The 288,358-nt window shown below is 43.2% G+C and overlaps 1 protein-coding gene across 1 annotated transcript; it reads right to left on the bottom strand.

Moving 5' to 3' along the window:
- Positions 1-57,015: 57,015 nt before the first annotated feature.
- Positions 57,016-256,755, bottom strand: LOC124598977 (the record flags this gene model as incomplete). Its single annotated transcript, XM_047136038.1, has 7 exons — positions 256,584-256,755; positions 236,267-236,495; positions 178,691-178,863; positions 162,486-162,613; positions 142,348-142,523; positions 122,876-123,084; positions 57,016-57,290 (listed from the first exon to the last, which is right to left on the bottom strand). Coding segments are annotated over exons 1-7 (1,362 nt in total), but the record flags the coding sequence as incomplete, so codon positions are not given.
- Between the last annotated feature and the right edge of the window lie 31,603 nt (positions 256,756-288,358).

The raw sequence follows: 288,358 nt of genomic DNA, 5'->3' as shown, positions 1-288,358 counted from the left end.
GCCAATTTCTAGCAACTCAATTCTTAGAGAAAACACATAGCCAACCCAACATTAATTGCTGCTACCCAAGACAGAACAAAGTTAGAAAAAGACGAACAGGCGCGCTCTGCTGAGCTCTGATTATCACCTAGGAAAATCCCTATCTGCCGATGCTGCGGACATACATTACCAAACCGACTTCTTGACTCCCAGGACACGATCTGCCGTACCGGAGCCGTTGGCTGGTTGCTTCGACGTCCTCGACCGAAAGGCGAGAGCCAACTACTCACCAGAGCACCCGTACAAAACCGAACACAGAACATTCCCGCCCCCACGACAGTGGCCGTGGTTAAACGTTCCAATCAGCAACTCGAAAACCGGCGGAAAATTCCACTCCATTGCCGGAACGCTACCATTCCACCAATGGAGATTCTTGGTGCCAATTTCTGCGCCGATCTTGCTACGTCACAGAGCTATGCCCTGAGCAAGCCAATCACAGTTACTATTTTGCAGAAAGCGCGGGAATTTTCCCGCCACAGCTGCCTGGGTACACAAGTCATTCCCACGCCTCGCTGGTAACCCGCCAGAAAGTGTTTTCGCTAAGTTTCTGCGAAGTAACGGAACCTCTAGCCCAGCCGCTACTTCTGGCCCTGTGGGTGTGCCTCTTGACAATGTCGGCGTCTGGAAAGCATTCACTCGACCGCCTCACACCTGTCGGCTTATCCTTTCAAAGTCAGACCGAGCCCGCCTGTCACTGGACCACCCGGGTGACGAGAGACGCTGCGTGGGAAGTCCGCGTGTGAAGGAATAGCAACTTTCCACCGCATGCAATTAGAGAGGAGAATCGTAATATAGAAATTTGAGAGGGGGTTCATGCCACCTCTCATAGCCCCTACGCCATTTTAGATTGTAATTGGTGAGCGGTTGGCTCACTTAGGAGCAAGGTAGTGAGTCAATCGCCCAAGAACAATCTCGCAAACTGGCTGCACATACCGTACTCTATAAAGAAAATCACTGCAACTGAAAAATGCAGCTCATAGAGGGAGGATTGTTTATGATGGAGCGAACATCATCTTCTTAATATGGAACACTAACACTCACATCACACATCCATGCCCAGGGAGCCCCTTCCAAACACCGATTCACACAGACATTCACTCTCTAAATATGGCCCGGACATGTGAGCCAAATATGGAGCAATTTATTCTTTACAATCAGAGTTGGAGTGCTCCGCAATTAAATGCCCAAGATGTTACAACAATTTTAATCATTAAACTAACCTGAACTCACTCACACATGATATTATTTAAGTTAACAATCTCTTTGTGAGCTTTCAGAATCATTCTGTCTCCCTGCAGCAAGAATAACCTTTACAAAATGTTCCCTGAACTGATGGTCCATTCACAATGACAGTGGTGGTATCTGCTTCAGTTTATGGGGACTTCAGGCACACTGTTTGCATACACTCAACCATAAATACAAGATACAAAAAAAACATGGTGTGGAGAACAATACAGTAATTTGTAATAAGAATCACAGTGTGAAACAAACACATACAAGGTATCACATACATTACAAAAAACAACACTTGAGAAAGAAATTTAAGAAAAAAAACAAGGTTCATGGGACATTAAGTTGTGTGTGCACATTGCACACTGTTCACGACTGTGCTGAGAATGAGGCACTAAATCACATTGTTAGAAATGTTCGAAGCACTTCACAAATTCATTAGTTTCTCTGAGGTATGTAGAGTCATATGCATTGATGCACGTGGTTCCATGTCTTGAGCATTGGAGGGGGACTTTTGGGATGGGGCCACAGTACTGACATCACATAGGGCTAAACGTCGGGTGTTGTTGCTACGTTGTTGCAACAGCAATAGGGAGTGCTGGAGCGTCTGCAGTACGCTGTTGAGATTGAAGTCAGACCCACGCATATGATCACGGCAGTACGGTAGGAAGACACAGTGATAGGCCCTCCTCACGTCGATTAATTGTCTCTGAGGTCTACTTGTTGGGATACATCACTAGTCTAGGTCTCTTCTCTCGCTGGACAGTACTTAACGTTTCCCAATATTGCAGTTCGACGAGGGATGATGGCACGTGGAGTGACTCCACAAGTGTGTGAGGTCATCCATACAGGATCGAACTAGAAGCGACGATTGCCAAAACTGCTCTCTAATAGAGAGGAGAAGTTAGAAATGAGACCATACATTTGTTAGTGTGGCACGATACTGCTTTGTGTATGCAGATCGGCCAATGCTAGTGAGTTATTAAAACCCAAACAGGTGAGTATATAGCGTCCCTTTCTGTCCTGAGGCACATGAGACGCCGGTTATGACACCATATGTGATCTTCTTCGTGTACTCACGACAACGTGGTCTGCCGCAGGGAATCCCTCCAAACGGCTGCCGCGTCCGGAGAGCTAGTTGGCTGTCGCGTGTCAGTGTCAACGACCAGCCTCACTTTCACTTGTGGCCCGGCGAGGGCTGTCTGCCGCCAAATCCCTCAGGTATAGAGCCCGGTGACTGTCAGCTTGTAGGACCGGATGCTCTCGCGCCCTTCACGTCAGGTGGCGCGCTGACGCTCTCTTCTGCAGGTAGCCGATGACCTCTTGTTTTTACTCCGGCTGGCCTCTGCATTGCCACGATCCCCGTCATCTGCACAATTCTTACAAAAATCTTATGCCTCACTTTTCCCCATGACCTTCTATGTTATAATAAATTTACATAACGATACATTGATGGTCTGTCATTTCAGACACTCTAATTTTAATTTTATAGTTATTTATCTGTAGCTATCTTGGTGTATCTAATCTAGACATGGAAATAATTTATCTTGATATTTGTGTAGAGACCGATCTCAGTATTGTACATGGTGTGTGATAACTGATGCTATGTAATGGATGAACAACTAAATGTGCGGGCCCGCACTAATATTACTATTAATTATATAGACCGACAGTAGACATGCTCAAGAATTAACTACCATTTGCCAACGATCTACATTCTATGTCTTTTAATTAAATTATGTTGTTATGCAGGTCTAAGTTTTACTGTGCTATAAAGAAAATGCAACTATGCTACTTTCGCTCGCCCGTCGTCCCTCCATCTCGGGTCTGTGGTTTGGTGACCTGAAGAATAGCATCTTAACAAGCGCGCCAAACACTTGTGGTAGAAAACCGCCACAATATTAAGGATCTAGTTATTGTAAAATCCTAAAGTTTAATTTATCCTAGTATATGGTACTCTCTTATTATTATTATTATTATTATTATTTTGTTTTTTTTTTTGTTTTTTACCTTATACAACACTCTTACATAATTACTGTTACGCTGAGATATCTCGCTGCTCGCCGCTATTGACGACAGTGATGTGCGCGCCGTACGACATGGCCTCCGAGTTCTCACTACGCCTCACTGAAACTCCAGAGACTGGGTTAGCCATGGCTATACAAGACAATAAATTTATAGTTGCAACTTCTTTTTCTATGTTATGCGGTTTTCGCGATCAAAGCACACCTTTCCAGAGGCAATGTAATATGACCAAGCCAGGACTGGTTCCTGTTGAGGATTCCGTCGCCCACCACACATCAGCTACACAGTATGTCACGAATATCCAAGTATAATTCCCTGGTTAATCATCTGTGACAGTCACAAGCAGCACGCTAAATCCCCAACCAGCACATTGGCATGGTAGGCTTTATGCCCGCATTTCTACCGTCTGGGCCCTAGGGCACCATTGGAGTCAAACGCTCACAGGTTAACCCCGACTTGTAAGACAACGATGCTGGCGCAGCTCTGCAAAAAAAAACTATGCTGCCCATATTCACCCTCGAAATCACGCAATATACCACAAGCATTGGTATGAACGTTTCACGAACTGGTTGTGGCCGCTATGGAGCGTAACACGACTTCTCAGAACGCTTCTAAGGGCACGTTCTTGTATGCGCCCGTTTGTGCGACATCTCGTCACTCATCACTATCCCTTAACATGGACACCAGATTGGAAAGGACAAAAACATTGCTCATGGAAAGGTAGTGCCTCTTATCGCATTGACAGTGGAGCTTGCGAACATAAACAGAAAAAAATTAGCAGCAGTAAATTCTTATGCGAGAATACGCAGCGTGTTAATACTTTAACAATCTTAATCTATTAATGTAACGATTATTGTTCCCCAAAGAAAGGTTCATATCTTTGCCTATTCTACTCTCTACACCACTTACACTACTACTATAGCAAGGTTCACGTATTTGCCCATTCTACTATGTACACCACTTACACTACTACTATTCCACGAACTCCTTTATGTGAGAGATGTGGTGGAGTCCTATGGACTTCTTTACTTTCAGCGTCTCCAATTCATAAGCATTGTGGTGAGCTGCTCTCCTTATACGGTACGGGCCGTTGTAAATAGAATAGAATTTTTGGCACTTCATTTTTTGTTTGTTCGAAAGTCGGAAAGACTTAACGAGCACCTTTTGTGCAATTTGGAAGTGTCGTAGACGAGCTCCCCTGTCGGCACGTCTCTTCCTGACCTCTGCTGCAGCACGTATCCTCTTGAGAGCCAAATCCACTATGGCTTGGTGCTGCGTTCGCGCCCTTGGTGGGAAGTTTACGACCTCGGTTATCAAGTCCTTAGGAATACGGTTTTTCAGTACTGTAATGGGTGCCAATTTTGTTATCCCATGGGGTGCCTCATTGATCACCTCCTGGAAGTCTTTAAGGAAAACGTCCCATGTCGTGTGCTGTTTCTTACAGTACAACCGGCACAAGTTTCCGAGTTCTTTAATAACCCGTTCTGCAGCATTCGAGCTCGGATGGTGCGAAGATATAAAAATGGGATCAATTTTACATCGACGCAACGTCTCCTTCCAAGTTTTTGACTTAAACTGTGGCCCGTTATCAGAAATAATTTTACTCACATGACCAACCTGTTGTAGGAAATCCCGGATTAGGGCTCGTGATACAGTTCGTCCTGTCGCCCTCTTCAGTGGCGTAAAGGTAACGTATTTGGACGTTAGTTCAACAAACACTAATACGTCAGTATATCCTCTTCTTGTTCTTGGCAAAGGTCCCATCAAATCTGTTGCTGCTAATTGTCTTAATTTGGTCGGTACGATTGGGTATAGTGGTGCCTGCATGCTCACAGTGGTGTGCTTAGCCTTTTGGCAGTCTTTACACACCGACAGTACCCTCCGTATTCGACGCTCCATGTTTCGAAAGTAACACATGGTCCTTAGCTTGAGATTGCACTTGCGTGGTCCGAAGTGTCCATAGCTGAGGTGAGTATGCCATATAACCTTGTTTATTAGGTGTTCAGGGATGCATACCCCCCATTCAGTGTCATTGGCATAATTTCGGTGGAAAATTATGCCTTTCCGCAAGAGGTAGAACTGCCTGATGGTGGCGTGTCTTCTGTCTATCCATTTCTGTTTCAATAACACTAGGGCAGGGTCCTTGTCTTGCTCCTTCTTGATGTCCTGCATACTACAGGTAATAAAATTTTCAAAGGCTACTTTCTGCATATAAAAAAGGCAGTAGTGATTTTCCTCCAGATCTTCTTCCATGTTGTGCTCAAATCCGATCGGTGACCGTGACAAGGCGTCTGCAGTAATGTTCTGACTGCCGGGGATATATTCTATCGAAAAGTTGTACTGCTGCAGATATGATGCCCACCTAATGAGCCGCCTGTGATTAAGCTTTTCAGTCATCAAGAACTCGAGTGCCTTATGGTCTGTGTAGACCCTCGTCTTGCGACCAAACAGAAGGTATCTGAATTTTTCAAACGCCCATACAATAGCCAGCGCCTCTAACTCGGTTACTGAGTAATTCCGCTCACTCTTGGCTAGTACTCTGCTACCAAACGCAATTGTCTTCCACACCCTGTTTCCTTCATGTACATAGTCTTGGAACACCATGACACCCAGACCTGAGTATGAACTGTCCGTTACTATGCAAAGCTCTTCTGCTAAATTAGGGTGTGATAGGATGGGTGCTTGTAATAATGCGAATTTTAATGCTTTCCATTCGGATTCGGCCGCCTCATCCCATTCCCAAGGTATCTTTTTTCCTGTAAGTTGATGCAACCTAGGACTGCTCTGAGTTTTGACATGTATAAAGCGGTTGTAAAAATTTATGATCCCCAAGAACCCCCTTAACTGCTTCTTTGTCGTAGGAATGGGAAACTTTTCAATCGCTTCGATCTTTTCGGGATTTGGCGCAATGCCCTCACCCGTGATGATATGTCCCAGAAATTTGACAGACGACGTCCCAAAATTCGATTTTTCGATATTGATAGTCACTCCGTATTCCTTGAATGTCGCAAGGAGTTCACCGAGGACCGCATTGTGCTCTCCCCAAGATTTCTCCGCGATCAGCAAATCGTCCACATAGCTGGTGACATGACGTTTCAAATTATCGCTTAGTATGCCGTCCAGCCCCCGAATGAATGCGGCAGATGAAACGTTCAAACCAAATGGTAGACGACGAAACCGGTAACATCTTCCAAATGCTAAAAAGGCTGTGTACTGTCTGCAATTTGGATGGAGCTCGATCTGCCAGAAACTCGATTTTAGATCAACTGATGAGAAGATTGATATTCCATGGAAGTTTTGTAAGAGTTCCTCTAATCGTTCCGGTCTGTCTGTTTCGGGTTCTATTATGGTATTAATTTGTCGCGAGTCCAAGACTAAACGAATACTACCATCTGCCTTCTCGACTACTCTTAACGGGTTATTATAGGCTGAAGCCGTAGGTTCTATTATTCCTTCACTCAACATTCGCGTAATTTCAGCTGCTACTTTCTGTCGATATGCCAAGGGGATTGGATAGGGTGGCACACGAAACTGATTGTGCGGACGTACACGAAATTCATATTGGAAGTTCTTTATTGATCCTGTCTTGGGAATGAAGACCTCCGCATGTTCTACTAGTAATTTATGAAGTTCTTTGCGGTGGTCGCACCTTATATTCTTTATTGCTTCCACTTTTTCTCCTATTTTCTCCTATATTTCTCCCATTATTCTGACTTCATTCTCATCTGTGTCCGCTCCCCTACCCGCAACGTCGACCTGTTCTTCCTTTCTGTCTTTCAGACACGCATAGTTTAGCCGTACACAGTTAGACGGTAGTTGAGCTGGGATCAGCTGATCGTCGAATTTAATGTGGACGGGATTCCCTTTCCTCAAAACCACTTCACCTCGTCCTAGATCAACTATCGCTTCATGTTCATTTAGGAAGTCCGTTCCTATTATCATGTCGATCGCCAGATTTGGCACAATCCAGAAGTTAGACTCTATTTTGTGTCCTTGGCAGGAGAATTCCAGTCTTGTTTGTTGGGTGACCTCCGTACATTTTCCCGCTAATGCCCCTTTTATTTTGGTTTTCTTAACCGATAGGACAGGTCAGTCCATCTCCTGAGAGCACCTCTTGTATGCTGCCTCAGATATTGCTGTTATGTAGCTTCCACTATCTATTATCGCATTCATACTCTTTTCAGCTATTGCTACTGTGATAAGAGGCTGCCGATCTTGTCGAGGAGTTGCTTTATGTTCCTCGAGCAGGATTTCTGATAAATCTTCGTAATGTATCATCCGTAGTTGGCCAGGTCCGAGATTACGTGCGAAATTCCGGCGGCCTGTGTTCGCACTAGTCTGGCGTCAATCCCTTGTTAAGCTCCCCCTCCTCTGACGTGCATTAGGATTTGCGGGTCTGGTTTCAATCTCCTGGTTCCACTGTTGTCCTTGGTTTCGCTCTCTCCAATTACGGTCGCTTTGCCGTTCGTTATTCCTCCTATCCCAGATTTCTTGTCTAGATTGACCCTGCTCCCTGACACTCTGGTTTCCGTGTCTTTGGTTTCCATAACCTTGAATAGCGTAACCTTGACTTCCGTAACCATGGTTTCCTAACTGACCAGTGCGATTATGCGATCTGTTGTCGTCTTCCCTTCCTGGCCCGTGGTATTTGTTACTTTGCGCCTTCTTCCTGTCCTTTGCGTCTTGTTTATCGAAGACTACTTCGAGTTCGCGCAGTAGACTCTTGAATGCTTCTAGGTCAGATCCACACTTCCCGACAAGTGTCTGTTGATACTTAACTGGCAATTTGGAAAAACGAAATTTAATGATTTCTCCGTTGCTATATGGACTATCTAAAAACTGATTCTTCTTGAGTAAATCATCAAAAAATTTGGTTGCGCTCCTATGCCCGGACACTTCCAGTTCAGGACAAAATATTATTTCCTCTTTAATCCTGTCTTGCGTTTCCTTTGACCAGTAGGTCCGCAGGAATGCACCAACAAATTCCTGATAAGTCCGACACGTCGCTGCCACGCCCCGCATCTTTTCCGCGGCTTGACCTTCGATGTGTCCAAACATGAATTCTAATTTGGCCTGGGTTGGCCATGACGACGGTAATGAATTTGTAAATTGCATCACCCAGCTCTTCGGATGCATCGACCCTCCATTATCTTTGAATTTCTGGAGTTTTAGAATCGACAGGAAGTGATTGTGATCAAAATTCTGTCCGATCCTCGCACTGGTGTTGTCACTCGTTTCCGCTACTTGCACGTCTGCTGAGTGTCCTGATCTATCTTGCTGATAACTGTGATGTGCTACGTCTGTATCACAGTGGAAGTGGCATTCAGCATTCACTCTTCTAAGTGGGCTGCAATTATTGGAGCTATTACTCGCTGTTTCTGCGTGTGCATTGTTCGTTCCGCACGCTGTCACTGGGCTAGAGCACGGCGGGCTTTTCCTCGGAGACACAATCCTGTGTACTCCATCATTGGTATCCGACTGCGCAGTGCTCGTGTGCCCGTTTCGCTCTAGTTTTGCCATCCGACTCTCTACTTCTTTCATTCGTTTCGTGATGTTCGTAACCGCAATATTACCTTGAGTCTTTAAGGCCGCTAGGAATTTTGAGTGGACTTGTGTCGCACGTCGCAAGCGCCCTGCGAGTTGACAAGTTACTCTTGCGATTTTCATTGCCCCTGTTGCTGCAGTTTTGGCTAGGCCTGCTACTTTTTGTGCTACCATTGACATTTGTTTTGCTTCTCCACATTCTTTCTTTATTGTTAGTAATTCCCCACGAATTTTCCCTATATGCGAAATTATTGCCTCAGTGTCCTTCTTACGCTGTTCGTCAGCTTCTTCCTTCTCCCTCTTACGTTGTTTCTCCTCTTCTTCCTTCTCCCTCTTACGCTGTTCGTCAGCTTCTTCCTTCTCCTTCTTACGTTGTTCGTCAGCTTCTTCTTTCATTGATCGTAGGAAGCTCAGTATTGGGTTAATGTCATCATTTTGATCCTCGTCACACATGGGTGATGTAACTCTGGACACCTGGGCGCTAGAGCTCTGACGTGGCCGAGCTGGCCCCTGTCTGCTCTCGTTCGTTTGATTATAAACTTCTGCTACCGTCTCGACCTGTGTGACTATCTCTGTTTCATCCTCTACCTCACTATCATAATCACGGCCGCAACGCTGCTCTAAGATCGCGTCCAAATCACCTTCCTCATCAATGACCCTGTCGTCCTGTCCTGCTAAAAATGTGCCCATCTCATCTCCGAACCTATTCCCGTCGGTAAACTGCCCCTTATCCATTATGCTATCCTCTTTTGTTTTAGCGTCGCTCGATAATACTCGTGCCTTACTTCTCGTTATCATTCATGCAAAACAAATTTATCAAAAATGCACAATAAAATTAATCTACTCAATATATTTTTTACACATAGACCTAAAGTTTCAACAACGCCGCTCCAACGCTGTAATTATACGCACGATTTGTTGTGGTACAGAAACCGCACACAAACCCAACAAAGTGTGATGTGATACGGACACATCATCAAAGGAACACAAAAACAATGAACAAAAAAAAAATATATACTGAAAACAAAAACTGTAATCATGCGCCGCTACTTAAAACTAAATGCGGAACTACCAGAAAAAACTTGGGTATCAAACAATAAAAAAAATCAGAGAAAAAAAATTTGAATGTTCGTACTAAGAATACTGTTTGTTAATCAGTGATTCTCAGGAAAGATCCTGGCAGGGTCGCCATATTATGCGAGGTGCTGGGGGTAGCAGTGTATTTAACACTCAGTTCTTCTAGAATCTACATATGTACCTAACCTAAACTAACCTAACTTACCACTAACCAAACACTAACGTAACGTAACATAACCTAACCTAACCTAACCTAACACTAACCTAACACTAACCTAAAACTAACCTAACACTAACCTAACCTAACCTAATCTATCCTAACCTAACCTAATGTAGCCTAACCTAGCCTAACCTCACCTAACCTAATCTAACCTAACCTAACCTCCCCTAACCTAACCTAACACTAACCTAACACTAACCTAACCCAACCCTAAAAAGCCCAACCCAACACAACCCAACCCAACCCAACCCAACCCAACCCAACCCAACTCAACCCAACCCAACCAAACCCAACCCAACCTAACCTAACCTGACCTGACCTGACTTGACCTGACCTGACCTGACCTGACCAGACCTGACCTGACCTGACACAACCTGACCGAACCCGACTGAACCCGACTGAACCCAACACAACCCAACTTTACCCAACCCAACCCAACCCAACCCAACCCAACCTAACCCATGAAACGGTACGGTAGTTTCCGCTCTATAACCAGCAGGTTTCGCTGCTCGCTCGCACTGGGTAATAGAAACAGAGGCGACTCCACAGCCAATTTTATTACACGACACGCACGGCCGCGTGTGCAACAGAACCCATGTGGACGGGTGGAAAGAAATGTATCAGGCTTCATCATACGTATTTATATGTGTCGTGTATTACGCCTTTCTTGTACGTGAATGTGAATCTGCACATGAACTTTCCTAATCTTCCACACACCTTTCCACAAAGTGTGGCCAAATCTTCGTTGGGAAGTAGTTCTGTAGTATAGTAGTGCCAACCTTACTCCTGGCTAGGGGATCAGAGAGACAGCACAGGCAGGTAAAAGTCAAAGACTTTCCAGTGTCACAAGATTTAGGGTGGAGAGGTTGGTCACGGCCAAGTGGTTCGACCACCCCCTCCACTGGGGCCGTGGAAGACTTCTGGGTGCCTGCCAGACATTTGAGAGTAGTGTTACAGAAGATGGGTAAGTGAGCAGACGTGCCCTCAGTGCGCCTGTCTCACTGTTAATGCATGGAAGAGAGGTATTTGAATATTTGTACTAATTCTTTTATTTCCAGCTTCGGGTTGTGTAAGGTAATGCATGTGCTCGTTTAATTCCGGAAATTTGACCCCCTGTGTTAAAATATCTGGTCCCCAGTTTGTCCGTTATCCTCCTCACATAGTGAATGTCCTATTTAAAATATTGGGAGACTTTGGTGGTATACATTTGGCCAACGCAATTCCGTCTTACCCGTAGTAATGTGCGTGCAGATTAGTATATAATATACCCGAGCTATTAGTTGTAAAATTGTAAGATCTGTAAACTGAAACAATTGCTGCTATCGCTGTAAAGTCGAGCGATAGTGTTTAAAATAAATAGTTAATCAACTGTCATCAATCTTTAACATACCTTAAAAATCACAAAGAACTCAAGTTAAAGGAATTTGTTTAAAATAAAAGCTATAGAATGCAGGGACCCACACATCAGCGTGTGAGCCCTCCAGCCCCTTGCCTAGTATCGTACAGAAAGAACACGCTCTCTAGGGAGCGCTCTCAAGCTCCGCTCCCCAGTGATACGTTGGGCAATTTTGATTCAGGGCTTGACGACATCTAATTTCATCTGGCGTCCCTAGGCAAGGAGGTAAGACGGTAAAGTTTCATCTGGCGAATCCTGCCAGGATAGATTATTTAATCGCCGAGTCCTAGGCACTTCTGTAAAAGAGCCAGATAAAATAATTATCCTTCTTATTTCAGAAATTCGTGTAGATCAGCATAATTAATCATATTATTTTCAGGAGCTGTTCTATGTTGCTTTGTTGAAGATTGATCAGTGTTGTTTTGCTCGTACTCAGCGTTGTCCGAAACGAGTGTGTAGAAATTTTCAATACTGTTGATTTTTATTTGTCATTGATTTTGTGAAAGTTGTAGGGAAGATATTGGAGAGGTAGAGCAAGTTTTGGTTGCTAATTTTGTGGGTTGCTATAAGGTAATGAGCGTAATTACTAGGTCACGGGCAAAGAGTAACGCGAACATGGAGGCAGAAAATTTAGTCGAATTACGTGATGTAGGCAAACAGGAAATGGCCGCCAGTGGCGACTTTCCCTTCCTGAGCGCAGGTCATTGTCCCAACGCTGGCAGCGATCCGGTTTGTGCTGAGGAGGGTGGATAATGCCCCAGAGGGGTCGGTCGAGTTTTCCGTTAGGCGAAGCCGCTGCCGAAGAGCGCGAGGCAGGGGGACGCGCCTCGCCAGGCTCATGTGCAACAAATCGTGATGTTCCAAGGGAGGCTCATGTCAGTGATGTGCCAGCTTGGATGATCCTTCTTCTGAAAGAAATAGGACAGAGGGTTGAAGAGATAGATAAGATGTCTAGCCAGAGGTTTGAAGAAACAGGACAGAGGTTTGAAGAGATAGATAAGCGGTTTGACCAGAGATTTGAAGAAATAGGACGGAGGTTTGAAGAGATAGGAAAGCGGTTTGTCGATTTGAGGGAAGAATGTAATAGGCAATTTCAGGAACAAAAAATTATAATAGATTCACTACAAGAGAGGGTCGAGGGGAATGAAAGGACAGTTAACGAAAGATTCGAGGCAGTGAACGAACGCATAGAAGGCGTGATTGCAGAGGGCGTTGTAACGACTACTAGTGTCGAAAAGAAAATTAACGAATTTGGTAAGCGACTAGATGCGCTACAGGCGCATAATGTAGTAAAAGATAGTGAGGAAGTGCAGTCGTTAATGAGTTTCCGTCAGCCACAAGAAGCTATCAATCGCCAGAACAGGGAGGCGATAGCGAAACTGTTGAGTGATGAGACGGCACAGCGAAATGAAGAGGCAAATTCGATGAATGCCGATGATTCAAAGGGCGCGCATAGGCGACGCCGCACTGAATCGGAGGAAATAAAAGAATTGGAGGAGCGTCTTTGCGAAATAAGAGAGCCAGCAGCAGGCCCCACCGTAGGAGCCCGTTCACGAGAGGTCGATCAAGACGAGGAGGAATACCGCAGGCACTTTGTGTCAGTACTAAATTATTCGGTATATACTGACTCGAATAATCCACAACACACTCGTGTGTGGTTGGGGCAATTTCAAGATACGATGCCGACTTCGTGGGATGATAAAATGAAGATATGCTTTGTATGCACTCACCTTCGTGACGAAGCAAGTGCCAAGATGCAGTTAGCGATAAGAGACTGTGTGACGTATCAAGATTTTTGTAATGCTTTTCTGAATGAGTTCTGGTCGAAGAGCGTACAGGATAGGATAAAATTGAACATTTTAATGAAAGAAAATTGCCAGAACCATACTGAGAAGAATCCTGTATGGTACTTCCAGGAAATGGTCAAAGATAACCAATACCTGGATGTGCCGTATGAAGACGCGGAGTTGATCACAATATGCCTGACGAAACTACCGTATAGACTACGTAAGGAGCTAACAATCGCGGCAAGGAGCATGCATGAGGTGGCTGCCTTCCAGCAATTGTTACAAGAATTAAGGGAAGAAAGTGTGCCGAACCAAGCGCAAGAAGTGCGGAGAAATGAGCACGAACGCCATGAGCATAACGGCTATCAGCAAAGGTACAGGAACGTACGTTATGTGTCACGCCCGCAAAAAAATGAAATGAAATGTCGTGTGGCTAGGGCCTCCCGTCGGGTAGACCGTTCGCCTGGTGCAGGTCTTTCGATTTGACGCCACTTCGGCGACCTGCGCGTCGATGGGGATGAAATGATGATGATTAGGACAACACAACACCCAGTCCCTGAGCGGAGAAAATCTCCGACCCAGCCGGGAATCGAACCCGGGCCCTTTGGATTGACAGTCTGTCACACTGACCACTCAGCTACCGGGGGCGGACGCCCGCAAAATGGTAACGGACGTGGGAGAGGTTTTGGCCCTTCAAATAACCGGGGACGAAATCAACGGAGGCGGAACTATTATGGTAATGGAGCGAGCCATACTGGCTACTCGGACTCTTCTGATGTCGAAATAAGGCCAGCAGATCCACGACAAGATATTAGGGAGAAAGATGAGCCAGTAGTGGCGAGCGAAACAATTTGACAGGCAAGCGCGACTCCTGAGTCTGATGATAAAGGGGATAATAAGTTAGATTTCTACATAGATTATGGTGAGATGAGGAAAGTTCTTTTGGAAGAATCATAGGAGTTTTCGGGATGTAAATTACCAATTGTCAGCGTGGATGTAAATAACGTAATAATTCCTTGTATCTTAGACTCAGGGAGTCAAGCGTCTGTTATAAGGGAAGACGTATTTAATTGTTGTGGGAGAGATGTGGAGTGGCCGACGTTGCCACTACAGCGTACGAAGGTGCGAGGTGCTGTGCCTGGGAAAAGCATCGAAGTGAAAAAGCAAAGCCAAGTTGAGTGTGTGTACAAAGAGAAAACTATTAGTGTTGTGTTCTTGGTTGTAGAAAGAATGACTGTTGAGGCCATATTAGGGATTGATATTCTCGGCCGGTACCAAGCGACCTTGGATCTGCAACGTGGATTTGCCACAAAAAAATTGGCTACGAAGAAATTAGGATGGAATTCGATGACGCTATAAAAGTAGACGCGCATATAGTCGAGTCTCAGCTCGTCTTGAAGAATAGAGCACCTCCGGATAGAATAAGAGAGCTGGTAAATTTTCCACCCACTGGTAAGGAGAGGCATCGAGCGATTGTCAACGCTGCGCTCAGAATGATTCAAAGGGAAGCGCTGAGCCGCCAAAGGAGGCAGAAAGGGAATGTGTGGCGTCTGACGTTGAAACCTGGTGACAAGGTTCTTGTGAGAGGACATCGATTGTCCAAGAAACACAAGTTTCTAGCTAGTATATTCTTTAATGTTTATGTTGGACCATACCGCGATAAGAGGAAGGTTCATGAGAACAGCTGTGAGATAGAGACTCTGAGAAGATGGTGGTGGTGGTGTGTTGGGGCTTATGGGCGCTCAACATCGAGGTCATCAGCGCCCTGACACACATGAAAAGGAACGAATGTGGATAGACCTAAGAAAACTAAAGCACACACTCAAAGAAAGCAGGAAAAGAAGGAAAATGCTACATAAGAAAGTAAAACCTAAGGAAAGGGGAAACATAGCAACAAGAATGTCACAGGAAATTGTTATTGGCTGGCCACTTACATAAAATATGGGCGAGCTTGTCACACAGTGAGCAAATTAAGACCCTCTCCCTAAAATCTTTGTAAAAACATTTGAAATGGCACAGAACTTTAACACTTTAACCACATTCGTCCGAGTGTTGCCTAAAAGAGATGGCAGGTCCGCTGACAAGTCAGCCGCGACCCGCTGGTCAGAAAATAGAGAAGAGTCGCGGATTACACCATATATCTAATTTAAAACTTTTCCGTGGATAATTATCCTGGTGGAAGTAGCCCCTTGTTTTTCATGGATGACGTACTGAATATGTTTATATTAAGAATTTTCATGTAGACTGTCTATGTAGCTGTTGACGATAGGGATTGATCCTTTAGATGTGCTGGGACGAGACAACGTCATACTCGGAGGTTTCTGGTTAATATGTACAAGAATGAAGTTTGGTGTAGGAGTTAGCGCGAATATTGCGCATTTGTTCGTAATTTATGTCTAACAATTTGATGTGTTTCAGGAGATAAGGATGTGGCGCCAGAAAGAGCGCTGATTTGTGGGCCATGGGAGCCTGGGGTTTAATTCTTGAAGTTTCCAGTGTGAGAGAGAGAGTGAGTATCAGAGGTAGTACCCGCAAATGGATGCGTGACTCAGTCGATGGAATGTAGTGAGGAGGCTGCGGAGATTTGTACGTCATTCCAAGATGAGGAGGGAGTACTTAAGATGATGTTACCTGTAATGTTTTATTAATATAGATTCTTTTGTGTGTCCTGAAATTTGATACCATGTGGTGTACATGTTGATGTAAGTGAATTTCTTTTGTTAGCAGGTTCTCAGGTCATTTTGTAGGTGGTACCAATTTAGTACAGGTAAAGAGAGATTAAAGAATGACAACCAGGCAATGTTTGGTAAGGTGGAAGGAAGTCGTGTTTGCAGATCGAATGGCAAGAAGCAGTGAAAGAATGATCTAGACGCAGTTCGAAAAAAAAGGGGAAAGGAGAAGTATTTAATGACTGACAATCGTGTTGCCAGTAGCAATGGATGTAATGTTGTACCGTTTTGGTGTGTTGTGTTTTGAGGGATTAGAACAGATTTCTCAAGTTTTGTAATTTGATTTCATTGGTAGAGGGTTACTCTTCTTGTAAATTTTGGTGTAAGGACTGGAGGTAGTTAGTGGAATAATTTAACCAAGCAGCCTAATTTCTTTCGTGATTGTAAACAAAATATGGAAACGGTATCAATGTAGTGATTTGCGGTTGCGGTGTAGGATGAGGGACAAACACAATCCAATTCCATTCCTATGAAACTTCAGTACCTTCATCAGTTGATGAACCCTGATCAGGCGAATGTGTGTTTAGAAAATAGGCGTAGATAACTTAAGTCTAACTGGCACCTCAATTTAATTGTAAAAGCTGTGAGGTAAATCGGTGGATGTCAAATTGTTGTAAATAGGTTTAGATTTAATATCTGTTTAGGCTCTAACTGGTACCTCAATTTTATTGTAATTGTTGTTTGTAACAGTTTGATTTTTTTTATCTGGGTATTATTGTTTTTGTCACCTACAATTCTATAAAATCAGGGTCGATATAATTTTTGTAATAGGAATACTTTTAATTTTACTGTAAATAAAACCCTGTGGATATGTAGTGATGAACAATGAGAAAGTTGTACTTTGTAAAATCTTATTTACAAAAATGTGTTTGTCTGTGTGCAAGTCGCTCCGAGTGGTGAAGCGGACGGAGAGTGGCTGGAGCTGCGTGGAGAGGGAGAGGCGTAAGGGGACCACCTACCTGGAGCTGGCGCGTGTCTCGCTCCCTCCTGGGCCTGTCTCTGTCGCACTCTCCCACCACCTGGCGGGACGGAGACGGCGAAGTGATCAGCTGAGGGCAGATACGAGCCCTCCTTGCGTGAAAGGGAAAGTTGCAGGGGGGAGCCTCTGCTGACGTCACTCACCCCAGCTGAGCCTATGGCCAGTCTCAGCGCGCCAGTCAACAGCTGTGTCATCAGACACACCCCCACGGCAAGCATCGGCGCACACCGCTCGCCTTAAGTTGGGTAACCCCTGAGGTGAAGCAGCGGACTACGGCGCTGAAGCACCTATATGCAGCGGGGAATGACGACCGGATGACTGTCACCCTGGACTCTGGTAGCCCTCGCTGTCATCATTATAGTTGTCGTCGAGACATTATGAGACTGATGAATGATGATGTGTTTCAAACTGCTCTGTCGTGAAGAAGGAGAGAAAGGATCTGTTTACGAGATATGATTGCTGCCAAGAACAATTATTTACTCTGTGGATCGCTAAGTAGGCATAACGTAAAGAAGGACTGAGACAGGCGCCATTGTTAATGGTTCGACAAAGGAAGAAATGAACTCTTAGGCAATACGATTGTGATGACCAAGTGAAAAAGTAGAGCATGATGAACTCGCCTAGTTTATCGGTGATCCATAGCTCAGGTCATAGTAATATTGAAAGTTTACTGACAAAGGTTAACTTAGGAGTTTTGTTCAGAGATAATCTGGTTGGTGATAAGCACAGGTGGCGGAGCTGAAGAGGAGTGAGCTATGCTGTTACGTCGTGTTTCGCGAGGCACATGATCACATAAACAGACGGCATACGGAGTCACCGGCACTTGTATGTGAAGTTAGGTTGTTCTCCAAGTATCTTTGGAAGAATGCCCTCCCCATCGCCCCTAGGCTGTGGTACATTGTCGATTGGCGTGTGACGATATGAAAGTAGGCAAAGTGCATTTTGTGTTTGTTTATTTTCAGGTCCATCGATTTTTGTAACAACTTTTCTCTGTTCTAATGTTTGCCACTATTTTGTACGTTTGTTTTAGTGGTATGTGGCACAGTGTTGTGTTTGGATAATTTATCTTTATGATAGTTCACTTGAAGTTTTTGTTGACGTTTTTTATCATGTTCATTTGGAATCTGTCAGCAGGTTAGGTTAGTGGTTCTTTAATTTTATTATGTAGCTGAAGTATGTGTCTTTTGTTGTTGTTTCTGTATTTTGCACAGTGTTTTTACCATTGCAGATAACCTTAGTGTTATTTTCTTTGTGTATCTAGGTTATGAACTTAGTTGTGACGTGCACAATGTGGGCGTTGTCCCATGTAGTTTAGAGGCTTTTGTCTTTGTTTGCGTAATAAGGTAACATTTAATTTTAGTATCAAATAACTTGGGTTTTTATAATTGTCATCGTTTCTTGATGTTCCTTTATGTGCGTCTGCACACGTCCATGTTGGTAAGGATTTAATGAACATAACTGTAATGAAAGGTGTTCTCCTATTTCGTGATGTTTGTGATATTACCTGGAAAAAAACTTTTGTCTCCATTATAGAAGTACAATTTTCATGGATAACTTGATATTCCACATGAATTTTTTAGTTTTGCACTTACATCATAGCTAGATAAGTAAAATTAGTTGTCTTTAAAGAGTGTTTGAGAAATGGTTTTATAATTGATTGCTAAGACACGGACGTCTTGATGTGGTATAGTATTGTGTCGTTCCATAACAATATTTTGTTTTGTTTTGTCCTTAGTGTAAAACGGGCGCCCACTGAATTTTATGCCTAATTTATTTGTTAATTTTGCACTTTTCACTCAGATTTTTAAGTGTATGTTAGCATCATTTGATTTTGCAAATGACATTTCTTTGGCTCATCTTAACGTAAATTCTTTCGTTAATTATAGTAGTGTTATTGGATTTGTTTATTGATCTTGCACTTTTCAATTAGAATTTTACATGTGCTTGGCAGCACCATCTGATTTTACAAATGATATTTCTGTGGTTCATTTTAACTTAAATTTTCATCAGGAAATGAATGATTTTGAATGGTCATCACTTGTTTGCCTAGGAGGTTAATTTAGACATTTACTAAGTTATTCACTTGCTATATCGTTTAAATGCCATCGCCTTATGCCAAGTGGCCGCATATTTGATCCGCTCATAGCGGGAATATTCATTCATGCCAGAGAGCAGGACGTTGCAATTTTTTTTATCCTTTTCTATAGCACAAACTACTGTATGCAATTGTTTCCATTTTTCTGTTACGTAAGCATAGAACATAAGATTGGTAAAAGAACAGAACCAGAATTGTCCTCCAATGAGAAGAACATTCCGGATCATTTCTTTCCATCCACGCATGGGGTGATGAAACGGTACAGTAGTTTCCGCTCTATAAGCAGCAGGTTTCGCTGCTCGCTCTCACAGGGTGATAGAAACAGAGGCGGCTTCACAGCCAATTTTATTACACGACGCGGCCGGCCGCGGGTGCAACAGAACCCATGTGGACGGGTGAAAAGAAATGTATCAGGCTTCATCATACGTATTTATATGTGTCGTGTATTACGCCTTTCTTGTACGTGAATGTGAATCTGCACATGAACTTTCCTAATCCTCCTCACACCTTTCCGTAAAGTGTGGCCAAATCTTCGTTGGGAAGTAGTTCTGTAGTATAGTAGTGCCAACCTAACTCCTGGCTAGGGGATCAGAGAGACAGCACAGGCAGGTAAAACTCGAAGACTTTCCAGTGTCACAAGATTTGGGGTGGAGAGGTTGGTCACGGCCAAGTGGTTCGACCACCCCCTCCACCGGGGCCCAGGAAGACCTCCGGGTGCCCGCCAGATATTTGAGAGGAGTGTTACAGAAGATGGGTAAGTGAGCAGACGTGCCCTCAGTGCGTCTGTCTCAATGTTCACGAATGAAAGAGAGGTATTTGAATATTTGTACTAATTCTTTTATTTCCAGCTTCGGGTCGTGCAAGTTAATGAATGTGCTCGTTTAATTCCGGAAATTTGACCGCTTGTGTTAAAATATCTGGTCCTCAGTTTGTCCGTTATCCTCCTCACATAGTGAATGTCCTATTTAAAATATTGGGAGACTTTGGTGGTATACATTTGGCCAACGCAGTTCCGTCTTACCCGTAGTAATGTGCGTGTAGATTAGTATATAATACACCCGAGCTATAAGTTGTAAAATTGTAAGATCTGTAAACTGAAACAATTGCTGCTATCGCTATAAAGTCGAGTGATAATGTTTAAAATAAATAGGTAATCAACTGTCATCAATCTTTCACATATCTTAAAAATCACAAAGAACTCGAGTTAAAGGAATTTATTTAAAATAAAAGCTATAGAATGCAGGGACCCACACATCAGCGTGTGAGCCCTCCAGCCCCTTGCCTAGTATCGTACAGAAAGGACACGCTCTCTAGGGAGCGCTCTCAAGCTCCGCTCCCCAGTGATCCGTTGCGCAATTTTGATTCAGGGCTTGACGACATCAACTTTCATCTGGCGTCCCTAGGCAAGGAGGTAAGATGCTAAACTTTCACCTAACCCAACCTAACCCAACCTAACCCAACCCAACCTAACCTGACCTGACCTGACCTGACCTGACCTGACCTAAAGTAATCTATTCTAACTTACGCTATCTAAAATTAACAAATGACTACTAAAGTTAATAAATTCATCAAGAAGGTCTCAAGTGTGCATACACTAGAGGAAATGGAGAAGCAGTAGTTAACATCAGTAGTGAGACGGTGGGGCTCTGTCCTCAATTTTGATATTTAATTGATATCAATTTCATTAGGCAGATTAATTAATTGATGAAGCACCAGGGAGTCTGGATGGTCAGCAGACAACAGAGCAAAGGGAGATAAAGAGAGATATAACAATTACTTGTTTCTTGTCTAAAAGTGCAGCTGTCGTGGCCTATGGAACACGCCCCACACATCCAGTAGCACCACCTGCAACAACACGTCATTTTGTGCGGAAGACATTTCAGTGAAACAACTTTATTGAATGTCAATGCACCTCTTATAAGCGAGCATCTTTTTAAAAAACACAATGGCGACGATAGTCTTCTTTCCACAAAAATAGGCGCAGTACATTTTCCTTCAGTTGTATGAACAAAATCGGCATAATTTTGAGAACATTCTTCACTATCGAATTATAAACTGTCGTGCATGAGGGCATTACATTCTTTTCAGATGACTGAATTATGAATACAGAATGGCATCGACACAGACATTCTTTTACGTTCGACTGCAGGATACAGACCACATATCTCTCTCCACATCTCCCATTATTTTTTGACATCTAACGAGATTAAAAAAAATATTACAGCACTACCGCCTATTACTGAGGACCAAACTGCAGAGATCGATGCTCTATAGCGATACATCTGAGAGATGTATTAACTTTCTCACGTCTCCTATACATGCCCATCATTTGTAAAATCGAAAAACTGTCCACTATTTGCTGCAAAAACTGGCGATCACTGCAAAATGTCCTCGTTATTTCGAAACTTTCAACGGAGTAAAGGAAAAGTGAAAATTTAAATATCAATTTTAAAAAATCTATGTTACGCATTTTCTCTCTGTTTCACAGTCAAAATTACATGGTTTGAAAGCGTCTCTAGAGTTCAAATTCATGTGTGTAAAGAACTATCACCCACGTGGGTATTACAAACATTTCAGACAAGTGAAGACTTGTCAGAAAGAACACAATCATTTTGCATTCGGCAACAACAGCTATAATTCAAGAGCATGTAGTTGTTTTGTACAACGTGGCAAGTCCTGTTTTACTGGTGGAAAGGTATATGGTGCTAGCGTTTACGAAATGCGAAAAACGAATCATGAGGGTGTGAGCGTGTGGGGTGCTATTCTGTCATTTTGCGCAACGGATTAATCTGAGATGTACCCTTTACCCTGTGGCTTCTGCAAGATGCAATTTACACCCCCACACTACTACAGAAGTCAGACAGACGCTCCTAACGTTCTAAAGAGTAATGCCTGAAAAACTTTCAGCAATAAATATCTTCTGGAGTCGTCCGCTGTAAGGAAATGACACAAAAACTCATAAAATTTCTTATGTAACTAGTGGGATACATGGGTACTGGAGTAGTGCTAGTTAGTGTAAGAAAAACATGAAAATAAAGAAAATTATTATTTATTTTACAAAAATTCTGAGAAATCACAATGGCACTTTTAGTTATAAACTGAACACGTTATTTCCTGGTTCTTTTCGGAATGTGAAGTTACCTCTCAATGATAGGATTCGCTAATGAAATTCCTATACAAAGCTTAAGATTGTTATTGACTTTGCAGAATGAATAATTATCCATTAGAATGTTGCTAGGTACGGTTGAGACTGTTGCATCTGAAATGCAGTGAAGTGTACTGTTGTGGAGGAAATATGGGGCTCACAAGAACTGTAGCGCACAATACTGTAAGCTGCGATGACTGCTGTCTGCGCCGCTTGCTGCTGGCAAATAAGATAACTCTCGTTCTATCTGGATTGACCTTCGCCAATCAAACTCTCCCTACGCCTAGATGAAGTCAAGGACTCCTTTTCGCCTCTAGTCTAACTATTGGCGTGGTACACTGGTCAGGTAACCAGTCCACAGCGATGCCACTCAAAAATTGGCTTGCAGGCGTTTAACTATAACTCTGTCCATTCACACCGCACTATAAGTGTGATGGCCAACACAGTGAACAACACTTAATCTTAAGGACTCAATATAGAGTAGCACTCCTATTCACTCTCGACAGAGGTGCTCTCCCAGTGAAGTACTGAGGAGAGACTTGTTCCTCACTCTTTGAGTACACGTATGAGCGCGCACGATCTCGTTACGTGTTCTCGCTCCTTCAGATCAATATCGGCTGCCAATCAGCATTGCTCTTCTAAAAGAGAACGATGTTTCGTTTAAGGCGACCAATCGGAAATTTATAGCATCGGCGTTTGGCGTTTGCTGTCTCACTGTGAAACTCTCTGAAACTGCGTGCTATTTTTGTAAAGAATGCGTAGGCTGGCTGCTCCCACACAATGTAGCGGAATTTGCTTTTAAGCCAAACATGGGGTCGTCCTTTCACTCAGGCAAATGCTGTCTCCTCTGTGGGTGGTCAGCGGGCGACATACATAGGTTGGGACAGGCCTCCTGGCGTGCGGTTGCTCTCCCGAACTAAAAGCTCCTGTAACTGTCCTGTCTGGAATGTATGTATGGGTGTACGCCAGCCTCGAGTATTTCAACCACAGTGCGCTTACTTGTTATTTGCATTTCGTTTACATGAATTCATGCAAAATTGACTTTACCTTATCGAGTTTGGGTTCGAATGAAGCGTCTTGATGTGTGGAATATGATTGTGGGGGCGGAATATGTAAGCAATGAAGGTCAGGAGACCATGACGTCTTACATACCTCCCTCCTTCTGACAAAACTTTTTGGCTGGGGTTTGTCAATGCCGAGGAAAACGTTGACAAAGTCAGGCACAAATTGTTCTTTTAGATTTTCCAATAAACTTTTCTCAGCCATTCTTAACAATTTTTTTCTAATGAATTCTTTATAGCTATTGTTTCTAATATTTTTAATTCTACAATTTATGTTTTGTTGTTAGGCAAATATAGGCTTTGCAAAGGTTGTTATTCTTTGTCACTGCCAGTACGTGTCTCTGTTTTTCTTTTTCATTTCCAAAAATTGTTTTTACAATATTAATTTTTTCTTAACTCATAAGCATACAGTGTATTATGTCTTGGGGTGGTAATCTCTTTTCTTCAGTTAGGCTTTGCGTAAATGTTCGCAAAAGCTCTGTTGTGTTACTTTGTTTTATTTATTTAGGCATTATCTTTTTCTTTATGTGTCACTTTTTTTTTTGTAAGAATGAAGAAGCATTTCCTCTTAATTCTATCCTCAGTATTAACATTATTACCCCAAAAAGGTGTTTTTGAATGTTACTTAAAGAAGAAAAATCCTGCATAAATCCTTTTGTAATTTTACATATAAAAGAAATAAATGGACTTTCCATGAGTTTGTGAGATTATATAACTATACTAACTAAGTTTCTTTACAAAAGGTTTTAAGGTATCTATAAATTATGGACTTTACATAATAATTACTCTTACAAAAAAAGGAAAAATATATTTTTACAAATATATCATTTTCTTAACTCTACATTTCAGTCTTTTAGTTTTGTGGTGCGTCAGTTTCTGTTGAAACGTCCCCTTAGAAAAATTATACAATGACTGTGCTTAGACTGACACACAATATTTTTTAGCGCAACGCAATCTGACTTTCAATAATCCCTACAAAAGAATGGTCCTGACTAACATTAACCTATACCTTTCACAAATCACTTACCTCACAAAAATCTTCGTTACTCGAACTACCGCAATACAGCGAGCGCCACTACTGCCAGCTAAAAAAAAATTATAACTACTGAAGGCACTAACTACTGATAGGCATAGTTAGCAAATGAAAGATTTTGATAGAGAACAAACAATGTATTTACCTTGATAGTGTTCAAAAGTCATAATATATATAGCAGTTCATGACATCCATTCTTACAAATGTACTGTTTCTGATGGACACACGTCGAAATCATCCGCTCTCAAAATTCCGCCATTTCTCTCCCCACATCCACCACAGCTGGCGGCTCACCTCCAACTGCGCAACGCTACGCGCTGTTCACATCCAGCTGCCCAACACTGCAATGGCAGACAACAATGCAAACTAGCCACAGACTGCACACAGCACAGCCAGTGATTTTCATACAGAGCGCTACGTGGCGTTACCAATAAGAAAACCTAAATAGCCTACTTACATAGTGCTCGACGATCCCCACTGAAATACTGGAAGGCGTCGACGCATTTGTATGGGTGTCACAAATTATGAGAGAAGCACTCTAGAATGCGATGCCGGGTCTTTCTTGTTGACATTGTCATCATGGAGTGGTAGTTTTAAGCGATGATGATGACTGTGGCTTACTGCATAAACAGTGATGTCTTGGTACTCCTTTGCTGTCGCACCTGGGACGGTATGGCAGTTCGATTATTGTAGTTGACTACCGACAATCGTCACCCAATATTGTGCAGTGACGTCTTGGTACTTCACACCTGGTTCGGTATGGCGATTTGATGATGTGGTAGGGAGAATACTGTTCATTTTGCTGAATTTATTTCTAGATAATGTCGGATGGTACTACTTAACATTCCGTTTGCCGTTTGCTTGTATTTGAAGGATTATTTTTGGAGAGATGGTTGTAGTAGTTGCCATGCCTCAGAGTTCATGGAAAGACGTTTGTAGCAATTTGCTTTGTAGAATAGGAGAGAAAGGTATCTTGCTGTCTTCTGCCCTTCTTTATCTTGCATCTTCTGTTCTTCTCTTCTTTCTTGCATTCTTCTGTTCTTCTTGGGCCAGAAATATGTGAATTTTAGTGTAGGAGTGGTATAGGAGTTGTAGGATCTGACTGCCTTTCCAAATGTTACTTGATGAGTTTGTAGATCTTAGTAATTTTTTGTACCTTCATTGTCTCGTCGTATTATCATTCTCCCCACGCTCTTCCGTTGTGTAGCAGTGTCATGACATGTGAAATGTCCGTGCTGCGCATTGTCCTCCTAAAATCCAACCTGGTTGCAACCTGCATTTCCTGTGTGGCGTTGGTCTTCATGTTGTTGTTATTGCCCTAAGTGCTTTTTCAACATGTCTGCACCCTCTCTGTAGCTATCTCGAAGCATCTGGTGTTAAGGGAGCACGTGATTGGTGTTGGTGGCGATATCCCTCTGACACGTAGAAATATTTACAATTTTTGTTTTACATGTATTTGTTATTTACAAAAAAATCTGATTTTATATAATGCAAAAATTTTCTGATAGTGGCAAAAATTATTGTATATATATGATTTCTTTTCTTTATTCTAATTATGTCCAATCACTTCTTCATTCTTTTGGTTGTTGTTTACCATTTATTGTTTGTGTACATGTTGTAGTGTACTTGATACTAAAAGAGATTGTTAGTGTGTATTGTGTCTCTTTTTCTTTTAATTAATGTTTTATTTTGTTGATCTATTAATTTAACTTTTATTTAGTGGTTAGTGTAAGATAGGGTGAGCATTTTTCAATTCAATCTTTACGTTTTGCAGTATTCGGTGGCCTAACTTCTACATCTGGTTTCTCTTTGCTGTGTTGTTCTTGCCTCTGTAGACCATAATTTCCTCTGTAATTATTAACGCCCTCGTCTCGCCAGTTGCTGTTTCTATCATCGTGACCTCTTTCAAAGTACCCTTGACCGTTGGCATTTTGATTCCTAAGCCCATATCCGCCACTGTATGAGTGTCCATTACTGTTTGTATTTCGGTACCAATTATTCTGGTTACCGTTTCTATGCCAATTATCTCCATTGTGCCACTGTCCTTGTATGTTAAATTGCCTGAAATTATTGGTGTTAGGATTACGATTACTATTATTGGAATATTCGTTTCTAGTCCTCTCCTTATGCTGTTCTCTTTCCTTTCTTTTTTCTTTCACCTCATCTTATTTAAACATAAATTCAAGTTCCCTTAAAGCCTCTTTGAATTCTTCGGTATTTTCATTTTTTCCTACTGTCGCCTGTTGATACTTTACCGGTAATTTCATTCTACATAGACGTATCAGCTCTCCGTTACTGTATGGTTTGTCTAGGCATTGATTCTTATTGTCCATTGTATCAAAGAATTTTACCACGCTTTTTTCTCCTGAGTTTTCATAACGTGTCATCTGAAGTAACTAATATTTAATTTTGTTTTGCGCCTCCTTGGACCAATATTTTTTCCAGAAATACTGTTCTGAACTGTCGATAAGACGTACAGGTAGCCGCGATCTTTTGCATCACCTCTGCTACTGTCCCTGACATGTGTGCACAAATGAAGTTTGTGAGCTACGCTCCACTGGTTTGGTAAGCCTACTTGAAACTGGTCGATGACTGTGCGTGCATGCAAACTACCACTTTCTTCTTTGAAATGTTGAAATTTTCTAACTGTAAGGAAGTGGTCTGTATCGTATCTACTCATAAATCCGGTTTGTGGCTGATTCATGGACTCAAATAATCTGCCACTGCTTGTGTCGTCGTGTTTATTCTCTGGTAATCTATTGCCTGTCTGCCTGTTCTCAATTTCCTGACTCATATCGGCGTCATATCATATCATTGGTGAACAAAAGTGTTGTTCGCGTGTTTCTATTTTCGTCGGTCGCGGTATAGTACCTGTGCTGCTGTTATGTTGTGTCACTGGATTTACTGGTTCAGTTGCCTGTCTTCCGATTGGTATCGGCTGAATGTATGTGTACCGTTTTTCTCGATACTGTGCCTGGTCCTGTCGCATGTCATGTATTACTTTAATCAGGGTTTTATGTTTCGATTTCTGCGCGAGTGTTATGTCTAGCCTTGGTTCTATTTGAACTTTCTTAGACGGCGCGTGTTCGTGTACTGAATTAATGCTTGACGTGTCAGTTGTTTCGCTACAGGTGTAATCGGTCTCGATCTTTTCTTCGATAGTTTGTATCAACTCTGTTCGAAGCTTTTCAAACTGATCTTTGTTTTTAAGTTCTATTTTATTGGTCCGCTGATCATATTTTTTCAGTGCAACCTTTGCGACCTTGCTTTGAATTGCTTGTTCTTGCGAAATTTGTATTACTGTTCGAGTGGCTTTTTTCGTAAAACGTTCCACCTTTTTGTCAACGTTTACGATGTCCAATTGGACCTTGTCCACGTCAGTGGGTAACTGCTGCTGACCTTGTGTTAGTACCTCAGTTCGTTCTCTAGGTTCTTTCGTGTCTTTGTTTACTGAGTGATCTGACTATCAATTCTGGCGATCCCTTTTAACCTGTTGGATCTGTGTCTTAATACCTTGTCCAAATTCTGATTATCATGTTTCATTTCCTGATTATCCTGTTTCAATTCCCGTTTCAATTCATGACACTGTTTGTCATCTGTGTATTTTGTTTCGTTATCTGTGTATTAATATCCTGATTCTGTTTCTTCGTACTAGCGTTCATTTTTTGTAACATCTGCATGATCGCGTCCTGTCCTGTGACACTACCTTCTGCTGAACTATGTATTCTCGATCTATTGTTTCCCACTCGGTCAGTTACGTCGTTTACTGGACTATGCTGTGGCGTTTCTAAGTTTGATAACTTCAATAACCCGTGCTGCCTGTGTTAAGGACTAGTTGCGTTTGTCATTGAACCATTACGTGGTGCAAACAACGTATGCCTCGTAATAGAACGTCCCTAAGGTCACCTAGTAGAGAAACCTGAGAGATACCTACCATACATCGAAAACAGATATCGTCTGATTGCTGATATTTGACATTTTTCCTCCGTAACTAGCCTCTCCCGACCTGTGTGTAATGTTTCTGTGACTCGTACTAGAAAAGGAAGTCCACATCCTGCAGACCATCATCCACAATCTCAGCAGATTCTTGTGTTGCAGCCTCGTAAGCAATTTGGTCATCACAGTATAGCCTGTTTCACACAATCTCCTCACATGTCAGCAGAAACACTATAATTTCTAGATTCCACAACGAACTACACTGAAGCGCCTGAGAAACTGGTATAGGTATGCGTTTTCAAATACAGAGATATGTAAACAAGCAGAATATGGCCCTGCAGTCGGCAACTCCTACATAAGACAACAAGTGTCAGGCGCACTTGTTAGTTCGGTTACTGCTGCTACAATGCCAAGTGATCAAGATTTAAGTGAGTCTGAACATGGCATTAGAGTTGGAGTAAGAGCGATAGGACACAGCATCTCTGAGGTAGAGATGAGGGGGGGATTTTCCCATATGACCATGTCACAAATGTACTGTGAATATCAGGAATCTGGTAAAACATCAAATCTCCAATGACTGATGATAATCGTTCAGTGTGACTGAAATGCAAACCTTCCACAAATTGCTGCAGATTTCAATGATGGGCCATCAACAACTGTCAGTGTGAAAACCATTCATCGAAACATCACAGATACAGGCTTTCAAAGCCGAAAGCCCACCCATGTACCCTTGATGAGTGCATGACACAAAGCTTTACACTTCGCCTGGGTCTGTCAACACTGTCATTGGACTGTTGATGACTGGAAACATGTTGCCTAGTATGACGAGTCTCGTTCCAAATTGGATTCAGGTGATGGACGTGTACAGGTATGGAGAAAACCTCATGAATCCATGGACCGTGCATGTCGGCAGGGGACTGTTCAAGCTGGTGGAGGCTCTGTAACGGTGTGAGGCATGTGCAGTTGGAATGATATGGGACCCTTGATACATCTAGATACAACTCTGACAGTTGACATGTACACAAGCATACTGTCTGATCACCTGAATCCATTCATGTCCATTGTAAAGAAACAGAGGTACTGTTACCTTATTGATGAGAAAAACAGATGTGTAGGGCATCACAGAGTACGGAAATAGGATGAGTTTGCAGCACTGAGAACCATCTCCAAACAACTGTCTGAATGGCATTTTTGACTTCTCAAATACTGTATTGTGTTTTGAGATACATTCTAAGTCATCTACATTAAGTGTGGATGTAGCATTCTAATATGATTATATATTGTATCTATAAGTCTGTTATCACGAACATCAATTGATCTCATTTTTATTGTGCGATGTTTGGTTTGTTTATACTGTGCAATAATTTGCAGGAGGACATCGGTCAATTTGTGTGAGCCACGACGATTGAAGTGATCCACATTTGGGCTTTCACTGCTCTGTTCAGACGTTGCACGATACTCGCCTTCAGGTGGGTGAATGTCGAGTAGTGATGTATCCCATTATCCCATAAAGTTCCATCATAGGCTTGAAATATCTATTGAAAACTCACTGCCATGATCTGTTTGAAGGTTTTGTGGGCTTTGAATCATCCCCATCTGCAGCATTAGCTCAAACACATGTGTGACATCCTTCCCCATTTCAGCTTTAATGGTAATGCCCAAGCAAATTTAGAAAAAGTATCAATGACCATTAAAATCTATTTGAAACCATTATTCGCACATGAATATTCCTTCATGTTGACAAGATCTGCCTGGCACAGGTCGTCGAAATCTTTAATCGTTACTTATCTACGTGGGTATGTTGTACACTCCGGTTTGTATTGTTCTCGAACTACATTCCTCATACTTATCTGATGATACCTTTCTGTCTGAGCTCAGAAATTACTGAAATAACTTCGTTCGAATGAGCTGTATTACCAGCGGCAGGTGATGTTATAAGCAGTTGTAGCTGATCTATCAACCCATGGGGGTCGTCATAATATATATAATGAGGGAGTCGGTTGTTCACTTTTTTATGCTGAATGTCAATACCGTCACTGCTGATATTTTTTTCCCTCCAATATATGTTTTATAATGGATTTATATTCACATTGCTTCGGCTTTTCACATTATTATGCAGATCAGTCAAATGCAATATTTCACACTACATTTCCAGATCTTTAGAAGAATAATTTAAATTTTTTGTGGGCCTTAGGAAAATAAGGTTCAGTAGACCAGGTATTCTTTGACATTCCCTGACTCCTATCTGTGCTGTTTTATCATATACATTATAGGCTGCTTGTCCAACTTGGATGGTTTTTCAGCAATGACACTGAATGTTTTATCTATCCTAGCATCGCTGTGATGGTTAATGAAACCGGCAATAGCGTCATCGTCGTCGTTGTGTAATTTTGCTGTGAGTTGACTGAGGGATTCTGTAACCGACTTAAAATTTCCTCTTAGTGTCAGTCCTCGTTCCAAATGTCCTAACCCGAGCAACCGTAACTTCTCGCGAAAATGCCTTTCATGCAGCATTGACTTATCTGTAGTCGATGTCTCGTTGTATACTAATCGGTCTTCTGTGCAGGTGAGGCTTTATGCAACTGATCATCTTCTTATGTTGTTCCCCCTTCTCTATAACAGCTATTTTCCCGTCAGTTAAGTCGCCTACATTCTTTTCAGTTGCATTAACCCACTCATAGAATACTTTCTTTTCGACAGCATTAACCCTATCATTTAGTGTACTGTTCAGCCTCAGAAGGGTATGACAATACGTTTCTAGTTCCTTATGTATGCCTCCGACTTCACGTTCGAGGGTTTGAATTTTCGCGTCTATGTACAAGCGAATGATTTGCCTATGGACACCCATCCTGTCAGATTGAGCACACGACATGCTTACGAATTTATCCATGGTGATCCGTATACTGACGTACTCATACCTTTCCATGGCTATATGTATAGGAACTTCTGGAAGTTCCGTCTATACCAACCATCATTCAGTTTCCTTCTGTTGTCTATAATGAGAAACCCATACTGCGAGTGATTCCAGCTATTTGCACATACCTTTATAATACCATTGAACGACATATCAATTCTTACATGAGCCTTGCAAATGTGTTTTAAATTGAAATTGCCCTGTTTGAATGCTATAATTAAGTCTGCATTATCTCTCACCACGTATTTTGGGATTCTGGAATATGCTTGTCTCAGACAAAATACATTAATAGCCATATGGCGACCAAAGCAAAAGTATCGTCAAATTTGCTCTTAGTTTTCCACAGCAACATCCCGAATTATGACCACTGTGTTTGGCTTTACTTTTTCCAGTGGAGATATATCACTGCTCTCACTGAATGTCGTGTATGTCGCACCATCTACACTCTGCAATGTCTCCTATGATAGTTGGTATTTGGGCTGAAACTGTGTTTTTGAAAATACACATATACGCTCAAAGTGGACTTCGTACAGGTGTGTTAGCAGGGACATGAGAACATTGATCTTGCTGTAGTTTGTGACGTCACAGGCGAGTTGTGGCGCCCTGGAAATATAGTTCCGAGTTGGCGGCCACCGCATGGGGCGCGCGACAGGTTCGAGCTCGTTAGCATCCACGTGGTGCCTCACAACGGCTGGAGCGCGTGGGCCAGATGATGTGGCTGGGAATTCCATGTTGTCGCTGTGACGGGGACTGTGCTTTGTGTCGATGAAGGAGATTTACATTCCAGTAATGCCAAAGGTGGCGGACCTTATGAAACCTTAATGACAGGCATTTCACTATGTCGTTCATAACTAATTACGTGCAGTAGGAATCTATTGTTTCCCTGTTATTAACTTATATATTATTTAATTGCTGGACCATCGACACCAATAAGTGTTTTGCAGAAATTTACTGCATTCTCAAAAGTACGTTTAGACCTCATCATTTTAATTTTGAAAGCCTGCAACTTGGATGTACCTACAATTAATGCATGTATGTTGTCGGAAGGAATACACCACTCTTCTTCCAGTCTTCTTGCGCACCGTCACAGCTCCAGTTGCTTACAACAAAGTCTTGACGCTTCCCCCACCCTGCCATGATACTGGCGTGAAATGGGTTTTCACAGAGAGTTTGGTTACATGACATAATTTTCTGCTGATGCATTATCGGAATTAAAATACTGGGATCAACATCTCCAGTACTTACAATATAATGAGAGGAAAGAAATATAACACATACATGGTTATATACGTTTCTATTCAGTAATCATACACGGTGAGCGCTACATCAACTGGTTCTTTCTTTATCGTGACACCAGTACAGAATATAGAAAATAATACCTTCCTGCAAGCACAGAATTCAGCGAGTATTTCTCTAGAACTTAGTGACAGTACATTAGTTTCCGTTGGCACCATATTGACCCACTATTCGAAGTCATCCATATGCACACTGTTTTTATGGAATTATTCTGCAATATTCCTATACACATCTTTAAGACAATGCAGCCATCTGTTCAGTCTTTCCAACAAAAGGTTAGCACCATCTATAGACCGAACAAGTTTGTAATGGTGGAGTGCTGTAGATAAACGGATATATCGACAGATTTCACGTATAGCGCAGAGTCGTCGTACACTGTTGTAATGGAAAGAGTTGGATCAGCACAGTGAGACGGCCGGAGGAGGACGGCTCGCATGGTACTCGGTGGTCAACTGCTACGTACCGTAGGCTTTTGTATGACGCAGTTCTTCCCATTCCACTTCTATAAACAGCACTTTAACATTTTAGATGAATTCTCGATTTTTTCTGATCCTCATGATTACATACCAATGTCGTTAATCTACGTTTACCGCAGAATTCTTGAACACTTCCTGAGTGAAATCTACACTACTGGCCGTTAAAATTGCTACACCACGAAGATGACGTGCTACAGACGCGAAATTTAACCGACAGGAAGAAGGTGCTGTGATATGCAAATGATTAGCTTTCCAGAGCATTCACAGAAGGTTAGCGCCGGTGGCGACACCTACAATGTGCTGACATGAGGAAAGTTTCCAACCGATCTCTCATACACAAACAGCAGTTGACCGGCGTTACCTGGTGAAACGTTGTTGTGATGCCTCGTGTAAGGAGGAGAAATGCGTACCATCACTTTTCCGACTTAGATAAAGGTCAGATTGTAGCCTATCGCGATTGCGGTTTATCGTATCGCGAGATTGCTGCTCGCGTTGGTCGAGATCCAATGATTGTTAGCAGAATATGGAATCGGTGGCTTCAGGAGGGTAATACGGAATGCCGTGCTGGACCCCAACGGCCTCGTATCACTAGCAGTCGAGATGACAGGCATCTTATCCGCATGGCTGTAACGGATCGTGCAGCCACGTCTCGATCCCTGAGTCAACAGATGGGGACGTTCGCAAGACGACAACCATCTGCAGGAACAGTTCGACGACGTTTGCAGCAGCATGGACTATCAGCTCGGAGACCATGGCTGCGGTTACCCTTGACGCTGCATCACAGACAGAAGCGCCTGCGATGGTGTACTCAACGACGAACCTGCGTGCACGAATGGCAAAACGTCATTTTTCCGGATGAATCCAGGTTATGTTTACAGCATCATGAGGGTCGCATCCGTGTTTGGCGACATCGCGGTGAACGCACATCGGAAGCGTGTCTTCGTCATCGCCATACTGGCGTATCACCCGGCGTGATGGTATGGGGTGCCATTGGTTACACGTCTCGGTCACCTCTTGTTCACATTGACGGCACTTTGAACAGTGGACGTTACATTTCAAATGTGTTACGACCCGTGGCTCTACCCCCAAATCGATCCCTGCGAAACCCTACATTTCAGCAGGATAATGCACTACTGCATGTTGCAGATCCTGTACGGGCCTTTCTGGATACGGAAAATGTTCGACTGCTGCCCTGGCCAGCACATTTTCCAGATCTCTCACCAATTGAAAATGTCTGGTCAATGGTGGCCGAGCAACTGGCTCGTCACAATAGGCCAGTCACTACTCTTGATGAACTGTGGTATCGTGTGGAAGCTACATGGGCAGCTGTACCTGTACACACCATCCAAGCTCTGTTTGACTCAATGCCCAGGCGTATCAAGACCGTTATTACGGCCAGAGGTGGTTGTTCTGGGTACTGATTTCTCAGGATCTACACACCCAAATTTCGTGAAAATGTAATCACATGTCGGTTCCAGTATTATATATTTGTCCAATGAATACTCGTTTATCATCTGCATTTCTTCTTGGTGTAGCAATGTTGATGGCCAGTAGTGTAATAAATTTCCTTAAGACAGGAAAGCTTCTGTACACAAATCAGCACGGATTTAGAAAGCATCGCTGATGCGAAGCTCTGCTTGCCTTTCGCGGCGTGATATCCTACAAACCATGAATGAAGGGCAGGAGGCACGTTCCACATTCATAAATTTGCGGAAAACATTTGACACAGTGGCGCCAGGACTTTTTAAGTAATAGAATCCTCTACGTGGTCCTTAAGGGCGAGAGCTCGTGAGAGACAATGGCATCGTCAGGAGCACCTCAGGGAAATGTGATAACACTGCTGCTATCCTCTATATAGATAAATCTCCTGTCGGACAGGGTGAGCAGAAATTTATGGATATTTGCTGATGACGCTGTAGTGAACGGGAAGGTATCGTCGTTGAGTGACAGTAGGAATATACTAGACGGCTTATAGAGAATTTATAATTGGTGTAATGAATGACAGCTTGCTCATAATGTAGAAAAAAATGAGTTAATACGAATGAGTAGGAGAAAAGTCCTGTAACGTTCGAATGCAGCATTAGTAGCGTGCAGCTTGATACAGTCACTTCGATTAAATACCAAAACATAAGGTTGCAAAGCGATATAAAATGGAGTGAGCACGTCACGTCGGTAATAGGGAAAGCGAATGCAGTGTGTATAATAATTATGTATATTGATTATGTGTTATTTATGGTTGTGTGTAATAATTATGTTTTATTTGTGTTTCTTGAAAGCAGAGATCCGGCAGAAAAATACGTAAAGACTTATTGCAGGTTAAGTGAACATTTTACAGACTTTGACACGTTGAGCCACAATATTGGCAAGTGGCAGCAGTCTAACAAGGAGGCCGACGACCAGCGGAGTTTGCACAGCAGCAGTCAGCACTTCGACAGAGCAGATGAGCAATGCTTCCAAGGAGAACAACGACCGGCGTAGTTCACACATCACTGTCAATGCTCCAGGAACTGTCTGCATAATGAATTCAGGTGCGTGACGTATCTGGCGATGCGGAGGAGGAAGACAGGGCAATGCCCGACCACGCCAACATAGAGGTAAATCAAGGAAATTTGGCATGCGTGTCGATATTGGTCACGTTTCTGTCCAACTTTAGAAGCATAGATCAACGACCGAGAAGTCAGTCGCTGCCCTAGAAACTCAGTGACATTGTGAAAAAACACCTAATAAATACCTCCGACAAACAGGCATGAGGGGGTCCTTTGAGAGGAGAAAGAAGATACGTAGAAACGTCGCCTGGACAGACAGACCAGTGGACGTCATATTTCGCTACAACAACTTACCTGCTACGCTGTTCGACGGAAGAAGATGTTGGTATTGTGCCAATAGGTCAATGCAGGAAGTGCCATCCCAGACGTCACCAGAAAGAAGAATTCCTGTGGTAGTTGGTGTTAGAGCTGCACCTTTTTAAGACTGAAGTCACCTCATAGAGGCACTTCCTTTAAGCAAGTATACCTAACTAAGTGTTCACCTTCTGCGGATGTAATGTTTCCAAGTAGAGAAGGAATTAGCATATTTCATCAAAATATGAGAGGTATTAGGAATAAAGTTAGTGAACTGCTCATAAATGTTGACTATGAAATTATTGGTGTATCAGAGCACCACTTAAATAATTTGACAGTCCAGAGGCTTCCTTTACCAGGATACAGATTAGCTGGCTGTTTTTCGAGTTCCTTGCTGGGTGGGGGAGTGGCTATGTATGTAAAATACAGTGTTCCATTTGAGACCATAGCCGTATCACAGCACTGCAGTGAACAAATATTTGAATGTTGTGCAGGGGCAGCTGAATTTAGTGAAACTAAACTTGTAATTGATGTTGTTTATAGGTCCCCTAACTCTGCTTCATAGTATTTCTGCTCACGCTAGAGAGGGTACTTGATTCACTTTGTAGGAAGTACCAGAAATTAGTTATATGTGGTGACTTCAATAGGAATTTTGTATATGATGGTGCAAGAAAAAGGATGTTGGTGGATCTCATAAATTCATATAATCTGATGCAGACTATGTTTTTTCCAATTAGGGTTCAGCGGAACAGTAGCACAGCCATAGACAATACCATTATTCATTCTTTATTACTGGATGGGCATTCTGTTGGTAAAAGGGTGAATGGCCTTTCAGAAATATAAAGAATTATAAAAGTAACTGCTAAATTCAAACAATATTTTTGCTTGCTACAATTACGACACACACTATTACGGCGAGTAACAATTGTACTTTAGTTGCTCTTTGAAAATTAATATGCTATGTCGCATGTGTTTGCTATTTGATTATTATCTGACAACTGTGACCTGTGTAGTGTGAAGTACTGAAAGTGCGCGTTATGTATTGTTCCTACATCATGATGCCAATAACTATTCTCACATAAGATTGCTTACGACTGTAATGTTCAGTTCCAGTTTAATTATTCTCGTTCTGGTAAGGAACTGACGATCGTTGGTTATTTCATTAACGACATACTTTGAAAACCTTTCTTCCAAATTTTCCACTAACTCCTGTTATTTAAAAAACTAATTTACATAATTAGAAGTATACAAAGTTAACTGAACTTTGTTTCTAATCGTCATTGCTAAAACACTGAGGAATGGCGATTCGGTTATAATTTCAGCTACTTCTCTCGGTTTTGCATTATTCTTCGGAGTAGATGCCTTTTCCCCACAGATTAAGGACTTTAGGCACACAGTCATACAGAAAAGCCTAATTAGCTTGAGAGGTAGCAGGGTTATACGTGGTTCCCGGTGGCAGGACAGTGTATTATGATTACGACTGTCCTGAGCCTTGCAAAATCACCAGTGGTTAATTTCAATGAATAATAGTAAGAAAATTTTAATTACAACAGTGCAGGCGGGATTGGGGTTACAATATAACGATACGAGCATAGGTATGTTCGATAACGTTTCATATATTGACGACAAACTAAACAATACTGGAGGAACAGAATATATAAAGGTGATGTAAAGGTAACAGAGAAGAAAACGAAACAGACAATGGAACAGGGTAGTAATTTGCCGGTATTTAGTACGAATGCTTTAATGTAAATGATTCAAAAAATGATTGAGCATATAAGAAGTGAGATTAGCTCTGTGAAAACCGAAATCACAAATTCTCTAAGCGGTGAGATTAGCTCAGGGAAAAGGGAAATTATGAATTTAGTTATCAGTGAGATTATGAAGACCATAAGTAGTGACATACGTTCTGTAAAAGAGGAAATAACTGCTGTGAGAGGTGAAATAGAAATTTCAAACAATACCTTGCAAAAAGAAAGAAATGACTTAGATACTAAATTTAGTAATGACAGAAAAGATATGATAAAACTTTTTAGGGACGAAATGAAAAAAAATCAAGGACAACATGCAACAACAATTGGGCGACTTAGTAGATGAAAAATGCGGAAATATCGAAAATCAATTGAGGCATGATATCGGTGTGACAACGGACGAGATCAATGAAAATGTCAACAAAAAGGAAAATTGCGAAATAGTAAAAATCCGTTCTGACTTTAAAAATTCGGCGGATTCTTTGAACTGTCAAACTGTAAGTGTTAAGGTCAGTGTTCAGGCGTTGGAAACAGATGTTAATGGTAAGTTTTGTGAAATAAAAGACGAAGATGTAGGTGAGATAAATGAGCGTATTAAGAATCTGAGAAAGCAAGACATCTAACCACCACGTACGTTATAGAAGGGACATGTCAGAGCCAAGTAAGCAGTGAGATTGATAAATTTGATCCTAAAGGTAGTAGCAATCCTGTCGTGTTCATGGACAAATGTAAGTAGATAATTCCGAAAGAATTACCAGAAGAAATTCGCATTAGGATTGGCAGGACACGGCTGAGTGATGACGCAGATAGTTGGGCAATTCGCGCCCTGGGCGGTTGCAAAACGCTTGACGAATTCCTAAAACGATTGGAAGACGAATGCTGGTCAACCAGTACACAGGAGGAAGTAAGTACGGAATTTACGTATGCTCCTCCGTACCATGCCAGCAGAGACTCAAATATGAAAAGTTATTGCGAGGGTATGTGTAAGAACATTTAGCATGTAAAAGGACACATAACCGAAAAGAGAATGTTGGGCATGCTGTGCGGTACGTTGCCACGTAGTGTCCGCGGCCACATAATTGATGACTGTAGCAGAACAGCGTAGGAGGTGTAGGTGTAGTATAGCGTGACGACGAAACTCACCGGTACAGTCACCACAACAGCAGCCATAATCAGAACGGAAGTAGTAACTATTGCGACAGACAAAGTCAAAATAATAAAAATCAAAGTCAAAGAGGAAACTTAAATAGTGATTACAGTATGAGATCGGCACATGTAGATAATGGAAGACGCGGCGGAAGAAGTTTTGGTCGTGCTAGGGGAGATTGTAATTGTACCCACCATGGCAATGATGGAGTGCAAAACGGGGGTCCGCAACAGTATCGGGTCATGCTGCTGCGGATCGCTATGAGAGACCCCGCCGGCTTCAGAGGCGGTATTGCCGCCGCAACAATGAGGACGCAAAGGCAAGCAAAACGAGTAACGAACTTAAAGAAGGTCAAGTGTACGCTGGAAACAGCGAGAATGATTAACGATACAGAAATGTCGCGATTCGGACGCTGGTCTAATCAAATGTATTAGCAAGCGAAATCACGAATGTACTCGCGAGTTCAGACAGTACCGTTGCACCGAGTTTAGAGCATCTTACGGTAGCGAATAAGCAAGTTGTCTCGGTAAATGAAGTTGAAATAATTAAGGATAAGGAATGGCTGACGCATGTAAGTAATATGTACGATGGTTTGGAGGAATGGAAGAAAGAAAGCAGCGTATATTTTACGGAAAGTAATGAGAAAGTGATGAGCAATGAAGATGAGTATTTTGTTTGTGAGACGAAAGAGGCAAATAATTTAAAGAGCTATTACGTAAAGTAGCTAATGTTGATGAGATATGTGAATATAATAAAGAATTTGTGGCACGTGAGGTGCGTAATAATAATGTGTTTGTTGATGCCATTCCCGAACTCGACGAAGTCAGCGAATTGGAAATGACAGCCGGAAACTGTGTTGTTGGGCAACAATACGTTTTCTCTGATAAGTGGGAGAGATTAGACAGCGAAACGGAAGATTCCAATGTGTACCAAGTTACGGCAGAAGTACTGCGTACAGATGAAGAAAGCCAGTTTGACGACGCAACAGATACTGCGGAAATAAAACATATTTTGTTTCAAACAGAAGAAGGTAATAGTAGGAGGCAGAAAAAGCCACTGGATAAAATGCTTGAGCCGGATGATACCCTGTGGAAAGATCTGGAAGTGGAACAATATCTATTATGGGAAGATAGAGGTGATGAGTCGAGACGATGTGAACAGATAATGATCCCGTTAAATGTACATGGTGTGGAAACTTAGGTATTAATCGAAGGTGGTAGTCAGATTGGTGTGTGTTCCCAGTCATTTTATGAGCATATTAGGAACGAACGTGAAGTATTCGAATGCCAATTGAGGGCGTGAAGTTGATAGATGCTACCGGTTGTTGTAGTAAACCAATAAAATCCAAGGTGTTGTTATAAATGGTTATGAAAAGTGTATTGTTCGAACACGATTTCTTAGCTAAGTACTGAATTAATTGCAGGTATGGGTTGGATGACTAAGCATAAAATAATTATTGACTGTGATAGGAAGAAAATGATCTGCTCAGTGTTTTTTGATGAAGTAGTAGAAACTGGTGAAAGGAGTGAAATTAATTTACGAATATTTAAACTACTAATGTGTGCAGGTCTGGGTGAAGGAGCTGAGCGTTATCATGTTAGAAACTTGAATAAATTGTTCCTGTCTGATGAAGTGAAAGACATAGATAAAAAGTTTTTGGGAATATCAGTACAACAAAAAAGGGAATTGTACAATATTTTAGCCATTAATAAAGAAGTATTGCCAGAGAAGCCTGGTTTAGTACGTGACTTTGAATATGAAATCGAAACTGTAGAGCATGAACCATTTTTAGGACCAACGTATCAAATCCCGCTAGCTAGAAAGGAATCAGTACAGAGAGATATAAATCGTATGGAGGAATGGGGAATATTTGAAAGATCTAGGAGTCGGTATAATAATTCACTTGTTCTGGTCAATAAGAAAGACGGAGGAGTGAGAATTGTGATGGACGCGGGCGATTGAAATAAGATAGTGAAGCGTGAGACTGATAGACCAAAATGTTTGGATGATATGCATCGGAAGTTTTATGTTGTTGTATACATGAGAAGTCTTGATTTGATGCCTGGGTATTGGCAAATTCCGTTAGATCCAAAATCAAGGAAACTGACAGCACATCTTTTTGTGGGAAAGTGCTATCAATATAAAGCCATTGCCGTTTGGATTAAACACATCTTTCCGTGTTTGCTCAAGCATTGGACGGAGTGTTAGGAAAAGAATTAGCGAGTAGAATAACAATTTAGGCTGATGACGTATTGGTAGATACATCATCATGGGAAGAGCATTATGAGATGATGAAAGAAATTTTTCAAGCATTGAGACGAGGTGGAATGACGTTAAAAATCAGGAAATGTGAATCTGTAAAAAAGGAATTAGAATTCTTAGGTCGTATTGTAACGACTATGGGAATAACGAAAGCTCCGCGAAAATTAGAAACGATTAGAGATTGCCAACCACCAAAGACGAAAATATGTGGATGGGCAAGCTTTCAATGATCCAGATTTAATTAATACATTGAAGAAAAATAGGCAACGGCCTTGCCGCAGTGGATACACCGGTTGCCGACAGACCACCGAAGTTAAGCGCTGTTGGGCGTGGCCGGCACTTAGATGGGTGACCGTTGGGGCCGGCAGCCATTTTTCGGGGCGCACTCAGCTTCGTGATGCCAACTGAGGAGCTACTCGACCGAATAGTAGATGCTCCAGTCACAGGAAACCATCATAACGACCGGGAGAGCAGTGTGCTGACCACACACCCCTCCTATCAGCATCCTCAACTGAGGATGATACAGGGGTCGAATGGTCCCGATGAGCCACTTGTGGCCTGAACACGGAGTGCTAATAACAAACCGAAGAAAAATAGTAGATTTATATGGACGGAAAAGTCTCAGTTAGTTTTCGACAGATTAAAACAGGAACTTATAATAAGCCAAATTTTACACCATCCTGATTTATCATTACTGTTCCATATGGGAACATATACATGCGATTATGACGTTGCAGTTCATATGTTTGAGGAAACAGTGGTAGGAGGAAGTAAAGAATGTCGTTCTATATCGTTTGCGAGTAGAACTTTGACGAGATATGTCAGAAAAAGAGGCACTGTCTATTGTTTGGGAATTTAAGAGATTTAAAAGTTTTTTATGGGAATGCAAGGTGATAGTGCATACAGATCATAAAGCCTTAACATTTTTGAAGAATTGTCGCCTACTGCATGACAGACTGAAGAGGTGGGCGACATACATACAGATGTTTGATTACGAAATTTATTATGCAAGAAGTAGAGGTGTACACAACTGTGTAGCAGACGCTCTATCACGGTTACCATTCCATCCAAATGGATCGGGTAATAGGGAAAGTAGAGAAACGACGTTCAAAGTTATGTATTTAATAAATGATGAAGGGAAGAAAAAGGAGGAGGATATATGTAAGAACATGCGCTGATATCAAACGGATGACGAGTGCTTAAAGTTAGTGAAAACTAAATTCGGTGCTAGAAACGGAGAAGGAGAAAGGTTAAGGAAATATTACAAGGTGTATGATGGTGTGTTGTATTTGCGGAAAGATGAAAGTAAAGAACACTACCGAGCATGTTGGCCATCTAAATACGTACTCGAAGTGATTTATTTTCATTTGGCATATGGTCATTGCGGACCAAAAAAGATAGCAGAGTAGATAAGATAACAGAGTCAGTAACGTTTATTAACGTGGAAAGGGAAATAGCAGAGAGAGTACAAACTTGTGATAAACGTTAGAAGGTAAAAGTAACAAATGTGACTAGCTATGGTCCAATGCAAAGTATACAACCTAAAGACAATATAGAAATTTTGGGAACAGAGTTATGTGGGCCTTTATCAAAGACTACTGGAAATCTTGCATATATTTTGGTCGTGTTAGATACGTTTTCCAAATTTGTAAAGTTATACCGTTTACGAAAAGCTACTGCTAAGTCAATATTCGGTAACTTGGTTGCTTATTTTGAGCAAATCGGGAAACTGAAAGCAATATTATCTGACAATGGTCCACAATTTATATCTAAGGTATGGGAAGAAGGAATGAAAGAAAAAGGTGTAGAAGTTATTCATATATCGCCATACCATCCACAAAGTAACCCTTTGTAACGCTATATGTGTGAACTGGGTAGGTATTTTAGGACTCATGCCATAGTAATCACAGGGTGTGAGGCAAGAATAATTCAGAAATTGAAGAAATCATAAACTCCGTTTCACATGAGAGTACAGGGTACAGTCCAATTGAAATTATGTTAGGTAACAAACCAAAAAGTATAGTAGAAGATCTGATTAATTTTCCACCACAACAAGATTTAGACATGTCACAGAAAAAACGTTGGCGAGAGAGAAAATGATAAACCGTGCTGAGGCACGAATTAAAAGACGTGAGCAGAGAGTAAAGTCAGCAAAATTTAAAGTTGGGGTCCTCGTTCTCCTTAAAACTCTTGAGAAATCCTGTGAGACAGATAATGAAATATCGAAATTTAATTTCATTTATAACAGACCCTTCAAAAATTGAAAGCATTCCTCACCATAATGCTTTCTGTCTAGTTCACCTACGGTCAAATAAAAAATTAGGAATGCCTAATATAGTAGACTTGAAGCATTACCAAAGCAGAAATGACTGAATTTTGTAATAAAACAAAATAAAAACATAAACGTTGTTTGAAATGTCATTATAAAATAAATAATGGGTATTTCAATGAAATGATAATATTAACCTGTGGCCGGCCGGAGTGGCCGTGCGGTTCTAGGCGCTGCAGTCTGGAGCGGAGCGACCGCTACGGTCGCAGGTTCGAATCCTGCCTCGGGCATCGATGTGTGTGATGTCCTTAGGTTAGTTAAGTTTAATTAGTTCTAAGTTCTAGGTGACTGATGACCTCAGAAGTTAAGTCGCATATTGCTCAGAGCCATTTGAACCATATTTACTTGTTGTTGTTGTTGTGGTCTTCAGTCCAGAGACTGGTTTGATGCAGCTCTCCATGCTATTCTATCCTGTGCAAGGTTATTCATCTCCCAGTGCCTACTGCAACCTACATCCTTCTGAATCTGTTTAGTATATTCATCCCTTGGTCTCCCTCTACGATTTTTACCCTCCACACTGCCCTCCAATACTAAATTGGTGATCCCTTGATGCCTCAGAATATGTCCCACAAACTGATCCCTTTTCTAGTCAAGTTGTGCCACAAATTCCTCTTCTCCCCGATTCTATTCAGTACCTCCTCGTTAGTTATGTGGTCTACCCATCTCATCTTCAGCGTTCTTCTGTAGCACCACATTTCTAAAGCTTCTATTCTCTTCTTGTCTAAACTATTTATCGTCCACGTTTCAGTTCCATAGATGGCTACACTCCATACAAATACTTCCTGACACTTAAATCTATACTCGATGTTAACAAATTTCTCGCTTTCCTTGCCATTGCCAGTCTACATTTTATATCCTCTCTACTTCGACCATCATCAGTTATTTTGTTCCCCAAATAGCAAACTCATTTACTACTTTTAGCGTCTCATTTCCTACTCTAATTCCCGCAGCATCACCCGATTTCATTCGACTACATTCCATAATCCTCGTTTTGCTTTTGTTGATGTTCATATTATATCCTCCTTTCAAGACACTGTCCATTCCATTCAGCTGCTCTTCCAAGTCCTTTGCTGTCTCTGACAGAATTATAGTGTCATCGGCGAACCTCAAAGTTTTTATTTCTTCTCCATGGATTTTAATTCCTATTCCAAATTTTTATTTTGTTTCCTTTGCTGCTTGCTCAATATACAGATTGAATAACATCGGGGATAGGCTACAAACCTGTCTCACTCCCTTCCCAACCACTGCTTCCCTTTCATGCCCCTAGACTCTTATAACTGCCATCTGGTTTCTGTACAAATCGTAAATAGCCTTTCGCTCCCTGTATTTTACCCCTGCCACCATCAGAATTTGAAAGAGCGTATTCCAGTCAACATTGGCGAAGGTTTTCTGTAAGTCTACAAATGCTAGAAACGTAGGTTTGCCTTTCCTTAATCTATTTTCTAAGATAAGTCGTATGGTCAGTATTGCCTCACATGTTCCAACATTTCTACGAAATCCAAACTGATCTTCCCCGAGGTCGGATTCTACCAGTTTTTCTATTCGTCTGTAACGAATTCGTGTTAGTATTTTGCAGCCGTGGCTTATTAAACTGATAGTTCGGCAATTTTCATATCTGTCAACTCCTGCTTTCTTTGGGATTGAAATTATTATATTCTTCTTGATGTCTGAGGGCGTTTCGCCTCTCTCACACACATTGCTCGCTAGATGGTAGAGTTTTGCCAGGCCAGGCTCTCCCAAGGCTGTTAGTAGTTCTAATGGAATGTTGTCTACTTGCTGGGCCTTGTTCCGACTTATGTCTTTTAGTGCTCTATCAAACTCTTCACGCAGTATCATATCTCCTATTTCATCTTCATCTACATTCTCTTCCATTTCTGTAATATTGTCCTCAAGAACATGGCCCTTGTACAGACTCTCTTTATACTTCTTCCACCTTTCTGCTTTTCCTTCTTTGCTTAGAACTCGGTTTCCATCTGAGCTCTTGATATTCACGCAAGTGGTTCTCTTTTCTCCAAAGGTCTCTTTAATTTTCCTGTAGGCGGTATCTATCTTACCCCTAGTGATTTGCGCCTCTACATCGTTACATTGGTCCTATAGCCATCCCTGCTTAGCCATTTTGCACTTCCTGTAGATCACATTTTTGATACTTTTGTATTCCTTTTTGCCTGCTTCATTTACTGCATTTTTATATTTCCTCCTTTCATCAATTAAATTCAGTATCTCTTCCGTTACCCAAGGATTTCTATTAGCTCTCGTCTTTTTATCTACTTGATCCTCTGCTACCTTCACTATTTCGTCTCTCAAAGCTACCCATTCTTCTACGGTATTTCTTTCCCTCATTATTGTCAATCGTTCCCTAATGCTCTCCCTGAAGCGCTCTACAACCTCTGGTTCTTTCAGTTTATCCAGGTCCTATCTCCTCAAATTCCCACCTTTTCGCAGTTTCTTCAGTTTTTATCCACAGTTCATAACCAATAGATTGTGGTCAGAGTCCACATTGGCCCCTGGAAATGTCTTACAATTTAAAACCTGGTTCCTAAATCTCTGGCTTACCATTACATAATCTATCTGAAACCTGTCAGTATCTCCAGGCTTCTTCCATGTATACAACCTTCTTTTATGATTCTTGAACCAAGTGTTAGCAACGATTAAGTGCAAAATTCTACCAGGCGGCTTCCTCTTTCATTCCTCACTCCCATTCCATATTCACCTACTATGTTTCCTACTCTTCCTTTTCCTACTACCGAGCTCCAGTCACCCATGAGTATTAAATTTTCGTCTCCCTTCACTATCTGAACAATTTCTTTTATCTCATCAAACATTTCATCAATCTGGATTTCATCAATCTCTCCGTCATCTGCTGAGCTAGTTGTCATATAAACTTGTACTGCTGTGGTAGGCGTGGGTTTCGTTTCTATCTTGGCCACAGCAATGCGTTCACTATGCTGTGTGTAGTAGCTTACCCGCATTCCAATTTTCCAATTCATGATTAAACCTACTTCTGCATTACCCCTATTTGATTTTGTATTTACAACCATGTATTCACCTGATCAGAAGTCTTGTTCCTCCTGCCACCGAACTTCACTAATTCCCACTGTATTTATCTTTAACCTATCCATTTCCCTTCTTAAATTTTCTAACCTACCTGCTCGATTAAGGCATCTGACATTCCACGCTCCGATCCGTGGAACGCCAGTTTTCTTTCTCGTGATAACAACATCCTCCTTAGTAGTCCCCGCCCGGATATCCGAATGGGGGACTATTTTACCTCCGGAATATTTTACCCAAGAGGACGCCATCATCATTTAACCATACAGTAAAGCTGCATGCCCTCGGGAAAAATTACGGCTGTAGTTTCCCCTTGCTTTCAGCTGTTCGCAGTACCAGCACAGCAAGTCCGTTTTGGTTAGTGTTACAAGGCCAGATCAGTCAATCATCAGACTGTTGCCCCTGAAACTAGTGAAAGGGCTGCTGCCCCTCTTCAGGAACCACACGTTTGTCTGGCCTCTCAACAGATACCCCTCCGTTGCGGTTGCACCTACGGTACGGCTATCTGTATAGCTGAGGCATGTAAGGTTTCCCAACAACGGCCAGGTCCATGGTTCATGGACCTATGCCACATAAACCTATGCATTCTATGAGTTAGATACAATTTTACAATGAAAATACAAATAACTGTTTTTGTAAAGGAGCCATGTACTTAAAGAGTATGTAGATAAGATTTAGTTTTAGTAGTATCGAGAAAATTTGGCGTATGTAATATTGATGTAAAAGCAAATGAACTAAGATTTGTCATTTAAGTTGCAGGTAAAAGTATGTGAAACAGTTTACTTTCAAGACAAAGGATTGTAAGTGGGGTGAAAGAGAAACAGCGTGCATACGTAATTGCTTGGCACATAAGCACCACAGTGAAGTGTAAAGGTGCACTGTTGTGTCCACAGAATGCCAGGATACCTTACAAGAAGTGCACTGTTGTGTGCACAGGAAATTCCGTAGTCTTGTGCAGGAAGTGCAATATTGTGCATAGAAAATGTCATGTTCTTTTACAGGAAATAAAATTTAAAATAATTGAAAATGGACACAAATGAATGTCATGCTGTGTGATAGAGAATATTGATTTTGTGATGTTTTAAGTTATGGTTATTTTCTATGCACTAGTGTTTAAAGGAAGGAGTGACTGTTGTTATAGCATGTGTATACATTATTTGCTGTGAATATTAGAAGTTTCTGGTGTTAGTTTTCAAGTGTGGAATACAATGGGATATTATTACAATGTGATACTGTGTGTGAAGTTGATTTTATTATTTATGTAACATATTGGTATGGTATCCACAGTGTTGTTGGTTTGGACGTTTCCTTGTTTCTTCATCTGGTGATGAAGAATAGTAAAACGTGGGGCACATGTAAAACCACAACTCTGTGGATGATCATACAATTTCTACGTGTTTTGCAAAGTTTGCGTTATTAGTTGTGCTGAATATTATTCTTATTATATGTTGTCAAGTTACAAATGCTATTTGTTGCCTAAGAAAGGGAATACGCATGGAATTTTAGCACTTTTTAAATAGACGTGCTGGTGTAGTCAGGGAAAAATTATTGTCAAAGAGTGGAATAAATTTAAATGCATTGTCGCTGTGCGTGTGAGCATGCCAACAGTAGTAGCAGTTGGAATTCGAGAGGAGAAGATTGGTGTCATTGGTTGTATGTATTCGTACGTGTGGCTATGCAAAAGTGCAGAGACAAAAGTCTGTACCCAAAGTGTGGAGCAGTGAAAATTGAATTGTTTAATATGGGCAAGCTATGGTCTTTATTGTGCACAGCACAAATGCAGCAAGAGTAATTCTCATAACATCAAGAGTACTGTGGGGCCTTGTTATTGGCTATGGTATGGCAAGAAGATCAACCTGTGCCTTACTTACCGCTAAATGAAGCCACTCGACAAACCAACGGCATCATGAAGTGAAGTAAGATCTAGAGGTTTTATGACTAAAACTGTAACAGACTGACCAGAGTAGTTGGAATTTTATTGCTTGAATAACATTGTTTTCGTGCATGTTGTCAAATAAATAATTTTCCTGAGTCATTATCCAAGTAGTATCAATCCTATCCCTTTGTATGAACCAAGATAATCAGAAAATGAACTAAAAATGAAGTGAACATTAATTTATTAGATTATCATAACATATTTTTCCAACAGTTGCACAATTAAGTAATAATGAAACCTTTGTTTGTAGTATAAATGATGTCAGAAATAGAATGATGCCAAAGTCAGTATTAATTCATATGCTAAAAAATAGAGTAACTTTCATAATAAAAAACTGGTAGTAAACCTTTACGTAACTTGGATCCTGAATCTGATTGTCAGAGCACAGTTTTAATTTACAACTTGTGGCATAGTCTGTAACTTTTATTACAAAGAAATATCAAAGTAACTGCTAAATTGAAACAACCTTTCTGCTTGCTACAATTACGACAGTCAGTATTACGGTGAGTCAGTATTGCGGACCTCTGGTACAGAGCCGAGTCGAGGGTCTGAATCAGAGGCTCAGACGGTTCTGCGACCGTGTAGGCTGCAGACTCCTCGACTTGCGCCAAAGGGTGGTTGGGTTTCGGTTTCTGCAGTATGGATCAGATGTCCACTATACGCAGGAGGCGGCTACACGAGTGGCAGAGGCTGTGTGGCAAGGACTGGGCGGTTTTTTTAGGTTAGAAGATCTCGAGAAAACACAAGAAGGGCTTCAGTCACAAAGGGTGCAGACTGAACACAGGAAGAACGTAGATACAGGAACCATTCGTATAACAGTTGTAAATTGCCGTAGCTGTGTTCGGAAAGTACCAGAGCTCCAAGCGCTAATAGAAAGCACTGATACTCAAATCGTTATAGGCACTGAAAGCTGGCTAAAGCCAGATATTAGCTTAGCCGAAATTTTTTCGAAGAACCTATCGGTGTTCCGAAAGGATAGGCTAAACACGGTTGGCGGTGACGCTTTTGATTCTGTCAGAAGTTGTTTAACTTGTCGTGAAATCGAAGTAAATGTTAATGTGAGTTAGTATGGGCAGAGGTCATTGTTGGCAACCGGAATAAAATAATAATTGGATCCTTTTACCGACCTCTCAGTTCAGATAATACAGTTGCTGGAAGGTTCAAAGAAAACTTGAGTTTGATTTCAAACACGTACCCGACTCATACGATAATAGTTGGTGGTGACTTTAATTTAGCCTCGATATGTTGGCGAAAATACATGGTCAATTCCGGAGGTACGCATGAAATATCATCCGAAATTTTGCTAAACGCATTTTCCGAAAATTATTTCGAGCAGTTAGTTCATGAGCCCACCGAATAGTAAACGGTTGTGAAAACACACTTGACCTCTTAGCAACAAATAATCCTGAGTTAATAACGAGCATCAAAAGCGATTCAGGGATTAATGAACACAGGGTTGTCGTGATGAGACTGAATATTGTTATCCCCAAATCCTCGAAAAATATGCGAAAAATATACCTATTCAAAAAAACAGTTAAAAATTCACTTGCTGCCTTCCTGAGAAACAATCTCCACACTTTCCAAATTAATGATGTAAGTGTAGACCAGATGTGACTTAAATCCAAAGAAATAGTATCGGCCGCAATTGAGAGATTTATACCAAATAAATTAACAAACGATGGAGCTGATCCTCCTTGGTACACAAAACGGGATAGGACACTGTTGCAGAAACAACGAAACAAACATGCCAAATTTAAACAGACGCAAAATCCCCAACATTGACGATCTTTCACAGAAGCTCGAAATTTAGTGCGGACTTCAATGCGAGATACTTATAACAGTTTCCACAACGAAACTTTGTCTCGAAACCCGGCAGAAAATCTAAAGAGATTCTGGTCGTATGTGTAGTATGTTAGCGGCAAGAAACAATCAATGCCTTCTTTGCGCGATAGCAATGGAGATACTATCGAAGACAGTGTTGCCAAAGCAGTGTTACTAAACACAGCCTTCCGAAATGCCTTCACAAAAGAAGACGAAGTAAATATTCCAGAATATGAATCGAGAACAGCTGCCAACGTGAGTAACGTAGATGTAAATATCCTCGGAGTAGTGAAGCAACTTGATCACTTAATAAAAGCAAGTCTTCTGGTCCAGAGTGTATACCAGTTAGGTTCCTTTCGGAGTATGCTGATGCATTAGCTCCATACTTAACAACTTACAACCGTTCGCTCGACGAAAATCCGTACCCAAAGACTGGAAAGTCGCACAGGTCACACCTGGTTAATAGCCAAGGGAACTTATTTAAACGTATGGATAGCAACAACAAAGTAGCGTAGCTGTGACACTGTTTATCTTTGCGCGTGGAGAGTCTCTGTAGCGCTGCGAGTAGAGATGAAGCGGAGCAGTTTGAGTCATGAAAGAGTGCGGAACTGTTCGTTGGGCACTCCCGCCGACGCGGTGTGCAGCTGTGATAGCGCGAGTGTAGGCATATCTGCTACCTTAACCAGAGAATATTGAGAGCACGCTTGAACTGGACAGGTGGAGGAACCGTGTAATGGGCCACCCTCACCTAACGGTACCTTTCTTTATAGAGATAACCGATACCATGTAGACTGTCGATTCTTGTATAGGTGAACATTACATCAGCTGTCTAACTGAACGAACTTCAATTGATTTTGTATACGATGTGTTATGTTTATGGGTAAAATGTGTAAAGAGAAATTAATTTGTTAGTACTCTGTATGTACAGTTAAAATTCCTCTTCTTTTAAAAATATTTGAAATTACGAAATTACTGGTATACTAAAAATTCATATTATTAATTGCATGATGTAACGCAAGTTATTATATTTTTTCTAAAATCATTTATAAAATAATGATATATTTTATCCAAGACTCTTCTTCTGCCGAGAAACTTTGTGAACTCTTTTGCTTTGTAAACTCTTTGGAATATCGTGAATATACAGACTGTTATGTACTAGTGGGCATGCCTATGATGGAAGTCGACGAATTTCTAATCTTGTCAACAACAGTGTGAATTGATGTTCTGAAGTGGAAGTGCAAAGTCGGTGTGATGTAAAGGGATGGGATAAAATAAAGAGATAATCATAGCAACAGGCAAATCTTCATCAGTTGTTCCGTCATCAAGAACCCGTTAAATCAAAATTTCGGCCTCAAGGATGTACGCCTAGATACAACAAGACTTGCAGCCAACAACAACAAGAAGAGAAAATGAAGACAAGTAAAACGTTTTTCTTTCGTATATCTTATTCCTCTCGAAGCTTTCAAAATTTTGCATATAGTAGAGAGATATAATGGTGATGTGCGGGAGGGTAATCTTACAACCAGCAATTCTAACTGTTGCCTGTCACATAATTATCCGTGGATCTGGAAACGACTCGTGGTTCGCAAAAAGCAGCAACAGCAGCAGTTCAGTACTGTTCGGCTACATTCTCTGTCGTCCGCAAAGCTACAACATCGTAAGACTGTTAACTGACAGTGTATTGCTAATATTGTATAGGCATTACTCAGTGACATTTCCTTCACAAACCTTACTAATTTTCTTTCGTAATAACCTGCAATAGTTAAAACATGTGTGTCACCTGTGTTGTAATTGTCCCAGACATTATTACTATACTAAGTCTCTTATTTTACCATGCAGTCACCGAGTGTCGTAAAAATATGAAAATTGGTGAACTGTTTACTACCAGTTTTGTTTTTTTGCTAATGACTAGTTTGTTTAAATTTTGCTGTCTCTGTAACTGTTCATTATTGAGTTGTATAACAGATCCTTCACGAATTTGAAATTTTGAGTATTAACTTCACTCACTTAAAGTAATGTAAAATTTCACTGGCATACAGCACAAATTAAGAGTGGTCAGTTTCATTTATTTTGTATTTAGCTTAGCAATTGACTTCTGCTGGCTTTGTAAGTACCTTACTGCTCTTGCGTTAAAAGTAAATTCACTTACTCATTTGCTTAAAGTGAATTCAGTTCCGTCTTTCAATAATTAAAGGTAAATAGCTTGCTCTTTTCCAAATTTTGCATCACGTTACGCTAAGGTTACTGAGAGTAATTTTTTAAGTAAGAAAGCTTCAATTACAGCCAGTCATTTATTTCCCCAGTAACTTCGGTTAACTTTGCTTTCAAAATTTAGTGCTTCAGGTCGAGTAACTGTAAACTCAGTGCTTTCCGATTCATTTATTTTCTCGTGAACTGTTGTGTTGTGGGACAGGGAGACAACGTTCTGTTGCTACACCATTGATTATTTATTTGATTTTCTTTGCCATTATCTTTCTTAAGGTTCCGGAGATTCATGGCGTTATTGGCTTGGCGACTGTAAATTATCCCTTGTTTGCTAATCAGTAGTTTTTTGTACTATCAGCATTTTTTGTATTAAAAATATTAGGTGGTACCCTTTTCCCTTGTGTGGCTCGTGAGCGATTGCACTATTTCCCATCCATTTCAAAACTATTATCAATTTTTAAGGTTAGGTTTAGACTAGATCATTCCTTCAGAAGCATCTGTACAATTTCCTCCTACTAACCGGCATTATTTTCCTTCGATAATGGTAGCCTTAATCACTGTAAAATTTCATTAGGCATACGCGATCACGGTCAATTATGTAGCAATTCAGTAGGCCGATCAGGAAATGGGAGGTAACACACGCTATTGAGAAAATTTAGGAAACTGGCATTTGAAGCTGACTGCAGAACGATTGTGGTGCCTCCAACATACACTGCGCGCCAGGACTACGAAGATAAGATACGAGAAATTAGGGCTCATACGGAGGAATATAGACAGTCGGTTCTCCCCCGTTCAATTTGCGAGCGGAACGGGAAAGGAAAAGATTGGTGTTGGTACCAAGTACCCTCCCCCACGCAACTTAAGGTCGACTGTGCAGTATCGATGTAGATGTAAATGTAGAACGTTACTGCGGACCACTTGCATCCCGTAATGCTTCGCGTCTTTTCTGACACTGTGGCACCCTCCAGTGAAATGACTGTCCCTGTCACAAGGCCAGAATAGTATTATGCTGGTTTCAGTACTCGTTGACTTTTTATGTAATTATCAGTCGACATTTTCTTGTGTCTGTGAAGAAAGTTGAAATCACCATAGTTCGATTCTCTTATGTAAGGTCTCCTATTACTGGAATTTCACTTTCGAAAAAACTTATGGAATGATTATTTTTGCCGTTAGTCTGTTCGGTACTGCAGCAAAATTCTTTTCGGAGATCGATGAAGTCCTGACAGGTGTGCGTCCTCGAGTGTAAAGTTGACTTTCTGAATGTCTGGGAATCAGCTGGACATGCGACGCTACAAATGATGTCAAGCACTAAATACTCAGAGAATTTCTCATAAAAAGGAAATGTGAATCAACCGAACAAAAAGAAATTCCTGTTCATACGAAGGCTTACAAGACAGCCGACTTTCCTGCTCCAGCAAAGACGAGTTCCGGTTCTGGTTACAGCGTCACGATGGACGAATCCGTTTGTAGAGACTCGGACAAAATTTCAAAAGCGCAAACCATATCCCTCTGAAAACAGGCAGAGTTGCTAGAAACATAACATCTTAAATTCAAAATGTTTACGCTGATTCACATTTGTCCTGTCAAGAATACCAAAGAGAACAATCTTCCACGTTTGAAACATCTGATTCGTATAATGCTCAAGATTTACTAGTAGTTTTATCCTGACGCATTAGTGGCACTAACAAACATTGGAATAAACAACGTACTGAAAATAGTTACAAACGACTCTGTGGTCCGGGCACCTGCTGCTGTGGTAGTAGATGATGCAGCAGGAACTCCGCAAACAGCACTGTGTAAACCAATTTTCTTTAGGTACAACTGGTTTCGTGGTTTGTAACTACTTCATCAGGAGTGTATCGGAATAACAAGGAAAACACAATGATAATGATTAAACTCCTATAAATGAAAGTAATGCGAGAGCCATAAGCACTAATTACGAGAATGGATAAAAATACAAGTGTACTCACAAACTTTAAAACAAGGTAACAAACATGGTGGATAACGTAGAAGATCCAACTTCACAATTAAAACCATAATGTCCGTAAGGCGGATTTTCAACGTTCCGTTTTGCTTTAGTAGAGGTTTGCAGATGAAGGTTGTTGTCTCGTTTAGGTATGCTACACGTTGTTGCTGCATGCTGGGAAAAGAATGATCTATCTATATGGCCCTGTGGCCTGATCACGAATCCCTGCACTGAGCCCTGAGTTTTGCAACTTAGCCTCGGCAGATGCGGTCGGTTTCCCCCTATAATAAGCCCCCCCCCCTCCGCCCCAAAAAAGTCTGACTGTCCACACTACGTGACACAAAATCTAAGCGCCCTAATAATGGACACGACAGTCTTGTGTTTAGTGCTAACGGAACATGTGATACGTAGCAAGTCTCTCTGAGCAACAAATATGCTACAGAACCACTGAGCTAGTGTAACAACTCTTCAAGTAATTTCGCCAGCGAGAATGCGTCCAAAACAATTTGTTTCGACAAGTAAGAGAGAGAAATTAAGTAACTGAAGACTACATATGTATTTATGATTGAAACTGGTCGAAGTTTATTTTATTCGATGAATGTTTAATGCATATATATCCTTCAGAATGTTAATGCTTGCTTCACTGTGGAATCATACGTGATTCAGCCTGGTTCGCTTCCACTGTCAGTGTTCTTCTGTGATCCAAGATGTGTGAAAATGAGCTGCACCTGGCACCTACAGCGTGATGTATGACGATGGCGAGTGAGGCTACATCTCCCATTTTGCCATTGCATCAAATATGACAGCCCTTTCTTGTTACATGTCATGACATTCGGAGTATCTAAAAATCAAATCTACTTAGTATCGTTTATTGCAGAGTGTTCAGTAGGACTCGACATCAGATATACATAGACACCTGTTTCATCTGCGTAGGTCAGTCAGTCAGTTTGTATTTGAACAAATGGACCATCGTTTACTGACTACAAATCTCACTAAACTGTACATACTGTACACATACAGTTTAACTGCTGGAAAAAGAAGTCCTCTTTTAGTTGAGCACAGGCACATGCTTTTCCTTCGTCAGTATTGTTTGTATACATTCTCTTCTAAATAACGTTCATCCTTGTATAAAGCTAGCACACAGGAAATACATTCATTTGTAACGTCTTCAATGGTACCTTTACTCGTCCGTCGCTCAACACCCCATCTCAAAAATGCCTTTACTCCAATCTTGTGTAGCACCGTTGCTTAAAATTTGCGTTCACTTCAAGCTACATTTCACACCTGTAATTAATTATTAGTGTCCTTTACTATACGTAGTTAGGCTACCTTGTAGAAATAACCACGTGGTTGAAAATGAAGAACAGATTTCAAAAGTGAGTCACTGTTTTAACATATCAGTCACAGCTAATTTTGTCTCGTAAGGTAGATTCTATCTTTATAACTAACAGAAACTGTACGGTCTACAATGGAAACAGTGTTCTGAGAATAACACTCAAGGACATGACAACGAGGATTCTGCAAATGTACAGTGAACAGCGGCTCTCCTTTCCAGATTTCTCTCAGCTGCCGAACACAACTCTTGCCTCGGACAGACAGTATCTGGTTTCCACCATACTAGCAAGGTCGTCTTCAGCAAAGGGAGTGTTGATTCGTTACAAATGAAAAAAACGAATAGCAGAGGTCCCTGGGCCATCGTAGCTATATGAACGTAGTACACGAACTGTGCAATACCTTGCACCTGGTGGAAACCAATTCTAACGATTATACCTATGCCACTTAAGAAGACTGTCTTAACTGACAGGAAAACAATTTGTTTCTTTGAGCCAAATTTGTCTTTACTAGAAATTTTGAGTCGCCGCATGGCGTTCCGATTACGTAGGTACATGTATCCCACCAATCCGAGGAGAACCAAATTGAGAGTTATCGAGACTGAAATCCCTACGAGGAATAGTATCCGACTGTGGATCAGGTAATACTTGCTCGTATTTTCCAAAGAAATACTTGCCGCACATAGTATGCTCCACGGTGCTAGTGCATACAGCGCCTGACGACGGAATATCTTGCTTGCTTCAGCAGGTAGCAGATCATTAGGAAGCCTGAGATGGCGAATGCATGCGTACATTTGGTAGCAGAATGAGTTTAGCCACATACAGCTGAGAAGTGTGAGGGCACTATCAATCTGCACCGCTGTAGATAAGTTGGGGACACCTGACATACGATACACGACCTCAGAACCCAAGACCTGGATTATACCTGTGATCTGGAAGGACAAGAATATCTTTCCAGGCAAATTGCGTAGCTGGGGAAGGTACATGTATACCCCAGCAGTGAGAGAACGGAAAAGAATATTTAGAGCTATAAATGAAATTTCTAAAGGTTTTAAGCGATCGATTCTAAAATCCTTGTATTTCAAGGTAGCATTGCTTAATCTGGCCTTGTAGGTCAGTGCTCTTTCAGTTGGCTTTACATACCCTTTCAAGGGAGTGATCGACGATCCTCCCATCTTACCTGAATGTAACCCATCTGGGCGTAAACTCACACCACATACCTCGACTTGCTTATGGAAGGAAAAATCGCGACACTTCAATAACAGAATAGCTCTGGAAACAGAGCAGATGGCATATGTAACGTTCAATTCCGGACAGGATTTGTGGTCAGGACTACCGAAGAAGCACCGAGCATCATCCACAGACTGTATCATATTAAAGGAGACGTCCTGACAAACGCTGAACGAGTTGACACTCATCCAGGCCAACAGGCAAAGGTTGACGCTCGCCCTCTGCGTGTAGGCCAGGTAGCTGGTGACGGGTATGTGGGGTAGCCTCTGCACCATGTCATCCCACAGCTGGACGCGGCACTGCTCGCGCTGCTCGATCGTCTCCGGTGGCAGGTCTTCCAGCGGACACGTGGGGTGGTCCAGGGCGTCGGCCAACAACTGCAGGCAGCCAGTGTCCACGGAAAGCGTAGCGTTGCTTCTGTCCTTCAGCTGCCACTCCTCGTCTGCAAAACAATCACAGCAAGTATGTGCTGTTCTATGAACGGTAGCTGAAATAAGAGTCTCCTCTGCATGATAAAATTAGGTGCTGTTTTGCTATATCATCGATGATCAATAGTTAGAATACCTAACAACCAACAAATATCTGGAGGTAATTACCCGAAATTAAGTAGGGCGGAATCTGTTCTGAAAGATAGATATTAGAGATTCATTGCATAAATGTTACGCAAGTCTATTTCATCTACAGGGTATCCGAAAAGTCCCCATCTCTCACTTGGGGTTGTAGAACTGAGGAAATATTTTTTTTTTTACATCGCTGCCTTGGAGTTGACAAAAAGATTTGTCATTATCGTATTATTTTGTTTCATATTTCATTGTTTCAACTGTGACTCCTGGCGATGAATTTACTGTCTAAATGAGCGATTAGAGGCGCATGTGTGGCTTCACGAAATCCATAGACAGAGCAAGTATTGAGAGTGATAATAAGAACATTTGCGATGGTCCACCTTGTAAATTAACCCTGCTAGATTGAGAGAAATGTGCTGTTTTACCCGGCAATGTCAAAGGCAGGCCGCGTAGTCGACGTAAGAAAACGCGAGAGGAAGCGTGTGCAGTCGACCGTCAAAGAATTGAGCAGTCTCCAGTCAAACATATTTGCAAATTGGTTACAAATTAATCTTCGTACATTTATCGAAGGAAAATACAAAATTTTGAGCTTTCGCAACCGGTGGATGAATGTGTGACGCTGCAGCGCAATTTCACCGCGCAGCTGGTGAGGATACTACAACAGAGTATAAAGGTTTTGCGAATGTCATTCCGTGTACTCAGTTGGACGGTAACAACGCCTCGCTACAGTAACGTGAACAATACGTGCAGATGTCAGCATATGAGAGGGGACGCGTAGTTGGGTTCAAAGAATTGCTAGACATTTGAATAAGAGCGATGCCGCTATGCGATGATGTTGGCAGGAATGGGTGAACCACAGCCGATCACAGCGACAGAAAGGAAACTGTCGGCCTAGAGGGACGACAAACGTGAGGACCGAGCGAAAGTCAGTGAGGCTATCAAAACCCCGGACTCATCATTATTATCGATCCGTCGTGCCGCTGGTGCTTGAGTGACAAGGATCGTTAACAGATGTTCTCTGTACACCGAGAAGCTCGTTTGCAGCAGTATAGGGCACATTCGGCCTGGAATCTCTTTCATGGGCTAGAATTGTCTTCAGTGATGACTCCCACTAAGAAATGAGCACGATGACCTGCGAAGATGTATCTGGAGCATTCCCTGACAACAGTGGGTTACCAACCTAACTGTCGCCTGCCATACGGCACGAAAGCCAGGAGTGATGGTCTGGGGTGCCATTTCATTTCATACCAGGACCCCTTTGGTTGTCACTGAGAGAGACTCAAATTCGGGACGACGACGGTTCGAATCAGCTTTCGACCACCCAGATTTAGGTTTACAGTGATTTCCCTACATCGCTCCAGGCAAATGCCGTGAAGATTCGTTTGACAGGGCAATGCCGATTTCCTCGCCGCTGCTGAAACTTTCCGAGCTTATGCTGCGTCTGTAATGATCTCGATGTCGAGGGGCGTAAAATCCGAACTTTCCTTCCTTTTCCCTTTGGTTGTCATCCAAGACACCCGAATAACACGGCGGTAATTTAACGATATTCTACCCCCGGTTTTGTTGCCCTTCACGCCAGGTCATTCTGGACTCATATTTCAGCAAGGCAGTGAGTGTCACCACGCACACGGCGGCAGCGACAGTTTCTACCGCTTGTCTTCGTGCTTGTCAAATCCTACCTTGGCCAGCAAGGTCGTTGAATTTCTCCCAACTGAGAATGTTTGGAGCCTTATGGGCAGGGCCCTCATGGAGCACGGGATTTTGATGATCTAATGCGCAAATTGGACAAAATTTGGCATGATATCCCTTTGTCTCTCAGGAGCATATCCAACAACTTTGTAAATCAACGACAAGTTGAATAAGTGCTTGCAAATGCGCCAGAGGTGCATAAATGTGTTATTGACTATCCAATTTGTGAAGCTCGTTCTCTTGAATAAATCAGCCAATTTTTCAGAAATTGTAATCATTTATTTGTCTGGAGATTTACATCATATCTACTGATTTCCGTTCCACTCGGATAATTCCTTCGTGGGGCGTCTTTATTTTTGTTTGATCGTAAGTCACATTATGTGGTACAACATCGCAAGACTAATGAAAAATCACGTAAGAGTGTAGGCGAAGCCTTTGGAAGCATAACTCCCGTGATGATTCATAAGATGTGAAGGGAGATATGGAGACACTGATGTTCTGTGTAAGGCACGATGGTCCATATACAGATCCACTTGATATATATTTTTTTTTCTATCAGCATACTCCATTAAAGAATACACTGTTTTAAGCTTGGGGCAAGGGGACATTCTGAAAGTATGTATGAAAAGGACACATTCTGAAATACCGTATCGTCTTCCTGACAAACCAGTTTTGTTAGCCTAAAGACCTTATCAAGTTTATTTAAGAGAAGTGGCAGAACAGGTTCATCATTACTTCGTTTAGTTAGAGAGAGACAGCTAAGGAAAAAAATTAACTAACTCCAGCAGATGGTTTACAAAGAATCTTAAATCACACTGATTGGTTTATTCTTAACATTCTGTGGATATAACTCCCAAAATACCAGCAGAAATGTAAGACCACTACACAATATTTTTGGGTGACCAGCTATGAAGCTGTAAGTAGGCTGTTTAGGTTTTTTATTGGTAACGCTACGTAGCGCTCTGTATGAAAATCACTGACTGTGCTGTGTGCAGTCTGTGGCTGGTTGGCATTGTTAGAATATTCGCCATTGTAGTGTTGGGCAGCTGGATGTTAACAGCGCGAAGCGTTGCGCAGTTGAAGGTGAGCCGCCAGCAGTGGTGGATGTGGGGAGAGAGATGGCGGAGTTTTGAGAGCGGATGATCTGGACGTGTGTCCATCAGAGACAGTAAATTTGTAAGACTGGATGTCATGAACTGCTATATATTATGAACTTTGAACACTATTAAGGTAAATACATTGTTTGTTCTCTATCAAAATCTTTCATTTGCTAACTATGCCTATCAGTAGTTAGTGCCTTCTGTAGTTTGAATCTTTTATTTAGCTGGCAGTAGTGGCGCTCGCTGTATTGCAGTAGTTCGAGTAACGAAGAGTGTTGTGAGGTAAGTGATTTGTGAAAGGTATAGTTTAATGCTATTCAGGGCCATTCTTTTGTAGGGATTATTGAAAGTCAGATTGCGTTGCGCTAAAAATGTTGTGTGTCAGCTTAGTGATGATCAAAATAAGTAATGAGAGAAATGTCTCAGGACGTTCAGTTCTGCTCAGCTGTTTGAAAATCAAATAACGTAAGGGGTTTACCAGCACAGTCATTCATTAATTTTTCTAAGGGGACGTTTCAAAGCTTAAGGTCTGTGACAGTGATGTAGGTGAAGATAGTGTGACGATTATGGCTGAAGAAGTTGTAGGGTCAGATGTAGATGGCTACAAGCCTTACAGTCATATTCTTGAGGCAAACTGAAAGGGTGAAGTACTGGAAAGGCACAGGCAGTCAATGCAACCCTAACTCAGGCTATCATGGTAGGAATGTCTGTGCTTCATATGGTGTATGTTGACAAATAACGCATTGGTGACATGCTGATACAACACATGCATGGAGAGCATTTTGTTGGTGTTGAGAGAACAGATATTATAGATAGGATGTTGTGCTGCTAGTATGCCATAATGTATTTAGTGACGAAACAGGGTTAGGTAAATGTTTTAAAGTAGTATTTTGGGCTAGCTGAAGATGATGTAGGATTAGTTGTGAGTGTACATGACTTATACATTAAGATGGAAGTTGACTGGGGCTGGTATTGTTGTCTGTAGTATGATATGTGGACGTTCAAGGGTATTGGATGTAGTGGAAAGCAGTGGTTCTACAATTAATCTCTTTGAGGTGTAGATAGAAAGCATGAAGTTATTGGGATAAACAGACGGTAAGTTTGGTTTAGTATATGACGCCTTTACTTTGCATTTACGGATATATACGAGTTGGGGTGACTGTAGGTGATGCAGGTGAGTCAGGATTGTACGCTTTGGCACTGTTTATGGTAGTGGTATTGTTTGTATTGCGGATGGGTCGGAAGGATCTTGCAATTTTGTGTCAGATAGTCACTGTACTGGAAACATTTCTGACACCTGTAGACCGGTGGTTAGGATTTGTATGATTCTACACGATGGCAGCGATAGTGGATCACTGCTTCATTATTAATACGACCATCTATTGTAACATGGATTTGGTAAAAATATGGCTGCCGAGTATCGGCAGCCATATTGTTATTACAATTACATATTGTTGTTACTAGACACAATGGAACAAAATCTTCAAAAGTTAGACACCACGTTTGAACAAATACGTGAAGATTTAACTACTGAGTTACATAAGATCGAATCGAAATGTCAAAAAGTCTGTAATGATGTAAAACCTAAGTTTGTGAGCATTTTCAACCTATTATTTCGCGGCATGAAAATGCATTACAGAATCACGATACAACCATAAAAGAACGGCAAACTATTGTTCATGAAAATCACGAGACCTTGCAGGCTAAAATTGACTCAGTTGCATCTACCGATTCGGTTTCACTACTTGCAAAAACTCAGGAAAACTTAAAGGACACAGTAGATACTCCGAAAATTAGTTCAGAAAGACACATGGAGGAAATTAGTTCATTATCAGAGAAAGTAGTCGAACTTTCGGATCAGCTAAATAATTTATCTACGAAGGTAGATGATAATCTGAATGACACAAGACCGGTAGTCTTTAATGATACAGAAGAGTAGGAACAAATTAGGAAATTCAAACAAAATCAGAATCAAATTAATACGCAACACCACAGAGAAATCTGGGAAGCACAACATCAGTTGACACAGGTTATACAAGAATTACATATTTCAGAGGACACTCGCCCTCCAATACGGGGAGAGCGACATAGAAATACGAAACAGCCACAAAATAATAACACAAGGCAGTTCGGAAATTATGGAAGAAATTGGCAAGGTACACTGAGTTTTGAGATGGAACCGCCGAAACGCAGTAACAATGACCGATTTGCGACTCGCCGACATGATGATTTTGACTATAAGCTGTTTATTACTACACGTAAATTCAAAGCATGGCTTCATCAATTCTCTCATTGTTTTCCTCCCAACTGGTCATTAGAGCACAGATTGGAATTCATGTGTGGCTATTTAGAGAATGAACCAGCTGTAAGAATGCGATCGGTCATTCACGATTGTCACAGTGAAGGAGAATTTTACCACGCTTTCCTCTCAGCATATTGGTCTCTAGCTACACAAGACCGAGTAAAACATAGCATCATAGTGATGAAACATTTCGAACAATCTGAATTTTCCAGTCTTGTGAAATATTTTGAAGACATGTTGCACAAGAATCAGTACCTGTCAAACCCATACAGCCCCTCAGAACTCATCCCCATTTGCTTAATCAAATTACCTGAACATTTACGACATATTATTTTGGCAGGACGTTGCAAAGACGACATTGAAGCTTTTCAGGGACTCTTACAAGAACTGGAAATTGACACTGACAATCGCGGAACGCGAAAACAGGAGCACAACAATTACAGTTCACATGCATCACAATTCCGTGACGACAGAAATAATAACTGGACACGACAAGGCTATTCTTACAACGCAAATCGTGAACAAAACAGACACCACCCATATGACAACCACTGAGAGAGTAATAGTTACAGAGAAAGATCGCATTTCCATAGTAATGAACATAACAGAGACAATCATAGAAACAGACAATATGGCAACCAGAACTATTATTATCACGGTAGACAGAATAACTTCAGATGCAACGGTCCACTGTGCAGTGATAATTCAGGGAGTAATTCTCCACCACTTAACCGACAAGAAAGAAACTACAGGAACTACCGACATGACGACAGACGATATAATCATAACGACAGACCTGAATTTCATCAGAACTGGCGGGATTGAAACAGGGCTGGGCTCTCTCGGCAAGGTGAATTTGTATAAGTTGGGTCTCCTAATCCCAATAACGATGCGCGCCAACAAAGAGACAGACGGTGACTCGCACCACAGGCAGCCAAGTGCGCCGGCTGGCTCAGAGAAAAATAACATAGACACATAGACGATAACCTTGAGAAAAATTTTAGCATTCTTTACCGATGTATACTGCATGACAATTGCATTGAAGTTGAAACTCTGCATACTAGGAAGAGTAGAGGATTGCACCACATTTCACATGTAAAACCGTTTATTGAAAGATAATCAGCTTTTTAACTTAGTCTTTGGCATAACATTTTTCACTTCACGCTACTAGTACGCATTGTCACACTTAGAAACTCTTATTATGCAACAATGTTTTGAAGTTAACTATCCAGTCTAGAACCTAGGGAACATATTTAGACAGTAATTGCCACTGCATTGTGATAGTGAACAGGCGACACAGTGTTATTGTGTGTGTACATTCTTGCTTGTTGGTTGTACGATTACATAATGACTATAAGGCTCACATACTTAGAACATATGCTGATACTGTAAGGAGATTTTAATGCAACATTTTGGTTTACTTGAAAAGACATTCCTTATTTGAAGTAGTTTCTGTGAGATTAAAGATGACCTAGTATTTGGTTTCTTTGACAGCTACACGATTATACCATGACGCTACTAGTGTGTGACACAATTTATATTATTGCTTTTGTGCTGTATCTGTTTTATATCGGCACAGTTTTTCTGAATTCTTCTGGAAAGTAAAACAGGTTTTAGTAGTAACTTTGTGGTATAGCTACAGTGAGACACCCTTTTCCGCAGCACAAGAATACATTACAGTACAGTACTTACTTCATCGCGGCAATAAGCGTAACAACTACGATATCTATACGCATAGCAATTCACTTTGTTTATTATGAGGTAAGTACATTGACTTCTACAGAACTTTGCTTATGGACGACGATAATTACGACACTTGGCACATTTTTTACTCTTAAGTAATGACAGAGATTGTCTTACAACAAGGCGCACAGTTTAGCGCTACATTACATGTATTTGAGTGATTGATTTTGTACTTAAAACATGAATGTTTAAAGATTTTTGAATCACAATGAAAATTTTCTGTGATACGTTTCATTCCATTTCTGTAATCTGTAACACCTGAGGGTATTATTACATTAATCCTCATGGGGGTAGACGCTTACTTTTTGTACCATGTGTGTGGCAAACACAAGGACCCTAGCTAATATGGTATTTGCTCATACAACTTTACACATCAGTACCATATTTCTCTAACACAGAATTACACAGCTATCTGATTATTTAACAGAGAAACAAACATTTTTTTTTACTATGTCAGTGACACATGTTTACGCAATTACACAGTTCGATAACTTCACACTTATGAAATTGTATTTTGTCTGTACTTTGTGAACTGTTCATATTTTTTTCGAACCATTGTGATATTATGAGAGCTTTGAATGATGTATTTGGTATGGGATCATGATTTTTAAAGTACGTTTGAGGTAGATGAAACTATTGAATTTTTCTTAGGTCTTGAAATTATTGAAAGAAGCTGTGACGATTTTGAAATGTGATTGATCTGTTATGATGTTACTGTTATGATGACGATGTGTATTATGCTGTTGAGGTATGTTTATGATCAATAAGATGATGCTACCATATATGAAGAATGTGATTACGTGTTTATATGCATATGAATATAAGTTAGGGACTCTGGTTTGTGAAAAAGGATGTTGTAAACCAAGAATCGTACTTTAAAAGTTATGAAATGTGTGTAAATGCGTGAGTGTATCACAATGAGGCGAAAATTTTTTGGACACTGTTGCATTTACAGTATTTTGTTTCTACACATTTGTAACGCAAATTCTCGCCCTGTGAAATTTTTATATGAGACTGTCACTGTAGTGGAAACTGCTGTCGTAAATATTAAGAAAGGTAAGTGACCTTGACGTAATGGGTTTTGGGCTCCCAGCTGAGAGATAGACGTCTGACAAAAGAAAGCCATTAGGTGGAGAAAAAAAAGAGACCATTATCCTCGCTATTGACATTTCTTTGTCGAAAGCATCGCAAATACGACACGCTCAAACTTGAAAACGTATGATTACACTGTGGAGCTCTTAATTTATGATATTTACTAAAATAGCTAATGAAACGATGAGAAACATTTCACGGCTATTGTCTTGCTAGTTGAGAGATTTTTTACTGCATTATGAAATGCCATATGGCTTGCTTTATGTATTTATTTACTCATTTTGTTTAATATCTAGTTTCTAGCTGCACTGCAGCATTGGTTAAAATAAAATTTAATAGATGTACTAATATAGTTATTTTATGCCTACAGATCAAGTAAATAATAATTTTATGATCTACTTCCAAGAAAATGAGGGAACATAAATAGACATTTCCCTTCACAGGAATTGCATAAATAATTTTTTTTACGATTTGGTAACTTGTCTGCTAGAGAAAGTTCTCGTGATGCGTCACTCTAGTGTTAAGATGTGACATTTTTACTGTAATATTGTTTCTGCCTGAGCTTTGTCATGTTTAGGTATAAGTTATTGCATTTGCTGCTGCTGCTTGCCAGGCATAGTGCTATAAAATTTCACTTTGTATTACTCTGTTAAGCCTGTTTTACTACTGATTTATTTTTCTTTTTGCTGCACATTGGCTCATATTAGTGATAATTTGCTCTGCTAATTTAGATATACTGCTGCTATCTTTGCCAATTTGCTTTTTTTGTCATTGCTGTTTGTGTTAATTGTTTTGTACTGCTGCATTGCCTCATCCCTTAGTATATATATCTGAGCTCAGTAGATTTAAGTTAGCTTAAGAGGGGGCAGACTATATAAGAAACTAACTATGGAGAATGGGGAAAGAATGCATTGAGAAGTTATATGAAAACGATTTGGGCCAAAATGAGTATTGTACACTGAGAAATAATTGTTTTGAAAGAAATATGAATAGAATACAGAAAGCTGGTATAGATAAGACTTTTTGGGAATAATGATGAACAAAGGGAGATCTCCAAGAAGTAAAGAAAGTTTTGTTTGCAAAATACTGCAGTAAAATAAACCCTGTCCTTTCCTTTTGTATTATACCGCTATGTGTTTGTGTACCCTTGTGTATTTGTGTTCTTCCTGTCTTTATATGTTTATCTGATAACACTTATGTTGTAGAGTTTTTCTAATACTCAGCTACATTCGCTATGATGAGGAATACTGTTATCCTCAAATATAATTTGCATTAATAATATGTTATTTACTTTGTAAAGATGTTTAGACATTATTTATTCTCTTCTGTTTCAATGCTCTTGTGTAAAATTAATGTTTCGAAAACTGTTCTCATTATTTTATTTATTTTCTTATGTCATAATTCCTGTAACACTGATGGACATGTTTATTTCTATTCTTTTGTAAAGTCTGTATTACTACAAATGTTATCTGTACTATTATGTTCTTTAATGATGTATTTTGTACCTTTGTAATTGTATTGTTATGATGTAAATTTATAATTGTATAGACACCAGTTCTTCAAATTAAGTTTCATTTCAGTGCACACGTTTGTTGGTCATAGTACACACAGAATGTGCGAGAAAAAAAAGGGGGACTGGTAGCATTTGCGTGTGTGTTGATAATTCAGCAAGGGACTGGTTAACAGCATTGCTGGTTCTAAGGACAATTCCAAAAACTTTGTGAGTGCACAAGTGGTGGTTATGGACTTGATATATTGTCCGCAAGACTCTTCGATGGTGATTGTGCACCTGCACAGTCGCAACAGATGGCTGCTGGCTGTCTCTACAAGGACTACAGTGTGTCTCCATCTTTGATGGCCCACCAATACCATTATTTCTACAAGGACTGCAGCGGGTCTGCACCTTTGATGACCCACCAAAAAAATTATTTCTACAAGGACTGCAGTGGGTCTGCATCTTTGATGGCCCACCAATACCATTATTTCTACAAGGACTGCAGTGGGTCTGCACCTCTGGTGGCCCACCAATACCAGGACTACAGTGGGTATGCTCTGTGATGACCTACCTACCAATATCCTTCAAAACTTCGACTGACTCTGCTGTGGGTTTGCTCTCTTGTGGCCCTTTACCCGTCTGCATGTCAAGAGACAGCACTGTCTTTCCGTTGGAAGGACAACACTACTTCTTCAAGACTGCGTGGAAATCCTCTACTTCCATGTGCATTTTCTTTTACTGCTCAGACTTTGAGAAGAACACTGCAATTTTACTGTGATGAATAATCAGGACTGTCTTTATGGACTGTGAGAAAATTTTAGCTTGTGACCAACATTGTATCAATAAGTGTGTGCATTTGATTTCTTTGTTCTTGTAATTGTGAAAACTTTTAACAAATATGCATTGGCCAGTGCCCAAAACAATTTGTAAACTTTTTTGTGGGGAGCATGGGGGCTATATAAGTAGGCTGTTTAGGTTTTTTTATTGGTAACGCCACGTAGCGCTCTGTATGAAAATCACTGACTGTGCTGTGTGCAGTCTGTGGCTGGTTGGCATTGTTAGAATATTCGCCATTGTAGTGTTGGGCATCTGGATGTTAACAGCGCGTAGCGTTGCACAGTTGAAGGTGAGCCGCCAGCAGTGGTGGATGTTGGGAGAGAGATGGCGGAGTTTTGAGAGCGGATGATCTGGACATGTGTCCATCAGAGACAGTAAATTTGTAAGACTGGATGTCATGAACTGCTATATATTATGAACTTTGAACACTATTAAGGTAAATACATTGTTTGTTCTCTATCAAAATCTTTCATTTGCTAACTATGCCTATCAGTAGTTAGTGCCTTCTGTAGTTTGAATCTTTTATTTAGCTGGCAGTAGTGGCGCTCGCTGTATTGCAGTAGTTCGAGTAAAGAAGAGCGTTGTGAGGTAAGTGATTTGTGAAAGGTATAGTTTAATGCTATTCAGGGCCATTCTTTTGTAGGGATTACTGAAAGTCAGATTGCGTTGCGCTAAAAACGTTGTGTGTCAGCTTAGTGATGATCAAAATAAGTAATGAGAGAAATGTCTCAGTACGTTCAGTTCTGCTCAGCTGTTTGAAAATCAAATAACGTAAGGGGTTTACCAGCACAGTCATTCATTAATTTTTCTAAGGGGACGTTTCAAAGCATAAGGTCTGTGACAGTGATGTAGGTGAAGATAGTGTGACGATTATGGCTGAAGAAGTTGTAGGGTCAGATGTAGATGGTTCCAAGGCTTACAGTCATATTCTTGAGGCAAACTGAAAGGGTGAAGTACTGGAAAGGCACAGGCAGTCAATGCAACCCTAACTCAGGCTATCATGGTAGGAATGTCTGTGCTTCGTAGGGTGTATGTTGACAAGTAACGCATTGGTGACATGCTGATATAACACATGCATGGAGAGCATTTTGTTGGTGTTGAGAGAACAGATATTATAGATAGGATGTTGTGCTGCTAGTATGCCATAATGTATTTAGTGACGAAACAGGGTTAGGTAAATGTTTTAAAGTAGTATTTTGGGCTAGCTGAAGATGATGTAGGATTAGTTGTGAGTGTACATGACTAATACATTAAGATGGAAGTTGACTGGGGCTGGTATTGTTGTCTGTAGTATGATATGTGGACGTTCAAGGGTATTGGATGTAGTGGAAAGCAGTGGTTCTACAATTAATCTCTTTGAGGTGTAGATAGAAAGCATGAAGTTGTTGGGATAAACAGACGGTAAGTTTGGTTTAGTATATGACGCCTTTACTTTGCATTTATGGATATATACGAGTTGGGGTGACTGCAGGTGATGCAGGTGAGTCAGGATTGTACGCTTTGGCACTGTTTATGGTAGTGGTATTGTTTGTATTGCGGATGGGTCGGAAGGATCTTGCAATTTTGTGTCAGATAGTCACTGTACTGGAAACAGCTCTGACACCTGTAGACCGGTGGTTAGGATTTGTATGATTTACACGATGGCAGCGATAGTGGATCACTGCTTCATTATTAATACGACCATCTATTGTAACATGGATTTGGTAAAATATGGCTGCCTAGTATCGGGCCAATATCATTGTGCCTAGGAAGGGCTTGGCGTATTGGACGCTTCAATGGTGATTTAAATCCCACTCGACTTCCTCCGCTATATCGGAAGTTCACTAATCTGGATGACAGTAGTGAAAATGACTGGACGCCAAGGGACTGTTTGTAGGAGGACCGTTGGGATATCAAGATCTGTGAATTTTATTATGATCCCATCTTTCCTAGGAATCAGTTGCTCTGTTTAGACTTGGTAGGTATGTTTCTAACTTCGAAGCTAAGGATTTTGATCTAAGATATTCGGTGACTGTCGGGATCAGACAAAATAAGTCGATGGATGGCATATAAATGTATGATACTGTCAGGAGTATACTTCCGTTTTTTTCTCCAGATCGGGAGATTTCTCAAGGCTGAGTCTGTTGTTTATTCTTGTCGGTGGGCTGTATTGTGAAGGAGTTTGTGGGGCGGTTGGAAAGAGATAGGCAGGCCCGGATGGTCTGCCAGGAGCAAACATTGTGGTCAGTAAGTTACACGAAGAAGATTTGCTGTCTTTATGATATCGCAACAATCTGAACAACTGTTTTGTGTGTAAAGAAAATTAGCAATATGGGAATATAATCTGAAATGAAGGAAGATGATATTAATAAACAATACATTTACACACTCATGAGGCTTGGTCCAACCAGGTGTACAAACCAAGGTAGGATGGTTTCAGGTTTACGACATTTTCTGTGTTTGAAGAAAATGATTTTGGGTGCATGGCCACGCCTTTATAAAACACAAATCCAGCTATACCACTTACGTCTTTATCGCGGTCCTTTCAGGGGTGAGTAACCGCTAGATCTTGTCTATATTCTGGGGACGTTCTGTATATACCAATTTATTTTCGTTGTCAGGTCACCCTCACTCTCAAGTATCTTGGTGTCACCCTTCACCGTCGTCTTTCCTGGACCCCCCATCTCCAGACTATGCCAGCCAAGGCATGCTCCCGACTCCACCTCCTCAAACTCCTCTCTGGCTGCACATGGGGTCTGGATCCCTCCACTGTCTTCCACACCTATAAATCCCTCGTCCACCCCATCCTCTGTTATGCCCATCCTACCTGGATCTCCATCCCTCCTACCTTCCACAAGTTCTTCAAATCCTGGAATGCCATGCGCTCTGCCTCGCCTATCGCATCTGCCTCCCTTCCTCCAGGTGGATCCTCTACGACTTAATTCCTTTCCCCCGCCTCCTCCTCTTCCTTGAACGGATACGGATCCTTTACACCTCCTGTAAACTTGATCCCCCTCACCCGCTTGTCTCTCCCATCCTTTCCCACCCCCATCCACTGCCACGCCTATACTACTGCATCCCACCCGCTCTCCATCTTACCATGCTCCATACCCTTGCCCAAGGTGGCTTCCGCCAACTCCCCCTCCCTGATGATACCCTCGTCCCCTCCATCTACCCCTTCTACCTGCTTTGATCCTCCCCTTCCTCCTGTGTTTTTTCCCCCTAGGGCTCCCTCTTTTCCCCTCTCTCCCTCCTCACTTCCTCCCCCTCTTCTCTCCTCTCCCCTTTCCTGGGCTTCCACCTCCTCCCCATACCCTCTCCCCTCCCCCTCCCTTCTTCTCTCCCACTGGCATCCTCCCTCCCCTCCCTCCCCTCTTCCCTATGGCAGGCCCCCAACTTTTTCTTGCAAATAGTGTGTTTTAGTGAGCCGAAGGTCGTCGTCACTGCGCTGTGTTTCTCTTCCCATCAGTTCATCACTGTCTCTTCTTCAGCGCTCTTACGTTCACGTGTGCAACTCTGTGTCTCCGTCTGTGTATAGTGCTGAACTTTTTTATGCAACCAGTGCGTCTGTGAACGCCTTCCTTTATTTTAATATGTATGTCTCTTGTTTTTATCCTCCATGTATGTTTGTTTTTATGTCTTCCTGTTTAATGCATGTTTTTCTATTGCCGAAGAGCGGCGTAGATAGGCTGCTGCCGGCCTACCATTATGTAAAGGTTTGAAAATAACAACAAAGAAAAAAAGGGTTGTCAGGTGACCACCGACGTTATATTTTCTGGGTTGTCACTGAGCAGGTAAGAGTATAGATAGCTACAGTGGGATGTCACACTCCAGCAATTGATTGAGATGGAAGAGCGCATCGGCAGCTTGTACCCAGGGGCAGTGTTGTCCTGCAGAGAGACGTTCATGCCGAACGGCACTTCCGCTGAGGCCGCTTGTTTACACTGTTGAAGATGGGCCACGTGGAGCTGCCTGCTGGCAAACACACGCAGCTCTGGGTGGACTGAGATCACTGGCAGTCAGGCCTTCGGCAACTTGTACCCACACTCCCTGTCCGTGCTGTAGGGATGTTTAATTGTATTTCCACACCCCGCCCCCCTTAAAGAAACATCGGAATTAAAGAGGCAATCGGAGGCAGATTCCGTACATGCTGCAGACCAGTACCCCAGAATCTGATCTATGATACGATCACCATGAGAGAAGTTAGTAACTTCTCCCAAATGGCCAAATCCTTAATATCTGCAGATAATTTCAACGACTCCTCCTTCATAAGGGTGCTTTAACACGTAAAACGTCCCTCCTTACGCAGGATGGTGCGCAGACAGGATGAGAAACCTCTGACGAACGATGGTGTTATCGGCCGTCAGTGTCTCAGCAGATAGGACTTGCCCGCTGCCTTTCTCTGCAGTTGGCAGGAGGCGTTTTTTTGACATTCGAGGCTTACTAAGGGCCTGTAACATTCTTTTAAAAAAATAAAGTCTTTTGGATACTTAGTAAAATTATTCTTCTTTGTATGGAATACATCGAATGATGGCAAGTGCATACAAATACTTAAATTGTCTTACCTCTAAGGCAGCAACGGTGGAACGCGATGTATTCTGGTCTGTCATAAAGAAATATAAATATGCTAGCTACAGGCTCAGCAGTGTGCAATACTGGCCATACTTTGAAATGCACATGAAATTCTTTTGGCTGATAAATGAAAACATTTAAGAAAAATCCAATTTCATTGAAAACCATATGAGCTTGACAGGGAGGTGATACTGGTTGTGGTGAATTACTAACACTGATTTCTTTTTAGCAAAATTATATTGCAAGTTAAGTTTGTCTTTTCAAAACCTTCTAACAATTGAAGTTACATTGGTCAAAAAAACATATCATATTTACTAACCGATCCATAAACAATGAGATTTATTCAGCAAGTTTTATCCAGCGTCACTAACCCAGCATAAATGTAAATCATCAAATTACATATAGCTGTGTTAACGCATCTTAGAGATATTAAAAAAGTGAAATATTTAACTAGCCTTTTTATCAAATCAGTGTACGTACATTCTGGGGTTACTCAATAATTACAAATTATCAGCCAACTGATCTATACTAACGCGCTGACAAAACGAAAATCATAATTATTTAACATCTTGACCTTGCTTGTGAGAAGACTTCTGCTTCCATGTTCTCGTAATGCCTACATTGACGTAACACTTGGTGGCCTCACAAAGCACAGAACAAAAACTGCCTACACCGTCCTCTTTCGCTCACAGACAGCCACCTACTACTGTGGGCCAAGCGCTCTCTCACTCCAACACTATAATCTCAGACCAGAGGCAGTATCTTTGGCTCTGCGGTAGTGCAAAGTCATCGATCCGCATTATAAAGCCGATCAGAGACATACATCGTTTATAAAATCAAATTTTCATTTTTATTTACTTTAATATTACCGACATATTCGGGTGTAACATATAAGTGTACCCCAGTAGACTCCTTTCAGACCGGCCACTCCGAGATTATAAGAGGTTATCGGTTTCGGTTCCAGGCAATTTCCACCTAGAGTCTCGTTAGTTTTGATTTCAATTACCTTCGAGAACGACACGTAAAGACGCCCGCAGTGAAGTGTCACCTTTTTAACACGGCGAGAGAAACGTTTTTGGAAAAATCTTTGTGACAACCTGCTCGATGCTGGAAGCCACCGTCGACATCGTCACGCGATGAGGAGACTTTGCGGCCATCCCCACCCCATTCTCTCATATCGACTGAACTCGCATGAGTGCAATGATTTCTCCTATCTCTTTGGTTCATCTTGAAAGCTTTCCCCTGACAGTATGCGCAGAGCATAGGTTAATGTTGACTTCTAGAATAGCGGTACGTTTTCCGCAGTTACTTGTTTCATAAGTAACGAAAAACTAACAACTAAGTAACATTACGTGTCAGTGTTAGGCTTACTGATTTGTGTACCAAATTATTGGCAGTTACATAACTTTGTGAACGTAATATGAAACGCCCTGGTTTTAACATATACGAAAATTCTCATTAAAAATGTTTTCTTTCTGTGGTGTAACATCTGTCCATCTCTTCAGTTTCTTACTTAATCTGTTTGCAATCCCTGAAGCGTGTCAAGTAGGGAGGTAGCGACGAATTCGATTGCCTCAAGCGGTTTGAGACCAGCAATGATACGTTCTTCTCCAAAGGGTGAGCTGTTTATAAAACACGTATAAACACAGAGGTAGAACGATTAGAACTCACCTCAGATCTGGTGTAGTGTAGACAGATGGAAGGATCGAGCAAGGAATGAACAAGTCGTGCAACGAGAAAGATTAAATAAATAATAAGAAAATCGTAAATTCATTCAGTCTGTAACGCAGCAGTGCTCACTGAACAGTGAGCTACATACTCCATTAACGCATCAACGCCCATTGGTGTAACATGGGGATTGTAGCAAGTTGCAAATCTTGAATTCTGTCTGCTTGTATAGCTTCCTTGCTAAGTCAGTCTTTCTGGGGTGGTTACGATATGTACATGCTGTGTGCAGTCGCAGGAAGAAGAGCTGGGCGCTTTTGGCTGCGTCTACATCTACATCATCTACAGGCTGCTGCCTCAGGGTGTAGCGGAGGCGGAGAATCTGGCAAATCGCATGGGACAGCTCAGGCGTCGCTTGTTTTGCGCACAGGCTCTGCTCCTCCTACTGTACCCGATGCGGTGGATCCGCCCTCAGCGCAGGGCCAGTGGCGAGTGGTGACAGGTGCGCGTCGCTCGAGGCGGAGGGCCGATGTGGAGACTGGCCGCCTGGCCTCGCCCATTCACCCTGTGAATGGACGGGTGGCCGCTGCTTCAGCAGGCACACGGGGGGGAGAGGTCTACTGGCTATCGCGAGCACCAACATTAGGCGTGTTGTGGAGACCCTTAGACAGACAGCGTTCAGTGCTGGAGAGAAAGCCAATGTGCATTCTGCATGTCTGCCAGGAAGGGACGCAGGCGGCCCTGTCTGCGGCAATCGAACATGCAGGATGCAGGCGGCTGCAAGCTACGGCTCGCCTATCACGTGGGTTCTGAGGCCACCCTCAGTTCTTACAGGCGGCTGCAGGAGGTGGTGAAGAAAGACTACTGGCCTCGCGTGCATGGCGCAAGAAGCGCCCGCAATTTGCAGCATCGTTCCCAGAGTTGATCGAGGTCCTTCGGTTTGGAGCCGAGTGGAGAGTCTGAGCCAAAGACTTCGTCGACTCTGTGTTAGTCTTAGCTGCAGACCTGTGTTATGTGGGGATTTGTAGGACTCCCCTTGATAAGTCAGGGATGCACTACATGAAACGAGCAGCTACTCGGATAGCAGAGTACTTGTGACGTGCACATTAGGTTTTTTAGGCTAGGACGAAGTTCGAGGTGCTCTGATGAAAACTCATTGCTCGATACGCAGCGAGGGCAGTCAGACTGCGTTGAGACTAAAGACGCTGCGACTGTCACAATTACATCTGTGTACTGTCGAAGTATTCGTAACAAAACTCCCAAGTTCACTGGCGTCCAGGAAAGCTCTCACATTCAAAATTTTTCTTGGGACTGAGAGCACTATGAAACCTGAAGTGGAACGCTCTGGGATATTTAGCGAGTCGCGGAACGTATACCAGAAAGACTGATTAGAGGCCATAGGAGGGTGAGTCTTCACTACAGCTGACAAAAATATTGTCTTTGTGGAGGTCGAAGTGCAGTGCGTCATTGAAGTTATCTGGTCGCTTATAACAGGTTTAGGTTGAAACCAAGTTAATTGTTGGGTTTTTCCCGGTCACTTGATTCCTTTCTGACGGTTGTATAGTTATTCGAGTAAAGTCTACGGTCATTAGCGCGTAATACCTAGATCATGAAATTATAGTTGGAGGTGACTTTAACCTACCAAGCATAGACTGGGATGTCATACAATTGAACAAATTTCCTAAAAACTATCTGAAGCAGCTAGCTCGGCAGTCCACGGACAATGGAAATATGTCAGACCTTCTAGCTACAAACAGGTCGGATCTTATCGGCAATGTAAGTATAGAAACGGGGATTAGCGATCGTGATATCATTATAGCAACTACGGTTACGAACGTTAATAAATCTGCCAAGAAGGCAAGAGAGTGTTTTAGCTACATAGAACAGATAAGCAGTTGTTAGCATCTCACTTAGACATGAACTGACGTCAGATGGTTCTAATAAAATGGACGTAGAGGGACTATGAGCAAACTTCAAGCAGATAGTAAATCGTGATCTGAAGAGTTATGTACCTAATATGTGGATAAAGGATGCAAAAGACCCACCATGGCTTAATAACGAAATTCGTAAGATGCTGAGGAAACAGAGGCTATCGCACCCTCGGTTCAAAAGAGAACGCTCAATTGACGTCAAGCAAGGATTAGTACAGATTCGTGCATCTGTGAACAGATATATGCTAGAAGCATACAACTATCACCGTCACACCTTAGAAAAAGATCTGGCAGAGAACCCGATAGAATTCTCGTCCTACGTAAAATCGTTAAGCTAGTATAAGGCTTCCACTCAGACCCTTGTTGACCAGTCTGGTGTGGCAGCTGAAGATAATAAAACGAAAGCCGAAACTTTAAATTTCGCGTTCAAGAAAGCGTTCACGCTGGAGAACTGTACAAACATAAGCTCATTTGACCATCGGACAGACGCCCGTATAGACGAAATAGAAATAAGCATATCGGGCGTAGAGAAGCAACTTAAAGATTTGAAAAGAAATCACCAGGTCCGGATGGAATCACGGTTCGGTTTTATAAAATGTACTCTTCGGCGTTGGCCCCCTACCTAGCTTCCACTTGTAGCTTATCTGTCGCCTAACACAATGTCCCAAGCGACGGGAAACAAGCGCAGGTAAATTCAATACATAAGAAAGGTAAAGAACGAATCCGCAAAATTACAGACCAGTATCCCTAACTTAGGTTTGCTGCAGAATCAAAGAACATATTATAAGTTTGAAGATAATAAATCTTCTTGAGACTGATAATCTTGTGTCCACGAATCAACATGGTTTTAGAAAGCATAGTTCGTGCGAAACTGAGTTTGCCCTTTTCGCACATGGCGTACTGTGGACTATAGATGAAAGGCACCAGGCAGATACCACATCTCTGGATTTCCGGAAAGCATGTGACACGGTGCCCCATTGCAGTCTGTTAACGAAGGTACGAGCATGTGGAATACGTTCACAGATACATATGTGGCTCGAAGACTTCTTAGATAATAGAACCCAGTATGTGTTCATCAGAGACAAGGGTATCGTCAGGAGTGCCACAGGGGTGTGTCATAGGACTGCTGTTGTTCTCTAAATATACAGGGTGGTCCATTGATGGTGACCGGGCCAAATATCTCACGAAATAAACATCAAACGAAAAACTACAAAGAACGAAACTCGTCTAGCTTGAAGGGAGAAACCAGATGGCGCTATGGTTGGCTCGCTAGATGGCGCTGCCATAGGCCAAACGGATATCAACTGCGTTTTTCAAATAGGAAGCCCCATTTTTATTACATATTCGTGTAGTATGTAAAGAAATATGAATGTTTTGGTTGGACCACTTTTTTCGCTTTATGATAGATGGCACTGTAATAGTCACAAACATATGGCTCACAATTTTAGACGAACAGTTGGTAACAGGTAGGTTTTTTTAAATAGTCACAGACGTATAAGTACGTGGTATCACGTAACGTTCCGCCAGGGCGGACGGTATTTGCTTCGTGATACATTACCCGTGTTAAAATGAATCGTTTACCAATTGCGGAAAAGGTCGATATCATATTGATGTATGGCTATTGTGATCAAAATGCCCAACGGGCGTGTGCTATGTATGCTGCTCGGTATCCTGGACGACATCATCCAAGTGTCCGGACCGTTCGCCGGATAGTTACGTTATTTAAGGAACAGGAAGTGTTCAGCCACATGTGAAACGTCAACCACGACCTGCAACAAATGATGATGCCCAAGTAGGTGTTTTAGCTGCTGTCGCGGCTAATCCGCACATCAGTAGCAGACAAATTGCGCGAGAATCGGGAATCTCAAAAACGTCGTTGTTGAGAATGCTACAACAACATCGATTGCACCCGTACCATTTTTCTATCCACCAGGAATTGCATTTCGACGACTTTGAACGTCATGTACAGTTCTGGCACTGGGCACAAGAGAAATTACGGGACGATGATTGATTTTTTGCACGCGTTCTATTTAGCGACGAAGCGTCATTCATCAACAGTGATAACGTAAACCAGCATAATATGCACTATTGGGCAACAGAAAATCCGCGATGGCTGTGACAAGTGGAACATCAGCGACCTTGGCGGGTTAACGTATGGTGCAGCATTTGGTAGGAAGGATAATTGGCCCCCATTTTATCGATGGCAATCTAAATGGTGCAATGTATGATGATTTGCTACGTAATGTTCTACCGATGTTACTACAAGATGTTTCACTGCATGACAGAATGGCGATTTACTTCCAACATGATGGATGTCCAGCACATAGCTCGCGTGCGGTTGAAGCGGTATTAAATAGCATATTTCATGACAGGTGGATTGGTCGTCGAAGCACCATATTATGGCCCTCACGTTCACTGAATCTGACATCCCCGGATTTCTTTCTGTGGGGAAAGTTGAAGGATATTTGCCATCGTGATCCATCGATAATGCCTGACAACATGCGTCAGCCCATTTTCAGTGTATGTGCGAACATTACGGAAGGCAAACTACTCGCTGTTGAGAGAAATGTCGTTACACGTATTGCCAAATGGATTGAGTTTGACGGACATAATTTTGGGCATTTATTGCATTAATGTGGTATTTACAGGTAATGACGCTGTAACAGCATACGTTCAAAAAATGGTTCAAATGGCTCTGAGCACTATGGGACTAAACATCTGAGGTCATCAGTCCCCTAGACTTAGAACTACTTAAACCTAACTAACCTAAGGACATCATACACATTCATGCCCGAGGCAGGATTCGAACCTGCGATTGTAGCAGCAGCGCGGTTCCGGGCTGAAGCGCCTAGAACCGCTCGGCCACAGCGGCCGGGCAGAATACGTTCTCATATATGATAAGTTTACGAAGGTACATGTACCACATTGGAACAACCGAAATAAAATGTTCAAACGTACGTACGTTCTGTAATTTAATTTAAAAAACCTACCTGTTACCAACTGATCGTCTAAAATTGTGAGCCATAATATGTTTGTGACTATTAACAGCGCCGTCTATCACAAAGCGAAAAAAGTGGTCCAACTAAAACATTCATATTTCTTTACGTACCTCACGAATATGTAATAAAAAGTTGGGATTCCTATTTTAAAAAAAAAAGCGGTTGATATCCGTTTTAACTATGGCAGCGCCACCTAGCGAGCCAACCATAGCGCCATCTGGTTTCCCCCTTCATGCTAGACAAGTTTCGTTCTTTGCAGTTTTTTCGTTTGACGCTTATTTTGTGAGATATTTGGCCCGGTCACGATCAGTGGACCACCCTGTATAAATGATTTAAAGGACGGGGTAGGCAGCAGTCTGTGGTGTATAGCAAGGTGTCGAACTTGAGTGACTGTAGAAAGGTACAAGACGACTTAGACAAAATTTCCAGTTCATGCAATGAATGGCAGCTAGCTCGAAATGAGAAAATGCAACTTGACTATGAGTAATGAAAACAAGGCTCTAATCTTCGGTTTCAGCGTTAGTAGTATACTGCTTGACACAGTCACATCGTTTATTATCTGGGCGTAACGTTGAAAGTGGATATGAAATCGAATGGGCATGTGGGGAGTTTGGTAGGGTAGGCGAGTAGTTGACTTCGGTCGGTTCGAACAACACACAATGTTATGGAGATGCTTCGGAATCTCAAATGGGAATCCCTGGAGGGAAGACGACGTTTTTTTCCAGAAATACTATTGAGAAACTTTAGAGAACCGGATTTTGAAGCTGACTGCTGAATTATTCTGCTGCCACCAACATACATTGTGCGTAACGACCATGGGGATAATGTATGAGAAATTAGGCCTGATATGGAGACATACAGGGGCTTCATTCTTCCATTGTATTTTGTAAAACCGAACATGGATTATCATTGGACAGCTCTTCAGCAGTAAACATCTCCATTCTGCTGCGTATCGCTGTTTACTTTCAGCTATCAATGCCGGAAAATCAGACCCAATACAGAGCCGAGCAGTACTTAATGTAGGCGTGAGGGCGTAGAGTGAAGTGTGCGCTTCCGTTTTCGGCTGTAGTTACCGTTAATGGAAGGAGCGAAATGCCTCCGAACAGGGCACTGGTAGGATACCGACGACATTTGCAATGTCATGCTCACGTTTTGTTGTCATGCAGATACGAACATAAATGGAGGGAGCAAATCAAACGTAATACAATTACTGTGCAACGAGCCACTGGAGATCACGAGTCCGTTATAGAGAAATACTCAGAAAATACTCCAGAAAAACATCACGTTTTGAAAGGAGTTTGTAAGGGTTCAACGGCCCCTTACGTATTGAGAACGATATATCTTTGCCTCACTCAGGTCGCTCTAGATACTATAGACAGTCGAGCGCCTAGTGCGCCAGAGTAGTCTGTGTTGAGACTCTGAGCAAGTAAGTGATGCTAAGTGAGCAGGGCGGATTTCGGCAGGGCGGCCGACCGCGTTTACAATTGTTTAACAGCTGTGTGTGTCATCCAATGCTGTGGGCCTAACCTTCAGCAAATACGCAAATGGCGTTGGTTGAGTGATTAGTTTATGTGTTTAAGTGTTCATTTGTGTACCATGATTACGTGACAACCGCGCCAGACATCCACGATTTGGATTGCAATGAGGACTGTGTATTCAGTGCCACATGAAGAGTATTGGCTTGTGACGACATTAATAGGGAGTATTGGGACAAGGCTGTTTCTGAGCCACTCTGCATTGTTGACAGATGTATCTAAGATGGCGGCGATGACGTCATCCAAGATGGCGGCGTGTAGATTTGGCAACACTCCATGATGTCATCAATGATGGTGACCAAAAGTCATTTAAGATAGCAGCTTTTGGCGGGAAGTTTGAATTTTGGCAGGAAAGTGTCACGCCCCCCCCCCCCCCCAGAAAATGGTGGAAGTTCATATTCCAACAGCATAATGCATGACACACTGGTTATCTGTACTAAGCAAAGAAAATCGCGGGAACATAGGTCACTTGGACTATCTCCACTAACCTAAGTCAACCGACCGCCACCTCTTCCTAGGAACTGCACCAAGTTTGATTTTTGACGGTAAACAAAGCTCAATTCGCATATCTCTACTAAGCTAAGAAAATGGTGTGAAAGAAAGGACACTTGTACTAACCTCCGTTGCCTGACCCCCACCTCCTCCTAATGATTCATGGGAAAAAAGGACTTGGGTTTAAGTCTTTACTATGTAACCAATTTCATGCAGGTGTGTTCACCACGTGGTCCAGAGCCCAACTGACTTAGTACACATCGCCACCATCAGAGGGCGTTCTCAACTGTAACGAAATCCAAGATGGTGGCTCCCAGTGTGTTCACCATGAGATCCGGACTCCAACTGACTTAGTACACATCGCCACCATCAGAGGGCATTCTCAACTGTAACGAAATCCAAGATGGTGGCTTCCAGTGTGTTCACCATGAGATCCAGACTCCAACTGACTTAGTAGATATCGCCACTGCCAGAGGGCGTTACCGTGACGTGAGGTGATCACACAAGTATCGTTATTCAAGATGGCTGCATACATTTTGTTCGCCATGTGCTCTAGGACACAGTCACTGCATGATCCCATTACGTAATCCAAGATCTTCTGCTTTCTCTCACACTTGCGTTTATAACAGGATACGCGGCACTTGTACGGCCAGCGAGTGCACGACTCCTGATGTCACAGCCTCCAGCTCGCACGTTCATACTCGCTCCACAGATAGTCTTCTGCAAATAAACTAACAAATGTAACTGAACACATGTAATATCCACATCACGCATCTCACGTATGAATTACCTAAATGCTTAATTCCATTTCAGTTTCAATGATATTCAATAATTGAATGTACCTTTTCAATATTCAGTGATCAAATGAGAGGTTCCACATTATCCCACTAGGAGCACAGTGTTCCTTCATGACGTAGCACCCCCCACCCCTAGAATACTGCAATCATATTGGCTACTGCATTAGTCACGTGATTCGACGTCATAGAACCTATATAAACCAAACGATAACCCGACTCACCCTCACTCTGCTCCTGTACGTGTTCCAGTGCTTTTAACGTCACTACACTTCGTCTTTCACGATGAAGCGAACAGGATCCGCCAGCAGCAGCGACAGAGGCAGAGGCGGCAGAAAGCAGTGCCGAGCAGACGAAGTTCAGTTACCTGGTGAGTACAGTTTCAGTGCTCAAATAACTCTTTTAGCCACAGTCCACTGACTGCAGCATCCTTTACCTCATTGTATGCGTGTTATGTCTTTTTGGACCCCATTCTATACAGAATGCTACGTCCTTTCACATATGTGTGTGTGTGTGTGTGTGTGTGTTCAGTGTCTCTGTGTTCAGTGTCTCTCTGTTATATTTGTTTTTTGTTTTGTTTGGATCGCCCTATATACAGACTGCTGCGTCCTTTAACAGATTATATATTTGTGTTACCTATTGTATCTGTTTTGGACCGCATTATACCCAGACTGCTGTGTCCTTTAACGGATTTTATATCTGTGTGTCTGTGTCCAATGTCTATATGTTCAATGTCTCCATGTTATATCTGTTTTGGACCGCACTCATTTCAGATTGTTGCGTCCTTAATCGGTTTTGTGTGTGTTATATCTGAATTTTTTTTTCCGGACTGCAGACTGCTGCACCCTTTAAGTGAGTGCGTGTGTGTTTGTGTGTGCTACAGAGATTTTTTTTCCATACTCGATATTATACTCTACTCAGTCTTTTCCATCTTTCTAGATAACATCCCGCAAATGCTGACCGAGCTATACCAGCAACTAGAGGTCGAGAGGACTCAAGCACAGCGCGAATGTAAGTACATTTGTAAAAAAAAAAACATAGTTCTTAGATGAAATAATTTCCGAGTGTCTAGATTGAGCTTTCTTAAACATCTTTTCTTTTCTTTCTAGATGATTCCATGCATAGGACGGGGTTCACTGAGGACAGCGTGCAAGGCGGTGGTGAAGTTCCTGACTCCGTCCATGAGATGGCAGACGCTGGAGTACAACAACGGCAAGAAGCTGAAAGGCGTCATATTATGGACCTTTTAGAGTAGGAGGTCGATATTCCTGAATGGATGGGAGACATAAGTGAATGTGCCAATGAGTTGCTCAAACCATGGAGCCAGAGTGGAGAAGGAGAATATTTTTGAACTTTATAATTACCCTTATTTACTGTTATTATTTATTTTCCCTTTTACATCGATATCATTAAACTAATTCTTTTTATTTACATTGCAGATATATCACATGGCATGTGCCAAATACCTAGAGCGGTGGTTACGGGAGTGGGAATCGGGGGCACACAACCACAGAGGTGTAGCCCTCGTCAGAGGTGCGTGAGATGCAGCAGCCGCAGTACCCCCCTCACACCAATCCAAACCCCCTGGCGCCCATGAACAATGCAGCTGGTGGAAGAAGAACAGCAGGTGCATCGGTCTCTCACCCCACTGGCCGGTAATGGGAGCATCACACCCCGGAGGCCATCACCGCAAACTGGTTGCTCCAGCCGGCCATCATCACCTCCGACTCTTACTCAACCAGTGCACCCCCACCGCTATCGCAAGGTGAATGTACCTCTCCGTATACCCCTCCCTAGAGATGATGTGTCATCGCCAGCCCCCTCTTCGACCTTCTGGACACCTAGTTGTAGTACTAATAGTAATAGTGATTATCCTGTGGCTAGCGGTACTGCTCTCCCGCATCCTATTGATAGTGAAGTGGATCAGAATAATGGCTTAATGACCCCCCTAGAATACTCAGCAGTTGATAGGGCTTTTGAGGGGTGCATCTCCTTCATGTGGATTGAGAATCCGAGAGGGAGGTACTGCGACCATGTCGGGTTTTTAGTGGCGTGCCTCCCTGTCTTGGAGACCGTTCTCTTCAAAGTCCTAGACGATCCGAGATATGACACCATTAAGTGCGTTAGACCCGTGTTCTAGGGGTAGCGTCTTTGATTCATAATCAAAACGTCTTCGGTCCCGGGTTCGATCCCCGCCACTGCCTAAATTTTGATAAATAATCAGCATTGGCGGCTGAAGACTTCCGGCATAAGAAGTCAGCCTCATTCTGCCAACGGCCTTGTCAAAGAGGGCGGAGGAGCGGATAGAGGTTCAGGGCACTCTCTTGTCCTAGGGGTGGGAAATTGCCACTAAAGGCGGAAGAATCAGCAATGATCAACGACATGAGGATGCAGAAGGCAATGGAAACCACTGCATTAAAGACACGTAACGTGTATCCACAGGACATGTGGTCTGTAATTGAAGAAGTATCATGATGATCTCTCCATTGGCAAAAGATTCCGGAATAGTCCCCTATTCGGATCTCCTGGAGGGGACTGCCAAGGGGGAGGTTACCATGAGAAAAAGATTGAATAATCAACGAAAGGATAACGTTCTACGAGTCGGGGCGTGGAATGTCAGAAGCTTGAACGTGGTAGGGAACCTAGAAAATCTGAAAAGGGAAATGCAAAGGCTCAATCTAGATATAGTAGGGGTCAGTGAAGTGGAAGGAAGAAAAGGATTTCTGGTCAGATGAGTATCGGGTAATATCAACAGCAGCAGAAAATGGTATAACAGGTGTAGGATTCGTTATGAATAGGAAGGTAGGGCAGAGGGTGTGTTACTGTGAACAGTTCAGTGGCCGGGTTGTTCTAATCAGAATCGACAGCAGACCAACACCGACAACGATAGTTCAGGTATACATGCCGACGTCGCAAGCTGAAGATGAACAGATAGAGAAAGTGTATGAGGATATTGAAAGGGTAATGCAGTATGTAAAGGGGGACGAAAATCTAATAGTCTTGGGCGACTGGAATGCAGTTGTAGGGGAAGGAGTAAAAGAAAAGGTTACAGGAGAATATGGGCTTGGGACAAGGAATGAAAGAGGAGAAAGACTAATTGAGTTCTGTAACAAGTTTCAGCTAGTAATAGCGAATACCCTGTTCAAGAATCACAAGAGGAGGAGGTATACTTGGAAAAGGCTGGGAGATACGGGAAGATTTCAATTAGATTACATCATGGTCAGACAGAGATTCCGAAATCAGATACTGGATTGTAAGGCGTACCCAGGAGCAGATATAGACTCAGATCACAATATGGTAGTGATGAAGAGTATGCTGAAGTTCAAGACATTAGTCAGGAAGAATCAATACGCAAAGAAGTGGGATACGGAAGTACTAAGGAATGACGAGATACGTTTGAAGTTCTCTAACGCTATAGACACAGCAATAAGGAATTGCGCAGTAGGCAGTACAGTTGAAGAGGAATGGACATCTCTAAAAAGGGCCATCACAGAAATTGGGAAGGAAAACATAGGTACAAAGAAGGTAGATGCGAAGAAACCATGGGTAACAGAAGAAATACTTCAGTTGATTGATGAAAGGAGGAAGTACAAACATGTTCCGGGAAAATCAGGAATACAGAAATACAAGTCGCTGAGGAATGAAATAAATAGGAAGTGCAGGGAAGCTAAGACGAAATGGCTGCAGGAAAAATGTGAAGACATTGAAAAAGATATGATTGTCGGAAGGACAGACTCAGCGTACAGGAAAGTCAAAACAACCTTTGGTGACATTAAAAGCAACGGTGGTAACATTAAGAGTGCAACGGGAATTCCACTGTTTAATGCAGAGGAGAGAGTAGATAGGTGGAAAGAATACATTGAAAGTCTCTAGGAGGGTGAAGATTTGTCTGATGTGATAGAAGAAGAAACAGGAGTCGATTTAGAAGAGATAGGGGATCCAGTATTGAAATCGGAATTTAAAAGAGCTTTGGAGGACTTACGGTCAAATAAGGCAGAAGGGATAGATAACATTCCATCAGAATTTCTAAAATCATTGGGGGAAGTGGCAACAAAACGACTATTCACATTGGTGTGTAGATTATATGAGTCTGGCGACATACCATCTGACTTTCGGAAAAGCATCATCCACACAATTCCGAAGACGGCAAGAGCTGACAAGTGCGAGAATTATCGCACAATCAGCTTAACAGCTCATGCATCGGAGCTGCTTACAAGAATAATATACAGAAGAATGGAAAAGAAAATTGAGAATGCGCTAGGTGACGATCAGTTTGGCTTTAGGAAAAGTAAAGGGACGAGAGAGGCAATTCTGACGTTACGGCTAATAATGGAAGCAAGGCTAAAGTAAAATCAAGACACTTTCATAGGATTTGTCGACCTGGAAAAAGCGTTCGACAATATAAAATGGTGCAAGCTGTTCGAGATTCTGAAAAAAGTAGGGGTAAGCTATAGGGAGAGACGGGTCATATACAATATGTACAACAACCAAGAGGGAATAATAAGAGTGGACGATCAAGAACGAAGTGCTCGTATTAAGAAGGGTGTAAAGACAAGGCTGTAGCCTTTCGCCCCTACTCTTCAATCTGTACATCGAGGAAGCAATGATGGAAATAAAAGAAAGGTTCAGGAGTGGAATTAAAATACAAGGTGAAAGGATATCAATGATACGATTCGCTGATGACATTGCTATCCTGAGTGAAAGTGAAGAAGAATTAAATGATCTACTGAACGGAATGAACAGTCTAATGAGTACACAGTATGGTTTGAGAGTAAATCGGAGAAAGACGAAGGTAATGAGAAGTAGTAGAAATGAGAACAGCGAGAAACTTAACATCAAGATGGATGGTCACGAAGTCAATGAAGTTAAGGAATTCTGCTACCTAGGCAGTAAAATAACCAATGACGGACGGAGCGAGGAGGACATCAAAAGCAGACTCGCTATGGCAAAAAAGGCATTTCTGGCCAAGAGAAGTCTACTAATATCAAATACCGGCCTTGAGGAAGAAATTTCTGAGGATCCACGTATGGTAGTGAAACATGGACTGTGGGAAAACCAGAACAGAAGAGAATCGAAGCATTTGAGATGTGGTGCTATAGACGAGTGTTGAAAATTAGGTGGACTGATAAGGTAAGGAATGAGGAGGTTCTACGCAGAATCGGAGAGGAAAGGAATATGTGGAAAACACTGATAAGGAGAGGGGACAGGATGATAGGACATCTGCTAAGACATGAGGGAATGACTTCCATGGTACTAGAGGGAGCCGTAGAGGGCAAAAACTGTAGAGGAAGACAGAGATTGGAATACGTCAAGCAAATAATTGAGGACGTAAGTTGCAAGTGCTACTCTGAGATGAAGAGGTTAGCACAGGAAAGGAATTCGTGGCGGGCTGCATCAAACCAGTCAGTAGACTGATGACCAAAAAAAAAAAAAAAGTGCAGTGCAGTATTATACTGCGAGTTGAATCACCCCCTAAACATTCAGGTGATGCAGAGACTACGCCTCTGCACTATATATGGGTTGATAATGGTGTTATTTCTCGGAGCACATTCATTGTTGAGTGGTACTGTGAGTCCACCCTGAGCGCTATTGCGACCTGATTTTCCAAGATGGAAGTACGCTGGTCCGCTGAAGTGCTCAGTTATATACAACACCTCGACATCCATATTCATGTCTATGATCCAATAAATGGAGGGTCCAGTTATATTAAACTCCCTGAGGATATAGCTAACAAGGAGGCATGAATAAATTTTGAAAACAGAAAAGATGAGGCTTGTTTTACATGGTCAATCCTGGCTTGTGAGAAAAATTACAAAGACACAGATCATCTGCAGCGTCCGAGCAGTTACAAAGTCAGTGATATTAACACATATTATAACTTTGATGGGATAGAGTTGCCTGTCTAGATCCAGGACAAACATAAGTTTGAGGCTCAGAATACCGGAATATCGCTTAACTTTCATGGCCTGGAGAAGAAGAATAAGGACACATCAGACGAGCAAGATAACCACACTGTAGTGGGCCCCTCCATTCTCAGAATTTTCAGGTGAGCGAGAGCTGCATGTAAACAAGCTGCTCTTCTCTGAAGGTGATAATTGCCACTGTGTCTGGATCAAAGACATGTCCCACCTCCTTTGTTTCCAGTTAAGTAAGAAGCAATGTAAAAAGCATATCTGTTAAAGGTGTCTGAATTATTTTTCAGCTGAAGAGTTATTAGCAATATATTTATTAGAGTGTGCTTCCAAGGACCCAGTACGTGTGATTATGCCCACAGAGGAAAATAACTTCATTAAATTTCAAAATGCTCACCACCAGCGACTTTGAATGTCTGCTGGCTCTTATTACTCGTTGTGAAGCGAACCTCTTAGCTTCACACAGAACCTTCGCACAAATACATGTACCTAATGCAGCAGTGTTCCAAGTGTATGTGGATATGATTCTAAACTTAACGGCTACCAGTCTTATGTAGGGATCTATCCCGCAGTTTGGCTTCACTTTCATGGGAAGTTGATAATCTCTACACCACCAACATTTCCATGACCAAACCAAAGGAAGATGATGAATTATATGAAAAGGCGGTTACTTGTCATATTTGTGGACTAGCCTTAGATAGAAAAGCGGAAACTCGTCTTAGGGACCACTATCATAGTAACCAGTATGGAAAAAAAAATCTCTGTAGCACACACATACGCACACGCAATCACTTAAAGGGTGCAGCAGTCTGCGATCCGAAAGAAACAGATATAACACACACAAAACCGTTTAAGGATGCAGCAATCTGTATAGAGTATGGTCCAAAACAGATATAACATAGAGACATTGACCATATAGACATTGAACACAGACACACACACGTAAAATCTGTTGAAGGACGCAGCAATCTGGCTGGAATATGGTCCAAAAACAGATATAACACAGACATAGATTCTGTTAAGAACGCAGCATTCTGTATAGACTGCGGTCCAAAACAGATATAACACACAACATAGACACAGAATCCGTTAAAGGGCTCAGGAATCTGTATGAATTGCGGTCCAAAACAGATATAACAGGTTACACAAACATATAGTCTGTTAAAGGACGCAGCAGTCTGTATATAGAGCGGTCGAAAACAGATATAACATAGAGACAGTGAACACAGAGACAATGAGCATACACACACACACACACACACACACACACACACACACACACACACACACACAATCTGTTAGAGGACATAGCATTCTGTATAGAATGCGATCCAAAACAGATATAACATAGAGACACAAACATAAAAACTGTTAAAGGACGCGTCAATCTGGGTAGAAAGCGCCCCAAAACAGATATAACACAGAGACACTGAACACATAGACATTGCACACACACACATACACAATTTGTTAAAGGACGCAGCATTCTGTATAGAGTGCGGTCCAAAACAGATATAACACGCATATAATGAGTTAAAGGATGCTGCAGTCAGTGGACTGTGGCTAAAAGAGTTATTTGAGCACTGAAACTGTACTCACCAGGTAACTGAACTTCGTCTGCTCGGCACTGCTTTCTGCCGCCTCTGCCTCTGTCGCTGCTGCTGGCGGATCCTGTTCGCTTCATCGTGAAAGACGAAGTGTAGTGACGTTAAAAGCACTGGAACACGTACAGGAGCAGAGTGAGGGTGAGTCGGGTTATCGTTTGGTTTATATAGGTTCTATGACGTCGAATCACGTGACTAATGCAGTAGCCAATATGATTGGAGTATTCTAGGGGTGGGGGGTGCTACGTCATGAGGGAACACTGTGCTCCTAGTGGGATAATGTGGAACCTCTCATTTGATCACTGAATATTGAAAAGGTACATTCAGTTATTGAATATCATTAAAATTGAAATGGAATTAAGTACATAGGTAATTCATACGTTAGATGCGGGATGTGGGTGTCACATGTGTTCAGTTACATCCGTTAGGATATTTACAGAAGACTATCTGTGGTGCGTGTAAGAACGTGTGGGCTGGATGCAGTGACGTCAGCAGTCACACGCTCACTGGCTGTACACGTGCTGCGTATCCCGTTATAAACGCGTGAAAGAGAGAAAGCAGAAGATCTTGGATTACGTAATGGGACTGTGCAGTGACTGTGTCCTAGAGCACATTGTAGGGAAGCAGCCTACTCACACCATATAAAATTCATATGCTTTCCATTGTGTGCCAGCCTAGTCCGCTGTAAGTAGCTATGACGTCAGGACTGTTGCACAATACCTTAAAAGTAAAGTAAATAATCTAAAAAGTTGATAGCATGTCAGGAGTGAGGCTAAAATTATAATGTGTTAAGTTTCAGTTTGGTAACGAACAGTTTTCGAAATTTGGACGTCTTACGTAAAATTCAGCGGCGCAACAGAAAGGAGCTAGAAACTTCAATATTTGTATTCAGATTCCTTTTTCATTGTAATTTAATGGAAACAGCATGCTGGATCTCACAAAGTAATATTTTGGTTGAAATTCATGATTTTCTTTTTTTGTGGCCTAAAAGTTCGGAAGCAAGATAGATTAAGTAAGTGATCAGATAAAGCTAGGATGTTTAGATTTAAGTAGAAGGGAGATACACTATAGTAACAAAAATGTGAGAAGTTTCAAAAAGGTAGCTATGAAACTATAGTTGTAGCGTAGATCCAAAGGGCAAGTTCAGAGCTCATGTACTGCGTGTAGTACAACTAAAATAATTCTCTTGCCAAATGTATTTAACCTAGCCACATTAGAATTTTACTATAGATATTTACCTGTGTGCTGATTGCACAATTAAATCGACAGCTTGATTGGCCTGCAGCGAATGAAGCATTTAATTATTTAGCAAATTGAAGTGGTATTCTGCTAGCCCCAGCGGCTAGTCACTAAGGCAAATGTTGTCGGCTGTGCCTTCGGCGGTTCGCACCACGGCTATATAGATAAGAGCGCGCGACCTAGAGTAAGGCCCCAGTTCTGTTCTAGATTCCTATCTCAGCGCAACTTGTGTCGGAAGCCGCGTCGCGTTTGTTTAGTTGTCAGGAACAGCCTTGGATGCCATATTATGTAAGTCGGTATATACGCAACGATGAGTTCGCATTGGGGTGAAATGCTAATTATGGAACGACTCCAGTGATTTATTCTCAGCCTGCGTATGTCGTATTTTCACGTGTCGCCTCAGGACAGGCTTCTATCATTACTAGCGTGGCGTTTAATGAGTATTAACATCAAATTTTGGCGAGCATTCACTTTGAACATTTACATCGATAACGATTACTGAACAGTTTCGTTATCTAGGGAAATAGGATCTGCGCAATAGACTGTGAACAGCTCTGATAGTACAATAACTGATATGGGTAATCATTTGCCTGGAATTTTACACTTTATCGTGAAAATTGTTCGTTTTCTATGAATCCCAGACATCATCCTAAATCCTCAGAGTAATGAACTTCAGTAATCAAGAACTTTATGTCTCCTTTCAGAGTGGGCACAGTGAACTTTAATTGCAGGCGTCACGTTTTTGCTAATCACTTTCTGGTTGCCAACATTGTAGTTAGAGAGCCTGTGTTGAGAACAGCCATAAAGATATACATATATAATAATAATTTTGCACTCGCCGCCCCCACATACAATGTTCCGGCCTAGAAATAATTCTTTAAATTTTCAGCCACCGCCTCACAACATGGCGAACAAAATGTATGCAGCCATCTTGAATAACGGTACTTGCGGTATCACCTGATGTCAGGGTAGCGCCCTCTGGTGGTGGCGATATCTACTAAGTCAGTTGGAGTCCGGATCTAGTGGTGAACATACTGGGTGACGCCATCTTGGATTACGTCACAGGTGAGAGCGCCCTCTGATGGTGGCGATGTGTATTAAGTCAGTTGGGCTCTGGACCTCGTGGTGAACACAGCTGCATGAAATTGGTTAAATAATAAATACTTATGTCCAAGTACTTTTTTCCCATGAATCCTTAGGAGGAGGTGGGGGTCAGGCAACTGAGGTTAGTACAAGTGTCCTTTCTTTTGCGCCATTTTCTTATCTTAATAGAGATAAGCGAACAGACCTTTGTTTACCACCAAAATTTTAACTTGGTGCCAGTTCGTAGGAAGAGGTGGCGCTCGGGTGACTTATGTTAGTGGAGGTAGCCCAAGTGACCTATGTTCCCTTCGATTTTCTTTTCTTAGTAGAGATGACCGAAGTGTAATGCATTCTCTTGTTGGAATTTGAACTTACCATCCTTTTGTCTGGGGACTCGGGGGTTTGACACTTTCCTGCCAAAATTCAAACTTCCCACAAAAGCAGCCATCTTGAATGGCGTCACAGCCACCGTCTTTGATGACGTCATACGCTTTTGCCTAGCGTACTCGCCTCCATCCTGGACGAAAGTCATCGTCGCCGTCTTGGATACATCTGGCAACAATGTAGAGTGGCTCAGAATCCCCCTTGTCCCAATACTATAGGGGAATTGTGATGAGTTAACCGTTATTACTTTGTCAGACGAAGGGAGTAACTGCCTCATTTGTGCTGTTTAAACAACACATAAAGAACATTAACAACAAAGTATGTACGGATTATTGCTACCTGACATCCTGATTAGCTTTGTTGGATTTGATATGAAATAACTCCCATGTAAATATTAACCAATCAGCCTTTATCAGTTGCACATGGTGAATCTGTTCTAAACTGTTAAGGTATAATCCACTAGTCAATAACGGTTGGTTTAATATGGCACTGTTTCGAGTTTCATTTCATGGTGTATGAGTCAGGTCACTGGTTATTAGGGACTTAGAAGTGACCGTTGGAATGGAGAAGGCAACTGACAAGCAGCGACTGCTGAGAAGTGCATCAAGCCCTCCCTGGTGCATGATGACTGGAACAAGAACGTACATAAACTGCTTGTTTACAAGTTTTCCTCGATCACTATTCGTTTGACCAAGATAGAAGGTTCTCTACAAATGCTTACCTCATTTGTTTCGGCAGAATGTAACAATCGAAGAAGAAGATGTTAGTGGATTGGCGACACAGTGAGCACAACCTGGTCCTTCACAAATTGTAGAAGGCTCAGCACAAGGAAAGAAGGAGTTGGGGAGAGTTGTGATGGAACAGCAACCATAATACATGGTATCTATAATATCAACTACTTTACTATTGAACGGTGACAGTAATTACAGTTCCAATCAAAATGGATACTTGGTGCAATGTAGCTCAAAACGTCTTTAACTAATATATCTGTCCGCATTTCTAGCAGTTCTTAATGTTTGAATTATTGTCCGCTGTTACTGTCTGTCCTAATGTGTTTATCACTATACTCGTACACATGTATTAGTTTATATAGCATATACTGTACATGTATATTAGTTTCCGACTTTATAAACAGAGTCCACGCAGTCAGCCGCGCGACTGTACTCCACTCACCCCCACTTCCCCCTCAACCCGGCTAGCGTCTCCCCTCATCCCCTCACTGCCTTCGTCACCAGACCGGTGGGCAGTTGTTCTAGGTAGTGCGCGACCATCTCATTTTCCAACACGCTAATTCCCAGGATGGCAGCTAATAGCCTGCGCTACCGCAACGCCTCTTAACGTCATGAGCGTGTACTAGACCTACAGTACAGTCCAGTCCTTCGCACCCCACTCTGTTGCTTACGTGCACCGCATTATTGCGGATTTTATAAAACCATTCCTCACCACTACTACTGCTTTCAGCACACTCTCATACAGCGCTTCTGCCTTCTCATAACAGTTTACAGTGTTAACATTAATGAGAACAGTATTGGTAGTTTGCCTTCCGAAATTAACTATTCAATTACAAATCGGAATATCATTTATTAAAGAAAAAAAGTATGAGTATTTTATGTAGACGTCATGTTACAGAAGTTTAGAACGCTGCACCGATTACAGTTTTGGCAAGGAATTATGTCTGCAGCTGCTGTGTTACACACTCCATTCGACATTTTTAGGGTTCTGTACCTCAGTCGATGAAAACGGAACCCCTTACACGACCACCTTGTTGTCTGTCTGTCTGTCTGTCGGCCTGTCTGTCTGATCGACTGTGGAGACCTCTTTTCCTCAGGAACGGTTAGACTTACCAGTTTCAGATTTATGTCATATGCAAAAGTCTGTGGTTCCCTGCAGATGTAAAAGATTTAGGCTTCGTAGTCAACGCAATCAAAACACACAGCCAATTATTTCACATAATTTGATGCTTCCCGTTGACCCAGAATCATGAAATTTGACAAGAAGCAAGGTTACCCAGTACAAACAAGGGAAATACCCGAAAATTATTGATTTGTAATTATATCACACGAAAAGATCTACTTCTTTCCTTTTGTTATCTGATAGTCAGTCTGTCCGTCTGTATGTCTAATCTCCTGAACAGCTACAAGAGTCAGGTTGATATTTATGTCACCCGCTAAGGTCTACAGTCCCTTGGCGGTGTAAGTAGTTTTAGCTTGTAAGTCAATGTGCTCAAAACATATGGCCATTTACGTTATATGCTTTGATACTCGCAAACTCACTCATCAAAACCTGTAACGTACTTCCCATCAGCGTACAATCACCAAATTGGGCAAGACGCAACTTTTCACAATACAAGTAAGGAGAAAAAATTTGAAAATTGTTAATTTATAATTAAATCACCGAAATTCGTTTTGTCATTTGTTATCTAACGGTCGTTCTACCCATCTGTTGGACCCCTTTTTCGGAGGAATTACGATGGGAAATGGGAAATTACAGAAAACATTTAAACATAAAACTTAAAATTAAAACATTATCCAAAGTCTTGGAATTTCTGAGGTCAATATCTTGCCAGTGTCGATGTTTATAACAGACAAAAATCATCGATACTCTTGAATTCTGGTATGGATACTCTATCTATGTAGATAATTAAGTTTGTATGGAATGCTAAGAACGCGAGTTCTAACTGCGCTTCGGTACGAAAAAAAGCAAGGAGATTGTTTGTGTTGTTGCCCCGGATGATGATTACGCGAATATTTTGTCAGGATTTGTAACCGGTGGGTCCTTGAGGTACAGCAATACGCGAACACGAGAAGTAAGTTTAAACAGTTTTATTAACAAAGGCGGATTATAAAACACGTGTTAACGTACCGTACGGCTGCGCGCAATCCGTAGACCCTTATACCACTCTCCCCAGAAAAAAAGAGCAACCATTGGTGGCTCAAAACGACCTCCTGGGCGTTATGAATCTATTTCGCCATTGGTGGCATCACAAGGCATTGCAACATCTATTCCACTTGCAGACACAGTGACGTTCGATACAGAGAAGCGTGCTTTCAAGATGACAATTTCATACATGACAAATTAATAAAAGCAATAAAAACACAATACCCTGGCAATCAAGTATGCATTAACATTACTGGATGAATCAAAGGACTTAATTCTATTTGCTGCTTCAATGAAATTTAACTCGTTATTGAAAGAGATTACATTTTCATGGATGCCCTTAATTAAATCACTACCATCAGAAAAACTTGATAAGGAATGCTTTCGATATGATAATATGTATGAACCATTGTAATAAATAGATAACATTCTTGTTAATGGCAAATGACCAGTTCCATGAAATCTAGTTGGCAATACACTAGGCATATCAAATAGTATGCATGATAAATCACAATGTGTGGCATTCGAGATTAATCCACTGTTGTTCAATTTTAGTGTAAAGGGTACCTCAGGTGTAACATAGTTTTTACATGTAAATGTGACATCATGGGTGGAGTTAAATAAGAAAATTATACCTTCAGAACATCGTTTAAGAAATTGATGATAAAGAGGTGTTAAAATTCTAGGGCAATCATCTCTTGGGGGATGATTCATAAACAATTCTTTCTCACAGCTGTACACTCTACTGTCTGAGAATACTGCCGATTCAGGGCAAATTAACTTATGACTACGTTTACACTCATGCAAATCATTTTCATTTAGGGACACAAAATATCTTCGATCCTTGCTGATCAGTAGATAATCATTCAGTACATACTTTACATGAATACCTGACTGTTTCCATTTCACAGGGTAACTATAAATCTTATACATTTCAAAATTATGCTTTGATCTAGCAATGGAAATAGAAACAATAACAGTTAATTCATCTTCAGTCAATAAGGAGTGTGTGATGGTTAACTTATAGTAAGCATATAAATTGTAAGATTTAACAGGATAAATCATAGTATGCGTTGCATCCAGATGTCATCCAGTGGATAGTAGGATGTGTAAAACTTGTTCTGGGTGTAGTAGTACACTGCTCAAACAATCATTTGAACTACGTTCTAAGGCTGTTCTTAAGTTAAGAGCATCAATTCTAGCATTTGATCAGTAATCCTTAACAAAAGAGTGTTTAAATCCAAGCATGCACTCACAGCATTTAATTCTTGGAATAGTTCTTGGATTTGCGTTCGTTTCATTACGAATTACTTGGAAATATGAGATAAATTGATTTTCAATCTGTTCAATGAAAACTCTGTGGTTAGTAATGGTTCTTTGTATATTCTTTAATACGATAATTTCATTAGAGAGGTTAAATTAATCTGAACTGGACTGTTGTTCAAGAGCTAATATTTTGCCTTTAATTTCCAGTAGATCTCGAATAGTTAAAGTAGGAAGTACAGTATGAAGGATACTCCCTCCAAAATCAAACCAGGCACGTTTATGCCTAATTAAAGTTTTGTGTGGCAAACGCTTTAAGAAACCGCAAATCTCTTGTTCATAATTAGCAAATGTAGACTCTACCTGCATTTTGGCTGTGATCCAGTTATTATACCAAGATGTAGCCATTTCCAAAATTGTATCTTTACCTTTAACAGAACGAATTAAGTCAAATTGCTTCTTTACAGAACTGAACTGTTGCTGGGTTTGACTCAGATTGTACTTGAGGACAAGTTTTGTATTACTTGTTAAAACTACCATGTCTGATCGTGGTTCAAACAAAACACCTGCACTCTGTGGTACTATTACTACAGCATTAGTAGAATACGCTATCATAGAAAACATTAGAATAAGGAATGAGATACTACAGGAAATATACCCAGAAAGGGCAGTTGGAGGTTAAGAGTGACTGGCGACAACACCTCCGAGATTGGATATGGTCCTTTCCAAAACTTCTAATACTTTTTGACTTGACTCTTCTTTAACACCACGTTGCTCAGATACACAAGATCTCCAACTCGATACTGTGGCACTGCTGCTTGGTGGTTGTGTTGTCTTGCTTGCTGAAGAAAGGATTGATGATTTCGCTGTTTCACTCCCCTCCATGCTTCCTTTAGCTTTCGTGCTAGATCCCTTACGTGTTCATTGCTGATTCTGGCAATCTATAGTGCAAAGTCCAACGGTGAATGCATTCTTCTTCCTAGACGATCTGGTATGGACTTATGCCAGTTGAGATTTGTGTTTTGGCATTGTAACAACTTACCAAGAACGGCAAACAGACATCCCAATCGTCGTGTTTGTTGCTCACATAATGGCTAACCATTTTAATAATTGTTCTGTGGACTCGCTCGATTATTCCATTTCCTTCAGGGTGTGCTGGTGTAGTCATTAACTGAGTTATTTGCGTGAGCTTACAAGTCAGTACAAGTAATTCACTCATGAAATTCGTTCCTTGATCACTAATTATACTTAATGGTTATCCAAACTTAAAAATCCACTCTCTTACAAAAACTTTAGCTATGGTCTCAGGCCTCCGATAAGGTATTGGTATCATGAGAAAGTATCTAGAGAAATGATCCAACATTGACATTATGTATTTGTTTCCATCTTTAGTCTGAGGAAACGCTCCTATGACATTTAGTCCTACTCGTTCAAATGGTTCAGTTGTTTCTTGCAATGGTGGGCAACTTTTTCCTACATTATTCCGTCTGTTACAGGAATGACATTACGAAACAAACTGGAAAACATCAACTTTGAGGCTTGACCACCAAAACATTTGAGTTATTTTAATGTTTGTTGCTTTTTTACCACAATGTTCTGATAATAAAGAATCGTGTTGTTCTCTCATGATTTGCTCTTTCATGCATTCTGGAATAACTAGGCGGTTTCCTTTACTAGTGATTTTGTGCAAGAATCCATCTATTTCGACAAAACGTTGATCATTTTTCCATAATTTGCATTATGGATCTTCTTCCCGAGCTGCCTTTAACTCTTCTTCTCGACTCAGTGTAACACAAACATTGTCTTTCCGACTCATCACACCAGCATTCACATGTTGTTTACCAGGTCGGTGAATAACCTTAAATTGGTACTCACTCAGTCTTAATGCCCATCTTGTTAATCTGGAACTTGGATCCTTTAAGCTCAATAACCGTTTAAGTGCGGCATTATCTGTAATAACTGTAAATTCTCTTCCTGTTAAGAAACATCTGTTATGTGTTATACCAAAAACCAAAGAACAAAGCTCTTTCTCAGTAGTAGTATAATTACATTCTGCTTTGTTTAATTGTCTGGAAGCAAATGAGATTGGATGTTCATGACCATCAACTTCTTAAGACAAGATTGCACCTATGGCAAAACTGGATGCATCTGTTGATAGAATAAAAGGTTTACTGAAATCCGGATAGGCTAACACTGGGGCTGTGGTTAGAGCAGTTTAAAGTTCTTCCATTGCCTTTTTGCATTCTGTTGACCAATTAAATGTGACGCCTTTCTTCACTAGCTTTGTCACTGGACGTGCTATATTCGCATAACCGGCTACAAATCGTCTGTAGAAATTTAACAATCCCAAGAACGATTGTAGTTCTTTCAAATTCTGTGGCTCAGGAAAATTCTTTACATCTTCAAATAATTTTGGTTAAGGCGAACACGATCACTGGTTATAACATGACCAAGATAGTTAACTTTACATTGTGCAAAATGGCATTTATATATTGATAAAGACAGGTTTGAGTTTTTTATACGCTCAAAAACAGCTTGTAGTCTCTCAGTATGCTGCTTCATGTTTTCACCAAAAATTATTACATCATCAAGGTAAACAAGTGCTTGTGTTGGGGTGAGCCCTCGTAAAACTGAATCCATCAGGCGTTGAAATGTAGCTGGAGCATTACGAAATCCAAATGGCATACTGAGATACTTGTATACTCCTGTTGCTGTTACAAATGAAGCTTTTGCTTGATCATCTGGATGCACTGTTAACTGGTGATAACCACTTGTTAAATCACATACTGAAAAAATTCGACATCTTCCAAGTAATCCAAGGTTTCCACTAACTTTGGTAAGGGTAAATGTCGGGTGTGGTCACAGCATTCAAAGATCGGTAACGAACACAAAAACGAAACTGTGGTTCTCCAGAAATTGATTTCTTCTTTACAATTACAACAGGTGAACACCACGGTGGGTCTGAAGGATCTCTTGGTTTTATAATTCCGGCTTCTAATTGTTCTTTAACCAAGTCTTCTATCAACTCTCTTTGACTGAATGGTATTCGGTAAGGTTTCAGTGTGATTGGGGCTGCATTTCCTGTATGAATACGATGCTGAACTAATTGAGTCACAGGTAAATTTGCAGGTACTCGGAATAAAGGTGCGTACTTCAACAGAACAGACGCTGAAATCTTCTGTTCATCAGCTTTGAAATGTTCTATCTTCTTCCAAATCTTGCGCTGCGGTTCATTATTAACTTCGTTTCCTCGTTGTAATTTTGCGGTACTGCTACAAAAATCGGTGTTTATGACCGCAGCATTTGTTACCTCATCTGGAATCTGCATTACGTCACTTTTACTTACGTTCGACACTTCAGCAACTTTTGTTCCTCGTGGCAAAACAACATCCTCATTGCTCATATTCGTTATTGTAACCGGGACTTTTGCGACATTCTGTCACACCATTGCAGCGACACCTACACTTCTAGCAAGATAACAATGCATCGTATCCAACAACTCACTTTTCTCGGGCCGCTCAATTAATAGCAAAGTTCCTTCCTTGCATCGGGATGACTTGACGTCAACGTAGATTGTCTTTCCTGCTCCCCTGGGAATTTGCTGAGGCTGATCAATTTGAACATATGCTCGAACGGTTTGAACTGATGCATCGTCTGAACGGTCCATTCCCATGACGTCAGTGTTGCTGCTCCTTTGAGTACGATCTGAAGAACGATTTCCTAGGTTGTAGTTGCTACTGGCTAGTCTGATCTTTCTTTCTGCGACAAATATCTCTGCCTCGTTAGCGGACAAGAAATCAAATCCAAGTACACCGTCATAACGGGTTTCGTTATTTAAAACTACTTGCACCCTTGCTGTGTATTTATCTTTATCTTTACCTTCACCTTCATCTTGGCCTTCTGCAAGAATTAATTCTACGTCAACTTCTCCATAGTTACATAGCTTTCCTCCATTTAACCCTCGCACTTTTAATAGCGGCGGTTTCAATGTATCCAGTTTATCTATGCAGCACCACATTAATGAGGTCTATGCTCCTGTGTCAATAAGTAGTTTGATGTTTTTCCCACGATATACAGCACCTATCACGAAGTCATTTTCGGATCCGATTTTCGCTGGAACTAACAGGAATCACTGTCTCTGGCAAGGGGCGGACGGAGTGGTGGCCGTACGTCCCCGTACTCGTTTAAAGATCTGCAAGATTGTCTGTTGTTCACATTACCTTTCTTATTATTGTGACAATCTCTCGAAACATCCCCGACGTTATTCAGTCTGTACATTCAGCAAGCAATAAAGGAAACAAAAGAAATGTTGGGAGTAGGTATTAAAATCCATGAAGAAGAAATAAAAACTTTGAGGTTCGCCGATGACATTGTAATTCTGTCAGAGACAGCAAAGGGCCTGGAAGAGCAGCTGAACGGAATGAACAGTGTCTTTAAAGGAGGATATAAGATGAACATCAACAAAAGCAAAACGAGGATTATGGAATGTAGTCGAATGAAATCGGGTGATGCTGCGGGAATTAGAGTAGGGAATGAGACGTTAAAAGTAGTAAATGAGTTTGCTATTTGGGGAACAAAATAACTGATGATGGTCGAAGTAGAGAGGATATAAAATGTAGACTGGCAATGGCAAGGAAAGCGTTTCTGAAGAAGAGAAATTTGTTAACATCGAGTGTAGATTTAAGTGTTAGGAAGTCTTTTCTGAAAGTATTTGTATGTAGTGTAGCCATGTATGGAAGTGAAACATGAACGATAAATAGTTAAGACAAGAAGAGAACAGAAGATTTAGAAATGTGGTGCTACAGAAGAATGCTGAAGATTAGATGGGTAGACCACGTAACTAAGGAGGAGGTACTGAATAGACTCGAGAAGAAGAGGAATTTGTGGCACAACTTGATTAGAAGAAGGGATCTATTGGTAGGACGTGTTCTGTGGCATCAAGGGATCACCAGTTTGATATTGGAGGGCAGCGTGGAGCGTAAAAATCGTAGAGGGAGACCAAGGGTTGAATACACTAAGCAGATTCAAAAGGATGTAAGTTGCAGTAGTTACTTGGAGATGAAGAAGCTTGCACAGGATAGGGTAGCATGGAGAGCTGCATCAAACCAGTCTCTGGACTGAAGACCACAACAACAACAACGAAAAAACTACACACAATAAACTTTACATTATTTACAAGATTTAGAGACGAACACTTTTTTATATCACATAAATGTCAGTGGTACACCGCTTGCCCAGAGTCCATAGAGTTTTCGACGCTAGTGTTCTCCTGAGACGGTGTTCAAACTGCCGTGTGAAGAAAAAATCGGTTCTTCTAATCTCTACCTATAGTATTTCCTCAGAACGAAGTCTTTCACGACGACACTGATATGTAAAACAGTATCTGTTTTATTGGCGCGTCAATTCGGGATGTGCCTTCACTGCTTCTGTGGCTGCCCTGTATAGCCCGTGGACGGCTTGTGATTGGTCGGCTTGTGATTGGTCGACGATTACGTACTGCTGTCGTAGCCGGTGTCAATGTCTGCGCTGGTGGCGCCACCTCTTCCGTGGGAGCGTAAATCCTACGAGGAATGTCTCTACTGCTTCTCTGCATCGAACGCTCGTTTCTGTGCACCGCTCAGATAGTATACACTATCACGGTTAAAGTTCTTCTCACTCATTCTTATTTCAACATCCTCCTTAATAACAGAATCCCAGTATGTGGAGGCATGGGACAAAATTTTTGTTTCATCGAACAGTATTTTATATTTGTTCGTGAGGCTGTGCTCCGCCATTGCCGATTTCACCAATTCTCTATTTTTAATATGCCATTGGTGTTCTGAACAGCGGTCGGAAACGGTACGAATGGTCTGACCTACATAATTGGTTCCACACTCACAGGAGATATTATAATCTCCAGGGACCCTGAGGCCGAGACTGTTCTTAACAGGGCGCATCATTTCCTTAACTTTCTTAGGAGGACGAAAAATCGATCTTATACCTCGTCTACCCAGGACTCTTCCTATTTTGCTGGATATAGCACTACAAAAAGCAAGTACCGCAATCGGTGTTTCATCCTGTGAATGTGCAGCATTTTCATGTTTCCAGAATGAGATTTTCACTCTGCAGCGGAGTGTGCGCTGATATGAAACTTCTCCAAGTTCCATTTTCATGTTTCCTTCTCTTGGAGATCGCTGTCTTTACATCGCGTGCACCACAGGCATTCTTTCGGAACACGTACTTCATATGGTTAATTTCGGACTTCAAGTGGTCATCCTCAGAAACAGGTTTTCCTCTATATACCGACGTGTTCAAAACGGTTCTCCTCTGAACAGAATGACGAAAGGTCTGTGCATTAGGGTTTAAGTTGGTATGCGTCGGTTCGCGGTACACAGAGTGGCCGAGACTCCCGGCCTCCTGTTGTTGTACTAAAACGTCTAAGAATGGCAGTCTCCCTTGCTTCTCCAACTCGACAGTGAACCAGACGTCCGGATGTATGCTGTTCATGTGTTCCAAGAATTGTTCGAGAGCTTCAGCGCCGTGTGGGCAGACCATAAATGTATCGTCAACATAACGATAAAATGACAATGGACGGAATTGAGCCAAATTTAATGCACAATCCTGAGCATTCCCCATAAAAATGTTAACCAATGATGGAGACAACGGAGAGCCCATCGCCATACCGTACGTCATTTCATAAAATTTATTACCATACAAGAAATAGGTGGTCGTCATCACAAACCGGAGCAACTTTATAGTTTCGGGAGGAAAAAGATTCTCCAACATTTTCAAAGTGTCCTCCACTGGAACTTTTGTGAACAGGGATAGGCTGACTAACATGTCATTTGGACCTACTCTAATCTGTTTGATTTTTTCAATGAACATCTGGGAGTTTTTGATGTGATGTTCACACCGGTCGACTATAGCAGTCATCAACTTAGTTAGGTATTTGGCCAGCTTGTAGGTAGGAGAACCAATTGCAATGACAATAGGTCTCAAGGGAACATTATCCTTGTGGATCTTCGGTAGTCCATACGACCTGGGACGCCTAGGAGCACTGACTCTGAGATTTTTCGTATCATCATCTGACAGACCTGAATTCTTTAGTAGCTCCATGGTTTTTCTGCTATACGTCAAAGTTGGGTCACGTTTAAGACATTTGTACTCGCTGTCCTCCGACAGTGATGTCATTTTACTAAGATATTCGATAGTATTTAGAACGACGGTAGCATGTCCTTTGTCAGCTGGTAATGCGACAAGATGTTCATCTCTTCGAAGTAAACGAAGCTTCTACCACCCCTCTCTACTGATATTAGATCTGGGAGGGGTTAGCTGAGGCCAAAAAGCCACTGGTTATAAGTCTCACCTCGTCGGCGTCGTCCTGTGCAAGATGCGGCTTCGCCTGTTCTACTCCACTAATAAGATCCACGGTGGCTCCTTTGCCCAGGTTCTTGTCCAACAGGTCGACGAAAGTGCGTGCTGTTTCATACGATGACTCCGATCTTTACACAGCTGCAAGACGCTCAAATTTCTTTGCTTGCTTAGCCAATGTATTGCCAAGATAAGCTCTTTGATGAGCAGCCGTCGTCATATCGACCCACTCTCAGTCAAACGATGAGAGAACTGTGGACAACAAAAGATGGGAACTATATAAACTTCATGCATTAAAATCCAGTTCGTACCTTGTGTGTCGTAACCTTTGTTCGACGATCGCCTGGCCTGTCTTCTGTAATATATTCTTCATTCCAACCGACTTGATATGGTGTTTAACCACAGCAAACTTAGGCACAATATGATCTCCTTATCGGGACGGCGTTGCAGAAATGCCAAATTACTCCGAAACTGTGCATATTTGACGCGCAGCTTCTCCAGTTGACTAATCTGGCGTGCGATGTCTTCCCCGCAGAGGAAAATAATATGAGAAGGAAGTTTTTCGCGACGGCAATTACATGTAAGACATTCTCGATTTTCTTGCCACGTAAGTTCCGGATAAAATCTCAGGCTTTCGACGATAGCCTCCATCGTCATCGTCTGGAGCAGCTGACTGTCTTCACTGCTGCTGCGGTGGCCCTATATATCCCGTGGACGGCCTCTGGTTGGTCGGCTTGTGATTGCGCCACCATCGCACACATTGACACTGGCTGCGACGGCAGTAGGTAATCGCCGACCACTCACAAACCTATCAATCAGAAGCCGTCCACGGGCTACATAGGGCCACCACAGCAGCAGTGAACACAGTCAGTTGCTCCTGACGATGACGATGGAGGCTATCGTCGAAAGCTTCAGCTTTTATCCCGAATTAACGCGGCAAGAAAACCGAGAATGTTTTACATGTAGTATTTCCTTTTATTTACTCAGACATATTTCGATACCTATGTCATCTTCTCTGTGTCAAATTTATTTCTGTAAAGTGTAATACAAGTTTTATAATGATTTATCTACTATAGGCCAAAAAATTATAGCAAGTGCGTTTCTTTGTTTGGTATCGATTCTTCATCTGAAAAATACGTTCCTGGTGGAAATGAATTTTTAATAATTGGTTTTTGTGCCCTTTTTTGTTGTTTTGACAAAATGTCATCTGCAAAGTAGAAATAAAGAAATTGTGCATTTTTGAAGCCTGCGTGCTTTCAAAAAAAATAACTACGCACCCTCCGACTCAGAGTCGCAATATTAAAAGTTCTGGCTGGTTTCGTTGTCTAGGGGCTGGATACGTAGTTGCCGCATTACAAGCCAAGTACTGCTAAGTCTACGGTATACAATATGAATACACACATGAATTGACTGGTCGAAGGTCCTTATCACTCTCCAATTGCGAATTAATATAGAAATTTATAAATGAAAGATTGCAGTTAAATAAAATCTGCAGGTGCTATCTTAACGACTTTAAATGATGAGCATGATAGTAGAAGTACTTTTGAGAATGCGGTATATTTCTGCAAAACACTTATTGGTGTCGATGGTCTAGCAATTAAATAAAATATAAGCTGAATCACAGGGAAACAATAGATTCCTACTGCACGTAATTACTTATGAACAACAACATAGCTCGCGAGATTTTCACTTCTAAACGCACGTTATGTCTTCTCTGTAGAAACCTCGGAAATCTCACAAGTTCACAAGTTCGCACTGTAAAGTATTTCTATCTCTCGCGACCACGTGCAAACCACTGCACACTGCAAGTGTCTCTCGCGACTGTGCAGTACCGTCCACAACTGCCCACTGTTCTGAACTGTCGCACTCCCAGCTCTACCTCGTGTCCTCTCCTCCGAACTCGCTTCCGTCCAGTCTCACCATTAACGAGAGCTGTGGTTGGCTAGAGCGCTCCCTCCATGTCTCCTAGCCAACGCACACTCAAAAACATAATGAAACATACTCGAAATACTGTATTTGCATTGAAATACTTAAATTAAACAGATATTGCTACGGCTGTACCATATACACGCTCTAACACACATTATTAAATGTATAAACAATTAAATAAACATATATCAAAAGGAAAGAAGCAAAAGGTAGGCTAGGAGACTAATGTTTCTGTGCTTTCTAAAACACAGTAAATAATTGACCAGTTTCTTCATGAATAGCATATATCGGATATTAACAGAGACACAGATGAATAAATATATTTATAAGCATGCTGCTACCGTTTTTTCGTGTAACTGTGGAGTACTTATGGCCTGTCGCGATCGATAGTAATCGGCCACTTTGACCTCCAATAACTCATGTACTATTTATGTTACATGCCTGTAATTGATACCAGGTTGGGTTTACACTAATAGCTTTCGAAAGACACGGCGATCGACAAAATCGGATGCAGCGTTTATATTTTGGAAATTCGTTGCTGGGTGTTACTTGTATAATTTACTGTCAGATAGTAAACTTTAAACTAATAAAGATATTGAAAATCTGATTACACCATCAGAATCGTCATATAATGGTAATGTACACGTTTCTTTTTGAGGTATCATGATTCATCTGGCTACTATTGATTTATATACGAACTGTGAAATGTCTGCCATTAAGGTTTCACAAAGTCCGCCATCATTGGCCTCCCAGCATAGACATCTCCTTCATCGACACAAAGCCCCATCCTCGTCACAGCGGAATTCCCAGCCACGGGGCAGGACCATGCGCTGGGGCTACCCCTCTCGTCCGGCTAACGTCCCGCATCACTGGTTGCTGCTGGACCGCGGCTTTCACGAGCGTCCAGTGTGGCCACACCAACTTGGAATATTTTCAGGCCGCCACAATTCGCTCATTACCTCACAAGCCTCTTTTTTAGTGGGCAGTGGTTAAGTAGTAGTAGTAGTAGTAGTAGTAGTAGTAGCATATTCATCTGTAGATCTCTTTTTACAAGGATATAGAACATGTCAAAGTATTTACAAATTGAGATCAATTTAAAATAAGCTAATTCGTATACACATATATTTACAGACTTCTAGTTAGTGACAATCATTAGATTTACTCCTGGTACACAATACTTTTTTTACAATTAACTTTTTAAATAAGGTTTTGCCACAATGTTCGCGTATATCTTACTTTCAATCACTGCACACACTATACACACATTGTATGAATGCAGAGTGTTGCGGCGTTAACATTGAATTAAATGTTCTCGGGTTTCCAACCGCGTCAATTGCTTAAAACTACACGAGCTTTCTGCCAAGCACTCCTTGGCTCTTGTCAAGGGAATGACTGCCATTGGGCTATTGGTGCGCCCTTATATACGCTAGCTGCCGGCTATGACGTCACTGGTGCCCGTGACATTGCCATATATGGGCATGTTTTGAGTCAGTGTTTAATGTGCCCTCTTCAACCTATTGTAGATACAACAAGGCGAAATGGCGTCACGTCCTTGTGTATCTTCGGTAATCAATAAGCAGTTGGTGGTCTAGGCGCCTGTGGGAGAAGATTCTTAACCACACTGTCTTCCACCGAAGATTTTGTCTACAATAGGTTCTATAACGTACAAGCTGGCGAAGTGCTTGGCCAAGCTCCTCGCTCTACATGTGGGACACTGCGAACATCATATAAAAAAATCAGCAGAATTTATCAGTAGAATCAACCGTCTACCCCTTAGTGAGGATAATATTATGGTTAGTTTTGATGCAGTGGCGCTGTTTACGAATGTGCCTATCAAAGACACTTCGGACTTAATTTCCCAGCACTTTGTAAGTGACGTGGTCGAGCTATTTAGGCACACCCTTACGTCCTCCTATTTCGTGTACAACGGCCAGTATTACGATCAGACAGACGGCGTAGCAATGGGTAGCCCGTTGTCTCCAGCTGTTGCAAACTGCTTCATGGAGAATTTTGAGGATATTGCCGTAGATACTGCACCATTGAAGCTGAAGTGTTTCTTTCGATACGTTGACGACACGTTCGTCATTTGGCCACGGGAACACGATAAACTAGACGAGTTTCTGGAACAACTCAATGGCATCAACAGTAATATCCAGTTTACCATGGAGGTGGAAAAAGATAATGCACTGCACTTCCTCGACATCCTCGTCCACAGTAAACCAAATGGGTGCCTTGGCCAGAGCATCTACAGGGAACCCACCCACACAGACCTGTACCTGCACCAGCCATCATTATCCAGCACACAAGCCCACAGTATTACAAACATTGGTACATCGTGCAAAAGTAATATCAGAAGACAACAACCTACCCCATAAACTGAGCCACCTACGCAAGGTTTTCAGGAATAATGGCTACAGCGCCCATTAAGTGAAAGACGTGATTTCTGAGAAATATCAGAATAAGACCACCGACGAAGAGCAGGAAAAGAAACTTGCTTTGCCGTCAGGATTACCGGAGCAGTCTAAGGCGCTGCAAGTAGGGGGACTAAGTATGTGTCAGGCCTCACTGCATTGTTGCCAAATTTATTCAAGATGGCGGCGATGATGTCATCCAAAATGGCGGCATGTAGACTTGGCAACATTGCATGACGTCATCCAAGATGGCGGATTTTGGCGGGAAAATAGGTTAATTGTGCTATGTCCACTAACCTAACCATCAGAAAAAATGGCGGGAAGTTTGAATTTTGGCGGGAAAATAGCCCAATTGTGCTATGTCCACTAACCTAAGTGTTCAGAAGAAAAAATGGTGGGAAGTTTGAATCCAACAGGATAATGCATGCAAAAAACCGTACTTTTGCTTATTATTATTGATTATCATTCATTAACATTCATTATCATTTATTATCATTTATTAACATTCACTATCATTCACTGTCATTCATAATCATTCATTATCATTCATTATCATTTATTATTATTTGTTATCATTTATTATTATTTATTATTATTGACCTGCCTCCACTAGAAAATACCATCCAGATTCAAATTCCTACACGACAATGGCAGCAAAACTGTACTTTTGTTTATTATAGTTCATTATCACTCATTAACATTCATTATCATACATTGTCATTTATTATCATTTATTATCATTCATTATCATTTATTATTATAGGCCTACCTCCACTAGAAAATTGCGCCAAATTCAAATTCCAACACGATATTCTCTCCAAAACTGTACTTCTATGTATTATTATCATTTATTATTTATTCAAGATGTCCGATTTTCTCGGTGAGAAACCCATTCTCCTTACATCCATAACAAAAATCTATCAAAGGTCAAATCCCCAACACCATAATTGATCACATGTACGAGCTTTCTCCGTCACTTATCTTTTTTCACTGGTAGCCTATCATAATCGCGTCAAATAATAAACTGCACTTATAGTGACGTAATTCACGTCCTTTGATTTTGCAGGGGGAAGGGACTGAAGACTTTATTTCAAGCAGTACGGTCATCACTTGTTCTCCAACACAGTCAGCACACACATCTTTGATATCGCAGTGCAGTCACCACGACTTCCGTGCTCCAACTGAATTAGTTCAAATCCTCGCCACCCCCTGGCCAGCGCGCGGAGACACTGGCTATGCCTGCCACGTGAGGCGGGGGGGGGGGGGGGGGGCGGGGGGGAGAGCCGAGCGATCGATCCCACATCGTAAACATGTTTTCACTGGACATGCTGGAACTTATCGAGTTTGACGTCAGAGCGGCCCCTTGTCCTCCCACCACGTGTATTCATCGCCTCCACACGTTTCCTGCCAAAACTGTCTCCCTCTGAGCTGAATCACACAACGGTCGGCCGTTTCCCGGCAACACTTTCGGCTCCACGTTCAAACCTGTCGATGCCAGCCTAATACAGCCTTCGGCACGTGTCCCTATGCGAGTAATAGTGGCGTAGTAGTATTATTTCTGACTCGTGATCTGGTGTGATCATTGGGCACTAGACGTGTCCGCAGGGCTATATTGGGCTCGTATAATAGAAAGGAAAAGTTTTGCGGTTGAGGTAGAGATACCTCAGCATAAGGTGACCGGGGAGATGGATGTATGTCTGACAGGACGGAAAAGTAAGCGATCTAAGGTTTTTAAGTGCTGAACGTTCTAGTCTTAGGAGTGTGTGTGTGTTTATGTTCTCTCCCCCCCCCCCCCTCTCTCTCTCTCTCTCTCTCTCTCTCTCTCTCTCTCTCTCTCTCTCTCTCTCTCTCTCACCGATCATGGACTCTAGAACAATACTTTACACATGATAGATTGGATGATTTGCTTGAAAATCTGCTCGACAGTATAAACTGCCATGACTGTATAACAGCACCTTTGGACCGCACTAGAACGCCCGTTAATTGACTCGCTCTCGCGCGCGCGTAATAACTGTAGAATCGCTGCCCCGCCGCCCCGCTTACGTCACACACCCTCCATACACGCGACGGACATAGCCTTCAGTAAATACCAGGAAAATGACTCCTTATTTCACACATTACGGTCATGCAGTTGTGTCCCAAGTGACTTCTCCATGCTCACACAGCGAAACTCCAGAGCGCAGCTGACGTACGTGCGGCCGGCTGAGCCTGCTCCCTGGCCCGCTGACGTCAAGCATGCGCCCACGGCCAGTGCGACAGGTGGGCGGCGGCGAGCGGCGCCCGAGTGTCCCGCCACAAACGGTTGGCCGCGCCCGCCAGCACTTAACACCGGACACGATGTTTCCTGTCGACCGCGTGCCGTACAAAGGATACGTTTGGCGCCAGAGTTTGACCGACAGTGGAATCCACCATGACCGTATAACAGCGCGTTTGCTCGTCGCGAGAACGCTCGCTAATTCACTCTCACCACCCCGCTATATTAAATAATTCCATTCACATTTTCATATACATATTCAAACGCGTTCAACTCCCTAATTTCAACTACTTTTCGAGGACCAAACCACCACCTCCGCCTCCTCCTAGGAACCAGCGCCAAGTTTGAAATCTGCCAGTAAACAAAGCTCACTTGCGCTTCCGCCACCAACCTAAGAAAATTGTTTCAAACTAAGCCACCAGCACTCAACCTCTTCCTACACATTTCTGGTAAACGGACTCACCCTGCATTACATCCACGAATTTACTTTATTTAGGAATGGATGCTGCTGTATATAAGTATCTGTTTGCTTGTAGGATGTACCGGCTGCTAATAACTATGATTTTTTATATAGACCTGATGGAGTAATAGTATTATTTCTGACTCAAGATCTTGTGTGATCATTGGGCAATAGACGTGGAGGCAGCTTTCACATGTGTCGGCTGTCATGAGCGCTCGGAAGATGAACTTGGCACGTGCACGCAGCCTGCCTTGGAGCGTAATCTAAGGCACATGGGCGATATCAATTTCTCCAGTGATAGGTGTGAATGCGACTGTGTTAAGGTCATGTTTGGGGGAGGCCGAGTAGAGACTTTTGGTCGGTTTGGCAGCTGGTGGTGTTTGGGAGCGTATGTTGGACTATTTTGAGAGCATGTCTGTGCACTGTGCAGTGCTTTATTTGGGGAGTTTAAGAGTACAGAGCTCGTCTGATGATATTGTGTACCGCATTATTTAAGAGCTGTTTGGTATTGTGTGGTGAAATTAGGAGTTGTTTACGTGTTTGTGGCCTGTGTCAGATGACCACAGTGGGATCAGTGCGGATGTTTTGTGACAAATATACTCCACAACTAAATAAAAGGCCTCCAAATAAATAGAGTCCAGCCCTTCCTTACTTCCCCAAGCAGCACAGCGCAGTCTGAGGTGTTTATGCGCAATAACGGCAATCTGGTCAGAGTGTGAGTGAGCAGACAAATAACTGCACAAATTTATCTGTAGAGGAGTTACAGGTCTGGATTGGAATGAATATCTTGATGGGTGTGGTTGTGTTGCCAAGTGTAGTGCACTACTGGAGTTCAGAAACTGCCTTATGTCAGCCTTACATATCGAAAACTATGAGAAGTAAAAGTTTCAAAAAGATATGTTGCAAATAAATAAAGTACACTCCTTCCCCCATGCACTGAAATTATTTCCGAAAATTAGCAGTTGTTTGGGTATTTGGAGGTAAATGTTTTGCATTATTTACGAGCGGTTCGCATGTCTGTAGGCTGTGCTATGAGTTATTTTTAACTGTTTACAATTAGCAAGCGTGTGTGTAGAAAATTATAAATGAGTTATGTAGGAGTTTTTTGCAGGTCTGTATGATGTGGGACATGTCGGAGTGATACATATACTCCATTCCTAAATAAAGTAAATTCGTGGACGTAGTGCAGGGTGAGTCCATTTACCAGAAACGTGTAGGAAGAGGTTGAGTGCTGGTCGCTTAGTTTGAAACAATTTTCTTAGGTTGGTGGCGGAAGTGCAAATGAGCTTTGTTTACTGGCTGATTTCAAACTTGGCGCTGGTTCCTAGGAGGAGGCGGAGGTGGTAGTCTGGTCCTCGAAAAGTAGTTGAAATTAGGGAGTTGAACACGTTTGAATATGTATATGAAATTGTAAATGGAATTATTTAATATAGCGGGGTGGTGAGAGTGAATTAGCGAGCGTTCTCGCGGGGCGGCGGCGCAGCGATTGTACAGTTATTACGCGCGCGCGATAGCGAGTCAATTAGCGGGCGTTCTAGTGCGGTCCAAAGGTGCTGTTATACAGTCATGGCAGTTTCCACTGCCGAGCAACTTTGCCGCCAAAAGTGTAGCACTGCGTAGTTCGATAGATTTTTAAGCAAATCATCCAATCTATCATGTGTAAAGTATTGTTCTAGAGTCCATGATCGGAGAGAGAGAAAGAGAGAGAGAGAGGGAGGGAGAGAGAACATAAACACACACACACTCCTAAGACTAGAACGTTCAGCACTTAAAAACGGGCAATAACCTTAGATCGCTTACTTTTCCGTCCTGTCGGACATACATCCATCTCCCCGGTCACCTTACGCTGAGGTATCTCTACCCCAATCGTAAAACTTTTCCTTTCTATTATACGAGCCCAATATAGCCCTGCGGACACGTCTAGTGCCCAATGATCACATCAGATCACGAGTCAGAAATATTACTATTACTCCACTATTACTCGCATAGGGACACGTGGCGAACGGCTGTGTTAGGCCGGCATCGACAGATTTGAACGTGGAGCCGAAAGTGTTGCAGGGAAACGGCCGACCGTTGTGTGATTCAGCTCGGAGGGAGACAGTTTTGGCAGGAAACGTGTGGAGGCGACGAATACATGTGGGGGGCGGACAAGGGGCCGCTGTGACGTCAAACTCGACAAGTTCCAGCATGTCCAGCGAAAACATGTTTACGATGTGGGAGCAATCACTGGGCTCACCCCCCCCCCCCCCCGCCACACCTGGCAGGCATAGCCAGTGTCTCCGCGCGCTGGCCAGGGGGTGGCGAGGGGGTGGCGAGGATTTGAACTAATTCAGTTGGAGCGCAGACGTCGTGGTGACTGCACTGCGATATCAAAGATGTGTGTGCTGACTGTGTTGGAGAACAAGTGATGACCGTACTGCTTGAAATAAAGTCTTCAGTCCCTTCCCCCTGCAAAATCAAAGGACGTGAATTACGTCACTATAAGTGCAGTTTATTATTTGACGCGATTATGATAGGCTACCAGTGAAAAAAGATAACTGATGGAGAAAGCTCGTACATGTGATCAATTATGGTGTTGGGGATTTGACCTTTGATAGATTTTTGTTATGGATGTAAGGAGAATGGGTTTCTCACCGAGAAAATCGGACATCTTGAATAAATAATAAATGATAATAATACATAGAAGTACAGTTTTGGAGAGAATATCGTGTTGGAATTTGAATTTGGCGCAATTTTCTAGTGGAGGTAGGCCTATAATAATAACTGATAATGAATGATAATAAATGATAATAAATGACAATGAATGATAATGAATATTAATAAATGATAATCAATAATAATAAACAAAAGTAAGGTTTTGCAGCCATTATCGTGCAGGAATTTGAATTGGGAGGGAGTTTTCTAGTGGAGGCAGGTCAATAATAATAAATAATAATAAATGATAATAAATAATAATGAATGTTAATAAATGATAGTGCATGATAATGAATGATAATGAATGATAATGAATGATGATGAATGTTAATGAATGATAATCAATAATAATAAAGAAAAGTACGGTTTTTTGCATGCATTATCCTGTTGGATTCAAACTTCCCACCATATTTTCTTCTGGACGCTTAGGTTAGTGGACATAGCACAATAGGGCTATTTTCCCGCCAAAATTCAAACTTCCCGCCATTTTTTCTGAAGGTTAGGTTGGTGGACATAGCACAATTTGCCATATTTTCCCGCCAAAATCCGCCATCTTTGGATGATGTCATGCGATGTTGCCTAGTCTACATGCCGCCATCTTGGATGACGTCATCGCCGCCATCTTGAATAAATTTGGCAACAATGCAGCGTTGCCTGCTACATACTTCGTCCCCCTACTGCTGCAGTCATGAACTGTACGGCTGGTCCTGGGAGAGGTTCGAGTCCTCCCTTGGGCATGGGAGTGTGTGTTTGTCCTTAGGATAATTTAGGTTAAGTAGTATGTAAGCTTAGGGACTGATGACCTTAGCAGATAAGTCCCATAAGATTTCACACACATTTACACACAAACTTGCTTCTCTCAAATTCTGTGGCTCTGTGTGGGGCAAGATAAGCCACCTGTTGGAAAGACACAATATCAAATCAATCTTCAGGCCTCCAACGAAAATCCGTCAATTACTTAGACCGTTTAAAGACGCAGTAGGTCTCAGAAGACCTGGAGTCTACGAAATACCTTGTGAGTGTGGCCAGAAGTACATTGGACAAACAGTGCGCACTGTGGACCAACCCAGGAAAGAACATGAGAGGTATTATCGCCTACGCTATCCAGAGAAATTTGCGTTAGCTGAGCATGCATTAGAAAACGGTCACCACATAAAATTTGATGATACCTCTGTCGTGGCTCGCACTAACGGCTTCTGAGACAGTTTAATAAAGGAAGCTATAGAAATAAAAATTACCGCAAACACCCTGAATAGAGACGGTGGCTTGCAGCTCAGTGCTGCGTGGGATCCAGCGATTGCGCGATTGAAGAGGGAACATCAAACGCCCCTCAAAACATGCGCATAAATGGCAATGACACGGGCACCAGTGACGTCACAGCCGGCAGCTAGCGTATATAAGGGCGCATCAACAGCCCACTGGCAATCATTCACTTGACAATGGCCAAGGAGTGCTTGGCCGAAAGCTCGTGTAGTTTTAAGCAATTGACGCAGTTGGAAACCCAAGAACATTTTACTCTATACACACATTGTTTCATAACACTTCACTCACTACACACACACACACACACACACACACACACACACACACACTAGTGATCTCAGAGCCATTCTCTGTAGCACAATTTCCCATTCGGTAACCTGAAAAACTGTGTCAGTATCCCTCCTTAATGAGTGAGATGTTGAGCACAGAAAGAGGAAGAGGTGTTAGTATTGTGCTATGCATAACTTGGGGGTAAATATTTCTAGAAAGGAAAAAAGAAGGAAAACAACATAAAGTGAAAGTGTTATGTGAATGTTGGATATTTTATAATCATTATTATTATTATTTATTTGTATAACATTTTTTTTATCAAACCCCTATTCTGTTTTAGCTAAGTAATCCTTCAATGTATAAAATGTATTGCATACTAGGTACTTTTTAGCTGTCTTTTTAAATAAGTTATTTTTGCAATTTCTTTAATCTCTTTTGGTAATCTATTGTACAGTTTTATTCCTTGGTAGAAAATGCTGTTTTGAGTTTTATGTTTATTTTTTCTTGGTAAATGTAACTTGAATGTATCTCTTGTTGCATGGTCATAGACAGAGCTGTTTGTGCAGTAATTATCAATGTTATTTTTGATGTTTAAAACTGACTTGTAAATGTATTCACATGGAGCAGTTAAAATCTCCAGTGTTTTGAACAGATCTTTACAATGAGCTCGACAAATATTTTTGGTTATTATTCTTATGGCTCTTTTCTGGAATCTGAAAATTGTGTCCATATACTGTGCATTTGTTCCCCGAAAAAGAATGCCATATCTAAGAATTGATTGTACATATGAATATTATGTAACTAAAAGACACTGCATGTTACACACTGAAGATAGGATTCTAAAAGCATAACATGCTGATGACATTCTGCTGCAAGTACCTTTGTGTGTTCACGCCACTTCAACTGAGAATCAATATTGATTCCTAGAAATTTTGCATTTGTTACACAGTCTATAGAGGTGTCATCTACAGTTAATTTAACATTGTCATTTTTCCTCTTGAAACTGAAATTCACGGAGTTGCTGGAAAAAATTGAACACTATGATATCAGGCGAATTGCAAACAATGGGACTGCTACACTCCTAACCAATCAGATGCAGAGAGTCAGCATGAAATACACTAACAGACAAACCAACTCAATAACCGAAATCCTATTGGGTAATAAAACTGTAAAGCAAGGTGAACCACAGGGATCAGTACTGGGACCTCTACGTTTCCTCCTGTATGTTAATGACATGAGCCTGAATGTAGATGCACACAAAACAATAATATTTGCTAACAACACTGCGAGGTGCCGGGGCTAGCAGTGTATTTAACACTAAATTCGTCTAGAATCTTCATACATAAATGATGCTCTAAGGCCCCCCCCTCCCCTATTCTAACTCCGACTTTTACTGTTGCACTTGTATTAAAAAGAAACGCGAACTGTCTGTAATCGACCCTGCAAGTGGAGTAGAAAAGAGTTTGCATCTGCAATAATTTAACTTGATAAATAAGTTAAATAAAGGAAAGTTTCATGATCGTAGTGAGAAATGAAAGCGTTGCTCTACCAATTAACAGAATGAAAGTTCTGTCCAAAATAACAATTTGATTTAATATAACTAAACTCAAAATAATAAACAAAACACATGAAACATTTACAATACATCAAATTGGATACTCAAATAAATGCTGTGAAGGTTAAGTTGTCCATAAACTAGATTGTGACATTTAAGACAAAGTGGTATGTGGAGCCAATTCCTTGCAACTCATATCTTAAGAGAAACACACAGCCAACCCAACATTAATTGCTGCTACAGTAGTGAGAACTCAGACAATGAACATCCAAGACAGAAGAAAGTTAGAAAAGACGAACAGGCCCGCTCTGCTGAGCTCTGATTATCACCTAGCAAAATTGCCTGCTTTGCTGGTGCTGCGGACGTACATTACCAAGCTGTCTTCTTCACTGCAAGGACACGATCTGGCGTACTGGAGGCGATGGCTGGTTGCTTCGACATCCCGTCGTGGTGATGATAATATCTCGAGTATAGCCCGAAAGAAATTGTTCTGGTCTGGTTGTTCCAGACTAAAGATTTCCTAGCAATATAAATGACCCTATGAGGGAGACGAAGAAGACCCACCACACAGTCACTGACAGTACAATGATTGATTTTAACAAGCGAAGTCACACAGTAGCTCCGATACAGTCAACTTTAGCCAAAACTGCTCGAGACAGACAACATAGGCCGCTTGTACGCAGAACGCTCAATTGCCAACTGTACTCGGAAAGTTACGTTGAAGTCGAAACTTCAGCCACTTTGTCAAACAGTTTCAATTAAATAAAAGTATATTTGACAGCCAACGGAAGGCAGGCTGTCCAGAGCAGCGAGAGCTCAGACTTGTAACCTACTCCAACTCTCTCAAGAGGACCCGTACAAGCCGAACACAGAACAATCCTGTCCCCACGACAGTGTCCATGGTTAAACGTTCCAGTCAGCAACTCCAAAACCGGCGGAAAATGGAGATTCATGGCGCCAATTTTGCTACGTCACGGAGCTATGCCCTGAACAAGCTAATCACAGTTACGATTTTGCAGAAAATGCGAGAATTTACCCACCAAGACTGCCTGGGAACACAAGTCATTCCCACGCCTCGCTGGTAGCCCGCCAGAAACTGTTTTCACTAAGTTTCTGCAAAGTAACGGAATCTCTAGCCCAGCCGCTCCTTCTGGGCCCTTTCGGCGTGTCGCTCCCGCTCTTATGACAATGTCGGCGTCCACTCGACTCCCTCACACCTGTCCGCTTAACACTTTCAAGCTCAGCAGAACTCGCCTGTCACCGGACCACCCGGGTGACGAGAGATGCTGCGTGGGAAGTCCGCGTGTGAAGGAATAGCAACTTTTCGCCGCATGCAATTGGAGAGGAAAATCGAATTACTCAGACTAAGATAGAAATATGAGAGGGGCTCATGCCACCTCTCAACACAACTGTACTCCTCAAAGGGGAGAATTTAGAGGCTGTGCAAAATGCTGTGAACTTGGCAACTGAACAACTCAGCAACTGGGCTAAAATCAACAAATTAACTATCAACACAAAAAAGACAGCTTCCATGAACTTTCACACAAGACAAAATGCAAATTCATTTCAGCCACTTGTCACTGTAAATAACCATCCAATAGATATGGACACTGTTTTCAAATTCGTACATGTGATGGTTCAAGGTAACCTGAAATGGAATACACATACAGGAAAAGTAAATGCCAGAATTAGTACTGACTGTTATGCATTGAGTGTGCTGAAATCATGTGCTAGTCTGAAAACATTAAGCAGTGCATACTACACTTACATACAAGCCCACCTAAAATATGATGTGATATTCTGGGGAAACTTTCCAACTGCTCTGAGCACATTCAAAATCCAGAAGAGAGAAATGAGGATTATTAATGGGAACAAACCCAGAGACTCCTGCAAACTCATTTTCAGAAAGTTGGAAATCCTTACACTGCCTTGCCTATACATTCTTGACACTCTAAAATTTTTCAGAAACCACATAGTGCCAACTGAGTCCAGAGTAGTAAAAAATAATGAAATACATAAACACAACACCAGGAAAAACCCAAATTTGCATGTTTTACGTACAAACACTCAACTGTGTAAAAAGGGAGCTTTCCACATGGGCCTCCAACTGTTCAACAATCTTCCCACTAGTATTATGTCCATAGAAGACAAAATAAAATTTAGCAAAATCGTGAAGTCATATTTGTTGTGTCTCTGTTTTTACTCTATAAATTAATACTTAGAACAGTAATCTTGCTATTTATGTTAAATTGAAAACATTGAGCAATTGGAGTGAAGTAAACTTAACCAATCTTTGCAATATAATATTTTAGTATACTATATGTTAATATATGTTAAAAATGTTGACTGATATTTTCCGACATCTGCAACACACTGTGAACCAACAGATCACATGGAATAAGTAAATAAATATAAATAAATAAATAAGTATTTATGTTCAGTGTCACTTTATTGCCTATTGACCAATCGTAAACTTCCTTGAGAGTTTCATTTGCTTTCTCAGCAAGGAGTTCTCTTGTTTTCTCAGTGACTAAAATATTGCTGTCATCAGCAAAGAGAATTTTTTCACCATGAGTAACGCTACTGGGAAAGTCATTTATGTATATCAGGAATAGTATTGGTCCTAATATGCTACCTTGCGGGACTCCTATATTAATGTATTTTGTTTCTGATAAGTGTTTTACTAAATGTTTAGATCTATTTGAAGTATGTGTTATCTCTACTCTTTGTGCGCTGCCTGTTAAGGATGATCAAAACCAGTCATTAGCTACTCCTCTTCTTCCTAATGCTCCTAGTTTATTTAATAGACTCTTGTGGTCTACTGTGTCAAACGCCTTAGAAAGATCCAAAAATATGTCTGTGAACACTAAACTTTATCAAGAACATCAAGTACAACTTTTGTGACTTTTACAATGTCTGACTCCGTATTTTTGCCACTTCGGAAACCAAACTGTGATTAGCTTAAAAGATTGTATTTATTCAGGTAATTCGTTAGTCTGTATTTCATAATTGCTCCTATTATTTTTGAGAATGGTGACAGCAGGGAAATGGGCCGGTAATTTTCTATGTCTTCAGCAAAGGTACAACTTTTGCCTGTTTGAACTGCTCTGTCCCTGATGTGAAGGATTCATTTATTATATTTGTTAAGGGACCTTTTTTAAGTGTCAGTACACACATTGGTACTTCATCTAAGCCTGCTGACTTTTTATTTTTTAGTTTTTGAACAGTTTTATTGACTTCATTCTCTGTGGTTGGAAGCAACATCATTGTATTTAGTGCAACATTATTTAAAGGTGTTATATTTGTTTTGGGGGATTTTTTGCTGTAACTTCTCTGCAATACTTGAAAAATGCTCGTTTATATATTTTGCTAAGTGTTGTGAATCATTTATTACCTTACCCTTCTCCCTTAGCAGTATGTTATTCTACGTTTGTTTGCCTCTCCCCATTTCCTTTTTTATAACATCCCAGACTACTTTGCTTTTATTCTGTGCATTATATATTATTTTGCAGCAGTCACCACCTTCCTATAAATATCTTTGATTTTTTAATAGAAACTTAAGAATTCTGGATCATTCCAAATCTTTTTCATGGAACTGAGGCGTATAAGTGTTTGGAAGTACTTCTAATACCTGCTGTTATCCATCTGTTTTGTGAGATGTTGATACAGACATACCTGCTTTTGGAAATGCCTTTTCAAAGTTCAGTTTAAACAATGTGGATAATTTAGAGAATTTCATATTCACATTGGTTTCCCAGCTTTGTTTTTCTAGTGCTTTTCAAAAATCTTTTATTTTGATTTCTGATAGAGGTTGTTTGTAGGCTTGTAGTTTAGGGAATGATTCGATGCCTGATTTTAGTGTTGTTATTTGACAAAGATGGTCTGATAGTCCGATATCTTTTACAGCTACATCACATTTTTCCCTGTCCATATTTGTGGCCACATGGTCAGTTACTGATGAAGTTGTTGTAGTAACCCTTGTTGCACTATATTTTACTGTACCTGCATTTTCCACCCTTTTGTGTATCTCTGCAGGATATATCTTCCTAATGCTACTCATTACATTGTTTTCATCCATTTTTATGTGATTTGATGCTCACAGTTTATTTCACAAGTATTTTTCACAACACATGATTTGAGTAGATCCTTGTGTCTCCATATTCATTGAGAGGAATTACGTTTTTATCCTTTCTCAAGCGTTCATTGCTTCCTTTATGTTTCATGTGATGCTAACTTTCATTGTTTCGTGTGAACAGTATTGGGATCACAGCTGAGGAGGACTGATGCTTGTGCATGTGTGTGTGTAAAAATGACAGAGACAGGTAGAGTGAGACAGAGACAGTGGCGGAGAGAGCTGTAAAGAGTGGAGGGTTGGAGTGGGATTGAGATAACAGATGTTTTTGGATATTGAGTGTGTTTAATTAACGTGTGAGGAAGTGTCTTTGTATAGTCCATCGACTGTTCCACACACGGTTTTGTCACACAGTACTCTGTTTTCATTCAAGGCTTTCTTTCCTCATATCATTAATTTTTGTATGTGACCGTTCTCGATAGACACTATTGCTTTCGCTGAGGATCTTAAGATCAGTCTCATTGTTGTTTCGGTGGCGGTTTTCTTGTATAAATATATCAGCAAAAATGGAGTGTCTACCTTGACTTTTTAAGACTCTGAGGTGTTGAGAATATCTCGTTTCCAAAGATTGCATGATTAGCCTTTGTAAACATGATCTACATGTTAATCGGTAGATTCAAGATTTGGAAAATTTGTCTGTTGATGTCTACTTGGATTTAGGATTTTTCTGTACAGTGTTGTTTGTGTACAGTTATGTTCATAGCCCTTATTTCTTAAAAATGATCACCGCATTGTGGACTTTTTGTTGCTGTATGTTAGTATGTGTGCTTTGTAAGGTGTTCCTGATTTCCTGTGTTTGTCAAATGTTTGTGTTCCTCGTTATCTGTCGTGGCTGGTTTGTTCTTTTTTAATTTGCTTCTTTATTTTGTTGTTCAGTTTGTTTATTATTTGTACGTTGTACCCATTGTCTCTGTTATATGGTGTACTGTGTTTAGTTCGTATGTGTATTTGAGTTTGTCCAGGGGAATACTATGGAGTCTATGTAGCATGTTTCTTAAACTTTGGAGTTTGTGTGGTAGAGGGTGACCGGAAAGTTTGTAAATTGTTGTAATTGTGGCTGTTGGTTTTCTGAATATTACAAGATTGCATTTTTTGTTGATTCTGTGTATAATGATGTCACACAAAGTAAGTTACATGTCTGCTTCTGTCTCATTGATAAGTTTTATTTCTGAATGAACTGCATTTATGTGAATGCGTAGTTATTTTATCTGTGTGTCTGTTTTGCCTATCAATCAAATGATGTCGTCCACATAGTGGTGTAAGTGTATAAGGTTGAACTACTTTGGATATATAGTTTCTTTGAATATTTCCTGGTCAGTGTAGTTCAGAAATATGTTTGCAAGTAGAGCACTGATGGGTGACCCCATTGGTGAGCTATCTTTTTGTGGCTAGAACGCCTTGCTGAAAGCGAAGTATTTCAGGTCTGTTAGAGCCATTAGGATGGCTTTAATTTCACCCATGTGGACATTTCTTACATTCCCTTCTTTCTGCAGCTGTTCTTCAGTAATACTGATTGTATCTCCCTCTGGAATACATGTGTAAATAGATGTGGTTTGAATTAGTCGCAGGTTTGCTGTTCGAATATTTATGTGCTATTTTTTATCAGTTCATTTGTGTTTTGTTTTCCTGAAAGTGTACAATTTAGAAGTACTGTATGAATGTGTCTAACTATGTGGTAAGATGGCACGTATTTGAAGTTAATTACTGGTCTAATTGGACAGTTACAGTTACATATCTTGGGAAAAGATTTGTGTTTTATTTGATGCGAGCATTTGTAATGGTAAGTTTGAGGATTCTTCGAAGTTTCTGTATGTTTCTTTGGTATCTCACTGTGGGATCACCGATTAATTTAATGATATTTTTCTCTTCTATAACATCTTCTGTTTTGCTGATATGTTCTGCGTCACTCATAAGTGTGGTGTTGTTTTACAGATGTTTCTGCCTCCCATGGATTCCCTTCTGCAGTGGGAAATGAAGCGTCTAGTGTATGCGATCCTGATATCCACAAGCGCTAATTGTCCGGTTGGCTGAAGCTGCAGACATTATTAATGAGACACCTGGTTGCCGTGTTACACAACCATTAGCGAGCAGATGGCAATTGTACATTAATGTAAGTGAACTATCTTTTCAGCAACATCTCCAAAACAGTAATCATCACATGCCAGTGTCAGCTCTGTCCCAGAAGATCTCTAGCGTCAAAACCTTCCTGGTGGGAAAACGGTGACACTTATGTCACATAAAAATGTGTCTCTTCTTCTCTTCGCTGAACACACTAAAATTTTGTACACATAGTTTTGTTCGAAACTGTATAGCACAGGAGTCAGTAACACTTCGAAATGAAGTAGTTGGCTGGTAATAGATCACAATGGACAGCGGTGAACCAACAGAAAAATTGATAATGAAAACAACACCAGAAATTATCTTGCTAACATTGGAAATTACAGAAGATATAAAATTTGACATCGGAATGGGGTTTTGAACTTTATTCCTCGAATTAGTGCACAGTCAACAGTCGTTAGGTCTTAAACATGAAGTGGTGAGTAACAGTAATATACTTACCTACAATGTAGAAATAAGATGAATTGTTTTCGTTAAAGATTCGTGCCGTTTCAATCCAGCTGTTACGATAGAGGGAGTACAGTGCGTTGGCGAGACCGAACATCTCTGATGCCTTTGGATGTTGCTCCTCGCATAGCGCGCTAAAGTCGTCATGAAAGGACAGGAACTGCGTTTGATATGCCAGTAGCCGATGATTCAACAGCGGCCGCCTGTAACATGTAAACTTCATTTAAAAAAATTAAAAACCAATGAAATCAGCATGGCAAATCATGTATAAAAATATCTGGAATGGGTTTTCACTCAACGGTGGAGTGTACGCCGATTTCAAACTCCCTGGCATATAAAAGCTATGTGCTAGACTGGAACACGAATTGAGCACCTTTGCTTTTTTAACTGAAAGTCTTTTGTTGCGATAAATTACAAAAATAACATAAAATGACTTTAAAGATTTCTTGCAGAACAGTTTCTCTGTTCTGTGCTGACATATGGTTTGAAATGATTTTACAATAGATGAAATTCCAGTAATTACTAAGATCAACGGGGCGTTAAAGCTTAATCTTTCCCTCTTTTTAGAATTTAAACTTCAGAACTGCTATTTCTGAAGAATACATATCAAGCTTTAAATAATAATTAAACATGCGTTACAAGAAATCGAACATATTTTATATCTGTTAGTGATGTTAATGACTTGTTCAGGTTTGTAACAGGTGAAGGAAGTTTGCCCAATTTGCGATATCTAAGCTGTGTGCACAATAGAACTAAAAGTTGGACTACAGCTCACACTGAGTCACCCAGACAGGACTCACGACCCGCCCTCACATTTTTTGCTGCTTCATCTCATCTCCTACTTTCCACACTTCACTTAAGATGTCCTCTACTTGTTCCGGGACCAACACTTCCGAAAGAAAGTATACTGCAGGAAAGTGAGATATTTTCCCGAGTGAATTGTTTCACTCTACAGCAGAGCATGCACTGATGCGAAACTTCTGGGACTGAGTCCCCGTCTGAAACAGCCAGTTAGTTTCAAACCAGCAACAATTCCTCTACAGAGCGGCAATTAATTCAGAAAACAATCCTCCAGGTTTTGGCTAAGGCTGTACTGCAATATCATTTCTGTCCAAAGTGCTAATTTCTTAAGGTGTGAAGGAGAACTACTGTGAAGTTTGCAAAGCAGCAGAGCGAAGTGGAGGCAAAATTGTGAGGGCTTGTCGCCAGTCGTACATGAGTAGCACAGTTGCGGAGTATTTGCCCGCAAAACTCAAAGGTCCGTGGTTTCAGTCCTGGGCTGTCACACGGTTTTAATCTGCCAGCAAGTTTCTTATCTGGATTAACAATGAGTCTGCCAGAAGAAAACCATTTCTCAAGAATAGAAGGTCCTGCAAATAGAACTGTCAGAGACACATGACGTCTAATCGATAAACGTGAATGTATGAAACAGTTCCACTTATCTTTATTTATTTATTTATTTATCCAGTCCCTTGTAGCACATCCAGCGGTTAAGGCCAGCACGATTTGATCACTTGAGGTACATCAAGTCCGCCTTTGCATCTACTGAAAAAGTGTACTTATTTTAGGGTAAGGCTTTTATTTTATTCGCTTAAACTATTGCCAGTGGATATATTTTGACGTGGTGAAAATCACTTCCCCACTACCCTGCCCGATTCAGGACCTTTCCACACGTAAATCAACCAGCGACCACATCAGAAAGTTGAAGATCACCACTGGGAATGAGGATGTTGGGGAATCCTTTCATATCTTGCCACTCCCGCCACCATGTGCTCCAGCTTTAAGGAGGGGAGGGTTGTGCCATGCAGCCCCAACACCTATGGCGATGTGTTATTCACAGCATCTGAATCACATATGTCTCTCTCCTCCATTGCTGGGAAACTGGAGGACGTCAGCGCAGAAGAGGGCGTGAGAGCAGCGGCAAACAGGGATATAACAGCACATGCGGCAAGCAGAGAGGATGTGACACGCTGGCAGCAGTGTGCAGATTGGAGGTGTGGCTTTAAACAGGACGTGTGACCTATCTGTTGGATCAAATATAGGTGGAAGTTGGCAGGCTAGCCTGTGAAGTGTTCTTGGGTGTCATCACACCAATAGTGGCAGAAAGAGAGCGTCGCCCCACTCTGCATTGCTGCCAAATTTATTCAAGATGGCGGATCCAAGATGGTGGCGATAGAAGTGGCAATATCAAATGTCATGCTGGGAGGTTCAAATTTTGGCTGGAAAATAGGTTGATGGGGCTACCTCCACTAACCTAACACTCTCCAATCCCCTGCCTGCCCTCCCCAAAAGAATGGTGGGAAGTTCAAATTTTGGCAGAAAAAAGGTCACTTGGGCTACCTACACTAACCTGAGAAAATGGTAGGAAAAAAGTCATTTGGGCTACCTCCACTAACCTATGTCACCAGACCGCCACCTCTTCCTTGGAATTGGTGGGATAACGACTCAGCCTGTGCTGGGCTGCTGGATAGGAAGGACTGTACTTTATTTATTTTGGAACAATTTATTTAGGGTTGGCTTCCACATAGTATAATTATTACATTCATACACAACGCTCGCTCTGTCGTGCTTGGGGTCACCATACACAGCCTACAGAGCTGCGAACTACTCGTGAATCAGCGAAATAATTCCATACACTGATGCACAGACACAAAAGCAACTCGTAAATGGCCAAAATAATGGACTGCACAGCCTACACACCCGCAAACTATTTGTAAATCACCGAAATAATGCAGTTCACTGATGTGCAGATACGCAAACCGCACGAAAATTGTCAAAATAATGCATGTCAAATGCTCTTCAGACACACTCACTAATTATAAACCGTCGAAATAATGCATACAGTTTATTTAGGGACTGATTTCATATAGTTTATTTATTGCACTGATACAAAACACTCACCCTGGAGTGCTTGGGGTCACAGTAAATAGACCACAGACCTGCAAACTACTCGTAAATCGCCAAAATAATGCAGTACTGATGTGAAGAGACGCAAAGAACTCGTAAATTGTCAAAATAATGCATGTAAAAGGCTCTGCAAACATGCTTGCTAATCGTCAACTGTATATATAATGCATTGCACAGCCTGCACACCTGTTCAGGAAATTGTCAAAAGATAATGCGATTGTAACGCTATGCAAACACACTTACAATGCTTAAACAGCCAAAAACAGTGCAGTGCACAAACACTCATTGCAGGTAAAAAACGCTTTCAAACTATCGTCAGCCGCAACATATCAGCAAACTGCCCCCCCCCCCCCCCCCTCCCTTCAGAACTCAAAGATGCACACACTGGGCGACGTGCTTACGCTGGTCCCACTTGCGAGACGCCTTCGGGCCAAGCGCACATGTTTACCGTTGCTGGCGCGATACCTCCCTACCTGCGGTCCAGTGAAGACCTAACTGCTGAGCAACTCACCATCGTAGGTGCAAAAAAATGGTTCAAATGGCTCTGAGCACTATGGGACTTAACATCTATGGTCATCAGTCCCCTATAACTTAGAACTACTTAAACCTAACTAACCTAAGGAGAGCACACAACACCCAGCCATCACGAGGCAGAGAAAATCCCTGACCCCGCCGGGAATCGAACCCGGGAACCCGGGCGTGGGAAGCGAGAACGCGACCGCACGACCACGAGATGTGGGCTCGTAGGTGCAGATAAGAGGTTCTCAATGTTATATTGACATCACATGTCTATGTTAAGAATAGCCAAGTCTCTCTCCCTGAACATACTATAGAAATCTGTTGCAATGCTCCTCAGAATAGCACAGGGTGCATTGTTCACAGCAATCCTAATGGTACATGTGAGATGCATCTAGCCATGCACATGTTTACCTGCCCAGCGTGGCTTATGCATCGCTGTGAAATGTTCGCATAGTGGCTCATCATCGTAGCCACAGGTAAAAGGTTCTCAATGTTATACTGATGTCACATGGCTATGTAAATGAGAGCCAAGTCCACCTCCCAGAAATTGTTTAAGTGTCACAGAAACAGTTAACAGTCGCTTTTGTAGGAACTTTCTCAGCTTACCTGCGCTGAAATTCTTGTCCTAACAGAACCTGGTTAGAAAAATATCCCAGAATATCGCCGAATGCATTCCTCCTGATGGTCCTAACGTGGCACACTGTCTATCACGTGTTACCCTCCCTGGAAAGTGTTAAGTCCTGCCTTCAACAAGCATGCAAAGGTTCTAACTCCTATGTAGAGGCTCCTATGTCCAAGCGCAAAGGATGTCTTGTGAAAGAATGAAGCATTCTAAATTTACCCACCAAATGCTGCTGGTGTGGAAGCACTGACCAACTATTACTTTCTGCATACGAGACTCTCAGTTGCACCCTGCAAAGGTGGCCTACAGATCGTCATATGCGGAAAGAGTCTTGCTCAATGATAACCCTCTGCCACTGAGTAGGGAAGCTTGAATATCTCAGTGTGAAACCGATCTCCACGTACCATAAGTGAAGACACAATTTGTATCCTGCGCCATACAAAATCGGCCCTTTTTGCATCATGCATATAGCTATTGACCGACAGACAATCGTGCATATAGTGTGAAGACAGACAGCGTAAGCACATGCACCAAATGTACTCCTCGCAGCATTAGATATTTCACGTGAGGTCAGGCAGTCATCCACCACAGCCCATGGTCACAAGTTATCCACTCCCAACATATGACCAGACTGCTCTCAGCGGACCGAAGTCACCCTCAGAACTGTTGTATAAAGGTGGGTCAGTTCCCCTCAGCACAAAGGCGTTACTGTTTCTGTCCCTGACATGCTTGCTTGCTTGACATCTACACTCATCTTCAGTCTCTGGGATTACAAGAAAATTTGTAATTTCACATGGTTTGCCAGAATATCATACCATTTTCGCGATACTTCTCGATATGAAGCACACAGAAATATCGCTTGCATAGCAGTATTGCTTGCACAGTATAATCCCGAAGATATAGGCTGGAAACTATTTCTCTCGAAACCTGAAACTTTTGCGACGTGCAGCGTGCTGTAAACCACTGAGTAACTAGAAACGTATCTCACCTGTGAAAACCTTTAAGTGAAACCTCGAAAAAAATTAGAGAAAACTGATATTTCCACTTGCAAATACTGATGTTGGTGATATAAAAGATTCCAAATCATCCTTATAATTTACAAAGTCAACTAAGTGTTTCTCATGTATAGAGAACCAGCAAACATGGCCTCCACCCGTCTTGCACCTGCTAGATGCACTAACACCACAATCAATGTTCTCTCAACGAAATAAAGATCGGAAAAGTGAAGAAGCAGTCAATCGGACAATTTACATGGGAGGAAATAATGGTCCAGTGCAAATACACGTCCATATTGATCTTCTCAATTTCCACATGACCGCGAAAGCTGTCCAACACATACTAAGTATTAATTCGCTATTCGGCCGTCTACAGGACGACACGGTAGAGTCAGCTACATTCCTGCATTCCAACAGGCCTTTCCATTTGTACGGCTCCTGCCGTTAATGAGAAACGTGGGTCATTCCCGCCACTGGCCACTGCTGGCAAACCATGCACCCCTAGACAGAACCATACTAGGAAACCAGCCACATACATATTTGATCACTATACTTACAATTAAATGTCATGGTTGCATTCTCAATTGAACTACATTGAACAGTGAACGAAGTGTCGTAAATACACCCTGCTGACGACTGTGGCTCTGGAAATAGAAATATCTGTATCATTCTTATGACTTGACATACTCTTCCCTTTCCTATCACAGTATTCCATGTCAAATCCATACCTTCCTTATGACTGAATATAGTCATTGCCTTTACACATGTTGGAATGCAAACACATACTTTACAAGCCAGATGCTCAAGGCAAACCTATCACACATCCCCTACTACTAAGTATTATAGTTCGCCAATAACTGATTGCTGGCGATACGAAATAATACTGACCGAAAATCAGCGATGTGTGGACATGCACCTTACTGTAATATAATAATTGTTGCAAAGACCAGTTAGATATCGGTTATTATGTTATTTATTAGGCAATCAGCGCATTGAAATTAATATAGGGAGTATCAGACGGCATAAGACGCGCATTAACTTTAAGAAATTCGCATGTTGCATGAAATCGGGGTTCAGGTGATATTTTCACGTAGTTTGGTTGGAGCGGACGAGTGCCACTGCTCAAAGGCAGGGTAGAGGGGTGTGGAAGTTTACAACCGACCATTACGAGTCGGCATGTTAACGCGTCCCACTGGGGGAGACGCGCCGCCGGAGCAGGTAGGCACCCATTGCGCAGACAACAGAGGCAGGCCTTCGAGGGACGGCGCCTCGTCGGCGGTCAAGCTAGTGCAATGACCTTTTCCCGCGCGAGGGCGAAAAGAGAGAAACGATTGGTGGGTTCAATTTTGAATGGAGTTTCAGTTTGTTCCAGAACATTCTAGGTGCAGTGAGGCGCAGAATGTTTTCATTGGCTGGAAGATGCCAGGAAATAATAGTGGGAGCGAACTGTGCTGGTCTAGAGCCGCGGGATTGGCCAGCTCGAAAAATAGCGTGTGGGTACTGATTTTTACAGAGGGAAGCTTTTGGGGCTGTTATCGGGGAGAAGCGTCTTAGCTCCTGTAGCGAGCGGACGTCGTGCTTTCGGCTCTGCTGTAGGAGAGTAAATTCCGTTCAGTGTGCTGTGCAGAACTTTGAATAAGTCTGCCAGCTGCAACTAAAACTAGTATTCAGTTAGGGGTACTGTCGTGTTTTACTGTTAGAGACAGGCTGATTCCGCTAATTGCGGTTGGGAATGCTGTCTCACAGGAAGCATGGAGGAGCAGAGCAATTTCCTTGAGCCACACTTTATTAAAGACGTTACTGGATTCCGCCTTTGGTCTGGTGAGTCCCGTCTTAACGAGTGAGAGACGACTGGAAAGAAAGCAGAATTAGCTTTTGAATAGGAGTTTACGAACAGGAAGCCTGTTCGCGAAAATAAATTCATTTTTGTTACAATTGAGGCTCCTCGACGACGCAGACGCAGCAAGCTGACCTGTCCACGACGCTGCATTTGGTAACGTGATGCTCAGCTTCGGCATTTAATCCGATATTACGCACGCCTGTGATTACCAGAGATCAGTTTTCCACCCACGCTCTTATTGAAAATTTGGTAATTAAAGTAGGTTTGTCTGACGCATTTTATGCCATCTGACAAGGTGAGAGAGTAGAAAATAACAACTACAGATGCGTTATCCGACCTTAAGAGTTAGTTTTGGAATTTAAGGGCCATTGCCATTACTAGCTTGATTTTATCACTTATAAATGTATGTCTTTGTTCACTTTGATGTTGAGAAGATTATTGTTAAATGAATGTGTTCAATGCTATCCTTGTTTGTTTAGTAGTGATCAGTTCCCTGAACACTATTTAGTTATTCAATATTTATCAAAATTAGTAAAGGGGCAGTTTTAATTAACAGGTTGGGTTTCATAACAGGACTTCAGCCAGAGCCAACGATGCGATCCAGTAGGGAAAGTGAACAAGTAAAAGCATTCTTGTTAAAACCCCTCGACATTTGGCAGTCCCGCCTAGGGCCCCTTATCATCAATCATTGAAAGAAACCCCTTCCAGTACCACTGTGTCTCGGAAAGAGAGGTGTAATCGTCTTACAAACCGCCAGATGTTAAGAAACACGATCGCCACAACTATTGTATGTTACAGTCACAACTGGTCTTGGTTCTCCAAGTGCATACAAGTATCCATGTTAAAAGCTATACTGGCCTTATGAATCGAGGTATGGCATGAAATGGTCCTTTCCAGACAAATACCGTGCCACTGAATATAGACGGTGACCGCCGGAGTGTATATAATCAGACCAACTCTGTGGTTACACGTCGCCGATGGTGCAACCTCGTAATAAAATTACCGAATTTATAAGGTGGTATAACTGGTATTTGATGCTCCCTCATGCTGCCGCTAAATATTTCTCTAGTATTTGTAATGCATTCTGTCTCGGTACCATGTCAGAGGTCCGGCGATATATTGACTGGCTTATAGATGATGTTTAATTGGAAATGATCACAAACAAAAGATAGTGTGCTGATTGAGGTTGTAAGAAATGTACGCTAGCTTTTCAGATCTCTAGTGCTATGCTTTCCAGTAGACATGATGTCTATGATTTGGAATCAAGTCTTTATGTTCAACCACTTACCTGTGTTCTATCCGATGGAGAAGTTCTTTAATGATTATAGCCACTAGTGAATCATACTTCTGGCACTCTCATATCTCGAAACGAGTCACATTTTTCGAACCTATCAGCTACAGTAAAGTCTTAGATAGTCCCTATGCCTCTTGGAATAGCTGCCATTACTGCAGCTTTGCGCATGTGATCGTTGCAATTTAAGTCAGAACCACCAACTTCTGCAATCCGTGTAGAAACAGAGTGACCTGAGTTAGTGCGACAGGACCGTGTTTTGACCATTCGGTGGAAAACAAGTTGTCGTAGCTCCGCCAACAAAGGACGATGTGTAAGATTAGCGCCAAACAAAGCCTGCTCCTGCAACAGGAGGTAGTGTAAAAGACATTATGAAACTGAGAGAAGAACGAGGATTTTGCTACTGCATTGTGGTGAATCCCCAAACTACACACGAGTACTGCTGCGTGAAGCAGATAGCGTCCCTTTGGGCGCATTGACGTCTATCACCCCAACATGCTATCATCGTTATTCTGTACCATCCAACAGAGAAAAATTACAAACTATAAAAGCTCCACTAACTTCATCCGGTAGATGACTCGTTAAGATTTTTACCACATCTCTCCCCTCCCATATATCGAAAACAAATATCATCTGCATGCCGGCATCGAGCAATTGTGATGGTCCTACTAAATATACAGGTATTGATCCACTGCACAGACCAGTGTAAAATTGCATCGCCTGTACTGTAGGAGGATGACCGTATGCCACAAACTACACTATAAGTCGCAAGAGACACTCACTGTGACCCCATGTCATTGTCTGAAACATTGTTTTTTTTCTACTGTAATACGCTTTGTACACTGCCATACATTTTGTTTTTTCCGCCACAACATCGAGGTCTGTGTCATGTTCTAAACAGACATTAACACATGGTGATCCACTGCTTCTCACAGAAAACTAGATGTCACATGGTGCAAATCATGTTATTACTGCAGCTACCATAACAAACCACACACACTGGATGATTTTAAATAAGACAGTTACAGCATAAGGAAACTGGAAACGTTTGGTGGCCTTCTGGAGCGTTTCCAAACTGCTGCCCGAAGGTGATTGAGCTCTGCATTTTGTTTCGACTGATTCCTCATATCACAGACATGTATGCCATCACTGTTTTAATCCTCCCATTGGCGCACCCAACTTTGAACTAGAGCACGTCTTCGGACGTAACCCGTGGTTGGTCCTCCTGTGAGCCCTATCCCAGTTGTGACATGTGGTGGATCTGCCTCTGAACATCGACCTGGATATATAGTGTACAGCAGATCCACTCTCGAACACTAAATCGGATGTGGTATACTGTGGATCTGCATCCCAACATCGCTCCATACATTGTGCGTGGCAGATCCACCTTGAAACCCTATACCAGGCGTGGCATATTGTGGATCCGCGTCCCAACATCACTCCAGATAAAACGCGCAGCTGATCCGCACTCGAATGCTTACTCAGGTCTACTGCAGGTCCTGGGAACCATCCACGACACATACACATACACAGACAACATACTGAAAACGGAGCAAACACACTGCAAATGTGGAATATGTGGGTGGAAGCGACTGAAAGCAATCGAGTACAGCGCTATACTACGCCTCCCGATCACAAAAATGGTGCATTTGCGCTAGATGTTGGCAGCTGTACTACATTTACAAGCAATTTCAGAGCACAGAACGAGAGGTTATGTCAGGGTCACATGGGTAGAACTGACATAAAATCGATAGAATTGCGGAAAATGACGTGGAAATACGTATAAATTGAGGGAATGTACACTGAAATGCGGGTAAATTGATGAAATACTTGAGTGTCTTCAGGTTGGGGCAGAACAATTTGTACGTGGGAACAAGTATGCTACAGCAAGAGGAATCCGAGAAAACGTTGGCATGGAAGCGAAGGGAACAAGCGAAAGAGTCACTTTTTTCCATCGGGGCAACAGTCTACTGTATGTCTATTGAGGTATCCGTAATACATGCGAATTGCCTACTGGATTTGACGCTTTTCAGGCAAACAGAGAACCATCTGCCTCTATACTTACATGCATCTGCGTTAAAGGATAACAGAGTGGACAGAGTGATCGATTGAGATGGAGCTGTAACGAGGTTCAATTTAATGGCAGACTGATGATGCATTCTAGAGAGGGAGATGTTGCTGCAGGTCATTTGAATATTTCTTCCGCTGTTCTGTCAGGATGTATCAGTCGCGTGGCATAGACTGCGTTCCGCTCTTATACAACTATGTGTTCTGTATGTGACTTAGAGCACTATTTACTTGCGATCGTTAACAGCAAACCTCTCGGTCATCAGAGGACTTCCATCCCATGTGTGATGAAACGTGACAATCTTGTTACGACACATTCCTCTAAAGGAGCCAAGATTTGTGCGATCTACTCCATTCCCCTGTCACATCACTGGTATAAAATCGAGACTCCAGATTGATAGCTAAGATGATTCTAAGTTAGCGATAGGTATTTGTGAGACTGCATTCCCCGTGTATACGTCTGCCTGACAGATGTCCTGTTTACAGAGTTAGTGGCGGCATGACGTATAATTTCACATGTCGGACGCCGCTGCAATGCGTTTATCAATTCCCTTGTATGAGGTATTCTCCGTTCCTAACCATCATTTCATATAGGACTGATGTGCGAATAGTATAATTTCTGAACCGTGATCGGACGTGGACAGTGGACGCTATACATCTCTGGAAAGCTATATTATGCATATATCACACAAAGCCAATGTTTTAAGGAAGTAGTTTTTTCATTTTATAGTTTATTACGATAGTTTATCCTAGAGAAACCTGCAAGAAGGATGTATGTCATGCACTGGAAATACAATCTGTACATTGGAATATTAACAGCGTTACTAGTCACTGGGTGCTCCAATGTTAGGCAGGTGGTGGAGCCGCTCAGGGAGATAGCAGGCAAGGCGGGAGAGAGTTCCACTGGGCATTCGGTATGTTTGCTGGGAGGTCTCATCCGTGACGTGGAGGAGGCCCTGCCAGCGGCTATCGCGCTCTCTGGGTGCAACCGGCTGCATGCAGTGGCACGTGTCGGCACGAATGACGCCTGAAGCTTGGGTTCTGAGGCCACCCTCGGCTCCTTTTGGCGGCTGGCTGATTTGGTGAAGGCAACTAGCTACGCACGCGGGGTGCAGGCTAAGCCGTCTATTTGTAGCATCGTACTCAGGGTTGAACGCGGTCCTCTGGTTTGGAGCGGAGTGGAAGACTTAGACCAGAAACTCAGACGGCTTTGCGACGGTATCAGACGCGAATTTCCCGACCTCCGTTATCGGATGGAGAATTCTAGGGTTTCCCTTAATAGGTTAGGCTTGCATTACCTGCAGCAAGCGGCTACTAGGGTAGCGAAGTACATGTGACATACACATAGGGCATTTTTTAGGTTAGAGAACCCCTCCCTTGGGAGCAAAGACGATTTGCCTGTTAAATCGGCCACAGTGCCCTGAGAGAATCTTGGTCCTCTCAGATAAGAGACAGAAAAGATTATTGTGATTTTAGTAAACTTCAGGAGCATCGAAGGAAAGGTCCCAGAATTAGTATCGCTTACTGAAGGTTACAATGCACAGACAGTATTGGGAACAGAAAGCTGATTGAAACCTGATGTCAATGACAACGAAATCCTAAGTTCGGAGTGGAACGTTTATCGTAAGGATAGGTTAGTCGCCAATGACGGCGGCGCGTTTATTGCATTAAAAAATTCGATAAAATCTAGCGAGGTTATCGCGGATTCCGAATGTAAATGAATCTGGGAGAAATCGAGTATCAAAGAACGGTCAAAAACGGTGATCGGATGCTCTTATAGACCACCTGGGTGAGGATCTGTAGTTGTAGAGCACTTCAGACAGAACTTGCAGGATGTCATTAGTAATCTTCCTGATCATGCCGTTGTAATAGGGCGTGACTTCAACTTTCCAGGTATAGATTGGGAGTGTTATGCCATCAAAACTGGTGCCAGAGACAGGGAATCGTGTGGCATTGTTCTGGATGTCTTGTCCGAAAATTACCATGAGCAGATAGTTAGAGAACCAACTCGTGAGGGTAACGTCTTACACCTACTGGAAACAAACAGACCCGAACTTATCGAATCAGTTAACGTAGAGGAAAGTATCAGCGATCATAAAGCTGTGAAAGCATCTACGACGACGGGCCTACAAAGGATGTTAAGAAAGGTAGGAAGATACATTTGTTCAGCAAGGGTGACGGGATACAAATTTCAGAATATCTCAGCAGCCAGCATCAAATATTCGGAGATGAGGATGAAGATGTGGAGAACAAATGGAAACATTCAAAGACATCGTTCAATATGCCCTAGACAAGTATGTTCCTAATAAGGTTTGAACTGATGGGAAAGACCCACCATCGTTTAACGGCCGTGTTAGAAAAGCGCTACGTAAACCGAGAGCACTTCCTCTCACATTCGAGCGCAGTAAAAACCTAGCTGACAAACAAAAGCTGTACGAAGCGAAAAAGAGCGTAAGGAGAGCAATGAGAGAAGCGTTCAATGATTCTGAAAGTAAAACGTTGTCAACCGACCTGAGTAAAAAGAGAGAAGGTCGAAATACCGAATTCGGTCTTCCTAAGTTGTTTCGCCGGGGAAGATCGTAACACTGTCCCTCCTTTCAATCGTCGTACGAACATCGAAATGGCAGATGTTGAGATAACCGATCGCGGAACTGAAAAGCAGCTACAATCGCTTATTAGTGGAAGGGCTGCAGGACCGGGCGAGATACCTATAAGACTGTATTAAGATTATGCGAAAGAACTTGCTCCCCTTCTAGCTGTAGTTTATCGTAGATCGCTTGAGCAACGAAAGGTACCTAACGACTGGAAAAAAGCGCAGTTCATTCCCGTTTTTAAGAAAGGCCTTAAGAGAGATACACACAATTATAGACCTATATCGTTGACGTCAGTCTGTTGTAGAATTATGAAACATGTTTTATGCTCAATAATTATGAGGTTTTTGGAAAACAGACATCGCCTCTATAAAAATCAACATGGATTCCGCAAACAGAGATCCTGCGAAACTCAGCTCGCTCTGTTCCTCCATGAGATCCACAGCGCAGCGGACAACGGCGCTCGTGTTGATGCCGTGTTCCTTGATTTCAGTAAGGCATTTGACACAGTCCCACATTGCCATTTAATGAAACACTACGAGCTTACGGAGTATCGGAGCAGACCTGCGATCAGATTCAAGACTTTCCTGCAGATAGAACTCAACACATTGCTCTGAATGGAACTAAATCGACGGATGTAAAGGTAATATACGGAAACCACAGGGAAGTGTGATAGGACCGTTACTGTTTACTACATATATAAATGATCTAGTACAAAGTGTCGGATGCTCTTTAAGGCTATTCACAGATGATGCAATTGTCTATACCAAAGTAGCCACGCCTTAGATAGTAATAATTAGCAGTAGGACCTGCAGAGAATTGATGAGTGGTGCAGGCTCTGGCAGTTGACCCCGAACGTAAATAATGTAACATATTGCGCATACATAGGAAAAGAAATCCACTACTGTACAGCTACATTATTGATGACAAACAGCTGGAGACATCATCTGCCGTAAAATATCTATGCATAACTATCCAGAGCAACCTTAAGTGGAATGATTACATAAAACCGATAGTGGGGAAAGAAGACACCAGACTCAGACTCATCGGAAAAATCTTAAGGGAATGTAACTCATCCAAGAAAGAAGTGGCTTATAAGGCGCTTGTTCGTCAGAGACTTGAGTATTCATCTATCTGGGATCCCTATCAGGTAGGACTGTTAGAGGAGATAGAAAAGATCCAACAAATACGGAGCGTTTCGTCACGGGATCGTTTAGCTGGCGAGACAGCGTTACGGAGATGCTAAGCAAACTCCACTGGCAAGCTTTACAAGAGAGGCGTTGTGCATCACAGATAGATTTACCATTGAAATTTCGGGACAGAACTTTTCAGGAGGAGTTAGGCAACATATTCCTTCCCCCACATACATCTCGCTTATTGACCACAAGGAGAAAATTCGAGAAATTAGAGCCTACACAGAGGCTTACCGACAATCGTTTTCCCACGCACTATTCGCGGGTGGAACAGGGGTGGAGGGATCTGATACTGGTACCGGAAGTACCCTCCGCCACACATCATTAGGTGGCTTGTGGAGTATGATGTGGATGCAGATGAATTTTTTTCAGGCAGGCTCTTAATGACTCTTGCTTAAATTATTTTTTTCAAGAAAGGTGCTGTATGGGTCTTTTTATGTGGTCGAACGAGGGTGAGGAAGCTTTCCAGCATATGGAAATGGAATTATCAGGCAGCTTACTCTTATATTTAACTTTAAGAGCTATGATAGGCGAGTATATACAGTGCTGTTTTTCTGAGGGGAACGCTGGGGGATGCGTACCCCTAAACTTTTTACGATGTTGAAAACTTGGAAGAGTGCCAAAGATTTATTTCACGGAAGTAAATATTTTATTTCATTTTTTCGTGTTGGTAATTGCAATACGAACGATACCAGTCCAGTTTTTGGTGGGAAAAAGCGAAGTCATTGACTGTTTCAATCATTTCGATGCTGCGGCAACAGTTCTCGACAACTCAATCGCTGGCAGCCAATTCGACAAGCATGTAGTGCCCTCGCCCTCTAATAGTGGGCGATGGTAGTGCTAAACGGATATGCGTACGCTCAAACGCCGAGCTACCGAAAGCTGTCTCTACGGTCCTGCAACCATGATGATGTTGATGACGTCATGGCTAAAAGGAAACGGGTGGTACCCCATGCTTCAGTTATAAGTAATTTTCCTGCATTATATCCAATGTCGGAGTACCCTCAAACTCTTTTTTTAGAAAAAAGCACTGAGTATATATGTGAATGTGATTACGACAATGCCGACAGAAATTTTGGACACTACTATTGATGAGATTTCGTTTCAAAACACTTCTCCTGTAAATTTTCAATTTGTGAAATTTTTTTATTGGTATGAAACTGTTCTTGTAGCTCAAACTGCTGTCGTAAATATTTCGGTAAAGAGTACATGTGATCTTGATGTAACGCTGCGCTAAGCTGCGCACTAGCCACTTTGAAATACATCTATTGCTGTGTGGACTTTAAAGTTTCCTCGTGCCGCTTCAGCAACTTTGAAGCTTGCCGCACTTCCGCAAGCGCTCGCATAGCTGTAGAGAAGAGAGGCCGTTGACCTCTCTCTATATTGACATTTCTTTGCAGAACGCACCACAAACACAACACACTATTACTTGGAAACATATGATTACACTTTGGAGCGTATACCTTATACTACTTACTGAAATGCTTATGAAGAGACGAGAAATATTCTTTCATCTACACACCTGACACAAGTATCATTCTACGAGAGTTGAAAGAATTTTTACTGACTTATGAAATGCCATATGGCTACTGAATGATGTTTTCATGCTTTGCCTTGTACATATCTGTTTATTTTATTTGATATCTAGTTTCTAGTTGCGCTGTAGCATTGGTCTTATAAAATAAAATTTAATACATATGCTAATGTGAATACTTTCTGTTAACAGATTCATGAAATAATAATTTTATAGCCGACCGTTGTGGCCGAGCGGTTCTAGGCGCTTCAGTCTGGAATCGCGCGACCGCTACGGTCGCAGGTTCGAATCCTGCCTAGGGCATGGATGTGTGTGGTGTCCTTAGGTTAGTTAGGTTTAATTAGTTCTAAGTTCTAGGCGACTGATGACCTCAGAAGTTGAGTCACATAGTGCTCAGAGCCCATTTAATAATTTTATAATCTACATTCTTAAAAGGAAGGAGCACTAGGAAAGGAAAGAAGCATAAGAAGGAGAAGTGACTAGTAACAGGAACTACATACATAATTTTTTTTCAAGGTCTTCGTATTTTTTTTGATAGAATAAGTTGAGGTGCACTACTTTAGTGTCAAGATGTGACACAGGCATGAAGATGTGAATAGACTTTCCCTTATCTGCATTACTATCTTTACTGTAATACTTTTTTCTGCTTGTGCTTTGTCATGTTTAGGTATAAATTATTGCATTTGCTGCTGCTATTTGTTTGGCATTGTTCTACTGAGTTGTACTTCGTATTACTCTATAAGCCAGTTTTACCACTGATTTATTTTTCTTATTTGCTACATATTGTCTTATATGAATTGTAATGTTGCATTTACTTTGCTAATTTAAATATGTTGCTGCTTGCTTTGCCATTTGTATTTTTTTGGCGTTCTTGTTTGTGTTAATGTTTATACTGCTGCATTGCCTCGTTCTCTAGTTTATATATCTGAGCTCAGTAGATTTAAGTTAGTTTAAGGTGGGCTATGCTATACAAGAAAATGAAATATGATGAGTTGGGAAGAAATGTATTGAGAAGCTATAAGAAAAAGGTTTGGCAAAAATGTTTTGTATAATGAGGAACAATTATTTTGTTAGCTATGATTTTCTTGGAAACAAATGATCAGGTAAGAAAGATATGAAAGTTTAAATATAGATAAATGGGATTCTTTGTGGGAACAAATGTTGAAGTAAGAGAGATAAATGAAGTTTTAGTTGGAAATGAAGTAGTTTTGACTGAAAGTTACAGACCTATCAGTATGAAGGATATTATTGAAAGAAAAAAAATGAAAAAGAGTTGAAATGCTCGTCAGAAGTACTGCAGTACTAAATGTTACACTGAAAACAGACATTGTCCTTTCCTTTTGTGTTATTCCGCTATGTTTATGTGTACCCTTGTGTGTCTGTGTTCTTCCTGACTGTGTGTTTACCTGTTAAGATAAATTTGGTAGAATTTTTTTTTTTTGCTTCTAATACTAAGCAGCATTCGCTATGATGAGGAATATGGTTATCCTCAAATCTAATCTGGTTTTGTAACATATTGTTTACTTTGGGAAGATGTTTGGACATTATTTATTCTGTTATGTTTTCTTTTAATGCTCATGTGTCAAGTTAATGTTTCTAAGGATATTCTCACTTTTTATTTATTTACTTATGTCACAAATCCTGTAATACACTTGTTTATTTCTGTTCTTTTGTAAAGCCTATATTATTACAAATGTTATCTGTATTACCATGTTCATGATTGTAATGATGTTTTCTGTACTTTTGTAACTGTATTCTTATGCTGTAAAATTGTAATTGTATAGACACGAGTTCTTTAAGTTAAGTAAATAGTAGGGATTCATTTTACTGCACACATTTCTGTTGGTCATAGTATATGTATAAAATGTCAGAGGCTATATGACTGTGTTAACGCTTGCACATGTGTTGATAATTCACCAAGGGACTGGTTAACAGCACTGCTGGCTCTAAGGATACTGCAAAAAGTTAGTGAGTGGACAAGCAGTGGTTTATCGACTTGCTGCCATGCCGAGTGGCCACGCGGTTTGAGGTGTCATGTCATGGAATGCGCAGCCCCTCCCGCCGGAGGCTCGAATCCTCCTTCGGGCATGGGTGTGTGTGATGTTCTTAGCATAGGTTAGTTTAAGTTAGTTTAAGTAGTGTGTAAGTCTAGGGACCGATGACATACGCAGTTTGGTCCCTTAGGAATTCATTCACACATTTATGGACCTGCTATTGTGTGTGAATTTTCTGTTACTACTCAGACTTTGTGCATAAAACTGTCATAGACCACTCTCCTGATGAATGATTAGGACTGTCTTTAGGGACTGTGAGGTGTTTTTTTTGCTTTTGACCGACAGTATATTACTAATTATGTGCATTTGATCTATTTTATATTGTTAACATCAAAAAATTTTAACAAAGTAGTCTTGGTCACTACCCAAAACAATTTGCAAAATTTTTTGAAAGGAGCAGGAGGGCTATGTAAGTAGGCTGTTTATGAGTTTGTATGTTGGCAGTACTACGTAGAGCTTTGCATTAATAACTCTGCCAGCGCTGTGACCACTCTCTAAGAAACTCTGTTGTTGTTCAGACTAGCAGTTGGAGGTGAACAGCCAGCAGTGATGGAAGTTGGTGGTGAATAGCCAGCAGTGAGGGGGGCTGGATGTTAATAGTTGGCAGTGATGAAGGTTAGAGGTCTGAAGTGTTAGCACGAGCAGACGGTCTAGACGTGTCCGTTATGGAAATTTAATTTTGTCAATGATTATATAATTTTTGCCGGCCGCTGGTGGTCGAGCGGTTCTAAGCGCTTCAGTCTGGAACCGCGCGACCGCTACGGTCGCAGGTTCGAATCCTGCCTCGGGCATGGATGTTTGTGATGTCCTTAGGTTAGTTAGGTTTAAGTAGTTCTAAGTTCTAAGGGACTGATGACCTCAGATGTTAAGTCCCATAGTGCTCAGAGCCATTTGAACCATATAATTTTTGGAACTGGGTGTCACGGATGATTATATATTTTTTTGAACTGGTTGTCACATTATTAAGGTAAAAATACATTGTTTGCTTTGGAACACAATCTTTCCTTTACTAACCACAAGCCTATCAGTAGTTAGAGCCTTCAGTAGTTAGAATCTTTTATTTAGCTGGCAGTGTTGGTACTTGCGACATTGCTGTAGTTCGTGTAATGAAGACATTCTATGAGGTAAGTGACTTATGATATGTATGGCTTATTGTTAGGGATTCCTTCCTATTCAGGGCCATTCTTTTGTATTAATTATTTGAATTTTGGTTATCATTTTTTGAGAAGTCATATCACGTTATCCATGAATATTGTGGGTAATTAATGCGTAGGAAAAGTTTGAGTTATGTTAGTCAGTGCAAATTCTGTAGGTCAGTGTTGAAATGATAAAGAATACGAAAGTGACACTTGCATTCAATTTCACTCAGTAGTTTTAGAACAGAATACTTTTGAATAAAGAAGTTTCACAAGGCATTAGCGTGATTTCTCCTGGAGGTGACATTTTCTTTTCCCATGTGGTACTTGTACCAAGTTTTTGTGTCAGGTACCGTTTCCGTAAATTACGAGACCCTGGCTAGTATCTGGCAGCAAGGGTATTTTCTGTAGTCAAAGTAGTAACACCATTCAGTGCTGTAGTTTGTTTTGCTCATATTCTACATAACATGTGGCACATTTTAAGACGGAAGCCAACCAAAAACTGAAGAATATACGGAATCCCAGAACTTTGTAAACGGCTAGTTACAGTATCAGTCTCTTTCACTATTGGCCATCAGTCACAAATACTTAACTCAGTCCTGAACTACATGACATCAGTTATTTGTATATCAGTAAGTAAGACGCACCAGTGAAAAAAGTGAAACATTCACAAACCACAACAAGTTCGACAAAGTTTCGACTTGCAATAGCTTGTACCTTATTAGATAGATCCCAGAACTGTTCTTGTCTTCTTCTATCTTGTAGTTCATCATCTGCTCGCTGACGGATTGCATATCGTGTACCCAACCTCTTAATTTCGTGTGTAGCATGTCTCTCACGCGTCGCACGTCCTTGATCCATCCATGGAGTCGCTGATCATTTGGGTGAATACCCTAAGCCACACAGAAAATAGTCAAATTAAGTGCATGATATTCCCAAGCATTAGTCAATGTTAACTTACACTTACGCACGGTGTTTCAAAATTACACCAGAAAACTTTGAAGGGTTGTGGAAGTTCTCTTGAAGAACAAAATGAGGACAGCAACCCGTGTCCGGAAACGCCACCAAACGACGCTAACAGAGCGTCGAAGTGATAGGCGCCGGCGCCGGCGCCTGCGTGTATATAATTATACAGGGTGAGTTCGTGATGATGTTACAGAATTTCAGGGATTCTGTAGCAGGGTAAATGCACCAATTTGAGGTAAGGAACCCTGGTCCGGAAACGAAGGAGTCGAAAATTATAAGCTAAAATCGTTCTGATACCTGTGACAGTGGAGTGGGTATATGCACCGGTACTGTTGTTGCTGAGACTGTCATATAGGCAACTTTCAGAGGTGGTAGCGTGAACCAGAACAAGAAAAACAGCCTAGTGATGGTGGACTCTTGAGAGAATACCCGAGGAGCTATGTGAAACATGTTTCCTCTACTGAACAAGTGGTCATTGCTCTTAAGGTATACGTTTTACAGGTCACGTTTACCAGATATTTTTTTCTTGTTTTTGTCCACACTACCACCTCTGGAAGTTGCCTAAATTATAATCTGAACACCAGGACCTGTACATGTATCCCACTGTCAGAGGTATCAGAACGATTTCCGCTCATAACTTTCGACTCGCTCGCTTCTGGACCCAGGTTCCTTACCTCAAATTGATACACTTATCCTTGTCCATCATCCCTGGAAGTTTGTAACACCATCACGATCACCCTGTATATACATATACATACTTCCGCCAGCGCCCGTAATTTCGAGGCTCCTTGGTATCTTTGGGTGACGTTAGTGGACACGCATTTCTATCCTCATTTTGTTCCTCAAGAAACCTTCTACATCCTCTCGAAGATTGTCGGTGCAATTTTGAAACGCCCTGTGGGTATCGCTACTACATAACACTTAAATTATCGTCAGCGCATGACCGCAGTTTCAATTTTATATAGTCATTACAAGATTAATACAAAGTAAATATCTGGTGATGCCTTATCAAATACACACTGTTCTCTGCCTATAACGTCAGATAAGGAAGCTTCAGATATTTCTAGGCAGTTACAGTTGAAACAGTTGACTATGAATGCTTGCTCTTGCAGCAATATGTCTGAGTAAAATGCCAGTCAGCAGCAGCCGCGCGAGACACAAGTAGCCACGGGGAAGTAACCGATTTTTTGATATTTTACGAGTTCCTAACCAGGAGCGAATTGTATAGTTTCATCTGTATGCTTTCATAGTTTAGTTTCTTGACTTTCTACGCGTTAATTTCATATTTAATAAACACAATCTTCATGTTATCGTTTGCGTCGGATAGTAAACCGATTTTGTGATGTATTGCAAGTTTCTAATCAGGAGCGAATTAACTAGTGTCAACTGTGTACTTCGGCAGTTCAGTTTTCGAATCTCTGCGTTAATCTTAATTACTGGACACATTTCTTGTGTTTTCTTCCTTGTTCACAGTAGAGTGCCAAAGTGCGTGTCGAACGTCCTTGTTTGTCTGTGTAGTGTAGTTTTCATCGGAATTAAGTATGGAAAGGGACTGTGATGGCTATATGCGGATGCGATCCAGGTTGGCGACATTTCAGTCTCAACTTCAGGCTGTGGTAGCTTTGGTTACACAGCTCGGTCCTTACCGGCGAGCAGCACACTTAGTGCTCGCGCTGAGGTTGACCCCTCACCTGTGATCGAGTGGGAGGTCGCCTCGGGGACTGTTTGTCTGTGTAGTGTAGTTTTCATCGGAATTAAGTATGGAAAGGGACTGTGATGGCTATATGCGGATGCGATCCAGGTTGGCGACACTTCAGTCTCAACTTCAGGCTGTGGTAGCTTTGGTTACACAGCTCGGCCCTTACCGGGGAGCAGCACAGTTAGTGCTCGCGCTGAGGTTGACCCCTCACCTGTGATCGAGTGGGCGGTCGCCTCGGGGAGTGGCAGGCGGTGCAAGATTTCCTAAGGTCGCCCCAGTTTATCTGACAAATAGGTTCCATGTGCTGTCTGTGGCTGACACTGCCCCTCAGCCAGATGCAGTCGCTTGACGTGTTTCAGAGGGAACCTCTCAGCCTGCAAGATCCGGGAAATCAAAGAGGTTGTGATTACAAGTAGTTGGGAGCTCCAATCCGTTTCTCTCCTGGTGTAACCAGTGACTTCTTAAGATTAGTCCCTGCAAAACTCAGCAGTAATCATAGGATGCAACACCTGCACCTTTCGTCACTACGACTTCTCCCTCACCATTTACGACTGTCTCATCCAGCTAACTAATATACTAAAATATCTTGGACTAACTTTCGACTGGAGAGTAACGTGGAAACCTTACCAACCAGACTTCCAACACAAATCCCTACTAAACTACTAACTGGCCTAACTTGGAGTTGCAGCCCTCCACTGTCCTCCATACACACAAAACCTTGCTCTGACATGTTCTTTGCTACACGAATGTTGCATGGATTTCCAACCCACACACGTTCTGTGACTCCCTCCAGACACTTGAATGCTATGCTTCCCATCTCGTTTCCCACAACCATAACGATGCTTTACTAACTCCTTACATTCTCACTTCTCCTCAGTCATACTGAATACCTCCAAATAACCTACAACATCAGCAAACCCGACTCCAAAATTTCAAACAATCCTATTGCGTGCTCTCTCCTTTCCAGTTCTATCATGCTGCCATGCCTCTAGCTACACATACCACCAACCCACCATTTGCACACCCTCAGTGTCCTCTCCTAAATAAATTTCAACTGTGTCCCTCTCCTGGATCACGAACTCCATCCCAACATACCCATCCCACCAACTGTCAATCCAACCCACCCTCTCAGATTCTTCCCCAAGGGCGCCCTCCTTGCCCTCTCTCCATACCATGTCCCCCATTTACCCTGCCCCTGTTGCCCCCCTCCCTGTTCTCCATTCAAATTTATAGAGCCAAACACCAGCTACCCCTCTGTCCTTGTTCCCACAGCCACCCCGTCTCATCACAACCTCTTACCACCATAATTTTCCTATCGCCCTCTATACCAGCCTTTTTTTCAACAGTAAGCTGTAATTCCAAGGAAGGTCCTTTTCCATATTTTATCGAAAATGTAGAGTGCTCTGTTTTTAACGTTTGTCAGTATTTTTTTCTGTTGTGTTAGGTGTCTTTCAAATGTTTATTCAAATGTTTAGTGCTCTTCAAACGTTCTTAACTGCGCTCTCGATTCTCATTTTTATCAGTGTTTTTAAACTATTCGCGAAGATAGCATTATTTATTATATTCTCTCATTAACATCAACTTTTCAGGTAGTTTTAAAGTCATGATAAATATGTATCCTTGTTCTGTGTTTAGTGTCTATGTCATAGATAATATCTATTGGCTGAAGAGCATGTTGATTGTCCCACTGCCAGCCCCCCCTCCCCCTCCCCCCACACATGGGACGAGCGAGGTCGAAATAACAAAGGCAAAAAAACATCACAATGTATGGATCCAAGGGCTGGAACCCCTCTTCCTCTTGGGAATATGAATTACCTGGGCTACTCTCAGGGTTTTAAATTCAGATAGGGAAAAGTTTCTAGCCATCTACGTAATGGTCAATGACTTTGTTGTCAGGCGTCATCGTCGGTGCTCATTATCCATCAATGCATTCACTGCCTGTCATCATTCGCATCCAGACCTCGCCCTCGCCACTGGTCATCGCCACCCCATATCTTCACTGCCAGTCTTCGCCTCCACCATCTGATCAGCGCCGATTCATCGCCTGTTTGTCACCACCGCCGCCTCCATCTGTTTATCGCCGTCACTGCACCATGGCCGATTTAGCTGCTTCCTTCACTGTCACATCAGAGACATTCTCATCGTTCATAACTCCACCACAGTTTGTCACAGTCTTTCCAACGCCACTTCAGGGACCACTAACCCTAATCAACACCGGTAAACACTCTCTGCGGCCGGCCGCTGTGGCCCAGCGGTCCGAGGCGTTTCAGTCCGGAACCATGCGGCTGCTACAGTCGCAGGTTCGAATCCTACCTTGGGCATGGATGTGTCTGATGTCCTTAGGTTGATTAGGTTTAATTAGTTGTAAGTTTAGGGGACTGATGACCTCAGATGTTAAGTCCTGTACTGCTTAGAGCCATTTGAACCATTTTGAACTCTCTTCCACTATGGAACATTGACTCTATCAATCATATACACCACTCCATCTCCTGTTCCCACTCTAACTACACGGAGCCTTTCTTCTACCCCAACATACCTACATTCGTCCTCCCTTAGCTACAGTATCCTGTCCCATCACAGCAGTAATACATGCATCTTTCCCCATCCCCAGCTCCCCCTACCTTCTCTCTTTCAGCCATCAGTCATCTGCTACCTCCATCACTGGCCGCCTGCATCACAGTCTGCTGGGCTACAGCTGCAACAGATGATGTCACAAGTACCATTCACTGAGTCTCACTGCAGTCACCAATGCAAGCAGGGCTGAAGGACCTGCAGAAGTCCCAGGTAACCATCAACAATGTCGCATCTCACCACCCCCATCATACAACCATTCTTCCATCTAAGAGCCGGTAAGAAGCCTACAAAACGTCAAAACACCAACATCTCTCCTACTCCCACACCTAAGAAACAGCAAACTGAATCTGACGACATTCAGCATATGGACGCAACTCCTGTCCCTTCACACTGTTTACCTACTGTCCAACCTGACTTTCTCTCCAACTCTGACCAAAAGTTCCTTAAACCCAAATGCCTCATCCTCGAAATTAAATACCTACCAAGCCTTCACATCCAACAAATCATCCCAAGAAAAACCTCCATCTCATTAAAGTCGTTGAATCCCAGTTTCCACACTGACCTTTCCAAATTTCCTTTGGTTATCCTTGGTACCAAAGCCTGCTCAACACCTCTCACCAGCATACCCACGGCAAAACAACACCAGCCTTCCAACCGTCCTCCCACCCCCAATGCAGTGTCACAAATGTCAGCCTTGTGGGCATGGATGAGGAAGCGGCATCTGAAATAAACAACCACATGGATTTATAACTCCAGAAAGCCCTTTGAATTAATAATAACTTTGGCCCCACTCACCACTGCCATGTCTTCTCTAAATTTGCTGCCACCATGGACAATCTCCCTAAAGAAGGAGTCTTAGTATACCACCACTGCCACAGGGTCGAACCTTAAAAATTCCTACTCAGTCCCACCAATGACGAAAATGCCTCCATGACAATGATCAGCTTACTGAAGATTGTAAAAAACCACCTCCTATCCAAACTGCAAAGCCTTCCATGTTCTTAAACAATGCCCTAACCTCCTCCTATCTGTAACACCTGCCCCCCCCCTCGATGCAAAACTAAGCTGCAACCTACTAAACCTGAGCTCACTGTCCCACTCTGTTCCACTGATACTCGCACTCACCCCAACAATTCCCCTGTCCAACACCCACTGCTGAAGATGTTATCAAATTATCCTCCAAAGCATTCACTCATTCCAACATCCATGTACTCTCTAACAAATCTCCCTTTTTGCCCACCCCATCGCAACAACGAAGCTACCTACTCCCAGAACCAGGTTCACTTTCTCTTCACCTTCCTCTATGCCCTTGTCTAAAACCTCAGCAGACCCCCTTCCCCCAAACAAACCATTCTAATGGTGTGACAGCACTACAAAAGCCTGTAACACTATATCTCCTCCCTCCCCACTAATAAAAATCTTTTAATACATGCCCTGTTTGAAGACAAAATCCATACCTTTATTCTCCTTGAAATGTTCCTTCAGTCATTACACTTCCAGACCTCTCTCTGTATCATCCACTGCACAGATAACCACCTTCCTCTGGTCAGAGATGGAGTTTCAATTGGCCACCACAAGAACATCCCTGTTCAGTCACATCCCTTATATAATAATCCTACCAAACGTCTTATCCTTGCCCTATTTTTCGGAAGACTGACCATTACCTGTGCCACCATCTACATCTGACCTATTCATCCTATCCCCTATGACACCGTCACTCATTTTCCACTTACATCATGGCACTGATCTCAAAATTAGTAGTAAATCACCTGGAGGACTCCAGAGGTGGCATCAGTTTTCTGACTCCCTGCAGGGTGTTATTGTTCCCATCTCACACCACACCCCTCCTGAAAGCAAAACCACCCCCTATGTCGTCCTAGCATCTCCCAAATTCTTTGGACGCCTCACTGCAGAAGTCTATAATATGATTGGAAGTGAATGTCTACCTGTATTCCTCATGATCTCTCACACAGAATCTCATCCTTGTGCACCCCATACCAACCTCCATCCAAAAGTTATCTAAGACTGCTCACACATCTACTGGAATGCCTAGTGGGAATCCATAGAAACCAAAATTGGAAGTTGCTTCCTGACCTTGTAACACCATAGCTTAGACACTACATACCTTTCGTTGATTCATTTAGCTTTCTATTTTGTTCAACATCCCATTGTTGAACTTCTGTAATTGGCATACGATTAATTCGATACTGCAATAAAGTGTAATCTCTGTAATATGCACAATATGAGCAAATGATCTTTTGTCTTCCTCATATAATCCCTTTGGTTATCTTCAAAATTAAATAATTTTGTATAGAACTACCAATATATGCAAATGTTCTGTTTTATTTAAAACGTTTGTTTGCTGTTATGTAGATTGCTGATCCTCATTTAGGGTTCTTAGTTATTTTGTATGTAAAAGGTGTTGTGCTTCCCCTTGGGATCGGAAGCATGCCGCGCGCGCAAATTGTAGTTGGCCTAGGTAGAAAAGGTGGAATTGAGAGTCAGTCAACTGCTCATGTAAAAGTTGTGTATTGTGCTGGTGCGGAGAGAGGCTTTCTGTGCCGCTTTCCAATGCCTCGGATGGATGGATGGATAAAGAGCTTGAACTATTCTGGAACTGATATCTATCACTGCCGCTAAGAAATGAGAGAGTCCAGCAGTTCTACCTGCAGATCCACCTACCAACATGCAATCGCCACCATATTGCGCAATCACTGAAAAGGAACTAAGAAATAGTAGAAATTTATGGTGAAGGATCAGCTCATTGGATACTTTAGTGTACGCAAATATAAGGTAACTTATACTCGAACTTTTATACCTACCCTGATTTTTTATCCCTCTGCCACATTTCCACTTAGGGTCTTTCCCATGCTAAAATAATTACCGAGTGTCCTTATTGAAAGAACATTAAATCCTAGTGTTTTACTAATTAATGCCTCTTGAACATAGTAAGAAAGAAAGTTAAAATTATTGTGGCAAGAGAGTGAGCTTAAGTCCATGATGCTTGCTGAAAATAATTTTTCTATTAAAACTGCTTATTAATATGTTGTTGCCAACTTCAAAATTAAAAGTTCTGAAAACTGAGGCTTGTAAAGTTTAGCTTAGTAATGGTTCACATTGCTGCCTGTTGTAAATCGCAAAAGGTGAGTCAGTATCTTATAAATATGTCAATTTTGCTTCTCAGTGTAGTAGAAGTTGAAAACTACAATTGTGGAAAGTTATATACTCATGCTTGCTAAGCGCTTGTTTCTCTTGTGTATTGAAAGTGCATATTAATAGTGTAATAGGATCCACAGTTTACCCTTTATGCTCATGATAAATAACAATTAATAGAAAGACCACTATCTATGAAAATACTACCTTCTTTTGTTCAAAATTCAGTGTGAAATTGTTTGTTAGCGAAATACATTTAACTTTCATTCTAAATAGAAACGTATTAAGCTGAGAGAGACTTAACCTATGACCAGTTCATAGTTTTGCAGTGAACTACATTTACAATTTTTTGTCAGATAGGAAAATGTTTGAAAAGTAATATTGAACCTATGCCTATTTTATGATTCTACAGTGAGTATTGATAGATTAGATTGGATTAGATTAGTACTTGTTCCATAGATCATGAATACGACACTTCGTAATAATGTGCAACATGTCAGGTTAATAAAAGATATTACATTAGACAAAATAGTACATGTCACTCAATATTTTTAATTTTTAATTTTTTTTTAAATTTTTATTTATGATTCTACAGTGAATATTGATAGTAATATTATTGAGACCATTCAGTCTGACCAAGCCTTGAAGGCAAAAGTATATGTTATTTTCTGTTACCATTATGCAAATAGCCATGTTCTCTTATAACCTTTAGCAATTTCTTTAACGTGAACATATGCAAGTGCCAGAGTTCATTGCACAATCGTGTGACAAAGTATAGGCTGTGACTGCCCATTGAAGTTACTTATTTTCAGTTTCTTGAACAAGTATGTCAATCATTCTAATGCTTAATTAGGCAGGCGACCGGTTTCTTTCTTCTTTGAACAGTGTAGATAGGTAAAATATTTTGTATTACTGTTTAAATATTTACGTAATTCTGACTTGCACTTCCGATAAGCCACCTTCGTTAGGTACAACACAGTCAACATAACAAAATTCGTCTATGCTTCTTTATACAGCAATTGCCTTAATAAAAATGATTTCATTCATCTGAACCCCTCCTGTTTTGTGGTTAGGTATAACAGTGGCAGGCAGTAGTGTTACAACCTTCCAGCAACCTGACAGTTTCCCTCATGTCACAGCCTTTCTTCAGCAGACCATATCAAACGCTATATCCACCCACATTCCTACGAAGACTGTATACCCTCTCCCCCCCCCCCCATAATCCCCACACAAGGCCTACTCCTCCTCCAAGAATACTGCTGCATGTACTGTTTTTTGGTGCAGACACATTACAGGAATACACTCACACATCACTGGCAAATACAGGGACACACCAGGAATTCATTAAATGAAAAAAAGTCCCTGGGACTTGCACCAGACTCAACACTCCACTCCCCATTAACTCTCCCAAGTTCTCGAAAGCATTCCATCAAGTCACAGACACCAATCCCATATCTCACTACCTGCTCCTCCAGAATAACAATCTCTTAGCTGACCACCTGAACAGAGCTAACCATTTTGCATCCTATCACCTTGACTAATCACTTTCCCCCAAACATCCACAAATGTACAAATACCGCTGTCCCACCCATTGCTCCCAGCTTCCAGTACTTGAATAACATACAGCAAATGGAATTAAATACACCAGTTACAGCACACGACATAAATCAACTACTCCACAAAAAACACACCACATCCCCTAGTCAAGACTGCATAACTTATTGACACCTTAAAGAATACCCCTTCTCCCTTGTAGTCACCCCTCCAGTCCCTTACACCACTATCCTCTCTACAGCTTACAATACTCAACAATTGAAAACATCCAAAATCCTGTTTTTCCTCAAACCACACAAACCTCTTCCTACCACTTCATCTGCCTAAGCTTAGTGTTTAGCAAGGTCTTCAAATCCATTCTCTCCAGACATATCTATCAACACCTGAACCAAAACCATCTCCTACCCCTTAACTAGTATGGCTTCTGCCCCAACTTATCCTCTGATAACCATCTCTTGCACTCATCCATCTCTCATCCCACTGACTCCACTCCCATAAATCTGCTATTTTTGTCTCCCTCGACGTAGAGAAAGCCTGTGACCGTGTTGGCATTCCAGTCTTCTTTTCGAAATCCAGACATATAGTTTTCCAATTAATTATGACCACTTTACATCCTTCCTATCTACTCGCCCCTCATTTAATCTCTATTAACAATATCAATTCCCATATATTCCATCCTAGTGCAGGAGTACCCTAGAGTCCCATCCTCTCTCCTCTCCATTATCTCTTCTACATTGCTGATATGCCCAAACCACCCTCACCAGATCGCCTCCTTCAGTGTGTTGGTGATACCACTTTCTCGCCCTCTACCCTACACTCCAGAAATCCCAATGATCCCTCCAAATCCACCTCAATCAGTCTACCTTCTTGTGTATGCAATCGCTCCTCAGGATCAATCCCTCCAAAACCAGGCAACAGTTAAAGGACAAAGAACCTACACTTTCCGCCTCCATGAATTCTACCTTACCATTTATGACTGTCCTGTACAGTTAATTAGCCTTCGACCAGCCACTAATGTGGAAACCTCACCTACTAACAATCCAACAGAGCGCTCTCAATAGACTAGAACTACTTACAGCCTGAACTTGAGAATTACATTCCTCCACTATTCTGCTCATATACAAAACCCTGATCTGATCCACCTTCTGGTATATGAATGCTGCATAGATCTCCACACCACCATAGTTCTGTTAAGTCCCTCCAAATCCTTGAAAGTCATGGACGCCACATACGCCTCTCCCACGTGGATCCTCTGCAATCTTATCAAATTCCTACCTCTCCTTATCAACATCTAACATCTTTGCATCTCCTGTTCCATCTGCAAACTAGATTCCAATAACACCACTGTCTTCCCTCCGACCACCAACCCTGGTATGCTTCCACCCCTTCACACACTCCATATCCTAATTATCAATGCAACTTCAACCAACTTGCTCTCACAAATAACGAGATTTTCCCCTATATTCATCTTTCCTACCAATTTTAATGCTCCTCCGCCTGTGGCACACCACATTGGGGTCTCCTCTCTGCTTTTCCCTCTCCATCCATCCCTATCTCTTTCCTGTTGTTACCACTAACGTCCCCAAGCACTACAGTACTCTTCAACCTCTCTCTTCCCATTGTCTCTATTCCCCCTATCCACCTCACCTTCTACCTAGCCTCTCCACAGTTTCGTTACGTACCTCTTTACCCACACCCCTCAACCATATGGAACATATACTCTCCCTCAATAATACTTCTCACCAAGACCAAGTCCTTCAGATTTTAAATGAAAGTGCAGTGCTTCTGCGTTTTTTATGAGTAGAATTTCAGCTTTTGTGACGTGTTCTTAAAAATGTATTAATTTTCGTTAGTTTGGTTGTCTGTCTATAATTTTAAGTAGAAAATAAGTCATAAAATTTTTCTCATTCTACATTTTTTTTTCATTCGCTTTGCTGAAGAGCGGAATATTGTTCCGTTGACAGTCCACTCAACAGCCCAAATGGGGCAAGTGGGATGAAATAACATTATAGGAAAATAGACATGGTAATGTATTCAATTTATGAATGATTTCTGTAATAAGTTTTTATTTTTTGAATATTTTGTTCATCGTCATCAACTTTAAACTGTCAGAAGATAAATAGATTTTTTACAAGGTTAAATAAAAATCGTTTTGCTTCCTTGCATTCAGCTGCGAATATTTTATAGAACTCTACTTTCTAATGAACCTCTTTCTAAGTACTTTGTACATATATCTGTAGCTTATGTAAGCATCAGCGACCTCTAGAATAGCTTTCCAACCCATACTCTCAGATAACCGGTTGAAGCAAGTGTGGCAATTTCGACTGATGTTATTTTTACATATGACTTTTTGCGGAGGTATGTCGTGTTTATATTATAATTTTTGTCCTTCTTTTAATCCCTTAATGTAGTAGGCAGTAATTTATTTTCTTTTACACTGAAGCACCAAAGGAACTGTTTTAGGCATGCATATTCAAATACAGAGATATGTAAACAGGCAGATACGGTACTGCAGTCGGCAACGTTTATATAAGACAAATGTCTGGTGCAGTTGCTAGATCGGTTACTACTGCTACAATGGCAGGTTACCAAGATTTAAGTGAGTTTGAACTTGGTGTTTTAGTCGGCGCACGAGTGATGGGACAAAGCATCTCCGAGATAGCGATGAAGTAGGGATTTTCCCGTACGACAATTTCACGAGTGTACCGTGAATATCATGAATATGGTAAAACATCAAATCTCCGACATCACTGCAGTCGGAAAAAGATCCTGCAACAACGGGACCAACGACGATTGAAGAGAACCGTTCAGCGTGACAGAAGGGCAACCCCTCCGCAACTACTGCGGCTTTCAGTGCTTGGCCATAAACAAGTGTCAGCGAGCGAACCATTCAACGAAACATCATCGATATGGACTTTTGGAGCTGAAGGCCCACTCGCGTACCCTTGATGACTGCACGACACAAATCTTTATGCCTCACCTGGGGGCATCAACACATTGGACAGTTGATGACCAGAACATGTTGCCTAGTCAGACGAGTCTAGTTTCAGATTGTAGCGAGGGGATGGACATGTACGGATGAGGAGACAATCTCATGAATCTGTGGACCCTGCATGTTTGCAGGCGGCTGTTCAAGCTGGTGGAGGCTCTGTAATGGTGTGGGACGTGTGCAGTTGGAGTGATATGGGACCCCTGTTACGTCTAGATACAACTCTGGCAGGTGACACATATGTAAGCATGCTGTCTGATTACCTGCATCAATTCGTGTCTATTGTGCATTCCGACAGACTTGAACAATTCCAGCAGGACAACGCGGGACCCACATGTCCCGAATTGACGCAGAGTGTCTCCAGGAACACTCGTTTCAGTTTAAACACTTCCGATGGCCACAAAACTCCCCAGACATGAACATTATTGAGCATATCTAGGATGACTTGCCACATGCTGTTCAGAAGAGATCTCCACCTCCTCGTACTCTTAAGGATTTTTGGACAGCCCTGGAGGATTCATGGTTTCAGTTTCCTCCAGCACTACTTCAGACATTAGTCGAGTCCACTTCATGTCGTCGTGGCACTGCTGCGATATTAGTCAGGTGTACCAGTTTCTTTTTCTCTTGGGTGTACTTCTGTTGTACGTTCTGAAGATGGCTGCTGCATAGCCGAAACAGGTAACTGTCTTCAAAAAACTTTACGATTAAGACAATTAAATAAAAAATTATGTACATCATATGATCGCTCTCCAAACTGTCATTTCATGGCAAATTGTATTCAAAGTCGTAAGTGATGTAGTCAGCCCTTTTTTAATTGGTGTTTCAAAGTTGTAATTCCAATGATGACAACACTTACAGACTTACACGTGGGTAATGTAAATGAACACAGCTTAGGTCGCGTCATTGCGTCAGCTCTCTACCTGTTGATGGCAAGTCAGATAATGTTCATTATCTGGTTGCGAACTTTCCCAGTGCCGTATTAAATCGTCGCTAATGGCCTTCTGGTTGCGACTTCGGGGACAGATTTATATCGTCTTGGAGAATATCTTACAACTTCATACCAAGCAAATTCATAAATGCTTTGGCATTTCGATTCCAAGACCCGAATCAGAGAAGAAGTGTTATTGTGATTTTTTATGGGAGTCCCTTTGTAACTGAACGTTTATCGCCAGTCGGAATTAGAGTCTCTCGTATAGGCTGCTGGAATTCTGCTGTGCAGGAATAAGAGTTTTGTATATTTCTTGTGATTAATGTACACAAAACAAATTGGAAGACATAGAGCCAAAGAAGTATATTATGATTTTACAAATGTGGTGTGTTATCTATTTGATGTTTTACCATGTTCTGCTGAAGTTGTTTTGAGTTATTGCAATGCTTAATCAGATATGACAAATGGAAGTCCAGTGTATGAATTCCTGGATAACTGTTAAGGACAGGTAAGGTTAGCAGGTTGAGGAAGTGCAGTTTGACTTCAAACACACAGAGCAAAAATGTAGACCTCTGGTATCACTCGGTCATATGGAGAGCACCAAAAAAATATTGCATGGAGGGTGCATTTCGCAGCGTTGGAAGAAATTATTCAAAAATCTGAAATTGCGGAGGCTAAGTTGAACTTGAGAAACACAGAGTTCAGTCTGCAGGAAACAAAACTCTTTGGTCATGTAATTACACCGTAAGGTATAAAAGCAAACAGGGACAATCTGGAGGCGGTATTCAGTTTTGCGATATCTAGTTGCAAGAAGCAACTTAGAAATTTTCAACGTTTGTGCGATTTCTATTGCCAAGTGCTAAAAAACGAGTCCTTTCACAACCTAGTTAACAGACGTAGCATGTGGTCCTGTAGGAAAGATTGTGAGGAAACATTTCGATGGATTAAAACAACGATAATGAACACAGTGGTATTGTTACACACAGGTCTTCACAAAACTTTTTATTTAGCCTTTGATGAATCTGATTACAACATGGGAAACGCCTGTGTCAGATCGACGAAGAAGAAGAGTGCGGTAACGACTACGTTTTGGAGCAGAATGTTAAACTATGGATAAAAATATCCTGTGACAGAGAAATGAGCAGTGGCGGTACCATTCACATTCACGAAATTCTGCCGACATCTAGCCCGTTAGAAATCTGTAGTGGTAACACACCACTGACCTTGGTTCTCCCTGTTAGTAAGTAAATTGTGACATGGGAAATTAGCACGATGGACCTTAGCTCTGCAAGAGTTCGGTTTCGAGATTCAGTGCGTATCATGTGAACAAAATGTGGTTCGTGTGGCAGTCTTACGCTTGCTGGAGTGCCTGGAAACATCAGAAGCACAGCTGGTGACACCAGAAGACAGGATACTCCTCGTGAACGTCGTGGCGCACAAATGACCAGCTCGCAAGAAGCTGAGAAACATATACTGTGAACAAAAGGCAGAGGGAGCAGGCAAACAGTTTCAGCGCTTTGTTGGACGTTATCTACTTGTAAACTGTCTTCCTTTGAAATATATGTTTCCCTTCAAATCGCATGCATTCTAGTATTACCAGAAGAATGGTGTGAGACCTTATTTACTGAGTGAATGATCTCATTTAAGACCAAAGATATTTTTGGCTCTTTTAGATAGAAGTTCCTATGTAGAATCTGGATAAACTCCTCTAGTTGTGAATTGCGTTCTTTAGTTTTAATAACGTTATGACTCCACGATAAAATAATTACGTTGAAAGTAGGTAAATTTGTGTGATTGACGTCTCTGAATTGCAGGGTATCTGTTCCGGTCGGCTTCCTTCCATTTGCGTCCTTCTTCCAAACTTGCACGTGTTTGTGTTAACTGTATTGTACTGCGTCGGTGTATTTCGCCAAATACATTGTGCTTATAACTGCAGACTTCAACAGTGGCGACGAGTATATTTGAGCTGTCAGTGCGTCGACATATCAGGCAATATGGACCCAGAATTTAGTTATCAGTGACTTCCACAACGGCAGGAACAGCAAAAACAACTACTGGAACACCAGCAACAGCAACTGTGCTTACCACAGCAGTATTAACACCGTTGCTACCAGAAACTAGGCACCATCGACATTTACCTCGTTTCCCTGATTGCTGGACGGCGCTGAAGATTTGGAAACGCACCTAAACCATCATTTCACAGTGTACGACGCAACTGATTCTTATCGAAAATGATCTTTTTATTTCGGGGTCTTCGCATAGTGTGTTGGTGTTGCACCATAAGTTGTTCCTCACGATAAATCCTGATAGTTTGTCTTTTGCTGAACTTTTTTAACTATTGTCATATCTTTACTGGTGTCATTCCCGAGTGGCGCAAATTAGATTGGAATTTTACCGGCATTTTAAATTTCAATCAGAATCGTACAAGCACTGGATCACTGACATTCGGGGTCTTAATTTGTAATGCTTTTTCGTGCTCAGATCGAATATGTCACAAATCGAATGCAGACCCACGACTGGAGAAGGCTGTTCCAATGTTCAAACGGTAAGGAAGTGTGTGCACAGACTTTGCGGTATTCGGACTCTTCCCGAGACGAGGCTCTTAAAACAGCCCAGGTTTTCGAATTCACACAGGAATGAGACAGCCGGTGGGAGGCTCGGCGAGGGGGGTCCGCCGCCTCAGGCTGCGCTGCGTTTCAGCCACGGGAATCGTCAGCGCCAGGACCTCACCGGCGACAGGTCACGCCCATTCACCCCCCTCCACAGTAAGGGACAAGTCCCACCTTTTCATCCCCTCTGCAGCTCCTATATATATTCTTTGGGATCTTCCCCTAGAGTGCATAGTCTTCCATTTGGTTTACTGCGTTTGTTTGCACATTATAGTAGCGAGCACTGTTTTACTGCTTTGCAGTATTTGTTTCTTTGCAGTATTTGTATCTTTTAATGTATTTCCTTGGACGTCTTTGTAGTGTACGTTTGCATTGCAGCAGTATTTACGTTTTTTCCACATCTCCTTTGTGACTTTTACAGCATCTGCTTCGTCTTTGTAGTACTATTTACCGCTGATGCTTCTTCGTTGCAACAGTGTTCTGAAATGAGTGCTTTTAAATGTGAGTTTTGAGGAATCGAGTACAAATACCGCAGGCCTCTGAAGCAGCGCATTTCCACAGCGAACTCACAGAATCTGAGCGAAATAATGACTCCCGTAAAGATAACGAACATTCGTCGACCTATTGGTGGTTCCTACTTACGCGATAAGGATTTTACTTAAAGTAGTTTTTTTAAAAACCTTCATTCACAATTATTTACAATTATATTTATATGTAAAGTGGTATACAACACCATCAGCAAAATTTTCGTGGGGAACGGCAACAGAAACGTTGAAGTACGTGTGCATTTGAAACTGATTCTAAAAAGTGCTGGGTGGATTCTTTCCAAACCGAACATAACTTATGTGTGAGATCACAAGACCTAGAATTATTCAGTGAAGATAAATTTTTCAAAGTCGAAAGGAGAAACAGATCGTGTTACACATTCCATTCATTGCTAAAACCACAAAAGCCTTAATGTATTTTTGGAGAGTGTAACAATAATGATATTCGGCATTCTCAAACAAAAGTAATCATTTAACTGGGTTTTAACTTATTTCAAAACATTTGAGAAAGATTTGAATTTTAGGTGAAGCTAGGAACATGCGTTTATCCCTTTGAAATAGTCAGTTTGTTTCACTGTAGTAAACACTGAAAATCTTTTAATCATCTCTAACAGAGTTAACAGAATGAAATCATTAATAACTATTTTACTGTACCATTACTGTTGAGCATATCACACTAACAAAGTCAACTGAAAATTTGAACTATCCAATTGTATGTCACCTACAACTTGTTCACACATTTGCTTTATTCCAATGTGTTAAGTAGTTACAAAAATTTCACTGAGTCAATAAAAGTATGTCATTATAGGATTTGTTGTGTTTATCACCTTGCTCATTTCACATATTTGTAAATTAGCCACTGTGCTGGAGATTTGAGGTGGAGCCATTAATCCGGATTACTAAACATTTGGATGTTATTGAAATATTCTAATAACTGTAAATTTACTAATATGTACTACAACATACAAACCTTTTAGTTTGACACTAAGAAGCTGCTCGTTTTTGGCACTTGGAATATCACGACAAAGCCCTTTGAGAGGAAGTGGCAATACTTGTGACGTTTGTGTCTGTTAGTTACAATAAATTTCAGATAAACTGTGAAATACATAATCATGACAAGCTACTATGTGATTCACGTAGACTTCCCACCCCCACCCACATTCAAATTCCAAGGTAGTATTTATATTGCTACAATAAACTTTCAGCACACTTAAAAATTAGAATTTTGAACTCATATAAATTTAAAACAAAGCAAAAGTAATAAATTGGTAGCCACCCCCTAAAGTTATGGTCTGTAGAAGACACTCTTAATCCCCAGTTGCAATGTATGTATCAGAGGAAGAGTATACTCCTGTTGTATGTATTCACTTGTGCATTTACTGGTATATGTGTATCACCATAGAGCTCCTCCCAATAATTCATTAATACCTATAAAATCAGCAACTGTTCCAAAAGTGGTAATTTCTATGAGAGCAAATGTTGACACAACTTATTTAACTTCCAGAAGACTATTTTAGATCAGATGGGTTGGAAATGGATATTTGGTGAATTCTGTTAGGGATGTGATGAATGCACATATTAATGGTTCATTCTATACAAACAACACAAAAAGGATACATTTTCAATTGAAACACCTGATTTTTTTCACATTTGCTACATTCAGTGCTTGTGGTTAGTGATTAAAAACCAAAAGTCTGTAGACATTTATGACAACTGTGTGGAAAGTTAAAAGTCTGCAAAGTTTGGAAACAAATTAACACATTTCAGGATAAATGACTATTATTATTATTGTTATTATTATTATTCTGATCCATGCACAGCAATGGAACTTCTATACTACTACTACTACTACTACTATTACTCCTTGGTACTACAGTCCTTGTAGGGCTTTGGCCTACCAGACAACCTCTGGCCACTCTTCTCTGCTGACTGCCTTGGCTCTCCATCTTCTCACTCCCATTCTACTCAAGTCCTCTTGCACGCTGTCTAGCCATCTAGTTCTTGGTCTGCCCCTTATACTTACGACATCCACTGGGTTTTCCTTTGAAAACTTTTTTGACTGTGCTGTTCTCCACCATTCTTTCTACATGTCCCAACCAACACAGTCTATTACTCTTTATTTCAGTCACAATATCTGGTTTGTTGTACAACTCTCAGATCTCCTTATTATTTCTGATTCTCCAAAAATTCCTATCATTCACTGGCCCATAGATTTTCCCAAGTATCTTCCTTTCCCATCTTAGCAACAACTCCTCATCGTTTTGTGTCATAGGCCAGGTGTTCAAACCATTCATACCACAGGTCTAACTACTGTACGATACACCATCAGCTTCAGATTCCTACTGAGGCTCCTTGCTTTAAACACTTTAACCAGTGCAAAGTAGCTCCAGTTACCAGCTGCAATCCTTGCATGTATTTCCTGTCTCTTAACATTATTCTCAGGGAACCAAGATATTTAAAGCTCTCACAGTGTTCATATTCTTTTCCATTCAAAGTTATGCTTCTTCCTCCTTCACTATATCTTTTCCTAGATGTTAACATATATTTGGTCATTGACTGATTAATGGTCAGCCCATCTCTGCACCATATCTTCCTACCTTTTCCAGCTTTTCTTCCAGGTCCTGTTTCCTCCTGGATAACAAATCAATATCATCAGCATACACAAGCTCCTGAGTCAGTCTGTTAAACAGTGTTCCCCCAGGGTTGTTGCTTTGTGTCTTTCACATTACACTCTCCAAGGCGACATTTAACAGAATTGTGGAGAGCAGCAGCAGCAGTAGTGTCTGCACATGCAAAAGCGAGACTGATAAAAGCTTGACCAATTACGCCCATAAGTGCCGCCTCCTTGTTGAATGGGTAGGGAGGGAGGAATGCTGTAAGTGGTTCTGGTAGCAACATGGACCTATCACAGGTGTCAGATATCGGCTAGTACTTACAGACCTCATCACTAGTGACACAGCCATGTGCAAGCTTTCACCGCAAGCTCTGGGAAGCAGCCACGCCCCCAGAGTGCGTCTCACATCACCTGGTGGCACCCTGTAACCACCGATCCGCTATAAACATGCGCCTGCAGCTCAAAACATCGATTATAATACATTAGCTTTTACTCCAGACTGTGCATGGACCCTATTATGGCCAGATCCATTGTATTTGTGAAACTGGGACCTTACATATGTTTTTACTGTGTGCATCTACTGTGTCACTTTCTTTCGTCCATAAATTGTGATAAGTATTGTAGCTTTACCCATCAGTTTTAAAAGAATATATCGGTCTCCATTCTGAAAAGTAGAGTACTTCTTAGCAGTATGCTGAGTAATTTGGTATCAACACAGCGATTGTCATCAGTAAGAGTCCGCCCCAGTAGCTGAGTGGTCAGCGTGACGGATTGCCGTCCTCTGGGCCCGGGTTCGATTCCCGGCTGGGTCGGAGATTTTCTCCGCTCAGGGACTGGGTGTTGTGTTGTGTTCATCTTCATTTCATCCCCATCCGGCGTGCAGGTCGCCCAATGTGGCGCCGAATGTAATAAGACCTGCGATATGGCGGCCGGACCTGCCCCGCGAGGGGCCTCCCGGCCAATGACGCCAAACGCTCATTTCCATTTCCATCAGTAAGTCTGATTATTTCAAGAATGTATACAATTATCTGGCAGTTTAACTGAAACAAAACGTGAGAGCTCCTTGCATCATCAGTTGCAGCTGAGTTTACAGTAAATTACAAAAACTCGGTGGAGAAAGATGGATGAGACTTTTCTTTACGCGATACACATCAGCACACAAAAATTTATTCAACTATTGCATATTAAATACTGTAATTACGATCGCTGTGTAACAACACTTACCATGTGTTCGAATGCGAGGGGAACGAACACTTGTGAGGTGTGCGCCACACCAAGTGAGATCAGGCGCGCAATGTCCTGCGTGTAGTTTGCCAGGTGCTCCAGGTAGACCGAGTAATCAGCCTCGAATTCTGCACAACAAGACAAATAACATACTAGTGGAGAATCGAGTGGAACGGATTTCTGCAGATGTACAACATTCACTTTCCGCCTCCACCAGCTCACAGAGCCTATGAAAGCAGATTTTACTTTTTGAAATTAGTTCAATCTACACTGTCAGAAATGGTAAGAGTTACAGCGTGGAGAGCTTGGCGGAACGTTACCAAACTCATACACCAGCCGACCGACCAATGAACAAGATCAGTTCCTCTCCACGGAACCAGGAAAACGGCCACAAGATTCAATACAACGACACACAGAATATTGGCGCCCACAACGACCAACAACACCACAGCTGTCGAACTACACGACGTACTGGACAGCAAAATGCACTGCCTAAAATTACGTCACCGACCAGGGCAGGTAACCGGAACATCAACGGCCACAAGGCAGAAGATACCGCTGGTCAAATTAACAGGGAATAAATTAAGTTAAACTCTACAGGAAGACGCCTGGAATCTTAATCTACTTGAAATACACACGTTGTTGCTCACGGGAATGTCCCAAAAGTGAGAACCAGGATCAAACGAAGAAATGTAAACAGCTGGGGCTTGATACTAGGTTAAGTGAGGACTCAAGTCTCATGTCCGAGATCGGTGGGTGACGAACTTCGCAGCACTCGCAAGCAGCACCTCACATTCCAACCGTGTGTGCCCGCCGGCAGTGGCTGTGGCCCGACCCCGCGCGACGGTGACTTCCTAGCTGTTCCAAGCCAACCGACCGACTCGCCAGGCAAGGAAACGGTGAAAGGACCAAATATACGTTGGCCGATAAGACAACCGACCGAACGACCAACGAACGGTCGTCCCGCTCCAATCTCCCTCCGTCGGAGAGTTGATGGGTGTCGCCAGCGGTCGGCGAGCACTTTCTGCCGACGCCTCCCAGCGCTCCGTCCCCGAATCCACTGCTGCTGCATCCCGACTGCACTGCTGGTCCGTCTCCAACTGACTGCCATACACACGACGACTCGGAAATACTTTCGGTCACTCCAGAGATGGTAAGACAGTGCACTTTTCGATACGCCCTGCTGCTGCCGCTCACGGGCAGATAAGGCAGGCAGTTGGTGACACCAGTAAATGGTATAAGAAGACGAGGCGGCAGTAATAGGAGATGACAAACAATAAACGGCATGAACACGAGCCTTGCAAGGCTCAGTTAGTCACGGTATGTAGTTGTGATATGGACACAGACAAGATTCCAGAATTAGTTCATGATGTCCAATCTGGAGTTCTGTGGTTAACAGAAGTCAAATAATTGATTTCTGTTAACCGCAGAACTTCAGATTGGACATCATTGAATATAAGTGCTCTGTTGGTTCCTGTTCAAATGTTTCAAATGGCTCTAAGCACTATGGGACTTAACATCTGAGGTCATCAGTCCCCTAAGACTTAGAACTACTTAAACCTAACTAACCTAAGGACATCACACACATCCGTGCCTGAGGCAGGATTAGAACCTGCGACCGCAGCAGTTGCGCGGTTGCGGACTGAAGTGCCAAGAAACGCTCGGCCACAGCGGCCGGCTGGTTCCTATAATAAAGTGTACTTTAACCACGCTTGCATTTCGTGTTGTAATGAGAGGAAACCGGCTACCCACCTGTCATACCACCCTCTCCTCATCCAGGCAGCAACCACAAAACATTACAAGAGCGCTCAGACACAACAAGTGGCGCTGACTCTGATCAACAAGTTTTGTCTGCTTTTCATGTGTTCTCTGTCGCTCCAGGGGAGCTGTCGATACAGTGATTCTATTTCATAATTTATTCTTTTTGTTGGCTGTTTTACAGGAGGGGAGCAGCAGAACTAACCTATTTCTCTTTTCAGGTGCTTTGCACATTGCATTTCTATTTGTATTTTCATATTTTGCTGTAACTTGTTAGCGTTAGAATGGCTGCCCCACACTCTCACTAGGAAGTGTAAATTCAAGTGTAGTTGTGGCAACTTTTATAGTCACATTGTGAGGTAATGAGCTGTGGCGCCCTGGACATATTCTACGTTCGGAGTTGGGGCGGCCGCACAGGACGCTCTTCAAAGCCGCGGCTCGCTAGCAGCCGCGTGGTGGCGCTCAGTAGCTGGACTGGAGCACGTGGTGCCGAGCGTCGGCCGGGGTCCACGCGTGGTGCGGCTGGGAATTCCATGTTGCCGCTGTGACGAGGACAGTGCTTTGTGTCGATGAAGGAGAAGTCTCTGCTGGGAGTGTCAAAGATGGCGGACTTTTTGAAACCGTAATAGCAGACATTTCACAGTTCGTGTAGAAATTAACAGTAGCCAGTTGAATCATGATTCCTCAAAAAGAAACATGTTCATTACCATTATTTGCACGACGATTCTGATGGTGTAATCAGATTTTCAGTATATTTATTACTTTAAAGTAATTACGCAAGTAACACCCAGCAACGAATTTCCAAAATCTAAACGGTTCATCCCATTTCTCCGATCTACGTGTCTTTAGAAAGCTATTAGTGTAAACCTAAATTGGTATGAATTACAGGCATGTAACTTGAACAGTACATAACTTATTGGAGGTCAATGTGGCCAATTAGTATCGATCGCATCAGGACGTAAGTACTCCACAGTTACACGAAAAAACGGTAGCAGCATGCTTATAAATATATTGATTCATCTATGTCTTTGTTAATATCCGATGTATGCTATCCATGAAGAAACTCGTCAATTATTTACTGTGTTTTAGAAAGCACAGAGACATTAGGCTACTGGCCTACCTTTTGTTCTATCCCTTTGATATATGTTTATTTGATTTGTTTATGTATCTAATAATGTGTGTTAGAGCGTGTTTATGGTCCAGCCGTAGGAATATTTATTTAATTTCAAGTTATTTAAATGTAAATCCAGTATTTCGTGTGTATTTAAATATTTTTGTGAGTGTACGTTGGATTGCAGACTTGGAGGGAGCGCTCTAGCCAATCACAGCACTCGTAAATGGTGAGACAGTTGGGAACAGGGGGCAGTTCTGGAGAGGACGGCACCCGACACGGGAGTGGCGCAGGACGGAAAGTGCTGGACACGGCGGCGCGACGGACCCGGAGTCGCAGAGAGGCTTAAAGAGTGTGGAGCGGTTTGAGCGTGGTCGCGACAGACAGAAATACTTCGGAGTGCCGACTTGTGGACTTGTGAGATTTCCGTGCCTTCTACAGTGAAGACGTAATACGCGTTTCGAAGTGAATATCTCTCGAGCTATGTTGTCTTTCATAACTAATTACGTGCAGTAGGAATCTATTGTTTCCCCGTTATTCAACTTATATTTTATTTAATTGCTGTACCGTCGACAACAATAAGTGTTTTGCAGAAATATACCACATTCTCAAAAGTACTTCTACTATCGTACTCATCATTTAAAGTCGTTAAGATAGTACCTGCAGATTTTATTTAATTGCAATCTTTCATTTATAAATTTGCGTGTTGCATTCATAATTTGCGATTGGCAAGTGATAGAAACCTTCGACCATTCGATTCACGTGTGGATTCCTATCGTATGTTGAAGACTCAGCAGGATTTGGCCTGTAACGCGGCAAGTGCGTATCCCAGTCCCTAGACGACGAAACCAGACAAAACTTTTAATATTTCACCATTGAATCAGAGGGTGCGTAGTTTATTTGAATGCCCGCAATTGGGGGCTTGTCTGGGATTTGGACCCTGCAAAGTGATAATGTCTTTGCTGTCTGTTATTCATCGTACTATGCAAAGTGTAAAAACCTTTGCAAAACCAGTACAGAATTCTGTAGAGTAACCTCGTAGAAAACACAGTGTGAGATCGGGTTTTTCTTCCGCAAGTAGGTCTCTGGAAATAGTGAAATTACGCAGCAATTTTCACAATTAACACATGCTATCGATAGAGGTCCTAATCTATCACTTTAAAGGCAATTTGCGTGGGGGCTCAGAGTGTAAATAAGTTGAGTGCAGGGAACAGTAGCGGTTAGAGCATTTAACGGAAAGCAGTGTCGGAGACGGTTGGAACAGGCGGTAACCGGCGGCAGCTACAATTACGTCAGGCGACTTCTCCAGAGGCGGACGCAGCTCAACAGCAGTACCAGGTCAGCTTCTTCGAGTACCCCAGAGCAGTCTTCAATGTATACTTCCACTACAACCGACGGCATCACCATGGCAGAGGGAACCATCTCAGATCAGATAAGTGCTTGCGCAAATAGAGAGATAGTGCTTGTTTCTGGAGTTCTAGCTCCACTTATAGATCTTGCAATTATAAAACAGTCACCTAGTACGTGTAATTCTGAAAATGGAAGTGAGCAGGTTAGTCCGAAATCAGAGAGCGAAAGTGTACCTAGTAGGAATTTTGGCAAGGGGAATGAATGTGGGGGAAATATGATGTCTCAGCTAATGTAAATGATCCAGGGAATGGCATATAATATCAATGCAGTCCGAACAGATATAGGTACATTGCAAACAGGTATGGGCACATTGCAAACAGTTACGGATACAATTCGGTCTGATTTGGGTACAATGCGAACTGAAATAGGTTCCACTGTGAAAAAGGAAGTTGAAAAAATTATGGGTAACCTTGAAAAAGCAATTGATGATAAATTAAAATGAGTTCGAGTGCATATGGGGAAAATTATAGACGAAGTTGTAATAGTAAAATCTACAATCTAATTAGTGGAAATAGATCTTGGGGAAAAAATGGATAAGATACAGACAGAACTTGGGAACAAGGTAGGCGACTGTATAAAAGTGCAAGATACTCATAAAAGCAATGTAAATTTAGCAATTAGTGACATTGCCAATCGTGTAGGTGATGGGGAGAAAGAAGTGGACAAAGTTCAAGATAAAATACAGTCCAGTATCACTAGTGAAAATGAATTTAAAAAACAAATGCGACAGATAAAAAATGATTTAAATTCGTTAGCCTCCCAACAAGCCACGGCGGTTATAAATATCCCTTGGGAAAATACCGGATCTGTGAAATGTTACACAGATGACAGAAGATATCGCCCAGTAAATTTATGGCTGCGTGTAGGGAGGCTTTTGTTCGCCGCATGTTGGACGAAGCGAAAATAAAATACGTTAAACGGCATTTGGAGGGAGACCCACAGTCTTGGGCAAATGTTAGATGCGGTTAGTGCGAAGAGTTCGAAAAGTGATTTTTGAACAAATTTTGGAGCGAGGCTGAACAGACCCGGATGCAAAATGAATTCTTAAAGGGGCTGAGTTACAGGTACGGTAATGGGACAATGAGAGATTTTTGCAAGCTTGAGTTTTAACGAAAATCACCACCTTAAAAAGGCGATTACCCGAAGATTTGCAGTGGGATCTTGTCTGTAGTCCATGTGATTCCGTGGACGAATTTCTAGAATTTGTGGAAAAATTAGAGAGGGCTTTGAAGTTCAAACCTCAGAGCAGACCGGGTGGTAGTTATCAAAATGGGAATCCAAATAATCACCACAAAAATAATAATCGTGAGAGAAATCAAAGGAATTCTCAGGGAGATAGTAACTGGAATGAGCAGAATGGTCGGAGAACGGACAGGAGTGATAACTTCCTTGAACGGTATCCGAGTAAAGAACGCAGATTTGACAGGAGAAATTCGCGCGAAGTGCAGTCGCGTAACAGCCGGTCGGGAAACTGATGTTCGCCACATCTCAGGTCCGAGGATTGCGATCTAAACAGGTGACGAAAAGGACTGGAGATAATGGTAATGGTAGAAATGTTGACAGGTTTGGAGAAAGGCAACAAATATGTAGTATGGAGTATGCTAAAGAGGAAGGCTATATAGGTGGCTATTTCAATAAAAGCAGGCGCGAACGGCGGAAGCATAGATTTGTGAGAGATTTAAGTAAAAGTAATGGGAATAAATTAGCTGGGTATGATGTAAGTTGCGAATGTGTAATGAATGAGTGCGTGAATGGTGATGAATGGAAAGATTCAGTGGTTCAAAAAAAAGTTAAATAGGAGATAAATTTTGTGAAAACAAATCGTGTGGAGAGTTCTGAAGAGGTATTAGCAAATAGCAGCAATTGCAGTAAGGAAGGTGTTGTAGTACCAAGTGTTTGTGAGTCAGCGAAAAGCGTCGATGTTAGTGAAGGAGGCGTAGCTTTGGTTTCGCCAGCTGCGAGTGAGGGTGACTGTGTTTCGGCGGAAAGCGTCGATATTACTAAGGGAGGCGTAGCGTTGGTCTCACCAGCAGTTGAAGTTAAAAATGTATTGGAGGAGGTAGATGATTTCTGTATAAAGGAACAGAGTAATGATAATTTATGTAGTGATGTAAAAGCTACTGGCATTGATAGTTCGGAGGAAGGAATTTGCGCGTTTCTAGTCACGAATGAAGGCGAAACGGAACTTATTGATGAATGTGTGGATCTTCAAATGTTTGTCAGAGTGTGAATGTGAGAATGTATGTAAAGTAGGATCGGTTGTTAATCTGGATGAAAAGTGTGTAAAATGGTAGTGTGTGCTGATTTTTGTCCGATCACAGCGGAAGCTAGGAAGTCTGGAAGCCCCAAAACTGTACAACAAGGTAGCAGCAATGTGTGTAATGTATTGGCGGAGGATAAAGTTCTGTATGGTTCACGTAAAGTTAATTTGGTCGACTGAGGAAATTAAGGTTTCTGGTGTGAATTTGTAGCGATTTAAACGGTGTATCAGTAGATAATGTTGCTGAGATGGATATTTATGGTGATGATGGCTTAGGCATCATGTATTATTTCAGGAAGATGAAGTGTTTACAGTGAATTGATGTGTAATTTTGCTGAAGCTGCAAGTGTCGATAATTTGGAGGGGGAAAAATAGTAAAGTTGTGCATGCTGTGGGTAGTGAACCAGCGAAAGGTGTGGAAAAAGTAACAGAAAATTTAGAGAGGGCTGAAGTAAATAGTGTGGATGGCGATAGTTTGTGTAATGAAGTTCGTACGGATTGGTATATGAAGGAGGAGTGTGGTTTTTGTGTGACTGATTGGCGTTGGTGCGGTATAAGAGTAACTATGACCCAATGAGGGAGAAATGGTTGCTCATCATCCTAGCTCATTTGCTGCCAGCGATCCTGAAGTGATGTCACAACATTTCAACATCTGGTTACCTGGGAGTCATGAAGACTGTGGACCAAACTAGACGGACCTATAACTGGCTACGTCTCTGCAGATCCATTAGACACTATATGAGCCACTGTAAGGAATGTCAGCAATGAAAGTACAGTCGTGGACAAAACGAGCGAGACCCCTCGCCTTTTCGTCATGCTGATCCGCACAGCTTTAAAGTCTGCTACACAGCATAACAGGCAAGGTGACGAAGTGCTACCAACATACTATGCACAGGCGTGAAATTGAAAAACCATCAGAACTTTGTCAGACTGTTTTCAATCATGTGTAAGACTATATTAACGCTGATTAGTCTGTTAATCACAACACGTAAATATAAGATATAAATGAAAGAAGAAACGCTAATTAGTATGAACTGTACTAATTAAAATGAATTTCAGCTTATCGATATAACATAACTGATTTAGTAAGACAAAGTACCCCAGATCGTTACGAATTAGCAAAATGTTATGCGCATTCGGCCGCGAAACGGTCTGTGTCAACGTTCAGACCAGTCATATCGGATTACCATTGCTGACCTACCATGAAAGTGTGCAAATTTAGCAATGCGTGAAGATTCATAACGAAATTCAGTTAAAAATCGTTCATTGCCACACTTAAGTCATTTCAGTTATTGACAGAAGCGGAAAAACTAGGCAGTAACAAGTATGAAATTCTACAAGAGTTTCATATTGACATCCACAGGGCGTCAGTACAGAATAACGGTAGCAATAAAACGTATTGGGGGCGCGAGAATTTCTTAAAATAGCTTTACTGATAGTCTATCTGCCTCCATCGAGATTAGAACATAAAACAAACCAGACCTCCCTTGCAGCAGCAAACACCTTTCACTATGCTAGCGAACAACCCAGGCAAACAGCCCTCTGTTATTACCCCAGACATGAATAAGCCGGTAATTTTGCAATAAAATGGCAAAATGATCTGCAGTTTCTGTTGCATAGAGCTTTCTGGACTGAAAAACATGAATTTTCTACCTTTATGACACTACTTATGTGACAACCATTCGAAATAACATAATACTGTTATTAGCGAGTAAATTTAGTACGATAAATCTGCACCACCCTAGGAAATAATAAAACGTATTCTACAATGTTTCGAATTCTCCATTAGACTCGCCACAGCCAGAAAACGTTCATTAGCCGAAGTGTTTTTAAGCTAGCTAGCAATGAGAATGCTCGTACTTCTAAAACGCGGTGGCATTAATACTGGGATCTGAATTACCATGTGTATAGGCAAATGGATTTTATTTGCATTCCTGTAAACGTGATTTGGATCGAAAGCGCAGCTTCGATTAATATGCTCATGTATCGACTGCAACTAGAGCATTTCGATTAAAGAGTAGGGGGAATTATTTATGCGGCGCTCATCTTCAGTAACTGTCGCAGTAGCTATTTTCGTTGTTAGGATTTCGTCACCTACATCGGTAAAAATTAAACCCTACTAGTCTCACTTTCTTGACCGTCTATCTGTCCACCCAACCTTTAAAATCTGTTTATCTCGGGTACGGGTAGACATAATAAGCGGAAATGTATCGCACTTCCTGCGGTATCCGGTCCCTTGGTAGTGTAAAAAAGTGAGCTTCTATGTCAACGCAATCTAAATATACGGCCGTTTATGTAAAGAATACTTACGCGAAAGGTCAAAATATGGCTCTAAGAACTATGCAACCAAACTGCTTAGGTCATCAGTCCCCTAGACCTAGAACTACTTAAACCTACCGAACCTAAAGACATCACACACACCTGTGCCCGATGTAGGATTTCAACCTGCTACTGAAACAGCCGCGTGGTTCGTGACTGAGGCCCCTAGAACCGTTCTACCACCGCACCCGCCGAAACCCTATTCACCTCATGTATAATGATAATATATACTGTCTAGTGAGGATACACAGTATTCGCCAGCAACTCAGATTGTTTGATCACGGAAGAATTTCATACTTGTTACTGCCTACTTTTTCCGCTCTGTCAATAACTGAAATGACTGAAGTGTGGCAATGAACGATTTTTAACTGAATTTCGTTATGAATCTTGTGTTATGATTAAAACACTAATCAGCGTTAATATAGTCTCACACATGATTGAAAACAGTCTGACAAAGTTCTGATAGTTTTTCAATTTCACGCCTGTGCATAGTATGTTGGTAGCACTTGGTCGCCTTGCCTGTTATGCTGAGTAGCAGACTTTAAGGCTGTGCGGATCAGCATGACGAAAAGGCGAGGGGTCTCCCTCGTTTTGTCCACGGCTGTACATGCTACAATTGCGTCCAGTATATCTGGTACCAATCGCTACTGCAGCACCGCCATTACACCAAACTGGAGGTCGACAAATGGGAATCGATGGATAATAGTCTGTACCCTGCATGCAAGCTGTGTCAAATGCCGAAGCTCTGGAAATTGCAAAATTTCTCGTAGAAGACGTCATTCTAAAGCACAGACAATCCTGTGTGATGATTTCTGATCGTAAAAAGATATCTAGTCGAGGCTAGTATCAGAAGTAGTATCAGAAGTAGTTTCATGACATCACCCACAGGATGACAACTGCCTATCATCCACAGAGAGACGCTCCCACGAATGCTTTAATAAGATGTTGGCAGATATGTTCTTAATTTATGCTGATGTGGCGACGTTCGAATTCAACAAAGAGAAGCGAGACTCTGCGAGTTTCACACTGTTCTTACTGCTCCACAGTCGCAAGGCCAAAGCGACAGTGGGTACACTGTTCAGTCAGATACGTTGGGCGACTGCGTGAGACACCTCACTGCACGAGCGAGGAAGCTGGTGAGCTGGCTTGCATACGGACACCGAACGCTGACAAGAATGCCGGTGGTGGTATAATGCCATGTGTCACCTAATGAAATACAGCCCAGGAGACTATGTATGGATTTTTACGCGTTTGTAACATAGTCCATGTCCTCCGCATGAAGACGTACTACAGGTCAGAGACGCAGATCGACGATGGGATGTTCAAGGAAACCGAAAACCAAGACGACGAACGTGAAGCTTCCATAGTAAGAGTTACCTTTGATGCTCATCATAGTGAAGAGAATGTAACAGCTCGACCAGGATGTGAGAATCCATCATCATTGCCTTTCAGAAGACCAGTGACAAGATCTAGAGCCAAGGTGCACTAGTCGGTTCCAATGTGAAGATCTGAAACAGCATGTTGCTCTTTCTCCATAGAGGGGCCAATGCTACAAATGGACTCTCACTAATTTTTGGGAAAACACAGTGTACATAATTCTCTACAGTAAATGGCCTAACACCATTGATAAATATAAACTCTCTACAGGAATCTGTTGCTAAGGCAGAATATTCAAAATCTCTGGGCGTATACATTTATGAGAAGTTGAATTGGAAAAAAACACATCCACGATCTGCTGGAACAGTTAGGTTTAACTACTTATGCTATTAGGGTTATTGCTAATTTTGGTGATTCATTCACTTCTTTCATATGGCATCATATTTTGGAGTAATTCATCATTAAGAGAAAAAGTATTCATTATACAAAAGCATATAATCATAATAATAGCCGGAGCGCGCCCAGGATCACCTTGTAGACATTTACTTAAGGAACTGACGATGTTCGAAGTACCTTCGCAAGACGTATATTCACTAATGAAATTTCTTATTAATAATCCATCCTAATTCAAACGTAATAGGGAAGTGCATAGCTACAACACTAGAAGGATGTATAATCTTCACTGTTCTCTGTTAAATCCAACTTCGACATAAAAGAGGTTGAAGTATGCTGCCACAAATATCTTTGGTCATTTGTCAAATAGCATTAAAAGACTGACAGTTAGCCAGCCAATATTTAAAAACCAAATTAAAAGAGTTTCTGAACGGCAACCCCTTCTACTCAATAGACGAATTTCTAGATATAAAGGAATAACTGTAAAAATAAAATAAAACAAAACAAAAATAGTAAAAAATAAAAACGTGTGTGATGAAGACTTACGTTAAACTGACATGTTCCACATCACTACAAAGTGTCGTGTTCATTATCTTTGGAACAAGTATTAATGTAATGTAATGCTAGCACCACTAGCTGGCATGTTGCCAGTCGCTGGGCCCAATATGACGTATTTATCATTTCTGGAAACTTCTTGAACTATCTTATTTTTGTAATGTTTCTACATCTGAAATGTTCGATGGTTGCACAGATACTAGCTTTCCGGAATGTTCAAAGTTTGTGTAAATAGCTGTGCTCTCCACCAAGGGGGATCAGTTCCGTTCTGACTCGATATTGGTGTTCTTAATGAAAATGCTTCAGGGCGAAATGTTGTCTTTCATTAACGACCCAGCTTTCGGATTTGGGTCTCAGTGTGGTTACAACTTGCAAAATTTTAGTCAGTTTCTTTCTTCCGGATTTAGATTTGAGTGTGGTTACGATGTGACAATTGTAGTCAGTTTCTACATCATAAAGCTGATTTTACGTAGTAGGATGCCGTCTATAAACACGCCTTAACGCCAAGCGAGCGACTGTGTGGTTACTTATATAGCCTGTCACCTTAACGTAATTTATAACAATGTCTACAGCGAGTGCACAGTCGTTTGCCAACAGCAACAGATGCACTTTCTGTACCAGAACGTGACCGCACAGTCTCAGATAACATTAATGACTTGCAAGCAACAATGTCATGAGAAGCAGTGCAAGCAGCAGTCATCAGAAGCAGTGCCAGTCAACACGAGCATCAGTACCGTAAATGTGCAAGCTGAAATACATACATAAATCTATAAATGGGTGGTCTGAAACACCCTGAAAATCTTGTAAGAGTTTTGCAGGGAAGGATGTATCGAAATAATTCTTAAGGAAGAAGTTCGATACTTTGCACCATTTGCGAGTTTTACAGCACTGAAGTTAGCCAATCAAGTTGTTGCGTGCGCTAATTCTGGCATATGCGCACGATAAAGTGCGGTAATGCATATACATCTTTTGAGTCCATGAGTTACCACTTGTTCAGTACTCATTACCAGGTAAAATGCGCCTCTTTCGTGAGCATGACCTCGCAAATTGCGATTGTGTTTCAGTATCACTTGTAGAATATTTCAGAACAAATGAAAATTTGTTCCAGGCTGGGACTCAAACCGTGATGTCCCGCTTTTCGCAAGCATTCCCAAAGAAAAATTGTGACAGACTATACAGGGTGTTACAAAAGGTACGGCCAAGCTTTCAGGAAACATTCCTCACACACAAAGAAAGAAAATATGTTATGTGGACATGTGTCCGGAAAAGCTTACTTTCCATGTTAGAGCTCATTTTATTACTTCTCTTCAAATCACATTAACCATGGAATGGAAACACACAGCAACAGAACGTACCAGCGTGACTTAAACACTTTGTTACAGGAAATGTTCAAAATGTCCCCCGTTAGCGAGGATACATGCATCCACCCTCCGTCGCATGGACTCCCTGATGCGCTGATGCAGCCCTGGAGAATGGCGTATTGTATCACAGCCGTCCACAATACGAGCACGAAGAGTCTCTACATTTGGTGCCGGGGTTGCGTAGACAAGAGCTTTCAAATGCCCCCATAAATGAAAGTCAAGAAAGTTGAGGCCAGGAGAGCGTGGAGGCCATGGAACTGGTACGCCTCTACCAATCCATCGGTCACCATATCTGTTGTTGAGAAGCGTACGAACACTTCGACTGAAATGTGCAGGAGCACCATCGTGCATGAACCACATGTTGTGTCGTACTTGTAAAGGCACATGTTCTAGCAGAACAGGTAGAGTATCCAGTATGAAATCATGATAACGTGCTCCATTGAGCGTAGGTGGAAGAACATGGGGCCCAATCAAGACATCACCAACAATGCCTGCCCAAACGGTCACAGAAAATCTGTGTTGATGACTGATTGCACAATTGCGTGCGGATTCTCGTCAGCCCACACATGTTGATTGTGAAAATTTACAATTTGATCACGTTGGAATGAAGCCTCATCCGTAAAGAGAACATTTGCACTGAAATGAGGATTGACACATTGTTGGATGAACCATTCGCAGAAGTGTACCCGTGGAGGCCAATCAGCTGCTGATAGTGCCTGCACACGCTGTACATGGTACGGAAACAACTGGTTCTCCCGTAGCACTCTCCATACAGTGACGTGTTCAACGTTACCTTGTACAGCAGCAACTTCTCTGACGCTGACATTAGGGTTATCGTCAACTGCACGAAGAATTGCCTCGTCCATTGCAGGTGTCCTCGTCGTTCTAGGTCTTCCCCAGTCGCGAGTCATAGGCTGGAATGTTCCGTGCTCCCTAACACGCCGATCAATTGCTTCGAACGTCTTCCTGTCGGGACACCTTCGTTCTGGAAATCTGTCTCGATATAAACGTACCGTGCCACGGCTATTGCTCCGTGCTAATCCATACATCAAATGGGCATCTGCCAACTCCGCATTTGTAAACATTGCACTGACTGCAAAACCACGTTGGTGATGAACACTATTCTCTTGATGCTACGTACTGATGTGCTTGATGCTAGTACTGTAGAGCAATGAGACGCATGTCAACACAAGCACCGAAGTCAACATTACCTTCCTTCAATTGGGCCAAATGGCGGTGAATCGAGGAAGTACAGTACATACTGACGAAACTAAAATGAGCTCTAACACGGAAATTAAGCGTTTCCGGACACATGTCCACATAACATCTTTTCTTTATTTGTGTGTCAGGAATGATTCCTGAAAGTTTGGTCGTACCTTTTTGTAGCACCCTATATAACAGAGACAACACTATAGTTCTTTGGAAGTGAGAAACTAAACATAAGCGAGCAAAAGCTACGTTTTTTCGGTCGGAGGAAACGAAAGCCTCTGTGAGACTGCTTGAATTTGCACGTGAGACGACCTGATTGGCTAACTTCAATGCTAATTAGCTGAAAAACGGCGCAACGCATCGTATTTTCTCTTAATAATTATTTCTCAGAACAACCGCCTCTGAAACACCCTTTCAAAATTTTCAAACTGTTTCTGACCATCCTACATACATAAAATAGATGTATGTGTGTGTGTTCCATATCTCTTCCTAAACCACTGGATTGATTTCAGCCTAACTTGGTACACATAATTATGTGGTCTGGAAACAAATACTGCGGGGTATGAAACACCTCGCTCCACTAGGGGTGAGAACGAAAAGGACTGGTAATGCTTGACATCTAGGCTGACTTAATGACTGGTGTGTTGTGTGGATAGCGTCAGAATGGGTTCCAGAGGCTATACATGCCGATGGGCATAGCTGAGCTGAGAGATGGAGGAGGTGAATAGGAGGAGGGAGGATAAGGAGGTGGACAGAGAAAGATGGTGGAAGAGATGAACAGATTGAGGGGTGAGAGGGAGATGGCCAGAGAGAAGGGAGAGGAAGTGATAGACAGACAGAAGAGGGAGGAGATGCACAGAGAGGGGGAGATGTAAAGGTGGGCAGAGAGAATGGGTGGAAGGAGATGGGCAGAGAGACAGGGAGGAGAAGATGGATTAATAGAAGCCTGGAAAAACAAATAACCAAACAAAGCCGAGTTCTCTGTTGGTAAATAAATAAACTAAATTTGCCAAACCCCAGTGTGCTTTGTAATCCATATTAAACCGTCTCTAAGAATAAGGGGTTTATTCTTAATTTTCATGTTCCCTGTTCTTCTGGGGTTAATGTTGTGTAGTGAACCATATAACCTCAAGGCATGAGTGTGTCAGGGCACTACATGGCCTGAAAGCTCTATCAATTTCGTAAGAATGGCTCTGAGCACTATGGGACTTAACATCTGAGGTCATCAGTCCCCTAGAACCTAGAACTACTTAAACCTAACTAACCTATAAACACCACAAACATCCATGCCCGAGGCAGGATTCGAACCTGCGACCGTAGCGGTCGCACGGTTCCAGACTGTAGCGCCTAGAACCGCTCGGCCACCACGGCTGGCAATTTCGCAAGAAAATGGCAGCAGCTTTCTGCACTTTCGCCATTTCCACAGTGACGTTTCGGAGCTTTGCGTAGAAGTTTTGTCCACATGCAGTCTACATAAATTCACATCACGCAATAACTTTAATTCCTGATATCTACCATACCTTCATGTATAGTGTATGGCGTGCACACTCCTGCTTTTTAACACAACAGTTGTGTCCACAGGGCTGTATTGATACGTTACTGGTTGGACGACTACTTAGGCACGCTATCGCATCTCGACTAGCCCGCTAAATCATCCGATCATATTCTCACAGAAGATGTCTGGGACAGGCATGTGAAACGTAGCAGTCAACATCGCAGAAATTTGGAAGCTCCGTGGGATGTAGCGAGTGACTCCAGCTGGAAACGGTCGTTCTGGACAAACCTGTCAACTCCCTGCGCCGTCGAACGTAGGCCTTCATCAATGGTACGGGCAGTGTACTGTACTGCGGTATTGGGGCGATCGCTACTCGGAGGTCACTAATATTTTGTCTGATGTCCTGAACTGACATCAATAGAAGTTTGTCCTCAAGATTAGTGTTGATTATTGCTCTTTTCCTCTCGTGTGCTTATTAGTTAGTTCTAAGTTATTGTTTCTTATATTCTTTGATTAGGAGAGAGTCCTCAGCTTCGACACAACCCCCAGTCACCTACATGTCCATTGTTCATTATCACAGGTGAGATTTTCTTGACAGTATACATTAACGAGCACATCACACTTTATGTGACATTAACAGACTTGCTCAAACATTCTCGAGTTATCAGGCGAGACCTGCCGTCATGTTGTCGCAACATTTGGGCAATTTTCTCACTCGCCATGCTCAACTGAAGCGACCAATAGGAAACTCATCGAAAGCTGCATCAAGACAACGGCACAACTTGGCTCACAACTCGAGAAGACTTCATCACAGGAATTCGCCGAGAAAGCCTGCAACCAAAAGAACATACAAATGCGATACTCACCACTTTTGTTCAGGTGCTGCTGACGAAACTTCATCAGAGGAATTCGCCGAGAAAGCCTGCAACCAAAGGAACATACAAATGCGACACTCACCACTTTTGTTCAGGTGCTGCTGACGAAAATTCCAGTCGTGCTGGTCGGCACATCCTCTCCTGGCACTTACAGCTTTCATGATTTGGCGAAGAGCGCGCAGTAACTGCGAGAGAACAGGGCGTCTCAGGTGATCCGTTGCTAGTGTTTCTTCGTTCCAATCCGTATCGTCCAACCTTTCAAAATAAAATGGAGAGTCACTTGCTGTGGCAAATGTTAATCTAAAACAAACATTTTGACGAGGTGACTCGATACAGCTGTCAGAATTGGAACAAATACATGTTTGCCATCAGATGTACAAATTTATCAGATTTTTTCTTTATCCTCTGCCGGTTTCTGTCGTAGCGACCATCTTCACAGGAAGACTATGTCAACAAAACAAACGAACAATGTGTACGCAAGATAAAAGAAATGAGTTGTCAAGTTGAACAACCTAAACATGAGGAAGTACTTATGAGAGAGCTGTACCTTAGATGGATATGCAATTCAACTTTCCACAGGATAAACTGAAAACCACTACTCTTCAAATGTCTACAGAACGACATATAACAGTCCATGATCAGAATATCAACCGTAATTGACTTCACTATGATAAAACGAATCGATCATTAACATACCAACGCAAGGACACCTCTGTTTATATAAGTACCTCAAAGAAATTTTTCATATACCAGAAATCTAGATACCTTATAATACTCGGTTTGTGTTACACACAAAGATATACATTCACAAGCGGCGACATCGTCGCGAAAAACACAGTGACCCGTATATTGAATAAGTTTCCTTTAATTTCCGTCTATGGTCACAATTTTTTTCCTGTTTAACGGATTACCGGTTTCGGCCTTTAATGACCATCATCAGATCTGCAGCAAAAATGGGACGAATATAAATACACTCGCAAACTGTATACAGCTTAAGAACAGTACATAGAGCATATTGAAAAGTAGTGCTGACAAAATTTACATTTGTGCCCTTTAAATGTAAAGAGGTATACATGTCTCATAAAATCAAAGTCCTAATGCACTGGACCCATAGTAGATAGTCAACTATTAAATGCGGAATCAGCACCAGCATCGTCAAATACATACAAATCACATCACATGCACAAGTCATGTTGTCAGTAAAACTACTGTTTGCTGCCGTGGAGTAGCTACCAGATGTTTGTGTAGTAAGTTGACCAGATGTCGCTTATGTCAGCATACACTGTTTTTCAATAATTAATTGAAACAGCGAAAATAATAGGGGGGATACCATAGTTAAATTTTTTTTTTGTTTTTTTTTTTTTTTCCTTTATTGAATTTCAATTCCCCCCAAAGGGGGCGGGCTGGCAGCAGCTTAGGACGCCGCTCTGCAGCCTACAGTTTTTCTCACAAAGAGCAGGAGAATAAATAATAATAAAAAACAGGCGATAAAATCGGGGACTTAGTGAGTAACAAGGTGAAAAGAAAATGGGGAAATTAAAACAAGCAACAGAGGGATGATGAAGCGAATAAAAATACATACGGAGCAGACAGGGAAAACAATAGACAGTTAAAAAAAACACGGCGACAGTCTGGATTCTGTTCGCAAAGTATATAAAATTCACACCCAGCGACAGCATGGTTTCTGTTTGCAACACAACACTGAATAGGCACTAGAACACAGCACGAAAAAGTCGGCAAAGGTGACACCACAGTCGAGAGCAGGTGGGGGGAAACTGGACAGGAGATGGGAAAACAAAAAGGGGGGAAAGGAGAGTAAAAGCGAAGGGGGGGGGGGGGGGGGAACCGGGAAAGGAGCTGATGGAGGATGAGTACCCATAAGAGGGGTAGGGGGCAGACGCGACAGGGAGGGGGGTAGGCAGAGGAGGGGAATACAAAAGGACTGGGGGGGAGAAGGGAGGTGGGGAGAGCCGTAGTGGGGAGGAAACAGGACGGAAGGGGGGGTGGGAAGAGGGAGCCCAGGGAAAGGACAGAGGAAAGGAGGGGGAGAGAGGATCAGAGTTGATAGGAAGGATAAATGGAGGGAGAGAGGGCATCATCCGGGAGGGGGAGCTGACGGAAGCCACCTTGGGAAAGGAGATGGAGGGTGTAGAGATGGAGGGTAGGGGGGACACAACGGTGAAGACGTGGCAGGGGGCAAGGATGGGAGAGGAGAGGAGCAACCAGGGGGTGAGGGGGTTGAAGATGGCGGGAGGTGTAGAGGATGCGGATATGTTCGAGGAAGAGGAGCAGATGGGGGAAAGGAATGAGATCATAGAGGATCCGCGTGGGGGACGGGAGGCGGATACGGAAGGCGAGGCGGAGTGCATGACGCTCAAGGATCTGGAGGGACTGATAGAATTTGGGGGGGGCAGATATCCAGGCAGGACTGGCATAACAGAGGATGGGACGGATTAAGGATTTGTAGGTGTGGAGGATGGTGGAGGGGTGCAACCCCCATGTCCGGCCAGAGAGGAGGCGGAGGCGGTTGTGGGCTTTGGATTGGATGGAACGGAGATGAGGGATCCAGGTGAGGTGATGGTCAATGGTGAGGCCAAGGTAGGTGAGGGTGCGGGTGAGACGGACAGGACGTGCGCAGACAGTAAGGGAGAAATCCAGGAGCCGGAAGGAGCGAGTGGTACGACCTACGATGATTGCCTGGGTCTTGGAAGGATTTAGTTTCAGGAGCCATTGGTTACACCATGCAGCAAAAAGGTCAAGGTGATTCTGGAGAAGGCGTTGGGACCGTTGGAGGGTAGGAGCGAGGGCGAGGAATGCGGTGTCATCAGCATATTGCAAGAGGTGCACTGGAGGGGGGGGGGGTTGGGGCATATCGGCCGTGTACAGGAGGTAGAGGAGAGGGGAGAGGACAGAGCCCTGGGGCACACCGGCAGAGGGGTAGAAGGTGCGGGAATTGGCATGATGGATGGTAACGTAGGAGGGGCGGCGGGAGAGGAAGGAGGCCACCAGACGGATGTAGTTGATAGGAAGGGCGTAGGTTTGGAGTTTAAACAGGAGACCGGGATGCCAGACACGGTCGTAGGCCTTTTCAAGGTCAAGTGAGACAAAAATGGCGGAGTGACGGGAGTTAAGCTGGAGGGAGAGGAGATGAGTGAGGCGGAGGAGTTGGTCATCAGCAGAGAAGGAAGGTCGAAAGCCACATTGGGTGTTTGGGAGGAGGTGGTTTTGGTGGAGGTGGAGATGGATGCGCCGGGAAAGGATGGATTCCAAGAGCTTGCTGAACACCGACGTGAGACAGATAGGACGATAGGAAGAGGCATCAGATGGAGGCTTATTGGGTTTGGAGAACATCAGGATACGGGAGGTTTTCCACAGGTCGGGATAGAAGCCAGTGGCAAGGATGACATTGTAGAGGGCGGCAAGGAGGGAAAGGAAGGAGGGAGGGCAGTGTTTGAGGTGGCGGTAGGTAACGCAGTCGTGGCCAGGAGCAGTGTTGCGTTTAGTGCGGAGTGTGAGGCTGATGTCCTGTGTAGTGATGGGAGTGTTAAGTGCAGATGGTGGGGTGTGGCCCAAGTACTGGAAGCTAGGAGCAAGGGGAGGAACAGAGGTATCCGTACGGTCCACGACATCAGGGAAGAGGGAATAATCAAAGTGGGGATCATCTGGGATGGAAAAAACATCAGAGAGGTGGGAGGCAAAGTGGTTGGCCTTACTGAGGTTGTCAGGAAAGGGACGGTCATTAAGGAGGAGAGGGTACTGGGGGGTGGGGCGGTTCCCAGTAAGGCGGTGGAAAGCAGACCAATACTTGGAAGAGTTGATGGGGAGCGTGGTGTTGAGGTGTGTACATGTCCGGCGCCAGGCTCGGCGTTTCTTCGCAACAAGCAGGTTGCGGATGTGTCGCTGTAATTGCCGGTGGCGGGTAAGTGTATCCCGGTCATGAGTGCGGAGAAAAGAGCGGTAGAGGCGGCGGGACTCCCGAAGGAGAAGGACGGCCTGTGGAGGCAGGGCAGGGCGGTGAGGGTGGATGGCTTTGGTGGGGATATGGGTGGCGACGGCGTCAGACAAGGTCTGGTGCAGGTAGGCAGCAGTGCGAGAGATGTCATCAGGAGACTGGAGGGTAAGGTCGTGGCTGTCAACCTGGGTGTGAATGGAATCCCGGTAGGCATCCCAGTTGGCACGGGAGTAATCATGGACAAGTTTAGGAGGGACGTCAGGGCGAGGAGTGTGGTGGGGATGGCGACCGTTAGAGATAGTGAGGAGGACATGAGCATGGTCACTGCCAATGAGGTCAAGGACATCCGCGGTGATGCGCCCAAGAAGGTTGGGAGAGGCAAGGACTACATCAGGAGTGGTGTTGGATTCGGGCCGGGTGTGCTGGGGCAGGGGAACCAGGTCTCCCTGGAGAGTGGTGAGAAACTGATGCCACCGCCGGAGGTCGGCAGGATCACGGCTGTGGATATTGAGGTCGGCGGCAATCACGTAGGTGGAGAAGCTGCGGTCAATGTGGGCCAGGAAATCGTACGGGATGGGGGTGCGAGGGCGGACATAAATGGTGGCACAGGTGATGGTAAGGGCGGGGAAGAAGAGGCTGAGGGTGAGATGCTCGGCAGGATTGTTAAGGAGAGGTTGGGGCCGGACTGGGAGGTGCTTGAGGTGGCCTATAGCAACTCCGCCACGTGCCAGAGGGTACGGGTTATCGGTGCGATGTAGGGTGTAAGGGGCAGTGGAGACGGAGATACGGGGCTGAAGGAAGGTTTCATTGAGGACGAAGGCATCCACGCGGTGCTGACGTAGGGTGTGGAGGAAGAGGAGTTTGTGGGTGGGCAGGGAGCGAATGTTGTGGTACAGGATACGGTATGGTTGTTGTGCCATGGGAGTGGAGAGTTAGACAAGGGTGGTGAGGGGGGTGAAGGTGAAGTGGGCCTGGTTGTGGGAGTAAGTGGCATAGGTGGTAAGATGGAAGATGGAACGGGCAGCGAGGGCGATTTGGGAAAGAGTGTGGGAGCGCTGGAAGGGGTGGATGTTTTGGAGCACAATGGTGGTGAAACGGATGATGTCCTCAGCAGTAGGGGGAGGACGGAGCGAGTTGTTGGGGTGGATGGGGTCATCAACAGGACGGACAGGGACGGTGAGCTCAGGGGTTACTGGTGGAGGTTTCGCTTTACACTTCGAGGAGTAGGTAGGATGGGGTTCATTACAAGTGTTGCAGGAGGGGGGAGAGGTGAGGTTGGGGCAATGCTTGAGGAAGTGGGAAGCTTTGCAGTGGGGACAAGTAGGGGGGTTCTTGCAGGCAGAGGTAACGTGGTCGTTGTAGGTGAGACAGCGTTGGCAGCGGTAGGATTGGACTGGGGAATGGGAGGGGTCCACCTTATGGCGCTGATTGTAGATGAGGGCTCCCTCGGTGAGGAGGCGGTCAATAGAGGAGGAGGATTCAGTGAATATCCGCATGAGAAAAGTCGGCCCGGCATCATTGAAGATGCGACGGGCCGAGCGGATTTCGATGTCGGGCCGGGAGTTGAGTTCCGCCAACACCTCAGCCTCCGTGATCACGGGGCTAAGCTTCGTGATCACAGCGGTGAAGGTCGGCGGACGTCGGGGAGGTTGAGGCTGACGGGGAGAGGACGGGGTGTGGTAGGGGGTGAGGGTTGCACGTTGGCCAAATTGGATACGAGGGATGCGGGAGAGGAGGTCGGTGTGGAAGGAAGCATTGGGGGATTTTATAAGGACTGAATCCTTGCGAGGAATCAGTTGGGAGATGGGAGCATTGGGGCAGTATTTCCGGATGGCGAGAGTGAGGGAGCGGGCATCAAGGAATTGAGGGTCAGGATTGGAGAGGACAAAGGTGTGGGTGGCAGGCGTGGTGGGGGCGGGGGTCGGGGCCGCGTCCATGGGAGTGGGTGGGTCACGGGGATTGGGGGTTTTTTTGGAGGAGACTTCGGGGGAAGGGTCTGCATTCGGGCGCTTGGAAGGTTTCGTGGACACCACTGGGTGGGGAGGGGGCAGGGGGACGGGTTGCAGGGGGAGATGGCGGGGGGCAGGACCACCCTGAGCAGCGGAAGACGCAGACGGTGGGGGCGTGGGTGTCACTGAGACTGTGGAACGTCGAGCAGAGATCCGTGCAGGTTTGGAGCCTGTCGGAGGCGGTGCGGGGAGCGGCGGAAAGTCTGTAGCTGTCGATGGGGCGACAGTGATAGGGGAAGAGGAGTTGGGGGTGGGTACAGCCGAAAGTGGCGCAGGGGTGGGGTGGACAGGGAGAGAAGGAAGGACGGGAAGTGGGGTGGAGGATGAGCTCCATGTGATGGTGGTTGGAGCAGCGGAGGGAGAGGTGAAAATGATAGTGGTAGTGGTGGTGGGTTGGGACATGGCGGCGGCGCGCGAGAAGGGCGGCGGCGGCGACCAGACGGCGACGGCGGCGACCGGCAGGCGGCGGCGGCGGCGGTGGCGACGGCGAGCACCGGCAGGCGACGGCGGCGGCGAGCCCCGGCAGGCGGCGACGGCGGCGGCGGCGGCGGCGGCGAGGACCGGAAGGCGGCCAAACGGCGGCGCAGACGGCGACGGCGGCGGCGGCGGCGGCGAGCACCGGCAGGCGGCGACCAGGCGGCGGCGGCGAGCCCCGGCAGGCGGCGACGGCGGCGGCGGCGGCGGCGGCGAGGACCGGAAGGCGGCGACCAAGCGGCGGCGGCGGCGGCGGCGGCGGCGAGCACCGGCAGGCAGTATGGACGGCAAGCAGACGACACGGCAGGGAAACGGCGGGAGTCTTCCACGTCGAAGGTGCACCCTGAGAGTAGCCCAGGCAGTAATACTCTTCGATGAAGAAGAGAGAGAAGCCAACCCTCGAATGCCTCGACCATAGTTAAAATCTGTAATAAGCTTATAAAGTGTAAAATTGTTACAGTAGTAAAAAGCAATAAAAAGAACACGACAAAAGTAATATTGTTAAAAAGACAAAGAGTTAAAATCAGTGGTTGACATGTGCTCTAGGGCCAATATTCTAGGCAATAACATAAATATTAAATACCGTTGATATTGCACCGGGTAATATAAACAACATAAAACAAATCGCTAAAGGAGTCATAAATGAAAGGAAATATAGTGCTGCACATAATCAGCGCCCCCTGTTAGCGCTAACTCTAGAATTCCGCACAGGCGGGAAGTGGTTGGAGGCACGTGACCGGCAGAGGGCTCCTCCTACCCTGCGGTACTTCGTTGCAAGCAGAGAATGATAAAATACCATAAAAGTGGATGATTTACATTATCTGAGTACTGCAGTCAATGAAATGAATAAAGAAGGAACAAGAACCAACTAGAATCATGCGTAAAACGTATGAAAACAAAGTAAATGTGTGACATACTCAATACTAGGAGAACTTACGAACACACTATAAACAACAGAGGCGTGGAGTGACTAGGACCCCTCCCGTTCCCCTCCTCAATCCCTGCGCTGCCAGAGGTGTCTGCGCTATAATGCACACCCAACAGCTGAGTGCCGCGAGGCCCCACCTGCCCGCATTGTAGGCAAGCGCACTTCCTCCAGCAGTGCCCTAACCTTCAATCCCCTCCCTCCTGCAATACCTGCAACCTCCCCCATCCCACCTACTCCCAAAAGTGTAAAGCCCGACCACCTCCGACCACTCCTGAACTCACCGTCCCTGTCCGTCACCTGGACGCCCCCACCCCTCCTGGCAATTCCCTTTGTCCCCCTCCCCCCCCCCCCCCACTGAGGACATCATCAGGTTCCTCACCATCGTCCTCCAAAATGTTCATCCCTTTCAGCGCCCCCACACCCTCCAGCAGATCTCCCTCGCCGCCCGTTCCATATTCCAACTCAAGATGTACGCCACCTACTCCAACAATCAGGCCCATTTCACCTTCTCCCGTCTTGACACCCTCGTCTAAATCCCTGTCATGGCGTGACAGCAACGTATCCTTTTCAACAATATCCGCTCCCTCTCCGCCAACAAGAACCTCTTCCTGCACACCCTTGCCACCCACTGCGTGGATGCCTTTCTCCTCAATGAAACCTTCCTCCAACCCCACCACTCCATCCACACATCACCCTACCTCCTCCACCGCTGTGATAATCCCCTCCCGATTGCGCGTGGCGGAGTTGCCATTGGTCACCACCGCCAGATCCCCATTAGGCTCCAACCTCTCCTTCCCCACCGAACACTTGATCCTTAGTCTCTTCTTCCCCGGCCTTACCGTTACCTGCGCCACCATCTATGTCCGCCCTAACGCCCCTATTCCCTTCGACTTCCTCTCCCACATTGACCGTACCTTCTCCTCCTTCGTGATCGCCGCCGACCTCAACATCCATAGTCGTTCCGCCGCCCAGTTACGGCGGTGGCATGGGTTCCTCTCCCCCCTTCAAGGCGACCTCATCCCCATTCCTCAGCACACCTGTCCCGAATCCAATTCCACTCCTGATGTTATCCTCTCCTCCCCCAACCTCCTTGGCCGCATAACGGTGGATGTCCTGGAGCCTATTGGTAGCGACCATCTCCCTGTCCTCCTCACCGCTTCAGACGGTCGTCGCCCCCGCCCCGACCCTCGTAATGACCCTCCCTCTAAGTATGTCCATGACTATTCCCGTGCCAACTGGAATGCCTACCGGGATACCCTTTCCACCCAGGTCGATAGCCACCCTTCACCTACCACCACCCTGACGATGTCACCCATGCCGCCTCCTTTCTCCAGCAGACCTTGTCTGAGGCCATGGAGGCCCACGTCCCTACTGTCGCCATCCACCCCACCGTCCTACCTTACCCCCACAGGCCGTCCTCCTCCTCTGTGAATCCCATCGTCTATACCGTGCCTTCCTCCGCACGCGTGACCCGGACACACTACGACGCCACCGGCAACTCCAGCGACACATTCGTAATTTGCTCGCGGCTAAGAAATGCCGGGACTGGCGACAGACATGCACCCGTTTAAATGCCACCCTACCAATCAACTCGTCCAAGTACTGGTTGGCCTTCTGTCGCCTTACCGGAACTAAACCCTCCCCCTATTATCCTCCTCTCCATGATGATCACCCTTTCCCTGACACCCTTAGTAAGGCCAATCACTTTGCCTCCTACCTCTCCGATGTATTTTCCACCCTCGATGATCCCCAGTTCGATTACTCCCTCTTCCCGAATATCCGCGATCGAACTGACACCTCTGTCCCTCCCCTCGCTCCTGGTTTCCAGTACTTGGACAACATTGCCCACACGGAACTCAATGCCCCTATCACTACACAGGATCTCATTGATACACTCCGCACAAAACGCAACACCGCTCCTGGTCACGATCGTGTCACCTACCGTCACCTTCAAGAAGCTCCCGTCTCTTTCCTCTCCACCCTGGCCAGGCTCTACAATGTAGTCCCGTCCACCGGTTACTACCCCGACATGTGGAAAACCTCCTGTATCCTCATGTTCCTTAAACCTGGCAAACCGCCGTCCGCCGTCTCCTCCTACCGTCCCATCAGCCTTACCTCGGTCTTCAGCAAGGTCCTGGAATCTATCCTCATCCGACGCATCCACCAGCATCTCCGCCAGCACTGCCTCCTTCCTGTTACCCAGTGTGGCTTTCGGCCGTCCTTCTCTTCCGACGACCTTCTCCTTCACCTCACTCATCTTCTTTTCGAACAGCTTAATTCCCGTCGCTCCGCCATCTTGCATATGACCCCGTATGGCATTCCGGTCTCCTCTTCAAGCTCCAAACCTTCGCCCTTCCCATGAACTACGTCCGTCTGATCGGCTCCTTTCTCTCCTGCCGTTCTTCCTATGTCACCATCCATAACACCGATTCCTACACCTTTTTCCCCTCTGCCAGCGTGCCCCAAGGCTCCGTCCTCTACCCCCTTCTGTACCTTTTGTACACGGCGGACATGCCGCCGCAGTCAGCCCCCGTCCACCTTCTACATCTACATCTACATTTATACTCCGCAAGCCACCCAACGGTGTGTGGCGGAGGGCACTTTACGTGCCACTGTCATTACCTCCCTTTCCTGTTCCAGTCGCGTATGGTTTGCGGGAAGAACGACTGTCTGAAAGCCTCCGTGCGTGCTCTAATCTCTCTAATTTTACATTCGTGATCTCCTCGGGAGGTATAAGTAGCGGGAAGCAATATATTCGATACCTCATCCAGAAACGCACCCTCTCGAAACCTGGCGAGCAAGCTACACAGCGATGCATAGCGCCTCTCTTGGAGAGTCTGCCACTTGAGTTTATTAAACATCTCCGTAACACTATCACGGTTACCATATAACCCTGTGACGAAACGCGCCGCTCTTCTTTGGATCTTCTCTATCTCCTCCGTCAGACCAATCTGAAACGGATCCCACACTGATGAGCAATACTCAAGTATAGGTCGAACGAGTGTTTTGTAAGCCACCTCCTTTGTTGATGGACTACATTTTCTAAGCACTCTCCCAATGAATCTCAACCTGGTACCCGCCTTATCAACAATTAATTTTATATGATCATTCCACTTCAAATCGTTCCGCACGCATACTCCCACTGCTACCAGTGTTTGTTCAGCTATCATATAATCATACAGTAAAGGATCCTTCTTTCTATGTATTCGCAATACATTACATTTGTCTATGTTAAGGGTCAGTTGCCACTCCCTGCACCAAGTGCCTATCCGCTGCAGATCTTCCTGCATTTCGCTACAATTTTCTAATGCTGCAACTTCTCTAAGCCGCATGGAACTTCCGACACTATCTACTAGGTCATTTATATATACTGTGAAAAGCAATGGTCCCATAACACTCCCCTGTGGCACGCCGGAGGTTACTTTAACGTCTGTAGACGTCTCTCCATTGATATCAACGTGCTGTGTTCTGTTTGCTAAAAACTCTTCAATCCAGCCACACAGCTGGTCTGATATTCCGTAGGCTCTTACTTTGTTTATCAGGCGACAGTGCGTAACTGTATCGAACGCCTTCCGGAAGTCAAGAAAAATAGCATCTACCTGGGAGCCTGTATCTAATATTTTCTGGGTCTCATGAACAAATAAAGCGAGTTGGGTCTCACACGATCGCTGTTTCCGGAATCCATGTTGATTCCTACATAGTAGATTCTGGGTTTCCAAAAACGACATGATACTCGAACAAAAAACATGTTCTAAAATTCTACAACAGATCGACGTCAGAGATATAGGTCTATAGTTTTGCGCATCTGCTCGACGACCCTTCTTGAAGACTGGGACTATCTGTGCTCTTTTCCAATTATTTGGAACCCTCCGTTCCTCTAGAGACTTGCGGTACACGGCTGTTAGAAGGGGGGCAAGTTCTTTCGCGTACTCTGTGTAGAATCGAATTGGTATCCCGTCAGGTCCAGTGGACTTTCCTCTATTGAGTGATTTGAGTTGCTTTTCTATTCCTTGGACACTTATTTCGATGTCAGCCATTTTTACGTTTGTGCGAGGATTCAGAGAAGGAACTGCAGTGCGGTCTTCCTCTGTGAAACAGCTTTGGAAAAAGGTGTTTAGTATTTCAGCTTTACGCGTGTCATCCTCTGTTTCAATGCCATCATCATCCCGTAGTGTGTGGATATGCTGTTTCGAGCCACTTACTGATTTAACGTAAGACCAGAACTTCCTAGGATTTTCTGTCAAGTCGGTACATAGAATTTTACTTTCGAATTCACTGAACGCTTCACGCTTACGCTAACTTTGACATCGTTTAGCTTCTGTTTGTCTGAGAGGTTTTGGCTGCGTTTAAACTTGGAGTGGAGCTCTCTTTGCTTTCGCAGTAGTTTCCTAACTTTGTTGTTGTACCACGGTGGGTTTTTCCCGTCCCTCACATTTTTACTCGGCACGTACCTGTCTAAAACGCATTCTACGATTGCCTTGAACTTTTTCCGTAAACACTCAACATTGTCAGTGTCGGAACAGAAATTTTCGTTTTGATCTGTTAGGTAGTCTGAAATCTGCCTTCTGTTACTCTTGCTAAACAGATAAACCTTCCTCCCTTTTTTTATATTCCTATTAACTTCCATATTCAGGGATGCTACAACGGCCTTATGATCACTGATTCCCAGTTCTGTACATACCGAGTCGAAAAGTTCGGGTCTGTTTGTTATCAGTAGGTCCAAGATGTTATCTCCACGAGTCGATTCTCTGTTTAATTGCTCGAGGCAATTTTCGGATAGTGCACTCAGTATAATGTCACTCGATGCTCTGTCCCTACCACCCGTCCTAAAGATCTGAGTGTCCCAGTCTATATCTACCTTCTCCAGTTTGCCAATGACACCTCCTTCCTTGCCCTTGCCCCCACCCTACAGTGCTCCCAACACCTTCTCCAATCCCATCTTGACCGGTTCACCGCTTGGTGCAACCAGTGGTTACTCAAGGTCAATCCCTCCAAAACCCAGGCGATCATTGTAGGCAAAACCACCCCTTCCTTCCGCCTCCTTGATTTCTATCTCACCATCTATGGCCGTCCTATCACCCTCACTCCCACCCTTAAGTACCTTGGCGTCACCCTCGACCGTCGCCTCTCCTGGACTCCCCACCTCCAGACAATCCAAGCCAAGGCACGCTCCCGACTCAGTCTCCTCAAGCTCCTCTCCGGCCGTACATGGGGTCTGGACCCCTCCACCACCCTCCACACCTATAAGTCCCTCATCCGCCCTATCCTTTGTTATGCCCATCCGGCTTGGATCTCCACCCCCCTACCTTTTATAAATCTCTCCAAATCCTTGAACGTCATGCTCTCCGCCTCACCTATCGCATCCGTCTCCCCTCCCCCACGCGGGTCCTGTACGATCTCATCGCCTTCCCCCACCTCCTCCTTTTCCTTGAAAGGATACAGCTCCTGTACACCTCCCGCAAACTCGATCCTCCTCACCCGCTCGTCTCCCCGATCCTCTCCCACCCCCGCCCGCTGCCGCGCCTATATTCCCACATCCCACCCGGTCTCCATCTCTCCACCCTCCTTACCCTCTCCCAAGGTGGTTTCCGCCAGCTCCCCCTCCCTGACATTACTATAAATATTTTTTATATCTAAGGATGCAAAGAAATAATAAACGTAAGTTTACGAATTTTTAGGAAACCAACTTGCACAGACAGTATCATCAATGCCTGTTCATGCCATCCTCCCAGATACAAAAAAGCTTTCTTCTCTTGCATGGTTCACCGGCTCCTTCGTCTACGTTTAGACGAAAACGAAACACGTAAAGAACTTAGCATTTTAAAGCAGATCGCATTAGCTAAAGGCTTTTCTACAAACGACGTCACGCACCCTTACAATAGGCTAAAGAAACGTTTAACAAACAGCAGGCACACACACACAAAAGAGAACCAGCAAAGATAGAATAAAAACTATTCCCATGAAATTTAACGGCAAAATGTCCCTGCAAATAGAAAAATGTATTAAAAAGTCTGATGTCAGATGTGGCTTTCAAGTCAATAACACTATAAAAATACGAATAAAACAGAAATTGAAAGGGAACTATGATAAATTTGATAACTCTGGAGTGTATAGGATCGACTGCAGTAACTGTGACAAATATTATATAGGTCAAACAAGCCGCTCTTTTAAATTGGGGTAAAAAGAACACTCACAGCCACGAAACAAAGCGGCTTTGGGACAGCATTTGTCTGATACTGGTAATTCCATACGGAGCATTGAAAACTGTATGCGTATTCTTCACAGGGTGGAAAAAGGGCCGCACTCCTAATTTGCTGGGAAACACGAAATTTATAAAGCAAAAAATAGAGAACCGAATAAACTGCTTAACTGGCAGAACGATTTTGTGCCCAATGCCTACTTTGCTTTATTTGACAACGTTTCACCCTAGTCACTTTTTTTTTTTTTTTACTTTATTGTTATTTTAAAACCTGTACAACAGGCAGGCTGGCAGCAGCACACTACGCTGCTCTTCAGCCATAGAATATACAAGGAGCAAAAACAGTGAGACGACACGTAAGTCACAGAACGGTGGGCAATAAAACAGGAGACACATAGAGACAAACACGGAGCCGTTCACACTCGTCGATAATCCACACTGCTAGCTGATGAGACGACGCACAAACACTGAAGATGACGATGGCACTGGTGAACGATGGAGTGGAAGGCACACACACAAAACACTGATGGCGGTGATCTCCGGCGCGCGAATGTCCACGTAACGTGTACGAGTCCGGTGACCTGCCAAGAGGGGAACAGGGGTGAGGGGGGAGAAAAAGGATACCAATGGCTAAGGAGACGTGGGCAGGAGGAGAGGGACAGGGGAGGGGAGGGGAGGGGAGGGAAGGCCCAGGGGAGGAGGGGGGAGGAAAGGGGGAGAGGAGGGAGGGAGGATGCCCAGAGGAGTAAGTACAGGAGCCTTAGTCACTCCACGCCTCTGTTATTTATAGTGTGTTCGTATGTTCTCCTAGTATTGAGTATATCACACATTTACTTTGTTTTCATACGTTTTACGCATGACTCTAGTAGGTTCGTGTTCCTTCTTTATTCATTTCATTGACTGCGCTACTCAGATAATGTAAATCATCCACTTTTATGGTATTTTATCATTCTCTGCTTGCAACGAAGTACCGCAGGGTAGGAGGAGCCCTCTGCCGGTCACGTGCCTCCAACCACTTCCCGCCTGTGCGGAATTCTAGAGTTAGCGCTAACAGGGGCGCTGATTATGTGCAGCACTATATTTCCTTTCATTTATGACTCCTGTAGCGATTTGTTTTATGTTGTTTATATTACCCGGTGCAATATCAACGGTGTTTAATATTTATGTTATTGCCTAGAATATTGGCCCTAGAGCACATGCCAACCACTGTTTTTAACTCTTCGTCTTTTTAACAATATTACTTTTCTCGTGTTCTTTTTATTGCTTTTTACTACTGTAACAATTTTACACTTTATAAGGTTATTACAGATTTTAACTATGGCACATTCGAGGGTTGGATTCCCTCTCTTCTTCATCGAAGAGTTTCACTGCCTGGGCTACTCTCAGGGTGCGCCTTCGACGTGGAAGATCCCTGCCGTGTCGTCTGCTTGCCGTCACCGCCGCCGCCGCTTGGTCGCCGCCTTCCGGTCCTTGCAGCCGCCGCAGCCGTCGCCGCCTGCCGGGGCTCGCCGCCCCCGCCTGGTCGCCGCCTGCCGGTGCTCGCCGCCGCCGCCGCCGCCTGCCGGGGCTCGCCGCCCCCTCCTGGTCGCCGCCTGCCGGTGCTCGCCGCCGCCGCCGCCGCCGCCGCCGCCTGCCGGGGCTCGCCGCCCCCGCCTGGTCGCCGCCTGCCGGTGCTCGCCGCCGCCGCCGCCGCCGCCGCCGCCGCCGCCGCCGGTGCCCGCCGCCGCCGTCCTGTGCCGCCGTCCTGACCCTGGTCTCCGGCCGTCTTCGTCTTCATCCGTCTTCGTCTTTGTCTGTCCCCAGTTTCTGTCCTCTCCTCTTCGTTCTGTTCGTTCTAGTTTCTCTCTCCCGTCATGTCCGCCCCCACCACCACTGTCACTACTACCACCACCGCCATTGTCTATACCTCCCCTTCCGCCGCCTCCACCACTATAACTTGGTGTGCCCAGTCCCACCCCCCTCCTTCCATTCCACCTCTCCTCACTCTCCCTTCCCCCTCTATCTTTGTCGCCCCCTCTCCCGCTTCTTCCTCCCGCTCCTCTCGTTCTGATACCTTCCCCCCACTCCCCCAGCCTGTCACTGCAGCTCCAGCTCGGGTGGTGGCCCGTCGGGCCACTGCCCACGCCCAGCTCTCCCCGTCACCTTCGCCATCACCGCCGCCACTGCCACCGTCATCGTCATCGTCACCGTCGCCTTCACCGTCACCGTCACCATCTCCGGCGCCGACTCCGGCCCCGGGACCTGCCCCTCCCCGCCACATTCCCGTTGTTCCCATCCCCCACACCTCCTCCACCGCCGTCAAGCGCCCCGGTGGCACCCCTGCTTCCTCTGCTTCCAAAAAGGCTGCGCCTCGTCCTCCTTCCCCCACCCATGATGCCATGGAAGTCTCCCCGCCTGTCCCTGCCCCCTCATCCTCCTCCTCTTCCCCTTCCTCCTACCGCTACCTCCTCTCCCGTCCTGATCCCTCTCTCCTTGAAGCCCGGAACCTCACCCTCTTCCTTCGCCAGCATTGTCCTGGTGCCCCCATCTCCCTCCTCACTCCTCGCCGAGATTCTGTTCTCATCTCCTCCCCCAGCCCAACCCTCCATACTGACATCCTCTCCCGTCTCCCCATCAACCGTTTTGGTCCCAACGCCTCCCTTACCCCTGCTCCTTCTCCATCTCCTACCCGCCAACCCCAACCCTCGCGTCGCCCGCCGACCCTCACCGCCGTGATCACGCGGCTCAGTCCGTCGATCACGGAGGAGGAGGTGTTGGCGGAGCTCCAGGCCCATCCCACGCTGGAGGTGCGGGCGGTCCGCCGCATTTTCAACTCGGCCGGCCCCACCCGCCTTATGCGGGTTTTCTCTGAGGACGCCCCTTCCATTGACCGTCTCCTGAAGGAGGGTGCCCTCCTCTTCCACCAGCGGTACAAGGTCGACCCTTCCCGTTCCCCTCCTCAATCCCTGCGCTGCCAGAGGTGTCTGCGCTATAATGCGCACCCCACAGCTGAGTGCCGCGAGGCCCCCACCTGCCCGCATTGTCGGCAGGCGCACTTCCTCCGGCAGTGCCCTAACCTCCAATCCCCTCCCTCCTGTAATACCTGCAATCTCCCTCATCCCACCTACTCCCAAAAGTGCAAAGCCCGACCCCCTCCAACCACTCCTGAACTCACCGTACCTGTCCGTCCTCTGGACGCCCCCACCCCTCCTGGCAATTCCCTTCGTCCCCCACCCACCGCTGAGGACATCATCAGGTTCCTCACCATCGTCCTCCAGAATGTTCATCCCTTTCAGCGCCCTCACACCCTCCAGCAGATCTCCCTTGCTGCCCGTTCCATCTTCCAACTCAAGATGTACGCCACCTACTCCAACAACCAGGCCCATTTCACCTTCTCCCGTCTTGACACCCTCGTTTAAATCCCAGTCATGGCGCGACAGCAACGTATCCTTTTCAACAACATCTGCTCCCTTCCCACCAACAAAAACCTGTTCCTGCACACCCTTGCCACCCACCGCGTGGATGCCTTCCTCCTCAATGAAACCTTCCTGCAACCCCACCACACTGTCCACACTTCGCCCTACCTCCTCCACCGCTCCGATAATCCCCTCCCGATTGCACGTGGCGGAGTTGCCATTGGTCACCACCGCCAGATCCCCGTTCGGCTCCAACCTCTCCTTCCTGACCCCACCGAACACCTGATCCTTAGTCTCTTCTTCCCCGGCCTTACCGTTACCTGCGCCACCATCTATGTCCGCCCCAACGCTCCTATTCCCTTCGACTTCCTCTCCCACGTCGATCGTACCTTTTCCTCCTACGTGATCGCCGCCGACCTCAACATCCATAGTCGTTCCGCTGCCCAGTTACGGCGATGGCATCGGTTCCTCTCCACCCTTCAAGGTGACCTCGTCCCCATCCCCCGGCATACCCGTCCTGAATCCAACTCCACTCCTGATGTTATCCTCTCCTCCCCCAACCTCCTTGGCCGCATAACGGTGGATGTCCTGGAGCCTATTGGTAGCGACCATCTCCCTGTCCTCCTCACCGTTTCAGACGGTCGTCGCCCTCGCCCCGACCCTCGTACTGACCCTCCCCCTAAGTATGTCCACGACTATTCCCGAGCCGACTGGAATGCCTACCGGGATACCCTTTCCACCCAGGTCGATAGCCACCCTCTCACCTACCACCACCCTGACGATGTCACCCATGCAGCCTCCTTTCTCCAGCGGACCTTGTCTGAGGCCGTGGAGGCCCACGTTCCTACTGTCGCCATCCACCCCCACCGTCCTACCTTACCCCCACAGGCCGTTCTCCTCCTCCATGAATCCCGTCGTCTCTACCGTGCCTTCCTCCGCACGCGTGACCCGGACACACTCCGACGCCACCGGCAACTCCAGCGACACGTTCGTAATTTGCTCGCGGCTAAGAAATGCCGGGACTGGCGACAGACATGCACCCGTTTAAATGCAACCCTACCAATCAACTCGTCCAAGTTCTGGTCGGCCTTCCGTCGCCTTACCGGAACTAAACCCTCCCCCTATTATCCTCTTCTCCATGATGATCACCCTTTCCCTGACTCCCTTAGTAAGGCCAATCACTTTGCCTCCTACCTCTCCGATGTATTTTCCGTCCCCGATGATCCCCAGTTCGATTACTCCCTCTTCCCGGATATCCGCGATCGAACTGACACCTCTTCCCCTCCCCTCGCTCCTGGCTTCCAGTACTTGGACAACATTACACACACGGAACTCAATGCCCCTATCACTACACAGGATCTCATTGCTACCCTCCGCACAAAACTCAACACCGCTCCTGGTCACGATCGTGCCACCTACCGTCACCTTCGTGAAGCTCCTGTCTCTTTCCTCTCCACCCTGGCCAGGCTCTACAATGTAGTCCTGTCCACCGGTTACTACCCCGAACTGTGGAAAACCTCCCGTATCCTCATGTTCCTTAAACCTGGCAAACCGCCGTCCGCCGTCTCCTCCTACCGTCCCATCAGCCTTACCTCGGTCTTCAGCAAGGTCCTAGAATCTATCCTCACCCGCCGCATCCACCAGCATCTCCGCCAGCACCGCCTCCTTCCCGTCACCCAGTGTGGCTTTCGGCCATCCTTCTCTTCCGACGATCTTCTCCTTCACCTCACTCATCTCCTTTCCGAACAGCTTAATTCCCGTCGCTCCGCCATCTTCCTCTCACTTGACCTCGAACGCGCTTATGACCGCGTCTGGCATTCCGGTCTCCTCTTCAAGCTCCAAACCTTTGCCCTTCCCATTAACTACGTCCGTCTGATCGGTTCCTTTCTCTCCCGCCGTCCTTCCTACGTCACCATCCATAACACCGATTCCTACACCTTTTTCCCCTCCGCCGGTGTGCCCCAAGGCTCCGTCCTCTCCCCCCTTCTGTACCTTTTGTACACGGCGGACATGCCGCCGCCGTCGCCCCCCGTCCACCTCCTCCAGTTTGCCGATGACACCGCCTTCCTCGCCCTTGCCCCCACCCTGCAACGCTCCCAACGCCTTCTCCAATCCCATCTTGACCGGTTCACCGCTTGGTGTAACCAGTGGTTGCTCAAGGTCAATCCCTCCAAAACCCAGGCGATCATTGTAGGCAAAACGACCCCTTCCTTCCGCCTCCTTGATTTCTATCTCACTGTCTATGGCCGTCCTATCGCCCTCACTCCCACCCTTAAGTACCTTGGCGTCACCCTCGACCGTCGCCTCTCCTGGACTCCCCATCTCCAGACAATCCAAGCCAAGGCACGTTCCCGACTCCGTCTCCTCAAGCTCCTTTCCGGCCGCACGTGGGGTCTGGACCCCTCCACAATCCTCCACACCTATAAATCCCTCATCCGCCCTATCCTTTGTTACGCCCATCCAGCCTGGATCTCCGCCCCCCCTACCTTCTATAAATCCCTCCAAATCCTTGAACGCCATGCTCTCCGCCTTGCCTATCGCATCCGTCTCCCCTCCCCCACGCGGATCCTGTATGATCTCATCCCCTTCCCCCACCTCCTCCTTTTCCTTGAAAGGATACGTATCCTGTACACCTCACGTAAACTTGATCCTCCTCACCCACTCATTTCCCCGATCCTCTCCCACCCCCGCCCGCTGCCGCGCCTGTATTCCCACGTCCCACCCGGTCTCCATCTGTCCACCCTCCTTACCCTCTCCCAAGGTGGCTTCCGCCAGCTCCCTCTCCCTGATGATGTCCTCGTCCCCTCCATCTACCCCTCCTATCAACTTTGACCCTGCCCCGCCCCCCACTTCCCGTGTCCTTTCCTTTCGGCACCCTCCCTCCCTTCTCTTCTCTTCCCTTCTTTTTCCGTCTCCCTGTCCCCTCCCTTCCCCCTCTTCCCCCGGGCTTCCACTCCCCCTTCCTCCCTCCCCCCTATCTCCCCTGCCCGTGGCATCTCTGCTCTCCCCTCTCGCTCTCCCGCTCCCCTTCCTCCTCCTCCTCTCTTGGCAGGTCCCCGGACTCGCACACGTATAGTGAACATTCGCGCGCCGGAGATCGTCGCCTTTTGTGTCTCGTGTGTGTGACGTCGTATAGTGTTTTTGGTGTCCGCCGTCCCACTCCTACGTTCACTTGTGCCGTCGGACTCATCAGTGTTTTGTGCGCCGTGCCGACGTGTTTTCAGTGTTGTTATCGTCACATGTGAACGACTCCGTGTTTTTTATGTCTCTGTGACCTCTCTCTTTTGCCCGTCACTTTGTTCATTGTCATTCACCATGTTTTATACTCTTGTAAAACGCTATGGCTGAAGAGCGGCGTAGTGTGCCGCTGCCAGCCTACCTGAGTTGTACAGGTTTTAAAATAACAATAAAGTAAAAAAAAAAATTTAACTATGGCATCATCAGAGGGTTGGATCCCCTCATTCGAAGGCGTCCGATTGCAAAGCCTGGGCTACTCTCAGGTTAGAATCTCCGTCTTCGAAGTTTGTGACTGTCTGTCTGTCTGTCTGTCTGCTCGTCTGCCCGTCTGCCCGCCGCTTACTGCTGTAGCTGTTCGTTCGTCCGTCCGTCCGTCCGTCCGTCCGTCCACCTGCCTGCCTGCTCGCTGTCCGTCGCCGCCGCTACCGCTGCTGCCTGCAGTCCGTCCGTCCGTCTGTTCGCCGCCGCCGCCGCCGCCGCCGCCAGCCCGTGCTCGCCGCCGCCGTCGCCGCCGTCGCCGCCAGCCGGTTCTCGCCGCCGCCGCCGCCGCCGCCGCCGCCGACGCCTGGTCGCCACCGCCGCCGCCGCCGCCGTCTTCGTCTTCCTCCGTCCTCGTCTTCCTCCGTCTTTGTCTTCGTCTTCGTCTGTCCTCTGTTTGTGTCCTTTCCTTCTGTGCGTTATTGTTTCTCCCTGACGTCATGTCCACCCCCACCACCACCGCCACCTCTACCACCACCGCCATAGTTTACACTTCCCCTTCCGCCGCGTCCATCACTATAACGTGGTGTGCCCAGTCCCACCCCCCTCCTTCCATCCCACCTCTTCTCACTCTCCCTTCGCCCTCGCTCTTTGTCGCCCCCTCTCCAGCTTCTTCCTCCCGCTCCTCTCGATCTGATCCTTTCCCCCCACTCCCCCAGCCTGTCACTGCAGCTCCGGCTAGGGTGGTGGCCCGTCGGGCCACTGTCCACGCCCAGCTCTCCCCGTCGCCTTCGCCATCACCGCCGCCATCGCCACCGTCATCGTCATCGTCACCGTCACCGTCACCATCTCCGGCATCGACTCCAGCCCCGGGACCTGCCACTCCCCGTCACATTCCAGTTGTTCCCATCCCCCACACCTCCTCCGCCGCCGTCAAGCGCCCCAGTGACACCCCTGCCTCGTCTGCTCCAGAAAAGGCTCCGCCTCGTGCCCCTTCCCCCACCCCTGATGCCATGGATGTCTCCCCGCCCGTCCCTGTCCCCTCCACCTCTTCCTCCTCTACCCCTCCTCCTACCGCTACCTCCTCTCCCGTCCTGATCCCTCCCTCCTTGAAGCCCGGAACCTCACCCTCTTCCTTCGCCAGAATTGTCCTGGTGTCCCCATCTCCCTCCTCACTCCTCGCCGGGATTCATCTCCTCCCCCAGCCCTACCCTCCACACAGACCTCCTTTCCCGCATCCCTGTCACCCGCTTTGGCCCTCATGCCTCTCTCACCCCTGCTCCCTCGCCACCTCCCTCCCGCCAACCCCAACCTCCGCATCGCCCGCCGACCCTCACGGCCGTGATCACTCGGCTCAGTCCAGTGATCACGGAGGAGGAGGTGTTGGCGGAGCTTCAAACCCATCTGGAGGTGTGTCCCGTTCGGTGGATCCATAACGCTGCCGGCCCCACCCGCCTTATGCGAGTTTTTTCTGAGCACTCCCCCTCCATAGACCATCTCCTGAAGGAGGGTGCCCTCCTTTTTAACCAGCGTTATAAGGTTGACCCCTCCCGTTCCCCTCCTCAATCCCTGCGCTGCCAGAGGTGTCTGCGCTATAACATGCACCCCACAGCTGAGTGCCGCGAGGCCCCCACCTGCCCGCATTGTAGGCAAGTACACTTCCTCCGGCAGTGCCCTAACCTTCAATCCCCTCCCTCCTGCAATACCTGCAATCTTCCCCATCCCACCTACTCCCAAAAGTGTAAAGCCCGACCCCCTCCAACCACTCCTGAACTCACCGTCCCTGTCTGTCCCCTGGACGCCCCCACCCCTCCAGGCAATTCCCTTCGTCCCCTCCCCCGCAGCTGAGGATATCATCAGGTTCATCACCATCGTCCTCCAAAATGTTCATCCCTTTCAGCGCCCCCACACCCTCCAGCAGATCTCCCTCGCCGCCCGTTCCATATTCCAACTCAAGATGTATGCCACCTACTCCAACAACCAGGCCCATTTCACCTTCTCCCGTCTTGACACCCTCGTTTAAATCCCAGTCATGGCGCGACAGCAACGTATCCTTTTCAACAACATCTGCTCCCTTCCCGCCAACAAAAACCTGTTCCTGCACACCCTTGCCACCCACCGCGTGGATGCCTTTCTCCTCAATGAAACCTTTCTCCAACCCCACCACTCCATCCACACCTCACCCTATCTCCTCCACCGCTCCGATAACCCCCTCCCAATTGTACGTGGCGCAGTTGCCATTGGTCACCACCGCCAGATCCCCGTTAGGCTCCAACCTCTCCTTCCCGACCCCACCGAACACTTGACCCTTAGTCTCTTCTTCCCTGGCCTTACCGTTACCTGCGCCACCATCTATGTCCGCCCTAACGCCCCTATTCCCTTCGAATTCCTCTCCCACATTGACCGTACCTTCTCCTCCTACGTGATCGCCGCTGGCCTCAACATCCATAGTCGTTCTGGCGCCCAGTTACGGCGGTGGCATCGGTTCCTCTCCTCCCTTCAAGGCGACCTCATCCCCATCCCCTAGCACACCCGTCCTGAATCCAACTCAACTCCTGATGTTATCCTCTCCTCCCCAAACCTCCATGGCCGCATAACGGTGGATGTCCTGGAGCCTATTGGTAGCGACCATCTCCCTGTACTCCTCACCGTTTCAGACGGTCGTCGCCCTCGCCCCGACCCTCGTAATGACCCTCCCCCTAAGTATGTTCACGACTATTCCCGTGCCGACTGGAATGCCTACTGGGATACCCTTTCCACCCAGGTCGATAGCCACCCCTTCACCTACCACCACCCTGACAATGTCACCTATGCCGCCTCCTTTCTCCAGCAGACCTTGTCTGAGGCCGTGGAGGCCCACGTCCCTACTGTCACCATCCACCCCCACCGTCCTACCTTACCCCCACAGGCCGTTCTCCTCCTCCGTGAATCCAGTCGTCTCTACCGTGCCTTCCTCCGCACGCGTGACCCGGACACACTACGACGCCACCGGCAACTCCAGCGACACATTCGTAATTTGCTCGCGGCTAAGAAACGCCGGGACTGGCGACAGACATGCACCTATTTAAATGCTACCCTACCAATCAACTCGTCCAAGTACTGGTTGGCCTTCTGTCGCCTTACCGGAACTAAACCCTCCCCCTATTATCCTCTTCTCCATGATGATCACCCTTTCCCTGACACCCTTAGTAAGGCCAATCACTTTGCCTCCTACCTCTCCAATGTGTTTTCCATCCCCGATGATCCCCAGTTCGATTACTCCCTCTTCCCGGTTGTCCGCGATCGAACTGACACCTCCGTCCCTCCCCTCGCTCCTGGTTTCCAGTACTTGGACAACATTGCCCACACGGAACTCAATGCCCCTATCACTACATCTCATTGCTACACTCCGCACCAAACGCAACACCGCTCCTGGTCACGATCGTGTCACCTACCGTCACGTTCGTGAAGCTCCTATCTCTTTCCTCTCCACCCTGGCCAGGCTCTACAATGTAGTCCTGTCCACCGGTTACTACCCCGACCTGTGGAAAACCTCCCGTATCCTAATGTTCCTTAGACCTGGCAAACCGCCGTCCGCCGTCTCCTCCTACCGTCCCATCAGCCTTACCTCGGTCTTCAGCAAGGTCCTGGAATCTATCCTCACCCGACGCATCCACCAGCATCTCCGCCAGCACCGCCTCCTTCCCGTTACCCAGTGTGCCTTTCGGCCGTCCTTCTCTTCCGACGACCTTCTCCTTCACCTCACTCATCTCCTTTCCGTCCAGCTTAATTCCCGTCGCTCCGCAATCTTCCTCTCCCTGGACCTCGAACGAGCTTATGACTGCATATGGCATTACGATCTCCTCTTCAAGCTCCAAACCTTCGCCCTTCCCATTAACTACGTCTGTCTGATCGGCTCCTTTCTCTCCCGCCGTCCTTCCTCTGTAACCATCCATAACACAGATTCCTACATCTTTTTCCCCTCCGCCGGTGTGCCCCAAGGCTCCGTCCTCTCGCCCCTTCTATACCTTTTGTACACGGCGGACATGCCGCCGCCGTCACCCCCCGTCCACCTTCTCCAGTTTGCCGATGACACCGCCTTCCTTGCCCTTGCCCCCACCCTACAGCGCTCCCAACACCTTCTCCAATCCCATCTTCACCGGTTCACCGCTTGGTGCAACCAGTGGTTGCTCAAGGTCAATCCCTCCAAAACCCAGGCGATCATTGTAGGCAAAACCACCCCTTCCTTCCGCCTCCTTGATTTCTATCTCACCATCTAAGGCCATCCTATCGCCCTCACTCCCACCCTCAAGTACCTTGGCGTCACCCTCGACCGTCGCCTCTCCTGAACTCCCCATCTCCAGACAATCCAAGCCAAGGCACGCTCCCGACTCCATCTCCTCAAGCTCCTTTCCGGCCGTACGTGGGGTCTGGACCCCTCCACCATCCTCCACACCTATAAATCCCTCATCCGCCCTATCCTTTGTTACGCCCATCTGGGCTGGATCTCTGCCCCCTACCTTTTATAAATCCCTCCAAATCCTTGAACGTCATGCTCTCCGCCTGGCCTATAGCATCCGTCTCCCCTCCCCCACGCGGATCCTGTACGATCTCATCGCCTTCTCCCACCTCCTCCTTTTCCTTGAAAGGATACGGATCCTGTACACCTCCCGCAAACTCGATCCTCCTCATCCGCTTGTCTCACCCATCCTCTCCCACCCCCTTACCCTCTCCCAAGGTGGCTTCTGCCAGCTCCCACTCCCTGATGATGTCCTCCTCCCCTCGATCTACCCATCCTATCAATTTTGATCCTCCCCGCCACTTCCTGTGTGCTTTCCTTTCGGCACCCTCCCTCCCTTCTCTTTCCTTTTCCCCCATCTCCCTCCCCCTGCCCCTCTTCCCCTGGGCTTCCCCTCGCCCTTCCTCCCTTCCCCTCTCTCCCCTGCCCATGGCATCTCTGCTCTCCCCTCTCCCTCTCCAACCCCCCCTCCTCCTCTCTTGGCAGGTCCTCGGACTCATACACAGTTAGTGAACATTCACGCGCCGGAGATCAACGCCTTGTGTTCTGTGTGTGCCGTCGTTTTGTGCTTAAGTGGTTCTGTGTGTGCCGTCGTTTTGTGCTTAAGTGGTTCTGTGTGTGCCGTCGTTTTGTGCTTAAGTGGTTCTGTGTGTGCCGTCGTTTTGTGCTTAAGTGGTTCAGTGTTATTCGTTTTGTGCACCTACGTTCACGTGTGACAGTTTTCGTCTCTGTATGTGTCCAAGTGTCTGAACTATTTTATCTTGGACTCTACGCCCATGAACGGCACCTTCTATTTTGAAAAGTGTTTGTCTCCGTTTATATGTCCACCATCTTATTTTCTCTAATCGTCTTCATTTGTATCTTTGTGTTTCTCTGAGGCCAAAGAGCGACGTAGTATGCTGCTGCAGGCCTGCCTGTAAACAGGTTTCAAAATAACAATAAAGAAAAAAAAAACTGGCCGCTGTTGAAACGAGTACATGACAGTAGTTATTTATATGTTGGGAATCAAGATGTTTCATATTTTAAATATCATCTCCTAGTAATCGATTTGTGTTACACAAAAGACAAAGTATTGTCACATTAATAAAAATAAGTTGAGGAAATTAAATCAGCCCTCTCGCTGAATATGGGAAATTTTATCTATAAATGTATTTAAAAAACAAATGTATAAAAATTATATGAAATATATATACTACATCTATCTCTTAAAGAACGTGTAATATTAGCACTGCACTTATTCTAGACCTCTAACATCACACATCCTAAATCTTAAGCACTGCCTAATTAGACCTCAAGCACGACATAATCAAGACCTTGCCTCTGCACAGTCTTGCTCCAGGCATCTCATGACTCAGAATTGGGGAAATTTCTCAGTTAGATATCGGCGATCACACTGTGTGGATATCAAGTAGTACAAGTACTTCAACTTCATGCTGAGCTGTGCTCTCCTTGCTCTGGCGCATCGCCAGAGGGGGGTCTCAGTGCTTAGCGTGCGATCGCTGGCGGCTTTTGGGGAGACGGGCCGTACTAGGCAGGGCACGGGCAGTTTGTGGTAGGTGGCCCGCGTGGACGGCCGTGTTTCGCGAGCGGGACCGATAGTACAGTGAGCTGTTTTGAGGTGGGAAGCCACGCGCTGTCGCTGTTTGTGTTGCACCTCATCCAAAAGGGCGGTGAGGCGATGCGCCTGCAGCCGTGATGTTCTGCCGTTTGTGTTATCGAGTTCCAGGCTTCTTGTGGTAAAATTGATCATTCCTTGTGCATTGTACCCCCCCCCCCACCCCCACCGTCCCTTAAACAGGACGTGGTGGTTTAAACTGTGGCCTTTGGTCTGTGAAACTGTAGCCGTTGGTATTCAAAGCTGCCTCACGAGACTACTCTTGCTTGCTAGTATGTGCCGGTTGTTTGCTACTTATTTTGCTGCCCTTAAAATTGCACCGGCGAGATTGCCCCCTAGTAGAGCGACGCTCACTGTTTGACAGTTTGAATCTGCCTGTGGTCGCGTGTGTGTGTTCACCGTTAAATGGTAGATTGTCAACTTGATTTGCAAGTTTTCATCTTGCGGCTTCGTGTTGTGGCTTTCTTGTCGTGTTCCCCGAATTTTCCTGTTGTTGTTAACGTATAGCGTTGAATGACGGTTTGTTTAATGGCAATCAACAAGAGGAGCCTTTCAACAGAGCGACGTTGAGTGTTCAGTGAGCGTACATTTGAAATTTTTGTTATAACCCAATACGTCCGTGATTATTAATTACTTGGCAAGATTACTACCTTTCGACAGAGCGCCGTTGATATTTCCTGTTGTTATTAACGTGCGCCGTTGAATCACACTTTGTTTAACGGCAAGCCACGAGAAGAGCCTTTCGACAGAGCGCCGTTGAGTGCTTAATCAGAGTACAGTTGAAAATACTGTTATTATCAATGTTTTGCAGACACTAGCAGTTGTACTCTGGGCTTGTGTGACTTGGTTGATTACATAGTTTTAGTTTTTTAAAATAGATATATACATAGCTGTTTAAGCCCCTTTTATGTATGTGTATGTTGGCTTGCAGCAGGTCTGGCGACTGATTATTAGCGTTGGCAGCAAGATAACGTAGTTATATATAGATATTGCTGTTTAAACTTTCTTATTTTTAATGTATGTATACGCTGGGTCGCAGCAGGTCTGGTGGCTAAGTATTACTGTTGTCAGTAACACCCGCTACTTGTTACTTCAACGATTATGTTATTGTAGTCCTTTATCTATGTCTGTTAATATTTAAAAGGGTAAAATAATCCTATCCATTTAATAGTCTTACCCTCAGCAGGTTTACCAGGTATCTTACGGCCATCTTCTGTAGTATTCTGGGCTTGTTGCTTGGTTGATTACATTTTTCTAGTTTTAAGTACATACATTTTTCGCAACAGGTCTGAGAGATGACCTCTCATTATTGAGAATTGTGCCCCAGTTGTTGGTTTGATTGTGTAGTGACCATAATTTCGGTATATCCATTTATATCCATTCTTCCGACTTAAGGTTTGGGAACACAAGAAACGTCTGTATTTATGATCATTGCAGGGCCGACATTGGTTTCCGATGTTCTGCACCCAGCCGTGATCCTGTACCCTGTACCTTGGCCGCGGATTTGGGTGAGAGAGCTGCCTATTCTGAGGCGCGCCACTCGCTATCTCTGTCGGAGGCTGTATTGCTCGATCCCCCGCAACTTAGCCTAGCCCTCCCACTCCCACTAATACTTAACGATAAATCCAGACTTGAGCAGGACCATATCAGTAGTAGCAGAGCGTGGTTATTTACGGGTTACGAGCGGAGTGTGTCGGGTTTCATACGAGCATAGCCACCAGGAGCTGTCCATAGTTGTCATACTTAAAAACTGACCATCTGCGTTATGAGCTAACCATTCGTCAACAGTCAACCAACGGGACTGTACCTGAGTTAGTAAATAGGTTGTGGGTTACATTACACGAGCCAATTGTTATTTCTCCTGACATTCTGCGGAAGGTTGACCAAGTTATACCTTTGAGGTAGCAGGCTGTTGACCAGCTCGAGCAGAACTTGAATTTTTTTTTGGAGAGTACTCTAGTCATTACGAAACAAAGGGCAAGAATTTAGGCCCAATTTTGTCATTGGCAGGCCAGAGCAGGTGATCTTATCTCCATGTAAACCGATAAACGGTCCAAGGAAGAGATAGACGAGTTAGCGAGCAGAATTACTCAGTTACAAGCCAAAGCCAGTACTGTTGCAATAGAGGCAGAATTCGAAGTTATGCATTACCAAACACTCCAGCCAGGCAGTCCCAAACAGCAAGGTGCTGGCATATTGGAGGGAGAGGTGACGGTACAGTTTGCCAGATTGCCGAACCCACTCATGCATTTCCTCCGAGATGTCACACAGCTCGCCATTGCCAGTATTGACCAAATTCAACATTTTCTCTGGTTGGTCGTGCGTCTCCAGCTGCATGCTGAGACGTTGGGGTTGCTGGGAGCTACCATTCTGCATATGTTGTATCCACTCAATGTGAGGACCCTGTCTGGGATCTTCTTGGAATTACTGCGAGAACGACCTACCCTCGCCTACCTACAACGGACTATGATTACATCTAAGCTTTCACCTAGTGCCCGCAACGAATTGGAGCGCCGGTATTATTGGCGCGTTCAGGTACCACCTGAGCCGTTAGTACAATATATCGACCGAGTTCGTACTGCTGAACGAGCCTTAAGTATGGAGGTTGCTGAACAGCGGAGTGTGGAGGTTATTCTGCAAGGGATGAGGCCTGAGAATCGATCAAGAGCGTACTTCGCTGGGAAACCTACTGCGTACTACCTACTCCCAGTTACCTGAGTTGGCTACCTTTATAGAGGTCCTTCGGGTTGCTGTTGGGCAGAGAGGCCTGAACTTTCGTTTGAGCTAGCACAATTGCCCCATCGGTCGTTAACTGACTGGAGGTCTTTCAGGTGCGGTTCAAAATGGTTCAAATGGCTCTAAGCACTATGGGACTTAACATCTGAGGTCATCAGTCCCCTAGACTTAGAATTACTCAAACCTAATGTCATCACACACATCCATGCCCAAGGCAGGATTCGAACCCGCGACTGCAGCAGCAGCGCTGTTCCGGACTGAAGCGCCTAGAACCGCTCAGCCACAACGGCCAGCTCAGGTGCAGATCTGACACCCATCTCGTCAGGAGTTGCCCCGAGCAGCATGGGGCCAAAAGAGGTCTATGACGCCAAAGGAAACAGGGGGACTATCGTTCTAGGTTACCGAAAGGCTGCGCTCATGTCAGAACAGCTAATTCCTCGAAACTTCCCTTTGTCCGTGCTCTACTCAATCAGGAGTCCATTTGCAGTCTCCTTGACTCCGGGAGCGCTGTGTCCCTGCTCCATCTGGACTGGTATCTTGAATTTCGTAGGATCTTTAAGTTGCCAGCCCGAACTCCCAGTCTTCAGTGGTGTCGAACAGTTAGTGGACAGAGGCTGCCCTGAAGGGAAAGGTATGGGTCAAGTTATCTGTGGCAGGTTTTTCCTGGCCGGTAGAGCTACTCTTGGTGAGAAAACTTCCCGTTACCCTGTTGCTTGGTTGCGATGTTATTCAGCACACCGGTATTATCCTTGACGTCAACAGGAGGACCTTTTCCTTTACATTTTTCCGCGACCAGAAAATAGAGTTTTGTTCGTGTGAGATTAGTCAGCGGCGTCTCGTGCTGGTCAACAAGGTTATATCTGAGTTTCACCTCGGCCACCTCCACAGGCCCCAAGCTCAACAACTATTCGAGGTACTGCAACGTTATCCTGACGGATTGGGAGTAACCCATAGGATAAGTATAAAGTTTGCTTGGTTGATGATGTCCCAGTGCGCCAAGCCCCCTATCGGTTATCCCCTCCTAAAATGCAGATCCTACGCCAGAAGGTCGACGTTATGTTGCGTGAAGGGGTTATCAGACCACCAACCTCCACTTACGCTTCCCCAATGTTCTTAGTCCCGCAGGGTCACGGACGAGATTACCAGCCTGTTGTCGACTACCGGCAACTCAACCAGGATGAGGTTCTGGATTCCATTCTCCTTCCTGACCTTCATAACTGCTTCACCTGGTTTGCCAGCGCTAGGTATTTTGCCGTCCTCGACTTCAATCAGGCTTACCATCAGATTCCGTTGGCGGAAGAGTCCAAAAGGGCTACTGTGTTTTGTACCGACTGGAATCTTTTTGATTTTAACTGAGTCCCGTTTGGGTTGTCTACTGGAACCGCTGTTCTATCTCGCCTGTTGGACAGTGTTTTTGGTGACATCAAGTTTGAATTCTGTAAGTAGGCTGTTTAGGTTTTTTTATTGGTAACGCCACCTCTGTATGAAAATCACTGGCTGTGCTATGTGCAGTCTGTGGCTGCTTTGCATTGTTGTAATACTCGCCATTGTAGTGTTAGGCAGCTGGATGTGAACAGCGCGTAGCGTTGCGCAGTTGGAGGTGAGCCGCCAGCAGTGGTGGATGTGGGGAGAGAGATGGCGGAGTTTTGAAATTTATCATGAACTGCTATATTTATATATGATGATATCAAGGTAAATACATTGTTTGTTCTCTATTAATATCTTTCATTTGCTAACTATCCCTATCAGTAGTTAGTGCCTTCAGTAGTTTGAATCTTTTATTTAGCTGGCAGTAGTGGCGCTCGCTGTATTGCAGTAGCTTGAGTAGCGAAGATTTTTGTGAGGTAAGTGATTTGTGAAAGGTATAGTTTACTGTTAGTCAGGGCCCATTCTTTTGTAGGGATTATTGAAAGTCAGATTGCGTTGTGCTAACAAAATATTGTGTGTCAGTTTAAGCACAGTCCTGTATAATTGTTCAAGGGGACGTTTCATATGGCGACCCTGCCAGGATACCTCACTGGAATCTTCTGATTTTTTTTTCTTGTAGTTTGTGTAATTAGTGTAGCCTTTGTTTATTGCTAGCGCGCAATTGTAGAGAAAATCTCCTTTGTAGTTGCAGTCTTTCATTGTTGTACAGTAAAACAGTTGTGGCATGCATGTAGATTTGCACCAAGTATTTCGCAGCTGCAATTAACTAGATATTATTTTCAGTGTTATGTTAATGTGTTCTCTTATTTTTGCTCTTTAAATTGTGCTTTTCTGTGTTGTCGTGTGAAATATTGTGACAATAATGGCGTGTGAAAAACGTAATACTAGGCTCCAAAGTAAACTGAGAAATGACAGTGAAGACAAAAGCAGTGTGTTAGCGCCGCAGAGTAATGAATTAACAGACATTCAAAGTAGTAATTTGGTAACTGTGCGTAGGGAAATGGAGAGGGCGGCAAACAATGGCGTGGAAAGTGAAACAATTAGTGAAGAGGGACGCATTATCGATCGATCGGTCGGCAACAGCTCGCCTCAGGAATCGGGAATGACAGGACACAATTTTGCAAATACTGTAGACTCAGGTTTTGGGTTCTCACCGTTTTCTCAAATGAGTCAAGACACATTTTCCGCTTGTCAAAATGTGAATGTTGCCGGTGCAAATTCACTGCCGAAAAGCACTGAGGAACATGTTTCAGACACCAGTGTATTGTTATTACAATTAATGCAACAAATGGGACAAAAGCTTGAAAAGTTAGACACACTGGAACAAAATCAGAGACAAACACAGCAAAAGCTTGTAAAGTTAGACACCACACTTGAAAAAACACGTGAAGATTTAACTACTGAGTTACATAACATTGAATCGAAATGTCAAAAAGTCTGCAATGACGTAAAAACACAAATTTGTGAGCATTTTCAACCTATTTTTTCGCGGCATGAAAATGCATTACAGAATCACGAAGCAGCCATAAAAGAACTGCAAACCATTGTTCATGAAAATCACGACACCTTGCAAGCTAAAATTGACTCAGTTGCATCTACCGATACGGTTATGCAACTTGCAAAAACTCAGGAAAACTTAAAGGACACAGTAGATACGATTTCAACACAAATGGACACTCTGAAACTTGGTTCAGAAAAACATACAGAGGAAATGATTTCACTATCGGATAAAGTAGCCAAACTTTCAGATCAGTTCACGAACTTATCTACAAAGGTAGATGATGATCTGAATGACACAACACCTGTAGCCTTCACGGACACTGAAGAGTATGAACAAATTAGAAAATTCAAAAAAAATCAAAATCAAATCAATACACAGTACAAAAGAGAAATCCGGGAAGTGCAAGATCAGTTGGCACAAGTAGTACAAGAATTACGTATTTCAGAGGACACTCGCACCCCAATACGGGAAGAGGGACATAGAAATACGGAACAGCCACAAAATAATAACACAGCGCATTTCGGAAATTATGAAAGAAATTGGCAAGGCGCATTGGATTTTGAGATGGAACCGCCGACACGACGTAACAATGACCGATATGCTACTCGCCGACATGATGACTTTGACTATAAGCCGTTCATTACTACATGTAAATTCAAAACATTTAAGAATTCTGGCAACGACATTCATCCACAAGCATGGCTTCATCAATTCTCTCATTGTTTTCCTCCCAACTGGTCATTAGAGCACAGATTAGAATTTATGTGTGGCTACTTGGAGAATGAACCAGCTGTAAGAATGCGATCGGTAATTCACGATTGCCACAGTGAAGGAGAGTTTTACCATGCCTTCCTATCAGCATATTGGTCTCAAGCCACACAACACTGAGTAAAACATAGCATCATAATGATGAAACGTTTCGAACAATCTGAATTTTCCAGTCTTATGAAATATTTTGAAGACATGTTGCATAAGAATCAGTATTTTTCAAACCCATACAGCCCCTCAGAACTCATCCGCATTTGCTTAATCAAACTGCCTGAACATTTACGACATATTATTTTGGCAGAACGTTACAAAGACAACAATGAAGCTTTTCAGGGACTCTTACAAGAATTAGAAATAGACACTGACAATCGCGGAACGCGAAACCAGGAACACAACAATTACAGGTCACATACGTCGCAATTCCGCGATGAAAGAAGTAATAACTTGACACGACAAGGCTATTCTCACAACACAAATCGTGACCAAAACAGACACCACCCGTATGACAACCGTTGGCAGAGTAGTAATAACTACAGGGAAAGATCACCTCTCCGTGGTAATGACTATCACAGAGACAATAAGAGAAACAGACAATATGGGAACCAAAATAAATATTATCAAGGGAGACAGAATAACTTTAGATACAACGGACCAGCGCGCAGTTACGATTCACGGAGAAATTCTCCACCATGTGACCGACAAGAAAGAAACTATGGAATCTACCGACATGACGACAGACGATATGATCGTAACGACAGACCTGAATTGCATCAAAACTGGCCGGATTCAAACAGTGCAGGGCCCTCTCGTCGCGGTGAATTTGTAGAAGTTAGGTCTCCAAATCCCAATAACGACGCGCGCCAACAAAGAGACAATAGGCAATGACTCACACCGCTGGCAGCAACGAAACGTACTTATGAAACTGATGACGCAGCTGCCGTAGCTAGTAATTACGTAAAAATGGAAGACATTAGGGACATCTTACTCCAGGAACACGACGTAAAACTTAACAACATTGCATATCCTGTGATTCACATTACTGTAAATGACGTAAAATTTACGGCAGTACTTGACTCTGGCAGTCCCATCTCAGTAATTAGTGAAACAGCCTTTAGCAAATGCAACAAATCGAACGATTGCCCCACACTTCCGTTACGTAAGATTAAATCACAAGGTGCAATCTTTGGAAAAAGTGTAGATGTACGCCAACAAACCAACTTAGAATTCTTTTGTCAAAGCCACAGCTTCTCTACGAACTTTCTTATTGTTCCATTATTGTCGACGGAAATTATATTGGGAGTAGACTTTTTGAATGAATTCAAAGCAATCTTAAACTTTCACGATGCTGAAATAAGTTTAGAGAAGGAAGGTAAGTCAATAGCTTTGAAATTTGAAGATTGGCTCTCAAACCATGACGAAGAAATCAATCGGCTTTACCTTCTGTTGGACAACAGTTCGGAATTTTCTACGGGACTAGACACTAACAATCACTCTGCAAGAACTGACAGGGATGATATCGATGGCATATTTGAAATTAATGATTTAATTCAGAATAAAATTCAAACAATTGAGAATTGTAATGACACTGATAGGCAGGACCTTTTTGAGATTTTACAAGAACATTCCACAGTTTTTACTCATAAAACAGGAACAATCAAGGGATTTCAATACCAATTTCGTGTTCGTGAGCATACTAAATTTTGTGTTAGACCATATGTAATTCCAGCACATTATAGGGACCGTGTTAGAACAGAAATACAATCTATGCTTGACGAGGGCATTATTGAGCCTGCAGTAAGCTCATACAACAATCCATTACATGTTGTTGAGAAGAAAAATGGATCGATCAGGCTTGTCTTAGATTCGAGACAAATCAATACGATCATTATTCCTGAAACAGACAGGCCGCAAACGTTGGAAGAACTTCTTCAAAATTTTAATGGTGTAAAAGTGTTGTCTTCCATTGATCTCAGATCCAGCTTTTATCAGATCGAACTTCATCCAGAATGTAGAAAATACACAGCTTTCCTTTGTTTCGGCGTTTGTTATCAGTTTCGGAAACTTCCCTTTGGTTTGAACATTTCTTCAGCAGCATTCATTCGCGGGCTAAATTCCATATTACCCGAGTTCTTAAAATGTCACATCACCTTATATGTGGATGATATTCTAATAGCAGAAGCTTCATGGGAACTACATAATCGCATCCTCAACAGTTTGTTACGTATTTTTGCAGAATCTGGAATTACAGTTAACGTGGAAAAGTCTGAATTCGGTAGGTCAAAGGTGAGGTTTTTGGGACATATTATTTCTTCTGAACGCATTCAGCCGGATCCTGAAAAGTTAGAAGCAATCAGAGCCATTCCAGTTCCATCCACAAAAAAACAAGTCCGCAGTTTTCTAGGTCTCGTAAATTTTTACCGTCGTTTTCTGAATACGCAAATTCTTGTTACACCAAAACTTTGTTCTCTCACTGGAAAAAATACTATTTGGAACTGGGACGAACAAGCACAGTTGGAATTCAATTCTTTGAAAGAATCGCTACTTAACGCGCCAATACTAGCTCATCCAGATCTGTCACAAGATTTCTGCCTTAGCACGGATTCTTCTAAAGTCGGTCTTGGTGCCCATTTATTTCAAGAAGCCACAGAAAATGACACTACTGTTCATAAAACCATTGCTTTTGCTAGCCGAGTGCTAACAAAATCTGAAAAAAATTATTCCGTTACTGAATTAGAAGCTTTAGCTATCGTTTGGGCATTTAACAAATTCCGTTCCTTCCTTTCTGGTAAGCACGTAAAAGTATACAGTGATCATCGTGCATTACAATTTCTTGTCTTCAAAATTAAATCATGACAGGTTAAAACGTTGGGCATTGTTTCTGCAAGAATTCCGCTTCACAATAGTCTACATTCCCGGCAAGGAGAACATTGTTGCGGACGCACTGTCATGAGCACCGGCTGGCCTTGAGAAAAGTACCACAGAAGGCAACCTCGAGAAAAGTTTCAGTATTCTTTACATTCAGAAAGTCGCCTTTGAAAACTTCATCACCACATCTTTAAAAGACATTGCTCATGAACAAGATAAAGATCCGATTTGGAAAGACATCAAGAGCAAATGGCATGAAAAGACACACACTCAGATTCGGCATTATTATCTGGTTAGAAACAACATACTGTTCAAACGCTGCACTGTTGATGACAAGCTATGGGTACTTTGCATTCCTGACGATTTTGTTAATAAGCTCATTTGGTACATTCATTTCAGCTATGCACATTTTGGCTCACGAAAATGTTATCATATTCTTCGAACGACTTGTTATTTTAACAATATGGAAAAGAGAATTCGAAGAGTCTTGTCTATTTGTAAACTTTGTCAAAAGGCGAAACCATCTACTATCTCCCATCGTGCTCCGCTGTTTCCTATCATTCCTTCTAAATTTAAAGAATTTGCTGCTGTTGATCTCTTGGGACCCCTTGTCAGAACATTGAATGGATTTTCGTACGTTCTAGTCGCTGTTGAACTTACTTCAAAATTTGTTTCTTTCACTCCGTTACGTAAAGCCACTGGACGGTCTGTATCCAACGCCTTTCTTAAAAATTTCTTACGTGTAGTTGGACACGTTAGTAAAGTCATTTCAGATAACGGACCGCAATTCAAATCTGCTGTTTGGTCACGCATGCTTCGGAACCATGAAATCAAACCTGTTTTTATTTCATTGTATTCACCACATTGTAACCCCTCCGAACGGATTATGAAAGAAATCAATAAGCTTTGCAGACTTTATTGTCACAGAAAGCATCAGCATTGGGACAGATATTTACACTTATTTCAAAACGTGCTGAATGAAATGCCTCATGACTCCACTGCTTTACCACCTACTCTTGTACTGAAGAATGAAGAACCACCGAACAGAATCAGAGAGCTTGTACCTTTCCCGAATACACGTAAACTTCGACACAAAGACATAATTGATTTGGCTCTTAAAAATATAAAATCTGCAGCAGACAAAAGGAGAAAACTACACGGTAAAGCAAATGCAAAGAAATTGTATATTGGTCAGAAAGTTCTCATTAAAGCTCATTCATTGTCACATAAGAAGAAACACTTGAGTCACAAATTCTTTCTAGTTTACAATGGACCTTACAGAATCCGACGTATACCACATGATAATTGCGTTGAAGTTGAAACTCTGCGTACTAGGAAAAGTAAAGGTTTACACCACATTTCACATGTAAAACCGTTTATTGAAAGATAATCTGCTTTTTAACTTTGTCATTGCCATAAAACTTTTCACTTTACATTACTAGTATGCTTGTCAGACTTAGAATCTGTTAACATGCAACAATGTTTGAAGTTAAATATCCAGTCAAGAACCAAGAGAACTTATTGAAACAGAAATTACGAATGCATTGTTATTGTGAACAGACAACACAGTGTTATTGTGTGTGTACATTCTTGCTTGTTAGTTGCACGATTACATAACGACTATAAGGCTCACATACTTAGAACATTTACGAGTAGTGCTAATGAGATTTTAATGCAACAATTTGGTTTACTTGAAAATACATTCTGGGTTTAAAGTACTTTCTGTGAGATACCAGACGACAGAGTGATTAGTTTATGTGACAGATACACGATTTTATCACGACGCTACTAATGAGTGACAATTTACAATGTTGCTTTTGCGCTATATCTGTTTTATATCGGCACAGTTTCTCTGAATTATTCTGGAAAGTAAAACAGGTTTTAGTAGTAACTTTTGTGGTATAGCTACAATGAGACTGCCTTTTCCGTAGCACAACAATACGTTACAGCACAGTACTTTCCTCATCACGGCAATAAGCGTAATAACTAAGACATTTATACGCAAAGCATTTCACTTTTGTGTATTATGAGGTAAGTACATTGACTTCTGCAGACCTTAGCTTTTGGAGGACGATAACTACGACACTTCCACACAGATTATGTTGCAACAAGACGCACATTTAGCGCTACAGTACACGTATTTGAGTGATTAATTTTGTACTTAAAACATTTATTTTTAAAGATTTTTGAATTACAAAGAAAGTTTTCCGTGATACATTACATTCCATTGCTGTAATCTGTAACACCTGAGGGTATAATTACATTAATCCTCAGGGGGTACACGCTTACTTTGTGTACCATGTGTGTGGCAACCACAAGGAACCCTATCTAATATGGTATTTGCTTATACAACTTTACACATCAGTACCATATTTCTGTAACACACAAATTACACAGCTATCTGATCATGTAACTGAGAGATAAACTTTTTTTTATTACATCAGTGACAGATGTTTACGCAATTACACAGTTGGATAACTTCACACTTATGAAATTGTATTTTGTCTGTACTTTGTGAAATGCTCATATTTTTTCGGAACCATTGTGATACTATGAGAGCTTTGAATGATATATTCGGTATGGGAGCATGATTTTAACGTACGTTTGAGGTAGATGACACTATTGAAATGAGCAGAGAATTTTTTTTAGGCTTTGAAATTATTGGAGGAAGCTACGACGATTTTGAGAATTGACTGAGATGTTATGATATTATTACGACGACGATGTGTACTATGCTGTTGAGATGTGTTTATGATCAATAAGATGATGCTACCGTATATGAGGAATAAGAAGTATGTTGGAAACCAAGAATCGTACTTTAAGAGTTATGAAATGTGCGTAAATGCGTGACTGTATCACAATGCTGACGAATATTTTTTTTTGGACACTTATATTTATAGGATTTTGTTTCTACAGATTTGCAACGCTAATTCTTGACCTGTGAAATATTTTTATGTGAGACTGTCACTGTAGCGGAAACTGCTGTCGTAAATATTTCCGTAAGAAAGTTAAGTGACCACCTGCACGTAATGCGTCGCGGGCACCCACCTGGGCGACAGCCGCCCGAAAAAAAGCCATTAGCCTTTCAGCGGCACAGGTAGAAAAAAAAAGGGAGGCCATCATCCTCGCTATTGACGTTCCTTTGTAGAAAGCATCGCAAAAACGACACGGTCGAACTTGAAAACATATGATTACACTGTGGAGCTCTTAATTTATGATATTTACTGAAATGCTTATGAATTGATGGGAAATATTCTTACATCTGCAAACCTGATAATGACAAGTGTCTTTCTACGAGAGTTGAGAGCTACTGACTTACGAAATGCCACATAGCTACTGAATGATGTTTTTATGCTTTGGTTTGCGTAATTGCTTATTTCATTTGACATCTGTTTTCCAGCTGTGTTGCAGCGTTGGTTTCATAAAATAAAATTAAATGCATTTGCTAATGTGAACACTTTCTGTCAACAGATCTATTAAATAATAATTTTGTGATCCACATTCTTCAAAAAAGGAGCACTTGGAAAGGAAAGAACAATAAGAAGGGACTAGTAACAGTAACTGCATACATAATATTCTTTTCAAGTACATGGTTATATTTTTTTTACAATAAGTTGTTGTGGTGCACCACTTTAATTACTTAGACATTAAGATGTGATTATACATTTCCCTTATCTGCATTGTTATCTTTAGTGTACTATTTTTTCTGCTTGAGCTATGTCATGTTTAGGTATTTCATTTTCTGCTGCTGTTTGTCAGGCATAGTGTTGCTGAATTTGAATTTGTGTTACTCTGCTAAGCCAGATTTATTTTTCTTGTTTGCTGCGCATTGCCTCATATTAGTTGTAATGTGAATTGCTTGGTAATTTAGATTTACTGTAGCTTGCTTTGCAAATTTCCATTTTTTTGTCATTGCTGTTTGTGTTAATTGTTTTGTGCTGCTGCATTGCCTCGTCCCTTAGTTTAATATCTGAGCTCAGTAGATTTAAGTTAGCTTAAGAGGGGGTAGACTATATAAGAACCTAACTATGGAGAATAGGGAAAGAATGCTTTGAAAGTTATATGAAAACGATTTGGGCCTAAATGAGTATTGTACAATGAGCCATATTTCTTTTGAAAGAAATATGGTTAGAATACAGAAAAGAGGTACACATAGGACTTTTTGGGAATAATGATGAACGAAGGGAGATCTCCAAGAACAAAAAAGGTTTTGTTCGCAAAATACTGCAGTACCAAAAGTTACACTGAAAACGAACCCTGTCCTTTCCATTGTGTTATCCCCCTATGTGTTTGTGTACCCTTGTGTATTTGTTTTCTTCCTGTCTCTGTGTACTGTTTCATAGAACTTTTTTCTCTTCTAATACTAAGTTACATTCACTATGATGAGGAATACTGTTATCCTCAAATACAATTGGCATTGATAATGTGTTATTTACTTTGTAAAGATGTTTAGACATTATTTATTCTGTTTTGTGTTAATGCTCATGTGTGAAGTTGATGTTTCGAAAGTTATTCTGATTTTTTATGTATGTACTCCTGTAACACTGATGTATATTTCTATTTCTATTCTTTTGTAATGCCTGTTTTACTACAAATGTTATCTGTATTGTTATGTTCTTTAATGATGTATTTTGTACCTTTGTTATTGTATTTTTATGTTATCAAATTGTAACTGTTACCAGTTCTTCAAATTAAGTATCATTTCACTGCACACGTTTCTGTTGGCCATAATATATGCACAGTATGTGAGAAGTTGGGACTGTTAGTGTTTGCACGTGTGTTAATAATTCAGCAAGGGACTGGATAACAGCATTGCTGGTTCTAAGGACAATTTCAAAAACTTTGTGAGTGGACAAGTGGTAGTTTATGGACTTGCTATATTCTCCGCAAGACTCTCAGTCGCAACTAGAGATGGGGGATGCACTCTTGAACTAATTCATAGAGTTGAATCTTTCAAAGGAGTGAACAATCAGTGATTCAGAAAAAAAGAACGGTAGCTCCAAACGTTTCCCACGGCAGAGAGAGAGAGAGAGAGAGAGAGAGAGAGAGAGAGAGAGAGAGACGGAGCATATCAGCGGCGCCTCTGCTGGTCACAGCACAGTGCACGCCACACAACACAGCCAGCGCCGGCCTCTGCCCTGCTTCTACCTTGGCTGCCTCCATTGTGCAGTGCCCCATTGGATTTAGTGTTTCACATATGCCGTGCCGTGCCGTGCCGTCTCTGTGCGTCGTCTGCCGCGCGCAGTGTCTGGCGCAGCTTGACTTCGCATCGCACTCTGTCGGCGATCGTTTCAGTCGCACGTCCTGCCCTCTGGGCAGTTGATGCGAGCAACAGGACAGAGAGCCACCTAGCGGATAACATAGGAACTACTTGCAACAACCTGCTCGCAAGAGAACAGACGATTTGTCTCGGAGTGGGTGAGTTCACAGCTCCCCCCACCCTCGGAACTCGCCCGCTCAACGCTCACCCCATCGTCTCGACTCTAGCCAGAGCGTTGAGCAAAGCGACTCAGGTGTCACTCTGGTCTCTGCGGTCTCGGCTCACGCAGTAATACAGCTCGCGGCTCGACCTGCTCGACTCAGCGGCTCGGCATCGGAGTTCGTCTCTACTGGATATTGTTCTTCGTAGTAATACCGCTACGTATATTACATTATTATGTTATGTATACATCATTTGTTTTTATTTTATTTTTATTTGTTTAAACTGATTAGATTAGGTTCCTGACGACTCCTCTTACTATAGGATTTTTATTATGGACACTCGAATTTACGCTTTAATTACGAGCGAACCGATAAACGTATCGCAAAATGTGATACACCAATATTTTCCTTGTTTTATTCTGCGTAAGGCTATATGCAGCACTTTTGTTTTACAGTCAAATTTATAGTTTTTTTCTTATTCTGGTACGGATTTTGCGATTTTAGGCGTCTTTGGAAGGAAACGTTCACTTTAAAAATATATGGCTTGCGATGTATTTGTATGAGGTTAATGAAATTTTAATGCATTGTAGCCAAATATATTGTTAATGTAAATCTCAAGTTACAACATTTTCCGATCACCCAAAAAACCACGATAGTGCAAAATAAATCAATAATCAAAAACTTTGTCATATCGTGGAAATTTCAATAAACAATACAAAATTCTTACTCATTATCTGTGTTACTTCAAAATAGGATCAAATAAGATCAAAATACAGGTATAGTACTGGAATAAACCAAGTTTAAAGGGCAATGTGCCTTCCATTTATTTTCTATTGTAAATGAGTGGTGAGTCATGAAAAAGAGCTAATTCATTTCAGGGAGTGAACAGTTCTGATCCGATCTCTGAAAAGAACAGTTTTGCCCATCTCTAGTCGCAACAAGTGGCTGCTGGCCATTTATACAAGGACTACTGTGGGTCTACACTTTTGCTGACTCACCAATACCATTAATTCTACAAGGACTGCAGTTGGTCTGCACCTCTGGTGGCCCACCAATACCGTAATCTCTACCAGGACTACAGTGGGTCTGCTCTGTGATGACCTACCTACCAATACTCTTCAAAATTTCGACTGACTCTGCTGTGGGTTTGCTCTGTTGTGGCCCATTACCTGTATGCATGTCAGGAGTCAGCACTGTCTTTCCGTTGGAAGGACAACACTACTTCTTCAAGACTGCATGGAAATCCACTACTTCCATGTGCATTTTCTTCTACTGCTCAGACTTTGAGAAATACACTACTATTTTACCGTAATGAACGATCAAGACTGTCTTTATGGACTGTGAGAAAATTTGAGCTTTTGACCAACATTGTATCAATAAGTGTGTACATTTGATTTCTTTGTTATTGTAATTATGAAAAATTTTTTCAAATCTGTATTGGCCACTGCCCAATCCAATTTGTAAAATTTTTTGTGGGGAGCATCGGGGCTATGTAAGTAGGCTGTTTAGGTTTTTTTATTGGTAACGCCACCTCTGTATGAAAATCACTGGCTGTGCTGTGTGCAGTCTGTGGCTGCTTTGCATTGTTGTAATACTCGCCATTGTAGTGTTGGGCAGCGGCAGCTGGATGTGAACAGCGCGTAGCGTTGCGCAGTTGGAGGTGAGCCGCCAGCAGTGGTGGATGTGGGGAGAGAGATGGCGGAGTTTTGAAATTTATCATGAACTGCTATATTTATATATGATGATATCAAGGTAAATACATTGTTTGTTCTCTATTAATATCTATCATTTGCTAACTATCCCTATCAGTAGTTAGTGCCTTCAGTAGTTTGAATCTTTTATTTAGCTGGCAGTAGTGGCGCTCGCTGTATTGCAGTAGCTTGAGTAGCGAAGATTTTTGTGAGGTAAGTGATTTGTGAAAAGTATAGTTTACTGTTAGTCAGGACCCATTCTTTTGTAGGGATTATTGAAAGTCAGATTGCGTTGCGCTAACAAAATATTGTGTGTCAGTTTAAGCACAGTCCTGTATAATTGTTCAAAGGGGACGTTTCAATTCCTTTACCAGAGAACAAATTTCCTTCCTTTGGCATTTGATTTCTCATGACGGAATCCGTATCGACCAGGAGCGGACCATCAGTCTTACAAATTTTCCCCTGCCCACCAGTAAGAAGGGCGTCGCAAGTTTCATTGGGATGGACAATTATTTCAGGAAGTATAATGTTACTTAAAATCCGTCTGGATTGCAAATTTTTTTAAATTATTCATATGACCGGTTTCGGTTCATTCAGAACCATCTTCGGATCTGATATTTCAGTTACAGGAGTAACCCGTCCAAATTCAGCAACTTTCACATGCTACGTCACATGTGATGTAGCATGTGAAAGTTGCTGGATTTGGACGGGTTACTCCTGTAACTGAAATATCAGATCTGAAGATGGTTCTGAATGAACCGAAACCGGTCATATGAATAATAAAAAAAAAATTTGCAATCAAGACGGATTTTAAGTAACATTATAAAATCCCATATGACATTATGTCTGTTTTTGCAAATATTTCAGGAAGTTTGTGCCGAATTTCGCTCAGCTGGTTGCCCCACTTAACAACTTACGCAAGAAAGTGGTGAGCTTTATTTGGGGAGAGAGCCAACAAGCCGCCTTTGACGCCCTGAAAATTGCCCTCACCAACCCCCTCCCCCACCCCCCAGTCTTGGCCATCCCTGACTTCAATCACCGTTTCATTGTCCAGTCAAGCACTGGCATTGCTGCCGCCCTCCTGCAGAAAATTGAAGGGGATAGACGTCCTGTTGCCTTCACCTCTAGGTGTCTGTCCGAGGTCGAACTGAAGTACTCTGTGTACGAATATGAAGCTCTTACTGTTTTGTTCGCCCTGGAGAAGTTTAAGTTCTATCTCGAGCATAGGGAGTTGGACTTCGAGGCAGATAACCAGGAATTAAGCCGGGTGTTAGTCAGGCCCAGAGAAACCGGGTGTATTGCTAGATGGGTGTTATGCATATCAGCCTTTCCTTTTAAGGTTCACCATATTATATGGGCCGAGAACCAGATCGCGGATGATCTGACCCGCATGTTTGAGGAGAAAGGGGAAGATCTTAAAAAGGAAACCTACCAGAACGCTATCCTCGTTGGAACTGTCCTGTCCGAGATCGCTGAACTATTTGTTAACCTCAAAGAGCAACAGTCGCAGGATCCCATATTGGGCCCCATTAGGCAGGCCGTGTTGAACTGGGAGGAGGTCCACGGTCATACCTTACAGAGAGGAGTCCTATCTCGGCGGTTCAGAAGGTCCAATCAGGATAGGATTTGCTTGCCCCAGATCTTTGTTCAGCCCACCTTAAGTATTTTCATACTTCACTCCTAGGAGGACATTTAGGGGTGGCCAAAAAGGTCGCCGAAATGTGCCAGCATGTGACCTAGCCCGCGATGTATAAAGATGTACGTCGATTAGTTAGGGAATGTGAGGCCTGTAAAATCGGGAAAGCGGGAGATAACATTCGTCAGGAATTATTGCAATCCGACCAAGAGTTTACCCCTATGGATAAGGTGTTCACTGATCACGTGGGACCCTTACCCGGGACCAAGAATGGGAACCGCTATATTTTGGTCATTGTGGATACCTTTAGCCGCTTCACGTTGCTCCTCCCCAGCAGGGAGACTAGGATGCGTAGCACCATTAACCATCTTACTAAAGTTTTCATCCTCTTTGGTCCCCCTAAGAACCTGAAAGCGACAATGCACCCGGCTTTATTTCAAAAAGGTTTTGCAAGTTCTCCTTCAATAATGCCATCAAACATGTTACCACCGCACCTTAATATCCCCAGCCTTCGTTTGCTGAGCGTGTTAACTGGGACCTAAAGGCATCCTTAATTATTTATCATGCTAACGTGCAGAACAAGTGGCATTCGTCATTGCCAAGGCTCAATCTTGCTTTTAACACTGCTCAGCATGAGGCTACCTGCGTGACCCTCACCTCCCTCATGCTTCCTTATCCAATTAATACTCCCCTAGCCAATCTGTGGAATATCGAGGTGTAAGCAAACTACATGACACAGAATGATGCATACAATGAATTTAAGTTCAGTGTAGAAGTTGAAACAAATTTAAGTATCCATTATTCAATATATAGTCCTTCCTAATTTATCTAAATATCTCACTTTACTGATTGCAAAATCATTGAAGATCATAATGACCTAAAAACCTTATTATTACACTTGTACCATGAAAATAAAAAAGAAGATGTACAATATAAGAACCTCCTTGATCAGAAAGCCAGTCAGTGTTTTAGAACTCAGAGAACTTCTCTAAAATTTATTCTTTGGCTCCTAAAATACTGTTAGTGTGTAGTTTAATAATACACAAAATCTCAGTTTCTTGTAGTAAGTTCATACCTACACATTTACCAATTTTGTGTATTAATTTCAAGCTATTTTCCTTATTACCTATAGTGTGTCCATAGGATTTTAGATGTGCTCCTAAGGTAGAGGAACTGGAATGATCATGAAATCATGTGACAGTGTAGTGGGTGGTGCTGGGATCACTCATGAAAAAATTACTGTAGTAGTTGGTGTTAGTGCTGCACCCTTTTTAGATTGAAATCAGCTGATAGGTATACATGCTTAAAGGAAGAAGCTCTAAGGACTCACCCTTAGATGACATCATGTATCCCAGTAGAGAAGCAATTAGCATATCTCATCAAAATATAAGAGGTATTAGAGATAAAGGTAGTGAACTGCTTATAGATGCTGACTCTGAAATTATTGGTATATCGTAACACCACTTAATTAATTTGACAATTCAGAGGCTTCCTTTACCAGGACACAGATTAGCTCGCTATTTTTCAAGGAGTTCTTTGTGGGGTGGAGGAGTGGCTTTGTACGCAAAAACAGTATTCCATTTGAGTCCACAGACGTATCACGGCACTGCACCGAACAGATATTTGAATGTTGTGCAGGGGCCATTGAATTTAGTGAAACTAAATTCCTAATTGTTGTTGTTTATAGGTCCCCTAACTCTGACTTCAGAGCATTTCTGCTCAAGCAAGAGAGGGTTCTTGATTCACTTTGTAGGAAGTACCAGAAATTAGTTACATGTGGTGACTTCAGTACAAATTTTGTATATGATGGTGTAAGAAAAAGGATGTTGGTAGATCTCCTAAATTCATATGATCTGATTTAGACTGTGTTTTTTTCCAGCTAGGGTGCAGTAGAACAGTAGCACAGCCATAGACAGCATTTTAATTCATTCTTCATTCCTAGATGGGCATTCTGTTAGTAAAAGTGTGAATGGCCTTTCAGACAATGATGCACAAATTTTAACACTAAAGGCTTTTATACTCAAACAAATGTCACTTGTAGGAAAGTTAATCCAACAGCAATAGAGAGTTTTTTCAACCTTGTCAAGGAACAAGGGTGGCAGATTGATTATAGTGCCTAGAACACAGATGATAAATGTAATTTTTGCCTTCACACATTTCTCATGCTCTTTGAGAGTTGCTTTCCATTAGAACGTTCTAAATGGGGCACTAGCACCAATAATAGGCAGCCTGGGTACCTGACTAGTGCAATAAGGATATCATGTAGAACAAAATGGGAATTATATCAGAATGATGGAAGTAGTCATGATCAAGGTACTGTAGCCCATTAAAAACAATATTGTAAGGTGCTTAAAAATGTTATTAGAAGACAAAGAGTATGTGGTATGCAAATAGAATTGCTAATTCACAGGACAAATTTAAAACCACATGGCTAGTTGTGAAGGAAGTGTCTGGTCAGCAGCTCGAAGTCAACGATATAAAGTCAGTTCATAGTCAAAATAATCCTGTTACTGATAAATCAGATACATGCACAGTATTTAACAATTACTTCCTGGTCATTGCTGGTGAATTACATAAAAATTTAGTTTCTACAGGGAGTCATATAGCTCTCTTGGAAAATGCTTTTCCGAGATTGATGTCTGAAATACTCCTCTGTGATATTGACAAGGGTGAGATTGAGTCAATGATTAAATCACTGAAGGCTAAGGACTCTCATGGATATGATGGAGTGCCTAGCAGAATATGAAAGTACTGTGCTGCACATGTTAGCCCTGTATTTAGCCATATTTGTAATTTTTCCTTTAGGAATGGTCAGTTTCCTGAACGGTTAAAGTACTCAGTAGTAAAGCTGCTTTATAAAAAGGAAGAAAGGGACAGTGTAGACTATTTTAGAGCTATTTCTGTGCCATCAGTGTTTGCTAAAATTATTGAAAAGGCTGTGTATGTAACACAGTGTGTGTAACACGATTTTCTATCAAATCTGCAGTTCGGCTTTAGAAGTCGTTTAACAACTGAAAATTCTATATTCTCTTTTTTCTGTAAGGTACTGGATGGGTTACACAAAAGGTTTCGAACGTTAGGCATATTTTTTGATTTAAGTAATGCATTTGATTGTGTTGATCACAAAATATTGCTCCAGAAGTTTGACCGTTAGGGAATACAGGGAGTAGCTCACAATTGGCTCACCTCTTACTTTAGCAACAGACAGCAAAAGATCATATTCACAATGTTGAGAATGGCTGCGACGTGGGGTCTGAGTGGGGTACATTCAAGTGGGTGGTGCCCCAGGGATCAGTGTTGGGGCCACTCCTGTTCCTTATTTATATGAATGATATGCCTTCTAGTATTATAGGTAACTCTAAAATATTTCTATTTGCTGATGACACTAGCTTGATAGTAAAGGATGTTGTGTCCAACATTGGCTTGGTTTCAAATAGTGCAGTTCATGACATAAGTTCATGGCTTGTAGAAAATAATCTAACGCTAAATCACAATAAGACTCAGATTTTACAGTTTCTAACACACAATTCAACAAAACATGACGTTTTCATTTCACAGAATGGGCATACGATTACTAAAACTGAACTGTTGACATTGTCATGGTAAGCCCATGTTCAGGAACTTGTTCAAAGACTTGATGCTGCAATTTTTACTATTCGAATGGTATATGATGTGAGTGATCGTTCGAGACGAAAATTAGTCTACTTTGCTTATTGCGCATGGTATTGTATTTTGGGGTTTTTCTTCCCATCCTCAATGGATATTTTGGGCTCAGAAATGGGCGCATCACGCATTAGGTGGTGTAAGTTCACGAACCTCTTGTCGACCCCTGTTCATGAGTCTGGGTATTCTGACATTGATTATCAATATAAACCCATTCCCAAGAAAAAGCAGCTTTCACTCAATTAATACTCGGTAGAAATCAAACCAGCATTTTGATCGGACTTCCTGAGCTCTTCTGCAGAAAAGTGTGCAGTATACTGCCGCATCCATTTCCAATAAGCTACCACTCGAATTCGAAAATCTTAGCAATAACCCACGCGCTTTCAAAACGAAACTGAAGTTTCCTCATGGCTCATTCCTTCTATTCTATCGAAGAGTTCCTTGAAAAATTAAGGTTATTCTTTTTGTATTGTTGATTATGTAGTAATTTCATGTACTGACACATTCCATGACCTTGGAGATTTGCTCCTCAATTTGGTCCTACGGAATTTGACGTGTAAATAAAAAATAAATCAATAAATAAAAATAAAATTTCATTAGCGAATATATGTATTGTGACAGCGCAGTTGAAATGCCTATCTGCTTAAAGAGGTATCTAAACGACATTCATGGGTAAACACGTCGCTTTTTTACAGTCAGCACTTTCTTTTTAAGTGATGAGTTTCCACAGAACATTGTTGTGTAAGACATTATTGAGTGAAAATATGCTAAATATGTCAGGAGAGTGATATGTTGGTGTCCAAAATTAGCAATTATATGAAGAGTGAAAGTAGATGAAATCAAGTTCTCCTCAACATGTACACCGAAAAATATAGAATATTTCGCTCTATTTTCTCACTCATGTTCATACGCTACATCAGTTGGTGTGATTCTAATCGCTGTACGGGACTGAATGTCGTGTGTTTTTCCAAAATTTAGGGAGAGTCCATTTTCAGAGAACCACCTTAAAATCCTCTGAAAAATACAATTTACCAACTCTTGCGTTGCTTTCACTCTAATGGGATTTATTATGACACTAGTATCGTGTACAGACGTACCAGATTTGCTTATTGGATGTTAACTGGAAGGTCATTCACATGTACAAGAAATAAGGGTGGACACGAAATTGAAAACTGTGTGACTCCATCTATGATTTTTTTCCCTCTACTCACTAAAATTTTCTAGCTTTCCGACATTGTCTGAACTATTCAGCACAACTTTTGCATTCTGTTTCTTAAATATAATTCATATCAGCTGTGCATAAAGCCAGTAAATCCAGAAAACGAGTTTTTCTAAGGGAGTAACATGATCTATACAATCAAATGCCTTGGAAAGAAATACCACCTGGCGATATATTATTATTTAAGGTTTGTAATGTATGATGAGCGAATGTATAAATAGGCAACCCTCCTGGATTCGAAAGTGTAACAAAATTGTTTCCAGTTTAGTGTGCGTGTACATTAGTTTTTCGAAAATTTTGCAAAAACGATGTCAGTAACGAAATTTGATGATAATTCTTTAAGTCTGTATTATCACCTTTCTTATGAAGAGGTTTAACATTTGCATGTTCTAACTTGTCTGTGTGTGTATGTGTGTGTGTGTGTGTGTGTGTGTGGCTTGTGGACGCCTTTATCAGCGTCCTTACACTCATTAAAACAAGCGAATGTGGATAACAACTCTAAAACTGTTGCACACAGTGAGGAGGAAGTCTACAAAAGGACGCTCGTGCGCTCACTTCCACCTCACGCGCACTGAGCCACATAATCACCCTATCTCGCATGGTTGAAGACAACTGAGAAAAGGTGGAGGGTGCTACACCTGGTAATGAAACAGATGTAAAACCATATAACAGCCTAAAGAAAAAGTGAAATGTAACTGACTGATTACTTACAAAAACACATAGCTGAGACAGTCACCCTGTTAACACATTAAAAACGTCTCCCTAAACTTTTCGGAATCGAGTAGGACACACCACAAAATCTTAAAGGCCACATCAAATTTGGTTGAACGTCACTTAATATAAAGGGCGTATCTGCCGGCAAATCTGCCGTTTCCCTCTTGTCCGAAAATACAACACAGTCTAGAAAAATGTGGCGCACAGAGATGAGAACAGCACGAGCACCACACGTAGTGCTGGAGGGGGAGGGGGGGGCCTCTCGCCAGAGAATGAATCCTTTCGTCAGAGTGAGAGGCCTGTGGCGTACGTGAGGACCAGTCAGGAGAACGTCATCCCATCTTCGTGGGCGAAAAGGATAACACCATGGCCACGTTGTGGACTTCGCTAGACGCAGTTTATTATCGATCACTTCCAGCCACTCTTATTCCCATTCACACATGACACTGTACCACAATAACGAGGTGACAGCATGCAGGGGGATAGTACACTAAAGTAAGTGAGAATCACTACACAATCCCTTGGCTGCTACGTCTACATCTACATCATACTCCGCAAGCGGAGTGGTGTGTGGCGGAGGGTACTTTTTGTACCACTAGCTAAGCCCTCCAACCCTTCCACTCGCGAAGAGCGCGTGGGAAGAATGATTGTCGGTAGACCTCTGCATTGGCTCTAATTTCTCGAATTTTCTCTTCGAAGTCATTACGCGAGACGTATGTGGGAGGAGGTAATATGTTGTCCCACTCTTCCCAGGAAGTGCTCTATGGAAATGTCAGTAGTAAATCACTCCAAGATGTACAATACCTCTCTTGTAACGTCTGCCACTGGAGTTTGTTGAGCATCTCCGTAACGCCCTGGTGCGAATTAAAAGATACCGTGAAGTAACATGTCGCTTTTAGTTGGATCTTACCTTCTCTTCTACCAGTCCTATCCTGTTGCGATCTCTTATAGATGAACAATCATCAAGAAACGGTCGAACAAGTGCCTTATAAGCCACTTCCTTCATGGATGAGTTACATTTCTTTAAGATTCTTTCTATGAAACTGAATATGGCAGCTGCATTTCCCACGATTTGTTTTATGTGGTCATTCCACCTAAGGTCGTCCTGGATAGTTACTCCTAGGCATTTTACGGCAGGTGCTGTTTCCATGGTCCCATGGCACCCAGCAAAAAGACACTTTCTTCGTTTTCTCTTATAAAGATTGTTATGTTGGGTCGCAGAAAGGAATGCATGGTTTTTGCAGACTTTCAGTTTGATTCCTAATGCAGACTGTGGTCTGTAAGGAGAACGTAGCAGAAAGGTGTTGCATATGTTGAAGCGATCTCACGTAGGAAGTGCGCCCTCTGTTCTGTGTTAATGTTTGTGTGCCTGCGACTGCGTGTGTATACATTCTAATCTTTTCCGAATCTCGACAATTTTTGCCTCTTTGTGAATTTTCTTTGTTTCATTACTATATGTCCGTTGGAAAGCATCCACGTGGGTTAATATTAGAGTTTGTTAGCCCTCTGCCATTACCCTTTGTCTATTCAAATGTGTCCCGTGTAAAATGTTAATTGTTCGCGGCTGCGTGGTTTAATGTTAGTAAAATTTGGCCACGGTACGTAGAAACTGTGTCTCCGCGAACGACATGGGCACACGAGTTAACTGTGAGGCTTACTTTCCTGTGGCCCCCTGCCTCTGCCCTAGAGTTTACTTATTGCTCTGATTTTGGAATATTGAACATATCCTGTCCGGATTATTCAATTGTATTTTTAGTTTGTGATTTCATGTTAAGCGCATAAGCGTGTATGTGTGGTCCTCGTTGAGGCCGTTTCTCCAAACCGAGGTTCAATTTTGAATATAACCGTGATATTCAGATTTACTCTTTTATTTAATCATTTCTCAACACGGCGGAAGAAACCTGCTAGCTTCGTTGCATGTTGGTGTTGGTGCCGTCCTTGATGTTTTCTGAGTGAATGTGGGTCTCAATGCGAGTATTAAGCCTTTCCCGACTCTCTCTAATAATGACTGCGATTCTACATTAAGAGATTATGTTGTGAATTGTGTAGCGTTTCACAAGCAGTTGTTCGTAGTTACCAGGCAACAGCAGTTATATAGATGTCTTATATCAATGTCTTAAGAAATAAATAATTTTGTTTCAAGTCTTATCCACTGTACCGATGTTACGTCTCCTTTACCTATGCCATTGACCTTGTAGCTTCCTTGTTAGCCCATCCATACGTTTTCCATGCGCACAGGTCCAATAATTAATGTGCCCTTTTTACTTACAACAAATTCTTTAGAATAGATCTTGTTTTCAGGAGTGTTGCTGCAAGCTGCTCTTGTTAGTTATTTATTTTATTTATTGTTCCGTGGGACCAAATCAAGGAGAAGTCTCCATGGTCATGGAACGAGTCAATACATGAAATTATAACACGATATTAGAAACAGATAAAATGAAATATAGAAAAACATATTCAGGTGATAAATCGTAAATTTAAATAAAGAAAATCAACGCTGTAACACTGGAATTTGCTTCATTTTTTAGCTCTTCCAGGAGCTCCTCGACAGAATAGAAGGAGTGAGCCATGAGGAAACTCTTCAGTTTAGACTTAAAAGAGTTTGGGCTACTGCTAAGATTTTTGAGTTCTTGTGGTAGCTTATTGAAAATGGATGCAGCAGAATACTACACTCCTTTCTGCACAAGAGTCAAGGAAGTGCATTCCACATGCAGATTGGATTTCTGCCTAGTATTAAACGAGTGAAAGCTGCTAACTCTTGGGAATGGGCTAATATTGCTAACAACAAACGACATTAAAGAAAATATATACTGTGAGGGCAATGTCAGAATTCCCAGTCTATTGAATAGGGGTCGACAAGAGGTTCTCGAACTTACACCACGTATAGCTCGAACAGCCCGTTTTTGAGCCAAAAATACCCTTTTTGAATCAGAAGAATTACCCCAAAAAATAATACCATACGACATATGCGTATGAAAATATGCGAAGTAGACTAATTTTCGTGTTGAAATGTCACTTATTTCAGATACTGTTCTAATGGTAAATAAAGCAGCATTTAGTTTCTGAACAAGATCCTGAATATGGGCTTTCCACAACAGCTTAGTATCTATCCGAACGCCTAGGAACTTGAACTGTTCCGTCTCGCTTATAATATGCCCATTCTGTCTGATCAAAATACCGGTTCTTGTTGAATTGTGAGTTAGAAACTTCAAAAACTGAGTCTTACTGGGATTTAGCATCAAATTATTTTCCACAAGCCACAAACTTATTTCATGAACTACATTATTTGATACTGTTTCAATATTACACACAAGATCCTTCACTATCAAGCTGGTGTCATCAGCAAACAGAAATATTTTTGAACCACCTGTAATACTAGAAGGCATATCATTTATATAAATAAGAAACAGCAGTGGCCCCAGCACCGACCCTTGGGGAATGCCCCACTTAACAGTGCCCCATTGGGACTGAACATCACTACCACTCTCAATATTGCGGAGAATTACCTTCTGCTTTCTGTTCTTAAAGTAAGAGGCGAACCAATTGTGAGCTACTCCCCTTACTCCATAATGGTCCAACTTCTGCAGTAATATTTTGTGGTCAACACAGTCAAAAGCCTTCGTTAAATCAAAGTAAACACCTAGCGTTCGCAACCTTTTATTTAATCCGTCCAAAACCTCACAGAGAAAAGAGAATATAGCATTTTCAGTTGTTAAACCATTTCTAAAACCAAACTGAACATTTGACAGCAAACTATGTGAATTTAAACGCTCCAGTAACCTTCTATATACAACCTTCTCGATAACTTTAGCAAACACCGATGGCATAGAAATAGGTCTGTAATTGACAACATTATCCCTGTCTCCCTTTTTATAAAGTGGCTTCATTACCGAGTACTTTAATCGGTCAGGAAACTGCCCACTCCTAAAGGAAAAGTTACAAATATGGCTAAGTACTGGGCTAACATACATAGAACAATACTTCAGTATTCTGCTAGATACCCCGTCATATCCGTGAGAGTTCTTGGTCTTTAGGGATTTAATTATTAACTCAATCTCCCTCTTGTCAGTATCATGGAGGAGCATTTCAGGTAACAGTCTCGGAACACTTTTTTCTAAGAGCGCTATATGATTCCCTGTTGGGACTAGATTTCTATTTAGTTCACCTGCTATATTCAGAAAGTGATTATTAAATTCTGTACATATATGCTACTTATCAGTAACACGGACATTCCCACTGATTCTATATCCTCGACCTGTCTCTGCAGACCAGCCACTTCCTTTACGACTGACCATATGGTTTTAATTTTATCCTGAGACTAAGCTATTCTATCTGCATACCACATACTTTTTGCCTTCCTAATAACATTTTTAAGCACCTTACAATACTGTTTGTAATGGGCTGCTGCATTTATATTTTGACTGTTTCTAACGTTTTGATATAATTGCCACTTTGTTCTACAAGGTATTCTTATCCCTCTAGTCAGCCACCCAGGCTGCCTGTTTGTGCTAGTACCCTGTTTTGAACGTTCTAACGAAAAGCAACTTTCAAAGAGCACGAGAAAAGTCTTGAGAAAAGCATTATATTTATCGTCTACTGTATCAGCGCTATAAACATCTTGCCACTCTTGTTCCTTGATCAGATTTACAAAGGTCTCTACAGCAACTGGATCAGCTTTACTAAACAGCTGATGACTATATTTAAAACGTGTTGCAGCACAAAAATCTTTTAGAGTTAAAATTTGTGCATCATGATCTGAAAGGCCATTCACCTTTTTGCTAACAGAATGCCCTTCTAGTAATGAGGAATGAACAAAAATGTTGTCTATGGTTGTTCTACTGTTTCCCTTGCACTCTCGTTGGAAAGAATTCGGTTTGCATAATATTATATGAATTAAGGAGGTCTACCAGCATCCTCTTCCTTGCACAATCACTTATACAATTAATATTAAAGTCACCACAAATAATTAACTTTTTGTATTTCCTATAAAGTGAACCAAGAACCTCCTCTAGCTTTAACAAAAATGTTGTGAAATCGGAGTCTGGGGATCTATAAACAACAACAGTTACAAGTTTAGCTCCGTTAAATTTAACCACACCTGCACAACATTCAAACACCTTTTCAGTGCAGTACTTTGAAACATCAATTGACTCAAATGGGATGCCGTTTTTCACATACATGGCTACTCCCCCACACCGCAAAGAGCTCCTCGAAAAGCTGCCAGCCAACCTGTATCCTGGTAAAGGAAGCCTCTGAATTATCTCCTTATTTAAGAAGCGTTCAGATATACCAATAATTTCAGAGTCAACATCTATAAGCAGTTCACTAACTTCATCTCTAATACTTTGTATATTTTGATGAAATATACTAATTCCCTCATTACTCGGATACCTAAGCTTTGTCAAAAGTGGTTCCTTTGTTAGAGAGACTTCCCTTAAGCAGGAATATCTATCAGTTGACTTCAATGTAAAAAAGGTGCAGCTCTAACACCCACTACTGCAGGAATTTTCCCATGAGTGATCCCACCAACCCCACCTATGCTATCACCTACAAGCTTTGCCAACCTCCCCTTCCCATACCTGTTGAGGTGCAGGCTATGTCTAGTGAAACCCGTCCTGCTGATAGACTCCACCGACACCACTGAAATGTGACCTATGCCTTCTGTCATCAGCGCACCCCCAAGTCTCATGTTATTACGCCTGACGGCTGTATCAAGATGAGGCCGGTCGTGACGCTGAAACAGTTCCATGAAATGCACATTCGTGTTGCCAGTCTGAGTGGCTATCTTTTCCAGGTCACTATCTATGTCATACTCCCCATCCCTATCAATACTATTACCAGCCCCACCCACAATCACTACCTGATCCTCTTTAGTAAAATCCCTACATAACCCCCCTATGTTAACAGTCACCTGAGCGAATCCTGCATTAGGCTTCACAATGCTGGTGACCTGGTACTCACTCCCCAGCACTTCCTGCAACTGCTGGCTTACACCTCTGCCATGAGAACTACCTAACAGCAGAACCTTCTTCTTCCTCTTCGACTTTGCAACTGTTCTAGCCACCGTAACTACTGAGGTCTGCTGCGTATTTCCTACATCTACAGCTACTAGAGATTCCACTCCACTAGACTCTGACAGTTGGTCATATCTATTGTAAACACCAATAGTAAAACTATCTGAAAATCTTCTTCTCCTAGCAGATCTCTTGCCAACAGACAGCTCCCATTCCCCAACCCCCTCCTCCCTCCTCATCCTATCTAGCTCCTCCTGTGCTTTTGTCAACTGCACCTGAATGGCACAGATCTTACGCTCCTGCTCTTCTATCAACTTACTCTTGCTACATAACTTGCAGTTCCAGGAGAGGATCTCACCAGAATGCCCACTGGCTTCCCCACTGCATTCCCCCCAGTGAAAATACTTCGAACAAGTCTCACACCGCAATCCACTACACACGAACCTACGGCAAAGCCCACACTTCTCACTCAAGGTAAAATTTTACTTTCTCTAAGTTCCGCTACTACAATAAGAAGATGTTAAAAACCTGACTACAATAAACACAAACTTACTCTACAAGGGAAGTAACTACTATTATTAACAGTATTAATAAACAACAAATGTGAATAAAACAAAAGACTAATACAGAGAGAGAATCAAACGTCTAATGACACAGTAACGAAGCTGAAAACAGTTCCCAAAAGTTTCTTCTGAAATTATTTCACCAGAGAACACAAAAAACTCCGGTTGAAGACTACTGAAGTTCCTAAATAAACCACTATACAGAAACAATTAATTAGTACTTAGCTTTCGAAGCGCCGCTACAGCTGCAACTGGTCAGCGCGGAATGTAAACACAGGTAAGAGGTTACGTTGCTCGATACGAAACACAAATATCAGGTCACAACACAAGAAAGGCAGAGATGAATGAAGAAACCACTAAAAGTCTCTTATATAGTAAATATTATCACAAAAACCGTTAAAATATGTATCTGAAACCTAAAAATATATGAAAAACTTAGAGAGCGATCTCACACGCAGTCACTCGCTTATGACGTCACACCAAGTGTTCATACACTTTTTACTGTATTTTAATATTTGTTTCATGTGAACAATCCCTGGATCATATTAATAATTACATCCCATTTTTACGAGTGACATTACAATGAATGTTCTTTTATAAATTTTTTTCTTATCACTAAATTAATTAATTTTCCAACTCTGTCGAACCTCTTACTTGTCGTGTGGCTAGAGTTAGTCGCGACCCAATCTTTTACTTTGATTTTAATGTCAGATAGCATTTCCATTTGCGTGTGGCTCTTTTAGCCATCTGGATATAGCTCACGGCTCCATTCATTTCATAAACACCACTTAAGTCCACTTTTCCTTTACCTACGCCACTTACAATGTTAATCTCGGAAGATAGCGAAAGTAAATAGCGTACAGAGTAAACTGAAGAAGAGGAAGAGGGGATCAGGTGTACAATTAATGGAAGTGGCCTCAAGTGGCGTACGCACCCCAGCACAGAGCGGGAGCCGGCCAGGTGGTCTGCGATGAGGCACCACTGCTGGACGGAGAACTCGTCGGCCGCCCCCTCGGAGAACTCGCGGACCTGCTCCAGAGCGCCGGCGCAACCCCTCTCCCTCTCCTCCGCGGGGCTCTGCAGCTGCAGCAGGCGCGCCACGGCCGGCGCCGCCGCCGACAGCCGCTCCAGGTTCTCGCACGTCGCATCCAGCTTGTAAGCTCCTACGGAACGTTTCCCCGTCACCTGCAGGTCTGCACACTGACTGCTCAGACAAGCTGTTATTGTTTCTGTCTGCATCGACACTGCTAAGCAATGAAATGTCGACAACGTGAAAATGGCAATGAGACCGGACAGGGGAGAGGCACCGTGTTGTATCCTTACAGACGAGTCCCCGTCGTGAGTATAGCATCAGAGTGGATAACTGCCAGCGTGGAGGCTCCGAGGAAAAAAGCTTCCCAGGTGTCACTCGTCACTGTCACGCCCGCCTGGCACCCGCCGCCATTGTGTGGGGTGCCCTTTGGTGCACAGTACGGAGCCCGTCATTTGACAGCAGCTGATGCACTGCCCGTGGTAGCCTACCTTCGAGATCTCCGGGACGTTATCCTTTAACACGATAACACAAGACCACACGTCACCCCAGCTGCCCTCAGTACAGACGGTTTCCATTGTTGTCATGGCGATAACGTTCTCTAAAATTCCCATCTGTTCAAGGTACTTCGACTTCTCGACTCGGTACGCAGCAAATATAAGTCACTCTTGGACAGATAATCTGTAAAGTCGGAGAGCACGGATGGTCGGACGAGCAGTCCATGAGCAAAACCACGTAAAGCCATAACACGGGTTCCATAAGTTCTGAACTTCAGCCTAGCTCAAAGTATAAATCCTTCCAGAGCAGCCTGGAATGTACTCGTCTAGCCTCAGAGAGTGTATTATCAGTAAAAAAGATGCACTTATTGTTAAACGATTTGTTGGCGAGATGGAGAATGTGAGCTGGACAAGTAGATGTATGGACACACCCACCTAAAACTTTGCAGAGCACTGCAGGAGGGAGACGTTAGTGCGATGCTTCATGGCAGACATCAGGCACGACGTGGGGAGTTTTACGTGGAGCTCACAGAGGTGACCCAAGACTGCTCCTCAGCACAGACAGCCAGTGGGGGGTTGCTGCGGGAGACAGAGGTCCAGTCCAGCCGGAGCCACAGACGGCGACTTCACACCTGCCTCCAGACGTTCTCCATTCTCATCTCCTTAAGGACACGTATTTAGACTCTCCCATCATAGTCTGGCTGAGAATTTTTGTCTTTGACTTACAATAACTACATCCTGTAAAGAAAGAATTCTTATTAATATAAGGGACATATCATTATTTTCTAGTTTTAATCACGTGCTGATGTATTTCGCCTGTAATTATCGCCATGGTTACGCCTGTTACATCGTGTGCTAGGTAAAAAACGTGCTGCCGCGCACTGTTTTGCATGCGTGTGTGATGGTCCTCTGCACTTGTCTGAGAACATGCAACACTTTTGGAGCTGAAGATAAGTTACTTTGACAGCTAACTACTAAACGTTTTCCAATTGTTCAAAAATAATCCCACTGAGTTTGTCCACCGGTACGGTACTGTGGCTGACACATCAGTCCAAGCCGGAAATGAAGCAGCAGTCAAAGCACAGAGAGCAGTGAGTCGATCCCTACTAAGAACGAAGTGTCTACTTTCGTCTGCCGGAAGGTTTACGACCAGACATTACTGGCTTACAAAAGCAGTTTTCTCCGATGACTCCCTTACAAAGAATAAAACACTAACTGGCAAGTGTGACTCAACTCATCTTGACCAGAGGCATCGAAAATGGGACAAGTCCAAGACTGTAGCATTAAGCAAAAAGGAAGGAGATGTGATATCACTGAAAAAAGAGACAAGCTCTTAGCCCGTCAGAAGTGAATTTGGAGCTGTACTGATGCACTGGACAGATCCGTTTCACCGAGGGAGCTAAGATGTAGTTAGTACGGCCGTAAGTTAGTACCGTAAGCAGATATTTAAATAGTTTAGGATGACGTCCCTTGGAGTCGGAAGCAATATCATGCAGCAAACTGATAAAGAGGGCTTTCTGATAGAACTACTAGTAGCCATTAATATTAACCAAAAAATCGGAGTGCCATCAAATTGTAATTATGCACTGAAAACTTTACAATAATACACATCTGACACAGCTACAGTCTGGAACCGCGCGACCGCTACGGTCGCAGGTTCGAATCCTGCCTCCGGAATGGGTGTGTGTGATGTCCTTAGGTTAGTTAGGCTTAAGTAGTTCTAAGTTCTAGGGGACTGATGACCTCAGAAGTTAAGTCCCATAACGCTCAGAGCTATTTGAACCATTTTTGAACATCTGACACAAATAAACACACTTAACTTATAAATTGAAAATCTTTACGCTCGTAACCAACACAGAAATCTCGGGTAAAATGTGTGTAAGGGCCGACGGTCTCACTCGGCGCGCTCTGTGGGCTGCTGTGTGATTTAGCGTTACTTCCTGCCTCCTCGTGTACTCTACACTGTAGAGTCCGTCCCAGTTACTGGTTTAGCAACTAGACGTTTACTGGATTCGAATAATTACTTTCCCTGTTATTTTCTATAAAAATGTTTTTTTCAATTATTCACATATGGGCCCAACAGGACCATGCTAGGTACACTCAACCAATGTCGCTTTTGATGGTTGGCTTTGTGTCCAAATTTATTTCATCCTTTCAGAATGAAGTCTCTTTCTTTCATCAGACTAGTAGTAGAGCAATGTATGTGTCGCCCCACATTCCATTGTTGCCAGATGTATCCAAGATGTTGATGATGACATCATCAAAGATGATGTCATGTAGACTTGGCAACAGGGCATGATGTCATCCAAGATGACAGCTGTGACGTCGTAGACAGCCCCCCCCCCCCCCAAAAAAGATGACGTCACCTCTAAGTAGGTCTTGGCAGCCGTGACGTCAATCAAGATGACCGATTTTGGCGCGAAGATAGGACACTTTGCCTACCTCCACTAACCTAACCTCCACCCCCCCCCCCCCCAACATGACGCGAAGTTCTAATTCCTACATAATAATGCGTCACACCTAAGAAACTGGCGGGAAAAAAGGACTTTATTACTTAAATAATTTCAAGCACATGTGTTCTCCACTGTGACTGGAGTCCAACTGGCTTAGTTCAAATCTACGCCAGCAAAGGGCGCCACTGTGACGTCAGATCGTGATGCAAGTACCGTCATTCAAAATGGCTGCACCCAGTGTATCCACCACCAGCTCCAGAGCCCAACTGGCTTAGTTCATATCGTGGCCACCAGAGGACGCTACCGTGACGTCGGTTGATGACACAAGATCGTCCGCTCTCTCTCGCGCCGCGCCACCGGCCCGCTGGCGTCTGACCGCTTACGTCACACACCCTCGGCCGCCACCTCAATACACGCGCCGTACATAGTCTTCTGTAAATATTCTAACTAAACTATGACTCGAATACCGTTATTCAATCCGCATGGTCCATGACACAGCTAGAGCATGTTCCCATTACATAATCATAGAGCGTAGTTTACCCCACCTGCAGTCAAGCACTGAAAGAGAGAGAGAGAGAGAGAGAGAGAGAGAGAGGTGCTGCAGTGCCTTCTCTCTCAGCCGGCCGGAGTGGCCGAGCGGTTCTAGGCGCTACAGTCTGGAACCGCGCGACCGCTACGGTCGCAGGTTCGAATCCTGCCTCGGGCATGGATGTGTGTGCTGTCCTTAGGTTAGTTAGGTTTAAGTAGAGCCATTTGAACCATTTTGAACTTCTCTCTCATGTACTTAGGAAAAGGGCTTCGCTAGCTTTCAACTACCTATTTTCAACTACTTTTCATGCAGGTAAGAAAAGGCGTTCACTATACTTTCAACTACCTAGTTTCAACTACTTTTCCAGAACCAGACCGCCACCTCTTCCCAGGAACCGGCGTCGAGTTTGAATTCTAGCACTAAAGAAAGGTCGCTTGCCCTTTCGCTACCAACCTAAGAAAATTGTTGCAAACGAAGCCTACCACCACTACCCTAAGCCTACAGGACGCAACCTCTTCCTAGGGGTTGCTGGTAAAAAGACTCAGCCCGCGCTAGGCTGATGGAGAGAGGAAGGAATGTACTTTATTTATTTGGGAGCATTTTATTTAGGGATGGAGTATACGTATCACAGAACACAAGCTCTGACATGCCCCACAGCATACAGACCTGCAAACTACTCCTACATTAACTCATGTATAAGGCTCTACACACACTCTTGCTAATTGTAAACCGTCAGAAATAACGCATTGCACAGCCTACAGACATGCGAATCACTCGTAAGTAATGCAATACATTTACGTACAGATAGCTAAAAAACTCCTAAATTGTCAAGGCTCTGCTTGCTAATCGTCAACTGCCGAAATCATACACCAGCCTTTATTTAAACAATTAGAGGCAGCACCACCACTCAGTGTATTCGCCACTGCGTCCAGAGCCCAACTGACTGAGTTCATATCGATGCCACTAGAGGATGCTGCAGTGACGTCAGGTGATGATGGAAGTACCGTAATCTACCACCCAGTGATTCACCACGAGCTCCAGACCCCAACTGAATTAGTACATTTCGTCGCCGCCAAAGGACGCCACCGTGACACAGCTATTGACGCAAGTACAGTTATCCATAATTGCGGCAAACAGTGTGTTCCCCACGAGGTGTAGTACTCAGTACCACCAGCAGAGGACACTGTTGTCCGTTTCCTGACATAAACCAAGTCTTATTTAACGATAGACTATATCCATCACACTGACACAAAAGATCAACCCTGATGTGCCTGGGGCCATGTTGCACAGCCAACAGACACGCAACCAACTTGTAATTTCAGTACACAATAGCAAACTGCTCCTAAATAATTCTTCACACTGATGTGTAGACACGCTCAGTACTTGTAAACTGTCCAAATAGCTCATAGCACGACCTACAGAGCCACTCGCGGAGTAATGCAATCAACGCACGCGAGCACAGTCCACCGCCCCCTAGGTAGCGATAAGTGACGCATCAGTCAGATGTCAAACCGCACACAGTCCCCTGCTCGGCTTCCGGAGGATGAGGTGGCGGCACCCCCATTCACACGTAACACCTGACAAATTCCTATCCGCTAGACACCGATGATGAAGCGATCGCACGTACGGTCGACGCGGTTGTTGACTGTCAAAGCACTCACGGACCTCCGTTTAGGGCCGAGCACGACAACCCCGAGAAGTGAGGCAGCCGCAGCTCGGGTCCCGCGCACTCCGTCACAGTCCCTGAGCCTGCGTCATCGACCCCGGTGAAAGTTGCATGCCTCGATTCCGTCACGATTACACTGTCATACCATTTCAAAGCGCCTTCACGGCAGTCTCATATTCGAGGCATCGCCAGGTGCCACTTGTCTTTACCAACGAAGGCAGAATAGCACAGAGCGTGTTGACACACGTGTTCAACTGCACGTACCCACCACAGCGTGAATGACACATCGCCATCTAAAACATTCTCTATGTTATTCTTACGTCACATGGCTTTGTGAAAAAAAAAATCGGCCAAGTCCAGCTCTCCGTAATTTTATAGTGCCCCAGAAATAGTTAACGCTCGCTTTCTTGCTGTCTCAGCTTCAATGCGCCAAAATTCCTACCCTAACAGAACCTGTTTACCAACATCGCCGGACCCAGTCTTCCTCCTAGACACAACGTGATAGCCTTCCTGCACTCAACATACTCAAATGTTCTCACCGCTCCTATATCCCACCACAATTAATCTAGCATTCTCATGGGCTCTTATCGAATTTACCAGTCAAATTACTAACGCCGTCGGTATCAAAGCACCATCCACCTTTTCTTTCTGGGGCTTTCTGTCGTTATTTTGCAAAGACTGCTAAATTGCACCGACAGTTCCCTCAATCTGTAGACCCCCAACCTGGTCTTTCTTTCTACAGACGCTACACTCAGTGGTATCAACTATTTTACACTGATCACCATTTTGTACCGACAACTAAACATCGCAAAGTTGTCTACAGGTCATCAAATACATACGACACTCTCAAGAATATTGGAGAATCAAACCTGATCTCCAAGCTGGGAATATATCAACGAGTATCGTCTCGATCTGGTAAACATGCAATTCATGTTCGAGGTATCCTGCTTCTGTGTGGACCAGTATTCGTTGATGAATTGCTGTTTGAGTTCATCAAAAGACATACTTTCAGTTTCTGGATTGACACTCCATCTTTTGGCGTCTGCGGTCATAGCACTAATTACCAAATTTATTTTCTCTTGGTCACTCAGATTTCCGGGGAAAACTCTTTCACAATTTTTCAGAACGTCTAACGGATGCCATCCATTATGTTTCTTGGAAGGATCGAATTTTTCCTCCCCTTCCAGTAACTTGTGATACTCTACTTTAGTTATCACATGACTAGGTGTCACCTGTATTTTCTTTTCCAGCTCATTAATATGACCGAGAATATTGGATGTGTTGCTATTACATTTCTGTTTACGATTACCTACTTTCTCTGCTAACAGCTTTTCACACTTCCAAACAGTTTCTCTCAAATTTCAGACTTCTGTTTGGCATTCGATATATACTTCAGACTTAATTTCTTCAGACCGCTCGGTTATAGTCTCATTAATGAGGGGTTTGACATTCTCTTGAATCTGTTCAATTTTGGAGTCGAATCTTTCATTAATTCCTTTGACCTGACTTTCTACAGTTGTTACTCTATCCTCGACCCCTTGCATTCTGGTTTTCACTTCTTTAACTTCGCCTATAACTGTATTTAATACTTCGCCCATGTCATCAACTCTCTTATTGATGTGTTCTCCCTGATTACTAATTTGGTTACTCTGTTCCTTAATTTGTTGATTTTGTGCTCTAATTTGTGTACCGATTTGGTTACCCTGTTCTTTAATTTGTGCTTTCATTTGCTTTTCTAGGTTATTATTTTGTTGAATTAATGTTCTCAGTAAGTCGTGAATGTCAAATACATTACTACTTTCAATTTCGGCTTTCTCAGTTACATAGCCAAATCCTTCTACAGTTTCCTCGTCTACTCTTTCTTTCTTAATGGCTGATGGCCTCCACATATCACAGAAGTCATCATCCCTTTCTTTGTCTCCTGCTATGTTTTGTTGTTGCTTTGTATGTTTGTCTGTCTGACTGTCCATTTCGGCCAGGCTCAATTACATTCCCTGTTGTTGTTACTGGGGTACTCGTGCCTACTTCTTTATCCATGGATTTATTAAATATAGCTTACAGTTTACTTTTAAATGGTCTCGTAATTGACTCACACCTCCCAAACTGCTACAAATTCGTGTCTCTGGACCTTTGTTCTAGATTTTCGCCGCTTCAAAAGTCCTGTCACAGTCGTCATGTGCAACGATTCTTCCGCGTTCTCGTCAATATGGTAACAGAACGTTTAAATTCTACCACTGTAAAGACGGAAGATCCGCGATTCGGAATGTCAGAACTGTGTAGTAAGTAGCGGCAGGAACACCACCACAAAATTATGCAGCACTAACACTCCAAACCATCGACTCTCAGAGAGAGATTCTAACTGTGTTCAACCTAATGGTAAAGTATCGAACTATTTTTCTCCGAATCATACAGTTTGTGGGAAAAGCAGTAAGAATAATTACTTTTGGAAACCTTTAGTCAGACAAAGCCTGTTATAACAATAAACTGTTTCGCTTAGTGAAACGGCCACTCACAATAAATTCGTTTAGGTATGGACCCTACTCAGGTAGATGAAATAGGAAAATTACAGTTAAACACTAAGGTACATTTAACACTTACATTCCACTGATTGATGATGGGTGGTTCAAACTGTGATACACTTCTAAATAAAGTACTTTGCCTGTTACTGATGCCGAAGGTGGTGTGAGGAGGTGCTGTGTAGTAACATTGCGCAGGTACAGCTCTTGATGTACATAGCTCTGTCTTCCTCTTGGTGGCGACGATAAAATTGCAAATATCTGAGTTATTAATTTATTGCCGTACTGCGCCAATCATGTAGAACACGTCCGATGCCAAAACCCAGTCTTGCAGGTGCTTGACCAACATAATGTGTGTTCACCACTTGCAGGGCAGCTACCGACTGACTGAGCCACTTGTGCGCCAATTCTCACCCACGCACCCAACCACCTTTTCCATTCCACCATGGAACGGAGTTCCGTTTTACCTATGATACCTACACCTTTTCAATTTACACTTCTGCTTACAAAAACCCTAAGTGTGAACCATCTACAATTGCATGACAGCATACACATACAAAACTGACATAATTAATTAAGTTGTACTTGAAATATTACATAATTATTTACAAAATATGTTTTAATACATTTATTCCACTTACGTCAAAGACGTTATTTTAAACAGATAAACTACACTTCACAAAAGCTTACTCTCGTTATAGTATTTGCTTAATCTTTCAAAATTATTTCAGAACAAAAAAATGTAAAATATACATATTAATGGCAGTATTATATTAACAATAGCATTACATGCTAGACACCGATGATGCTATCACACGTGCAGTCAATGCTGCCATCAACTGTCAAAGCACTCACAGACCTCCATTTAGGGCTGCGCGTCTCCACAACCAACGCCAAGTGAGGCAGCCACAGCTCGGTTCCCGCATGCTCCGTCACAGTCCCCGAGCCAGTGTTGTCGAGCACTGGTGAGAGTTGCGTGCCTCTATACAGGCACAGTTAAACTGTCATAGCATTTCAAAGTGAGTTAACACCAGTCTCATATTCGAGGCATCTCCAGGCGTCACTTGTCTTTACCAATGAAGGCAGAATAGCACAGATCGCGTTGCACCCCGTCTGGGGTTTCAGCATTCATTTGCTGGGTACGGGCTTGGTGAACCCGGGGTCCCCGAGCTGTGGACTGGTGTGCGCCGCCAGTCCTCTGACACCGTAAGCTATGGACATGCTTCAGCGACCACCGTGTGGTGCAACGGTGGAACGTTGTGTGTAGCAGGGACCGGGGATCTTGGCTCGATTGCCTGGATCGCGAGGACGGTACATACCTCTATAAAAAAAAAAGGCTTCAATCTTAAGGTGAACTGCGCGCCAATAAGATGCATGGCTGTTGAGGTGGAACAGTCGCTAGTGGGCGACCTCTGAGGCACCTGCCGCACCTCAGTTGTATAAGGCTTACCCAGGCATGCGGGTCTCTGTCTGGGCGCACGTTTAGTTCCCTAGCTGCTCGTGGGATGCACATGGCAACCACGTATTTCCCTTCAGCAACTTCGCAATCAGTAAAGCGCATGAGGGAGGCTAGTCTTCCAGATATGCAAATGGAACTGAGTAACAGGGCTCATGGAATCATAAATGACAATGTTTTCATCGTGATTAAGGGGAAGGAGGGCTCATTTGAAAAAGTGTATCCTTTCTATATTCATAAAGGTTTAGAAGGACTCGCAGGTACACTGAAATCTATCAAACGCCTGAGGAATGGTACCCTTTTAGTTGAGACTAATAGAGCAAAGAAAGTGGGGCTGCTTCGAAAGTCAATCAAGTCAACCACTTGCCCTGTTTCTGTATGTCTGTGTACATGCACGCCTGCATGTATAGGAAAGTAAATTCTATCTTTATTACAAGGACAAGGTGTGCGTCGGAATAATGTTATCATTGGTCTGTGTTTAAGTATATAATATTAAATGCCCTATCCTCAGTGAGATGGCTGTGTATGTCGGTAAAAGTATTTGCTTATTTGACTACATGTATGCGTAATTTAGTGTGTTTAATTGTTCACCAAATATGACTATCTGTGGAAAAAGGAATTATTATGTCCTATTGAGCTGGGTTGTATGTGGGGAGCGTAAATGCTTGTGCAAAATTATTATAACAGGGTGGGTGGCATATAAGTAGAACAAGTTCTGTGAAAGTGTATGTTGAAGGAATGAGCGAGTGGATGACACTACTCATCTACGACTGTACCATTAGGACATGTAAATAAATGTCTGATAACGTAAATTGAGGTCTTTTTTTTCTTTTTAATCATTTGTATGACTTCTGCTTGGAATTATGTTTGTCTATTTGTTCTAAATGCATCTTAATCTATACTTAGAAAGGGAGAATGCTTTTTTATTATTAAGCGAGTTTTGGCAGGAGTGAATAGGCGTTCATATATGCAAGTGTTTAAGATTTGAGAGTGGAAATTGTCAGCGCAGTGTGAATGACGCGGGGTTTGCTGGCTGGGGGAGAGACACTGTTTACATGTCGAGTTGGAGATTTGGAGATGCAGGGGAGGATAGAGATCTGCACTATTCAGGAATCCATTTGTGCAGTGTATGTCGTTAGACAATAGCTGGAGAGCAGGTATAGAGAGAGCCCACTTCGGCATGCTGGTCCTGGGGCTGAGTGGACGGCTGTATAGATGGACAGATATGTGGCTTTGACATGCTTCCGACGGTGCTCGCATTTCTGGCGAATGGTCAAGACAAGGTCCTGTTGCAGTAACTGAGGTCGTTCTGTTTCTATACAGGCTGCAGAAGATAATGGATATGTCTTTCTCTGACTTAAATTGCAGATATCAGGTGCGCAAAAATCTGGAAATGGGATCAGCTGAACAATGTGTAGGGTGTGACTAAAGCCAAGTTGGAATTTTACTGTAGCATGCAGGTTCGGGAAAGGTGACACATTTTGCACTGGGTGTAGCCATCTTGAATAATGGTAATTGTGTAATCAAATGACATATTGACAAAGCGGTCTGGCGGTTGTGATAGGAGCTAAACACAGTTGAACTTGGAGCCATTTTTGTTAGGTTAACGAACTGTATGATCTTCCGCCAAAATTCAAACTCCCTACCAAAATCGGACATCTTGAATGAGGCCCTCTGCTGGTGGCGATGTGTACTAACCCAATTGGACTCCGGACCTCATGGCGAACACACACGCATGATATAAATAATAATAAGTAATAAATTATAATAAATAGTAATAAATGATCATAAATGATAATAAATAATAATAAATAACTTGAACAGCTGTCTGAATGCAGAGACCTGTTGGAGTGTATCGATCTGTAAGAGTCAACTTTTATGTCCTCCAGACGACCGAATAGCGAAGTAATATTATGTGTTGGGCGGCTTTGGTGGTCAAGTCAGAATTTGAGAAGATGATTGATATGGGTTGGGGTGTTATTCGATAGAATGTAGATTGTTCGGTTGACTACTTCTGCACATTTTCTTCCTTTATTTAGCTGAGTGAAGATCAATTGTGGTGTGTTGGATATACGCTTGTCTGTTCTCTAGACATGGGACAAACCTTAGTTGACGTGTAAATTATTGCCAAGATCTCGAATATGTTACATGACTGAGACCGGTATTCGAGAGTGGACATATCATTTTGCGTATGTTTGTTTCTAGTTAGTCAGCAGTTTACAGCATGCTGCACATAGATAAAGTTCGGCGTTTGTAGAGAATTAATTTGAAGTCTATATCTTGGGAATTATGATGAACTTGTGATTGGTAAGGTGTAGCCAAGTGCGTGACATTGAGAAGTACAGCTAAAATGGTGTAATATAGATGGTTTATAGAGAAAGTACATGTGTTCTTGCAGTCTAGGAGTCTGAGGATGTTTGTAGAAAAGTGAACAGACAAGGAAGGAGGGACAGTCAGGCGTTTGTGCTGAGGGGGGGGACGATACCGAATTTGTAAAAGGAGTTCTGAGGGTGACTTAGGTCCGCTGATGTAAGAGGGAAGATTAGCTCTGAGTGTCTGGTCTGTAGAGAGAAAGAGCAGGTTGACGGTGCTTTCCTAGGATTGGAGAGCATTGCGGTATATAGAGGCTGTAGGAATGGGATATTTTTTTTCGCATACTGGTTAAGTGCACTGTTTTGTGTCAAATGTGTATATACTGTATTGTTTATGTTATGTGATGAGTAGAAAGGAAGTCGTAAGGACGGTAGAGATATTTCCAGAGTAACAGGGGTCAGGAGAGTGTATTTCCGATACTTAGCTCATTGTCGAATGCCAATCAATTGAGACCGCGATCATAACATTTAACTGTAAGTATAATGATATCAACGACTTCGGTTTCGAGAGTACAAATATAATTTTTTGGTCTGTTTGTTTCTAGTTACTCAGTGGTTTACAGGATGCTGTACTTCGAAAAAATTTGGTGTGTTCTTGTAATCTATGAGCCTGGAGATGTTTGTGGAGAAAAAGCGAGCAGGCAAGGAAGATGAGACAGTAACGCATTTGTGTTGAGGGGAAGCGATCGCTGAATTTGTGGAACAGTTCGGAGAGGGACTTCTGTCCGTTGATGTAGAAGGACTGATTACCGTTGAGTGCCGCGTGTGTAGAAAGAAGGAGCAGGTTCACAGCACTTCCTTAGGAATGGAGAGCATTGGGGCATATAGTCGGTACTGTAAAGTTACTGTGGCTTACATTGTGTAGAGTTTGCATATAATGGATTGTAAAGTTACTATTGCTTATGTTATGGGATGAGTAAAGAGGATGACCGTCTGTGTGTGTGTGTGTGTGTGTGTGTGTGTGTGTGTGTGTGTGTGTAGATTGAGGGGGCTGTAGAGGTAATTTGGCGATCTCTGTAAAAGTAAGCACAGAAAGCCTCAGAAAGAAAATCAGGATCGTACTTCGATAACGGGGCCTTAGGAAATTAGGCCAGTAAATTCGATAAGAAGGAATAGGAATGATCAATCGGTTGTGCTGGGATATAGGAGGGTTGAGAACATTTGCGTATGTTGAGAGCTGGAAGGGTAGGAAGTCAGGAGCGCATTCAGTATTATTTTCGCGAACAAGTTCTGTTAGGGTAAGATTTGAATTTACAAACAAGCTGAGAAAACACGAAAGCGAGCGTTAACTATTTCTGGGGGCACTATACAATTTCGGAGAGGTTAACTGGGCTCTTATTTTTTGTACACAGTCAGATGATCGTTTTAGATTGTGAGGGGAGGGCACCGCTGGGATGTGTGCAGACGGTGTGTGTGTGTGTGAACTCGCTCTCGGCTATTCTGACAACAGACGTGAAGGTGGATATGTGTCGCAAATAGGCCGGGAAGCAATGGAATGCGGCCTTAACCTGTGTGCTGGACCGCACTGAGTTAGGACGGTGACAGACGACGCGCGCGGCCTGGCTTGGATAGTCATGTTCGGCGTCTAGGTGTTGGGTGTGAATGCGGCTGTCTTCAAGTCATGTTTGAGGGGTCGAATAGAGACCTTTCAGCGAACTGAGAGCTGTCGGACGTGTGTGACGTAGTGTGGGACAGGTTGATTGCTCGCGTCTGTTGAGTTATTTTGCTATGCGTTATTTGGACAGATTACGAGTACTGATGGTGTTTACAGTTATGTGTACTGTATTATTTAGGAGCAGTTTGATATTGTGCACTGAAATTAGGAGCTGTTTGCGTGTCTGCTGATTGTGCAACATGACACCAGATACATCAGGACGAGTGTTTTTTGTATGAGAGTGATAGATATGCTCGATGCGTAAATACAATTTACGTTAAGTATTTGTGGGACGATATAGAATATGAGAGAGCTCGAGTTGGTTCTCGTTTTTTCTACTTGGATGTTTTGTTAGATCGAATTGCTGGGGCAAGTAGCTACGAGAGCGCGAGGGCTGTGTTTGCAGCATATCTCCGCCTCTCAGCGGTTAACTACAGGTGGGGCGAGCGATGTTCTCGGCTTAGGTAATGGGGGTATGCTCTGGCCATGTCCTACACCGTGTGGATTGAACAACAGTATTCGGGTCATAGTTTAGTTAGAATATTTACAGAGGAGTATGTCCGACGCGAGTATAAAGGTCCAGGCTGTGAGGTGGGCGGTGTTGCGCTCGTGGTGCGTGAGAGAGGCAGAGCGGGCGATTTTGAGTCATCACAGGTGACTTAGGTTAGTGGCTCTGTTTGCCACAATTTTCTTGTGTTGGTAGCGAAATACGAACTGACCATCAGAATTCAAACTTGGCCTATTTGTATAAACAGAATGTGATATAGGTTAATGTAGGTTAGTACACGTTAGTGCACGTTAATAAACGGCAGTACACATTAGTACATGTTAGCCAACGAACAAGGGTCGGGACTTACGCTATTTCATTCCAAGGCAGAATCCTTGGATTCGTGAAGCTGTCACCATACACGTACACGTCCGTACCCTCGATACCATCTGAAACGAGACTCGTCCTCCCAGGCAACACGTTTCCAGTCATCAACAGTCCAATGTCGGTATTGACAGGCCCAGGCAAGACGTTAAGCTTTGTGTCTTGCAGTCATCAAGGATACACGAGTGGGCCTTCAGCACCGAAAGCCCATATCGATTCTGTTTCTTGAATGTTTCGCACGCTGACACTTGTTGATGGCCCAGCACTGAAGTCTGCAGCAATTTTCGTAAGGGTTGCACTTCTGTTAGGTTGAACGATTCTCTTCAGTCGTCGTTGGTCCCATTCTTGCTGGATCTTTTTCCGGCCCCAGCGGTCTCGGATATTTGATTTTCTACCGGATTCCTGATATTCACGGTACAGTCGTGAAATGGTTGTACGGGAAAATCCCCACTTCATCGCTACCTCGGAGATGCTGTGTCCCATCTCTCGTATGCCGACTATAGCACCACGTTGAAACTCACTTAAATCTTGATAAACCGCGATTGTAACAGCGGTAACCGATCTAGCAACTACACCAGACACTTGTTGTCTTACATAGGCGTTGCCCACCGTAGCGCCGTATTCTGCCTGTTTACGTATCTCTGTACTTGAATACGCATGCCCATACCAGTTTCTTTGGCGCTTCAATGTATATCACATAGCAATGGTACAAGTTGTGGAGGAAACACGTAATAATCAAAAGTGTTCACGTGTACTAATCAGTTTCATACAAATATCCGATAGCACCTTACACACATTTCTTGCTTACAATCGCTCAAACACGTTGTTAGCAGTAACATTCCTTTTTTTCCCAGAGAGTCCGTAGTCCTCAAGGCTAATTGTCGTAACGTATTGAGGAAGTAAGAGCTCTAGAATATTTTTTCTAATGTGTGGGTACAGCTGTGTTCTTGAATGAGAAGAATTGTGCAGTCACTATCCCCTTGTAATGGCGATAACTAAAGCATGATCATACTTTGCACAATTTACTCACTACCACTCCTTAAATTCACTATTAGATTACGACATTACCTTATTCACAGACATCCTGCACACATTTGAAGTTGAATAACTGAATGATGACGGATTCGTAGTGATTATTTAGTTTCATACAGCTGGTGCGCTGGTAGAGACAAACAGAAGCCGATTGTATGCTTGGAACAAAGCATTCTTTGCATTCGAGTGTAATTGAGGTTTCTACATAACATGGTATTCCTTACTGAAAATTCAGCTCCCCACACACACGTTAAAGGCTCTAAACAGGAATGTATCGCCGTTTATCGCACATACAACAAACAAAATCTTAGTACGACGTTCTAACAGGCTCTTTTATTTTTTCGTAAAGAACAGAATTTTGTCAGATGCGACAACAGATCCGTCTCGAGGTGATCCTCCTCCTGCTCCAAATATTAAACAGGTGCGGTGCTCAGCAACACGAAATTAAAATGTACGTAGACTCCACACATAACAATTTTCCGGTTTCTGCTACCATTTCCTTAGCCCCTGAAAATTAACTATGAATGGCTGTTCTTTGGTTTATATTCCACTCGCAATGATTTCTTAGTCTGGGGAAATTTGTATGCCTGAGTGGCATGTCTACGGTAGCTATGCATGGATTGCAGTGCCGCAAACCTCGACTATTGGCGGTCTGAATATATTGTGTGTTCATTGGATTTACAAGTATCAAAATATGGGAAGGTTTCGTGGATGTGGTGAAATCCATGAAATTACATTCTTTATTCATCGACAAATATGAGATGGTGGGAGGCTTTTTCTTCTACAGGGCAGTACGAAAACGATACCCAGCTGGTGCGAGTGTGAACGAATCAAAATTTTTTTTTTACACCCATAAGTGAGAATCAGGAATGTTACGCTGCTTGAACATACAAATAATGTGGCTTATGTTCCGACATAACACCGGACATTTGTGGGACGTAATCAGATCACTACTCACGTAAAAAAAATTATGTCTAGTCGTAAGGGAGGAGAGATTTAACGTCGTGAATGGTGACATCAACGAATTTAGAAGTATATCTGGACGAAAGGGGTGATAGAAGCATCTCGTAAACAGGACCACAATATAGCACCGAGGGTTCAACTGGATGTGCTCAATGTACAAACAGGGCAGGCAACACAGCTTAACAAATTGGATACACAGAACATCCCCTTATTGGGTACCCCTAAGAAGATCCTCGCGTTTTCTTTGTTGCATTTTTGACTGCGATGTTGACTGCAGCACACCAACCCTTGTCGGTGATGTCTTTCCAACCCTGCCGTCAATGCGAGCGCCGTTGCTTATCACATAGCGCCGGACGCCTGTGCTTTACAACACTTGTTTCAGAGAGTCTTGGCAGGATACAGCACCTTCCGGAAGCGCTGATTGGAAAACTTAAATGTCGAATAATTTCCTGGAACCGAGGAGAATCGAGACCTGTAGCCGGTGTGAGTATGTGCATACCATAACTTTTTCGTGTACTATACACATATAAAAGAGAACAGCACTGCTTGTGTGAAGTGTGTATATGTTGCAATATAAAGTTACTTCAGCTAATGTTCTGACATGTGCAAAGAAAATGACTGTGTGTCCATCGTGAAGGAGGTAATGATTTGATACGGAAAATTTCATAACATCAGCGTGTGAGATAGATGTTACACGGAAAATTATGTGATCTATAGATAGTGTTATTTCAACGTGAAATTCGTTCGAGGACCAAAGACATTAAGAGGAGACATTTTCATTACATCGCTCAGTGTCAGACTGCAGAAACAGTCGTAATATTTAATTGTATTTACACTGATGGATATGCACCTGGTTCCCAATATTCTTGTGAGTCTGGTGATGGACGTTGACAGCATAGCAGCTAGCAGGCGGGTCAGGGTTGGAAACAGAATCTCAGCGGACGCCTTTGTTCCCGGATGGGGCTTGCCCACACTTCGTACACCAGTTTGGAGAGTCCGAGAAAGCTTCCAGTGTGCTGTGGCTTGTGACAATTTGGCTCGCGGCTCCCCCTGGATGGGGGAATAGTGAACTAATACCCAGTTTGTGTTAGGTAGCTTTCGCGAACGTGCATATTGCAAGTATGCTCCGTGGAAATCTGAGAAGATTCAATACGGCGAGTGTTTGCGCTGGGCGTATTGATAACATTCGAATTCCTCCCGGGGAGGACACTCCATCGCTGGTGGTCCTCTCTCTGGCTGACACACACTTCCGCAGCAGCTGTCAGAGAGGACATGGGCCGTGTTCACAGCAATCGTTTCCTCCGGTCTCTGAGCAGTAGCGGTGGAGCACAGGCGCGCTGCGTTTGGACGTCCAGAAGGTGAGTATGTGGGCTGTGAGAGTGTCTTCAGCGATCTTAGGCATCTCACCCTGAACGGACCATGTTTCTCGACACGTTGCGGTGGTATTTGTTGTTGTTATTATCCTATCACGCGGTAGACTCTTTCTTCCCTTATTCTTCATCGAGGTGTAGCTGAGAGAACCTGGCAACTTAGGAATACTACAGTGCTTTTAAAAAATAAAATATGCTTAGCAGACCAGTAGCAGTGGGGAACTGCATAATGGTGATTGTATAAATTCATATCAAAATTTGAAATTCCAACAATCATTTCATACATCACAGCTTCCAGTCGTGATATCAAATAATATTCGGTTGAATTATTCACTGAAATTTTCTCGTCAGAAACATAGAACTATTGCTTATGCATGCAAACTACTGTGTGTATTTGAAGAAAATTGTTTAAACGTCTATATTAACGATTTAATTAATATTTCCTGTGGCACAGCTTCTGAAGCAACATTTGTGCCATCTTCAAAATCTGATAATCAACACTAGATGCAATAACTCCTCAAGGAGTTCATGTTCAGTGTCAAGTGTACCACAAAGGAAGTACGCCAGGAAGGTGGGGGTATTTAGAGTCCAAGGCAGAATGGAAAAGTGTCGTACTTCTTTAAATATCCCACGCTAGTTTTTGTCATCTGCAAAGCAAATTACGACTCCCTCTCGCTCTCTCTTTTTGTTTAAAGTGTATTTCGAGTCAGCCTGCTACTAGTTTTGTGAAATCACCAATCTGTGTATGTGTGAAATAGTTAATGCATCAGCCTTATATGCCATACATCATGATCATGTGACTGTAAATTATTGGTTTATTAAATTCAATAGAATTTCTGTCTCGATTCCCAGTCAGGCACTTCCTTTGGAAGGAGCGAGTAACGCGTGTGCTGGTACCTGACAGGTTGGTTCATGCTTACAGACCATTTGAGATGGGAGAGGATGCCAACAGGAAGTGTGCTTTTGTTGCTGGTGATTAGCCCTTGCTACTTGCACAGGCCTGCACGGTCTGGCAGCCAACAGCCATCGTGTGGCGCAACTGTGGGTGGCGAGATGTGAGAAAGTTTTTCAGATATGTTCAAGAGGTTTGTGACAGTGTAGTTTCATGTTTCCTTATGTGACTGGAATGAAAAATCGCCGCAATGGCTTGAGTATTCTACATATCGCGATATAATTCTTTAAATAAACTATATTCCATCACCACGTTGTATACCATAAATTGCTTAAATAAGTACTATTCCACATATTGTCTAAATTGCTTAAACAATATTCCATACATGAGCAATTGATCAATCAATATTTCCAGAATGGAGGGGCAAAAAAATTTGAAAGGTATCGATTTAATTAGTTAATTAGTCTATCAATTTGATACAGTAGGGGGGGGGAGGAGGCTAATCGAATAACCTGGAGCAGCTCAGGAATACCGAAAGTGGCACAACTGAGCTATTTCCCACCAATTTTACCAACCAGTTTAATTAATTAGACAGTTAATTTGACATCAAAAGTAGTGCTAGATTTCTGAGGGGGTTGGAAGAGAAAGGGTAGAAGGGGGTAGGGGTGACATAGAAAATCACTTAACTGAACAATAGTTGAAGGACAGATTATCTCCAGGAGTTCATTATCTTCTTAGCACAACAGTGGGCTAAGGACCTGTCAGTCAAAAGAGAACAATAGTTTTGCCCCTGAATGCACACTTGCCCCTGATGCAGGCAACCTGCACTAACAAACTGTGCTCGTGCTGTCTGCTACTTCTGATCAGCCAAAGTGCTCGGCATTAATGTGACCTTGCAGGGTAACAGTGGGCCCTGTGGAGCATCACCATATGGCGGCCCAAATCATCACCAAACCGCCGTATTCTTTCAGTCTTAGAACGTAAACTCGGTCAGAACTACTAAACAGTTTGAAACAAGTCTCATTCAACAAAATGAAATTCTTTCATTGTTCCATAGCGCAGCTTTTATGGTGACGGAGGTCAGTCCTCGCTGTTTTGGTGCTGACAAGGTTCGCGAGTGGGATATTCAGTTCTGCAGTGACTTTGCAGCTGTCGTCTCCTTATTTTGCGTCACAGTCCTTTTCAATGACCATTCGTCACGATCACTCAAAACCAAAATTTCGTCTGCGTTGGAATTAGGGCATGCCTTTTTTCCGTTTTCCTTGTATGCGGAATAAATGTTCGATACGGTGCTTCTGGAAGCACCTGACAGTTCTGCTGCCTCGGTTACTGAAGCACCCGCCATGCGTGCTGCGACATTCTGCCCGCGTCCGAATGGACAGAGGCCCGACGTGGTGCACTCACCGTGGCACAGGAAACTGTTCTGGCCACGACTGACCCTGGCAACTTATTGAGGAAACTGCACGGCCCCCTTCGTGGTCAGACACAGAGTGCAACCTGCAGGTTTGGCTAGCATCTACATTTATATTCGAGGACATATTTGTCCACACCCTGCACATAAAAGGCTCGGGTGTGACAAAGTCAAAACGTCCCCACGAACATGGTCTGTAATATAGAAACTGTCAGTCATTATCGGCAGCCTCTGACGTCCACCTGTACTCAGACAAACGGGAAACATTTTGGACTCAACGAAGAGATGTAGATGGTTAGCTGATAGCCTTTGAAGATCGTTCTTCACGGTATATCCTCACTCGCGAAAGGCTGTACAACGTCCATTGATCTTAAAGGTTGAAAATGAAGTGTATTTTCCTCCTAATAAACTCACTGCCGGGCAGAGAACGTTTCGTAATACTTCATAGCAGTACGCGCAAGCCAGTGTGCTTCTCAGTAGTTCAAAACCGCGCGGCGCATAATGTCGCGTGAATCCATGCTGTATGAAAAAGTACTTACTCGGATATACACAGTAGGTCAACCATAAGTTTTCTTCGCCATCATTCTGAAAGCGTAGACCACCGCCCTGGTAATAGACGTCGGCGACGTGCGTGCAGAAACAGTCGAGCTTCGTGGTGCCATTGGCTGCCAGAAAAAGCAGCCAAGACGCGGCTGCAGCCCACGGATGCATTGTGAGCTGTTGTCGACGTAATGGAAACACGCCAAGTGTGCGTCGCGTGCGGCGCAGACACAGTGCAGAGATAGACGTAGCGGAAGTCTTTCCGCAGGATGAGTTAACCACAGGACGCATGACGTCTCTCGTCCGGAACACAGCCATTTTCCATTTTGCTTCGAGAGCCGTCACAGAAAAGAATTCGTTCCTTTTCTGCGTGCTTTCAGAATGACAACGAGTTCGATTAGCACACTTGCAGACTTACAGGAAGTATCCAGAAATGCTGGTTTATTATTCCGGCACAAAAATAGCCAGACGTGCCTCTCTTAGATATTATGCATAATAGCACCTTAAGCAAAAAAACAAAAAAAATGTTGATCGCAGTGACGATGATGAACATATGTGCGAAATACAGTGCGCTAAACATTATGAGTAATGTCTGCCAGGAGACTGCGTGTTTTAGGTACCTGGTGTTGTATGTTTAAGGTAACGAGATGCCAACGATTTGCAGAGACACAGCAGTCTCAGTTTATTTGTCGAGCGGGAAAAGGCATTGCGGCTTCTGATGTGTTTCTAGGTATAGAAAGCTGATCCACATTCCTACTTTTCAAGTACAACGAGAGTTTTTTTCTCAAAGGAACCATTACAGAGTGGACTTCACTCTTTCTCCCTCCTCCCTCACCCCTCCCCCCCGCCACACACACACACATACACACACAAACACACACACACACACACACACACACACACACAAACACACACATCCCAAATATCGAGACGAGGAATACACTATGGTGCAAACTGAATTTTGCGGGAGTAGGAGGTGGCCTGACTGTTGAAAGCCTGTTGGCTGAACCTGCCGTCTGATGTCGGAAGGAGGTGAACTGCGAGCCGACGAGAGTGGCTCAGTTCAGCTGAGGTGGAGAAAGAGTTTGGTGGTGGCGTCAGAATACACGCACTGTAGTGCAGGAATGAGAAACGCGATCATAGCGCAGTGCACTACGTCTGGTTGAGCAGGATGGCTTGCTTACAGAGACACTGGGCCTCTTCCTTAAGATTTTCACCTCTCATCATGTATTAGGCCTCACAGGAATTACTTACGTATCAGGTGTAGAAGTATGAAACCGGAATTTGATTGCAACAATTACACATCTGTTGTTTGAAACCGATAAACAATATTTCATTCTAAATAATCTCTATTGCTTTATATATTTCTCCTAACCCTCCGGCAGGCTATGAATGACATGCCAAAAAGCAGTGCTTCTTTTGAAGGGAACCAGTCAGAAGCGTTGTCCGGCGACAGCCTGATGCAAATAGGTGATAATCGGTCGGAGCCAGGTCTGGAGAATATTTCCCACTGGACGCCTCGACCGTTACCCTGACACGTTTTACTGTGTGTGATGCGGCGTTGCCATGGAGCAGTATGACTTTGTGTTGCCTTTTCCTATATTCCGGGTGCTTTTTGAGTAATGATCGATTTAAATGGATCATTTGTTGTTGGTAGCGATCAGTGCTAGCGGTTTCACCAGGTTTTAGCAGCTCATAAATGACACGCTTCTGATCCAACCAAACACAGAACATTGTCTTATTTCCAAAGCGATTTGCTCTTGCACTGGGTGTATATTTTTTGCCCGGATTCACCCATGATTTACGACGCTTATTATTTTCAAAATACTTCCATTTTTCATCACCTGTTATTATTCGATGGAGAAAAGACTTTCTTTTGTATCTGGCGAGCAGCATTTCACAAGTGGTCTTTCGATTTGCTTGCTATCTTTCATTCAGTTCATGCGGGACCCATTGTCCCACTTTCGGCACCTTTCCGATAGCTTTCAGCCGAAGAGAAACGGCTTTCTGCGTCGGATTCAATTCTTCCGCGAGTTCCTGTTCAGTTTGAGTATCATCTTCATCCGGTGAGACCTGCAATTCGTTGCCTTCAAACTTTCTCGGTAGTTTCTCGCGCTCGTCGTTTGTCACGCCAAATCACCACTTTTGAATTTTTTGAACCATTCGAAACACTTGTTTTCTCAAGAGCATGTTTGCCGAAAGCTTCTACAAACATTCGATGCGATTCTTCAGCAGTTTTCTTCAAATTATAACAAAAACCAATGCTGTCTGCAAATCATAGTTCGCAGACGCGATACTCGACATTTCTACGCGTTTGAAACAGATACCGATGTATGGAACTTGGGTTACTGTGTGTTGACATTCCTCGTCAGCCATTACAGGAAGCAGATGACCTGCAGACGCGATCTCAAGGGGCCCTACACTGACGGCTAGCACCACCTACAGGAAAATTCCGGTTTCATACTTCTACAACTGGTACAGTAGTACCTGAACAACGCAAACTAAGAGTTAATTTGACCAAATCTTTAAAACGAAAGCAGCAACTGCAGTTGTAAATCTTGACATAGTAAACTAATAAAATTCTTCAGAAATGTTTGTACACCTGATACCAGTAAAAGCTTCAACTTAAATAGAACAAATGAGATTCTAAACCTCTGTCAGGAGCAAATATTTTAAGACCAAAGAACAAATAAATTTAAAAAAGCTTAATGCCAATGATTGTAGACCTCACCATTACAGAAAAAAAAACATTTAGCAATAATTGGTTTGCTTAGAAATGTTTCACAAAATTTTAATTTCAATAATTAACAAACTGCCGGCCGAGCCTGGCCGAGCGGTTCTAGGCGCTAGAATCTGGAACCGCGCGACCGCTACGTCGCAGGTTCGAATCCTGCCTGGGGCATGGATATGTGTGATGTCCTTAGGTTAGTTAGGTTTAAGTAGTTCTAAGCTCTAGGGGACGGATGACCTCAGATGTTAAGTCCCATAGTGCTGAGAACCATTTGAGCCAATTACCAAACTGGCTCAACTCAACACCAACTGGCAGATTAACTAGGTCTCTGCCAAGTTGCATCATCGTCACCTTCATGATCTGGCCAGACCTAAACACCTTCCCCCCTCTACCGGATCTGCAGTCACCACGTTACTATGGAAACCGCCAACAAGAACGGAGGGAGGCCCCTTGTTTGTGGCGGCGGCGTACAACAGAGAAAACCACACCAAATCACACAGTACTGGTAAGTTACCCGTAGCAGTTCGCAGTGAAATGTGTATGAACTGTAAATTAATTGAGTGGCATCAATTTGGAAAACAGTAATGCACAATTCAGTAGCGAGATAACTGACGGCCGCAATGACTTACCGTCTAACATTCTGCGTGGTGTCTGTTTGTTCTATATCGTGTCTCCCTACCACTTTCGCGCAACGACGCTCTGAGCTTGTTTTTTAGGGAATTTACTAGTTTGAACCTGGGACCTGTTGCTGGTAAGGAGACGCCAGACCACACATGACATGTAGAGTTCAGAAGAGTTCAGTGAGACTAGTGATGATATAACCAAATACTTAATGATTTCAGCGTCAGCTCCACTGCACTCCCTGTAAAAGAATCTTAATACTAATTAAATTTTGTGGAAGGGGTTCAAGGCTTTCCTATTTTTAGTTAGCTGGTAAAATAACGTCGAAAAAGCAGTTAAGTTTACCATTGGAAATTTTATTCTACTCACAAAACATTGTTTATAAATTGCACTATTGATAAAAGGAAATGTTTTAATACAGGATGGTAAAAACCAACTGCGTTCAACAAAAATGTGAACGAATATTCCCTGAGTGGGTTTCCAAGTTCTACAATGGATTGAAGGATGACCTATGCCATATCACATCTATAATGTAGGTTTAAATTAAGTTTCACAAGAGAGAAAACTATCAAAATGGTCTACAGCAACCCCCAATTATCTTTAATTACTTATCTAACTTGTCGTAAATTACAGTGGCTGATGTGGCTTCTCAATAACTATATAACAGAAAAATCGTCGAGTTTCAGATTTTTACTTCAAGTGGCAAATGTGAACACTATGAGCTTTAATTGACGATCGACACTAGTATTCCGTAAAAAGGGGATGTAGCAGATGAGACTTCTGCAGTTCTGAGTGAAGCCTTATGCGCTCAAAAATGCGGCATCGCGTGCGTTCATTACCTTGTCGGTGTCCGTCAGGGGGCGGCGGGCAGCACAGCTCCGCTCACCTCACTGTCTCGGAAGCAACTCTCTCCTAACTTCTCCTTACTACAATTTACCGAAGTTGGTTTTAAAAAACTATCTGGCTGTGTTTTCATCTGACCAATCAGGGTCTCAATGTTAACCTTAAGCTCTGCCTACAAAAAGTCTGTCTATCCAATGAGAAACGTTATACTTTTCGTGGTGGGGCAATGTTTTTTGAAGTTTGCAACGTAAAAGAGACGCGAAAAAGTCTCACGCTAAAACTTGCAGCTGGTGTGGTCCTTTAGTGTTATCGTAAGATCTATACTGTTCTTCTGAAGGGCTCTAGCTTTTAACATGGGCTGGGGGGTGGTCCTAACGTAACAGAGACGCGAAAAAGTCTCACGCTAAAACTTGCGGGTGGTGTAGCCCTTTTGGTGTTATCGTAAGATCTATACTCTTCTTCTGGAGGGCTCTAGCTTTTAACATTGGCTGGGGGGGTGGTCCTGACGTAATAGAGACGCGAAAAAGTCTCACGTTAAAACTTGCGGATGGTGTGGTCCTAGCGGTTAGCTGGCGACATGGGTGCCCGTCCGTCCCTTATCGTAGGGCCTTCCAGCTTAACATGGTTCTGCTCTCGGCTTCTGTTCTCGTTTCTCCCCTCGGAACTGCGTCTGTCTCACGGTGGGAAGGTATGACATGCATTTAGGCATTCTTGTGTTAGTCTGTGTATTCCATTTGCTCACTCGTTACTCGTATTACTTTGGTTAATTTAATGTCACGATTTATTTGGAGCTATGTGACATACTACTGGATTTGCTTATCGTGTCAGGGTTTTCATGGAAGGTGTTGAATTTGCCTGACACCTTACAACCGCACAATCCTGAAACTGGAAAATCAGTCATTAAGTCGCTTCACTTTGACTGTGAGCTGAATTTCCACTTTGCTTAGGCAAATTTAGACTTCAGTAACAATAGGGTGGACCGCACAGCTCTTGCTCAAAGTTTTCTAAACACAGTCCTGAAGACGGCACCTGAATTAGGCTGTTTTGGTGGCGCAGCTAAACAGGCCGTAACAGCATGGTGTCTGTAGGAACCAGGAAAGCCAGCTGACGCTCCGCCGTTACGGGTCAACAGAAGGCCTCTGGGAGCTCCGGATGGCGCGGCCGCCTACTCGTGTGTCCGGCAAGCAAGCCACTCGCCACGCGTCAGTCACGCCCACTCTCTCTCTCTCTCTCTCTCTCTCTCTCTGCAGCCCTGCAGGCTTTTGTTGTAGGCCCGACTGCGGCTCCGCGCTTGCGCACGGCTAAAGAAGGCTTTTTCATGCCGGGCGCGCGCCCTTTGGCCTCAGTTATGTTATACTCTCAGCGGCGTTGACAATCGACAGGTTGGCAACGACCATATCGCATAGTATGACGCTTTTACAGCAGAATCCCATCTGGACCGAGAGAGTGACATATTATTGTAAGTTGTTACACCGTTGCCGAAGTACTGAAAGTGATCGGTAACTACGGTAAGAGGAACGTAGCTTTGGAAAAGAAGCGTCGTCGCGGGTACTTAATGACAGCTGACAAGTGAGGCCTAGTGGAACGTGCGCCCGTTGCATCTTGTAGTAAGACCAAACAAAAGGACCCGAAACTCTGAGACGCGTCAGGGTGGCGAGGAGCTTCCAAAACGAGTGTTTTAAGTGGGTGTTCAATGGGACAAGACATTGTCTCGTCATACTTATAACACTCTTGTCCGCTACTGTTATACTGTAACGTTAAAGCTGGTGGCAGATCGTGTAATGAAATATTTTTATTCAAGCAATTATAGTATAAAGAAGCGGAGCAGTGTTACCCTCTGAGAGGAATTATACTGACCGTGTTTTACCTAACGGAGGCGGCTTATCACAAGTGAAAGTCAAAATTACGTAAATATTTAAACAGTTCCAAACAATATTTTACCTATCTACATTGTTCAAAGAGTAAAGAAAACGGTCGCCAGCCTAATTACGCAAGAGAATGATTGAGATTCTAGTCCAAGAAAATAAGTATGAGTGACTTTAACGGACAAACACAACCTATACTTTGCCACACGAGAGTGCTATGAACTCTGACACCTGCATATGTTCACGTTAAAAAAAGTGCTAACAGTTATAAGAGAACGTGGCTATTTGCATAATGGTAACAGAAAATGACATATACTTCTGCCTTCAGGGTTTGGTCCAACTGAATGATCTCAATAATATAACTATCAATATTCACTGTAGAATCATAAAATAGGCATAGGTTCAATATTACTTTTCAAACATTTTCCTATCTGACAAAAAAATTGTAAATGTAGTTCACTGCAAAATTATGAACTGGTCATAGGTTAGGTCTCTCTCTCAGCTAAATACTTTTCTATTTAGAATGAAAGTTAAATGTATTTCACTAGCAAAATATTTCTCAGGAGAGCTTCTGTAAAGTTTGGAAGGTAGGAGACGAGATACTGGCAGAAGTAAAGCTGTGAGGACGGGGCGTGAGTCGTGCTTGGGTAGCTCAGTTGGTAGAGCACTTGCCCGCAAAAGGGAAAGGTCCCGAGTTCGAGTCTCGGTCCGGCACACGGTTTTAATCTGCCAGGAAGTTTCACATCAGCGCACACTCCGCTGCAGAGTGAAAATCTCATTCTGAAGACAAAAGATCATTACAGAGATTACACTTCATTGCAGTATCGAATTAATCGTGCACTAATTACAGAAGTTTAACGATGGGATGTTGAACAAAATAGAAAGGTAAATGAATCAACAAAAGGTATGTACTGACTAAGGTATGGTGTTACACATGCCTCATGTTTCCTTGAAGTGTCCCTTACGGTAAACTTCAACGAAACATCTATAACACCTAAGTTGTGATGGCTATAAAAAATTATACCATCCAACTTCAGTTGGGAGAAAAAAAAAAACAACACAGTATATACACTAAGAAATTTCACACATTTCTTCCAAAGCATTTTCCAAATAAAACATGTACAGTAATTTTCATTTTCACACTGGTTTAAGGAACTAATTTTCATCATTACGCAAGATATCTTTAAACATGTTCATTTCATACACATACAGTTCAAATAACAGAAAAATAGTACACAAAATATCTGCATATTAGTAGAATAGGTATAACCTTCAAAAAAATTATAAACACATATACAACAATACAGAAACATTTTAACTTAACAAAACACAAATAATTTGCATTATTCAGAATCTAGCTTTAATTATTACCGCTGTGTTTTAAAGCCAGACAGTCCAATTTTTAAGTTACACCAGAAAACCTAGTCTTGAAAACGTCTACAACTATTTGAATGAGATTCCATATATATTTTATAATAACTTTTCAGTAACTTCAATAAGAATAGTCAGTCTGTAACACATTGGTCAAAAAACCTAACTTACTTTACTGCTTGCCTCAGCATTAGCAGTCCATGTTACGCATTCTGCCCATTATTAGTTTGGCAGTTTATGATTACTTATCAACTCCTTGCCCCACATTGACAAGTCCTCTGGTTATTGCTCACCTAGCATTTTAAATAGTTCTCTGCTTCACAAGTACTTGTCAATTTTGTTAGAGTGGTTTGTTGCCCAATAACACATTTTTGGGCAGTTTATTGCCATCATTTCTAAGTTTTTTTTCTTCATTTTATCACATCTTTGGTACAAATTGCATTAATGGTTAAAACATAAAACCTGCAAATTTGAAACAGCAATTAGACACTGGTAATATTAAATCTTTCCTTACTTACTTACTTACTCACTCACTGGTCATACCGGACTCGAGAGTCCATTACCACAGCAACATATTTTCGCCACCTGTCCCTGTCTTGGGCTATTTCCTTCCATTCACATTCAATACCTAGGCTTCTTAAATCAGCCTTCACATCGTCCTCCCATCTACGCCTCGGTCTCTCCACAGGACGTTTTCCCTCTCAGTGCCCTACCAGTACTCTGCGCGCTGCCCTGCCCTCATCCATTCGAGCTACGTGACCCGCCCATCGCAGCCTACGTGATTTAATAATACTGATTATGTCAGGGCTTGAATAGAGTTCGTGAAGCTCTTCGTTATGCAGTTTTCGCCGCTCTCCGCTAATGTCATCCCTTTTTGCTCCGAAAATTTTCCTCAAAATTTTGTTTTCAAATACTCGAAACGGCTTTTCATTTTGCACAGTGAGAGACCAAGTCTCACACCCATACAGCATAACTGGTAGAATAATAGTTCTGTATATTCTAATCTTTAAATTCCTAGACAATATCCGTGATGAAAGTAATCTATTCAGTGAGCAGTAGCACGCATTTCCCGCCCGTAATCTCTTCTTCAGTTCGGATTCAATCTCATTTCTCGAAGTGATGTCCACGACTAGATACTCAAATGTGTTCACTTTTTCAAACTGCATGTCTCTAACTCTTAACATTTCCTGATCTACTGCTGTTGGCATTCTAGTAGTAACCAGGTATTTAGTTTTGTCTTCACTTATCCTTAGACCTACATCTTCACTAGCCTTGATTAACGCATTCGCATTTGCTGTTACAGACTCTTTCCTATCGCTAATGATGTTTAGATCATCTGCATACCGTAATATCTTAATATATCCATTTAACTCCACACCCTCTGAATTATCTGCTGCCATTCGTACAATACATTCTAGGACTAAATTAAAAAGTAGCGGAGACAGGCATCTCCCTGCTTAAGTCCGTTCTTGATTACGAATTCTTCTGACTCCAATCTCCCCACGTGTACTCTACCTTTCGTGTTTTTCAAACTCGCTTCTATAAGTCTAACATACTTCTTTGGTATTCCAAGTACCAAAAGAATTCTGTACAATTTTGATTGCAATACTGAACCATATGCTTTTGTAAAATCTGTGAAAAGATTATGAACTGGTTTATTGTATTCCCATTTCTTTTCCAAAATTTGACGCAGGGTGAATATTTGGTCTATAGTTGATCTCTTCCTCCGAAAGCCGGCTTGGTAATCCCCCACAATTTCATCTGCATATGGTGTAAGCCTGCTTAGCAGAATATTCGAGAAAATTTTGGAACATACTGGTAATAGCGATATCCCTCTATAATCATTACAATCCATTTTGTCGCCCTTCTTAAAAATTGGGATCAGTATCGACTCCTGCCACTCTTCCGGTATCATCTCTGAGTTCCATACTTTAGTTATCACTTTGTGAACTACTTCCACCAATTTCTGTCCCCCATTTTTAACTAATTCTGCAGTTATGCAATCTGATCCTGGTGCTTTATGGTTTTTCAATTTGTTGATTGCATCTCTTACTTTCTTTAACGTTGGCTCAGGTATCTGGGGTTCTGCTGTATGTATTTCGTACGCCTGCTCATTTCCTGCTTCCTGGTGTACATTTAATACATGCTCAAAATGCGCCCTCCATTTACGTAATATAGCACTGGTGTTTGTCTATATTCCCCCAGCATCCCCTCGAAGTGCATTTGTCCTAGCCCTGCAGCCCTTCCTATGCCCATTTATGTCTAGGTAAAGTTCCCTAATGGTTTTTGTTTTATTGTTTGTTTCCATTTTTGTAATTTGATTGTTCAAATAATCCCTCTTCTTTGCCCATAGCCTACGACCAACTTCCCTTCTCAAGTTCAAGAACTCCTCTCGTTTTCTGTCTCCCATTCTATCCCAATCTAATCGTGCCTTTCTCCTTTCCTCTACCAATTTCTTGCATTCCTCATCAAACCACGATTTCGTCCTGTTCTTCTTAATTATACCTATTGTGACCTTCGCTGCCTCTTTGATATTATTCCTCACAGTGATCCACTGTTTATTTACATCCTCGTTTTGATCTTCGTGTGTCCTGAGAGCATCAAACCTATTGGAAATTTCTATCATGTACCTTCTTCTAAAGTTTTCACCATTTAGCTTGTCAGTGTCGAACCAAACAAGTTCTGCATTGTGACACCTTGATGTTGCTGTAGATAGCCGTTGGTGAACTTTGGCAACTAAAAGTAAATGATCAGAATCGCAGTCTGCTCCCCTGAAAGTCCTAACATTTTCTATACTAGTGTGCCATCTCCGATCTACAAGAACATGATCAATTTGGTTTCGGGTGTGTCCATCCGGAGAGACCCAAGTTGCTTTATGAATGTCCTTCCTTTTGAAATATGTGCTCTCAACAACCATGTCTTTTGAAACAGCAAAATTAACCACCCTTGTGCCATTATCATCCATAATGTTATGCAAACTTTCTTTCCCAGTTGTAGGCCGGAATGCTTCCTCCTTCCCTATCTTTGCATTAAAATCACCTATGATTAATTTTGTATCATATGAGGAGAACTCATCCCACAGTTGATCTAATTCTTCATAAAAGCCGTCTTTAACAACCTCTTCAGTGTCCTCAGTTGGTGCGTGTACATTAATTACTACTAGTCTATTCCACCTGCTGGACAACACTATAACTGATAGTCGGTCACTAATGAACCTTATATCTCTGATTGCGTGAAGCACTTTTCTCTGCAATGCGAAACCTGTTCCGAAACTGTGAGCTTCCGCACCTCCATAGAAAAATGTATAGTTACCCCTCTTTATGCTACTCTCCCCCTGCCACCGAGTGTCTTGAACCATGGCAAAATCAGGTAATATACATATCATTAATCAAGAAAATTTTAAATGTCATATTTGGGATCAAGTTACGATTAAGTATTTTTACTATTCATTTACCATTGCTTTTTCACACACTGTTAGTTCATTACATACATCAAGGTCAGGACAATAATTTTATATCCTATTGCAAGTGTTTTCTGTGCACACTTTGTGGCACTAGACACATACATCTCATATCTACTTCACACATAATAGTCAGGTTGCTCTCCACCATTTTGAACACACCTACAGTTTTTCAACACCATATTTATCCCTATTTTCAAAAAAACATTTACATTTACTCATATTATAGCATTCATTTACCTTGTTTTCAGTATCCTTATCTTTTCTCATCCATATATATTTTTTCTTTTGCTTTTCCATTACATTTCCTCTTTACAATACCCACTATACATACATTATTCTTGGTCATTTTCTAGTGTACCCAATTTAATTATTCATTTACTTGTTCACTAACAATACACAGTATCTTACATTATTTCCACATTTTTTTAGTTCACTTTGACAGAGAAGAAGGAAAGAAGATAGTAAAAGTTCTGAATGATGAAGAGGGAGGTTGACAACACGAAAAGAAACTGAAGTAGTGCTGGCAACGACTCAGGTCCCTGGTGCTCGTCAGGCACCTGACAATGCAAAGAGTGCATGTCCCCTGACGATTAACAATCCTCATCTGAGGACATATAACTGTAAATACACAACATGGTGCAAACATAAGCCCTTTCTGGTCTTTAAGTACATTAGAAATTATTATTATATTGTGGAGTTCTTTGCACTTTCATAAAGTTACCATAAGCATCATAATTCATAAAGTTTTCAGGTTTCTCACACTACATAGCCCTATCTTCAAAATTAGACTGGCAACAATAAGCACTCAATTGAAAATAAACAGTTCCTAAGCAAAGTAATTAATAAAATAAACAACAACCTGCCCCAGGTCTCAAGATCAACAAAACAATAATTCACTTTCACGTAACAGATACAAAATAATAAAGTCATGCATTATATTAACAATATATATACATACATCCTGCCCCCAGTCTCTTTATTAACCAGGCAGTCTTTTATGGTTCATGCAACAGTCACTTAAATCTGGTGGCTTTTTAGGCCTCCTATTTTCTACATATTTCACTAACCTATTCAGATCTTGAAAACGTTTTGTTTCATCAGGTGGCTTTTTAGGGTTTGGAATTTCAAAGTCTTTAACAAGGCACAACATCTCCAGTTCTGCTATTATTTTACCAGGTGGCTCTTTTTGTTCCTGTAATTCACACTCCTTCAAAACGTTTGTTAAGGCTTGCCTCATTGTAGTATCATCTGGAGGTTCCTGCAAATTATGCCCCTGTGCTATATTACTGATTAATTCCTTCGGTTTTGGCCCAGTTCTACTTTCTGTATCTTGCTTTGGTAAAATGCCATTAATTTGTTCGTACCCTCTTTCAGTAAAAGTATATTCACTTTCGTTTACACCTGTAATTTCATCTTCACTGGAGTCATCACTACTCTCACTTTCATAACCAAATTCATTCACGTTAGCCACTTTTAAGCAACAAGCGAAGTTAGTATTTTCATTTTCATCTGTATTTACGTACCTTTCATCATCTGAACTACCACTTACTTCATACTCTTCCTCAGATTCTATTATTAACGCAACCTTACTAACGTTCTCCTTTACATCACTTTCACCAATTATTAATTGTGCACGCGTCTTTTGCGTGGCATATCCTGCCTTCCTTTCCTCTTTATTCATCATAACCTCCCCCACATCTACGTCTTTTATCTCATATACGTACATCAGTAACGGTACAAATATTCCCTTCTCACTCGCCTTTTCTGGCCCTCTTTCATTCTTTAATGATGCCTTTTCACACGATTCCGATATTGAGTTATCCTTATCATATGACATATTAACTTTATTTTCAGTTTTACCTTCGCCTATTACTGAAACCGGCCAACAGAAGTGTCCGATCCCGCCTCTTCTGTTTCTCTCTACGGCAGGCATCTTGCTCTGACCTCGGTCATTTGTGTGTGTCGCTGGGTACAATGTACGGTGCTCCATCAAGCGCTGCCCGATCACAAGTGGTCACATGACTTCGCACTAAGCTCTTCACTATGTATCACTCCGCGCACTTCCTCCACAGGTGCGTCCTTAACCTTCCTGCCCCGTTGTTTTACATCCTTCCTTCTCGAATTTATCATTTGACATCTTTTCTTTGGGCCCAAAACCGGTTCCCGCGAGAATCCGGCCCGTAACACACGCGGTTTTCAGTTTTCCATTTCGTCTCTGTTTTGGAAATTACGCGCCATGTATCCCCTACCGCGCGTCGTATAGTTTCCCCTTCCTCTCGGGCGACCTCTCTAAATCGCGTTTACACGAAATCTATCATTTTCAGGTCGTTCATTTTGGTCATTACTTTCTCTCGAATAATTGTTGATATTATTGTGACGAACTTCGCGATTTCCTCGCCAATGGTCTTCGCCTTCGACTCTTTGCAAAAACGCTGCAAAATTCTTATGATTACTACGCACATATCTTTTTGAATCCTATGGTAGTTTCTTCCAAAGTTCCCAAACAATTTCGGTTTCAGTACGCCTGTTTTTTGGATGTATTAATTTCCTATACCATGATTCACAAAATTCTTTCATGGTTTGCCTCCCTCTAATATCATAGAATCTGGCCATTATAAATTCACGCCATAAATGGTCTTGCTTCTGTTTTGACCAGTATTCGTCAATAAATTTTTGTTTAAAGCTTTCAAAGGGCATCTGGTTAGTATCAAGGTTCAATGCCCACCTTTTTGCATCTCCTGTTAATGCAGTGATCATAACATTAATTTTTTCATGATCCAATAAATATTCAGGAAAGTTCCTTTCGCAATTTTTTACAAAATCGAGTGGGTGCCACCCATTATGTCTCTTTGCAGGATCGAATTTTTCCTCGCCCTCTAATATTTTACTGAAAGGTATTTATCAGTAATTTTCTTTCCAAGACATACATTTTGCCTTGGATTTGTGAAGTGTTATGGTCACACTTCTTTTCGCAAGTAATGATCTGTTTGGTTAATTCTCTACTTGTTTCTGTTACAGATTGTTTAATCTGTGCAAATTCCACGTTATATTCTGTTTGTATTTCGGATTTAATACCGAATACCTTTTCGTCTACTTTAGTATTGACTAAGGGTTCTATATGATCTTTAATTTTAGTTACTTCAGTGTCAAATCTTTCGTTAATGTCATCAATCTGTCCTTGTACGTTGGCAATATTGTCATTGATGACAGTTGAGAGGCACCCACATGCCTTGCTCATACTGTGGCATCAAGCAGTCAGGCCTGCAAGATGAGTGGTCTGCCTAGCGAATGGATTCATTCTTATTTATCGAGTAACATGAACTCTCGTACTCACAATTAAGTCACTAATCAATCTCCTGTATGAATAATACGCAACGGAAATGCACATCTGACTATCAGTAATTTGCAGAACTCTGACTGTTCACTACGCACTGGCAGTACCACATTTTCTTTTTTCTTTTATTTAACGGCTTTTATCAACACGTGGCCACCGCACTGAATATGAATGGCGCACACATTATAAATTTGGGACATCATGACAACATACAATTTGAAGGAAAAGTCCACCAATCTTTTTCTTTTCACTAACTTATTTATTCCGATAAATTCTACAACCTAAACACACAAATTCTATAACCTACAACAATAACACATGAGAAATTCCGCCCAGTGGGCATGGCTTAACATTGGTGATTCTCTACCTTATGGTCTCGTAATTATTTAACGCTACAGTGCACTTTCTGGATAGGATGGTGGATCTTTTATTATATCTCACACTTCGACTCTCACAATCATCATCACGAAACTTTCCTCCAGACCGAGCGGTACAGGAGGAACAAGCATAACCCACTAATCTTTTGAAACTACCTTGCTATTCTCCCATGCAAACCACACATACTTAAATTACGTGACATACACCACACTACAACATGAAATACTACACAGGGAATAGTCACAACATTATCACTTTAAGCTTTCCCACTTCAATTAATATTTATCCCAGTTTCACACGACACTGCCCCACTTTGTAATTCTACTTTCCAACTATGAACTCTGGAGATATATGCACGTCTTCCTGTGCAACGCGTAACATCCAGGTGGGTATAAACCCATGAGCGCCGTGGTCCTGTGGTCTCTGGATTGGTGGATATCGAGCGATCATCATTAACGTTGGCCAGCCGAGAACCTGCTCGGGTTGTGGTTCGACCCAACACGTCCGCGCGCAGTGTGATCAACGGCGTGTGACGCAACTGCCGACTGGGGAGCGAGACCCGCCTAGTCAGATGGCCACGCTACCCGTGACGTACGCCGCCGCAATTCGCAGTGACGTCGCCCCAGACATATGTTTCGACAGGGCGGTAGTTGCTTATGCCGACATTCCCGACGGTAACATAGCCATGGATACTAGCAGCACAGAAGCTACAGGTCCAGCACACTCACAAGACGGGGAAACTGATAGGTGTGCAGAACAAGATCAGGCTAAGACGGCAGAAGAAGGCATGTGCAAACCACTCGAAGAAGTCGGGCACCACAAAGAGGACACAGTTGCAACATCGGAGGATAATGACCAGCAGCCTACAACTGTTTCACCAAAGAAACGGAAGAAACGTCGAGTAGCCCGTCAGGGAGCAGCAGAAATCGCGCCAATCTTGCGTGAAAAGGCGAAACAGAGACGACACAAGCAGCTCCTCCGGAAGATCGAACAACAAAAACGAAGACTCGAAACGAGGACACTGAACCCGACCATGGAATCCACATTCCAGGCGGTACAGCTAGTCGGAAGGACCCCCCACCTGTACCAAAAACGGACGCGCGGGAAGTTACGTGCACGCGAGATTGGGCGGATGACATGGAGGAGCAAAGCCATGCTGCAGAGATGGCTGACATACCACAACGTTCAGGACAGACGCCACCCGACCGTCGACAAGATGTGACCACCCGGCAACAAACCACCATCAAAGATGCTCGTGCAGAAGATGATGATGCCGACTTCTTCTAAATAGAGCAAACATACATTTCACCTGGCAAACAGTATCCCACCTGACACGGTGCAGTCGACATGTCGTCCTTGCAGGCGTACAGAATTGCGACCTTGAATATAAATAAAATTAGCAGCTCCCTCAATCTGAGAAATCTCCAAGATTTTCTGTACGCCGCTGATGTTGACATCTTAATGCTGCAAGAAGTAACGGCTATCCGTTTGGACGACATCACTGGCTACAACGCCGTCATCAGTCCTGGCAATGACAATAGCCTCGGCACAGCGATTATGACTAAAGAGGGGATCCTACTTACAGACGTGACGAAACTGCCGAACAGTAGAGGTCTCGCTGTCACGATAAACAACACCAGGTTTATCAACATCTATGCCCCGCCAGGAACCGGAAACAAGCGCCGCAGGGCCGAATTTTTCAAGGAGGACATCGCCCCCCTTTTCGCGGTGCGATTTGAACAAATAATATTTGCGGGTGACTTTAATTGCGTGCTGAGTCCCAAAGATCAGACGCCAAATTTTAACAAATCTCTGGAGCTGGAGAACATCGTCAGAGAATTCCATCTGTTAGATACTTGGGAACTAAAACATGGTGATCAACTAGGTTTCACCTATATCACCAGCCATTCTGCCAGTCGTATCGACAGGATTTACGCAACGTCCAATTTAAGGAGCCACGTTTTACAGTCCGAGTTATGGCCCACTATTTTCTCTGATCATATCGCATACATATGTACGATAAATTTAGAGAAACAAGGAACTTACAGGGCGAGAGGTCAGTGGAAGCTAAACGTTGCTCATCTTTCGGATCCCGGATGTCACGCCGCCTTCCACACCACTTGGGCAGAATGTGAAAGGAAGTTCCACTTGTATGGTACGGCGCTGCATTGGTGGCTAAACTGCGCGAAGCCCGCAATAATAAAGACAATGAAAACTTACTCCCGTGAAAAAGTCGCCTGGCGGAAGCGGACATTAGACGTTTACTTCAGCTGTCTGAGAGACTTGTGCGTTCGGGATGCTACAATCGTAACAAACTATGGGCAAATCAACAGAATAAAAGCAAAATTGCTCACCCTGCAGAGACACCATCTCGAAGGCTGTAAAATATGAACGCGTTTGCAGAACGGTACACGAGAAGAAACAACATCGATGTACCACATCCTCCAAGAGAACAAAAGACAAAAAAGGAAAATTCTGACGGAACTCAAAACTTCAGACGGGAGACTCTTGACAGATCAAGCTGCAATACGAGACGAGATCCATCGACACTTTAGTGAGTTGCTGGCCAATACACAGACAGATGAAACAGCGCAGCAAGCTCTCACTGCTAGGACGACAGAGCGACTCACTCCAGAAGAAGCTGATGTGCTCGCAGCAAGAATAACGGACGAAGACGTCGAAGGTGCCATCTCGAGGAGTCCAAAGAATAAATCACCTGGACCAGATGGGCTACCCGCTGAATTTTATCAAACTTTTCGCGAACAGATAATTGCTAAATTGACACTCATCTGCAATGAAATACTAAATGCCGACACTGGTCTTCCGAAGGAATTCTGTGAAGGTACAGTGGTCTTAGTCCCCAAAACACCAAGAGGCAAAACCGTGGAGAATCTTCGACCCATAACACTTCTCAATAGTGATTATAAAATCTTCGCCCGTATCATGATGCAAAGGTTCAATTCAGTTATTCGTACAGTGACAGGAGCTTACCAGACAAGTGTGGGAAAGGATAGAACGATATTTCAGACCTTATGCGACTACAGAGACATTATAGCGATATCGGAAGCCTGCAACATTCGCTGTGCCCTGATGTCGCTTGACTTTGAAAAAGCTTTTGATAAAATTAATCATTCGTACCTGTTCCGGTGTATGACATCCATGCACTTCCCACAGAAAATTATAGCCTCCGTGAAAAACATACTGACGAATAGCACGTCAAGAATCAGTGTCAACGGACAACTCAGTCACCCAATCAATATTCACAATTCGGTAAGACAAGGTTGCCCCATGTCCATGACGGTTTTCGCGATTGCGCTTGAACCTCTCTTAGTATCCCTGACTCGGCAACTCCGTGGACTACATATACACGGACAGAAGATCATATGTCAAGCCTACGCGGACGATGTAGGGGTACTTGTGACTGATGAAAGCGAGGTGGCAACAGTACTTGAAGTTGTGGCGACCTACGAACTGGCGTCAGGAGCTAAACTCAACCGCAATAAATCTGGTATTATGAATCTTGGTAGGGGCATAGAGATCAGAGCCGCTGGACGTATCAACACTGTGGAAAAAATAAAATGCCTTGCAATAGAATATACGAATAATATCCGCCGCACAGCCGCTCTCAATTCTAGAAAATTACTTGCCACATTACGAGCAAGCGTAAAACAACACAGCTTGCGTAATTTAAATGCAATACAAAAAGTGCAACTAGCCAATACCTATATAACCTCCAAAGTAAACTACACTCCTGGAAATGGAAAAAAGAACACATTGACACCGGTGTGTCAGACCCACCATACTTGCTCCGGACACTGCGAGAGGGCTGTACAAGCAACGATCATACGCACGGCACAGCGGACACACCAGGAACCGCGGTGTTGGCCGTCGAATGGCGCTAGCTGCGCAGCATTTGTGCACCGCCGCCGTCAGTGTCAGCCAGTTTGCCGTGGCATACGGAGCTCCATCGCAGTCTTTAACACTGGTAGCATGCCGCGACAGCGTGGACGTGAACCGTATGTGCAGTTGACGGACTTTGAGCGAGGGCGTATAGTGGGCATGCGGGAGGCCGGGTGGACGTACCGCCGAATTGCTCAACACGTGGGGCGTGAGGTCTCCACAGTACATCGATGTTGTCGCCAGTGGTCGGCGGAAGGTGCACGTGCCCGTCGACCTCGGACCGGACCGCAGCGACGCACGGATGCACGCCAAGACCGTAGGATCCTACGCAGTGCCGTAGGGGACCGCACCGCCACTTCCCAGCAAATTAGGGACACTGTTGCTCCTGGGGTATCGGCGAGGACCATTCGCAACCGTCTCCATGAAGCTGGGCTACGGTCCCGCACACCGTTAGGCCGTCTTCCGCTCACGCCCCAACATCGTGCAGCCCGCCTCCAGTGGTGTCGCGACAGGCGTGAATGGAGGGACGAATGGAGACGTGTCGTCTTCAGCGATGAGAGTCGCTTCTGCCTTGGTGCCAATGATGGTCGTACGCGTGTTTGGCGCCGTGCAGGTGAGCGCCACAATCAGGACTGCATACGACCGAGGCACACAGGGCCAACACGCGGCATCATGGTGTGGGGAGCGATCTCCTACACTGGCCGTACACCACTGGTGATCGTCGAGGGGACACTGAATAGTGCACGGTACATCCAAACCGTCATCGAACCCATCGTTCTACCATTCCTAGACCGGCAAGGGAACTTGCTGTTCCAACAGGACAATGCACGTCCGCATGTATCCCGTGCCACCCAACGTGCTCTAGAAGGTGTAAGTCAACTACCCTGGCCAGCAAGATCTCCGGATCTGTCCCCCATTGAGCATGTTTGGGACTGGATGAAGCGTCGTCTCACGCGGTCTGCACGTCCAGCACGAACGCTGGTCCAACTGAGGCGCCAGGTGGAAATGGCATGGCAAGCCGTTCCACAGGACTACATCCAGCATCTCTATGATCGTCTCCATGGGAGAATAGCAGCCTGCATTACTGCGAAAGGTGGATATACACCGTACTAGTGCCGACATTGTGCATGCTCTGTTGCCTGTGTCTATGTGCCTGTGGTACTGTCAGTGTGATCATGTGATGTATCTGACCCCAGGAATGTGTCAATAAAGTTTCCCCTTCCTGGGAAAATGAATTCACGGTGTTCTTATTTCAATTTCCAGGAGTGTATGTTGCTCAAGTGCTTCCTCTGCCACGAACCATAGCACACCAAATGCAAGCAGCGCTTGGTTATTTTGTCAGCAGAGGTCAGATATTTAAGGTTTCATATGATACCTTGACGCTATCGACACGCAATGGAGGGCTACATCTGACAGACATCTACCTTAAAGCGCAAGCGCTATACGTTAGCAAAACTTATAAACAGTGGCAACAATCACCGCGGACCTTAGTGGCTCATCTCTTACGTGAAATCACCCCAGTCAGCAGAGATCCACCAATCGATGTGCATCACATCTCCCACGAGCTGTACCACTATAAACATTTTCTTGTGGAATACAGCTATGTACGCCATAGAATACCGGAGAAGGACATATATCAGGTTAAGGAGGTTTACAACACCTTGCTGGAAGGGAAATTGCGCAATCGAATAGAAAACAAGTTTCGACATTATAACTGGAAAAACATTTGGGAAAACATATCTGACCCCCATCTACCATCCAATGTGCGATCGACGTGGTACCTCGCAGTCAATAGAAAAATCCCCACCAACTCTAAACTGCACGCGATGCGTCTGGCACACGCACCAAGCTGTCCCAGCTGCAATGTCGTCGACACCGAAGAACATCGTTTCGTCTGTGACGATGTGAAAGACGTGTGGAATCTCTTCAGGCAAAAACTAGCACATGTGCTCCGCACGTCACCTAACACCATTACACCGACACACGTCCTTCTGCCAGATGACGTGCCATATCCTAACACTAAAAGAAGGTCAGCCAACTGGCTCAAAGGATTGACAGTCCATTACATGTCAACAACTATGACGCAGAGTGCAGCAGACTATTGGATGTACCTGATGACGGAACATCAAAAGCTCGAACAACAAAAGAAATACAAAGAAAATTACGCAAATTTCTTGAACCGAACTTTGTCGTACCGACAGAGCTGAAGAACGATTAAACGATATTTTGTACAATCTCAGGATTACATTTTTTTTTAATGAAATTCTCTATTAAGTTTCTCATTCCTTTTGCGCCAACAAGGTGGCTATTTCGTTTACCCTTTGCCCTCGTGTAGCAGCACTAATAGGTTGCTGACGCAAACCTGAGACGCCAGCAGGCTGAAGTACGCCTGGCTCTCCTATAACAATCGCTCCCGCACAATGATGGAAGAATGTAGCGGACCTATTTTCTTTCCACAACTCCAAAAGAAGGGATTTTGTTTACTTGTACACATTTACTTCGTTGGTCAACTATCTCTTATGGAACAAACATAGCACAGAAGCTAGCCGAAGAAGGCACAAATGGCGAGCGGAAGGACGGGCTGTAGGGGAGGAACGAGGCCCGAAAAAAAAAAAAATGTGGTTAGTGTGTGTAGCTGTGGAACGGTAGGTCCTTGGTTCAAGTTTTACCTCGGGAGAAAATTTTAATTTTTTATTTTCAGACAATTATCAAAGTTCAGGCACTCACATATAATCAACTTCGCTCTCCAAAAGTCCAGGACATGTTCAGATTTGCTTGGACATATGCAGGACTTGACGGTCTACACACGGAAAAATTTGAAAACGTTAAAAACATATGTTTTGACAGAGCACAGGGAAAACTGTGCGACTGTGAAACTGTTGCATTCATTTGTTGCAGTTTATGTGACAAACGCTTATGTTTTCACACTTTTTTGGGAGTGATTATCACATCCACAAGAAAACCTAAATTGGACAAAGTAGAAGAATCTTTTTACCCATTCACCAAGTGTACAAGTTAGGTGGGTCGACAGCATATTCCTGTCATGTGACGCACATGCCGTCACCAGTGTCGTATAGAACGTATCAGACGTGTTTTCCTGTGGAGGAATCGGTTGACCCATGACCTTGCAATCAAATGTTTTCGGTTTCCATTGGACAGGCACGTCCTTTCGGCTACTTATCGCACGGTTTTGCGGTGCGGTCGCAAAACACAGACACTAAACTTATTACACTGAACAGAGACGTCAATGAACGATCGGACAGATCATAACTTTGCAAAAATAAAGAAAGTAAATTTTTCACTCCAGGGAAGATTTGAACCAAGAACCTCCCGTTGCGCAGTTGCTCACCCTAACCACGGAACCACGGCGCTCCTGATCCGGCGTACTCCTACATGTTGCCTTGTTGCCTATCTTGCACATGGACTACTCAGTTTGTATATTTTGCTTAGTTTTTTCATAGTTCCACACAACTTCTTCCTTTCTCGATTGATCTGTGTTCAGTTTTTCAAGGCCTATCCACTGTGCCAACTTATAACTAAATCTGAGGGGGGTGCGATGGGGAGGTTCCCTTGTCAGAGTTTGAATCTAGCGTCACACGGAATCATATCACGCAAAGTAATATTAAGAACATATTCATCACACACCCGAGTCCTCAACTGATACCATGGACGAGTACTTCTCTTTATCCTTTGTTTCATACACAGATTGAGACTCACACAGTACTCACCACGTGGAAGTACTCGTCTCTAATTTCAAGTGCTGCACACGCCATTTCTTAAATATTTCAACTTATGGTACACACGCTATTACTTAAATATTTCAACTTATGGTACACACGCTATTTCTTAAATATTTCAACTTATTGTAGGCACGCTAGTAGTTCAGCTTAACTTAAGCACACGGAAGTATTTCAACTTACTGCTACACGTGGTTTCCTTGTGACCGTTGGTCACTTCCGAAGATTACTACAATCCCATTAATATTACCTGCCTGACATTTAATTCTCCCCACAACAGTTCCTAAATTAGAGAAATTATTATTTCAAACTACTCTTAAATACACTCCTGGAAATTGAAATAAGAACACCGTGAATTCATTGTCCCAGGAAGGGGAAACTTTATTGACACATTCCTGGGGTCAGATACATCACATGATCACACTGACAGAACCACAGGCACATAGACACAGGCAACAGAGCATGCACAATGTCGGCACTAGTACAGTGTATATCCACCTTTCGCAGTAATGCAGGCTGCTATTCTCCCATGGAGACGATCATAGAGATGCTGGATGTAGTCCTGTGGAACGGCTTGCCATGCTATTTCCACCTGGCGCCTCAGTTGGACCAGCGTTCGTGCTGGACGTGCAGTCCCAAACATGCTCAATGGGGGACAGATCCGGAGATCTTGCTGGCCAGGGTAGTTGACGTACACCTTCTAGAGCACGTTGGGTGGCACGGGATACATGCGGACGTGCATTGTCCTGTTGGAACAGCAAGTTCCCTTGCCGGTCTAGGAATGGTAGAACGATGGGTTCGATGACGGTTTGGATGTACCGTGCACTATTCAGTGTCCCCTCGACGATCACCAGTGGTGTACGGCCAGTGTAGGAGATCGCTCCCCACACCATGATGCCGGGTGTTGGCCCTGTGTGCCTCGGTCGTATGCAGTCCTGATTGTGGCGCTCACCTGCACGGCTCCAAACACGCATACGACCATCATTGGCACCAAGGCAGAAGCGACTCTCATCGCTGAAGACGACACGTCTCCATTCGTCCCTCCATTCACGCCTGTCGCGACACCACTGGAGGCGGGCTGCACGATGTTGGGGCGTGAGCGGAAGACGGCCTAACGGTGAGCGGGACCGTAGCCCAGCTTCATGGAGACGGTTGCGAATGGTCCTCGCCGATACCCCAGGAGCAACAGTGTCCCTAGTTTGCTGGGAAGTGGCGGTGCAGTCCCCTACGGCACTGCGTAGGATCCTACGGTCTTGGCGTGCATCCGTGCGTCGCTGCGGTCCGGTCCGAGGTCGACGGGCACGTGCACCTTCCGCCGACCACTGGCGACAACATCGATGTACTGTGGAGACCTCACGCCCCACGTGTTGAGCAATTCGGCGGTACGTCCACCCGGCCTCCCGCATGCCCACTATATGCCCTCGCTCAAAGTCCGTCAACTGCACATACGGTTCACGTCCACGGTGTCGCGACATGCTACCAGTGTTAAAGACTGCGATGGAGCTCCGTATGCCACGGCAAACTGGCTGACACTGACGGCGGCGGTGCACAAATGCTGCGCAGCTAGCGCCATTCGACGGCCAACACCGCGGTTCCTGGTGTGTCTGCTGTGCCGTGCGTGTAATGATTGCTTGTACAGCCCTCTCGCAGTGTCCGGAGCAAGTATGGTGGGTCTGACACACCGGCGTCAATGTGTTCTTTTTTCCATTTCCAGGAGTGTATTCCACATGCATACCGTGTCTCCACTCTTTTGTCTTTACGGAGCACACCCAAGACAAGTCTTAACAGCACAAGATCCAGCGGCAGAGTGCTGAAACATGGCCGTTCTTCGGGTCATCTCGCACCTCTGTTGAAGTGGGGGAAGACCATGTTACCGTATTGGTCAGCCACATTTCAAAGCTCCGGTAAGTTTCATCTCTTTGGTTCCACCAAAGGTGGCCAAAGGATCGTCTCAAAGATGATCATATATTCACATTTACTATCTGCGGTTACCAGACGACCATACATTCATTCATTTCACAGATCTCACCAAACTGGATGTAGGGATTTATATTGTGGGAGTGCACATGTGATCAATTAAATAAATAAATTGTCATTCTTTCCCACACTGGTATCCGGCTTCGCTGTATTAATTGAAATTGAGTTATTTTAGAAAAAAAATGTGTTGTTCTGACAGAAATAATAAAGTATGTTGTACCTATTTTCACTGTCGGGCGGTACTGTACCCTTTCACCACCGGCTACCCATGCAGAAAAAAATTGCACGGTACTATCCTTGCAATGCGAGGGTAGTTCCGAACATTTTTTTTTAAGAAAGCTGTATTAGAACAAACGTAGCAAGTCATCAAAATAACCAGGAGGAGACCTTAGCCCCTGGTGACCTCAAATAGACGACCAAATGCTGTTACTTTACCAAATTATTGACACAGTTGTTGCATTATTGTACTCTCCACAATCCGGGGTAACGTACACATACATATTTACAAGAATCCAAATGACAGATAAAATATCACATCATACAAATAAAAAAATAATGGTGAGATAAACATTGGCTTAGTTACCGGGATCTCCGTTACTTTTAGGAGTAATCCAAACTTCAATAATTCTAAAACAAATAAAAAAATACTAATTGTACTCATAAAACTTTAAATAGCTCACCGTCCAAACACAGAACAGGTAATCTGACATTCATAAATTGCGTTGTAATAATCTTTACATGGCAATGTCTAAATACAAAACAAATTCAACAGAAGAAAAAAAAATTGCGTACACTAGTTACATGTGGAATGTCAGGCTCCATACCATTACTCTAAAATATACATCAAACCTACAGAGAAATAAAACTGATAAGAAAAACAATGAAATATATCACAAGTTACATACTGGTTACGTAATATAGTTCATCTACGACATCATGTCATACCTAATTAACTATCATCACTTAAGCAGTTACCACCACTACTCGACTGTGAGTTTAACCTGATCCTTGTCCACCAGTACAAATACCTGCTGCTGATCTAGTCAGTCCATCAACTTTGATCAATACACGCAGTAAATAGTTAGCAATAAGTGCTTGAATCCACCAGTAGCTCTCGTATCTTACTCTACTGCTCATTTCTCTGTTGTTACACATTTAGACGACAAGAACTTGCATTTCGACTAGCCTTCGTTACACTTTAATGTGAAATATCACCACTGTGATAATGCAAATAAGTGGCTTCAGTCAACACACCAACAAGATCATTACTGTCCACGACATCAAAATGCATCAGTTAATTCCGATATTTGTTGTGCAATGCAAACTCTTGTCCCCTGTGACAACCTTACTGATCAATGCAACATGAGCCGCTACATTAGTACTATGCCACTGGCTAATAATTAAAGCATCATTGTACCAAATTTCTAATAAACATGCTACATGAAATTGATAACCCAGAACAAACAAAAAAACACTAACTATTCTAAACACAAATGTTAATGAAATACAATTACACTTGCTGCCCCTTCAGGAATGAAACATATAAAAAAAATTTACACAATTACAGGTACAAATACATTATTCCCTATCTTGCGAGTCACACAGAATCAATTCATTCTGTGATTTTCTTGGGGTCAAGAAAGTTGCTGACAGGTTCCCCAGAAACACTGTCTCGGTGTCAAAGCTCTCCCATGGTTACCCGGACGAAAGTCTTTAAGTCACTCAAATCGGCATTTTGAACACGCACTGAACAGTAAACTGTATCTCACATTAAACACAAATGTCATAGTCACTCTCAGAGTACCATCCACATGGATCTGGTCGTCCAAAAAATGGCCCTACAACTACTGTTACCCACGGTTCTATCCATTCAGTTCATAGTGTAATTAAAAGTCGTAAGTTCCAACAAACAGCACTTATTCCCGCACCAATTATAGAAATGTCTCCTACTACAAATGCAAATGTCAATGTCCCGCTTTAGTTTCTTGCGTTCATACAATAATTAGTCACCAAACGACAACTGTCCTCTTTAAGTATACCAAGCATCCCACATGCAATTCACAAAGCACACTTCACAAGTCACTGCCAAAAGTTTATGGATCCCACCGTTCAGTGGTCAAGACAAAACAAAACGATCGTCCTGTCTGCTAAAGACAAAATCTTTTTCAACACTCACAACGTCGAAATACCAGTCCTTCACTTTCCACCTTATGGAGACACACGAGCAGTCATCTTGCTTCACAGCTCCACAGTCCAATACTAGTTAATATTTGCTGGTAACAAATGCCCACCGGACTCTGCCCCGCGTCGTTCATTCTGCCGTGGCGCCGCCGCACGCGCCGTTGAGCAGAAGAAACCACCCGCTGTTGCCTCCGCGGGATACTTTCCCCAGTCGTAAGGGTGGCGGAAATTATGAATGGCCAGTGGTACATGCGTGTCGCCCCAGGCTGTTGACCTGCTGTAACGGGCGCGTGGAGTGTACCCCAACCGGCAGTGGAGTGGGGAGCACACCGGCTCTGTTGCCGACGTCTGCTTGGCTAATGTGGTACGGGCGCATTCAGTGTAGCCCCTCAGCGCTATGACACCCAATCAGTGAGACCCTTCCATGCATCTCGCAACATTACAGACAAAAGGATATTCTTACATTATTTAAATACTCATTGATTACATGTATGATCTGTTAGATACATTGGTAATAAAAGAATCTTTGTTCTGAAAAAAATAAGATTATACACCCTAGTTTTCTACATGTACAACATCAACATTTATCCCCTTTCTATATACAGCCCATATTTGTGCTACTGATTGTACCTGTCGTCCCTCATACAAAACATGAAAGTGTTAAAAAAACCAGAGGAATAATAAACAATCTATACAGCTCATAATTACAATATCAAATAGTAGTCTACTCTAACATCCTATCACAGTGAAAATAGTAGAAACTGTTTATTCTAAAACTGCAATATACAGTGAACCTTTGTGCTTGTGACAGACTGAAATTAATACCCCTTGAAAGTGTTCTAACAAAAAAAAAAGTAAGAAATAATCTATACAGCTCACAATTACCTACCACATGTTATTAAACAGTAAACTACTTTAACATCCTAACACCATAAACATTTTAGAAACTGATGACTCTAAATCTACAACATACAATGCACCTTTGTGCTTGTGACAGACTGAAATTAGTATCTCTTTATACATGTTACATTTTATTATATATTACAACATTTCTAGGACACGTATGTACCATCCACATGTCAGATCCTGACCTGACATCGAGGTTCATCCCAATCAAACAATAAAACACAATAATGTTTTAGTTATGGATCGGTAGCATCCCCTTTACAGGAGTGTGCGCATTGATCACACTACTCTACGACTCTCATTCACCAGACATCACATTTTCCTTCTCATTCAACCCATTAATACACTAACAGAATAGGTCTAGAAGTCAGCTAACCCTAACACCACCACACTCACGACAACATACCATACCTTTGCTCCCTTATACTCATCCACATAACACATGAAGCTGTTTCGGAGATAGCTTTCCAGTCTCCGAATTCGTCCTTTCACTCTGGCACCTTTCTCCATCGGCTTACCTCTGCATTCACTTTACCGATTATTCATCCTGCTAAATATCAACTTAGAATTGCGACATTTCATCTAAGAACAAAAAATACACAAATTATTCATCCTGCAAATTAACTGTACACATTCTTGGTACCGTTTTGATTAGTTATACTGGTACCAGGCTTCAACAACAGCAACAACAAAAATTATTTTTTTCATATAGCAAATGTTATGGTAAGAATTAGATTTACACATATATTACATCTTACGTCAGTATTCCACAACGTTCACCATCTGGATCTCATACTCCCTTTATGTCCTTTTCACGTTGTGCAGTTGTCCTCATCTCTTCATTCGTATTTCGGCTCTCCGTCCGTCGATTACTCCATCATTCCCTGGTCTTCCTTCGCCATTCGCATCAATCTCGATTGCAGCATACACAGGCCTCTCTGTAACATACCTCTAAGACATCTCCACATTATTAGTTCTACTCACCTTTATTTACCACTGTTTCATCACGTCGAATCTCTCTTTATTAATCACACTGCTTCACGTCGCTTCTCTCCTTAAATATCACCTTTATCCACCACTATTTATCACGTCGCTTCTCTATCTACCATCTTTATCCACTCATTAATCATCACGTCGTTTCTGCTTGATCCTTATTCATATGACAAAAAATACGTACATACACCACTCTGTCGACTCCTGTTCATGACTCATTCGCCCAGTCTAGTTCGTCATACTTCCTGACATCCCGCCTGAAAATTCTTATGTTCGATTTGCCCATGCAGAACGTTACACACCACAAATAAATACACTGACTATCTACCATAACTTGCCTACTTTCGATCTATCCTTCACTTTTCCATAATTTGATGTTAGAAATGTGATGAAGCCCACGAGATTGTTTTCCCTTGGTCGTCTCAATCAGTACAGCATTTTCATGGACAATCCGCCTCACTCTCAATGGTCCACTATACACCGTAAAGAATTTGCTAGTTAGGAATCTGTGCTTCTTTGATAATCGATGAGTTTTAATTAGAACCTTGTCTCCTACTGCCAATTCGATCTTACGGATCTTTCCTTTCTGCTTCTCCTGCCTATCCTTAGCTGATTTCTTAATACGCTCTATCGCAACCTTGACAATTTCTGTGTGCCTCTGCTTTCCTGATCGCGGAAAATCTACCAGCTCCCTGACTCGATCTGGTGGTGGTTCATTCTTTAGTACCGTAATTGGTGATAAACCATTTGCTCCATGTGGTAGCTCATTGAGGATGTCCTGAAAATCTTTGAGAAAAATACTCCAACTTCTATGTTGCCTATGGCAATAGATCTTACACAACTTTCCCAGTTCTTTTACCTCTCTTTCACTGGGGTTACTTGCAGCATGGTATCGGGATATGAACACCGGTTTTATCCTTCTTCTCTTCAGTGTAGTTAGCCATTGTCTGGATCTATATTGTGGTCCACTGTCAGCTATGAACTTTTCTACAGTTCCTACTTCTCGCAAAAAGTTTTTAACGATCGCTGCTGCTACTGTCCTTCCCGTCGCACGTTTCAATGCGGTAAAAGTCACATACTTTGACACCAATTCCACTGCTACTAAAACATATCTATATCCTTGCACTGACTTAGGTAGCGGGCCAAACAAATCTGTTGCTCCGAATTCCCTCAATCTACCTGGCACTATCTGAAAAAGCGGTGCTTTGCATGAGATAGTTAACGATTTTGCCTTCTGGCACAATTTGCAACTACCCAGCACGTTCTTGATCCTCCTCCCCATACTAATGAAATAAACTGATTCCCTTAACTTCTTACACCATTTCCTTGCCCCGTAATGCCCGTAACTTAGGTGCGTGTACCAGATCAACTTGTTGACTATTTCATTTGGTATACACAACACCCAGTCCTGTGTGTTCGGATTTCTACGGTAGAAAAGGAACCCGTTCTGAATTGTATAAAAGCGCGCTATATTGGCATCTAAGTTCGCTCTAACTCTGTCCTTCACCATTCTCCATGACGCGTCTTTACCCTGCTCTTTCGCGATATTTGCGAGTACCGCCCCTATGTATTTCTCGAACGGCACGCCCTGAATATACAATATGTCATATCTGTTCTCGTTTACCTCCTCATCAAAGTATTGACCATGACCTACTGGGTTCCTTGACAACGCATCTGCCACTATATTCTGTGGCCCAGGAATATACATGACCGAAAACTGAAACTCCTGTAAATAGAGTGCCCACCTAGCGAGTCGTCTATGGTTAAGTTTGGCCGACATCAGAAACTGTAGTGACTTGTGGTCAGTATAGATTTTAGTATGCCTCCCATACAAATAGTATCTAAACTTACTAAAACCCCATACTATTGCCAAAGCTTCAAGCTCAGTTACCGTGTAATTTCTCTCAGCTTTGCTAAGCACTCGGCTCGCAAATGCAATAGGTTGTTGCACTACTTCTCCTCCTTGCTCTTGCTCTTGGAACAATGTTACCCCAAGTCCACTACGGGAACTGTCCGTGGCCATACAAAACTCTTTCCCTAGGTCTGGATGCCCAAGAAGAGGTGCCGATAGTAGTGCCTTCTTTAACGTCTCATATTCTTCCTGCGCGACAGGGTCCCAATTCCATACCGTTTTCTTTCCAGTCAGCTGACATAGTCTGGGTGTCGCTGCACCCCCAATCTTAATGAACCTCCTGTAAAAATTGATTAATCCTAAATAACCCCGTAGCTGACGTTTTGTTCTTGGCACCGGAAAATCTCTGATTGCTTCGAGTTTGTCTGGATTTGGTCTTATTCCCTCTGGTGTCACAATGTGACCTAGAAACTCGATTTCTTTTCGTCCAAATTCTGACTTTCCCAAATTCACGGTTACCCCATGTCTCTCCAGTGCACCGAGCAATATGCTTAACGTTCTATTGTGGTCTTCCCAGTTTCTTTCGGCTATCAGGACATCATCCACGTACTGTGTTACCTTATCTTTTATTTCATAAGGAATGACAGTATTTAGGGCTCTGATAAATGCCGCGGATGATACATTTAACCCAAATGGTAGTTTCCGGAATTGATACGATTTCCCGTAGCACAAGAAAGCAGTGTATTTTCTACACCCCCTATCTAACTCCACCTGCCAGAAACTCATTCTCAAATCAACTGAGCTGAGAACTCTGATCCCGTGGAACTTTTGTAGCAATTCGTCAAGTGTCAGCGGCCGATCTGTCTCTGGCTCTATTATCTTATTAATCCTTCTTGCGTCCAAAACTAATCAAATTGACCCATCCTTTTTTTCAACACAAACTAAAGGGCTGTTGTACGGACTGGATTCTGGTTCGATAATCCCTCGTTGTAGCACGCTTTCGATCTCAGCTTCCACTCTTTCTTTGTACACAACAGGTATCGGGTACACTTGGGCCCTAAACCGTTTATGAGGCTTGACCTTGAATCTATACACAAAATTTCTTATTGTACCCGCAGCATGTTTAAATACCTTTCTATTCTCGTATAAAATTTTCTGCAATTCCTCGTAGACCGTGGTCCCTAGTAAATGCCAGATTTTCTCCCTGATCTCCTCCCCCAAACATTTATGAATTTCGTTCTTCTCTTGTTCGAACCCCGTATTCTGTGCCTGTCTACTGGACTTTACCGCCAGACATAATGCTAAGTGTGCGTTATCTTTAGCATATAAGCAATCGTCGAATCTTAATGTAATTTCCTCCGAATCTCGTTTCAACTCCATCGAACCATTTCTCATGTTAACGACTGCTTTATATTGGTTCAAAAAATTAACGCCTAATATCCCTTCAACAGTTAGAGATGACACAATCATGAACACTGTACTAAACCTCTTCGCCTGGCACACAAAGTCTACCTGCGCTTGTAACTTCACCTCAATTCCCTTTCCTGTAACTGCCCCTCTCACTGTTGTCCTTTGCAATGGCAACGTTGGCCATGGTTTTGTAAGACTACAACACTTAAACA

This window comes from Schistocerca americana, chromosome 1 (assembly GCF_021461395.2).
Source record: "Schistocerca americana isolate TAMUIC-IGC-003095 chromosome 1, iqSchAmer2.1, whole genome shotgun sequence".
Taxonomy (NCBI): Eukaryota; Metazoa; Arthropoda; class Insecta; order Orthoptera; family Acrididae; genus Schistocerca; species Schistocerca americana.
Note: the sequence above shows the minus strand (reverse complement) of the source record. Positions and strands in the feature narration are given on the sequence as shown.